General features: G+C 48.2%; 2 protein-coding genes and 3 long non-coding RNA genes across 7 annotated transcripts; all 5 read left to right on the plus strand.

Moving 5' to 3' along the window:
- Positions 1–7101: 7101 nt before the first annotated feature.
- LOC139060577 (uncharacterized) lies at positions 7102–20194 on the plus strand. 2 transcript variants are annotated; one of them, XM_070539722.1, is made up of 4 exons: positions 7102–7241; positions 12207–12316; positions 16584–16857; positions 20005–20194. In XM_070539722.1, the coding sequence occupies exons 2-4, from the start codon at positions 12244–12246 to the stop codon at positions 20057–20059; spliced, it is 402 nt and encodes a 133-aa protein (XP_070395823.1). In that variant the 5' UTR covers positions 7102–7241; positions 12207–12243; the 3' UTR covers positions 20060–20194. The 2 variants fall into 2 exon arrangements, with proteins under 2 accessions (XP_070395823.1, XP_070395824.1); XM_070539723.1 differs by having other exon boundaries at positions 7113–7241; positions 12214–12316.
- Positions 20195–25419: 5225 nt separating this feature from the next.
- Positions 25420–198903, plus strand: Tmhs (Tetraspan membrane protein in hair cell stereocilia). The gene is made up of 3 exons (XM_070538857.1): positions 25420–26282; positions 191287–191532; positions 194755–198903. The coding sequence occupies exons 1-3, from the start codon at positions 25871–25873 to the stop codon at positions 194988–194990; spliced, it is 894 nt and encodes a 297-aa protein (XP_070394958.1). The 5' UTR covers positions 25420–25870; the 3' UTR covers positions 194991–198903.
- Positions 198904–200177: 1274 nt separating this feature from the next.
- Positions 200178–203493, plus strand: LOC139060070 (uncharacterized). Of its 2 annotated transcripts, XR_011514593.1 has the most exons (4): positions 200178–200513; positions 201564–201711; positions 201814–202029; positions 202539–203493. It is a non-coding gene; the product is annotated as an uncharacterized lncRNA (long non-coding RNA). The 2 variants fall into 2 exon arrangements; XR_011514592.1 differs by having other exon boundaries at positions 200181–200513; positions 201814–203493.
- A 7669-nt stretch (positions 203494–211162) lies between these two features.
- LOC139060071 (uncharacterized) lies at positions 211163–225018 on the plus strand. The gene is made up of 4 exons (XR_011514594.1): positions 211163–211343; positions 212746–212787; positions 215897–216101; positions 218783–225018. It is a non-coding gene; the product is annotated as an uncharacterized lncRNA (long non-coding RNA).
- A 7818-nt stretch (positions 225019–232836) lies between these two features.
- Positions 232837–236907, plus strand: LOC135913967 (uncharacterized). The gene is made up of 3 exons (XR_010568179.2): positions 232837–233199; positions 233970–234056; positions 236712–236907. It is a non-coding gene; the product is annotated as an uncharacterized lncRNA (long non-coding RNA).
- The last annotated feature ends 39580 nt before the right edge of the window (positions 236908–276487 follow it).

Genomic DNA, 276487 nt, shown 5'->3' on the forward strand with positions numbered 1-276487 from the left:
TTCTTCTCTGATACACACATCTGTTGTTCCCAAAAGCCACATCTCTCGTTCCCGATGTAACACATCGAACATCATTTTACATGTAGATAGCAAGTCCATCTTTATCATATTTTTTGTTTCAGTCTGCTAGCATTAGGATCGAGAGTGTATGTGCGTGGGAAGTAGTAAAGGTAGAGGTCGATGGCACGTATGTATGTATGTATGTATGTATGTATGTATGTATGTATGTATGTATGTATGTATGTATGTATGTATGTATGTATGTATGTATGTATGTATGTATGTATGTATGTATGTATGTATGTATGTATGTATGTATGTATGTATGTATGTATGTATGTATGTATGTATGTATGTATGCATGCATGCATGCATGCATGTATGCATGTATGTATGTATGTATGTATGTATGTATGTATGTATGTATGTATGTATGTATGTATGTATAGTCACCTGACGGTGTGCTGCTCCAGACCACCGTCATTTGCACTTCGCTCTTCGAAGAGGCAAGACGTGTGTCGAGGGAGCTCCTGAAAAATACTTTGCAATGTGGTGAATGCGGTTTACATCATGGATCCAGGAAGCCAAAGAGGTGCGACTTAATGCTAATGAGTTTCTTTCGAATTCACTGCTAAGTCACCATTGATTTTTTCCTCGGCCCTCTCAATCTCGTTCTCTCTCACAGGGTCATTCCTCCCTCCCCCTTCCCCCATGCAGAGTTGCATGTATTGCACATGCCAGCAGAAATCTCTGCGCTTCATTAAAGAGCTCTTTATCTCTCTATCCCCCCCTCTCTCTCTCTGTTCGATGGTTTCTGCACCATCCATATTATATTTGTTCCAACAAATGATTCAGTACTGCATTGACAAGAACGAGGTACGCTATTCCACTGTGAGCAAATATTCCACGGAAGCAGAAAGCAAATAATTCCTCCTAAGCATACATTTAAACGCTAAAAACAACAGATGAGGCAAGAACAACGAAGTCAGTTGTGTTCTATAGGGGCCACCGCTTGTTAACATGGCACGTGCGTCTAAGCTTTGTCCATCGCGCTTTGGCCTCGGTCCAGTGCTCCAGCGTGGTCACAGCAACCTTCTCGTCGCCTCCGTGTGAAACGGCTCCTCCAGAGTGAAACACGAGCAGGCACTTAGGAGAAGCAAGTCGATCGACCCTCGGATCAAATCACTCATTATGCGCACTTTTCTCTCGGCCGCAACGCCGCACTGACAAGAGCGGACGAGGCGTGTCCCACTGCGCCGTGACACAGCGTGTGTGTCTGTGTGTATGCGTGCCCTGCATTGATAGCGCACACGAATGAGCGTAGTGCCTCACGGTTTCGGTTCCGCAGTTGCAAATGAATGCAAGTGATATCGTCGGCCAAAGTAATGGCGAAAACGGAACCCACAATTATTGTTGCGGTGTGCCGCTAAAGAGCTCGATTATGATCACGTATAAACAGCGAGCCGCAGCGGCTTCGCAATGTGTATACGGACCGCGGGGTGAGATCCGGATAACTGAAGATAATTCGGCGTGATGGCGGCGATTCAGAATAGGTTCAACTACTCCTCGTTGTTGCCAATTAAAACAAAGTTATACGCTTGTAAGTGTGCGGGCGGAGATGGATTTATAATTAATAGTTCGATCACAGCGGTTTCTCATTTATTTGCTCAACTGGTCGATTCGGAACGGTCTGAGTGTTTCGTCATAAGTGGACTACGTAGGAGAGAAATAAACAAACAAGGAAGAAGAGAAAAGGGGGTCAACCAGACGAGCGTCCAGTTTGCTACCCTACGCCGGAGGAGGGGAGGGATAGGGTGAATAGAAAGCGGGAAAGGAGTAAGAGACTGAGGACTACGTGCACGCGGGAGGATACACGAGAAGTCTTGTAAGCAGTCCCTCAGGCTGGTGCACTTAAAGAACTGCACCAGTGCACGGATAGCGACTTCCAACGAATCCCACTGGGCTATCTAACGACTGATTAGGTCAGCAAAAAGATGTCTGCAAGTATCGGACACCAAGTGAAGCAGTGTTGGGACGTAACTTTCGGCTATAAGAAATGAGTTTTTCTCCATGAGCTTAGATATTATATATGTCTTTGATGTTACGACAACATCGAGTACTTCCGTTATCATCGGAATGCGCAACTCATGCCGAAGCAAGCTTCCAAGAAAAAGAACGTTTACGTCTTAGTTTCACGAAACCTTAACACATGTACAGTACACAATTCAACGATACGGTAGAGACATGCAAGATAAAGACGTAACAAATAGGACGATAAAACGACTGCTATTTTTTCGTTGCGATATCTACGTCGACAGTTCGTTCTGAAATACGACATAAAGTGAAATTTAGAGGGACAAAAAAAAGAAAAAAGAAAGAAAAAAAACGTACTAGCGCATGCCAGAAAGACAGTGTACGCGTGACAGAGAGATAGGAAGAAAACAGGAATGAACACAATGGGCGACTTCCGCCTTTGCGAACCTCTCTTTTGTTCGTGAACCTGTCAAAAGGAGCGGCATTTCACAGAGCGCCTGCCCGGTTCACGCCAATTTTACGTGCTTGTTCAAGCAGGACCCTGCAGTTGCGTGCACTTGGCGGCGTGAGAACAGCACACATGCCTTTCTTGTGCCCTGAACGAACAAAAAAGGCAGAGCAACAAGCACATTGAACTAAAAGCACCGCGGTTAGGTGCAGGGAAATGGTGCCGCGATGTCATTACGCTGAGCTCTAAAGAAAGCCTCGCATAAAAGCTTGGAGAGGGGGGGGGGGGAGCATTTTAGTAAGTCGTCCGAAGGCGGACGCGAGCAATTTCGTTACGTCACTGTACGCGCGTGAACTGCACACGCAAGCGCTTGAATGCCGCGTTGGGCACGGTTGTCACAGAGGCGCGTCGTGCTCCGAACTCGAGTTAAACGCGGAGTATTTTCGACGGCGAGAAAAATTTAATGTACTCGGGTTTGTTTGTGGACGAGCACCAGACGTGTTGCGTGCACGTCAAGCTGGAATCGCGCAATAACATTATGGAGGTGGAGGTGAATTCAGTTGCTGAAGCCTCCGGGGTTGCGACCTTTCTGGCTAATCCAGTAACCGCGAGCAAGAAATCGGGCAACAAAACTTGAATAGGGAGGACTTACTGACGAAGATCCTACTTTATTACTGAAAACTTCGTCGCAAGCTAGTGACCTTTTTATCGTTATGTTCTCTATAAAGACAGTCCGAAGACCCGTATAACGAGCAGGAACTTGTGAGTAAATTGCTTTAATGTTGTCGTAGAAGCATGCGTACAGATCAAAGAGAGATGATCTAGAAGCCCTAACTGACAGCCTCTATTTAAGAAGCCAATGGGCTAAGCAGCATTAATGATGGAACACTGAAGGTGTCCGCTAGTGAAGTTTCTCTTCTTCTTTGATCTTTAACCCCCGTATTCAGAAATGCAACTTAATTTGAAGCCCATGCTTGACTTGATCTAAGTGACGCCTATCGTGAATGCGCCGAAGGAAACTCAGTGAGCGTCTTTGGGCACGTTAACGCCAGGCGTCATCTAAATCAAGTCAAGCATGGGTTTGACTTAAGATGCATTTCTGAATACGGGGGTAAGTCTGCTATTCCCCATCCATAATACTGCAGAATCAGAATGACTGAAATAGCACTCACACCTCCATCAAATGAACGCCGTTATACAGTGCTCTCAGTTTTCGGTAGCTGCGTCGCACTGTCATCATCAATCTCCCAAACCATCAATGATGCAGAACAGTCCCCTTGCTATTCCTAATCTGTTAATCATGTAAAAAGAACAATTCAAGAAATCGCCCGCGAATGCGGTTGATTGCTTAGAGGCGCCGACGAGCTCTTAAGCTGTCAGCGCATTCCTTGCGGCGTTATCTACCCAACGCCATCCTCTAGAGCTATAGTCTTCCAGCAGACTATGGACTGCAGCTTTAGACAGAGCCATCGCCCGTCGGGCTGGCCCCTACGGCAGACGACGTAGACGCCGGAAGAGGCATACGCAGCTGCGAACAATGCGCGAAACGACCGCCCTGATGACTGGCTGCTTCTCGAGATCACAGGCATCCCGTCAACGCCCGAAACGGCTCCTCGGTCTGCGAGACTGGCGGGCGGGCCTTGCCCCGTCGGCAGGGATGCCATCCTAAATAATACCGCGCAGACAGCTGTAGCACGACTTACTAGTTCGTGTATACAGCCAGCCGCTTTCCGGAGCAAGCTGCATTGTCTGCCACGCTTTATTGTTCGTGCCTTCCATACGCGGCCGAGACACATATACTAAGCGCGAAAGAAAAGAAAACGCCTCGCGAGGGTCTGCGTTCGCACGCGTTAGGCGTCAGACAGGTACGCGTGAGTGGGACGGAGAAGCGGAATTCTTCGGCGCAGAACGGCTGAAACAGCGCATTTCATCCTTCGGAGAGGGATGAGAACATTTAAAAGCGAAGCATTTCATGGCGAACCTCTCCGGGTTTTCGTGAGCGTTGGTGCCGCGTCGCTGTTCTCTTGCCGAATAGGCCAACCAATCACAGCGGAGGACGCGCACGACGTCATCGCCGCTGGGTTCCTCGCAGCACCACTAGATGGCTCTCGCCTCCGCACATCCGCGGCAGCGTCGGCATCATTGCTTTAGCGTCTCTACAAGGTCCGAATAAAGCCTCTTGTGTCACTTTGTGCGGACATTCAATAAACGTAAAATCATGTTTGGACTCTGGAAATCCAACCTCCACGGATGCGCCGAGGTGGACTCATTCCAAGTGGATGCACTTTGCAAACTCCCCGGCTACAGTTTGCAAATTGCAGTAAGTGTCGTAAGGTAATTAATTAAAAAAGTAGCTAAACAGTTGTTCCTAATTTATTGAATATGTGTTTCGATCTCTCGTGTGAGTAATGTCGGCCTCTCGGAATGATCCAGCTAAAGGACTAGAATTGTGTTATCTGTAACAGGCGATTTTTTAAAATTCCGTGAGACAAAATGATTACCCCGTACCAGTGATTACGAAAAGACCGCGGGAAACCGATGAGAAGAAAACAATAGTAAAATAAATAAATTACCAGAAAAGAAAAAAAAGGAAATCAAGAACCAAGTCCGGTTGCCACATCCAAGAATGCGTTTAGCGTGCTTTGGTTGGTGGTTATATGTCGCATTGCGTTGGACTATGAGTTATGGGTGGCTCTACCCATGCCACCGGGCCTCACCCGAACGCGGGAAGCGAACCATTACTTCGAGAGTCACTTCGTCAAAGACCAGTTCGGTAACCTCGAACAGTGTCTGCGACCGCGTCTGACACAAGTGTATGCCACCAGAGGTGCAGCGCCTCAAACGCGCAGCACCTGCGTCTTCGATTATACCGAATCGCAGCGCCCGAAAGACATCGTCTCAAAACACTAGCTCTCACGAGGGAATGCAATGCGAAAATGCTCCCCTTTACCGCCGTACCAACATTGTCACCATGCAGTTTTATGTGAAGCATATTACTAGAGCTCAACCCAGCTCCTCAGGCGCGGCGGTGTCGCCTTCAATACCACGTGACACCGTGACGTCACGACAGAGGAGAAACGGGGCTCCAACTCGCGCCGTCGCTCGCGGCGTCGCCCCCCGCATCGGACTCGGTGAGCGTCGAACAACGCAGCGTTCGGCGCGACAACGATTTATTCATGAAGTGCAACGCCGCAGATACCGACACCGACGACACCGGCTTTTCTGAGACACGAGCTCCTTAACGCTGTCGCGTTAAAATAAAGGCTAGTATGCTTCGCATCCTGGGTGTAACCTTAGCTAAGCCACAGCCATTTTTTACCATTGTGTTAGGTCTTCGTGATCGAGCCCCAAGAAAACGGTATAGGGCACCAGCTGTTGGGGACTTGCAGAGACACACGACACACCCAAAAGCATTGCTCAGACTGACCGGGGGTGCTATTCTGGACATAGAGTCTGTACAGGATCGAGTACGGTTGTCTAGGTCAATTACTCACAGGGGACCCTGGTCATGAGAAGGAACCTTACAGATGAATAAAAATGGGTTGGAGTGCACACAGTAGGCATTACCAAATTCTGATTGGGAGCTTACCCCTGTCATTGAAAAGAAACGTGTATAATCATTGCATAATACCGGCGCTAACATATGGGACAGAAACTTGGAGGTTAACAAAGAAGCTCGAGAACCAGTTAAGGACCGCACAAAGGGTGATGGAGAGATAAATGTTAGGGGTAGAGTTAAGAAACAGGAGGGGAGTGGTGTCGATCAGTGAGCAAACGGGCATAGCCGATATTGTAGTAGGCATTCAGAGAGAGAAAAAAAAATGAAACTGGGCAGGCCATGCAATGCGTAGGGTAGGTCGTCGGTGGACTATTAGAGTTACAGAATGGGTGCCAAGGGAAGGGAAGCGCAGTCGAGGACGGCAGAAAACTAAGCGGGGTAATGAAATTGAGAAATTTGCACGAGCAAGTTGGAATCAGGTAGCGCAAGACAGGGTTAATTGAATATCGCAGGGAGAGGCCCTCGTACTGCAGTGGACTTAAAAATAGGCTGATAATGATGATGACTTCAGCAGGTTGATGTTGATTTCTATTCAATGTGGCACATACCTACGAAGAGGATTCACAAGCAAATGAGGAATTGAATGAGGTTGGTTAGGTGATAAAACAATGAAGTAGAGATATCTTTGAGAGAGACGGATAATAAACCTATTTAATGAAAAAAATATAGCCTACTTTTCAAAAGGTAGTCATTGAAAGAACATATAAAAAATTCAGCAATTGGAGTCAAGATTACTGTCGATCGTCACAGAGCCTTACTGGACTTCCTGCACGATGCGCGGTTATGTGCATATTTATGTCCTTCTTTAATACGCCTTATGGCAGCCCTGCTTGAAATAATCACAATAATTAAAGAACAATCAGTATCATTGGATGAAAAAATGAAAAATAAAACAGAATGGTTCGATTCTTTTTTTTTTAACAATACCAGCCAACAGGCAATAAAACCAAGGAATTAAAGTGCTAAAGAAATTGACTACTAACGAGAATTTTGAGAAATCAACGAGAATTCCGGCAACACACTCTAAAGCTTTCGTAAACAACGCTTCAAGCGCGTTCCTGGAAAGTACCATCGCCATCGGCAGTGCCTAGTCGGCAGAAAGCAGCAAGCGCTGCCGTGAACGCTTAAAATTCGACTGAAACAAAATTGACACTCCACTTGGAGCTGCGACCGAAGTTCGTCAGACGAGTATCTTCATTGGTAAGTACCATTTTTGCTCGTGCTTCTACATACAGTCATCATCGTCGCAGTGGTATCATCAACCCGACAGCGGGGCATGCTACTCCGAGCAGTGCGCAGCGTCCATTGCGCGTTGTTCCATGCTGTCTGTGTCAATTAGCTGCACGCAATATACCAACGAAACGTTGTATCACGACAAGCTAGCTTTGATAAACGAGACTGATCGCTTCTTCCAAAATGGTTCTGTTGGTTTGGTGCGAACTTCCGCGAGAAGGGGGGGGGGGGGGGGAGACGAAGTTCTGACGCTATGTAATGGTGAACAAGGGTGTCATACGGTAACTTTTTAAAATTCCGCCATATGTCGAATTCGGTATTGGCGGCATTTTGGCCCAATGAGAGAGCTGCTACGGCCTCGCTGATTGGATGAAAACACTGCCGTTACGAAATCCGACAATATATCGGAATGTGTCAATGGCCAGAATGTCACCCCAGGGAGGGGGCGGGCGGAGGTGGAATATTTTGTGTCTTCGTTGCGATTTAGGTTACAGTGGCGCTAGCTCTCCTTAACCTAATGGAACAACTTAATGTTTAGAGAAATAGCAATAGCTGCCAACAAGCAATATCACGGCCGGAAGCACTCGCGTTCCAGAAAAAGAAAAATCGCAGGTCCGCCCGAAGGGCGAAGCATTGACAACGATGACAAGGTTTAGCGTTGCGTTCGAACTCCTCAGACGGCGTTCTAACCATACGCGTGCGACACGTTGGCGAAACGCAACACTCAAGGCGACTGCTGCTATGCAGAAAGATGAGCGTTCCGGCAGCTAGCAGGCGTTTCACAAGGCGTGCTTGATGCGCAGCACCGCCAATCGCGGAGGAAGGAAAACACGTTAGGAGGGAGCATCGCGCAACGCGATTGAAGCCAAACCTGGTGGCCGAACACGTGATCGCACGTTAAAGTGCGCGGTTGGTTTTCGTGTACTCGCTCTGCAGGCAGAGCAACGGAAGGGCAGCTGAACAAGCGCGCACAGAATAAAAACTACTGGCACAGCTACTGGGTACCAAACGCCTCAGCAAATGTCGATTCTTTCTCCGTGATCTCGACGCAAGTGGTCACATGGTGTTGGGCCACCACTGAGCAAATGTATGGGCTTCACGGAGCGTTGGCTTGCCAAGGCTGGCTGCGCGACGTAACGCTCCCACCTAACTTTTCCTTCCTCTATGCCACCAGCGATGTTGTAGACGTTGCGAATTGTTTGGGTGCCCGAGATGAAACAGAATGAAAACCGTCAGCGTTCGTAGATTGGGGTGTACTGTACGTTCTCCGCGGAACATTGTACGCACCACGAAGTGGTGCATACGCACACCTCTGCTCAGCATTCGCGCGAGTGCTTGTGCGCCCAAAGCTCACGCCAGCGGCGAATTCGAAGGCAAAACGTTGCGCTGGTTCCGCTGGAGTGCCGATTGAGTGGGGCGCTGAGGAGCGTCCACATGTTTTCGTCATTTTAAAGGGGGAAGCCTTATATGTCTCATAGGAAGGTGTCCTCGAACGGCCTTGTCGCCAGGAAACGTTCAACCACGAACGCATACAGTCATGACCGTACAAAAAAAAAAAAGAAGAACCACGTGGTCACACAGACGCGCTCGTGCCACTGCTAGCGCGTTCTTCGTTCATTGTTCACAGCTGGCTTTCACCTTCGCGTCTCGTAGTATAGCTTAGAATACCTTGGAGTTTTTCGCAGGCAAGTGTCTCTCGGAAACCCAATAAGCGGCAGATTATATTTTATTGCGATAGCAATTATGCGGTCGCCGTCGTCGTGCTATCCCTCTATCGGAATGTTCAGAGTGTCTCCAGACAGGCAAAGTGCGATTATCCAAAAATAAAAAAATAAAACATAGAAAGCGAAGTAGAGGCTCCGTCAACGTACTGCCCATTTGGTTCGGTGGCGTACTGCCATCCTCTGCTGGCGTGAGCGGTGTGCGCGGCATACTAGCGTTCCTGCTGAGCTGCTGTATACCAATTAAGACATGGACTGGCCTGAGCGGAACTACCAGTAAACTTCAAGCTAGAGTTACTATTTCACTGGGTGCGGAACAACACTGACGGTTTGCTGTCGGTCTCATCTCGTGCAGCATCGAGGTGCGACGCCGCCAACACCTCTGTCTACGCTCATCACTCCTGCTTTGTAGAGTCACTAGACAAACAGTTTCTCTAGTGACTACAGCTTTGTGAGACGCCTAGTACGTCTTTCCACGCAGCATTTGCTTTGTGTGCTGCGTCGTGCCAACATGTCGAACGTGGATATAGTTAATACACCGTCCGCGGAGTATTAACGTAGCACTCGTCCGAGGATTTCGAACGCTGCGCTAAACCTTGCTGTCGTAGCCAACGCTTCGCCGTTCAAATCAAACTGACCTTTTTTTTTTACGAAGTTAAAGGTGATCACCATTCCAGGCTGATACTCTTTGTCAAATTTCTGTTACCACTGTCCACTTCGAAACAGTAGGCATCGTACTGGGCTTCAACGCCCAGCACTGTGAACGGTACTGACTAATGGACGTATGCCCATGCATGGGTCCAAAGGCTCACAGACACCACGACACGAAACCTTACGCCTTGATATCATCAACTTGGGTCATGGCACACTCTCTTGTTAGAGCCATTTTGCTGAAAAAAAATTAGCTCCAGTAGACTAAGAGGCGTAGTAATGTGTCGTTGGCCATATTTCTTTCAGAAACGCCGTATTGCGTCACACCGTTCCAATCATGGCTAAGACGATTCTCTGCAGACGTTCATGCGCAATACTTCCGAGCCTGTGCTCGCAGCTAAGGTGCCGCAGTAGTGTACGTAGAGCATTGATGAACCATAGCGCAAATATTGGTTGAACACCCAAGAAAAAACCTTCTCACCGCGTCGCAGCTATATAGCTCAAGGATGACACCTGAATACGTGTATGAAAGTATGATATACGAGGAGAAAGGGACGAGTAGCTACAGAAAAGAAGTGTTCAGTATATTCTGCAAAGTTTACACTTCGAACGTTCTTCAGGAACTGCAGTCTGTGATGTTTGCAAAAATGTAATAAGAACCTCATTACCACTGCAAGCTTTCTCGAGATAATTGTCATTTCTTTAAACAAATTCACAAGACACAGCTACAGCTTATCAACCTTCATGCTTGGACCCAGAAGAGCTAGTTCCAGCTCTTTTGACCCTATCTTTCGGTGACAGTTTCCCGTGAAAAACAGGGGCCAAGTGTGCGTCGAAATTCGAAAAACAATTCTTTTAGAGCGCAAGTGTGCCAGTTAAGCTACTGAACTCTATGGTTGTCCTCTAGAAATATGACTTCCAACTATTTGAAGGTAACTTGCAAGGAACCAGTTACTTTCACCAGTAATGAATATTATATTCAAGTACTTTTTCTTTAAATATAGTAATTCGTAATCTGCTAAGTTACATTTTCCCTTTGTACTCGGAAACGTAGCCTAACCACCTATTAGTTAGCAACTTGTACATTTCAGTAATGACATGATGGAGGCCGACACAAGCGGTGACTTTCACGGCGTGATGGACACGTGTCATCGTGTCTGGACGCTCAGTCTTTTACTTTTCGTTCCCACTGCAGTGTAGCGCGAGGCCATTTGAATGCCCAATGAAGAGTCGCCTGACTGCGACCTGCAGAATGCTATGCCACGTAGTTTAGAGCCTCAGAATGCTAACTAAGCAGGTCTTGGCATCGTCGCACGCTCGCAGCTCCTACTCTTTCAGATGCATTTGTTCTGAATTTGCAGAGAACAGCCTCGTGGCGATGATGACATAGAAACGTGGCCGAAGCTTCAAGCAGTTGAACGTGGCAAATATGATGTCATGACACTCACAAGGATAGAGAACTTGGCGAGTTGAATTACGTTCATGACGTGGCAACTCAAGTAACAGACTCAGACTGCCGTCGTCCGTTTCATTCCTTTCTGTGTCTGTTTATTGTGTTATTACATCGTGAAGAGTCGCGGCTCGTCAAACGCAAAGATTAACATTACAAGGTGTCGTTTCAAGCGCATGCTGGTGACTGCTGGTGTGACTGACGTGTGGCAGCGGGCTTTCGTTCGGGCTGCTTGGGGACACTAAAGGTGCAGTAGCAATTTCGGCAGAAATTTCCGAAATTGCCTTGGTGTGCGGAGACATATGGAAGAGACTTAGTGCTTGGCGGCTTCGCCTGGGTGGGCCTTTCTTCAGCGCTATGGTCGAAGCAGGAGACCAGTGAGCTATACATTCCGCGACAGGGGAAGAAAGACTCCGCCCCATCTTACTCTATGGCCCGCACTCTGTGCCCTACAGCTGGCTCCGCCAACGCTGAGAAGTCAGTGTGGACTAATTCACGGTTCTGGGAACACGCTATCGCTTAGTCGATGGAAATAGGGGCTTTTTCTAACAGGCTGTCGTGAAATCACTCCAGGCGGTATCGGGTGCGGTGACGATACGCCTAAGCTCTCAAAGTATTAGGTAAAAAAAAAAGAACAGTCTGAACCTCGGAAAAAGGAATGTTTGTGGTTGGAAAGGAGCCTTGCAAGACAGCCGACCACCATCAGAGAGTACCGTCCCTCCATATAATAAGAAAGCTTGGAAAGTTTTGTTCCGTGACCAGGTCACATCCTTCTATCCCATCATAAGAAAAAGAAATGAGAGAGATAGGAAAACGGCTCAACTCTCTTTTCTGATAGCTTCCCATATTTTGCGGCTCGCCAACCTTGTCACATGTAACAAATTACCCCAAAGGTTCCTGGTACGTGGCTATTCTTAAGGCTGGTATACCGATACGGAGCCACTGCGGACCTGTCGGGTGTAGCGCACTTTCGTGTTTAACGAGGGACCCTGGCCACATTGAGTAGGCGTTCCGTACGTCGTGCATGTTTTACTGAAGCCGTTGTTCAATAGTGTTGCTGGCGCCTACTTCCAATGTGCCTTCGCTTACACCGAAAACCTTTGTGCGAAGCGCGCAGGTTTCTTTTCATCTGGGCGGGACTGCAGACATGACCCGGACATGTGGACCCACCGAGGGTAACGTCGATGCCGCGAGGAGCTTGCCGAACACACATCAAAGCGGTGAGAAAGAGTTTCTTTTATTTATTTTCGCTCTCTCTCTCTCTCTCTTTGCGTGCCATTGTTATATAGCGTCGTGGATAGCGTGGAGGGACTGAAAATTACGCTTCTATACGTAAGGCCCGCGTGGCCTTCCCGAGATTTTATCACGAGGTACTACTGTAACCGCCGCGTAATTGCAGGTTCCCTAAGCCAAGACATGTATCGTGAGAGACCTTGCGTGAGGCCTATATAGTGCATATATACGCCGCATGCGCTTCTTTCCATGGAACCGGACGGAGCGTACAGAAGCAGCATTGTCTCGGAGACCACCGGATATTTTAATATAAACAATTTTCAGCAGGTTTTTTTTTTCGTCGAGTAGGTGAGCTCTTCATATGCAATCGGCCGTATAAGCATGCGGACGCTTTACATTGTTCATCGACGAATAGATCGATGGCGATCTCATTGCAGACGTTTTGACGTGTACCTCAGTGGTGTCAGGTCAAGTGACGCCTGCTGACAGCGTGATCCATTCAGGGGAAGTCGGATGTAAAATACGCAGCTGTGTTGTGACGGAGGACCGTAGATCTTCTAACTAAAATGACTACATTGAATTCGGACACAGCGTTTATTCGTCTACCATGGGAATGAAGGGTAGTAGTACCTGGATTTGTATAATACCCTCGTTCTTGTGGGCTTACTCACTAGGCTTTATCTGCGTTTATTTGCTTAAGTTTTCAGGCAGTCATAACTTTCTAAACGCACGAAGGCAACAAAAAATCATGCACACCGATAATCATATTGAATTGATGTATGTATAACGCAACGTATGATTGAATATTGCCACCTAATGTTTGGCTTAAAGCCGCACATAGATGATGAAGTAGAAGCGGAACTCAACCACACGCCATCGCCAAACCTGAGCAACCAGCAAAATTCAAAACTCACCTCTTAGTCATCCGTCTACACGACCAGATTGGTGGAGATGTGGGGTAAAACACGTATTCCATGCAGCAGACCCCGTCCAACAACCGGAACACTGCCCTACTCCTATGGATAACCCACTTCACAGAGCAAGCCGACGACAACGAAGCCTGTCGCCAGAATTGTAACTACTTAACGAGACAGCGACTACGACAACGACTCAAACCGCCATGGAATGTCTCACACGAACCCGCTGTACTTTCTTTCAGAACCCGTGGACACGGAATACCTTTCACGGATATCTATGTAAAGATGTGGAGGATAGGCTGAGTGAGCTTGAACGTGTCTCTGCTTGCAGTCATTGGGACGTCGCCACAAAACTCCGCAACGTATACGAAGCGCCAGCAAGAAAGGAAAAGAAAAGGGAGAAAGGAAACGAACAACAGTCAGCATGAGTGACACAAGGTGACACCACCAAGCTCTTCATCACCAACCATCTAAAAGCCTTAGCTCCTTTTTGGTCAGTGTAAGTGATGGCATGATTACACACCCCTCTCCTGAAGGAGCAGTCTTGACCACCTCGATAATCTCTCTGTCGCACTGATCTTTCTGTCTAGAAACAATTTCGCTTTTTCGAACTCGGGCATGCATGACTTGTTACGATGACGCGTAGACTTATCACATTTACGGCAGTGTAAGCTAAACTGGCCCGGATTACCGTCACTTATATTCTTGTTGTGCTCTTTTAGTCTGGTGTTTATGCATCTGCCTGTCTGTCCAATGTATTCGCGTCCGCAGGACAACGGCACGCGAGAAGCCGCTCCCTGGCCGCAAGAGACGAAACGTTTTTTGGTGTTGAATCTTGCATGATTTTTTTCTGTTTGCTATTGCACGGGTTTGTGTTCTTGCACAGGATTGAAAGTTTTAACGGACCTGAAAACACAACATCACCGTCTACGCGCTTTCCAATCTTTTTCAGGTTGTGGGAAGCCTGGTGAAATTAAGAAATAATGGCTATTTTCTTGCGCACAACTGAACCTGCCACATCTTGCTTCTCAGATTGCCGCACTGTTCTCATTTTTCACAACAGGCCCTCGGCCACAGAGACCACAAGAGGTTGCGGGTATCCCGCGTTAAACAGCCGTCCAATTTGAAGTGCAAGGCTTTCTTGAGCACATGTTCACAAATTACGGTATTAGTAAAGTAGCACTTAACAATGCTACATTTCACGAGCTTGGAGTGAGCAGATACAGCGGGTAATGTATTGCTCCTATTCTTAGCGACCTGTTTTTAACTATGCATGATAGAAGATCAACAAATGTCTCGAAGGAACAAGGGTAATCGAAGTTTTTAGATTTGTAGACGACTTTCTAATCATGATCATTGACAACGCCACAGTGGATTTTCATCAGACAGCTGGAAACGTGCTTGACATTTTTGAAACGAAACTTAACACCTTTAATTTTGACGCATGAATGGCCTGAGAAGAATTCCATTACGTTTTTAGAACTGCGACAAAACTTGTTTAATGATCACGTATGTTGGGGTTATGAACCAAGAGCAAGAAAAGCTCTATTAACCACGGTATCTGCTCACTCCAAGCTCGTGAAACATAACATAAAAACAGCTTAGGTTTTTAGGTGGCTTGTGATTAGGAGCTTGGTGATGTCACCTTGTTCCACTCATGCTGCTTGTTGTTCTTTTCCTTTCTCCCCTTTCTTTTACTTTCCTGCTGGTGCTTCGTACGTATACATATGCATTGCATCGACATTACACTAAACACTCGGAAGTCAGCGCTCTTTTTACTCGGTCTCTATCGTCGTCCCGTCCTCATGTTTCGCAGTGTTACATAAGTTACAATGAACCAACTAGTCCAGCAAGCAACCATCTGCAGCGTACTTCAACTTAGAGTACGGCCGCCTGCAGCTGGTTGCAAAATGAAAAAGGCGTTTAACAACCTGGCACGAATTCTGACGTCGCCCTCTCGAGCGTTACACAAGCGCTGACCGCTTAGAACGATATAAACGTGCACTCCAGTCTTGTGTTCAGCTGCCAAATGAGACCGTTACTGTGCATGTCAAACACTTGACGCACCTCTTCGTGCGAGCGGATCCTGCTCGCTTGAAAACAGTACGCAGCGCAAAAAGCTGCACCACCTTATGCGTGGCGTAAAAGAACAGCTCTTTGCTGATCTGGTGTGGAGCCCCAAAGAATGTGGCAGAGTTCTTCGCTGAAGCCGTTACGACGGAGGAAGTGCGTCGACGGTGGTCTGCCTTATTCGACCGGCAATCGAACGCAGCGTCAACTCTCTGCATGCTCGTAGCCTTCGGCAGCAGCAGCATCGGCGAGGTTCACGCACTCGTTCGCTCTGTCGCCGGCGAGGAAATTCAAAAGGTCTACGGAATGAGCCAGCCTGTGGTCGTTACGATCGCCAGTGTTGTCCGGGATGAAGTGTCCAAGGCCCACAGACACCCGTGTCCGAGATAGCGGCGTCTCTAGCTGTCCACAGACATTCAGTACCTCACATATGCTGAAGGCTTGCGACACTCCATGCCCACTTCTCGCGCTGCAGTTGCGGTCCACACTATGCCTTATCCGCGATCCAATCAGCACGTGCTGGTTTAAGCATGGACAGCCGCCGTGCGTCCACACGGAACTCTGATATCTGGCGTATATACTTCGTACAGACGATCCCGTTGTAACCACTGCGACGAGGCATGTGAGGCTCTACCGCGAGTGTCCGTACCAACAACTCGGATTACGCGGTTTTCCTTCAAGTTGCCTCGTCCGTACTGCGTCTCCGTACTCCTTCGCTGTCGCAGCGCGCTCGCTGCCCGTTGCTGTGTGACGTAACGGAACGTCGCCGCGATGGGCGTGGCCTTACGCTCGCTGCGGCCTCCCAGTTTCGGTTTCGCGCTATCTGATAGTAATACAGTGGTACCACGGGTCCGCGGTTAATCGCATTATTCCAGATTCAAAAGTTCCTATATGGCTTGAACGGAGAGCGCGCTTCAAGTTCCTGATTACCATGAGCCCGGTGAAAGTAAAGAAGAATAAAATGTTCATAAATTAATTTTTGTTAATCAGCGACTAATCACCATGCATCAGCCGCCGCCCCGTGGTCGCCACCACTGACGACATGTCTACGAAGGGACCACGCTTTTATTTCAAAACAGCTATGTTTAAATATTACTTAAGGTCTTCGTATACTTAGAAAACACCCAGGATATCGCCATCAGTATGGCACAGCACCCCCGTGAGTGCATTGTTTCCTACTAAAACTTCTAGAGGGAACTAGGACATCGCGATCGTTGAGCTGCTATATGGGAATGATGGGTGTATAGTACAGTGCGTGAATGCACAGACCACGCTGATGCGGAGCCTCCACGAGACTGGTGCGTGGCCGACTTGCTGCTGGGCCGCCGTCTGCGGGGCGTGGTGCGGGGGGCGCTGACGAGCCGGCCCCCCCGACTGCCGCCCGCGGTGCTGCCCGACCTGCAGCTGGTGACGGACCCGGAGTCCCAGTCGCGCGCGTCGACGCCAGCGCGCAGCCTGGCCAGGTCGGCCTCGTGGGAGACCATCTTTCTCTACTCGCAGTACGCCCGGCCCTTGGACGTGCTCAGCGAAAATTGGGAACGGTAGGTTGGTGCATATATGGTAGAGCCTATGGCTGTAACGCAAGTATAGTTTCCGACACGAAAATACCCGCGTTTATATACGACATTCGTCAGAGGACGTACGCAATCATATTAAAAAAGAAATCATGAACCATTTTATTCTGTGATGGTGGATGACCAGCCAAGCTGTGTAGCGCACGACAATAAGGTGATACAGAATTTGGAACAAAGGTAATAAAACATTTATTTTCTTGATCGGTGGTCATCGTGACGAAAGGCATGCACACATTTATTTTTGTAGACCCTTTACATACCAATAGCGTTTCCTGAAGATCATTGGGTAAGCCCTCAATAGCAGCACATGTTACAATAGCCTATAAATGTATAAGGCCCTCCAGCTGGCACCAGTTTTGCTGCAGAGTTGGAATGTTTAACAGGTGAATTGTAGTGTCAAGTTCAACAAAAGAAGCCCGTACATGAGCTCAACGTACGGCGCACGTTCCTTATATCTTAAAACATGAAGAATATGTGGCTAGAGTATACTATGCGACAAAATACTTCTTTTTTTCTTGGCTAACTGGACTGTCGAAAATGGCGGACCGGAAGTTCTCTGGGGTCATGAACGCACTGCTGCCACATCGCGGATGCAAAAGGCATCCGCGTTCATTCGTGTTATACATTCGTTACGTACATTCGTGTTTTCATTTCGCGACATAATGAGAAAGAATTTGAGACCGAAATCACCGCACCGACTGACAGTGAGCCAGTGCCGTCAGCGCCATCGCAGAGGGAGGGGCAGTATGGGAACGCTGGCACGATGAGCGGCTTCGGATCGAGCCCGCTGTGGAAGAAGACGACGACGAACGCACGAGCAGTGACACGAGCCATTGCTAATGATGATAGTTTTTGCTCACACAGATTTGTTGACTGACACGAAAAACGTACAGAACCCTAGCCCTAATGAAACGCAAGCGCGGTGCTTCCGACGGGCCATGGAAGATGTCTGTTCATCTTGATGGCTCGTTGTCGGTTCGTCATGCCGATACGTGGCACGTAAGCGACGCTATATTACGTACAATCGCTTCACCCGGCGCTCTTACCCACCGAGAATGAGGTCGCGGGCTCGTGTCCCGACCGCAGCACCCGCGTTGCGACGGTGTCGGAATAAGATAATGCTCGAGTGGTAGAATTTAGATGCACGTTAAAGAACCTTAACGTGGACGAAATTAACCGGGGGCCTCCCCATGCGACGTCCCTCATGGATTAGTGCGCAGTTTCAAAACGTTAAACCCTGCAATTCAAAAAAAGAAAGGAACGGAGCATGCGCATTGGTCTGCCGTTAGGTCTGGCCAACTCACATTTCCTTACTCAAATACACATAAAGCGCAGAAATGCTTTATATAACATAACCACTGGACCGGCAAGTTGAATTAAGTTTGTATCATTGGAGATAGAAAGTTATAGTCTAGTCACTCTAGGAAGCAGATTTTTATTAATAACCTGGATTTTATTACAAATATTTCTTCAAATGAGAAAGCTTAAAAGAAGTAGGTTAGAATGAAGTTTACAACCCCACAACTCCGCACCAACAACATACATTGCAGCTTTGTTAACTGTACCTGTTAGAGTATCCAAAGTGGACAATCCTGATATATGAATTTACAGCTTACGCAAACTTGTTAAACGTTTACAAGGGTTTTACAAACGTCCTGCTAGAAGGTTAGTTATATACTTTGGAGTGGCGTACAATACATCTATTTAGTCTGCCTAACATGCATTAATTATTAGGTGCGGTTTACAGAGCTATGCTATCTTTTGTTATTGCTGAGTTACAGAGTTGTAAGCTTGGTACTTGGATATATTTTTTTAAATATTTTGCGAACTTCAAGAACATTTCCCCCCCAAAAAACCGACAGCCTAAATAAAAAAAAGTCTATCTCATTGAGTCAGTAAATTTTAACTCATTGCAAATGCAACAAACCTCATTTAAAGCTTGTACAGTGGTTGCAGAGCAAAACTACTTCTTAATTCCCCAATATTTAAATACAAGCGGCCTGGCTAACGCTTCCGGTTAATACTCAGCAGTGAGTTTGGTCTGAAGACAATGCATTCTTGCGTTGCTTTACCGTCTGCAGGCCAGTCAGGCCATAGGCGTCGTCAAACTTGCGATAAAGGTGCACTGTTCTTCCACTTGCATCTTTTTTTTTTTTTTAACAAAGCGCCGTTTTTTGCGTTGACGCACAAATATAACCGGAGCGCCAATGTATATTGTTGTAAGCTTTGGAAACTAATACCTCGAAATCGGCGTCATCATGAGAATTCATTCCAAGTGCGAGCTTACCGGCTACAATTCGTAAATTGCAGTATGTGCCGTAAGGACGTTAGTTGGACAGTTAATCAGTGAAATTTTGGTAATTAGCTAATCATGCACTTCGGTCTATCATGCAAGTAAGATCCGCCTTCTTCGAGCGATTCAGCTCAACGAATAAAATTGTGGTATCTGCGTATAGGCGATTTTATGAGAATTCCATGTGATGAAAATATGTTAAAGACAACGCTCGATATGTACCGTCAACATATCGTAAACTTTTCGGTGATAACTTATATGGTGACATATGGGACCCTTTTGGCACAAAAGAAGACGAAAGCAACATCCTGTGACACGAAACCAATACCCGAGTAATCAACCTCTCCAAAGCTTCTGGCTTCTCTAACAACGTGTAAGCGCGCTTGAATTGCTGGTTTTTATATAAGCATTCGACAAGATGTGGGAAAACTGCATGAAACGCCAACTGATGCCACTCGCATACGATTATGTTCAGTTCGTATGTTCTTTCGAGTATTTCGCTTTGATTTCTAAGACTACGTCTGCCTGCAGACAGTTATTTCTTTACCACAGATAACGCGTCCCCTTTATATAGTATACTACGGTCACATTTTCTGTATTTGAAAACAGAGGTAACTAGCAGTGCATGTGTTTTGTTTTCTCTGCACAGAATGAAAGCTGCTGTTACGTCGTGGTCAGTATGCTAGATGATGACACAGGAATCTACGAAGACGAAACTCCTATATTATAGCACTGTTAATTTTTTTGGCGGGTGACACGATGTTGTGTTCTGAAACGCTTCAGGCACACCATAAATCATTATTTATTATTGTTCCTTCTAGGCATCAACGTAGGAAAGTCCTCCGCCGCCTCTTCTGCTGCTGTCCGCAATCCTGAGTCCAACATGCTGCGTCGCGAATCACCTTGTATCCACTTCAATACGGCACCGAGGAAGTCATCTTCGCGTTTGAAAATTCGGTCTTCGGTCAAAATAGTTATTCGAACGCAACATTAAAGAAGTTTTCATTTTGACTTGGGCGTCGCCTACGGTTTCGGCCCAAGGAGCTCGCCGCGTGCGACCTCCAAGGGCTTAGACCCCTCAGGACCTCAATAAAGTTCTTGACTGACTTTGCCGCAGTCTGTAACATTTAAGCACCGAAATGATAACTGAGTGAGCGTGGGCGCACTAACTTACTCATTTAACATGGTTTTTCTTTTCCGATAAACACAAGGTATTTTACCCCCCACCACCCCAACCACCACCACATCCACCATCATTACCACCACCCTGTCGAGCGTTTACCATGGACACAGCTGTTGAAGCCAGAATGCATTACTGTGGCTACCGAACGCTATCGAAATGTAGTCTGGTTTGGAAAATGTCCCATAGTAACTTGGTAGATAGCGGACATATTCAGCACCTCCTGTAAGCGTTATATTAAGGTGTTTTAATCTTGGCGATTCTGAGCACGTCCGCAGAAAAAATTTTCTTTTTGGAGCGAATCTGTTCGAGTGACAGGTCGAGACATGACTTCATGCCGAGCAGTTGTACCTCGCAATTGGCAGTCAACTGCAAGTCTGCGTGACGAAGCCCTTTATAACGACCGTCGACCGAGAGCATCCTTGCAGCACAGACAGCAAAAGACAGTAGACGAGCGCATTGTAGTTTTGCTGCAGCGATGGATAGTGATTGCGGTCACACTATCTGCTTTGAGAAAGTGACTACTAGAGAACAACCTCTGGGATTCAAGTTAGGGTGTTGTCCCGTACGACGACAAAGCATATAGCGCTTGCAGACGCGCCATCGAAGCCATATTCCTTTTGGCAACCAAATGGGCCAAAGGGACTCGTCGAGGGGCCATTTCACCATCGCTCACATAAAAAGGCGAGAGGCGAGTGTCTCAGTGATCATATATGTTCACATTTACTGAGATCACTGGAGTTCCGAAGTCAGTTCAGCATGTCACAACAGTACAACAGCCGGGTTGCGAGTTAAGCAGGGGGGTGGGGGGTGGGGTGGTCGAGGGGGCTATCCTGTAGGTTTCCACGTGGACATGTCCATTTCGCGTTCTGCTGAAATTCCGATTGGCCGGGCTGGGGTATCTGTCAGAAGGAGAAAGATGCCCCCAGCCAATCAGCAGTTGATTAGGAGAAGAAATAGACATGTCAACTAGGTGGACACTTACAGAATACGCCCCCCCCCCCCCTTCCCTCCCAGATCCGAATTGACAAAGCTTTTCGTTCGTAAGTGCTGTTTGTCGTTGGCCGGCTGCCTTCGCTAAGATGTCCAATATCCCTTTTGGCTGGCTTATGCTTTTACGAAGAGTTCTAACGTAATGTTACTTTTTTTTTCAGTAAGCACTCCATATTACTGCCTTGTTTCAAGAAGTAGGTAACAAGCGCACGTTCAGCGTGGGGAATGACATAATTTTGTATCCGGAAGTGCAAGGGCACCGTCGCTTGTTTTGATTGGACCCCGAGTGCCCCAAACGCAGATTGAGTAAGTTCTCTGCGTGGGATGACGGCGCTCTACACCATAGCTTGTGAACTGCTCTGGGTGTGCCACTATAATTCCGTATTTGTTTATTCTTTCGCTCTACAAGCCTTTTGCGATCGTTTTAGTTTGAAACTTACGCAAGTTTAATGCCGCAAAACCTGAAAGGCTTCCCTGTTCTCAGTTTTGAAACGAGTGGACTCAAGCGTCAACGGACATCACACGATGTGACAATATCAGGTAAGTATGCTTTAATTTAGTGGCGTGAGCAATGAATACGAGCCATTTCGACTAGAATAATTTGGGTTATCCTATAAGACAACCGTGAACCCAAGCTAAAAACCGGTACAAGCAAACGAGGCACAGAATTGTTTAAAACGCACCCTCAAGCAAGCCTTCGATATTAAAGGGGGTGGAGTGAGGTGTAAACTTAGCTATAACTAGCACATTCAAGAAGCCTCGAGGTAAATGGAGGGTAACCGAGTTGGTAACAGACAAACGATAAACGAGACGGTCAACTCGATCAGGCGCTGGGGATGTATCGAACGCGAAGGAACAATAAGTTCCTTCGCGTTCAACGTCACAGCAACTGTTGAGTAACATGAAACCAGTCCATCTAAGACCCTATTTTTCTTTTGGACGAAAACGACACAGCAAATGCTGAGCTGCATGAACCGAGTCCATTTGAGACCCTCTTTCTTTCGAAGCATGTCGAAACGAGACTGCATGTGCGTTGCTGAAAACACTCGTGGAGGCTGGCTTCTCCGCAACAAGAGGCATAATGTGGAAAAGCTAGCCTCTTGCATTCGTGCCATCGTCCGTGGCGCGCATGCCTGCGCGATGACGTCACAGTGGCAACAGTAAGCATCGATGCAGATAGGTAAAGGCACCTAAACTGTAATGAACAAAGAGGATATAACGCCTCACAGTGCGGTGCTCGGTCTGCAAGCTGAACGGCGATCACTATGATTGCAGTGTACAGTAGTTGCTGGTATATCTGCCAAGCGGATTCTATCATCTCCTTCTTTGCCACTTAACATTTCCACTGTATGTTGACATTGTCTGCAGTTTTCTAACGTCCTGGTATTTTGCGTTGTTTCCGCTCGACTCGTGAACCAACCAGCCCAAGTGCGTATGCATTCAGCGGCGTCGAGCATATGCTTGGTCGGCTCGCATATTCGATTCCTTCTACATTCACTTACCCTTTATTTCGAGGGATAATTCGCTGGGCCGAGTTCATTTACCTCTTACTTTCTCTCTGCTCCTTGTACACCCACACATATGCCAGCGGGAGCGCAGCGTTCGCATCTGCATTTCAACGGCAGTCTTTCACAATGTGTCTGGAAGTCGTTGACAATGCAGACTAGGATACCTGCATCTAGAGCCTGCTGCCTACGAGTGACGCCGCGCGATAACTGAGAAACCGACAGGTACCTCGGTGCGTTCGTAGGGGTCACCGCTTATGGTTTAAAATATAACGACGCCAGAAGACGGTCAGTGAGTGTGAAGCAGCGGCCTTTTGTTTTGTTCCCGGCGGCCGTGCCGAAAGAAGAAACGGCCGTGGAGGCGAGAACAAATGGCACGCGTGACCTTACCGGTTTGGAAGGGAACGTTTTCTCAGCTTACACCAGACAGGCGCACGCGCATGACCTCGACAGCCTTGACAGCGCCGCTTCGAGACAGAGTAGCCAAAAGGAGGAGCCGCGCCGCCAGCCAACGCTGCTGCGGGAAACAATAATTTCCTTTCATTCATATTCATGCTCACGCCTGCAACAGCCAAGCAGACGTCGTCTTGGGCACTAAAAGTGTAAGTGCGCCGCTCGGTCAAAGCGTGCACCATCGTACAGCAAAAGTACCGGGGACGTTTTCTGTACCGGTTTTAAACTTAATTTGCGTCTAAAGTGACGATGGTGTTACTATTACCTGCCGTAGGCTGCTTCTGGAGAGAGCAGTTATACGAAGAAGTGTAGAGTGCGCACGAAATGCTTCCCTGTGCTTCTCAAAACACCGTCACCATTTATTTTATAGGCATACGGCAGGACCGTTCACTTTTTTTCTCGTTGTCATCATCGCCCACATATTTTCTTTGCTTGCCAGAGTGTCCTTTTTCGCCGACGCGCGCTGTGTGCTTCGCAACTTTGAATGAACCAGTAACATAAAGTTATTTTTATCTTAGCCAGAAAGCCGAGATGCGAGGCAAGAACCAGTAGTATTCGAAACACCACGCGACGTATTTTCGACGCATGCTCGGTGGCCGTCTCGACTCCTTCTTGTAAGCTGCGTTGTGCCCAGGTTGTTCGAAGGCTGGTTGATGTTTAAAGCGATTATTATTTAAAGCGGCAATTATTTAAGCGCATTCCAGATGAGGCACACAATTCGCGAGTTTATCGTTTCGAGCCTATAGTACTGTATTGCGAGATTTCAGATCAGCTGTTTTCTCTTCGGCGTGGCTTCGTATAAGTGAACTCCTGTTCCTCACCATCTCTCGTGAATAGAGAGATTCAGCATTTTATAAGGAGCTGACCCAACACACACGCCTATGTCGACCAAATACCGTCCTTACTGTCGATGTCTGTGGCGCGAAGGTTAAGAAAGGAAAGAAAAAAGAAACAGACAGGCTTTCCTGTGTTAAGCTTTGCGCCAGAAACATCCACAGCTATGCACCAAGTAGCCCAACGTCGTATACTTTGCCGTCAGTGCCCTGCGAGATTCACCCGACCTACGCAGAACTTAATGCTTCACTCAGATGATCAGTTTTACGTGGGCAGTGAATACATAGAGAAGGCCCATGTCGTAAGCAAATCTTGTAACCGGTATATAACAGATAGTATCCTTAATGATTTACTGTAGTTAATACAGAACGCTTGCTCAATCCAACCAGTAGCCTGTTTTCTCGGCACTTTATTGCTACCGAAGTCAGCTCGTAGACAGTGAAGATGTCGACTCCTGGCGAAGCCGCTGTACCCTCGCGAGAGGCGACATCAGTGTACGCGCGATCAACACGCTTCCCTTTCCGACAGGAAACGATTAAAACCTCCTTACAAGCGTCAACAACCATTTACGTGGTAATGTGCTGTCTGCATGTTTGCCACACGCCGTGGGCTGCATGGCGCACGCTGCACATCTTCCACCACGAGATTAGCCACGTCTCATCAACGCTTCAGCTTCCGGGATTCGCCGCCGGCCCACCGTTCGATCCTGCACGGAAGGGTCAAGGGCCTCGCGTGTAATTCGCGTGGGGGGCATTCTCCGAGGCAACGTTTTCTTTCCGCGTTTCCTTCCGCCGGTACCGAAAACCGCTTACACGGTAGCGGGACCGGCGGGCAACGCAGGACGGATATAGCCTCTTGCGTCAGCGGCCAGAACTGCCCGCATCGGCGCGGCCGTACGGACGTTCGACATACCGGTCGCATCAAAGGCAGCCACCGCTCGCGCTCCTCCGCGGCAGGAGGTAACCCGCCCCCCCATCGGCGTTCCTGGCCGGCCGTGGAATGCCGGACTGCTTCTAGCGACGGCGGAGCCGAATGCGTGCTGCGTAGTGCCGAGCGGCTTCGCGTACTGTGGAGAGGGGGCCCTTTCATACTGCAACCTCCTTGGTCCGGCAGGGCCCAACAAAAGCGTGAGCAACGGCGGCAGCGGCGCAGCCGTGGACGAAGCTGAGGGTAACTGGCCAAACCAGTCCTCCTGGCATGGGGGAGGCTACCTGGCCAGCCGGCAAAGCCGCCATATTGAGGGGGAAGTCACCTCCTCGCTGATGGTGGCGGCACGCGCCCTCTCTTCCTTCGTTGTGCCGCTCGCAGCGTAGTGGCGGCAGCTGTGGCGTTTAATCCCTAGTGCGAGTTCACGGCGGTGTGGTGGCGCGTCTCGGTTCCCCTCCAGCTGTCTCTGTCCTTCGCCCGTTCCGCGCCAGCGTGCGATCGCAGCCGCCGCGTTCTTCGGCGGCGACGAAGCTTTCAACTGCGCCGTGCGCGAGCGACCGAGCTTCGACTTGCGCGCAGGACCTTGCCGCCGTGCGGGCAAGCATTCCGCCGTCGCTTGGGATTGTGTGCGATGAGGCAGCGGCGGTGAGGAAGGAAGAAGACGACGACGCCGTCCCGCGATTGTGCGGTGAGCCCCCGGCGCGAGCGGCGACGTGAGGGACTGTCGTGTGCGGCGAGCAGAGAGCGGTCAAGACGGCGGCGCTTAAGCCTAAAGCGATCGAAGCGGGCGCGATCATGGAGCCCAAGTACGAGTACGCCAGCGAACTAAACCTCTACCAGGCCAACTACATGCGCAACTCGAAGGCCATCGGCGTGCTGTGGGCCGTGTTCACCATCTGCTTCGCCATCATCAACGTGGTGGTGTTCATCCAGCCGCACTGGCTCGGCGACACCAAGGAGTCGCGCGGCACGGGCCACTTCGGCCTGTGGCAGTACTGCCACCTGATCCAGGACGGCCAAGACGTAACGTGCCAGGGCCGACTAGACGACTTCAGCTCGATCCCGTCGGCGGCGTTCCGCGCGGCCACGGTGTTCGTCGGATTATCGGTTGTCATGGTGTTGTTGTGCATCTGCTGCATGCTGCTGTTCTTCGTGTTCCACTCGTCCACCGTTTTCCACATCTGTGGCTGGATGCAGGTCTTCTGCGGTGAGTACAGCGCACACGGCGCCCCCTGGTCATCGCGTTATAAGGATGCGAAACCAAACTATCATACACGTTATTTTCTCCTCGAACGAACCGATACTTTTTGTGTATGCGTACATCGAACTTTCAGAATCAATGACTTTGTTCTGATCGAAACTCGATCTTGTCAGTCTACCAGTTTCATGGTCGCAAAGACTTTGTGTCTATAGTTGCTGAAGCCGACATAACACATCACTCCCAACGTCACATATCGTATGCGCATCTCTCATACACTCTGCCAACGTAGAACATGTAACATAGAACAAACATATCTAACTGACCTTCCATATTTTTGCCAGCATTTACAGCTTCTTTTTAACCGTGACAAGTTTATTGTCTTCGGTTTCATCTAAATATCTACCACTTGTGTGCGCTGCTGTGCTAGTAGGTTTGTCGATGCTAGTAAGTTCAAGGACCAGGTTATGCGCGTAAGCGCAGAGTTTGGCCAGTATGCTCATCTTGTTATGTGTGTGGCGCGGAAAACTATCTTAAATGATTTATACCTTGCCTTTCCGTTGAAATGTGTACTGCTTCTTCAACTTACACTCAGCGGTTTCAGTTACCACTCGTTTAACGATTCAGGAGAATTGCGCGTTTACAGCGGGGCACCAGGATAATACAAACAGTCATGTCCTCAATTATAAAACACATACTTTCATGCTTTACAAAAGAAATGAATCTTCTCACAACTACTACTGCTGAGTCCTGGCTGCGTGATGTCGTGCTCGTGTAACCCCTGTCGCTAGAGGGCTGTGGAGGGTGGAGAGGCGAGTTCTTTCCCTTCTCAAGAACTTTTATGCGAAGCATATTACGAGGGCTCAACCCAGCTCCTCAGGCGCGGCGGTGACCATGAAATCACGTGACACCGTGACGTCACGACAGAGGAGAAGTGGCTTTGGCTCAACTCTTGCAAGACGGGCTGGGTGGGAATCGAACCAGGGTCTCCGGAGTGTGGGACGGAGACGCTACCACTGAGCCACGAGTACAACGCTTCAAAGCGGTACAAAAGCGCCTCTAGTGAATGCGGTGTTGCCTTAGAAACGCGCTGTTTCTAAGGCGTGCGTCTCTTGCTCAGGCGCACATTTCGTTGCCGCGCCGAACGCTGCTTTGCTCGACGCTCACCGCGTCCAATGCGGGGCGCGTAGTCGCTGCCCTGTAGCCCATTGTCTTACACCCCTTGGCGGGTCGACGGGAACGCTGTCGCGTTCCACTCTTGAAGGCGAAGAAGTAATGCATGAGTTGTTTCTTCGTCTAGCCGAACCAAATATAGCCAAGCAACAGCAGTTCACCAGGCTAAACAGTGGTTCAACAACTAAAATAAAGGCTAGTATGCTTCGCATCCTGGGCTTAACCTTACCTAAGCCACAGCCATTTTTTAGCAGTGTACATGCACAACTATACATGTATAGCAGTGTACATGCACATGTATAGCACAACTAGACTTCCCGGAGTGAGCTGTGGTTATATGCACAGAGTCCCATTGACTTTTGACAAGGGCTGGGGGAAGCCGAGGGGCCCGATTTGTGGTTAGTCACAACAACATGAAGGCAAGGAAAGCATAGAGGAAATCATTTGCTGTTTTAAGAAATAACGAAAAAAAAGTGATAAGGTAAAGAAATGATGAGATAAAATAAAAATTACAGTGGAATGAAAGTTGCTTCATCGTCAGTTTTCATTTGCCTCTACCTTAGTCCTACTTTTAGGATAAAAAAAATTGATAATTTTCATTGTGCTTTCCTTGGCATCATTATCTGTTAGCTCCATATTGTTTTGACAAGGGCTGACGTTATGCTCAGAGGTGAAAAGTATGAAATTATTGATCACATGCTTATGATGTGGTATGACAGCAACTAATGATCAAGGCATGTACGACAGCATCGGAATGGCAGCTTAAGTCACACCTGCGGTTTGATTCCACCTTTTCAAAATACGTCTGTGTTGGTTCTTCATTGCATATCTACTCTTTGAGATGCCCCCTCTTCTCAGACATTCGTTGAGACAGTCTACAGCAAGTATGCAAATATTTTACAGTAAAGAATACAAAATGTGCAAAGGTAACCTGCGGTCTTAAACAATCACACTTTCATTGGCTGATGTCTACAGACTTCCTGAAAACATGCCGTTTGAAGTCTGTGGACTACAATGAGACCCAACGAAGCAGACGTCTGAATGACTATGTCTATATAGACAATGGACGTATTTTATATAATGATAAGGGCAAGTCTATAAAAAGGCAAAGCAGTCTACTTGGAGTCTACAGAAAGACAGGCTGTCTAAATTCGTTATTTCACGAGCTTTACAAGGACATAGTTTGTGTTTATTTGATTCGTAAAGAAACCTAAATTACGTACATGAGGGGACCTCCTGTCAGAAATATATTTTATATAAGAAACACGTAAGGCGACAGAAACAGCAATGTGATCGCACGGGTTAAGCGACTAATTGCTAATAATCGACTAATGTCCAAAGATTTTATGCAAACGCGTCATTTGAAGTCTGTAGACCACATTTAGACCAAACGAACCCGCCTTGTGCGCATCATTTCTCTGTAGATAAACCGGGCACTTTATTTTTCCATAACGACAAATCCGTAAGAGGCTAAGCAGTCTAATTAAAGTCTGCAGGCTGATGATTATTTGCCTTTAATTTTATCATGGAAATTAACATCTGCGTAACCCAGCGCCTGCACTAATTTCGCGAATACAAGAGCACAGACCGTCAACTTTAACAGCAGCTTTAATAGTACGCAGCCTCGTTCCACGTATCGTTCGTGTTGCGTGTACAGGAACATCTGCATTACGTATACCTCTTTCTTTTTTTACGTTCAAGAGCAGTAACCCACAACCTAGTTCCAAAGAGCGTCCGCGTGCAAACGCCGAGTTATCTAACACATGAGCAACACAGCTATGCGAAAGCTGCATGCTGAGTGACCCAAAGAAAGAAAGGAAGAAAGAAAGAAAGAAAGAAAGGAAGAAAGAAAGAGCGGTCTCCATAAAAAAAAAAAGGCCGCCGGAGAGCATCGATCCGGTTTTCAGGTTTTCCGTGTTCTTATACGACCACATATACCGCAAGGATGTTGCAGACAGCGTGGTTGATCACGTTGCGCTGGTGCACCCCGTGGTCGCCGTTTCAAGGCCGCCGTCCCAAATGCGGTGCCCGCAACAGGGCATACACGCCCGATGACCTCACGAGCCTGCTCGCCGCTTCTTTACTTTTTTTTTCCCTCGCGGAACAACTTTGGGATCTTGCGTTGGTCTTTGCTTATTCATCGCGCAATGCCTGGCTGGCCCATTATATAGCGGGTAGCTTCGAAGACACTATACGTGGGCGAACAATTTCGGTGGTCGCAGTAAATGTCGCAAAAAGCCGAGTATATACTTGCTTACGGCTATTATTAGGCGTGAACGCGTGGGTGGCCCGCGTGCAATCTCACATTTACGTTCCACATTCACATTGCCTGATATATATGGGACACAGCCACCACTATAGTCTGGACCGAAACGAGTATTTAGCTGGTAGTTTAATTGGAGTCCTAATTACACAGCAGTGCCAATGAACTGCCGCGTCTCGCTTCACCAAATGCCGGCGAGCAGTGCAGTGGCCAAGACCGTTCGTTATTTGAGGGGAGGGGGATGAATTGAGATTGTGGGCTCGATTAGCCTCTTATAGCCCCTAATACGACAATCATTCCGCGATCAGTCGTCACTGACGGAATCCTAACTGAATATAGTAGTAGTAGTAGTAGTAGTAGTTAGTAGTAGGTCTATTAAGCAATTTGATAAATAAACTAAACGGATGGAAAATTTGCTACTGGCCTTAGTAACTGTCTACCGCAGTCTGCTGACAGCTGTACAAGAGTCACCAGTGGACAAGGGAGGGTGAGTAAAATGAGAGGGAAAGAGGATATCAACGGCCGTCTTTCTTTTTTGATAGGGAAGGTCAGTGCCATTAAATATATATATTTAGACGATACGTTACTTAACTTGCGTGAGAACACGCAAGTTCAAGACGCAGTTATGGTAAATGAAACTCAGTTGATGCTCTTCATAGGCAGCCACTCTGTGAATTAGCTTATGTATAAGTTGTTACGGCCGGAAGGGAAATAACCATTACAGAAACGCATTCTTCTTTTTTTTTTAACGGAGCTCCGGTGTATCCGACAATATATTCGGGGCCACCCGATTATAGTAGATACGCGCTAATTTTTCGCAGTAATTCTTTTCACGATGTCACTGTTGTTGCGCCTGCGCGGGAGCATACTTTCTTTCTTCGGTGCACTCGGTCCCTGAAACATCAAACGTCCGCACGTCTGCCAAAAGTGCTTCAACGCTGCGAAGACTCCCTCATGTGTGGAAACCCGTCTGTGTCGCGAACAGCCCGCACACGCCAGCGCTTTCGAAGCTGGATACTACGCTCGCAAACACATTCCCGGAGCTTTGACCACACTGTTTCTCTACGAAGAACAAGACTTCCTCTTCGACAAACAATAAGGGATCGTTACAGTGCGCCCATGGAGCTCGCCAGGGCTCGCACGCCCCGTCCCGTCCGTGTCTCTGCAGCCGTTTCTCGTTTTAACGTCTGGTAACTCACGTTTCCCGCATCGGGTCTACTTTGGCCGATCCTTTGCCAGTGAGCGTGAGAAAAGCGTCTGTTTTTTAATTTCTTTTTTTCTTCTTCTTTAGTCAGTGCGGGACGTTCAAGCATTCGAAGAACTTAAGAGCAAGAAGAAGAAATAAGGAAATGCACGTGTGCCGCGGGCCGCGAAAAGCGAGCGAAACAGGAAGGTCCCGCGGCAGGAACGGGAGATCTCGTCATCGGAAGGAACGCGTCTCTGCACGGGAGAGGCTGCGGACGTAGAAGTGAAGAGGGGGGGGGGGGGGGGGGGAGGGGGGTTGGCGTGGAAGGGGGGATGTAGGCCACCGACGCTGCCGCCGCAGTGACACGCTCGCCGCGAAAGCCCCGTTTCTTTTCTCGACCGGTGTCTCGCTAATGTGGATCCCCCTTTTATATGCGGGTTCCTCGGCCGCATAAAGAGACGGAGCACGCAAGAGCACGCTCCCATGGCGACGCGGCGGGATTCCACTATAGTAATCAAGCGTACACCGCGCGACAGCTCTACACGTCGTTGCACGAGAAGTGGCACAATTCATCGGCCTGCATTAAATTAAAATGATGCGCACAGGCGCTGAGGTCAGTAGGGGAGATTTAGAAATGGTAGACCCAAAAGACAGCGTACGTTACCTTCTCTAGGTAGAGGACCCCGCGCATGCACGTGTTACGCTGCTTCTTGCTAAGCCGCTTGTTCCCGCTGTTTCTTCAACTTTCGAAAGCTGTATGCAACCCACACATTTTAAAGCGAGTGGGAAGCCGGGGGCGAACCTCATTCACACTATAGGCCAACACGACACCGATTTCGGTCTCCCGACTTTCGGCGACAGTGGCTTTTTTTTTTTTTCCTTCGTGTCGGTGCCTCTGTCACGCTGTACCGACGCCGACAATCTGCCGGCGGTTCGCAGAGAGCTCGGCGTCGGTAAAAAAAAAAAAAGAAAGAAAAAAAACGCTGCCGCCGGCATTCGGCAGACTGAAATCGGTGTCGTGTTGGCCTAGTGTGAATGAGCCTTCACCATTCGATCACAACCGCAAGCATACTTCGTTCCCGCATACTATGCCAAGTAGCTCTTTCAGACAGGTCGCGTCTCCTCACAGGTTTTCCAGCGACAAATATCGAATATCGCATCCGTCCTCATGACGTCACTCCGTCGACGCCTAACAGTGCGCCTTCACATGAAATACAGGCAGCATTTCGGCATAGCTTGTGAATAGTGTAGTGGATAAAAATAAAACATTACGTGACATTGAATGTGCGACCTGTGGGGTACACAAAGAAACATTGCACGATATTATACGTTGCGTAGGATGAGAAATACCGTTGTACGCATTGCATTTTTAAGTTAAATAACTACTTCACGAAAGCTCTGCTTCACACAGATTCCAACATTTGTGTGGGATCTGCGTATGTTTTTTCTTGTTTTTTTTTACTACTAAGAAAAACAAAGGTTTTGAAATATGCCTAGTTCTGGAGCACCGAACACGTTATACTCGATAGTTGTAATAGACAGTTGATCAGGACGAGATAACCAAGCCAGTAAAACGGTCAAGTGCCGCTCTTTATTGAGCGAATGTCGTTTTGTAATACCGCTGGTGCTTTATGTCTTGTACGAAGCCATGAATTCACACAGATTTTGCTGCAGTACAGTCAAGATTTGTAATTGTACAAGCAAGTTTTAATGTAATAACTAATATAATAAGCCTTAATTAATATTCACATGATCTTTTTTTTTTTCAGCTCCTTTGTGGTACCGCGCTTTAGTACTTGCCCGAAGTACACATATCTTAGCCAGGTTGTCGCAACAAGTACACCATGACTGCTTCATGGCGACAACCGGTTGTTTTTTTTCTCTCGCGTATCGTGGTAAGACGGGCTAAAACAGCATTTCCAATATTATAAAAATCAACCGAGCGAAGAATTCAATCGCCGGACACTTTGTTTTGATTCTTATACTACCTAATGCGATCGTCTTCTAGCGATGCGTCCGCTATTGTCGTAACGTTCGTAAAGATTTCTTTCTTTTTCCCGAACTTCGCGAAAAAAGAAGAGAGAGAGAGAAACAAAGAAAACGCAGCTTTAACCGTCGTCTTCGCCAGGCAGGTTTCTATTAACCGGGGCTGCTTCACAATAACGAGAATCTCGCACAAACAGGATTCCCCCTTCGTTCCACAGAGGTCGCCGAAGGAGAAGAGGCAAGGTTCGGCGCAGGCTACGCAGCGAGTCGCCGGCGGCAGCGGCAGGAATGCGCCTGCGCCGTCAAGTTCGGGTCGTCCTCGTATGGGTTGCTTACTGCGACTCCGTGCCAGCCTTCCCCGGTAGACCCGACACCGACGTGCCGAAAGGCCCCTGCCGGCGCGCCCAGAGAGAAATGGCGGTTTAGACGCTGGCATCGACGTTTGATCGATTCGACTGTCACGCCGAGGTTCTCTGAGGCCCGGTGCGTTGACTGGCTCTGATGGGCGACTTCCCCGCCGAGGAGGTGGAGATACTACGAATGGCGGGCGTGTGATAGAGACGCCGAGTGAGTGAATGCCTATCGTTAGCCTGGTTACCAAGTTATTCTCGGCACTTCCTACCGAGGAAATTGTCGCGTAGGGGGGGGGGGGGGGTCGTTTTTCTCTGTGGAATCGTAACGTGATTTCTTCGCGAAGTCTAGAATGGCGTTCATCGTAAATAAATGAAAAAAAAAACACAAAAGAAGAGAAAAGACTTGCAGGAAGGACCATGTGATGACTCTGTCACGGAATGCATCAGCGTGGTTATTGAGACTGGGTGCCAAAAGAAAGAGAACCGTTCTCGATAAACATTAAAGTAACTTCAAGAAATGTATAGGAAAGCTATTTAATTTCAACACGGAAGCTGCGGATCTATAGCACATTTTAGAAGGCGTCGTTGTAATCTCACTGTGCCAGCCTATAGTGGAGCCCGACATTCTGGATGTACGGCATGCTGAACCGTTCCAGCTATGAGATAAAGTTGGTAGGAAACTATATAAGGGAACAAAAGCACTTCTTGAATATGAACGAAGCGTTATGTTAAAATGAATTCGAATATCTCTCATTTTGAAGCTCTGCGAACACTGCGACTGTACATGATTGTTCGCAATAGAGGCTTCTCAGACGTAGGTTCGCGCGTGTCGTAGGTATCTCATCATCTAGACCTGAAATCAACATATCCTACCCCTCCCCCAGTTGTAAGCAAATTGGCATTAATGGCAGCACTACGTTTGTGACGAAATAGAGTTACGGCTTCCGCACTTCTACGCTGAATAGATCCAAATTGAAACATGGGTTGAGAGAGTCCAGGTTAGGAGGGAGCCCATCTATCACAAGAGGTTCATGCACTTTTGATATGCCGGATGAGATGACCTCATCGCCGCTGACATCGTAACACTTTTTTTTTCACTGCCCACGCGTGTCGATGCCGTCACTGTCAGATCCGGAGATTAAACTCACCAGGCTATCGCCGCGCCCATACGCTCACCGCATACATCAACGGGCATTGCCTCCTCCAGCTGTGCCTACGCTCATCTTCGTAAAACCGTCACCGCTCAAGAATCCGCCCACATCAACGACGACAGATGAGAAATTAAAAAACAAAAACAAAAAAACAAAACAGAAAGTATCATAGGCAAATGAGAATACTCCCACTATACGTCAATATAGAAGAGCAACGAATAAAAAGCAACACTTATGAAAGGACGATGTTTAGGGAAGATGTCATTCATAGCACACCTGATTAAGACAAGACACGAACTACGCGGTGTCGGGGTTGGAGACGGACTTCGCGGATGACAATCCCAAAACTTGGGAGGGATTTATTCTACATTATGTACAAGGAGGTGAGCGTCAATTAACAGTCGTACAGACATTACGGGCCGACAGCAACTCGGACGCTGCGGCCCGCGGCAAGAAGTTCGAGAGAGGTGAATCAGGGAACCAGGGAATGTCCCAGAATGCTCAGGTCTCTCTGGAAGGCTTCTTATAAGCCCTTCGAGCACTGCAAGTCACGTCATGTTTGACCAATGGGAGAGTCCACTCCGATGACGCCACTTGCAGCCAATGGTAGGCGCCCGTGTCGTGGTGTCACACCTGGCGGGGCTCTCTGCTGTCTTGCCTCGCAGACTGGCAATCCACTTGTAGGCTGGAGAAGGAGCGGGGTCACACCTGGCGGGGCTCTCTGCTGTCTTGCCTCGCAGACTGGCAATCCACTTGTAGGCTGGAGAAGGAGCGGGGGGGCGCCCGTGCACCTGCTTCATTGTCGGATGCCCACCTGCTCCCGGTGACTCGGCTCCGCAGTGGTGGCAAATGCCTTCTTCAAAGACGAAGGGGGTCGATTGCGCTCCATTGTCCCAGGCCCCCTTCTAATCCCGGCGACGCACGAACTTGTTGCCTTAAACTTGTTTGCTCGGCCGCTTCTCTGGAATGCGCTTTCCTGCTTCCGCATTCCTCAATTAGCTGTGCTGCCACTCGAAGCGGTTTGGGGAACTCGAAGTAGCCTCAGGAACCAGCTCCATATCTAACAGCTCGTCCTCGCCCCGGTTGTTCTGAATGGCCGGTGAACTCAATTCGCTGGCCAGGAGGAACGCTGAAAGAAGCTGCAGGGTACTGGGGTCGAGCCTCGTTTGACGAACTTCGGGATCCTAGGCCCTGGAGAACAAACGTCAAACAAACAAAACAGCACAGCGCTGCACCACGCGTAAGCGCAGGCTCTTCACCCCTGACTCGCCAGACTATTACTGAGTCAAAATCAACCCTGATCTTTTAGTTCCCCAATTTTGACAACAGTTCCAACCACCCTTCCAAACCGCTATCCATTTCTCCCCGAATGCCGACAAGACCAGAGCACTATTGTTGTTGCAAAACAAAAGGGTCGTTGACGATGCAAACAACAAATGAAAACAGCCGAACACAACTCAAGTGGCCTAACCACACGAACAGCATGTTTCCAATCTATCGCAGTGGCGTACTTATCGCACGTAATGGTGCCACTGAACAATCTGGTCAACCTCACAAGTACGTAATCACAAGTGCACCAGCCTTGTGGTCACTAAACAGAACGCGTACTTGCATTGTAGGCAAACTTTTCATTCACGCTTACTCACGTTTCTTTCCTGAAAGTCCTACAGGACACGTGACATAAACGAACAATTAAACTTGCGGGACTTACACACTCCGCAGAACCCTTAAAATAATGCGTCTTAATAACTCGTTCCACGCATACTTATCAGAGAAGTCAGAATACGGCTGCCCTAACACACACGAGCAACTCAGTCATAAAGTCTGCTTCTTTCCGTCCACACAGGACATGCGCTAATGGAACTAAGAACGCTTCTCCGTGCAAATCATGCACTCACTGAAAATCTACGCGCTTAACCTTGCAAAATTTCAAAAACACTTAAAAAGAAAGAAGGTTAAATAACACATGCGCTTTACCATAGGCCTCTGAACGATAACCTTGACCCTCAGGTTACTTACACACACAAAAAGAAAGCCTATTTACTTATTAATGAGCATCTCGCGAGACTACATGTTGACATAAAACGCATCTTTCAAATCTCGGAGCTTTCTCAAACCAAAACATAAAGGTCAAACCTTACACCTTGAAAGAAATCCTAGTCTCAAATCGCGAAAAACTTTCCGATGCTCAAAAATAAAACAAAACACTTCATTTCTACGGAAGGGCTCCTGGCCTCCCTTTCCAAACGCTTACGTCTGACTCATACTTTGAGTCGTACGCGGGGTGGACGTGGTCTGAAAGCTACTCTGGCTGCCGAGAGACAACAAAAGGGCTGATTCACTATCAGCTCCCCCAAGACGTTACGGTCTACTGCCAATTTGCGTCCCCGCGCCCCGCTTTCAACACGAACTCGATTGACCGCGTCGCCACTCCCCACCTGGTCTCGTCCTGCCACCTTGCGTTTCTTCGAACTGCACGCTGAGCTATGAGAACTACGGAACGACGAGGAGCTTAACTGCCTCGTGCCCTTTGTCCGCGTCCGTGCAGAACATTCTTCGCGGTCCCCCTTTGACCGGTGGCTCGAACGTGTTCGATGCGTCAACATCGTCCGTGACGACCGCACCTTTCTTTTCTCCGCGCCCTGCCCTCTTGGGTTTCTCGCCATTTTTGGCGGCGCTACATTAATTACCGACTTTCGGCCTTTCCCGCGCTTCTTTTTACGGCGCTTTCCCTTTGCACTCGTTTTCATGTCGCCTTCTCGTGCCTCGTGCTGGCCGGTACACATTTCGTCGGCCCGGATCGGCCTCTTACCCGCACAGTCTGAGTGATTTACATTTAAATCAACACTCTCTCTGCCTCGACTGGCGGACAGCTCAACCGACTCTGGCACAATGCAGTAGGCTTTACTCGAGTAAGACAACTCGCACTCTTGCGAACTGCCCTCTACTACATTGCCCAGCTCACGCTGTGAATCGGCACACAGCCCGTCGGTATCGCTCGCTGTCTCACGCGCACAGTCCGAATGATTAACAACTGAATCATCCCTATCTAGGCTATCTAGACTGGCGGAGAGCCGCACCGATCCCTGAACAATGCAGTTGTTCTCTCGTGAGCTACGGAGCTCGCCACCCCGAGAACTATTCTCAACTGCATCGTCCAGCTCGCACTTCACTACTGCACGCAGATCTGACCTGACATGGGTGCTCGCGTCTGTCGCGTCAACAGTACCCTTTTCTTCGCTAGCAACTTCGCTAACATTACCAGCGACGCACACACGCGGTGACTGTGCCAATTTGTTCGCAGCTGGCCTAGCTGTCTCTACAGTCATCTGTTGGCACAGCACCTCGTCGCTCTCCTTGCGGCCTTTAACGGCCTCTGTTGCCACTAAGGCATCGTTAGCAGCTAGCCTTTTCCCTTCACTTATTAATCGGCAGTCAATCTCACAGGCACTACTCTTCTCGTCGGCTTCTGGCGAAAGTCCGCTAGACACTTCCTCATTCTTTCGCTCTGTACTATCTACAGAATTCTCAGACAGCCGTTGTCTCTGTGCCAATAACTGATCACAATCCTGTATCGCTTTGATTAGTGCTGCCTTCTCTCTCTCATACTTTTCCTCTCGCTCAAGCTTACGTTGATTCTCACGTTCGCGTGCCTTCTCACGTTCGTGACGCTGACACCTAAGAGTAAGTTCTTGAAGCTCCTGCTTCCGTTCATTCTCGCGTTCTTCACGCTGACGCTTACTCCCAAGCTCACGACGCTCTCGCAAACGTACACGACGCTCTCGCTCCCGTGGCTCCTGTATCACTTCCCAAGCAAGCTCAATGCTTTTGTCATCATTGCCACTATAATTAATCGCTTTTATGATAGCTGGCGTTTCCATCCGTTCGTCCGCCTCAACTCCCAAATCGTCGCACACCAACAACAAGTCTAACCTCGTCAACCTTCTAAGATCCATGGCAGCTGCCCCGACAGGTGGTTAAAACTGTTTTCCCTAATTAATTTGTGCAAATACACAGTGCAACAAACTCCCGATTCCCAGAACTATCAAAATTGAACACACAACCTTTGAGTCTGGCGAATCATAAGGAAAAAAACCACGCGCTCACTTACGGTTGCAGCACCCTGCCATCCGGTTCGTTCGTCCGCTGTTGCCGGTTCCTTCCGGACTCCCTGGGTCGAAGGCTCGCTCCTTCTTCGATACTCCCAGTCTCTTCGGACCTCTTTCGACGAAGGCTCTCTCTTCTTCGCTCTTCCCGGTTCTTTACGATCTCTCGACGAAGGTTGATTCGTAGCGCTGCCACCAGCTGATGTATTCGGAGGCGATCCCACCGCTGCCAACCAGATGTAGGGGTTGGGGGGACGGACTTCGCGGATGAAAACCCCACAAACTTGGGAGGATTTATTTACATATTATGTACAGGGATGTGAGCGACAAGTATCAGACGTACTGTCATTACGGGCCGGCAGCAACTCGGACGCTGCGGCCCGCGGCAAGAAGTTCGAGAGAGGTGAATCAGGGAACCAGGGAATGTCCCAGAATGCTCAGGTCTCTCTGGAAGGCTTCTTATAAGCCCTTCGAGCACTGCAAGTCACGTCATGTTTGACCAATGGGAGAGTCCACTCCGATGACGCCACTTGCAGCCAATGGTAGGCGCCCGTGTCGTGGTGTCACACCTGGCGGGGCTCTCTGCTGTCTTGCCTCGCAGACTGGCAATCCACTTGTAGGCTGGAGAAGGAGCGGGGTCACACCTGGCGGGGCTCTCTGCTGTCTTGCCTCGCAGACTGGCAATCCACTTGTAGGCTGGAGAAGGAGCGGGGGGGCGCCCGTGCACCTGCTTCATTGTCGGATGCCCACCTGCTCCCGGTGACTCGGCTCCGCAGTGGTGGCAAATGCCTTCTTCAAAGACGAAGGGGGTCGATTGCGCTCCATTGTCCCAGGCCCCCTTCTAATCCCGGCGACGCACGAACTTGTTGCCTTAAACTTGTTTGCTCGGCCGCTTCTCTGGAATGCGCTTTCCTGCTTCCGCATTCCTCAATTAGCTGTGCTGCCACTCGAAGCGGTTTGGGGAACTCGAAGTAGCCTCAGGAACCAGCTCCATATCTAACAGCGGCAGGTATCACATGGGAGCCCTCGTCTTCCCGATTCGCGAGATTCTCCGGCGCCCCGCTGGGCCTTGTCAATCCCCCATTCAGGGCAGGCAACTTCACAGCAGCTAGGCGCCATTCTGCTTAGATTAAAGCCCCGATCAACAAACGACCTACTCCGCACCCAGGTGTGGACATAACAGCAGGCTCCTCGGCTGTAGCTGCTCTTTTACTTTTCTTCGCACTTCCAACCGTTAGTTGTTTTTTTTTTTCGTTCTTCTTTATCTCTGTAAATCTCAACACCATGACATCATCGCCGACAGTGTGTGTTCGTGCGATACACTTTCTCCCTTCCTCGGGAACACTCGCTTACACGGCTGTTTTCCGCTCTCCCCCCTTTCTCGGCCGCACGCTGTACACAGTCTCATCACGGACTCACTCCATCGCCCGCGTACCGGTTTCCCCCGGCAATTTGAATTTCAAACACCCCGCTGCGACGACGCGTTGGATGGACGACGAGCGTGGGAGCGCAGCGAGCGGGCGAACGCGCTCGCTCGCGTCCGAGAGTGCTTTCGCTGATTGTGCGCGCGCTCCCAGCAAGACGCGCGCCTCTGCAACAACAGGACGCGCCCTCGGAAGCCTCGCGCACGCTGGGAGGCTCGGTCCAGCCGGAAGTCACCGGAAGTTACTTCCTTCCTTCCTTCCTCGGCTCGCTATTCGCGGCGGGAAATTGGGGTCGCGCGCGCACGAGGGTTAAATGCCGCAGGCCCGGCGAGCGATACCCGTGTGTATCTCACCGCTCCGGAACAGCCTATATAGGATGCGATAGAGGAGCGTGAGTTGACGCGGTAGCCCCGCGATAGGTAGGTGAGTGGGTGTGGTCGGTAGGTGCGTTTCTTTCTGGCCCTGCGCGAGTAACAGCGCGGAAGCTGTCTGTTTATGCGTCAGGCGAGGTTGAAGAATGAGAAAGCGTCGCGGTGTGCGAAAACAGCGGTGACCACCGCGGCATGTGCGGCGCGTTCTGCTCTTTATAATTCCACGCAAAAAAAGAAATTGTGCGGTAATTCATCGATGATGATTGCCAATGTAAGGGAATGGCCCGAACGAGCGAGCGGGCGAGCGAATGAACGAAAGAACGAACGATTATTTTCCTTGCCGATTACGACTTGCCTACCAACCACGAAAACGGGTGAGAGAAGCGAGGGAACCCATTCGCTTTGAAAATTACGAACTGATGACGTACCGTCGGACAACAATGTCCGGGGTCACAGCCAGGGGCGTAGCCAGGGGGGGGGGGGGCTTATGGGGCTTCAGCCCCCCCCCGAAATTTTTTCGTGCTGTCCATTGTCAGGATTGGGGGCTCAATCCCATCGTCCGTGGTCCTTTGCCAAGATTGGATTACGGCATGAATTCGAAGGTAGCTGGCCCATGCCGTCGTCCAACTTATTTACGCTGAGATCGTTGATGAAGTGAAGAACTGCTTCTCATCGAGAACGAGGAAAAAGGGTTTATTTACAGAAATTAAATCAGTCTAACATGACTGCTTGAGAAAAAGAGTATTAGTCCAACAGGACTGCATGAGAGAAGTGACTCAGTCTAACGTGACTGCTCAAGGGAAGTGTCCTCAGCATTCGCACAACCACAGTTTTTATACACTCGATCCGCCGGTCATACGAGGCGGCGACTGTTCGTTTACTCATCACCAACTCGCCGCTGCTCTGCAGAACAGTTTACAGACACAAAGACACACACATTCCGAAGCCCAAAGGACGGCGTTGGAGGGGTGCCGTTCCGGGAACTATCGGTGCCGATCGAGGGTCGCTCGTTGTTCTGCGCCACGCCGAAGCGTGAGAAGCACAAAAATACGTCGTTCCCGCGGCAGCTTGTCCATGCGTGTCAAATCAGCTCCGCGTTGGGGAACTCCGGAATCATTGTTCACACACCGAACTAGTTCCGTCACAATGTCGAAGGGGCTGGAGGAAGGAGGCAGTTTTCAGCACAAAGGCCGCTTCTTCGAACGCCTCCTAGCTGCAGCGACGGTGAGGGGGAGGTGCGCGTCGTGTCGCCCTGTCGTAACTGTGTGGCAATCTTGTTTTGCAGCTCGCCATTCTTAACAGCGCCTCCATGGCCCGGAAAGTCTCGACTGTCTAACGTTGACAACCGCTAGGCAGGAAGAGAACGGCTGCTGGTCAGGGGGGGGGGGGGGGAGGATTGACGTCTTGGCTCGCAGCGACCACTTGTGCATTGATGTCACCGCCCCAAAACAACCAAGGACAGGCAACTGCAAAACGAACCCCACAACACGGCTCTGCGCCGAGATGACGTGCATTGGCTCTCACTTTAGACTCGCTAGGCTTCAAAAAAGAACAACATAAGTGCAGAAACAAAAAAAAATGCTGCATTTCGCTATGCCAATTTCTGAAGCAAATTCCTGCTGACACATTCAGCAATCATGGAGGGAATCCTGCTAAATGAGAGGGGATCTCCTTCGCTTAATAAAAGTTAACACTAGTAACCCTAAAATTTAGGCGGCACCCTCAAACGCAGAATTCAAATTAGCCTGCTCAAACCATCCGCATTGCTATGCAACTTTCCCTTCTTATATCTAACGGAGAAGTTGTACTCTTGGAGAGTGAGGCTCCATCGGAGCAAGCGGCCATTTTTGTGTGACATTTGAATGAGCCACGTCAGAGGACAGTGGTCGGTCTCGAAGATGAACTTCGCTCCGTACAAGTAACACGACAACTTCTGGGCGGCCCAAACCAAACAAGCGCATTCCTTCTCTGAAGCGATGTAGGCTTCCTCCCTTACATTTAGTTTACGGCTGGCATAGAGGATAGGATGCTCCTCGTTATCGTCGCCGACCTGACTAAGTACCACGCCCATACCTCTGTCGCTTGCGTCGCGTTGAACTATGAATTCCTTTGTGTAGTCTGGCGCGCGAAGCACAGGGCGAGAAACCAATAGCGTTTTCAAACTTTGGAAAGCGTTCTCTTTGTCCTTATCCCAGTGTACGTTACTCGGTGCTCCCTTTCGGAGGGCGGCTGTTAATGGACTTGCCAATTGCGAGTAATTCGGAATGTACCGTTGATAGTACCCCCAAGTCCCAAAAATGAACGAAGGTCCGTTTTCGTGCGCGGCTGAGAAAAATCTCCAATCGTCGCTATTTTCAGCTCAGCCGGCCGTCTCATGCCCTGACCGACAACATGGCCCAGATAAGTAACCTGCGAACAACCAAACCTACACTTTTCCGCTTTCATCGTTAAGCCGGCTTCCCTCAACCGTGAGAACACCTGTTTCAGGTGCGATACGTGTTGTTCCCAGCTGTCCGAAAAAATGGCCACATCATCAAGATAAGGCAAGGCGAACTCCTGCAAGTCCTTTAGGACAATATCCATTAACTTAGAGAAGCTAAACGGCGCGTTCTTCAGCCCGAAGCTGAGTGCGAGAGGGCGAAAAGTGCCTACAGGCGAGATGAATGCGGCATAGCGGCTGGCACTTTCTGAAAGGGGAACTTGCCAGTACCCCCGCACGAGATCTATAGTTGAAATGTATTTAGCAGCGCTAACTCTTTCAATTCGTTCCTCAATGTTGGGTATCGGGTACAGCTGATCCCTAGTGATGGCATTTAACTTCCTGTAGTCAACACACGGACGAGGGTCCTTGTTAGGGGTTTCTACGAGTATTAGCGGTGACGTGTAGTCACTCTCAGCGGGCTCAATAACTCCCAACTCTAGCATGCGCTGTATCTCTGCCTCCATAATCTCTCTCTGTCTTGGAGACACCCTGTAAGGTTTTGATCTTACTGGTTCGGTTGATGTCAGCTCAATTTCATGCGTTATCAGTTCGGTTCGACCCGGCCGATTGCTGAATCTGTCGAGATATTCCCCTAACACCCCTTTTAGCTCATCTAGCTGCTCGGGTCTTAGAGCGTGCGAGCTTACCGAGTGTTCTCCAACTTCTTCTAGGCCGATTTCAGAGTTGGAGGTTGCCCTATACTCCTTAAACTTGGTACCAATGCCATCCGGCTCTTTGACGGTATAGTTAACGACTCCGCTCCGCTCTACATACGGCTTCATCAAATTACAGCGATATATCGTCACTTCCTTCCTGCGACCGGGCATCCTCAAAGCATAGTTAGTATCTGAAAGTTTGTGCAACACTTTAACGGGCCCGTCCCAGTGAACTTCAAGCTTGTTCTTTCTTGAAGGTTTGAGGATCATTACCTTGTCTCCGGCGTTAAACGTACGAAGCCTCGCATTCTTGTCGTAATAGAATTTGGCGTTCTTTTGAGCTAGTGCCATGTTCTTTCCGACTAGTTCTTGGGTTGCGCTTAGCCGTTACAGTAAATTTAGCACGTATTCAACCACGGTTGGACTCTCCCCTCTTTCTTCCCACATCTCTCTTAACATTCTCAGTGGAGACCGGAGTGTCCTTCCATACACTAGTTCTGCTGGTGAGAACCCTGTCGCCTCATGTGGAACCGTTCGCAAAGCAAACGAAGTTGCCGGCAGACAGTTCTCCCAGTCCTCCTTGTGCTCGTAACAGAGCGCACGCAAAACTCGCTTAAGCACCGAATGCCACCTCTCTACACTGTTTGACTGAGGGTGATAGACAGAACTGTGTATTAACTTTACCCCGCACTTTTGCAAGAATGTGGAAGTCAGTGCGCTCGTGAATACTGACCCTTGATCTGCCTGAATTTCGGCTGGAAACCCAACGCGTGCAAACACTGTCAAAAGCGCGTCTACTACTTCGGTGGAGCTGAGCTCTTTCAAAGGGATTGCTTCTGGAAACTTGGTAGCCGGACACAGCATGGTAAACAAGTACCTGTAGCCTGATTTTGTTTTTGGAAGAGGCCCTACCGTGTCTATTACAAGTCGTCTGAAAGGCTCTGTTATTAAGGGCACTACCTTCAGTGGAGCTTTCCATGTCTCTCCTGGTTTACCAGAACGCTGGCAGGCGTCGCATGATCTTACAAAGTTTTCTACATCTTTGAAACAGCCAGGCCAGTAGTATTCAATAAGCAATCTTTCCTTTGATTTGTTTATGCCTAGGTGGCCGGACCACCCATTTCCATGACAAAGACTCAAAAGGTCCTCCCTATACTTAGTAGGTATGACTAACTGATCTAAAATCCTACCCTTTCGATCTCTGCAATGCCGATACAACAATCCTCCTCTCTCATGTATCGTTACGTTGCGCCTAGCAATGCCTTCTTTAGCTGTGTCATGTAATTTAGCTAAGCTCTCATCATTCTTTTGCTCAGCTGCCAGTGACTCTCTATCCACGCGTAAGAGTTGATCAAAGTTCTTTGAGGCCGGTGATAATAACGACCCTGTCTCGCTTGTGAGCGCGTCTGCTTGCTCTTCCTGCAGGCTAGAACTCTGACACTCTAGTGCTACGCTCTCATTGAGCTGGTCAGCTGGCAGGCTCTCCTCAACTGTTCTTTTGTCCCTCGGGCATAGCTCGGATTCGGGTATTGAAGTTATTCCCTTTTCTGCTTCCGCTGGAGGAGCTTGAGCATTTTCAGCCGAAAGCGCCGCGATCTTACGAGCTTGGCCTCGGGTCAATGCCTGTGCTATGCCCTCTCCCAGTTTGAGCCCTCTGTCACGCAGTAACTGATTCGAACGATTCGAAAAGATGTAGGGATACTGCAGTGACAAAAATTTGGAAACTGCAGCCTCAGTCTCTAGCTCCCCGAATGGTCCACTGATTTTGACTTTGGCCATGGGCAGACACACGCTGTGTTCTTCTACAACCTGTTTTATCCATGCTACTTCTCCGGTGAAGTCATCTACCATCACGTAAGACCGATGGACAATGTCCAGCGTGACGGCACTGTCTGTTAGCACTCGGCATGGTTTTCCATTAACTTGCAGGTCGTGGAGATATGGACTCAAAAGTTCCATATTCTCATCTTTTTCCTCCACGTAGGAAAAAACTACGCTAGACTTCTCGCAGTTTACAGCTATATGTCCCAGTTTGTGGCATTTGTAACAGCGAATTGGTCTAACAGATTCGAATTTTCTTTTCTGTTCTTTTTGTGCGGTTTCTCCGTTAAGTTTCTCCTCGCTCTTTTCTGCGGGCTTTTCCGCCATGTCTACAGGCTCTGATCGTCTAGTTTGCGCACCCTTTTTGAACGGAAATGGTTTCCGCGGTCCATTTCGACCGTCCCAGTTTCCCTCCTCGGCGTTCAACTTTCTGCTGGTTGCGTACTCTTCGGCTAATTCAGCCGCCCTTTCCACAGTGTTTACATTACCTCTGTCTTGCACCCACAGTTTCACAGCTTGGGGGATGGTTTTGTAAAACTGCTCTAGACACATGCATTCAATGATCATGTCTATGCTGTCGTACGCTTCCGCGCTTTTAAGCCACTCGACTAGGTTGGCCTTTAAGCTATATGCAAACTCCGGATAGCCCTCGCTATCTTTCTTGCCTGTGCTCCTAAACCTTTGCCGAAAAGCTTCGGCTGAAAGGCGGTATTTCTTCAGGAGACTAGCCTTAACTTTTGCATAATCATATGCATCCTGCACACTCAATCTGGCGATTACTTCCGCCGCCCCACACGGCAACATAGACAGCAACCGCTGCGGCCATGTACTCGGGCCGAAGTTCATCTTTTCGCAAGTCCTTTCAAAATTGCATAGGAACAAGCCTATGTCGGTCCCGACCTCAAATGGCTTTAATAGCCTGTCCATGCGGTATGATTCTGCCTCACTTGATCGTCCCAGAGCGCCTTCACTTCCTTGAGACAACTCCAAACGTTTGCTTTCAAGTTCAAGTTGCATTTTTCTTAACTCGCGATCTTTATCGCGTTCCTCCCTTTCTTTTCTCTCTCGTTCTTCTCTCTTTTTCAGAAGTTCAAACCCCAGTTCAACTTCTTCCTCACTGGCCTGTTCGGAAATGATATGCAATAATTCTGATTTTAGCATTTCCTTGCGTACATCTAGGCCCAGTTCCTCACCAACAATCAACAACTCGTCTCTCAGCAGTGTCCTTAACTCCATGACTGCTGCTTCACTGCCTTGATTCTGCTCTCTAAATCTAGCTAGGAAAACACAACCTAGCTAACACACAACAATCTAGCTTCCCTACTGTTCTAAACAGAACAACCACAAAATGAAGCCCAGAGAGTCAAAGCAAAAACCAAGCACTCACCGCAGATACAGCACCATGTCGCAAAGTCCATCTCACCGCTGTCAGCCAGTTGTCAGGATTGGGGGCTCAATCCCATCGTCCGTGGTCCTTTGCCAAGATTGGAGTACGGCATGAATTCGAAGGTAGCTGGCCCATGCCGTCGTCCAACTTATTTACGCTGAGATCGTTGATGAAGTGAAGAACTGTTTCTCATCGAGAACGATGAAAAGGGGTTTATTTACAGAAATTAAATCAGTCTAACATGACTGCTTGAGAAAAAGAGTATTAGTCCAACAGGACTGCATGAGAGAAGTGACTCAGTCTAACATGACTGCTCAAGAGAAGTGTCCTCAGCATTCGCACAACCACAGTTTTTATACACTCGATCCGCCGGTCATACGAGGCGGCGACTGTTCGTTTACTCATCAACAACTCGCCGCTGCTCTACAGAACAGTTTACAGACACAAAGACACACACATTCCGAAGCCCAAACGACGGCGTTGGAGGGGTGCCGTTCCGGGAACTATCGGTGCCGATCGAGGGTCGCTCGTTGTTCTGCGCCACGCCGAAGCGTGAGAAGCACAAAAATACGTCGTTCCCGCGGCAGCTTGTCCATGCGTGTCAAATCAGCTCCGCGTTGGGGAACTCCGGAATCATTGTTCACACACCGAACTAGTTCCGTCACAATGTCGAAGGGGCTGGAGGAAGGAGGCAGTTTTCAGCACAAAGGCCGCTTCTTCGAACGCCTCCTAGCTGCAGCGACGGTGAGGGGGAGGTGCGCGTCGTGTCGCCCTGTCGTAACTGTGTGGCAATCTTGTTTTGCAGCTCGCCATTCTTAACACCATGCACCGCCGACCAAAGCGACCCCCGGCGCCGGAAATCACTCTGGATTTTGTCTAGAATGTCTAGAATGTATACTTAAATATCTTGTTGCGAGGTTTTGTGTATACATGCAGTGAACTTTGTTTCCAGTGACACTTTATTGTCCTTTATCAAGCCGTATTTTCGCATTTGTATATCCCATTGTATCTTTGCATTTCTAATGTACGAGGGCGAGTCAAATGAAAGTGCGCCTGCCCTAACAGCGCAATAATGGTTCGGTTCATTATCTGCGAGGCATGCACGTAGGAGAACGGCATGTCTCATTTGCAAAACTGACACGCAGGTGTGAAGATAAATATTCTTTAATGCTCTCATACACTGGGTTGAGTATGGTTGCGTCACATAATGGACACTTCAAAAGTTGAACAGCTCGGTGTTGCGAAGTTTTTGACAGCTAAAGGTGTTTCCAAAACAGAAATTAATCGCCGTATGGCTGCCTTTTACGTCGAACACGGCATTTAATTGACCACGGGGAATGTTGGAGTAAACGGTTTAAAGGACGTTGTAAAGACATTCGAAGACCGGGCCAAAACCATCGTGCAATTACCCCCCACACAATTTCATAGGTTCATGAGCTGATGAAACAAGAACGGAGGATAAGCATCGATGAACTGGCAGACCATCGGAACATCAGTCGCGGTTCGGTTCACGCCATAATTCATGAGCTTCTCGGTTATCGGCTCTTTGGTGCGCGATGGATCCCCAAGATTTTGATCCATCGCGAGAATACGGAGAAGGTTCGCGCAGTAACGTTGGTTCGCGCTGCCTTGACTCATCTGATCGGGTGTCACAATGAGCATGACGACTTCTTGTTTGCAATTGTGATCGGGGACAAACCTTGGTGCCACTACTACGAGCCTGAAACACGACGGCAAAGCTTACAGTGGAAACATTCGAATTTACCACGCCCAAACAACGCAAAGGCCATCATTTCCGCTGGAAAGGTGTTGTTGACTTTTCTTTCAGCCGTCAGGGTCCATTACTGATAGAATTTGCTAAATCTTGAGAGGCTATCAATTGTTTCCGATATTGTGAAACGCGAGAACGGCAGTGTGTCGCAATCAAGAACGAACAACGTGGAAAATTGACGAATGGGGTCATCTTGTTCCACGACAATGCCTGTCCCCACGTCGCTTATGTGGTCAATACAAAACTGGCAAAGTTCAAGTGGGAAACGCTGCAGCATCCGCCATACAGCTCAGACCTGTCACCTTGCGACTTCTACATTTTGGGGCAACCGAAAAAACAGCTCAAGGGAACCAGATACAGACTTTTTGAAGCAGCAACCCAAGGAGTTTTGTAAGACGGGAATCACGCGACTCGTTAGTCAATGGGACAAATGTCTAAATTCTCATGGAGACTACTTTTAAATAAAGTACCCTGTTGTTGGCTCACATTCATTTGACTTGCCCTCGTATATTATGCAGAATTCCTGCTTTTTATACGTGCCCTCTGTTGCGACTATGATTTCGGTGCAATTACTCACGATACACGACCGGTGACAGCTGCTTTTGCGTAATACATTAAAACAAATTACAGCATCATTGAGATTTTTCACTGGCCATTGCATATATACAAGAATGTAAGCACGGTTCTTGAATGACAAAGTTTCATTAACATATTTGTCCTGAACTTGTTCAGTTCCTTGCCTTTTAATTTTTCATATCAGTGGCATGCACTGCTTTCCTGGTTTCGAACTGACATAGTTCTAAAGTTCGTGTGATATTTTCTTTACTTAGATAGACAAAAATATGGAAGCATTGATATCAGTTACTTTGCGCAAAGTTTTTGGCACATACGAGTATATTCTTTTAGGAAAAAATACGTACTTTATTGTTTTGACTGTGCGTAGCGTTCAAGAATTCGTTTGCAGCATCTTTGGCAATGACAATGCAGTTATTATTCATGGATTTGATCCCTTGACAACTTGTTTAAGAGGAAGCTCTAGCTCGGGCCCAATCCGACGCGGCCTATTCAAATACTTGTAAAACGCAGAAACGCTTTTCTTAGATAATCCTGTTAATCGCTTTTATTGAAATTTGTTGCCTTTGAGAGAGAAAGTTAAATCCTAGTTCTGTTGGAAACACAACTTCGATTTAGGGCCTGAATTTTGTTTAAAATATTTTGAAAATTTTGAAACTTTGAAAAAATAGAAGCACGACGTTTACAAACGAATAGCTATGCATGAAGAACAGACATTGTGGTTCTGTAAACGGCATCTACTATAACAGTAAAAGCGGACAAGTTTTCTATGCCAATTTGTATCTTACGTGAATTGGTTACGTTGTGTACAAGGGTTCTGCACAAGCCGTATTTCCACAATACTAAATTTTTTTGAGATTCATGTGTAACATATCCGTTTTGTCCGCTGTAGATGTACTATTAGATGCAATTCACAGAATTGTTATATCATTTTTCATTGTTGAGTCACGGAGTTTTAAACTTGATAGTTTCGTTTTCTGAAAATTTTCGATTTGGCCAATTTTTAATAAATAATTGACCACCTAAACGAAAAATTTGAAACCAGTAGTCACTAGAATTAAACTTGTTCTTTTAAATGCAACAAACTTCCTCAAATATGGTGAAGTGGCTGCAGGGAAAAACGAATTCCCCTTCTACATGTGTTTAAATAGGAGCACCCGAGCTAAAGCTTCCTCGAACAAAATTTCTTTCTATATATATATATATATTTATATATATATATATATATATATATATATATGGGGCCAGTGGCGTAGCCCCCCCCGAACAAAATTTCGCCCCCGAACAAAATTTCTGGCTACGCCACTGGTCACAGCAGTCATCCGAAACGAATAAAAGGGCTTCACCCCGTTACCTTCAGCTTTGAGGTAAAGCCTCCGTTGATGACATCGACTACTACCGCAAGCATTTCTTAGTTAAGTGTTGCGTTTGCAGAACACGGAATTGTATTAGATTACTGGCACGGGCCTTTGCTACGCGTACGCATTTTCGCCTCTGACAGTACAGACCGGAGACACAGGGGCGTAGCCAGGGGGGGGGGCTTATGGGGCTTCAGCCCCCCCCCCCCCCCCGAAATGTTTTCGTGCTGTCCATGCACCGCCGACCAAAGCGATCCCCGGCGCCGGAAATCACTCTGGATTTTGTCTAGAATGTCTTTTTGACGCTCGAAAAGACATTTAACCGCGAAGATTGCAAACTCGGGCTGGATTTCGTGGCAATGCCCATACACCGGGAGTCACACAACGCCAAGCAGTCCCATCCGAGCACAAAGTCTCAAGGGCGCTTTGATGGTGAGCGGGCTCGCCGCGGCATGTCACTGAGGCCACGGAATCTATGGAGCGCATGGATATCAATTGCGAAACTTTATGGGTATAAATCTCATAAGCTCTTGATGTGAAAGGCACATTGACATTTCCAAAGTTGTGGTTTAGGTTTTCAATTGCGGAACTTTGTGGGTTTAATGTTGTTATAAACATTTGACGCCAAAGGTCTATTGACTTTTCTAAAGTCTTACATCGGAACATACAACGAGACAAGCCAAATCAACACACTAGCAGACGAGCTGACAAAGCAGGCAGCGAGGTCCAATGAGACGAAGCGTTGGGGTGGTTCATTTGTGCCGTCATGTCACATAAAAATATCAACATTTTTTTTAACATACGCCAGAACATCCATGTCAAGACACTAAAGCCAGCCAAAGTAACTACGTTCTTATTTATTTTTTCTACTTTGACTTTTATTCGCGAGGACACATTGAGCCTCTTCAATTTTTTTTTTCGTTCTCGCTGCCCTACCCGCGGACTGCCAGAGCCAACCAGAGCGCATACGTTTTTCTCGTATGGCCCCGACCACCGTGCGGTGCACTTCGGTGCGCGTTCGGTTTGCTCTGGCCGAGTGGATTTTCACCGGACAGAGTTTTGGACGCTTTCTGGCTAGCAGACGAGAAAAAAAAAACAATGGTCGCTCGCCGCCATAACTGTGGGGACTCGAAGGATTGCACCGCATTCCTTGAGCGGAACGTTTCCGAAAAGTCTTCTTTCGCCGCTGTAGGATACCGAGCAGTATGCGTATGGTTCTCAGTGGACCAAGCGTCTCATGTTTTCTTCGGTATTCCTTCCGTAGCCCCATTAGGTGCCCGAAGTAGGCATTAGATTCTGGCCAACATACTTTCCTATGCGTTTTTTTTTTCATTTCGGTGCCTCCGCCTCACAGAAAAAAAATACATTGTTGCGGCGCAGCGAATTGTCGCATGGTGAAAGTTCGATTTTGATACTTCTTTTGCGGAAAGTAATGGGCGACGGGACGCTTCAGTTGCCGGATACGCTTATTATATTATTGCGAAAGAAATTGTATGGACACTCCAGGCGCATTCCTGCCATCGCCCTCATGTTTCGTATTAAGTCCAAGGGTGATAACATCGTGACCACGCGCTGCATGCTGTATGTGCGAGTGAAAGCGCAGGAGGGGAGGTGGAATGGGTGAGCCGATTATGGTGGCTCAGTCTTGTGTGCGCAAAGGAGAAAAGCGGGGAGCAAGCGCGCCGCCTTCCGTCGCGCGCAATACATCGGGGGGAGTGGATGGAATGGGGGCAGAATCTAGGATTCTGTGAATCTATGATTGTGCAACATGTTTATTTGCCTTGTTTGACGCATTATATACAGTTACTTCTTTATTACAGTATTATATACGCTTTATACAGTTATTAGAGTTATACAGTTATTAGACGCATTATATACAGTTAACTTATACAGTTACATACATAGACTCATTGGAGACTTATACGTATACTTAAATATCTTGTTGCGAGGTTTTGTGTATACATGCAGTGAACTTTGTTTCCAGTGACACTTTTTTTGTCCTTTATCAAGCCGTATTTTCGCATTTGCATATCCCATTGTATTTTTGCATTTCTAATGTACGAGGGCGAGTCAAATGAAAGTGAGCCTAGCCTAACCGCGCAATAATGGTTCGGTTCATTATCTGCGAGGCATGCGCGTAGGAGAACGGCATGTCTCATTTACAAAAGTGACACGCAGGTGTGAAGATAAATGTTCTTTATTGCTCTCATACACTGGGTTGAATATGGTTGCGTCACATAATGGACACTTCAAAAGTTGAACAACTCGGTGTCGCGAAGTTTTTGACAGCTGAAGGTGTTTGCAAAACAGAAATTAATCACCATATGACTGCCGTGTACGTTGAACACTGCATTTCATTGGCCACTGTGAAGCGTTGGAGCAAACGGTTCAAAGGACGTTGCAAAGACATTCCAAGACCGGGCCAAAACCATCGTGCAATCACCCCCCACACAATTGCAAATGTTCATGAGCTGCTGAAACAAGAACGGAGGATAAGCATCGATGAACTGGCAGACTGTCTGAACATCAGTCACGATTCGGTTCACGCCATAATTCATGAGTGTCTCGGTTATCGGCTCTTTGGTGCGCAATGGGTCCCCAAGATTTTTATCCATCGCGAGAAGACGGAGAAGTTTCGTGCTGCCTTGACTCATCTGATCGGGTATCACAATGAGCATGACGACTTCTTGTTTGCAACTGTGATCGGGGACGAACCTTGGTGCCACTACTACGAGCCTGAAACACGACGGCAAAGCTTACAGCGGAAACATTCGAATTTACCACGCCCAAAGAACGTAAAGGCCATCATTTCCGCTGGAAAGGCGTTGTTGACTTTTTTTTCGATCGACAGGGTCCATTACTGATAGAATTTGCTAAATCTTGAGAGGCTATCAATTGTTTCCGATATTGTGAAACGCCAGAACGGCAGCGTGTCGCAATCAAGAACGAACAACGTGGAAAATTGACGAATGGGGTCATCTTGTTCCACGGCAATGCCTGTCCCCACGTCTCTTATGTGGTTAACACAAAACTGGCAAAGTTCAAGTGGGAAACGCTGCAACATCCGCCATACAGCTCAGACCTGTCACCTTGCTACTTCTACATTTTGGTACAACCGAAAAAACAGCTCAAGGGAACCAGATACAGACTTTTTGAAGCAGCAACCCAAGGAGTTTTATAAGACGGGAATCACGCAACTCGTTAGTCAATAGGACAAATGTCTAAATTCTCATGAAGACTACTTTTAAATAAAGTACCCCGTTGTTGGCTCATTTATTTGACTTGCCCTCATATATCTTGAACTCCTGCTTTTTATACGTGCTCTCTGTCGCGACTATAACTTCGGTGAAATTACTCACGATACACGACAAGGGACAGCTACTCCTGCGTAATACATTGGAACAAACGACAGCGTCATTGAGATTTTTCACTGGCCATTGCATATACACAAGAATGTAAGCACGGTTCTTGAATGACAAAGTTTCATTAAGATATTTGTCCTCAACTTGTTCAGTTCATTGCCTTTTAATTTTTCATATCAGCGGCATGCACTGCTTTCCTGGTTTCGAACTGATATAGTTCTAAAGTTCGTGTGATATTTTCTTTACTTAATAAATAGACAAAAAACATGGAAGCATTGACATCAGTTATGTTGGGCACAATTTTTGGCACATACGAGTGTAATATTTTATGAAAAAAATACATATTTTACTTGTATTTACCGAGCGTAGCTTTCAAGAATTCGTTTGCAGCATCTTTGGCAATGACAATGCAGTTATTATTCATGTATTTGATCCCTCGATAAGAGGAAGTTTTAGCTCGGGCCCAATCCGACGCGGCCTATTCAAATACTTGTAAAACGCAGAAACGCTTTTCTGAGATAATCGTGCCAATCGCTTTTATTGAAATTGGTTGCATTTGAGAGAGAAAGTTAAATCCTAGTGCCTGTTGGAAACAGAACTTCGATTTAGGGCCTGAATTTTGTTTAAGATACCTTGGAAAATTCGAAAGTTTGAAAAAATAGAAGCAAGACGTTTACAAACTAGTAGCTATGCATGAAGAACAGATATTGTGGTTCTGTAAACGGCATTTATTATAACAGTCAAAGCGGACAAGTTTGCTGTGTCAATTTGTACCTTACGTGAATTGGTTACGTTGTGTACAAGGGTTCTGCAAAAGCCGTATTTCCACAATACTAAATTTTTTTGAGATTCATGTGTAACATATCTATTTTGTCCGCTGTAGATGTACTATTAGATGCAATTCACAGAATTGTGATATCATTTTTAATTGTTGAGTCACGGAGTTTTAAACTTGATAGTTTCGTTTCCTGAAAATTTTCAATTTTGGCCAATTTTTACTTAATAATTGACCTCCTAAATGAAAAATTCGAAGCCAGTAGTCACTAGAATTAAAGTTTTTCTTTTAAATGCCACAAACCTCCTCAAATTGGTGAAGTGGTTGCAGGGAAAAACGAATTCCCCTTCTACATGTACTTAAATAGGAGCACCCGAGCTAGAGCTTCCTCTTAAGGAGGAGGCTCAGCTGCAACGTGCAGCTTTATATATATATATATATATATATATATATATATATATATATATATATATATATATATATATATATATATATATATATATATATATATATATATATATATATATATATATATATATATATATATATATATATATGTATATATATATATATATATGTATATATATATATATATGTATATATATATATATGTGTATATATATATATATATATATATATATATATATATATTGGGCCAGTGGCGTAGCCCCCCCCGAACAAAATGTCTGGCTACGCCACTGCGGAGACATGATTGATGTCAGTAAAGTATCTTGCAGTATGCAGTTGCCAAAGGAGCGGTAATCCTGTCTACTTCGCTCATCTTTCTTTTCTGTTTATTTTTTTCGTTCGTTCTTAATATAGAGTCAGTTTTTTTGTCAGCGGATAACCGAGTATCTCGAAATACATCGATGCTACAGCGATGTAAGCGCCAGAACTACGCGCAAAGGCACAGGACGACTGATTGCAATGCCGGTACACATGTAGGAAGTGGCCTTTCCCCGCGATTTGGCAAGATAACGTTGATGGAGAATTATCTAAACCTGAACGAATAATTTCCACTTTGAGCCTCCATCAATGGCGTGGACGCTTAATCATCCCCCATGTGCACAAGGAGCGTTCACATGCCGTTTTACAGTAAGCTTCAACCAACCATCACTCTAAGAAAAAAAAGTAATTATCACTCAAAATGAGCCGCAATTAAGTGTTCATTACGCAAGCACTAAACCGGCACTCGAACGCGAGATCGGCGCAGCGCAGGACATTTCGCATCGCTCTGCGCATTGTACGCAAACGCCTTCTTTCAAACACATACTCTTCTCTGTCATCCACACGGCGCGCTGACAGAACTGCAAAGTCGTTTCTATGACGTCAGCCGGCTCACTCTTCGTCCTTCATTATCTCACGCCCCCTCTTGTAAGAAAACCCCCCGAGGAGGCACATCATAAGGTAGTATATACTCAAAGGCCTCCGCGGGGGCCACGCGCTCATCCTCTAAACGCAACTATATCAAAGATCTTTCTAGGTCGCCCAGGTGCAAGGAGCACACACGACGTGGCCGTACGCGCCTCGTACACATACCATGACGGCGCGTACACGCGCGTCCGCCGGGTTTACGGTGCTCCACTGTCGAGCGGTCAAAAAAAAAGGAACAGAAAAGAAAGAACGGTAACTGCGAAGGAACAGGATAGTTACTGCAAAGCGCTGCGGCAAGAAGAAAACAAAGGAAGAAATGCGAGGGTTAAAGAGTAGAGCGCCTTCGGTGCGTGAGGAACTGCGGATGAGAGGAGGAAATGGGGAAGGGAAGGTGCAGAGAGGGGGTGAAAGGGGGGGGGGGAAGCGGCAATGGCTTCAGCCGAGGCCAATTGTCACGCGCGCACCGTTCTTAACGATGGCGAGCGCTTCGTGACGGACCCGGCCTGGCTCCTCCGGTCCCAACAGCCGCTCGGAGCGCTTCCTGCAAACCCTCCGCTGGGCCAGCAAGTTGCCGCTCCGTTTCGATCGTATCGACGCCTCCAGAGAATACGGCGGCACCGCCGGCGATCGCCCGGCTGACCTAGAACTTCGACAGACTGTTTACAATATTGGCGCCCCCCCCCCCCCCCCCCGTTCCCCCTTCCTCCGCACATCTTCAAACCCAGTCCCCTTTTGCCACGCCGTCCTATATCTGCGCGTCTCTGTACTGCGCGGGGCCACGGACTCGCAAGAGCCAGCGAGCTTCGAACGTAATAAAGAAATCTGAATCTGGAAGGACTCAGTTTGGCGCCCGCGCGCGCTCTCTTGAGGACTACATTGCGCCAGTGTACGTTGTCGAGAAACGGAGACACAGCGGGCTTTCTTTTGCTCTTGTTGTTATTGTTGACCTCCGCAGTCGATGCGCGGCGCGCGTCTGAGGATTCAGTTTCGAGAGGACAAGCGAAGGGACGGGGAAGGTTCGTAGTTTTACAAGACAGATGTCTGTGGTGCGTCGCGGTGAAGCCGTGTGCTGAACGTCGTGGATAGGGGGATAGAAGTGACAACGTGTCCAACGCTGAACATACTTGAGACTCGCGTATACGCTTCTCTCTTCAGAGGGAAGCGTACACGCGAGTCGACGTACAAGTTTGGTCGATTTTTTCCTCTTCCCTTTGATTAATTGCTTACTGCGCTATAGCTTCGAACCGTTCGCCCAGTATGGCACTGACTGCCATAGCTCTACAGCTGCTGTCAAGCGTGGCGATCGTCCGAGCTGGCCAACGTTGTAGTAGGTTAGCGTAACAGTATATATGTGCAAACAACATACGATCGCGATCTGGGCTGGTTAGCATTACATGTACAGAGACAAGAATAGAAACCGTAGTAGAGCGGCGACGTGGGTCGTCCTTTTCCTTGTGCGTCGCGCTTCTGTGCTGTACCTTGTCTTTTTATGACACAAGCAATTTCACAAAAGGAACTTTGCTTCGAAACCACGAGGAATTGAGACCAAGGCCTTGATTTCTTATAGATTTGTGCATTGTAGGCTTCCAACTTTCCCTTTGAGTTCACCAGTATCCATTACATAAAACCAAAGCAAAACGAAAACGAATGCGGCCGCCGTGGCCGGAATTCGATCCCGCGACCTCGTGCTCAGCAGCCCAACACCATAGCCACTGAGCAACCACGGCGGGTGGTTATTCTGTATGTTGTATGCGTGATTGCACAGAGTGTATGCACTGTTCACTTCACTTTGCTGAATGTTTGTAGCCTCTGTCTTACGGGGATATGAGTCATTGCATTTGGGCGTATGAGCCATACATGATGATAGTGTTCTGTCGACGTTACGCCGCGAAGCTTGTTTCTCGAGTTATGGTGTTACATACAAGCAGGCTGCAAGATCGCTGGCTAGTTCGTTACAGTGAGTGTACTTTAGTTGAGCGCTGCGTTATAGCTTTATAGCGTAACCTCCTGTACTAAATGCCTCTGCTTGGATGTGCTGCATAATTCTAAAATTGTTGAATTGGCTGTTGTGTCTTCTGTTCTTGTGAACGACAATGTGCAAAAAAAGAGAAGAGTTTCCCATAAAGACCGTTCCACTTGCGCATGTCGAAAGTCAGCCTAAGAATTAATAATTTTGTTGCGAAGGTAGAAGCAACAGCAGAAGTATCGGCAAAGCATCTAGTTTCTAAGAATGCGTCGAAATTTGCTCGAATGCTGGTATTGCTTTTTGCATTGAGATGCACTTCTTTCTGATTCACAAGACTTTATCGACATATTCGTGCGAATTTATTTTCAGTTTATTGCACTTTATGGTCATTTCATTAAACGAACAACAATGCCAGCCGGCCACCTCAGTTGTTACAAAGAAAGACAAAAAGAGATACTACTTGAGACTAAAGAGATTTGCGTTACCGCTGTCCAATTATATGATTATCCAAATGAAAGCAATGGCATCTGAAATGGCATACGATAAGCTCACCACGATCCACATACACACACCCCACATACACAACCATGCGCTATCAAAGCTGACCAGTGCCTGGTCGAGGTCACCATCCCGTAGGAAAGTTAAAAACGCTTTCGTAGTGTCACAGTCGGTACTGTTCCAGGGTCTATGCATACATCTCGCAGATCTCGCACGCAGCTCAAGGCATGACCCGCGGCATATATACAATAGGTCAGCCAAAGCAACTAGCAGTGGCAATCTGTTGAGCGCCAGTCTGCCCATAGAGACATCGGGCAGGTCTTGCCTTGAGGAGTGGCGTGTCACCGGTATGCGACATATCTAGCCACTTAGTAAGCGCGCTTCTGTATCCTTTCAGTATTTCTAGGTTCACGGCGCATGCGCACGTGCGCTCGACCCGTAACCAGGTTGCTCTCATCATCTTCTCGAGGCACGCAGAAACATGAGAAAGGTGTCACCGCTTTCGGCTGTCGATACGCGGAGAGACACACTTCGGTTTCTCCCAAGAGCAAGGCTTGGTGTGTTGTGTGTATATATATATATGCATATGCCCCCTCTCGAAGTGAAGAACGCGCTGGGAGACAGCGGTGCCATCACAGTTGGGTCCTGGTATGCGGAGGCGAGGAGGAAGTCGCGGACTCCTCGAAAGCAGCTCGCGTGCAGTGAGTGACACATGCTAGCTGCTTGGAGAGAGAAGAATAATAACCCGCGCTGCGAGTCGCAAAGACAGACGGTGTCATCACGGTCGAGTCCTGATCGGCAGAGGCACATGAGAAGCTCAAGAGGGCTTCACGGTGAACCACGTGGTACGCTATACTCGGGGCTGGAAGAGAAGCAAAATGCGCCGTCGCCACCGCTGGGACGCCGCCAGCGCGGGGCCCCCAATTTCCTGGTGACCGTACTCGGTCGAGCAGAAACGAGAAATCGGACCAGTGACAAAAAAATGTACCACGGCGTGGGCATGCGGCATTGCCTTTCAAGCCGTACCAAGCCGAAAAAGGACAACACAAGAAGAGAGAGAGAGAAATTGAAGATAGTAAAAAATAAATGGCGACGCCCCGGTCATCGTCGAAGCCTGCTCGTGCGCTCGAGGGGCGTGCTTCAAAATTCGGAGAAAGAGACGAAGAACGAAATGAAAAAATAAAGGGGGGGGGGGGGGGCAGGAGGGGTCCTTCGCGGTTCACGGGTCACGTGTCGCTGGAGAGCGATGATGGAGAGCGCTCTCTCGCGGCGGGCCGGTCCCACGCTGAGCGGACCCTGGCATGCGTAACCGGTTGGCCGTACGTATACACGCATCGGCACATATCCGCGGAAAGAGCTCATACTTACACGGTCGTTCTTCCTTTATAACTCTTGCCGCGCTCTGGTTGCCTCGTAACACTGATCGGTGTCGACCCCGTGGTCCTATGGTGTATTTCAAAGGCGTTACGCTGTTTTTTACCGCCAGCGCACCACCAAATGCTCGGTGCGCCCTGGTTCCGTCTCTGCTGGATGTGCTTACGTCAGTTGCCTGCCTTTGCGCTGCTTCGTTGCCTTCGACCGTGGTCTTCAATTAAAGTGAGGATTTGAGCTCGCTTAAGACCTAACCCCCCCCCCCCCCCCCAACCGAATTCGCGGCCTTCACACACTATGTATATGGTACGCCCCTGTCTGTTATCTTCATCGTTGGCATGGGCAATGAAATACAAAAAGAAAAGAAAACGTCCACATGCGTGTCTTCGATCAGCGTTCGCTATACTAGGCAGCAATCTATCTAGATTATACACATTCTCGGCGAATTGTGATTCCAAAGGCGATAGCATGCGGCTGCTTAGGAATTTTTTGTTTCAGATGTTTTTTTTGTTTTGTTTTGTTTTAATTATGGGGTTTTGCGTGCCGAAACCACGATCTGATTATGAGGCACGCCGTAGCGGGGGACTCTGGAAATTTGGACCACCTGGGGTTCCTTAACGTGCCCATAAATCTAAATGGACGGCTGTTTTCGCATTTCGCCCCCCGTCGAAATGCCGTCGCTGTGGCCGGGATTCGGTCGCGGCGACCTCGTGCTTATCAGCCCAACACCATTGCCACTAAGCAACCATGGTGGGTCATAGTATATCTATGTATTTAAGTCAATAAGACTGAGCGTCCGCTTTTGTTCTGGGATTCTTTCCACCGGCTGCCTTTTTACAGATTCGGCAGTTACAGCGAGCCGTTCTTGACACAGCCGTGCAAGTTTAATAGAAACGAAGTCGTTGCGGATGGAAAAAAAGAAGGAACAAACATTTAGTTCATTCAAGTTTATATAGCATTCACTACAATGAGTTCAAAAGAAAAAGGTGAAACTACAAGTTTCACTTCCGCATTTTCTCGAAACGTCTCCTTTACTTTTTAGACAAGAGTAAATGTGTTGTTCCCATCCCATCTGATTCATTACCACTTAGCCATAGTAGACGTGCACTATTTTTAGAGTGAAACCAAACCAAACCAAACCAAATCAAATCAAACCACTTCCGCAGCTTGCAAGCAAGCTTACTAGTCGGCAGACCGGGGCTCCCTAGTTATGTATAGTCTTTTTCTAAAATGATCAGGGATACAACGATTTTCAGTAGTTTCCATCATGCATGCTCCGGTTTCGGACGGCCAAAGATAGCAGGCATGGCGCTATAGAGTTCAACCCTGTTTGAATTGTTACTCATTTCGTCTGAAGCTGTGAAGCCCCAAATTTTCGAGAAGCTCAGACACACAGCACAACGAGAAGTTGGGTTATTATCGGAGCACACTTCTAAAGTGTTTGCATTGGTTGCTCTGCGCGATAACCTTACTATAAACACTTAAAATACAGCCGTAGCTTCTTTCAGCAGTCAATCGTGTCTGGCGCAGTCAAGACACTCATGACCGACACAACTTGTTAATACGGACAAATCGCTATGACGACGCACCAATGGGCCCAAGGGCTGTCGATCAGGATCCTCACTCTTACCGGCGCAGTAGTTGTCATGGCAACACCCGGCAGACAGTTCACTACTCGTGCATGGTGGGATGCCCTATGTAGGGTGGTGCCGCTTAAGATCTTCCGGTCTGTCAGACCTCTGATCGACGGTGTTGTTCGCCAGCTATAAACCGTCGTCAGATGTGGATCGAAGGACGTGGCTCACAGCATTACAGCGCGTCAAACTGAATGCTGGCGGAGGTCAAGGAGGCAGCACCTTAAAACCGACTGCGCGCTTACTTCCGCTTTTGACCATGCAGAGCGAAGGCTTACCTCCCTCGGGCCGGGGCATGGAGCCATTATCAACTCATTACGCGAGCGCGACAGATTACCGCGCACACCTGAGATACGGGGCCACGGGGGCAGAGACACTTCCCGCGAGAAGATGGCGGGCAAGAATTGCGCATGAAATGGGACAAAGTGACAGAGCAGCCCCGCGAAACGCGACGAAGACAAGGTGCCGGCCGCAGTTCAAACGCGCGAAGGGTCAGCGTCGTTTCTTTTTCCCACACGGCTGGTTCTCCCTCATTACAAAAGGCACACTGGCCGCTCGCGCTGACAGCTTCTAGCTGGCTCGTTACACTTCCGGCCTCACTTTCTCCGCAATCACTGTGCTCGGGTTCGACCGCGCTCCGGGAGAAAGTGACAGCCTGCGAAGCCCCCGTCGGTGCGTGTGTATACGTCTCCTTTTCGCCACTTTCGCTCTCACCGTCTTCCGGGCCACGCGGGGTGCAAGCGACACATGGCCGCGTACCCGGAACGAAAGCAAGCGGCCAGAACTGTTTCACGGCTGCCCTCTACGCTTTGCTTTTGAGCGTTTCATTTGTTGTCGTTTTTTTTTTCTTTTTCGCTCGCACGCCCTTCCTCCGCTGTCGTCGTATGTGCACCGATGTGCGGCAAGTTGTCACGCCTGCGCGGCAGGACACCAGTGCGATCGGATGTAAGGAACACTGCGGTCGAATAGCCGATCCCGCACCCGACGGTAACGGTTATCGATGCGTGCGGTTATTGTACCGTCGTTGCACGGTTCGCTGCCTAAACGTGTGTTGGGGTTAGAGTTCGGGAGTCGAAGTGCCCAGTGTCGGCAGCACAGAATCATTATAGTGTACACAGAAGAGAGAGCGAGAAAGAGCTCTTTAATGAAACCCGGAGAGGCTTTCCTGGTGTATGCGTAGCATGCAACTCCAGGTGGGCAAGATAAAAAAAGAATGAAATGATATCCACAGCGCACGTCGCAGATACGCAGCAAGAACGCAGGGAATTGTGAATGCCTGTGAGCATTTAATGCGCTCAACGTTCGTGACAGAGAAGAGATGGTGCCTACTTTGGGCGCAATGATGCTGAAACAATACTTTGAACGTCGAGGGCTAATTTGGAAACAAAACAAAGTAAAAAAGACATATTTTATGAATTTATTTGGCTCTGATCTCGTTTACTGCGACATCAGGGACCTCCCAACTCCCAGTGCGAACGCTACCATTTTTTCTTTTCTTTTGCTTGTCTGCTCTATTCTAATACGGAGCCTGGACAAGAGAAGTCAGGACATACTTCAAGAACGAGGACTTCATGCTCACGCGTACCGTATGGTGTTTGTGAGTGTGGAGAGGCGAAAACGTGCTAGTCACGCAATAGGCATACGATTATCACCCATGAGCGAAATCTTTATCAGCATAATGTCACACGCAGCACTACCTACGGCAGGCTGCTCAATCGCGTCGCTTGTCAATCGAGTTCCCCCTATACGTGCACATTAGGGACGAGCAGAGCGAGTTATTGCTCGATGCCGCTACACGACAGCTATAGCTTTCGATGAGACAGACAAGCAGGCCAATCGATGCGGCAAGCGCACCGTTACTGTGTTGCAATCTGTGGATTGGAAGCCGCTTCAGCGAAGAGCGCGGGCGCAGCGTTTAATGGAGGACGGAAGTAACCACGATGTTGGTTCCGCTAAACGATGTGCATAACACGAGGCCCGGAAGCTACCTTTTTCACGCTACACTTCCGTCTGGCACGTGAACGCAGTGATTCCCGTCTTTGCATCCCCCCTCCCTACCCTCGCCCAAAATGACAGTCCTCAGTGCACACAAGCACAGTTCAGTCAACTGGCTCAGCAACGTAGATGCCGGGATGCAGCGTTCCCACATCGCCTGCTCCCTTCCGGTCGGTCCCATGGCCCGTGCCACCCGGAACCAAAACAAACTCTGCTCTTTACTCGTCATTTTCGGCGTCGCACATTACGCGCGCGGGCTGGGCCACCGGCCGGGCGCGTTTTGCGGGCACTCCGGGACGGTGCAGCGTCTAGTTGTGACCGCGCCGGTCAATTGGCGATCGCGAGCCGTGTGGCCTCTTGACGCCGAGAGAAATTCGCACGCGCGCTAGCTTGACGGACCGCGTCACGCGGCGGCAAACGCGCTGTCGCCGCTTTTTTTTTTTTTTGTGTGCCAGAGCTCGCGCTCTCGAAGGCGGCGACGTTTCTTGTAAAGCGGGTCAGGCTCGCTCTGCCCATTTCGGTAGCACGCGCGCCTTTTGTTCGAGAGGTCCGTTGTGTGCCGACGGAGTGTCTTGAGGGGTGGTTTCGCGTGCTGTTTTTCTCGCACCAGTAAGCCTCGGAGAGAATGTTGATTGTCCCGCGTCAAAGGGAAACACAGATAAAGAGAAAAAAGGAGGCAGGTGGCAACACTAGTGCGTTCGTGTGTGCGTTCGTGCGCGCACCTCAATTTTCAGTACATTTTTCATCCTCCTCTCTTCACTGTAATAATTAACTTGCGCGTTGCTACTGAGCTGAATGAGCGTGCCGCTGCTGAGGGAGATGTTAGTGCAGGCTGGAGTGACTGGCCTAGCAAAACGCCTGACATGCTGCCGTTTTTTCTTGCGTAAAATGTGTACAGCGCTCTCTGAGAGCAGCGCTCTCTAAACAAAGGTTACGTTCAGAAATAAAATACCCACGTGAGTATGGAAAACAACGTGCCACTTCGTCATACACTGGTTCCGCGTATCAACAGAGCGTAGATCAGCGATTGTTTGCTTTTGAACGACTGATTTTCGCAAGTCACAGTCGAGCAGTTTGTTGGGCAGGCCATACTGCGCTGTATAAAGCTTCGTCACTGCTAACCTCCCTGCCTTTCCCTTATGACTTTCTCCTCTCTCTCTTCGTCAATGGGAAGCCCCAGAAATTGAGAGGCACAGTCCTCACTTTCTCAAGCTTTGGAGAGAAAAGAGCTCTACGGGAGTGTTGCTGAATAGAACCCGGAGAGAGGTGTTTGCTTGCGCACTGCAACTTTGGCACTTTTGATAAGCATTGAGGGTTCAGGCCTATGCATGTACCCATCTTAGGGCATGCGACTGCATACACGTGCGTTCTCTTGTACACCTCCTCTATGCTGACGAAGTCATAGCAAATATTTTCAGTGTTTCTTAGTCGTAAACGACAGTTTTTCGAAGTGCAGTTAGAAGACCACATTCTTGAGCGAAAAGGAGCAACTTCTATTCTACGCATGCATATAGAAACTGTAACATTGACTTGTCATACTGTAGACTCATTTCAAGTGGATGCACCTTGCCAACTCACCGGCTACAATACGCAAATTGTAATACTATTTACCTTAAAGCAACTACCTAGGAAGTTAATTAGTAGTTGTTTTAATTGGTTGAATGCGTGGTTCAATTGCTCCTGCAAGTAATGTCCGCCAGTGGCGTAGCCAGAAATTTTGTTCGGGGGGGGCTACGCCACTGGCCCCATATATATATATATATATATATATATATATATATATATATATATATATATAGAAAGAAATTTTGTTCGAGGAAGCTTTAGCTCGGGTGCTCCTATTTAAACACATGTAGAAGGGGAATTCGTTTTTCCCTGCAGCCACTTCACCATATTTGAGGAAGTTTGTTGCATTTAAAAGAACAAGTTTAATTCTAGTGACTACTGGTTTCAAATTTTTCGTTTAGGTGGTCAATTATTTATTAAAAATTGGCCAAATCGAAAATTTTCAGAAAACGAAACTATCAAGTTTAAAACTCCGTGACTCAACAATGAAAAATGATATAACAATTCTGTGAATTGCATCTAATAGTACATCTACAGCGGACAAAACGGATATGTTACACATGAATCTCAAAAAAATTTAGTATTGTGGAAATACGGCTTGTGCAGAACCCTTGTACACAACGTAACCAATTCACGTAAGATACAAATTGGCATAGAAAACTTGTCCGCTTTTACTGTTATAGTAGATGCCGTTTACAGAACCACAATGTCTGTTCTTCATGCATAGCTATTCGTTTGTAAACGTCGTGCTTCTATTTTTTCAAAGTTTCAAAATTTTCAAAATATTTTAAACAAAATTCAGGCCCTAAATCGAAGTTGTGTTTCCAACAGAACTAGGATTTAACTTTCTCTCTCAAAGGCAACAAATTTCAATAAAAGCGATTAACAGGATTATCTAAGAAAAGCGTTTCTGCGTTTTACAAGTATTTGAATAGGCCGCGTCGGATTGGGCCCGAGCTAGAGCTTCCTCTTAAACAAGTTGTCAAGGGATCAAATCCATGAATAATAACTGCATTGTCATTGCCAAAGATGCTGCAAACGAATTCTTGAACGCTACGCACAGTCAAAACAATAAAGTACGTATTTTTTCCTAAAAGAATATACTCGTATGTGCCAAAAACTTTGCGCAAAGTAACTGATATCAATGCTTCCATATTTTTGTCTATCTAAGTAAAGAAAATATCACACGAACTTTAGAACTATGTCAGTTCGAAACCAGGAAAGCAGTGCATGCCACTGATATGAAAAATTAAAAGGCAAGGAACTGAACAAGTTCAGGACAAATATGTTAATGAAACTTTGTCATTCAAGAACCGTGCTTACATTCTTGTATATATGCAATGGCCAGTGAAAAATCTCAATGATGCTGTAATTTGTTTTAATGTATTACGCAAAAGCAGCTGTCACCGGTCGTGTATCGTGAGTAATTGCACCGAAATCATAGTCGCAACAGAGGGCACGTATAAAAAGCAGGAATTCTGCATAATATACGAGGGCAAGTCAAATGAATGTGAGCCAACAACAGGGTACTTTATTTAAAAGTAGTCTCCATGAGAATTTAGACATTTGTCCCATTGACTAACGAGTCGCGTGATTCCCGTCTTACAAAACTCCTTGGGTTGCTGCTTCAAAAAGTCTGTATCTGGTTCCCTTGAGCTGTTTTTTCGGTTGCCCCAAAATGTAGAAGTCGCAAGGTGACAGGTCTGAGCTGTATGGCGGATGCTGCAGCGTTTCCCACTTGAACTTTGCCAGTTTTGTATTGACCACATAAGCGACGTGGGGACAGGCATTGTCGTGGAACAAGATGACCCCATTCGTCAATTTTCCACGTTGTTCGTTCTTGATTGCGACACACTGCCGTTCTCGCGTTTCACAATATCGGAAACAATTGATAGCCTCTCAAGATTTAGCAAATTCTATCAGTAATGGACCCTGACGGCTGAAAGAAAAGTCAACAACACCTTTCCAGCGGAAATGATGGCCTTTGCGTTGTTTGGGCGTGGTAAATTCGAATGTTTCCACTGTAAGCTTTGCCGTCGTGTTTCAGGCTCGTAGTAGTGGCACCAAGGTTTGTCCCCGATCACAATTGCAAACAAGAAGTCGTCATGCTCATTGTGACACCCGATCAGATGAGTCAAGGCAGCGCGAACCAACGTTACTGCGCGAACCTTCTCCGTATTCTCGCGATGGATCAAAATCTTGGGGATCCATCGCGCACCAAAGAGCCGATAACCGAGAAGCTCATGAATTATGGCGTGAACCGAACCGCGACTGATGTTCCGATGGTCTGCCAGTTCATCGATGCTTATCCTCCGTTCTTGTTTCATCAGCTCATGAACCTATGAAATTGTGTGGGGGGTAATTGCACGATGGTTTTGGCCCGGTCTTCGAATGTCTTTACAACGTCCTTTAAACCGTTTACTCCAACATTCCCCGTGGTCAATTAAATGCCGTGTTCGACGTAAAAGGCAGCCATACGGCGATTAATTTCTGTTTTGGAAACACCTTTAGCTGTCAAAAACTTCGCAACACCGAGCTGTTCAACTTTTGAAGTGTCCATTATGTGACGCAACCATATTCAACCCAGTGTATGAGAGCATTAAAGAATATTTATCTTCACACCTGCGTGTCAGTTTTGCAAATGAGACATGCCGTTCTCCTACGTGCATGCCTCGCAGATAATGAACCGAACCATTATTGCGCTGTTAGGGCAGGCGCACTTTCATTTGACTCGCCCTCGTACATTAGAAATGCAAAGATACAATGGGATATACAAATGCGAAAATACGGCTTGATAAAGGACAATAAAGTGTCACTGGAAACAAAGTTCACTGCATGTATACACAAAACCTCGCAACAAGATATTTAAGTATACATTCTAGACATTCTAGACAAAATCCAGAGTGATTTCCGGCGCCGGGGGTCGCTTTGGTCGGCGGTGCATGGTGTTAAGAATGGCGAGCTGCAAAACAAGATTGCCACACAGTTACGACAGGGCGACACGACGCGCACCTCCCCCTCACCGTCGCTGCAGCTAGGAGGCGTTCGAAGAAGCGGCCTTTGTGCTGAAAACTGCCTCCTTCCTCCAGCCCCTTCGACATTGTGACGGAACTAGTTCGGTGTGTGAACAATGATTCCGGAGTTCCCCAACGCGGAGCTGATTTGACACGCATGGACAAGCTGCCGCGGGAACGACGTATTTTTGTGCTTCTCACGCTTCGGCGTGGCGCAGAACAACGAGCGACCCTCGATCGGCACCGATAGTTCCCGGAACGGCACCCCTCCAACGCCGTCGTTTGGGCTTCGGAATGTGTGTGTCTTTGTGTCTGTAAACTGTTCTGCAGAGCAGCGGCGAGTTGGTGATGAGTAAACGAACAGTCGCCGCCTCGTATGACCGGCGGATCGAGTGTATAAAAACTGTGGTTGTGCGAATGCTGAGGACACTTCTCTTGAGCAGTCATGTTAGACTGAGTCACTTCTCTCATGCAGTCCTGTTGGACTAATACTCTTTTTCTCAAGCAGTCATGTTAGACTGATTTAATTTCTGTAAATAAACCCCTTTTCATCGTTCTCGATGAGAAACAGTTCTTCACTTCATAAACGATCTCAGCGTAAATAAGTTGGATGACGGCATGGGCCAGCTACCTTCGAATTCATGCCGTACTCCAATCTTGGCAAAGGACCACGGACGATGGGATTGAGCCCCCAAACCTGACAACTGGCTGACAGCGGTGAGATGGACTTTGCGACATGGTGCTGTATCTGCGGTGAGTGCTTGGTTTTTGCTTTGACTCTCTGGGCTTCATTTTGTGGTTGTTCTGTTTAGAACAGTAGGGAAGCTAGATTGTTGTGTGTTAGCTAGGTTGTGTTTTCCTAGCTAGATTTAGAGAGCAGAATCAAGGCAGTGAAGCAGCAGTCATGGAGTTAAGGACACTGCTGAGAGACGAGTTGTTGATTGTTGGTGAGGAACTGGGCCTAGATGTACGCAAGGAAATGCTAAAATCAGAATTATTGCATATCATTTCCGAACAGGCCAGTGAGGAAGAAGTTGAACTGGGGTTTGAACTTCTGAAAAAGAGAGAAGAACGAGAGAGAAAAGAAAGGGAGGAACGCGATAAAGATCGCGAGTTAAGAAAAATGCAACTTGAACTTGAAAGCAAACGTTTGGAGTTGTCTCAAGGAAGTGAAGGCGCTCTGGGACGATCAAGTGAGGCAGAATCATACCGCATGGACAGGCTATTAAAGCCATTTGAGGTCGGGACCGACATAGGCTTGTTCCTATGCAATTTTGAAAGGACTTGCGAAAAGATGAACTTCGGCCCGAGTACATGGCCGCAGCGGTTGCTGTCTATGTTGCCGTGTGGGGCGGCGGAAGTAATCGCCAGATTGAGTGTGCAGGATGCATATGATTATGCAAAAGTTAAGGCTAGTCTCCTGAAGAAATACCGCCTTTCAGCCGAAGCTTTTCGGCAAAGGTTTAGGAGCACAGGCAAGAAAGATAGCGAGGGCTATCCGGAGTTTGCATATAGCTTAAAGGCCAACCTAGTCGAGTGGCTTAAAAGCGCGGAAGCGTACGACAGCATAGACATGATCATTGAATGCATGTGTCTAGAGCAGTTTTACAAAACCATCCCCCAAGCTGTGAAACTGTGGGTGCAAGACAGAGGTAATGTAAACACTGTGGAAAGGGCGGCTGAATTAGCCGAAGAGTACGCAACCAGCAGAAAGTTGAACGCCGAGGAGGGAAACTGGGACGGTCGAAATGGACCGCGGAAACCATTTCCGTTCAAAAAGGGTGCGCAAACTAGACGATCAGAGCCTGTAGACATGGCGGAAAAGCCCGCAGAAAAGAGCGAGGAGAAACTTAACGGAGAAACCGCACAAAAAGAACAGAAAAGAAAATTCGAATCTGTTAGACCAATTCGCTGTTACAAATGCCACAAACTGGGACATATAGCTGTAAACTGCGAGAAGTCTAGCGTAGTTTTTTCCTACGTGGAGGAAAAAGATGAGAATATGGAACTTTTGAGTCCATATCTCCACGACCTGCAAGTTAATGGAAAACCATGCCGAGTGCTAACAGACAGTGCCGTCACGCTGGACATTGTCCATCGGTCTTACGTGATGGTAGATGACTTCACCGGAGAAGTAGCATGGATAAAACAGGTTGTAGAAGAACACAGCGTGTGTCTGCCCATGGCCAAAGTCAAAATCAGTGGACCATTCGGGGAGCTAGAGACTGAGGCTGCAGTTTCCAAATTTTTGTCACTGCAGTATCCCTACATCTTTTCGAATCGTTCGAATCAGTTACTGCGTGACAGAGGGCTCAAACTGGGAGAGGGCATAGCACAGGCATTGACCCGAGGCCAAGCTCGTAAGATCGCGGCGCTTTCGGCTGAAAATGCTCAAGCTCCTCCAGCGGAAGCAGAAAAGGGAATAACTTCAATACCCGAATCCGAGCTATGCCCGAGGGACAAAAGAACAGTTGAGGAGAGCCTGCCAGCTGACCAGCTCAATGAGAGCGTAGCACTAGAGTGTCAGAGTTCTAGCCTGCAGGAAGAGCAAGCAGACGCGCTCACAAGCGAGACAGGGTCGTTATTATCACCGGCCTCAAAGAACTTTGATCAACTCTTACGCGTGGATAGAGAGTCACTGGCAGCTGAGCAAAAGAATGATGAGAGCTTAGCTAAATTACATGACACAGCTAAAGAAGGCATTGCTAGGCGCAACGTAACGATACATGAGAGAGGAGGATTGTTGTATCGGCATTGCAGAGATCGAAAGGGTAGGATTTTAGATCAGTTAGTCATACCTACTAAGTATAGGGAGGACCTTTTGAGTCTTTGTCATGGAAATGGGTGGTCCGGCCACCTAGGCATAAACAAATCAAAGGAAAGATTGCTTATTGAATACTACTGGCCTGGCTGTTTCAAAGATGTAGAAAACTTTGTAAGATCATGCGACGCCTGCCAGCGTTCTGGTAAACCAGGAGAGACATGGAAAGCTCCACTGAAGGTAGTGCCCTTAATAACAGAGCCTTTCAGACGACTTGTAATAGACACGGTAGGGCCTCTTCCAAAAACAAAATCAGGCTACAGGTACTTGTTTACCATGCTGTGTCCGGCTACCAAGTTTCCAGAAGCAATCCCTTTGAAAGAGCTCAGCTCCACCGAAGTAGTAGACGCGCTTTTGACAGTGTTTCCACGCGTTGGGTTTCCAGCCGAAATTCAGGCAGATCAAGGGTCAGTATTCACGAGCGCACTGACTTCCACATTCTTGCAAAAGTGCGGGGTAAAGTTAATACACAGTTCTGTCTATCACCCTCAGTCAAACAGTGTAGAGAGGTGGCATTCGGTGCTTAAGCGAGTTTTGCGTGCGCTCTGTTACGAGCACAAGGAGGACTGGGAGAACTGTCTGCCGGCAACTTCGTTTGCTTTGCGAACGGTTCCACATGAGGCGACAGGGTTCTCACCAGCAGAACTAGTGTATGGAAGGACACTCCGGTCTCCACTGAGAATGTTAAGAGAGATGTGGGAAGAAAGAGGGGAGAGTCCAACCGTGGTTGAATACGTGCTAAATTTACTGTAACGGCTAAGCGCAACCCAAGAACTAGTCGGAAAGAACATGGCACTAGCTCAAAAGAACGCCAAATTCTATTACGACAAGAATGCGAGGCTTCGTACGTTTAACGCCGGAGACAAGGTAATGATCCTCAAACCTTCAAGAAAGAACAAGCTTGAAGTTCACTGGGACGGGCCCGTTAAAGTGTTGCACAAACTTTCAGATACTAACTATGCTTTGAGGATGCCCGGTCGCAGGAAGGAAGTGACGATATATCGCTGTAATTTGATGAAGCCGTATGTAGAGCGGAGCGGAGTCGTTAACTATACCGTCAAAGAGCCGGATGGCATTGGTACCAAGTTTAAGGAGTATAGGGCAACCTCCAACTCTGAAATCGGCCTAGAAGAAGTTGGAGAACACTCGGTAAGCTCGCACGCTCTAAGACCCGAGCAGCTAGATGAGCTAAAAGGGGTGTTAGGGGAATATCTCGACAGATTCAGCGATCGGCCGGGTAGAACCGAACTGATAACGCATGAAATTGAGCTGACATCAACCGAACCAGTAAGATCAAAACCTTACAGGGTGTCTCCAAGACAGAGAGAGATTATGGAGGCAGAGATACAGCGCATGCTAGAGTTGGGAGTTATTGAGCCCGCTGAGAGTGACTACACGTCACCGCTAATACTCGTAGAAACCCCTAACAAGGACCCTCGTCCGTGTGTTGACTACAGGAAGTTAAATGCCATCACTAGGGATCAGCTGTACCCGATACCCAACATTGAGGAACGAATTGAAAGAGTTAGCGCTGCTAAATACATTTCAACTATAGATCTCGTGCGGGGGTACTGGCAAGTTCCCCTTTCAGAAAGTGCCAGCCGCTATGCCGCATTCATCTCGCCTGTAGGCACTTTTCGCCCTCTCGCACTCAGCTTCGGGCTGAAGAACGCGCCGTTTAGCTTCTCTAAGTTAATGGATATTGTCCTAAAGGACTTGCAGGAGTTCGCCTTGCCTTATCTTGATGATGTGGCCATTTTTTCGGACAGCTGGGAACAACACGTATCGCACCTGAAACAGGTGTTCTCACGGTTGAGGGAAGCCGGCTTAACGATGAAAGCGGAAAAGTGTAGGTTTGGTTGTTCGCAGGTTACTTATCTGGGCCATGTTGTCGGTCAGGGCATGAGACGGCCGGCTGAGCTGAAAATAGCGACGATTGGAGATTTTTCTCAGCCGCGCACGAAAACGGACCTTCGTTCATTTTTGGGACTTGGGGGTACTATCAACGGTACATTCCGAATTACTCGCAATTGGCAAGTCCATTAACAGCCGCCCTCCGAAAGGGAGCACCGAGTAACGTACACTGGGATAAGGACAAAGAGAACGCTTTCCAAAGTTTGAAAACGCTATTGGTTTCTCGCCCTGTGCTTCGCGCGCCAGACTACACAAAGGAATTCATAGTTCAACGCGACGCAAGCGACAGAGGTATGGGCGTGGTACTTAGTCAGGTCGGCGACGATAACGAGGAGCATCCTATCCTCTATGCCAGCCGTAAACTAAATGTAAGGGAGGAAGCCTACATCGCTTCAGAGAAGGAATGCGCTTGTTTGGTTTGGGCCGCCCAGAAGTTGTCGTGTTACTTGTACGGAGCGAAGTTCATCTTCGAGACCGACCACTGTCCTCTGACGTGGCTCATTCAAATGTCACACAAAAATGGCCGCTTGCTCCGATGGAGCCTCACTCTCCAAGAGTACAACTTCTCCGTTAGATATAAGAAGGGAAAGTTGCATAGCAATGCGGATGGTTTGAGCAGGCTAATTTGAATTCTGCGTTTGAGGGTGCCGCCTAAATTTTAGGGTTACTAGTGTTAACTTTTATTAAGCGAAGGAGATCCCCTCTCATTTAGCAGGATTCCCTCCATGATTGCTGAATGTGTCAGCAGGAATTTGCTTCAGAAATTGGCATAGCGAAATGCAGCATTTTTTTTTGTTTCTGCACTTATGTTGTTCTTTTTTGAAGCCTAGCGAGTCTAAAGTGAGAGCCAATGCACGTCATCTCGGCGCAGAGCCGTGTTGTGGGGTTCGTTTTGCAGTTGCCTGTCCTTGGTTGTTTTGGGGCGGTGACATCAATGCACAAGTGGTCGCTGCGAGCCAAGACGTCAATCCCCCCCCCCCCTGACCAGCAGCCGTTCTCTTCCTGCCTAGCGGTTGTCAACGTTAGACAGTCGAGACTTTCCGGGCCATGGAGGCGCTGTTAAGAATGGCGAGCTGCAAAACAAGATTGCCACACAGTTACGACAGGGCGACACGACGCGCACCTCCCCCTCACCGTCGCTGCAGCTAGGAGGCGTTCGAAGAAGCGGCCTTTGTGCTGAAAACTGCCTCCTTCCTCCAGCCCCTTCGACATTGTGACGGAACTAGTTCGGTGTGTGAACAATGATTCCGGAGTTCCCCAACGCGGAGCTGATTTGACACGCATGGACAAGCTGCCGCGGGAACGACGTATTTTTGTGCTTCTCACGCTTCGGCGTGGCGCAGAACAACGAGCGACCCTCGATCGGCACCGATAGTTCCCGGAACGGCACCCCTCCAACGCCGTCGTTTGGGCTTCGGAATGTGTGTGTCTTTGTGTCTGTAAACTGTTCTGCAGAGCAGCGGCGAGTTGGTGATGAGTAAACGAACAGTCGCCGCCTCGTATGACCGGCGGATCGAGTGTATAAAAACTGTGGTTGTGCGAATGCTGAGGACACTTCCCTTGAGCAGTCATGTTAGACTGAGTCACTTCTCTCATGCAGTCCTGTTGGACTAATACTCTTTTTCTCAAGCAGTCATGTTAGACTGATTTAATTTCTGTAAATAAACCCTTTTTCCTCGTTCTCGATGAGAAGCAGTTCTTCACTTCATCAACGATCTCAGCGTAAATAAGTTGGACGACGGCATGGGCCAGCTACCTTCGAATTCATGCCGTAATCCAATCTTGGCAAAGGACCACGGACGATGGGATTGAGCCCCCAATCCTGACAATGGACAGCACGAAAAAATTTCGGGGGGGGCTGAAGCCCCATAAGCCCCCCCCCTGGCTACGCCCCTGATGTCCGCCTCTCTGAATAATCGCGTTCAAGGACTAGAATTATGTCATCTGCAACAAGCGATGTTTAAAAATAGGGGGAAAACTTAATAGATCACGCCGTATACCTTGGCGTTTTTCTGGTTAATGCCACATGATCGAATCCAAGTCACCGCGGCCATTCCAACGGGCACCGAGTATGCGAAATATAACGTGCTTAGATTTAGGTGCATGTTGAAAAGCACCACGTAATCAAAGTTGATCCGGCGCCCCATAGCTCACGGTAGCTTTGGAACGTTGAACACCGAGAACTCATTACTCACCTGAGGTGGCATACCAGGCCTGTCACTATTGGCTAATCTCCCCCATATAATTAAACTGTCCCTCTATGTCTCTCTCTCTCTCTTATGCACTGATTAGGATTATTGCTAATATAATTATCAGTTATAACTTTCCTACAAAGCTCAAAGAGCGCAAGTCTCTCAACTTCCACACAATGTGCAGCTACGTTACCTGGCGGAACAGTGCCAGAGGACGCGTGCGGTTCCTATGCTGGTGTCTGTTCCTACAATGACACAAACGCTCGCAACTCTTACGATCGCCGTTCGTATCATCATTTTAATCGTTCAGGACGGTGCAATTGCCAGCGAGGTTTCGTGCGGGTACGATCGTTCATGCACGGCTTCAGCTGGATTAATACAATGAACACCGAACAGAGAACCATCAACAAGCCAACGAGGAATGGAGCGGCGCTCATATAACCCGCTAGCGTAGTCGGTACCCTGCGCGAACAATACGGCTCGAAGAAGTTATCGAAGTGCGTGGGGAGGCATCTAGAACGGCTTGATGCCCTCAACCTCCTTGGGCGCCCTTATTGAAAGCGCCGCGGCTAGTAAGGAACAACTGCAGCGAGAGTGGAGGGTAAAAGGAAAAAAGGCTGTTCGCGTCCTTATACCCCCGCGCGCGTAATGGTCTTCGCGAGTGGTCTCTAATGGCGCCCGCAATTTCTTCTTCTACTTCTTCCGGTCCCCAACGCCCCCATCAGGTCGCGAGAAGAGAAATTGCAGGGCCTCGGTCGCATGCGTTCTGCTAGGAGGACACTGTTTGCCAGCTGGGAAAGCGCTGTCTCTCAGTCCTTTTTTCTCACTTTCTTTCTTTGCCGTTTCTTGTTTTCCTTCGGTGTTTGGCAGCCCGCACTTATACTTACGTACCTGGAGGTCTTGTTTGTGTACGGTCTCGCCTTGCGTTCCGGAACGCTTGTCTTCGCGAACGAACTCCGCAACCCCCCCCCCCCCTTCATCCCCCTTCGCGTTGCGTGACAGGGTCAGCTGGCGTGTCCGCGTCCTAGAGTGGACAGGAGAGAGGCTGACGGAATGACATGGAAATGGAAACCGAAACAGCTAAGCAGGCACGTTTGTAGCAGGTACCGTTACTTTTCTTTCAGGTAAAGCTGCAGGCTGCGTGACGTGTCCTTCTGATGTGCCAGGACAGTGAGTATAAGCCTGAGTGTTCTGGTGCGAGCTGCGCTGATTCTGTTTCGAGCAAAACGAAATGTGCAATTTCGCTCAGTCGAATCTAGAAAAATAGGACTCGTATAAGAAAAGCCGAAGAAATCGGCCTTGTGTGAACTGCTCCAGCGGGCTTTAGATGCTCTAAAGGGATGTAAATATAGAAGCCCTTGTGAGCGTTCTCTGCCTTAAGCTCCGTACTCTTGTAGAAGTGCGTTCAAGAGAAATAGGGTTTCAAATTCAATAGAGCATATATTACTCTGCACTGAGGGAAGTCGGAGGATCAGAGAAGGGAAGCTTCGATGGTTACCGGTGAGGGCAAGGAGTTACATTCGCCACACAACTGTTCTTACAGCGCAGGCAAGACTGGAACGAGAGCCAGAAACCGTGATGCCTGCTTCTTTTATCATCTCCGTAAGTCGTCTGTACTAAAGAAAAACGCAACGTACAGGGCATTTAACAGTACAGGGCAACGTAAGGCGGGCGGCTTACGCCCGCCTTACGTCACGCTATCATCTTCACGCATGTCACAGCGCACCAGCCATCAACTCCAAGTTTCTCGTCCTCGAACACGAACTGTCACTTTTCAATCATCATTTTTTCCTCGAGCTGCCAAGGACTGGACGGACCTACCCTTTATTGTCGCTGCCATCGCATGTCATTCACAATTTCTAGAAACTGTTGAAACTTATATTTCAATGTAACACCTGCCTTTTCTTGTGTCCACATGTTAACCACCCCTTATGTAATACCCCGAATGGGGTCTTTAAGGTAATAAAATGAAATGAAATGAAATGAAATTAGTACGTGAAAATATGTGTGCACGGGGTTTGTTCGGGGCAGTCGAAAGTTGAGACATGCACTGCTCTAGATCAAGTATATTTCTGTAGCTGGCGCATAGTTGACGGAAAATTTGGCCAAGCGTTCAACAAAGACTTGCCATATCAATCTACCACTTACGGGAACATCGCTTCCACGGTGTTTGCGCTTTCATTGTGTAATTCATCGACAGCGTGTCCGTTGCTTCAGCGATGTGCAGTCTGGGTATTTTGTCACAAGAAAAGGAATAACGAAACTGGAGGTATACCCGTAAGTGACCAATCCCATTATGTGAGACCTGCGAGATTGTCTTCAGTCGACGGCCTGTGTTATGCTCTGTACTGCAAGTATCTTAAATAGATAACAACCTGATAGTGTCCGCATCTCGGAGAACATGTGGACGTAGGCGTGCGAAGCTGCTTAAAACTTGTTCCGCGCGCATTCCCTTCCTGTACGTTTTGTTGCGGCTCCAGGTGGTGTTTGGGCCAGGAATTCACCAAGCCCATTAACGAGTACGTCCGGTAGTAGGAATGAAGGAAAAAGGGTTTATTTTACATTATTTACACTGGCTTCAGATGCGGAGGCCCACTCCATGTAGGAGCATATTAAACGTCTGATCACGTCAGCACCACCTCACTCACTGCACCAGAGGTCTCCACGTTTAATACCGTCGTCTTCCCTTGGTGAATAGACTAGGGAATTCGATGGCTGTATCGAGGCCAATCACAATCGTTGAATCGGTCGCAATATTCCGCCCATGATATCGCACAGTTCCGCCGAACTCCGCCTCCTATATCGCACATTCGCACCCGCATATGGCGCAAGCGCGTAGCAATATGGGAGTACGAGGTCGAAGATGGTCCCACGGTAGCATTCGACATTGGTCCTTTTCGTCAATTATTTCAAGTTGTCAGGTTGAGGTAGAGGGGTCTTTTGTTTACCCGTCAACAGTCGGTGTCAACGCTGCGTCGACCTTTGGATAGGTGCTGAGGAAAGGGGAGGAGGGGGGGGGGGTGCGTTGCCTCATGGTAAACGTCGAAGGAATGCTCATCATCATCATTTATTGTCCCTTAAAGGCCCCTGTCGGGGCATTACACAAGGGGGGAGCGTGTACAAGGTAAAAAAGAACAAAGATCAAAAACATAACAATCAACACAGGGACATACAGAGAAGCAAGGAAACGCAATAGTTAACACGGTGCTTGCCAATATTGCCTTGAAGCCACAAGCGCCACACATGTCGGCGAAAGGTTAGGGCAGCAGGGCGAGTACACAATGGTTACAGGAAAGAAAAAAAAACTCAATACAGGAAAAGGGATAAAGTTTCATGAACACAAATGGTCTTCACCCTCGCTGTACCGGCTGTACCGGCTCATCGCAGTATTGAGACGTCACAGCTTACAGTCTTCTGCGAAAAGAAGAACCGGCCGTACGGATGTTGACGTGCAAAGTCGTTCGTAACAAAAATCTGTCAAGGAAGGAGTGTTTGTGCTTGTATTGAGCTATTTCTTGTTTTGTTTTTTTTGCGCCTGCGCAAAGCTGTATTTATGCTTTGCGGAAGCTCTTGCGCATCTCGCACACGTCAGATCGCTCAGACTTTACACGGTACGACGTCGGCGCCGGCGGGACCGCGTAAGAATCTATAGCATCGTTCCATTTGTTTTCCTGTAAACTTAAAAAAAAAGAGCACACAAGACAGGCTCTCTCTCTCTCTTTTATAGTCAGCGACCCAGGCACGAAGCAGGTCATCGAGGAAGAGACGACAAATTCGAAGGCGCACACCCGTCTCGCGCTCCCGCCTTTCTCCTTGTCCCGTGACGCCCTGTTATCGCGCGATTGAAAAGATGCCTTCGCGCCCCGTACGTTATGTAAGGCTTTCCTTTCGGTTTCCAGCGAAGAGCAGCTGTATCACGGCTGGAGTGGAACTGCATATTTGGGAGCTCAGCAATGGCGAGGCGTTCTGCCGATCCTCGACATTGATTCGTCTGCGAATGCTATCTTCACTCTATACTTACCGAAGTGGTTTGCTGGGCATCTCTTCGTATCGGCATATGCGATGGGGAGCGCGATGGCGGAAGGAGGACGAAAAAAAAAAAGGAAGGCTCAATGTTAGCAGCGAGGACGCGTTGTGGCTTTCAAAGTACAAATCACCGAATCAGCCGCCACGTATGTACGAATCAGCCACCGTGTATTTACGGAATGAGCGGTTCTCGAAACAGGATCTCTTCTTCTTGAGAGGGAGTTTTCAATCTTCTGGCACCCGCCGTGGTTGCTCAGTGGCTATGGTTTTGGGCTGCTGAGCACGAAGTCGCGGGATCGCATCCCGGTCACGGCGGCCGCATTTCGATGGGGGCGAAATGCGAAAACACCCGTGTACTTAGATTTAGGTGCACGTTAAAGATCCCCAGGTGGTCGAAATTTCCGGAGTCCTCCACTACGGCGTGCCTCATAATCAGAAAGTGGTTTTGGCACGTAAAACCCCATAATTTTTTTTAAATCTTCTGGCGGTGTTGCTCGTTGCTCTAATGCGTTTTGGTATCCATATATTACGGGCCTAAGTTTGTGCACCAGATAACTCTGTCGGTCGAGCGGAGATAAGTTTTGTGCCCTTTAAGACAACGACGATATAGTGCCGCTTTTTTATTTGCAATATGGGAAGTTCTGCGGGACCCTATTTTCGAAAACCTTGCACCAATTTTCCGTCGTGACCAAGTTGCAAAACACATGGTGTTTTTATTCCCTCTTTCCCGTCCACAAGAGTACGGTAGCCAACCAGGCGCATTTCTCGTTAACATCCCTGCCTTCTCTCTTTATTTCCTCCTCCTCCTCCTTGGTGATGTTCTTGTAGGTATGGCATGTATCACAACGGCCGTGGCCAATAATTTTTCTGCTGTGTCTGAATTCTTCTGCACACGTCACCTATTTAATCAGTAAGCCTCGGTGACTATACTTGCTATATATATATTCGTTTGCCTATATATATGTTCCATATAATTCATCTTCTTTTGCCGCGGTAGCAACGTTTTAGGTGTATCACATCACCAAACATTCGGTAAGTGTATTTGATTAGTCCTGCGCGTATGCGCGAGGTCGTAGGGTACACGGCTGGCTTTCAAATGAGTCGAAATTTCCGGAGTCCTCTGTGTGTTGCGTACAGTTGACAATCGTACAGTTGCGTACAATCAACTGTGTTGCGTACAATCAACTGTGTTGCGTACAGTTGCGTACAATCAACTGTGTTGCGTACAGTTGATTGGACAAAATTTAAGAAGGATATGGATGACACTTGTCGGGAAGGCCTCTCACACACTTTCGAAGAAACAATCGCAGAGGCATTGAAAACGTCCATGTGCTCGCTTACAAGGTCAACAAGGCGAACAGACTTGGACGTGGAACTGGATAGGCTGCGTGCGACACGCCGACAGGCGGAGAGGAGGTATCGGCGCACGAAGTCCGTCTTGGATCTGAGGGCTTCACGGCGCATACAAAAGAAAATCCAGCGTCGCATGGATAAATTGGAAGATAAGCGATGGAAAACATTCTGTCAGTCGCTTGATCCCCGAAAATCGCTCTCGCACATATGGAGAACGGTTAGGGGTCTTCGCTCATCTCCGCATCAAAGGAAGCCCTTCGCTGCTCTGGCCCTCTACCAACTTCGCTCGGAACTTCAATTGGCTGAAGAGTTCTGCGCACGGATTGCTGGGTCCGTGGCCATCATTACTGACGCAGCATTGAATGACACCCCTGAGGCACGTGTACCAGAAATCAACGTGCTATTTTCACTCGAAGAGCTCGATGCTGCGTTGGTGACTTGCAGGCGTTCTTCGTCACCAGGACCTGATGGCATCACGTATGCTGCCCTATGCCACCTTGGACATGAGGCACGTGATGAGCTTCTCAACTACTACAATGAGTCTTGGCAGAACGGCGCCGTTCCTAAACAATGGAAATCGAGCCGCTTGATCCCCATTCTGAAACCTGGAAAGTCACCGCTTGAGATCTCATCATATCGTCCGATTGCGCTTTCGAGCTGCGTCGGCAAAGTGATGGAAAGAATGATTCTTGCCCGATTGGAATGGTACCTAGAACGATTCAACATCTATCCGAACGCCATGACAGGCTTCCGTCGGGGTCGCACGTCCATAGACAACGTCATTGACATCGTAACATGGGTCCAAAATCAAAAAAGCCTCAAGCGCCTGTCTGCGGCACTTTTTCTGGATATAAAAGGAGCCTATGATAACGTCACCCATGAGGCCATACTAAACTCACTTGAGGCTGTTGGAGTTGGTGGCCGGATGTATCAATGGCTTCAAGACTATTTGACTGAAAGGCGTTTTTTCTTACAGACCGAAGACGGCCCAACTTCAGACCATTACATCTGCCGTGGTGTGCCGCAAGGTGGAGTGTTGAGCCCTATTTTGTTCAACCTCGTCCTGGTAGGACTAGCGGATTACCTACCGCAGACAGTACATGTCTCAATATACGCCGACGACATTTGCATCTGGGCCTCTGCGGTGACTCGCCCTCAGCTAAGAGCCAGGCTTCAGCGGGCGGCAACCATGACGGCTTCTTATCTCCGAGAACAAGGCCTCAGTGTGTCTACTGAGAAGTGCGCATTACTTGGTTTTACGCGGAAAAAAATGTCATCGTATCCTGTTACCATCAATGGTCAAGCTGTATTCTATGTTAAGACACATCGGTTTCTGGGCGTCATCATTGACCGCAACCTCTCGTGGAGCCCTCACTGCGTCTATCTGAAGAAGAAGCTAGTCGCCATTGCTCAAGTCTTCAAATTTCTATGCGGGAAAAACTGGGGTACACCAGTCCATTCTATGTTGCAGCTGTACAGGGTTCTGTTTCTCGGACTCCTACGTTACAGCCTACCAGTGTTGTCCAATGCATGCAAGACGAACTTTCGCACCTTGGAGAGCATACAAGGTCAAGCCCTACGCACGTGTTTGGGGCTGCCTCGGTGCACGTCAACAGCAGCAACAATTGCCATCGCAGGAGACCATACAATACAGACACATGTAGCTGTCGACTCTCTCAGAGCGCACATTCGCCATCTGTCAAGGATCCCCGACCACCATTTGGCCTCCCTACCAGCCGAGAGACCTCAAGCGACCTTTTCACGAATGATTAACGCTCATCAAGAGTACATACCAGCAAGTTTTACACCGGCGGCGAAGCCTTCCTCCCCCCTGTGGTGCCTGCGACAGCCTCAAGTGAATTTTGATATTCCTGGAATTACAAAAAAGTCCAATCATCCATCGCCGGCTCTGAAGCAACTTACACTCCTATTACTGCACCAGACGTATCATGACCGCATACACATATATACCGATGGTTCAACCTCACCTACCAGCTCAACTGCCGCATTCGTCGTTCCAGCCAAGAACGTTACAGTTAAATTCAAACTGTCGCACACGACTACATCTACATCGGCAGAACTTGCAGCTCTCCATGCCGCTATGATGTACATCACCGAAGAGCCAACAGAGAAGTGGGTCGTATTTTGTGACTCCAAGGCAGCCCTTCATAGCATCAAGTCCGCGTTACGTCACAGAACTTACGAGCAAATGACATCTGAAATCAGGGAACTGCACCACCATGCTCTGGAAAGAGGACACCACATTGTATTTCAGTGGATTCCTGCTCACTGTGGCATCGTCGGCAACAACCTAGCTGACAAGGCTGCCCGGTGTGCCCACGAAGATACAAAGACGCGTCCAACACCTTTGGCGAGGTCGGACGCTGCCAGAGAACTTCGCCTACTTGCGCGCAAGAAGTCCCAAGATCTCTGGACATCAAGTGGCTTCAATTGCAGATTACGTCAACTGGACCCCACGCTACGGCTACAACTGCCACCTAGCCTTTCCCGCGGCGAAGCAACCTTGTTGTGTCGCTTGTGGTTGGGAGTGGCGTTCACGAACGCATACTCCTACCGTATGGGAATGGCCGAGAGCCCGATGTGCGACTCCTGTGGGTGCGAGGAGTCCATCGAGCACGTATTGTGTACCTGCCCTCGCTACGATGTCCACCGCCTCCCTCTGCGGGCAACTTTACACAGGCTAGACTCGAGACCATTCACCGAGTCAAAGATACTCGGACCGTGGACACAACCGTCACTGGCTCGAAAAGCGATTCGTGCACTAGTGCGGTACTTAAAGTGCACGGGCTTAAGAGACCGCTTATAGTGTCATTGTGTAAGGTGTCCCTCCCACATGTACTCAGTGCTGACTCTCTCCCTTTCTTCCTCTTTCTATTCCCCTTTCCCCCACCCCCAGTGTAGGGTAGCAAACCGGATGCTGTTCTGGTTGACCTCCCTGCCTTCCCTACCCTTGCTTTCTCTCTCTTTCAAATGAGATGTGGACAGCTTGATCTCAACGTGCTAAGATACACTAGGACCATTCCACAATAACTTAGCTGCTACTGTATTTTTCATGAGTATATAGACCGTCCGTAACTCATTCTGACATTGCTAAAAAACACGAGCCCACTCTGCAACGGTGGCGATATTTTAGCGGCTAAAGGAGATGGAAGCGCTATGCCGGCAACGCAAGGAAGGTCGCCAAGGTCCTACGCATTATACCGTGCTTGATCGATGGGAGTGCTTTCTGTGATTATGCAAACAACGCCATAACGCGGGCAAAGCTTGGGCAAGTGCGTCAAGGAGCCAACTTAAATTATAAAATATTCGTCGGCCCAGCAACCGTGTTTAGTGTCTATTTAAATAGTTGAACGAATTGAGTGATCACAAACGAAGCAATCTACCGGACTGTAGGCCGACTTAGTTTCGCGAGTGACGCTCATTAGTTGAAACCGTGTGGCTTGCGTAAAGGGATGTGTGTTGGCGAGAGTCACCGCGCCTTGACATCATTTACAGCGCAGTTTGTTCAAAAGCACGAGCGGGCACGGTCAAAGAAGCGCCGCCTCGTCGTGCTTGACCTAGTTTTGACCATCGCTGTCACAGTTTTTCTTTTCTTTTTCGGGAGCGGAGTTGGCATTCTTGCGCACTGTCACTGCGACATTTGTGTTGCCATTGAAGAATACCTCAATCACTCAATGCTATATATATATAGAGAGAGAGAGAGACAGATAGTTCACTAACAATCTAGCTAGAAACTGTTTGTCGCACCAACATTACTACATCGCTTCCAACGTCGTGAGCGCCCAATCCCTGGTCGAATCGCCCGCAATAGGTCCACGCCACCGATTACCCATACCAGCCGCCGAAACCGAATCCTCACCACCACCACTGCAACCGCCACAGACGGCAAGAACAAAGACGACGACGACGACGACAACAACAACAACTAGTGATTTTCCGCATTCATCCCCGCGAGAACAGCGACCTTTACGTAGCATTTCGGTTACAGACGATGCTGCGCCAAGCACACCGGAGCTCGGGTGTCGAACCGCGTCACGCCTGGTCGAGCGTGTCGTGGCCGCCCCGACGGTTCCTGCAGGCGTCAAATGGAGCGTGCGAGCGCGCGCACCAAGCCCCGAATCGTTCTACTAGAGTTCTCTAGAGGGTGTTCACTACGCCCGCGCAGGCAACACCCTCTAGAGTAGGAGGTATCGGCGCAGGTGGAGGCGGCGAAGGGGAGAGAAAGAAAGAAAGACGGGAGAGCGAAGTCTTGGCGGGGTCTAGGTGGTGTTGGGTCGCGCGTCTCGTGTCGCGGGCTGACCCAACACCACCTAGATAGCACAAGGCCTGTTCACTACGCTCCACGACGTCATGCTACTTGGCCCGAAATTTCCATTGCCAAGGCTGGCGTGACGAAAGCGGCGACGTCAAAGTCACTGTTGCTTACTCGGGAGCATCCCCATTAGATTCTATGGCAGTCGGGCCAGGTAGCATGACGTCATGGATAGGAGTGCACAGGCCTTGTGCTATCTAGGTGGTGTTGGCTGACCGCGGCCCCTCCCCGTTGCCGTTGCATCGCTGATGCGTGCGCGATCAGTAATCGCATACCGCCATCGAGAGCGAGCCCGCGCGATTCAAGGACGCGTGTGAGAGGTCGGTGCGCGCGGCTGCATATATGAGACCATTCGAGGTCTGTGCTTGGGACTGTTTCGCTTGCCGCGCCTGCCCTGTCGCGCGACACCTTGTCGTGCCCCTGACATATAGCTGGGGGTAGGGCGTGCTCTCGTTTCTATAGGCAGAAGCGAACGAGGCCCTACTAGCGTGCACGCGATGCTCTATAAGCACGAGATTTTTTTGGTATAGCGCAAATATTTGTCACTGTTTCATGCTCAACTTCAAATTTTCTAAGGAGGAGCGTGCATGAAAAATGTGCTTCTAGAGCTTTTGCGCCCCAACTTCAAGTCTATATGTTATTTATTTATTTATTTATTTATTTATTTATTTTATTTATTTATATTGACGAGAAAAGAATAATCGCTGTCGATCTAACCAGCGGGTGCTAGATAGTAAAAGCTTGGTGCCATTATAGGCGAGTGAGAGACTCGTGATGTTACTGGAGTACGAGTAATGTCACAAGTAACGCACACTTTCAGCTATGTATGCATTCCTTGTATTTTTTTCTTTTTTTTGCGCAGATCGATTTTGCTTTGATTAAGGTAAACCTATCGAGCGCTTATACGTACTTCGTTGTTATGTACACTCACCTAAATATATATACTGTGGGACATGCGAACGCGTGGAAGCGTATTGTGGCACGGCACCGCATCAAAGCTAATCTGAGCAGGCGCAGTGACTTCTAGAGGCGTCTGCTACAATGTCTGGGCGCGCCGATGGAAATGCTTGCCGGAGTCGATGACGCAGTGTACGGGGCTTGAGGTGGTAAAACCGCCGTCTACTCGCATAGGGCACACAAACTCAAGGTTGACTTGCCGCAGAGGCGATATGCTCCCGAAAGCAAGATTTATTTATTTATTTATTTATTTATTTATTTATTTATTTATTTATTTATTTATTTATTTATTTATTCAGGTTCCTACAGCGCCCTTCTGGGCATTAGTGTCGGGGGAACGTACGAAACATGAATTGTATATATGCGGTGCAGTACAATACGCAAAATACATCCAGAATGCAAATTTGCTCCACCGCACTAAAACGCAGGGGCGCAGGCTTGGCAGACCTAATCAAAGTAGTAGATGAACGTGAAGCCACGCCTCTAAGCGTCACTGTGCCTGCACCATGGCCTCCGAGATTCGGAGGCTGTGCCTGCAATGGCCTCCGGTACTCGGACGCCATCCCTGCACTGATTTGCTTCGATGCGCGGCCGTGGCAGCTGCACTGGCGCTCCGCGGAGCGCAGCTATACGCGTTCGCGTGCGCCGCGACATTTTGCGCGAGATAAGACATGGTTTTTCTTTATCTCTCGGGCAATCTTTAGGTATTCCAAATTAAGCAATGTACGATTAAGGGGCGCTTTTGCACTGAGACCATTTTGCAAAGTGAGAGAACGAGCCAAAGTGATAACAATCAGGCCACCGGCCATGTGACGACAGCGTTTGGTCGCCACATTTCAAGCTTCGTATCTAAAATTTCCCAATCCTCTTTTCCCCTTAGAGTGCACGTATCGAAGCGCAGCTGGCTGTGCGAGCATCCGCAAAAAAAAAATTTTTTTTTGTTTAATTAAAAAGAAGAAATCCCCGTCCCTTTTTCCTGCCTCGTGCGCAATCGCTCCTGACCAATCGCCTTGGCCCTTTTTGCAAGGCATCCCTGCCAAAGAGGAAAGCGACAAGGACTGTTTACAAAATAGAGATATCGAAAAAACAAAAAAACTCGATTTCCCACTTCTTTACGACCTACACTTTGTAATACCGTCGCCGTATTCCAAGCCCAGGCATGCCGAGAAGTGACAAGAAGAAAACGTCCTTTCCGCACTCCTATCTCAGCATGCGATTATAAGCATCCGCGTATATAACGCCGCCGTGGAGGAAGCTAGCGAACGTGAGGCGTCGCTTGGAACAGAGATGCGAGGAATTTCCAGCGAGTCTCCAAAAAAGAAACTGAAAGTGGTAATCTCGCGCAGCGCGGTGGTCCGTCCTTTCAGCAACGCCACCGGCCGCCAGTTGGCAAGATCGCGTCGCGTATATGGCCGGATGTGCGCAGGCGGGCGAGGTAACAGAACTACGAGGTGGCGTGGCGCGGCGTCTTGGGAGGCTACCAATACCTGCAAAGCAGCTGCCTGTCGAGGAAAATAAGAAATACTCAGAACGGGGATGCGTACGTGATGGCTCTCCCACAGTCGGCGCGGCATACAAAGCAGCCTTGTTTCGAGCGAGAATGCGGCTTACGTATCCACGGCCCAGTGACAAAGACAGGCGCAATCTCGCTTGGCTAAGTGGCATGAACCTGTTATCCGATAGCTGCTCGACAAAGATAGACAAGGTAGACGTTCCTTTCCTTAAAAAAGCAACAATATCGTGCAGGAGAACTCGAGCACTATAATGAACGTAACTCTCGGCAATCTATGGCGCACAGCTAAAACGGTTCGTTCCTAATGTTAATGGGTTAATTGCTTTGGTTTGACGTCCTAGAGAGATAGAGAGGGATATATATAAGGAAGGCAGGGATATTAATTAGTCAGGAGTCCGGTTGGCTACCCTACGCTGGGGCAAGGGAGAAGGGAAAGAGAGAATGGAGAGACAGAGAGGGGGTATAGAGATGTGAACGGACAGTACTAGAGTAAATGTCGCTCGTACAAACCAGACGTTCTCAGAAATCACAAAAGTGCATTCACTGCCTTCTGAGCCCATGGTCGGTGGGGACGGTGTTCTAGTACTGTCTGTCCACTCAGAGGACGATCATCTAATTTCCTGAACCTCCTAAAGAAGTGCTTGGGCTGTGAGGAACATCATAGCTGCTTAAGTGCGTGTGTCCGTGCCTTTGGTTGCGTGTGTGTTACAAAAGCATTTCCCTCCCATATTCAGAATGCAGCCGTGGCGGCTAGGAGTCGAACCGGCAACCTTGAGCTAAGAAGCGGAACACCATAGTCGCTCAACTGAATCGCAATGGGTGCACGTGAATACAGCTGTAGAGATGAAATAAAAAAAAGGAGGGGGCGGGTTGTAGTGATTGGGTGAGTATGTGGGTACTGCCAATTGGAAGGGGAAAGGCGTTGGTTATCGCTGTCTTCGCAAGCAGGCACTATTTATTTATTTATTTAATTGCAGTACCGTCAGGATATAAATAGATTACAGAGAGGAGGGGAACACATATTGGAAGACTATGTATGTCACTACATCACTACAATGCCACTACTCTTAAAAACAAATACAAGAAATTAAAGAGAAACAATGACAAAATACAGTAATGACTCGATGGCCTGGGACAACACAGCTCTTTTTCCTCATATACTACGTAGTTTCGAGAATAACGAAGAAACAAACAAATCATAGCATATGTCTGTGAAGTCCTTTGCATGCAAATGAAGGTAGCATCAACGGAACGGCTCAGTTTTTCTTATTTATGCCCTTGGGAAGCCAAACGCGTTCTTTTCTCATACTTCTGACTCTATACCAGTCCGGAGGTCGCGAGAGTCGAAGCATAACGATTGAGGAAATGCATCGCCTCGTCCGTCATCCCTCACGGGTCGTAGTTATATGTGCATCGTGAAGCATCGTGGACGTGGTTTGGTGAGGTTGTGGTTAAGGCATAGCGCTGATATGCCGTCGTGCCGGCAATAACAGGCCGGTTCTTCAGAAAAAAAAATGGCTGTGGCTTAGGTAAGGTTAAGCCCAGGATGCGAAGCATACTAGCCTTTATTTTAGTTGTTGAACCACTGTTTAGCCTGGTGAACTGCTGTTGCTTGGCTATATTTGGTTCGGCTAGACGAAGAAACAACTCATGCATTACTTCTTCGCCTTCAAGAGTGGAACGCGACAGCGTTCCCGTCGACCCGCCAAGGGGTGTAAGACAATGGGCTACAGGGCAGCGACTACGCGCCCCGCGTTGGACGCGGTGAGCGTCGAGCAAAGCAGCGTTCGGCGCGGCAACGAAATGTGCGCCTGAGCAAGAGACGCACGCCTTAGAAACAGCTCGTTTCTAAGGCAACACCGCATTCACTAGAGGCGCTTTTGTACCGCTTTGAAGCATTGTACTCGTGGCTCAGTGGTAGCGTCTCCGTCCCACACTCCGGAGACCCTGGTTCGATTCCCACCCAGCCCGTCTTGCAAGAGTTGAGCCAAAGCCACTTCTCCTCTGTCGTGACGTCACGGTGTCACGTGAATTCATGGCGACACCGCCGCGCCTGAGGAGCTGGGTTGAGCTCTCGTAATATGCTTCGCATAAAAAAAAAAGAAATTGTGTGGAGTAGTTGTCATCGCAGGCGTCCTCCGGTATCATTCATCGAGCAGACCAATTTTAGAGCCCCTGAGGAGCTCGCAGCATAATACTTCCTCCACGGAAAAGAAAAGTGGCTGTCGTCGGCGATCTTGATGGCTTGCGTTGGTATCGCGTACTGTATGGAAGCACGCACGACACGTCTCCGGAGCTCAGCATGGGACAGTTTAAATATAGAATTTCGTTCTGTCATCTATAGCTGGCGACAACGTGATCAGGAAAGCGCTGCTGTCGCAATTTATTATTATTCGTTTTTTTTTTTCTCGAGGACTTGAACTGTCTCATACGCGATTGCACCTGACAGGCCTGGTTGTAAATGGTTGGCCAGGCGGTATATGCTATACAGTGAAGCGCGTCATACGCGCAGTCATACAGCCATACGTCATACGGTTTCGTGCTTGAACTTGACGGGCTCGCATGCTTCATCACTGGATAAGCTCGCGCGCAAAGCACGAACCAAATTATAAAACGAAGGAATTGGCGCCTTACTTCCGTTTTCCTCGCGTCCCCTTTTCGCCTTACTCCCTAGCTCCTCCGATCTTGGTCTTCTGCTGCTTTTCTGTCTCGACACCTGCTTATCTTGACTGACATTTTTATTGCCATTTATTTAACCGGCACGATTGTGGCACTGAGTGAATTGATTCTGTTGAGGCCTGCCAACTTCGCTTTGAAGTGAGTAATATTGCGATTTGCTCCGTGTTATTGCTATTTTTACTCCTGGCAACAAAAGAGACGGAACGAAACGGCTAAAGACTCGCTCGAAGCTGCCTGTATAACACACCAGGCACCACTAGGTGCAGTGCGGTGTCTCTCTAATTCAGGGTTACCGCGCAGCCTCGCTTTGAGTCGCGCGGTGCGTACATTGTCGTGCATACGTGCGCACATGCAACGGGATGACGCCGGCGATGCGTGCAGGGCGTAGCGAAAGGCGGCAGGAAGTGCGGGCGTGTATATAAACGCGCGCGCGCGCGCATGCGCGTTCCGCATGAGAAACCTCGGGCGTGCTGCACGGCGAAAGTCGCCGGCGTCCGACGCTGCAGTCATGGAGAAACAAAATGCTGAGCGTGGGAGCAGCGAGGGGCCGATCTACGCCAACACGGCGAGCGTCGCGGGCGCGCAGGAGCCTCTTCGCCGTCACCTTGGTTGTTTTGTTTTTTTCTCTTCCTTTCCTGCCGCGTAGTCATCGTCGTCTTCTTCGGTACGCTTGGCTGGCCCGCGTCGCGAGGCACGGTGTCCCCCGCAAGCAACTTTCTTCTTCGCAAAACTGCCGCCATTTCGTTGCGTCAGCTAGCGTTGTCGTCTGTTCCGGCGTGGTCAGAGAGGCGCGCGATAGTGACGTAACTGCATGGGGCTGAAGAGGGCAAGCCGAGTGTCGCCACAAAAGAAGGAACAAGGAAAAAGATAACGGCACTGAAGTGCTCGTTTACAGTTTTTGTCAAAAGTACGCGGGCTACGTTGCGTGCGGCCGCAATGATATATACTGGTTCTTTAAAGGAGTTCATGCCGTAAGTACCATTTCCCTGGGCAATGACATGACATTCAAAATCCAGTGATCCAAAGTGTCACGGGCGCGATGAAAACCGCAGCGCAAAGCGGAATGCCATATATACGGTGAAGACGCGGCATGAGTAGCGCGTATATATACGTTTGACCAAAGCTGTAACGGAGGGCAGCGCGTAGGGACCCCTACCAACGTAGGGACCTCTACATAGTAAAGCCAGGCGAGCGAAAGTAGAGGGATGGAAGACATTGCGCAGATTTTCTTATTTATTTGATGATAGAGGAAATGCAGGCAGCGCAGGCATAGCGAATATGGCGTTCTTCTGCTGAGCACGAGGTCCCGAGCTCGATTACCGGCTGCGGCGGGTGCCCCAGGAATTGTCCAAATTAATTCGGAGATGTCTTAGGGCGTTCCTTATAACGCAATATGCATTTCCGCGAAGTTTGACGGTATAACTATAACTGGAAGTGTTGGTGATTTGCATTTTCAGCTTTACCACAACAGTTTACTGTCAAATGCTAAACAACAACACGATAAACTAAATAGAGGCACGCTCGCACGCACGCACTGATGACCATTTAGCGTCAACGCGCTTAAACGACGACCAATGTGGTCGACTTCCGCTTCTTTGCCTTTTGCTGGACCTTATTGCTGACTGCTTTGCACGTAAAGACAGAGTCATCTAACGATACACGCGAACACGGGAGCGCTGCACTAAATATGGGAGCCTCAGAGAACTGAATGTCAGATCAATGGTGTTGCACAAATGTATTGTGCTTCTAGCTCTTGCAACATAGTAATCAAAAGCCGGGCCTTACAGTGGTTAACCGCCGCGTTTCTACACCTTTCATGTTTCTCTGCAGACATTCGGACTTCGCGGTGCTAAAATGACAAGAAACATCATTTTTCGAGACTAATTTAATGAATAATAATGTCCGTAGAAAAAAAAAGAAAGCGAAAGCTGCTTATAACGCAGCAACTTGGGCATCAGAATGAGTGGTGAGTGCGCGGTGCAATATAATGTATGCATACACGTACACACAGACGAGCAGTTGGCTTTATTTATACGCCTGCCCATCCGAGATGGCGCGTTGTCAGCGCTTGAGCACGGCATAGAGAGACAGACACACGCTCTGCGCGTTGAAAAGCCAACACTAACATGCATCGAATCCGGCCATGATTTCCTCCTAGACTCATAGCACAGCAGCTGTCTGCGGGCCGACGCCGTCACGATAGATTCAGTTTTATTCGCATCCGCACAAGCAGGAAAAGAAGACCGCTAGCCGCGATGACACGTCTGCATACTTCCTCTCGCTCGCAATCTCGTTCTCGGTTTCTTTTCCTTTTTTTTTTTCTCAACAGACGCCGCCAAAGTCGCAACGAGGAAGCCCCTCCGGCGGCCAGAAATTGTTTTCCCCTTGAAAACCGCAACAGAGAGCAGACGGCGGCGCGAAGAGACAGCGAAAGTGCTTCCCTTTTGGATCGGCGAATAAAGGCGGTTTGGTTTTGAAGCTATAGTTTCGGACCGTCCGGGGTTCCCGACAGCTCGTCGCCCGCATATCGCGTTGATGCCATTCCAACACCCACTGACCGATCCGCCCCGTTCCGTGTGCAGCTTCTTTTCGACTGCCGTTTCTCCATTTCTCTTTTTCCTTTTTCTTTTGTGTTCACTCGTTCGCTTTGCATTCGTACTCGGGATACGGGTCGCGCTGTCAGTGCACATATACCGTTGTTCATGCGACAAGCGCGAGTCTCTTGCGCGTCTACGGGGGAGGACTCGCAAAGATATTTTGAGAGTCTAGCCTCTCCGCCCATCCGCTATTCTTCGAAATAAATAAGGAGAAATGTGAAAGGCGTCCGCTGGGGCGGTGCGCGCATAAAGGGAAGTGAGCACGCGAACGGCCCCTTTGTTCCGAATCCAGTGGGCGGTCGGCTCGTAACACGCGCTTTCGGAGATGGTCCCAGGAAGAACGCATTGCGTGCGATCGCCCGAAAAACATGTTCCGAGCAGAAACCGGCCGCACGGTTTTCTCTCTCATTGATTTCTGACGCTCCTCAACCTGACGCAGCTTTCTCTCTCTCTCTCTCTTTAACGTGAAACGCGCACTGCTAGAGAATCGTTCCTGTACAAACGGTCGAGATAATACTTTTCTTCTCAAGCCAGAAAGGACGGTAAATTGTGAGGAAACATTCGAAGAGCGTATAGGCATCTGTCGGAGGTGTACATAGATGCAACCGTTGTGAACGTCAAGAAGATATGCGCGCAGTGAATCGGAGACCCGAAACGGAGACGTCCAGGCGCACGTGGCTACCCGCCTGCAGTGGCCGAAGCTGCTCGATTGCCGCGAATGAAAGCGTTCGCAAAACGCGACTGCATGCGTTGTTGGCAATGCGCTTTCTCGGGGCTGCCAAGACGCGTCAGCAACGGTTGCGCCGCTGTGCGGGGCTGTGCTGCGACATCCCGCCGTGCGGAATCAGTGTGAACCTTATGTGAATCACGCTGTGCGCGCCGCGTGCGACCAGTGGCGGCGTAAGTGAGACGTGTGGAGGCAGAGGTTGCCGACTGCGCAGGCTGCTTTACGTCGAATAATAATAGTAAAGTGAACTAGACCATTGGGTAGTGAGCTGACTCTCCGGTGGCGGCGTGCGCTCCCGCGTCGCCGGAAATGTGAACATTTTTATGTTTTCCCGGGGACCCGCGCGGAGGCGCTGTCGTCGTCGTCAATGTAAACCTCCGCTGCCTCCGCCGCTGCCTCCGCTGTGCTTTCTTTCATGTGTTCCGAAGTTTACATTACCAATTCTAATGTTTATAAGAAATCATCGTAGGGAAGTATATCGTGCGTCGCTATTGCGTGTGAAATGGCACCACGCCGTTTGAACCACTGTTTTGCGCCCGGCTGTAAAACGGGCTATGTACATGTAAAAGGTGCCCCAAAGCCGTCGTTATTCAGCGTGCCCAAGGATGAAGCACTTCGAAGACTGTGGGAAAAAAACCTCCATCGAGCGGACAAGCCTCTCGAAGACACAAGTGCCGTGTGCGAACTACATTTTGAGCCGCGCTACGTAATTCGCGACTATGTACACATCATTGGTGGCAAGGAAGTGCGGATCCCACGTGGTAAGCCACTGCTTAGCAGTGATGCTGTGCCAACCATTCTTCCAAACCTACCCGCGTATTTGACGAAAAAAGCTGTGAAAGAGAGGCCTGCTCGTAAAAGGAAGTCAGAGCCTTCTCACTATGCCTGCCCCAGATGAAACTTTCCAGCTTGCGAGGCTGACAAAGTTTCGTGACAATGGAGGTCGCTTATTTGGTTTCATAAAGAAGCTTGAGGACTTGTTCACAGGCTGCTTCTCCCATGGACAGCTGCACTCTGACAGCATTTTAGATGTGCTGACAGTTGTCAAAGCCAGACTTGGCCAAGAGGTTGGTTGTTCCAGTCATGCTTCCACCCTTTCTCCAAAAATAATCAAATTCTATGTCACTACACGACTTCACTTCTATGTTAAAAGTATAAATACTGACAAGTCGGGGAAGCGCCAAAAGGCAAAGCACTTGAAGTTGAGCCGCTGCTCTTGAAATGTGCATGCTGTCTGCATTGTCTACTTGTTGCATTGTGCTTGTCAAGATAATAAACTTTTGTTAAAGTTGTTCAACCAACATTTTGTTTGCATTTTTTTTCTATTTTTCTTTCATAAAATATTTCCTTAAAAATAAGTGTGGCTATACCAACATCACTCTCTGGAAAGGCAGATATAGGAAATTATGCAGTATGTTAGTGTCGGGAGAATTAAATGCGTTTTATGTTGGAATAATGTAGAGCAACGACTGATGTATAGGCGCATGTTTTCTGGCACATATGTGACAAGCTACAGCATGGAAGGTGTTTTAAACGGTTTACCTTTTGTTTCAACATTCATGTGCGATTAAAACTTCATATCTATGCTGCTTAACATTTCATTGATATACCTCTATTTTTCTTCCACAATATGCTCAGCCAGAGTCAAATAGGTGGGTATACAGGAAAGGCATCGTTCCAAAGGTGCCTGAATTGCTGTAAGGACTGCAAATAGGGTAACGCCGAAAACGAATTTCTGCACGCGCGCAACTCGATAACACCGCGACATATGGATCACTTACGTTCTAATCAAAGACAGCAGTAAAACTGCTGTCTTTGACAAGAATGTAAGTGATTCATTTGTTATGTCACGCTATTATTGAGTAAATATACCCAAACTTGCTGTCAATGGAGAGGAACCCCACAGCCTTTTACTCGGCGCAAGACGCGAGTTTTCGATACGAGTGCAAGCTCAGCAAAGCCAGCGTTACAAAAATGGTGATTAAAGAAACGTTTCCCTCATGAAAAGAAAGACGAAGTACTACTGACAAACAAGCATACTGTCCAAGCTCTTTATTTATATGAGAAACGAGCATTCAAGAAATTAGACCGTTTCTACAGCGGCGACCACGTACCTTTCGCACGGCCAAAGCGCGGCCGCTTACATTGAATACAGTGGTGGCGCCATCTAGCAGGCGAGACGTAAACCGCGACAGCGGATGGAGCTCAGTCAGCCCACTACCCAATATTCTAGTACACTTTAATAATAGTACATAGAGAGATCGGTAGACTGACTGTGCCTGATTCTCTCCGCATTTCTTTTGTCACCATTTCAATTAAATGCACAGTTGCGAGGATGTACATGCTGCGGCAAGTCGAATACAAGGATTGATAGTTACTTAAGAATGATTTAACCTTTTGAATTAATATAGCTTGCTAGGAAGAATAAACTAAAAGAGGTATTTTAATGCGTATGAATTTTTGCTGGGTACTCGCTTTAGGAAAAGCAAGAACGGGAGTATGTTAGTTTTTCTGTTAACGGACGAAATGAGTGCCTAATAATAAAGCTTGTTTGCTACAATATGGTATTGACGCTTCAAAAAGCAGAAAGTACATTAAACAAGTGCTAAAATATGTGAATATTGAAGTTTATTTGCTTATGCAATGGTCGGAGTGCCTAGCAATGGTCGGAGTTGCTCTATGTGGACTACATAAAATATAAACGAAAACGATAGGTCTTGCAGTCATTGAAGATAAAGAGAATACAAGAAAATTAAACTTCTAAAGGAAAGAGCAATAACTTTAGTTTGAATTACCCGATGAAAAATAACAATTTCCCTTTGCCTTGTTCTTTTGGTTGTTCTTTTGTATGCACAAATGGGGCGCTAAGAGCTGGTCACAAGCAACAAATGTTCACGGATGACGCGCTGAGCCGCGAAAGAAAATATACTAAGAATGGAACTACACTCCCCGTTGAATTAGGCGCCGAGCCTGGAATAGAAAGTTGTACTTGAACCATTAAATGCGACGGTGGCACGTGTGAATGCAGATTGGGCTGCTCAACCGGAGAATACGTCTTACAGCGACAAGGAAATGTATACTTTCTTCGTTGCTTTCCTATTGTACTTGCTTTTTTCGCAGCTATTGCACTTCCTTAACTATTGTCCCCTGCGGCAGAATGCAGCTGGTTCTCGTTTGGTGAAGACATCTGTACTTTTCCTGGCGTTGGAGATGGCCCCGTTTCTAATCGTAATTGAACATCTTTCTTATCCTTAGGCTGTGCAGCGCCCCATCGCAGTTCACCCGCTGTAGCTTTCCCTATCGCGGTGGTTGATCAGCGCGTTGTGGACATCGTCGATTAGAGGTGTAGCTTCGTGGGTAAATTCGGGTTTTTCCGGCAGGTTTGTCATCTTACAGTCCACATTGGAGCTGAGAATCATTTGTTGCCACTGGACGGAAACAAGGGCTTAGCCTAGAACCGATCTTTTGGTTGTTAATGAAACCAGGCGTATAAGCACAGGGATCAGAAATTAGTTCCACGTGCTATTTAATCAGTGAGCCCCATCCGTGCCTTTGTACATTTCCTCTTCACGTTCTACTTCCGGTATAGCGCAAGCCAGGAAAACAACTCTAACTTAACAAGGCAACCAAATCTCCGAGAATCGAGTTATGCAATAACAGAAAAATAAAGAGGAAAAAGAAAAAAAAAGGAATGAAAGAAAGAAAAGTAAAACGGAGAGTTGCTTGTGTTCATGAACACTGACAAAATAATGACTGATTAGTGTTTCTTTTGCGACTTTTCGGCGTTAAAAGGAAGTAGCGCAGGTTTCGACGCATTTTCGCGCTAATTCGTCGCGGTGCTATAGCTGCACAAACTAGCACGGGTAACGCCATTGCCGACTTGCATCACGAAAATTGAAGAAAAGAAAAATTAGAACATCGGGCGCTCCCACGGGCAAGGTACTTTAAGAGAGGCGTAGAGGCCTCTGTGGAAAAGAGCCGCTTTAGAAAGCTTCCTTCTCGAATCTTCTTTCTTTTTTGCAAGCTCGAAGCCTACCGGGAGCGGAGAGTGACCGACCATTTTCGTTGCGCGCAATTATGATACAAGTGCTTTTTGTTTATTTTTTTATTATTTTAGAGAAAGCGGGCGCCCGCACTTCGCCGACGTTCTAGCTGGCGTTAATTTCTCAGGTGTTTCTCGAGAGGATCCCGGGTAAGCCCTCAGCGGGCACTGGCCAGCGGCGTCCTTCCTTCTCCGTGGTGCGCGTATCGTTGGCTTTCTCGGCGCGGCGGTGGATAATCAGAGCGTGCAGAGCACGTGTCTGTGTACACACGACACGTACGCCCTCGTAAAACAAGGAGCCGATTCGGTCCGAGGCTTTTCAGCGTGTGCGAATGCATGCGTGGGTATACGTTTGTTTTAGCGCTGGACCTACCGTAGTGCAGGAAAGCGTTGCAGGCAGAGAAAGAGCCCGAACATTGCCGAGTCGAGAGCGAAAGTTTGAACTCTGCCTTTGCAGAAATGACTACTGACGTTCAGTAACTCTTCTACACAGTGCTCATTGAAGGCTGTAGTAACAGGAATTCTTTAGGATCTCAACAAGTACATTTGTAAGGGGATCTGCCTTGCAGGTTGGCATATCATTCGTGGGGATAATGAGGGAATCCGCAGATGTGCACATTTTCTAATTGCCAGGACACTAAGATTTACCGTACGACCAAGTAGGCTTTTGTCATGGAGATACGAGGTGGCTAACGCTCTCTACCTATGCTCGAGATACGCACAAAGCACAATTCATGGTTTATCACATTGTGATATTAGGTGGCTTGACAGGTTGAGATGAAACTCATGTCGGCCCGCACTATCATGCCGTATTGCAATATCGCTTCACGGAAGGTGTACGAGAAGGCTGAGAAGTGACCTAGAATAACAGCCGGAGTTCACTGAAGTACGTGCATAGGTTTGTATACGTGGGAACGCAAGCACCCTCACCTGTTACAGCAAGGCCGAAATGAAATACGAACTGATAATTATAGATCATAGACTGAAACGGATCATGCAGCACTTAGTTGAACCGCGAGTCGCTGAGCCCTAAGCTTAGGTGAAATAATTCCGCAGTGGAATTTATTTATTGTCGGTCACAAGTCCTATGGATGAGGTGGCCGCATGGATGACACAGTGTCAAGACGTGACAGCTGTGTGTCACCTTGCTATAGGAACCGAAAACAATCTAGAAAAAGCAAGGGATAATGCAAGGTCCTAACGCTGAAAGAACTGTGAAAACTTTCGCAGAGCCGGACCAAACAATAAATAATGCTGGTGCCGGTTCACAGGATTTTAAACGCAAGACTTATCCTACCTACTGCGTACACTAGAAATGAGAAAGAAAAATTTGCCCGGACTGTAAGGTAAATTAACTAAATTATGGGGTCTTACGTGCCAAAACCACGATCTGACTATGAGGCACGCCTTAGTGGGGGACTCCGGAAATTTGGACATCCTGGGGTTTTTTAATGTGCACCTAAATTTAAACACACGGGTGTTTTCGCATTTCGCCCCCATCGAAATGCGGCCGCCGTGGCCGGGATTCGATCCCGCGACCTCGTGCTTAGCCGCCCAACATAGCCACTAAGCAACCACGGCGGGTTAATGTAAGGTACACGAATGCATTCGAGTACGTGCATCAAGCAGCTTGTCCGAATGAGCAGGAATTAATTCTTCGACAACTTCAGTGGAACACCTATCAACCAGTGTAGTTCTAATTTTCATCCTTCCTGCATCATCATAAGCGAAAAGGTTTCAGGTGCAATACACGCTTTCTTTTTTTTTCCTTCTTTTTTTGTGAACGTCCCCCTTTCACACGAAAGCGCTCGCTAATACGCAATGCATCCAAAATTCGTTTCAGCTACACCCTAACTAAAAATGTAGGGGTTTTGTTTTGTACTCTCATGCGCCCTCCTCCGCCTAACGCGTGTTTCCTTCGGCATTTAAAACAGCCCTATAGGCAGGGCTTTCAGCCAACTGCGAAGCGCTGCGACGTCCGGCTTAACGATGCTGCATTGATAAGTTCTAGCCGCTTTTCCTCCTCCGTTTGGAAACGTGGCGGCGTTGGCACGCTCCGCAGCCCGCGACTTGCATGCAGCGCGCGCGTTCGTGTGTATACATACTTACGCGCATCCATACACGAACGTTCAGGCTTCCCCCATAGCCTGCGGCGCAGCCTGTCCGCGCTTACGCAAGCCTAGCTCCTTTGTGCTGCTCATATAGCGGCGTGCCCGAAGAAGCTGGCCCGAAAGCGTCGCTGCTCTCTCGTGCCAGCGCCGCAGACGTGCGCAACACGTTTGGAGCCGGCGCTGTATACTAAAGCTGCAGGGTCAACCTGATGCTAATCGCCGCTGTTGCTTGCCGCCGCTGCTGCCACTCGCGAGAACCTTTGCAACGCGCGCTTCTCGGGCTTGTAATACCCGAGCCGCTGCGAGGCTGCTGTAAAGACGGAGTGTGTACGTGTTCGCGTTCGACTGTGTGCTTTTAACTCTGGGCGCGTTGCAAAGCCCAGCTCGCCGAGACGCGCGCCACAGCGCCTCCTTCGGTATGACCCGTCGCTTTGTTGAAAAGCGCATATGGCGAGGACCGAGGAGCGTACAGAAAACACAGGGTGCGGGTTTGAGAAAGTTGGCACGACGTAATTCGAGACGTGAGAAACGCAAAAGAGGACGCGTAGGCAACACGAACACGAGAAATGGGGACGTGCGGACTATAAGAGTTTCTGTGTGCAACTTTGGGCAGAAGCACGGGAAGTTTACGCGAAAAAAGAAAAGAAAGAAAAAGAAACGTATTCACAAACAGATGTTTACTTCAGAGCGGCTCTTAAGAACACAGACCTTACGACCAAAAAGCTTTGGGAAACCGACACCTAAATTTCTTTTTACGTCAGAAGCAAATCTTTGTGGCCACTGCGGCGCTGGCAAGGTCAAGCTCGAACTGTTGTACTCAATTTCATTCTAAATGCCTGGGCTGCAGGTGTGCACAAATGCGGTGTTTTCGCACAACCTTTGATTCCAAAATTTCGCTCACAAGTGCACGTGTCCTTGCGCGTGTCCTCATTTGCATATGTGCCGCTCGCATGTGCTCTTTCTTGTGTTATGAAGAGTAGAGAAGATGTCCTAAGCTTACCTCGGAACGATTGTTCGGCTGCTTTAGCACTTAGCGGGCTATTATAACGCCAACATATCGCCATCTGCAGTGGTTAGGTTAAGCGGACGAAGATAAGATCTACGCTTATGAAGTAGAGAAAGAAGGAGAATAAATTTCTAATGTCAAGTGCTGATTGCGTGCCGATGCAGTGTACACATTTTCTTCACGCACACGTGAAATGCAGCATATGAATGAAGACTATCATGCGGTAAGAAAAACAAGGGCATACGCGGTTAAGTAGCAGGGATCATTCGCGAATTATTGTGGTGCTGTTGTGCAACCTGCTGATGCAATGTGCACATTGTAGGCGTGCTAAAAAAAAAAAAGGCAAGCATCTCTTGTAAGCGGGGGTTCGGATGCTAACATATTTAAAAGCAGGGCAAACATAATCTTGTTGAACCGAAGCGACGACGCTACGGCTGCCGAAACTGGGCCGTAATAATATGCGGACGCTGTGCGTGCTGAAGTCATTCTTCTGCAGAGATGACGACAATTACATGAGTTGAGCAGGAGTACAACAGAGCAAGACAACTTATGGCACCAGGTAGATCGCATGGGCGTACGTAAATAAAAAATAATAATAGAAGGTTCTCGTAAATTAGCGCCTTTGCACACATGACTGTACGTTTCTCCACCGCAGCTTATTAGTATTCAGCATTCATCTCCGCACTAACTCGCGGTTAACAGACGACACGACTTCACGAGTGAAAGGGCAGGGGCGTCAGCATTCGAAAACCGGAACGCGGCTTCGTCCACACACTTCTCGATCCAAGGTATGCGTACTGCCGCAGCAAGGGGTGGCCGATTGGAAATTCTCACGGACCCCCCGCACAGGACAAACACTTCGAGCGCGCCCGGCGCAGGAGCGCAAACAACATATCCCGCAAGGTCCGCAAATTACGCTTCGCTACTTGCCGTCGCAAGCAGCGAGCGGTGAAAGGATTCCCTCGGGGCCTTTGAGTGAAGCGAGTTTACTTCCCTATTGCACAACCGACAGAGGCCTTGGGCGAGTGACTCTTCAATAGCCGTGGCGTACTATATGAAAGCCACGTCGTCAAACAACGGTTCTTAGAATTCCGTGTACGTAAGCGCACTCGAGGAGTTCGTCGATCTATTCCCTCTCCTCTCCCTCTTTCTTTCCCCCTCCCTTTCTGCCATTTCCTAGAATAGCAGATGATAAAAGCACACTCCTATAGATGTGAGCTGCCGATAGTGAACTTGGCAAGTTTCCGCGTTCGGTAATGTCTGGCGCAATAAAAAAGACCCCCGAACGCTCCCACCATATCCTTTCTTATGCCATCGTATACACCAGAGGCATGCGAGCGCTCGACCAAGCGTTCGCACGTACGTGCCGTTAATCCTGCTGCAGCCGCGATTGCTTCAATGCCAAAGCGGCCTGCGCGTGCAATCGATTGGCTGCACGTTATAGCGTACATACGACGCAGCCGTCAGTCGTTCTGGCAAAGGAGACGAGGCAAACTTCCGCACGTCGCTCGCGACCATAAATGCGGACGGACAAAGCTGTAGCTCCCGCTGGAGAGGCGTCGCGATGTGCTTAGTTGGATCATTGCCTCCGAGATTTTCGACGCTACGCGAAGGTTGCGGGGAAACATGCACGCGCCGCGCCGACGATCTCGGAAGCCAATGCGAAACAATGCGTCTTCGTGCAAATATTGCGGCTAGTGAAGTCTGATGGCAGTGTTTGCTTGACGCGGCGATGTGGCGCTCCAGCCATCACAGGAATTTAAGGAATTACTGCTTTTTGTACTTGCTTAGACTTTCGCTCCTCAAGTGCTCCCGGGAGTTGTTTCTAATCACCGCGAATTGGTTACAGATGGTTAGTTTAGCTAAGCATCTGTGCGCTACTATTTGACTACTTTTCAAGATATTCAGAGGGAAGTTGTCGCTTAGATTCTGAACAGTAACCCACCTGTGATGAATGTTCATTGCTCGTACATGCCTATACGCTAGACAGTTGCTATTTATTTAATGTGCCTAAAGTTCTTCACTGAGAATGCGATTCATTTAGTTGATATAGAGGAACGTTTCGAGGCATACAAGATACACTGTTGCGCCTAAAGCTAATAACTGAGGAAATTAAAATTCTGCTCTTAAAGAAGAAACAGCCTCCCAAAAAGAGAAATATTTCAGCACGGTACGAATCCATCCCCTCGTACTCCAATGATTCTTGTGGTGGTTTTACCAATTCAATCTCAGGCATTCCTTTATTTTCGATTACCGAAAATGAGCAGCCTAAATCTGTGGTTTAGCTCGAACTATAAACAGCCGAAAGTGCCACGCTCTATCCGTTAACATCTGTCTGCATCTCTTGTGGGGTAGTGTGCTCGATTCATTCCCCTAGGGCCCTTGGATTAAATTCTGAAGAAGCCCGGATAATATCGTTCTTTTCTTTTTTTTTTTGTGCTGTCTCGGTTTAGTGATCTTGGCTTTACTCTCTAGTTTGTACGCGCCGTCCAAATCAGAAGGGGGAGTCCACAACAGCTATAGCTGCAAAACTAAAGCCGAAAGAGCGCCGCTGTGATCTAGGGTTCCAACGCACTGCATCTTCTGTATAGGCGACATCTCGCAGAGTCATGTAGAAAGAACTGCGATGGAAGTGCGCGTGCTGGTAGAAATAGTCAAATGCCTGTCGCTCGTGAGTTGACACTCGCCGTCGATCTGCACACGTTAAGCTGGTCTTCCTCGGGCCCGTTTAATATTTCGTCCCACGCTATCAGGCCGTATAACATCACTTATATCGCACTGCAAGATCGTGTGTGGTCCTCTAAAATGGCGGACGCCGAGCGGCCGACGACAGCTGCTCTTTTTGACAGGATGAAAGCTGCCTACACGCCGGGTACAATGCACTGCGGAGGTCAAAGGAATCGCGGCCTCTCCGCGATGCATTGTTTCTGCGTCCACGTCGAGGGGAACGTCGGGCCCGGACGTTGATCCGTGACTAACTGACGACTCGCGGCGAGCCAGAACAAACATATCCACACGCGCTGTGCTCGTTCTCCATGCAAAGACTCGCGGTTCAATGATTCGCAGCTTCCTCTCATGACTGACAAGCGCGGCGAAGCAAAACCGTAAGACGCGCTGTCGACGCCCGACAAAGAAAAGACGATACACCACGAGAACTGAGCGCATAGTCGTTCGTGGTACAGAATAGAACGTACCGCGATGGGCGAAGTTCAGTTTTCCGGCAAGCCACTGCATGGACCGCAAAAGTCAGGTAACGAACGACTCGTATAAAGAAGGTTCGCATCAGTACAGGGCTTATCGATGTATGAGATCATTCTGTGTACGCAACGAAGCACGGCTCCCGAGACGTGTACTTACTCCGTCAAGACAAGATTGGAGATGTTGAGAGACAATGACGGCGCACGAAGGGGACTTTATTTCATCCGAGCACAACCGCGACTGCCGCGATACTCCTGCTTCCGTATCGTTACTCAAATCTACAAAGCCGTATAACTCAATCAGCAGACCTCTAGCGTGACGACAACGTATGAAGAGCTGCAAACTTTGCGGTCAAGAGGCGAGGACTCGAGTGAGGACTGAGGCGATCGAGGCGCCCACGACAATGGGCCAACAACGAGTGCAAACACGGCGAAGACAAAGTGAATACAAAGTCAACACGAAGTCGACGCAAGAACAAAGACGTAAAGAAACAAAAAAGATCAAGATTCCAGAAGGCAAAGAAGCGCGCCCCACGCGTACACATACCTGACACGCCAGGTTCGAGCCGGTATGTCCGCTGGCGAGCCTTAGAACACCGCCGAAGGTATCGCGCTCTGCGATCGAGCTATGGGAGGAGGGAAGTCGAACGCAACAAAAGAGGAAAACGAAACTAGCAAACGAGTAAACAAAAAATTCGGTGGAGGTCAGGCTCCGGCCTATTGTGTTCCGGCTCATCGCACCTCGTGTGCGCTCACGCTTCCAGCCACGTCGACGGCGGCGGCGGCGAAGCGGTCTGCGCGCCTCTGTTCGGCACGAAGCACGGGCATTCGGGACTGCGTGCTCGTCCTCTAACAGCCGCTCCTTCGCCTGGTCCGGCATGCGATCCTCGTACTTCGCCGCCCTCTGCATAAACGCCTCTTCCTCGTCGGATCCTCCTCTCCGAGCACGGAGACGGCGTGCGTTGCGCAATGCGAACGAACACTACGAGCGGCGCGAGCATGCGCACGAGTTATTACACGGTCCGGAAGGCGCGGTGGCGAAGGGCCACTAAAGACAAAGGGGAGGCGAGGGTGACGCGGGCAGCACCTGTAACCCCATTGTCTGGCCACGCACCCCACCTTTGGTTCCGGAGCCCATCGGGCCTCACGGCGCCGTCCGTGGTACGTGGGAACGCGTCGATGGATCGCGTAGACAACGGTGTCGCGGTTATGAGGTGGAAAAGCGTTCGAGTGTGCCGGCCGACTCCGACGAATCGGTCGGTGCATTTTTCTTTCGCTCTTTCCCGCGAACGGAAGCTTAACTTCAGTATTTTCTTAATTGCGAGATTTTTACAGTGGAGACTCGATCGACTGTGTAATTAATAAAAGCTGTTTTTGCCTGATTACCCAAATCGGTCCGGAGGTCCGCCTGCAGGAAGCAGGAATTCAGGTTGCTTCCATCTTACATGAGCTGAAACCAGATGGAAAAATTTTGAAGCACCGTCTATCCCAAACCGTAATTTTCCAGTATTACATATTCGCCTCCAGATTTTCAATATGCATTTATTCATCGCTGGCCTTTTTGGTCTGTTGCACAAATCAAAAAAGCAAAAGTTGTTTTTTTTTTACAAAGCCCTTAAAAAAAGGAAACTGAACGATCGAAGACATAGCTGGAGGGAGAGAGAAAAAGATCGAAAATGATAAATGATAGGCAGGCAGGTTAACCAGGACTGAGCCCGGTTAGCTACCCTACACTGGGGAAGGGGAGGATGACGCATAACTACAGATCCAATATAGAACACGCCCCTTTAATCTAACTGAGCTGTACAGAAGTAGCTATAACTTGCGACGATGATGGAGAAGCTGCATACAGCAGATGCCCAAACTACTGCTGCCAGGTGCGTATAAGCACAGGAAGAATGAACTAGCCTGGCCGTGATTGAATATACTTGCTAAATATATGTATCGCTAAGACAGAGAATGATAAGCACACTGCATTGCACAGCAAACGGGATGGCAGACTGGTTCCGTAACTGCATGCGAAAGCACTATCGTTTCTTCTTTCTTCTTCTTTCTTGTGATTAACAAGTGCGTCAACGTTGCGACCAACAATAATGATTGATTAGGAATATGAAGAGGCCAGCACTCCAGAGATGTGAGAGACTGGATTAGTTCTTCATTATTTATTTTAATGAACGCAATGAGAGCAAAGACAAGTTGAGGTTGGGACGGGCAGAAGGGCGGTTTTTTGAACGTGGACATCGAAGTATAGCCGCCCCATCTGGGACAACACTAAACAGGAGTCGGGCTTCTCTTGAATGACTGATCTATCGGCGAATATTTAACGTGTCGCAGTCGCGCCGGTGACGGGAAAGTGTCGAAGCGACGCAAAGTGGGTCCTCCACGGACGCCCATCGCAATTCGGAGCAGCTTGCTCTTGTATAGATATACCATGTCCGGTTCTCAATGCAAGTTCGGGCGCAATCGTTTATCACTATCCTTCCGGGGGGTGTAATCTTTCGCACTTCCGCTTTGAAAAATTCAGTGACCCACTATGCGTCGGCGACGACATCGATGTTGTATGAACGGCGTGTCGCGCGTCTCAGTCGCGGCAATCGCGTCCCGCAAATCGGCGACGCGACCGAAACGCCTGCGTGAACGTGAAAACGGGGTCGTCACTATGCGTGTGCCATTTAGCCCAGATTAGAGCCTTCCGTTATGACAGGATAAACAGGCGCCGACTGAAAAAGAAAGACGTGCGAAAGGTAATGCGGTGCATGAAGGCTCATTTGTAACAGCTTATATTATACAAGGAAGCCTTCGCGTTGGTCTCCGGCTTAGAGGGCGAGTTTCATAAGTGACTGCATCGCGACAGGAAGGCGACGGACAGAGACGCAGTGAATGCACAGAGTGCCTTTAGTTCCTGCAGTTAATCAGAACCGACTAGCACGACTGCCAGTTCTTCTAGAGCTAATTTGTAGTTTTTGCAGAGTTAACTTTAATAACCATGATTAACGAGCTGCTCAATGTTGAGATTATCCTTTAGGAACTGCACGAGTGTGCAAGGGTGCCGTCACTGTCTTTAGTCTTACGATTGATTGATTGATTGATTGATTGATTGATTGATTGATTGATTGATTGATTGATTGATTGATTGATTGATTGATTGATTGATTTTCGAATACTGCAGCTCTATTCACGACTATTGCAGGAGTATACAAGAATTATCGGTGGGCGACGATCCCAGTTTGTCTCTATGCCATTGATTAAGGGTCGTTTTCTTTACTCAGTGATCTCGTCACCTGCGTGTGTCATTGCGGTTACTACTAGTATACCTTTTATGAACTAACCTGACTGCTCCACGAACGAACTTCCTTCTCTGGCGGAGGTTTCTGAAATCCTGACCTGTGACGTCACATGCACTCACAGCATTAGCGGAAAGACGCCTAAACAGTGTTACAATGCCTATCTTGCGCGCTCTCCTGTCGTTATACGCGAAATAGCGCAGCATACAATTGAAAAACAAGGAGGAAGCTGTCAAGTGTGCCGCATGACGTATATAACTTAGTATGAAGAGCGCACTTGCTTGTGCTTGCGAAGGCACGCATCGTCGCTGACGCGACAAAAGTAACGCGTGTGCATTTTTGTAATATTGCATCTGACAAGTACTGCATCTGATGTCGCAGTCAACTGACGGCTAGCGTCGTTTACGTCACAGAAGTTTCAGACCGCAATGTCGGACGTTCTTCGTCTTCGAGTGTAGTTTCCATCACGGGTTAACCATTCCCCGGTCGCGAGCCGCATCGACGGCTTGCATATGATCCGTGCGACAGGGGTGAACTATAACCACTGCTATTTATGTCGAGTATAGAGGCCCGTCTCAGCCTCGTCATATATTCGTGTTCCTATCTTTTTTTTTTCTTCGTCCGGCTGTTTTTTATTATTATTTCCTGTTTCATAGACAGTTTCGTCTCCCGTTTTGATCCCTTACCGTGCTTTTCTCAGAGGATGCACGAAAGCTCTGCCCATCGCTGGCCGAACCCGCCTTCGCCTCCTGCCCCCGCCCCCGTGGTGCAGCCACTTTGAACTCGCAAATAAGGAAATATCAGGGTATATATACCATTCACACGGTGGTGTGCGTGAGTGACGATCTTTCTATATTCCGAGCCCCCGAACCTCGCCGACGTTAACGGCGCGCGCCGCCGCGTCTCTTCGCCGTCACTGTCTTCGTCTTCCCGAGAACTCTGACCCCTTCGCGCCGAAAAGACGCTGGACGCCGCGGGACGCCGCCCTCCTCCAAGCCGGACGAGGCCTACACAACGGGCCACAGGTTCCGAGCACCTTATTCGTGCGCGAAAACAGCGTCGTCCACGCCGGGTGTACACAGCGTACGATTCCGTGATCACTCCGAAACGGATCTAGAACGTCAGCTGCCACTCACGCGCGCACAGCCCGCTCGGAGCGGGGTTCGAAAGGAGCGCCTGCCCCCGACCTTTCCTTCATCTTCTTCTTCCTCTTTTCCGCGAGGAGGGACCCTCGAGGTCTCGACAGTCGCGTGCCCCCCCGAGTGCGGCGAGCTGGGTGTCAGGGTATTATAATAGCAGTAAGCGCGCAGGGGGTACGGGAATAGCACGCCAGTTCTCGAGAGTGCCGGGGTGACGCGATGGCCTTAACAAGCGCCACGAGCGAAGCACGAGTCTGCGTCCATTTGAGCGCGGCTCTTCGCCGCCTCCGGGGCTTTGAAAGAAGGGGACTCCAGTAATTCGGTGATGTCTGACGACGGGCCCGGCGCGAAGCGGCGTATTTTCTTCGTTTCGTTTCGTTTATCGCGTTCACCGCGGTCCCGGTTGCTATAAATTTCCCGGATGATACGTGGCTGTAGTGATTGACGTGCGGTGGTTCTTTCGCATTATGCCGCTCAGCGCGAAGAAGCAACAAATAATCGGACGTCGCCTTTCTGCTTTCGCGTTTATTTCTCGCCTTTCATTTTCTCTTCTTCTTGATGCGATTTCAACTTTCTCTTCCCCCCTCACCCCGTTCACTCCTGCCCTCCCTCAGCTTTCTTTTCCTGGACTCCTTTATTGCGCATTTCCTTTCTGAAGAGTTTAACGAGATCCAAGACAGAGAAGCAAAGACAGGGCAAAGATCGGGGCTCGCGTGACCCAATTTTCAGTTTTGTAGCGATTCACAAATCGCAAATGAATACTGCCTGCTGTCTGCAGATTACTATCGTGTTTAAGTGCTGCATGCGTTTTTTGAACACAGAATCATTATAATTGTCGCATTCACAGGTTTAGCGTACTTCGTGAGTCATGTCTCCAGCACATGAATAATATGCGAAAGCGTACTTAATACTGCTTATTTATTCTATATATTTACGCACCTGCAGCTCCGTGTATTAGTTACCCTGATGTAGGATCAGAGAGGCAAGGTTTCTCCCTACGGACTTCGGTGCGTCACCAGAGTCGCACAAACAGTTACTGTCTGGCATTATGCGACACTACAAGCGGTATACATTTATGTAGCGCTCTAACATGTGCGATCTTGATAACGTCTGCAATAGTGTTACGGTTTCGAATACACGGAAACTGCGAATTAATTGCCACCTCGGAATTGTACATAAGGAGATGGCGGGCATGTTTGATGTAAAGTGCCATGTGTGTCTTCTCCTGTCCGTCTTGTGTTCTTGTGTTGTACCCACAGTCATATGAACCACCAACAAGCCCAACTTACCGCTGTCCTGGACTTCAAAAACCTGCAGCAGCTTAAGTACACTGTCTAAAAGTACAAGCAAGAACTGTTGACTAGAAAGTGACGTCGATGATCCACTCGCAAATGTATTGCGAGTGGTCGGTCTTTTCTTTGCCTGGTAATTTTTTCCCCCTTTGGTGTCCTAAACGTCGATAAATCCATGAACGAACTATCCCATGAACAAGTACTGCTAAACTTTCTGGGCTTTAAGCTCTCGAGGCACAATCAGCGCTGAAAATCCACATTGGCATCGAATCATTCCGCCACCAGCGACTAGTACTATCCATGAAATAAACTTAAGGGAGGTTCATCTTACGACTATATCTGGATTACGAGTTTACATACGCTTGCAATCTCTTTTTTTTTCCTTCTCTTCCCTTTTCGTCTAATTCGCTCTCGCTTCGATAATAACAGATGTCGGGCCGACATGTTTCGCCGAGTTCGTCGTTCCATGCACGGTGCCGTTATTAACGCAGAGAGGCGTCAATATAACACAGCGCGAAATGCCACAGGGCGCACGCTATATACTACAGCTCTAATCACGAACCGTCTGTCTCTCTCCGTCGTGGCCCACATTTCGTATCGGCCGAGACGCGCCTACTGCATGCACGCCCCCCCCCCTGTGCTCTGGACCCGCCGCGAGCAATACTGTGGAGGGAGTGCACGTCGAAGACAGGTCATGATACGGCGCGCCGACCGGGGACGCGCCCGTAATCGTCCTCGTCCCCGAGGCGCGCAAGCCGCCTTCCGGGATGGCGCGGCATGCCATCACCGCAGGGAGCGCGTGCGAGCTACGGGACCCGGTTCTCGGGAGGAGACTTCACAGAAGGCAGCTGCTAATTGCGCGCGAAGGTCACGAAGACTGCGTGTGCCGCACGTCCTTTCTCTTTTTCCCTTTTTTCTTAATTTTACTTCATTTTTATTTTTTGTCGCATTGTATACTGCGTTGCTGGGGGCGGTGGCGGCGGAATTTCTTTTGGCGCTCGTTCGTTGGCCACAATGCCGGATGGGTTGTGCCTCACGAGGCAGCGTTGGCTTCGACGCCCCTCACGCTCCGCGCATCCGTTGGCAACCTCGCTGCAAGGCGGAAGCCGTTTTTTTTTGTAACGTTTCAGCTGTTTTCTTGCGTGTTTGTGGCGACCGTATCGACAAATCTTTGGAGCCGGTGTTGAGAATCGCTGCAAGGTTCGGCGGTAAGAAGTTGTTAGCGGGAACGTATGCCTATATATAGCTCTGTCGTCGAAGGTTTTCCCCTCACGTCAAATCGACTCGCTGCAAGCGCGGTGCGTGGGTCGAATCCGCTAGAGCATTTGTAATACCATATCGAGCTTAGACAGTGAACACTGACGCTACAAGAAAGGATGACGGATATAGCGCTGACTTCTCCGCCAGGTGTACGATGGTTTAGTTCTAATTTCACTATAAATACGTAACAACATGCCCAACAGCAAACTGTCCTGAGTGATGCCAATGTGTTCGCCGAGTGCAGGGAGGGCGCCTTTCAACCTACGGCTTGGGTATCAGCCAAGGCCTACAGCCAGCAAGCGTTTTCCAGCTTATGTTAAGTAATCTTTCTTCCATGTCTCTCTGCGACTCCATATAGATGCCTGCCATAACGACCGCAGGCTTTGTTTGGTACAGAGAAGGCGATCAACGTGGCTTTTCACCATCACTGACGTAACAGAAGCAACAGCGACGCAACGGAATCGACGATGGCTCGCCGAGGATTGAAAGAGAATAGGAGAGTCGGAAAAGGTGTTTCTTTGCCGGCAATCATTAAAGTGCGCATGTACTCAGTACGGCGGACCAAAGTGCTTCTACAGCCTCTAGGTTACGCGTCCCGTGCAGCTGTTCCTCTTAGTATCTCCCACGCTTATCCGTCAGAAGTAACGCCGTCGCGTGTGGTTTGTTCACGTCGCAGGTTATATCGTTTTCTATCATCGACACATCGTCCTACGCGTGGAAAGCACTGTCCAGAGTTGCGCAGCCATGTAGAGCTGCTCAAACCGTAAGCGCACGGAGAAGTTGCCTTCGAGTCGAAGAAAAGATTTACGTCCCTTTTATTCATCAAGACTTCCACGCCTCCTGGCCGACTGCCCGAACAGCGGTCACACAGCGGCCCGGGCGCCTGTTAACCCCGTTCGCGAAGGCAAACATTCGAGCGCGCCGCGCCGTATGAAAGCGGCGCACCCGTTTTTCTTCTCTATGAGCACGCAGCTTTCATAGCTGCCGGGCCCCCCCAGCCTACCGTTCGGCAGTACGTATCAAGCGCGATCGCTGAGGAAGGGGTGTGGACAGTGGCCACAGCCTGCGGCTTGCATACGTACTGTCCAGTGCAAAGCAAGCGCGGGAGTGCTTTGGCGCGGCAGTCGCGGGAACTGCATGCATGCCCTGTCGCGCGTATTCAGACAGACCCGGCGATGACCACTGTCCCGCGCGCGGCACAGGTGAGGCGTGAGAAGAGAGACATTCGGCGTCTCAGTCATGACCTGAATACGTCAATATGCGCGCACACCTTTTTTCTACGGTGCTCTGAGCCGCGCTCCAGGATAGGACAGGTCTTGAGAAAGCCGAAGGGGGTTCGAGTGGTCCCTGCGGAGTTGGCCCGTTTGCGTGGCGAGCTGTGCAGTTCGCCTCGCGATGCTCCGTGTCCGGTATATGACGCGATGCGTCCGTTGTTCGCGAATTGAAACAACGACGGGCGTGTACGGGGGTAACCCGAGCGGGAGCAACGTAACAACTCGATGAAGACGGCGAGGAAGGTTGACAGGGCAGACAGACACCACAGCATTCGTCGTTCATTTATATGCGCTCTCTACTTTTCGCACGTTGGCTGTCTATGCGCGCGAACGACGCGCGTGTCTTGAACTGGTCTCGCAGTGACTGACGGGTAATTTGTTCCGGCTCCAGGAGGTTATTTCTAAGCTATACCGTGATGCCCTTCATCTTTGCCTGCTGACAGGCATGGATCGTCGGCCTGCATAGATTACGATTTCTTCTCATTGCCTTGCTGAAGAAGAATGCCAGAAACGGGACATTAAAAACGAAAAGCTTCGTAAGGCAGGGGATTTAAAAAAAAATAACAGAGTCTCTTATGTAATCCCTGAGGCGACTTAAGGCGAAAGCCCAAGTGCCGATGCATTAAAGACGGACACATGACGTACACATACCCCTTAATTCGTTGTCTACTTCGCTTAGTCATGTCTCTTAATTTGTTTCCCATCATCCTCCTCATTCGCTTAGTCATTTTCCTTAATTCGTTTAGAGTACTTCGCTTAAGTCATCCCTCTTAATTCCAAAGGTCGAGAGTTCGACTCTCACCCAAGGTCATGTGTTCGAGTGCCCTAATTAACTATATCTTAATGAACTTCACCTTCTTTAACTTCGCCTTAATTACCAGCAAAGGTCTAGCGTTCGACTCCCACCAATGAACGAGAGTTCGACTCCGACCAAAGGTCGCGGGTTCCAGTGCTTTAATGAACTCCATCTTAGCTACTTGTGCCTTAATGAACTTAGCTTTAGTTACCACCAAGGCCGGTGGGTCCGACTCCCACCAAAGGTCGAGGGTTCGTAGCCTTTTTGTACCTTCCGTGTCGTCGATGCGTTTTCGCTCAAGCACTTTGAAGGTCGACTGACTGATGAGGTATATAAGGCTTTCGCCTTAATAAGGACTAACCTGACCAATGTGTAGCGAAGCAGAGGAACATTCATATTGGGCGGAGTGTCATCGCCTGTCACCGGTCCTCGATGCTTGGAGCTTGCGTAAACGTTTCCGGAACACTCGTAACAGTCGAAAAGCTCAAACAGTCGCGACAAAGACATATCGGCGCAGGTGTATTTCACTTTACGCGATCTTACCATTAGCACAAAGGGAGTCCTGCGTTGGATGTCGTAAGCAGTATATATGTCGTCGCAGTAAAAGTAGTCCCAAAGGTGCTCAAACGGGCAACTCCTTGATAATTGTACGTAACATCAATTTTAGCGCAACAGTCATACAGATCCATCTTTTAAGGAATATGTGACCACACTGCAGTAAGTATATATATACCATGTATAGGCGCCCAAATCTTTAACTGGCGCGCGCGCGCGGCGACTTTTCCGTGCGTCAGCGCCGTATTATGGGGCGAGGCTCGAAACAGTTTGAGGGTAAGGGCATGCGGACAAAGCGCGCTCAGCTGAGCCCATCGTCTGCTAGGTTGTTCCTTCTTAAGGACAGTCATACGGCGCTGACGCATGGAAAAGTCACCGCTCGTGCACGCCAGTTAAAGATTTGGGCGCCTGTACATGAAGAATCGCCGAACAAGAGGAGCCTCAGTCTGAATCCAATGATTCGACAAGGGGATATGTCTTCTCGTCGGGTTTTTCCTGAGAAATACATGTCCCCTTATCGAATCATTGGCTTCACCCTGACACTCCCTCTGTTCGGCCCACGGTTTAAACTCTCCATCTTCTCCCGAACATCCGTCTTTTTTCGGATTTGTAACACACAGACGCACTCTTGAAAAAGCAAGTTTGGGAGGAAGGGCCACCGTAGCACTCAAGAACCTGGTGGTGTTGCTTAACAAGCAGACGCTTCTTCCCCGCGTCCTTTCGGGCTTCGCGTGAGGATACTACAGCAACAAATCATCATAACGACAAATTACCCCATGAAGCCGCCCACCGTACAGCTTCTCTTCGGTGACGTAACGACGTCTCGCTAGATAGGTGCGCCGCTTAAGTGCTGTAGGCGCGATACAACGACTGCGCGTTCGCATTATCAGCCAGCGCCACTGTACGAGTTTCGTCTCGCTCTTTCTCACTTCCGCCTCCTCGTCGTTCCGATGAAGCGCACGAAAGCTCGAGGAGACGCGGACGCGTGTCGCGTTCCCACGTGCGTGGCGTTGTCAAGAGGGGAGGGGGGGGGGGGCTAATCGCCCGCGACTCGTATACAATCCCCCCGCGGTAGCAAGCACGCGTATATCTGCATTCGACGGCCTCGTAACATGGGAGGCACTGCTGCGCGGTGGTGCGCGCACAAAAGGCGTTGTCGTCCGGCTTGAATCGCCCGCGTGTGTTGAGCAACCGTTCTGCGGCCTAATTGCCCTCCTCGGAAGACAGGGTGTCTCCGCGATGTAGGCTGCAGAGGCGAGGCACTCGCCTGTCACTTTGGGCGCGCAGCCGAGCGCAATTATCGGGCACGCGACACATGCAGCTTCGTCTCCAAGCCACACGTATATACCTCAGCTCGCCTCACTACATACCGCAGTGTTAAGCAACGCTTTCAAGCAAGGACTTAAATTTCGTATTTCTTTTTCGTTTATGTTTCACAAATTAATGTTACTTTAGCAAGATATTGGCGTCCGTTGGAATTGTCGGGTAGTCAGAGTCTTGTCGCGTTGCGGTGTCATAGGTAGCGGTGATTGCAGCTGCAGCGAAGCGCAGTGTATGCGAAGAACGCTATACGATTTCTATCTTTTTGTATAATTTTTGACGCAGTATCTGTCTCTTCTCACAGTTAAGCTTCGCCAGAGTGAGCGTCGACATACCGATGAGAGCCTGTTCATTGACGAAAGCAATCGATCACATCTTTTTGGAACCGCGCGTGGAACGAAACGATAGCGGAGAAGTATACGTCCTCGTGCATTGTCATCACGGCAGACTCACGCCCATTCGTGGTTCGCTAAAATAAAAGCATGTCTTACGATTTTATCTGCGGTTTTAATTGTTACCGAAGTAAAGATAAACTTTGCACTACTACATCAAGCCATGTTTGAGAGCCCTGTCCTACAAAGTAATGGTGCATTCCATTGCTTGACAGAACAGCAGTGCGGAGGCAATGAACACAGAGGAAGAGAGCAGTAGCGCAGCGAGAGTGCGACGGCTCGCTACCCCAGTGAAATGTTCCACGAGTTCCACGTAATCACGTGACTAGATCCAAGTTCCATGAGATCGCGTCACCAGATAGTTGAACTTCCCGCGGTGATTATCACGCAAACTCCGCTTCCGAGCCGTGATTGCTACCAATGACGGCAGACCAAAACGAAGTATATGACGAGTTTGCGTCACGTTACTTCCATCGCACTCCGCATTTCGCGCGGGAGCAAATCGAACTATACTCTCCGCTGCTCTCGACGTCGCCTCTTCCACCCCACACACTATCCCTCATACTGTCCGTATTGTGGAGCAAAACCCACAGTATATCATTGCACCTGGGAGTGCCCACACCCTCCGGGCTACTCCCCTATTCCTTCACCTTCCCCTTCCTCCTGGGAGACTGCGCTGACCAGCTCAGAACCGCAAGAGCAGCGACGGCTGATCCGGCGGGCACGCGCAGTGGCGCGAGCCAATGGGCCCCTGAACTAAGGGCTCCACCCTGCGAGGAAGTCGCCCAAACTGATGATAAATAAATGTTTTCTCTCTCTCTCTCTCTCTCGCCAAACTGCTCCTGTTCTGCCATTGGATCACAGCGCTCCTGCTCCTGTTCGCCCACTGGAACGCAGCCATACTCATGACAGAGCACTTTACTCATGACAGCGAAAAAAGACAGAGTGCCCGACTTGAGTGCCCGACTATAGACATCCTACACTTCAGTTCTCTCTCTTCCTCTTTCACTCCCCATTCCCCTCCCCACGTGTAGGGTAGCAAACTGGACTCAGTCTGGTTAACCTCTCTGCCTTTCCGTCTTCCCTTCTCTCTCTCTCTACTCATGACAGCACGCCTTTGCGTGCTGCTGTTGGCCCGATGGAATGCGCCATGAGTTTCATCCGCAGCGGTATACCAGTGGCTATGGCGTTGCGCCGCGGCGCTCGAGGTCGCGGGCTCGATTCCCACCGCGACGGCGCCATTCCAAAGGGGGCGGAATGCAAAAACGTTCGTGTAGCGTGCATTGGGTGCACATTTAGAAGCCGCAAATGCCCAAAACCCCCTTTGGAGTCCCCCACAATACGGCGCACTTCGTGATCATATCATGGTTTTTGCCCTGTAAAAATACCAGAATTTATTGTTTCTTAAGTTCTCCATTCGCTTTTTCACTGTTGCTATAAATTGTTACGGAAGTCCAGTCTCCGCGTGAACTGTCGCATGCATTGGTTTCAATAGCATGGGAACTCGAAAAATGCGGTCCACGTATAACCGAGTTTGGAAACCCCAAATTTAAAGCGTAATGTATTCCACGATCGGCAGCATTCTAAACGGGAAACAGCAACAATAGCACCGCGGCGTTGCCATTTAGAGCTACGTTCGGAACTCGTCCACTGGAACAGGATGGAGGGGCGGTGTCTCCCGTTTTTTGGGTAACGGTTGTACAAGTCGTCGATAGCGGCGACGTATACGCATACACTTTCGGCGGTTTTCGCTTCCTTCCCGCGGGCTATACGTGAACGGCCAGAGACAAGAACAGGCGTCCTCTTGGACAGCCGCGCATGTACTCACACACCGCCCAAATCACGCTCCCCCCCCTCTCCCCCAAAGAAAAGAAGAAAAAAAAACAGGAAGAAAAAAAAAACGCCGCTTGTGTCGAGGTGCCGTCAAATATAGCACCGTTCCGCACGCCGCTGCAACAAGGCGTGCCTTGCGGTCAGCCGTGCCGTTTTTTTTTTTTCTTTTTTTCGTCAGTGTCGCCTAAACTGACGGTCCGGGACGGTTATACAGACAGTCGTCGCCGTTCTGAGTCGCTGCTCGTGGGGGACAAGAAAATAGAAAAGAAGGAGATGCGGCGGCGGCGGCGGCGGCCTCAACGCGCCCGACGAGGAAGAAATAAATGCACACGGCGGGCGCTAAAGCACGCGGAAGGTAGAGAAAAAAAAACAAAGAAAGGCTGGAAAAAAAGAAAATACAATGCAGAGGCGTGCGTGGAAGCGGCGGCATGCGGCGGCGGTGGTTCGTGCGTGGTAGCCGGCTCGCGAGACAAGGGGCGCGACGGCGGTGTCTCTATAATTAGAAACGGTTTCAATATTGCGCTGTTTGTGTCTGGGGCCGGCCCCCTCTCTCTCGCCTATTGTTCTTGGATGCGGGAAGCGAAACTTTATTTCAAGATCGCAAGGGCGGCGGCAGAGCGCGTAATTCGTTCGCGTGCGTGGCCCCCCCGCTTCGCTCGCGCGCGCTTTTCGTCTCGCACCGAATCGAAAGCGATATAACGCAGCTCGAGACGACTGCGCGGACGGAGTGTAGAAATCATTGGACTGGAAGCGAAGGGTCCTCGCGGCGCCAATTTAACACACATGTTAAAGAAGAAAGAAAATTGAAAATTAGAGAAAGAAAAGACAGGCACGTAGATGCGTTCATAATGTGCACGATCAAGCTATGTGTACTTGAACTAAAACAAAAGCAAAAAAAAAAATTATGTTTGTAACGTCTCGAGACTCCAAAGTGGTCTGAGAGGGGCGTGGTTCACGCACCTAAATCTAAGTATACACAGACGTCCCTGTCTTGAAAATTCATCGACCTCACGGATACATGTCGCCGATATGTCCGCGGGGCCAAGTTGCTTAGAACAAAACGGAGTGTTAAATTTTTCGTTCTCGGAATGCTAAGCTGCTAGGACTAATTCGCTATAATCAAGCAGCCTCAATCACGCTTAAAATCATATTTTCTTTTTATAGATAATTCAAAAGGCTAGAGAAATCTGTTTTGCCCCACCTGCTAATCCCATCGCGAGTCATCGTTCCGGGCCGTCGCTATCTTGCTGTTATCGTCGCCACATCATCGTCGTCGTGTCGTCATCTCCGCGCGTGCTGCCGTTGCTGTTGTCGTTATCCTCGTTGTGGTGCTGCTATCGCTGTCGTCAGATCATTAGCCTATCGGAATATTTTTGTGCTACTTTCTGTACATATGATTGGCCTGTGAAATCTTCCGTGTTTTTCCGGTCGCATTACGCAAAAAGATAGTTGCTCCGCTCCTTCGCAGAACTCGCTTATATACCAAGCTAGCCCAACCGCAGTCTCTTCCGGACCCTATAGCCGTCCGCTGAGCCGACATTCGGCTCGGCCGGTATTCCCGAAGGCTGCGAGATCGATCAGGGCCGAAGATCGTATCGCGCGAGAACCGGACAGCAGTCGCGGCGACAACGACTTCTATGACGCGCACTGACAGGAGCGCGCTCTTTACGGCCATCTCAGCCTTCAAAGGGGGAGACAGCCGTCACTGCATGCATCGAGTTCGCAGAGCATCCGATGCATCTTTCCGGGGTTGCTGGGGGCACACGTCGACGCTGCCGACAAGCGCGACGACAGGACGAGATAGATAGCACGGCGTGCATATTCACACGGTTCGAGTACGTTTGGTTGGCGCGTTATAGGCACGTGCGTCACTTTTGGTCTACGAGGGGACGCTCGCCTTGGCGCCAAGGGAACTTTGTGGTTAGGGCGAAGGATGTTGCGAGTAGTAAGGTTCACGCGCTGATTGGAAATCAGTGGCATAACCCGAGAGCAGATAGCGACGAAAGAACGCGATGTGACGCGCAGTTTCTAGCCCTTCGTTTGTGACATACGAAATCGTCAGACAGTTTCTTACGAAGAGTACAACACAATACAGTACAAATAACGTGTCATTTCCGTCAAGAAAGGCATAGGGAAGGCTGCTGCTAAAAGCTGCAGCCTTCCCGCCGACACACAAAAATCAGCTTGACAAATGAAATTGACGTGACGCTAGAATTTCTTAATGTTTTGGAGCTTAAGAATTGTGTGGCTTTCCTGTTGTTCCATTTGTTTGAAGATCTTTTTAGGACGATGCGTGTGATACCATTTCAATAACTTAGGAAAGGAAATCAGAATACAGGCGTTGGTTAGTGACACAGGCTTCAGTAAATCATTGCATTATGTGCATGTACGTCCGAGCATGTGGAACGCATGGTTATTTAATTCCAAGGCAATTTGCAACTATAGTAACGCTCTTCCTTTCCTTGTTACGCTCTTCCATAATTTATTAGCTTCGTTTTTTTTTCTTACAGCCTGAGAACAGCAAATGTAGCATTACTTGTTATATAACGCGACCATTCATATAATGATTAATTTGCTACCTGGATATTGTTGAGTACGGCCAGGTGTATCTGCAGAATCCGGTCCGCGCTCAACGCTTAGCTACGACAACGTCACGTGATAGCTACGGGCCAATCTGCTTTCGGTAAGCTAAACAACGGTGAGCGAGGGGCGCCCTGCTAAAGCACTATAGCGTCCCACTTGTCCTTAATGACACCTTCCATGTTCTTACCACGAATCAATTATCGTTGCGGTCTTGCCGATGTAACACTCGTCTGTTCTCATTGCATCACAAATTGTCTTGCTCTTGCTTCATAAATGTCAAATTAACATGCCATAAAGAAATAAACAAACAGCTGGCCAGGCACCCAGCGTTTTCGCTTGAATATTAATAAGGTGCTCTCAATCGTAATGATTACTATGAGGCAGTGACAATTCACTGATTACGCAAGAGCCGACAGCTGACGAGTGTACACACACTTTCAAAAATGTGTCCTCATTGGCTGGAGAAGCCTGCATGAGGCGAATATAGACCACGCGTATATATGCACGGCTTGCGGGACCCACTCAAGCCTGTCGGGATGAACTCAGAACAGAGTGAAGGCTGCGTATACGTGGTTGACTGGCAGGTAACATGAACGACCCACTCGTTCCCGCGAAACCTGCGGCAGGCGCACACCTCCGTACCGGTGACGTCACCGACACCGACACTCCGGCCGTTTGAACAAGACGTCATGCACGAACCGTGTCTCTCCCCGTCCGACAGGCGACAGCTGCTCCTGCCGCCAAAGAGCGGCGTGGCAGATTGGACAAGAACGGGGCCCTACAGCGTCACCTACATCGTCCTCCGCCTCGGACATCTGTGCGTAATCACGTAGCGTCCGAGCAGCACGCGTACACGGTGCGGGCATATATATATACGAAATAAAGGAGCACACACGGCAGCAAGGACAGCGCAACGACGATCAAGCATCTCCTGCCGGTGTTTACGTATTCGTAAGAACTCACGACGTGTTTAAGTATGCGCGACATTCGCCTGCCTTACAGCCGACTCTCGGCGTCGAAGAGTCGCCACCGCGATGCAAATGCAAGAGTTGCATTGGACGGGGCCCCACTGGATAGATGCTGTCAACTAAGCGTCGCTGGATAGATGCATATTTACTTCTCGGTCATCTGCAGTTCATTGAGATTGTTTTCAGGAGTGCATAATCCCGGTTTAACATTGCGCTTCCTCGGCATGTTAGCTTGTGAACTGTCGTGTACGTATGCACATCGACGAGCTCGTGTATGTGGAAGATTGCATCTGGGTGTCGTTCCGATTAGCGAGTGGGTTTCTCACTTGCTGTCGTGCTCGTTTACCGGAACCTGTTTCGTAGAACGGGTCGCATTAAGCATTCTTGGTTTTGGCACGCAGGTTATGCAATACTTGATGGGCGCTATTAACATGCATATGGGCACTAAGCAGAGGTAAGATTGCTGACGATGTCGAGGATGACAGCAAGTGAGCGTACCTGCCACCCGACGTCCTTGCGGAGTCACTTTTTTTTTCTTTGTACGTGCGTTGGGAGGCGCGCGCGACGTTGTGGGCCCCTCTGTATTCCGGTCTTTTACTCACTGCAACTTATAGTTACACTATAAAAATGTTTACACCCTTAAGGGTGTTCTCTTGTCGCACTGGTAACACCCTTAGCGTTAGGGCCTTACAAAAATTAATAGAGGACGACAATTGCGCTCTTACGAGACGTGCGATGAGGAAATACGTAGCTGAAAACTATGCAGTCATTCTGACAGCCTTCGATGTAGAGAAATATCCGGCAAGAGAATTTCACAGGGAGATGTATGAAACTCTCCTGTCGGATATTTCTGTGCACCCAAAAGACTGTCACAATGATTACATAGTTTTCAACTACGTCTTTTGTCATCGCACGTCTAGTTGGCGCTCCGTTGTCGTCCTCTATAAATCTTTGTAAGGCCCTGACGCTAAGATGGTTACGAGTGCGACAAAAAACACTCTTAAAGGTGTAAATACTTTTTACAGTGTATGATCAAACAGCAATAATTCCTACACTCCAGCTTCCGCGTTTCCGGCAACGCTGTATCGGAAACTTAATTTAACGATCACGATCGTTTGCGAGTCGTCACGTTTTGTTGTGTAAACCGTTGACTACGCGGCACGCGATAACCAAACGCCCCAATTCGTGCCTTTTCGACGACACCTTGAAATTCGCGCTCCATAACATCACAGATAACGACGTCGTGTTCTGCTAAGGTCCAGTCAAACCTCTAATGATACAGAAATATCACGTTAGCTAAGTGGCTGCTGATTCAACGTGACAACTTTTGAGAACCATTCGTGCACGAGAACGACCCATAGAAGCGAAAATACGCGTGGTGCAAGCTCTAAATTGAATTCAGGAAATCATGGTTGACTTTCATTTTCACCCTTACTGTGAATCCTTAGCTGCCAAATAAATTCAAACTGCCTCTGTTAACTAGTTGCATTACACCTCTCGTCTCGGCAAACAATGGATATTCTCGGTATATATTATGTCAGGATATGAGTTATGAACGAATGGCAGGGCGATAAAGAAGTGAAAATCCGGCAAGTTGTGGTCTTCCAACTAAGGCGGCAATGAAAACGCAAATTTTAATTAGCGCTCAGTTACTAGCATGGAGCAGAGTTCTCAAAACGTTTAGTTTCGTAAGTGCTCTTTGCCATGGTTGGCCGTCCTCGCTAATAATATGTTTAGCGTAAGGAATAACTGAAATTTGCTCTTACGAACAAATCTAACGTAACGGGGTTTTCGTCAATACGGTGACGGTTGTTTGATGCGTTCCACTCACAGCGTTAGATGTGGCATATCAGTTCTGCGGAAACGCCGCAAGGAGGAGAAAGGTTCGCGAAAGGGAAGATTGTCATCCACCCGACGAAGCGACGCCCCGCAAGGTCGTTCGGCTTTGGTTGGATCCCCGAACCAGTTCTTTACGAGAAAATCGTGTATTGGGTTCCCCGTGTAGATTCGTAGCTACAATTGGATCGATGACAAGTTTATGCGAAGCATACTAGCCGCACAACCACGCTCTTCCTTGCCGCGTAGCTACCATATGACGTCATAACAGCTGCAAAAGCGGAGGCTCAACTCGTGCGCTCGCTTGCGGCCGCGTAGCTACATAGCCGGGTCTCAGCTCGTGCGCTCGCCTGCGGTCGCACAGATGGTACTGCGGCCTAACTGCCGCTCCTCCCGCTAGGGCACTGACGTCACAACAGCTGCAAGCCGGGCTCAACTCTTGCAAGATGGGCTGGGTGGGAATCGAACCAGGGTCTCCGGAGTGTGAGACGGAGACGCTATTTCATTTCGTTCACTCACTGTGTTGGAGTTTGCCCCCTACCCCCCTTCCCCTCCCTTATCCTTTCGTTCAATGGTGACAGCGTTCTGTCGCGTAACGGCAGCTCACCATATGCGATCAGCGCATGGTAGGAGGCTGCCCGGGACCTTTTTCCGGCGCTCGATGCCACCACCCTGTAGGCGTCTCGTCGATGCGCGTCCTCCATTGTTGCGCCCTATAATTGAGCGTTTCCTGGAGGCGCGCACGGCGCTGCTGCTGCCGCCGCCGAACGCGACCCGGTAATGGCGGCGACCCCTATCGCGGTGAACTGTGGCCTCTCGCGTTGACCGGGTTCGCCGCGCTGTCGCCTCGGTGGTGCCCGGGTCAAAAGCGGGTCGAGCCGCGCGGGGAGTCGCCGAAGTGTGCTGATCGCAGGACTGTTTCACTTTGTGGCGGAACGCGGCACGGCACGTATAGTTACCGGTGCAGTTTCGTGAGGTTGCCGATGGAAGCAGACGACGCGTCTACTGCTACGCAGTCTGCAGCCACCGCGGGGAAAACGGATGCGCCAACGCCACAGCGACGTCGTGTAGCAAATTACATTGTCAACAACAAGAATGTGGTTTTACTTATCTTTAAAGCGCGTGGAGCTTGCCCCTTTGGTGATGACGACCATGATAACGTATTATCATTTCTTTTAAACGGAGTGGTAGCGGACATGCCACCGAGCTCGGTCTGGTTTACGTGTCTGAATTATCCTAAATAATTTATTACTTAAACACTATTCAGCTTCGAACATGCAGCGCTCCCTATAAAGAATCACGAGCACAGATGGATGCGCATGTGAAAGGAAAGAGCAGACAGAAGGGCTCCTTTGACTGGTTTTTCATTTTCTGAACGCTTGCGCGACAAAGTCATGTCTTACAGCAAACACCAACTCGTCGAAGAAGAAGTTACCTTGCATTACTGTACTCGCGTGGTAAAACAAAACGGACAGCGCGAACACCTTAAACGTCAATATATAAACAATGCTAGCAGCAGAAATTAACATCGGGTAGACGCAGGACAGAGTAATTTGCGCTACACAGGTTACTGGAAATAAACAACGAGTGTTGGATCGAACAATACACGAAACGAAGTGTGCAATGGAGCTCGAAAAGTGCGCTAGAAAAAAAAAAAGAAAGAAAGAAAGAAGGAAAAGAAAACGCATCTTCGTTTCGTGTCCCGTCTTCGTTCTACATTCGTCTTGTTTCCCAGTAACTTGTGCAGCGCGACTTATTCGGATATCGGAGACCAAATAGCCCTTCTGTAAGCCTAATACCTTGCCCAGCGCACATATGTATTGAGGAAAGCAGTTCAAAGAGGAAGTCACATAGCCGCCGCGGTGCATTCTCGAAGATTTAAGCGAAATATGGCATTATTTGAATGCGACTTTTAAAGCTTCGGTTATAGAACAAACTATTGTAAACGCTTAATGAAGGGAATTGCGCTAAAAAAGACACGGACGAGTAAGGACATGGACGGGCGCAAACTCGCGACTGATTTTATTCAGAAGGAACACAAATATATATACCTAGATTCTTATTGCCTAATCATTGCCTAAGCGCACATGCCAAGAACGTTTTTTCTTTCTTATACAAATTTATACTGGAATCACTTACACAATCATCACCTGACTTATCAATGTAAAAAGCCTCTGCGAGTTCACGTGCGACCTGGTTACGACTGCGCCTTAAGATTTTGGTTCTAGCCAGCAAAGGCTGGCAAGCTTTATCAGGCGTAGCCAAAGGGCATGCGCCGCAATGTAAGGGCAAATTTGACCCTTTTTTCGTTGACCATAGAGAGCTTGTGTTCCCTTAGTCGTTCATTTATACAACGGCCCGTCTGGCCAATGTAAACTTTTCCACATGTCAGGGGAATTTCATACACAACCCCGACCGAACACCTGACAAACTGGGTGGCGTGACGTTTGGTGCAGTCTCGCACGCATTCCTCGCCGGAGACAATCCGGGGGCACAAAGAGGCCAACTTGCGCGGGGCAGAAAATACCACCGGCACACCGTAGCGATTGGCCACATTCTTCAGGTTGTGGGAGACCCTATGAATATAGGGGAGAACCGCCGGTCTGGTCTTCGGTTGACCGCCACCATCTTGAGGTGTTCTAGGATTCAAGCTTTGCAGAAGCTTCTCTGCCACAGCAGCCACGACGGAAACGGGAAAACCAGCCTTCTGCAACCTGCCAATCTGATTGTTGAGGCTGTCATTTACCAGGTGAACACATGATTTCTGCAGGGCTTCCTTCAGGCACAGCATAACAATGGCGCGTTTTACCGTCTTAGAATGAGCGGACTCAAAAGGCAACAGCTCTTTCCGGGCTCGTGGTGAGTACATCCAACACGTGTGATCTGGTGTTAAAGTGATGTTAATATCTAAAAACTGCAAACTATCTTGTTCAGGTAATTCGTGGGTGAAGGTTAGACCCCTCTTAGACCCCGCTTAGGCAATGATTAGGCAATAAGAATCTAGGTATATATATTTGTGTTCCTTCTGAATAAAATCAGTCGCGAGTTTGCGCCCGTCCATGTCCTTACTCGTCCGTGTCTTTTTTAGCGCAATTCCCTTCATTAAGTATGTACGACCGACTCGCGCAACAACGTGCTCTACTATTGTAAACGATTGTCATAAACAATCGATTGTTAAGTTAAATCATCTAGAACTTTTCCAGCATATGGTGTCGAACGCACAGGGTTGAAGGCATTTGATGCATCGTCGTGGCTTGCACAGCGGGCAGTTTTCTTGATTTCTTTCTTCCTTCCTTTCCCCTTCATTCATTCTCTTTCTTGCTTTCTCCTTTCCGCCTTCTCATCCTTACTTTCTCCTTCTCTCTGTCTCATTCTTACTTTGTCTTTCTTTCTTTCTGTCTTTCTTTCTTTCTTTCATCATTCAACACGCACATCGTGCATGATATTCGCACCGTAGAGCAGTTATGCAGCCGCAGCGGGCGCCATTTTCCCTAGTTGCAGCACCACGAAATGTAATCTCCAGCTCGGCCGACCATCAAGCTAGGTTAACAACACGCGGGTCAATGCGGCAGGCACGCCGTGGTAATAAGTCCGACGCCGGCAAATGGTCAAGTACCCTCGCAGCAGCAGGGCTGTTCGTCTACGTAACGAGGGAAAGGACGTTGAACGGCGACAGGAGCGTGGAACTGATCGCTTTTGCAGACCACGAGACCATGCCACATGGAGTGCTTCCAAGGCGTGACTCAATGTGGTATGCCAGACCACGTCGAAAGAGAATTGTTAAACCGGCCATTCTTTTCATCAAACTGTTTATTTGCTTAACTTCGACTTAGTCGTTCTGTGTGGCAATAGCTTTCACCTATTATGAAATTATTCAAAATTATGCGATGGCATGTGATCACTGTGAGGAAGGCAGCACTATCGCATCTTTCTTTTCTCTCTCAACTGCCACGTTTCCTGAGCTTTATCTTTTATGGGGTTTTACGTGCCGAAACTACTTTCTGATTATGAGGCACGCCGTAGTGGGGGACTCCGGAAATTTCGACCACGTGGGTTTCTTTAACGTGCACCTAAATCTAAGGCCACAGGTGTTTTCGCATTTCGTCCCCATCTAAATGCGGCCGCAGTGGCCAGAATTCGATCCCGCGACCTCGTGCTCAGCAGCCCAACACCATAGCCACTGAGCAACCACGGCGGGTGTTTCCTGAACTTTTGCACGCACCAAAACAGTTCAAAGCTTCAAAGCCAGTGCACGCGCGCCCTGACATAGTTAACGACCGTGCGCGTATGAGAACGAGAATATTACATTTTCCCCCACCCCCAGTGTAGGGTAGCAAACCGGATACTCTTCTGGTTGACCTCCCTGCCTTTCCTGTCCTTGCTTTCTCTCTCTCTCTCTACGAGAACAAGTACATGTCACAGTCGAACGCTTTTGCAGATAGTTCATCCGTACAAAGGTCTGAAAACAGTGCTAAGCACCGTCTTTACAGCTTTGTACGGATGAATTTTCCTACGGAGACATTTTTTGCCCGAGAAGCTTCCCTGACAAAAATTTCTCAGCGTTCCCAGTCTCGGAGCATGATAGCGCCAGTGTTCGACGTCAGCTCTGAAACAGGTCCGCAGTGACAGGCCTTGTCTCACGCGAAATGGGTTACAAACTTTTGACGAAGACTCCGCACCTATAGATCGCTGGCCCACGCAGCCACACCGTTTCCCACGTTTGCACATGGCAACGCGGCCACCGGGGACCGTCGGGGGAGGGTGGGGAGGGGGGTCATCGCGGCTTCACGCGCGAAGAGCTCTCGATCGCGTTGCGAAGCGGGCGCCACTCGTTCCCGCCCACAGTCCGGAACATCTTATGAAACAAAGGAAGTGCATGCGTTCCTGGTTGAGATGCTCGCGCCGCAACGCCTCGCATGACGGCGCCGCCTCTTACGCAATGCCAACACGCGCGCACGGTCACTGCTGGGCGATTGCTGGGGCATACTATATGATGTTGTTTGGTTATTAGGGAACGCGATCACGTTCTAGATGAGACGCCTCATTGTTGGCTTTCGTTCCATTTGTTTCAGCGCCGCATAGGCTGCGCTGCGGCTTCGTCGGTGAAGAATGTGCGCTTCCTGCAGGTCGTGCGCCCCGCAGTTCATTCTGCGTCGTGGAACAGGTATAGAGCAAGCGGTCAAGGAGCAAAAAAAAGAACGTAACCTGCACGACGTGGGCTTGCTGTTCTCGCAAGCCACATGTGGGCCCGGCACTAGCGTACCTCCTCGTGACTTGTGAGCTATACAGAGGCTGGCCCTTCCTCATGACTGCTTTAAGTCTGATAAACGAATGCTAGACAAACAGAGAAAGAAGAAATAGAGGAAAAGGATAAAGGCAGGCAAGTTACCCATGCCTCAGCCCGGTGGTCTACCCTGCACTGGGGGAAGAGGAAAGGGGGAAAATTAAGAGAAGGAAAGAAAGAAGAGTGTATGCAAGCGTGCGGTAAGGCTGGTTATGCTCGTGTCAGCAACCGACGTTTGTTCGAAAGGTAGGCGCCGTTCATATCCCAGACTGGAAACGTTGCACAACGGACAGTCAGCTTACATATAGGTATACCAGGTTCATTTTCATTTAGTGGAAACAAATTTCTTTTGTAAATTGACTTAACCCCTGTGAGAACGTTTTTTACTACTCGTCCACTCAGTGCTTCAGTAGTAGCCGTCGTAGGTGCACCCACTAACTGATTAAACTCGGTTAAGTAACCTTCTTTTTAATTAATGGCTTTAAGGTACATGTTGTATTAACAGTTCGGCAGGGATGCGAGAACTGCAAGAACATATACGCGTCGACTCAGTAGGCAAATTTCTTTCAAATTTTCCAGCAGTTACTTATACCATCTCATTCAGAAATTAAAATGATCCGCAGGTCCTTTTAGACCCAGGTGAAATTAATTGCCCACTTGAGGCCATTTATGGTTCACTTCAGAGCCTGTTCAGGTGTTTTTCTGCCGGTTTCAAATGGGGAAAGAGGGCTTTAATTGATCACAAATGGGAATTGTACAATAGCTCAGTTACATATCAGCTGAACATGCTCGTCTCGGAATCTATATGTCGTGCACGCGGAGGACGCATGCCCACGTAGTTTAGCGAGTAGATGCACGTCGTTGCCTCCGGTACAATCGTGAGGATTCCGCGGCGAGAGCCCAACAGCAGCCTCCTCTCTCTCACGCTGCGAACAGCTTGACCTTAATCATACGGCGGGCCCACGAGGCGGGGTGCCTCGTCCCGGAGCAGCGTTGGCGCACATACGTGCACATACGAAACTCGCGCGCGCCCGCCGCCACGACGTTCTTCAGCGACGCCCCTGCACCATGCCCTCTTGGCACCGCCTCGCCGCCATTGTTCACTCCATCTTCCCGCACTGCAGGCGCCGTCGTCGAGTGGAAAGCAACGAGTCGCGACGCCGCTCGCGCGCGAACACATGCACACAAAAGCGCGCCCGCGCGTGCACTCCAGAGAGACTGCGGTGCGGTGTGACCTTCTGCGCGCCGGGTTAGGTAGTTCCGTGCAGCGTCCCTTGAACTCGAGCGGTAACGAATAGCGTCGTTCCTTTTTCTTTATATACACGCAACGGAATCTGCATAGTTCCGGCGTGCAGTTTCTTTAGCATATTCCGGCTGCGCCTGCCGTTCGCTCGCTTCATCACTCTCGTGAGAGAGTGAGGTCGTGACTTTTCGAACGATATCGTTTTGCAGTCAGGTATTCAAACAAGGCTGGAGCGGAGGAGAGCTTAAGGTGCGCCGCAGAGTTAACTTCTGGACCGTGATGGAGATGCTGGAAGCAGCGCACTTCCGGTTGCTCCGTTGCTCCGTTGCGGCGCTATCTTTTGTTTCCCGCGTCAGCTGACGCGGGGAAATCGTATTCCGTGGCTCGAGGTCGTGCATTTTAGAGCCGCCGTATATCGCGCGGCACTGCGCGGGCGGGACAGGCGTGCAATGTTGTGCGCCGGAAGTAGCTGGCGGCCGGCTCGAGCGCATTTCCGCAGATGCTATCTCGTGCATCCTCGGTGCACCGCGGCCGCTCGAGTTTTGGGGCGCCGCGCTGTAACGTTGTGCGCATCGCGACGGAAGTGCTTTTGTGTCGGCCGTACCGAGCCGCAACCAAGAGGCGAAGTTAGGGCGTTCACCGTCATAGGAGAGGGGGGAAACGCTACGCGTGTGGCCGAGAAAACGACGCCATCGATATTTAAAAAGGGAGGGAGAAAAGGAAGCGTACAGCCGTTATCAAAAGGAACGAAACCACTAGGCGTACGACCCCGCCTGACTCCGGTGCATATATGCGTATTGTCGCATCTATACACCGCTCGAAATGTCTAGAATATGTGAGTTGAACCGCCGTCTTCACCATCCAGAACTTTCTAGCGCGAGGACTCGCATGGGCGTGGCTCGACGCAGCCATCCATGGGCTCAACAACACTCATATTTCTAGCACCACCTTCCAAGTAAGTCTGCAAGTGGAATAATTACTGCGGGAGCGCGATTTCCACACTTGCTCCTCTTTCGTGTGAAACTCGTTACTATAAACAGCATTGCTAAATCGATAAATTTAGCTGTGGATTTGGAAAAGTTAATAAACCGTCTTCGGACTTAAATTTGCGACGCTGTTTAGGGCTTCTGACGTTTACGCGCAGATTGAGCCGTCTCACGCAACCCAGTTTCTTCCGAACGATGTCGCCTGCAGCTCCCAAGCACGTGCGGGGGCCGTCTACTTCACATTGAAAAGACGTTTGTGTCGAACCATCACCAAGTACAGTATACAACGAACAGTAGCCCATACGCGTTCATAGGGGCAAACTTTCGTGATGAAGTAATCTCGCGCGGCTTGGCCAAGGCTGAGGACGGACTGCATAACGCACGACTCCGACGCTTAGTCCCTTGTCGAACCGTGCGTTGCCACGGTTGTCCATCAAGTGAATTCGCCTTCAAGCGGGTCAAGCATCAATTCACTGTGTGTGTGTGTGTCTCTCTCTCTTTATTTCTCTCTCCCTCTGCTAAAGTTGCGTAGTTCGCATCGCTCGCGAACCTCCGAACTGTATACAAACCGCGCAGCGTAACAAGTATTGAAGGGCCGCGCCGCACCGGCCACGGCAGCAACAGCAGCCGAGAACACGTACAAGCGCGTGATTGCCTCCGCACCGAAGGCACGACAATCTCTGGCCACGCAACACGCTCGGTTCCCCTTGCTGGCGACCTTGCGTGCACCCGTATGTAGTATATATATATACGTACACGAGAAGAAAGCACGCCTGGTCGAGCTCACGGTCACGTTATATCAAAAAGGACGCAGTTTTTCCCGTCGCGGTGGTCGGCGTGAAGATAAAATTGAAAGCCGTTCTCTATAAATGTCTGTAGAGTTAGGAAAAAAAAAGAGAGGATAATAAGGGCGTGAAAAGTGGACATGGGTGAAGTGGCGTGGGGAAATTGCTGGCACGCCACAATGGACCTCTTGAGAAGGGAAGGCCGCACGACGAACGAACCGTGTGGTGGGATCAAAAGATTGTAGCCGCGGCCATGGCACGCAAATCGCCGTTGTGCAGTCGTTGTCCAGCACTCGTTGACCGCGACCGCGCTTCGAACCTGGCCGGGACGTGTCTCAGAGGACCGGTCGAATTTCGCCGGTCACTGGTGCAGTCCAACTGTCGGCTACTGGTTTTTCTAGCGACCCCCGCAAGGCGATTGCGTTCGGAGAGGGGGGGGGGTGGAGGTAAGAAATACGAAAAGCGCGTGCGACGAGTGGAACTGTCGATTGGGCAAGGTTGAGGCGGCAATTGGCGCGCCCGGCTCCAGAGGTCTTTGATCGTGGCGCACGCCTCTGCGACTGTCCGAAACAGCGGCACCCAACTGCCACCTTCCGTGTTCTTGTTTTCTCCTTGTTTTTGTTCTTTCTTTTTTTTCTGCGAAGACCTTGGCCGGATGGATGACAGTGGTTGTTCTGTGGGTTCGCTTGGGTGTATCGACGAAATAGAAAGAAGCCAGTCAAGCCACGTCACAGAGAATATGACCCAAAAATACCCGTGATTGCAGAACCTAAACCAACCGGCTCGCAGGAAATGATACCGAGTCTTTGAAAAGCAAGGCCACGGTGTTTTAACAGCGTTCGCCGATTCCCATTGCGCGAAACGAACAGTGCTCCGACTCTCTTGACCGCATTTCTGTCCTTTCGCCTCATGACCAACGTACAGGCACGACCTTAGTGGCATGCAAATGAAGAACTTGCAAGAAAAAGTTTGTCTGGTGTCCCCGTGGAACCAAGCTCAACTTGTCCTGTTTGAACGAAATTTAAGTGCAAGTTCGAGTAGTCCGTGCGGGGCGATGTGAACGAATGTCGCAATCGTCCGTTTCTTGGTTGATGTGGGTTTTGGGAACCACGTGTTCACAGCGACTGAGGGGCTTCGTTCCACATTTTGGCAGAGTCGTTAACGTCGTTTCGGCCGGTGGCTATTACGCAAAGACCATGCGCCGCGTTGGGACCGTGGACGCTTCTTCGTAACGATGCTCCCTCTGCGCTTGGATTCGTCATGCACTGTTTCGCTGTATACAGAGATGCGTCCCTGATTGATTTGGCCAACCGGCGAGCGGCGTCATTCGAACATCAAAACGAGTTATACGACCTCAGCGGCCTCAGCGTGCTTTTGACCGCCTGCGCAGAAAACTTGAAACATTGAGTTACGGGGAACCAAAACTCTCGGGGGGGAATGTGGTGACCCACCGAGCCGGTGTACTTGTTTTTCTTCTTCCTGCGACGTTCCACTCCCTCATTTCATTTGTATTACACTAGGACGACGATTCACCGCGGCGGTCGGGATAAACTCTGCGTCGACGGCGAAGGGACATGCACGGACTCGATCAGTTCCAAAGGGACCATTAACCGCGATCACGCGCCCGATGCATGGGCATCGATGCACTCTGTCTTCCTTCGCCGTTGTCTTTATTTACTTATCTTTATCTCCGGTGGCCTGCGAGAGCTCGATCATATCCTCTCACCGAAGCCTACCGCGCACACCTCTGGGCCACGCATCTGCGTGAGGTGGTTCACTTTGTGAGGGAGGCGTCGTCAAATGTATATATTTTTAACCCGCACTCGTTCCTCTATGCCGGCCGGCGGGCACGCTTGTAATGCGTACACGCCTCTGCACGCTACAGACCCCTGCACGTGCTATGCTCAAACCGAGTTGTGCATCTTATACGAGGGAGGAACGGCCAACCGCTTTGTGTATAAGGGAAGCGAAAGGTTCATTTAGCAGGTTACGTAGCCCGGAGGAGCGTTAGAAGCCCTATAGCAGGCTCCTAATTGGGTCACGGTGAGGAGAGACACACAAACACCGCGTGTTCGTCGTCTTTTGTGCCCCGTTTGGACGGACGGTTTCCTCTCGGGTCCTCCCTGCTTGGCATGCGAGCACGCACAAAGCGGCGCTCGCAAGAAATAATGAGGTTAGACCTCGGGGACAGGCGTCGCATCGCTGGAGATGCGTGTGTGCATGTTTGCTTGCGTCGCACGTGTTATCGGGACCCTTATCAGCGCCAGCGGGCGGCGTATACGGGCAAATCAATGCGAGTCGCAGGATCACTCGCATGGCGTGTGGCAGGTACTGAGAAAGAGATAAGAAAGTTTAATGACACTAAATGCGGAGAGGTTGGGCAGAAGGAGCATGCCCTTGGCCTCTTGCGCCGTATCTTTCAAGCGTAAATAAAGGGAAAGGAGTGGCCGTGATAGCTTACCCAAGCCAGTCCAAAGTTCACTTGTGAGGAGAGTGGGCCGTTTGTCGCTCAGAATGGTTGCTGCAAGCTAGCGCTTTGATTTGTGCGCCTTAGCTAAAGCGTATACGCTTATACCGTTATGAACACGAAGGTCGCTGATCTTCTATGCGTTAAATCACTGTAGGTCTGTAAGTGTTCTAACGTTTCCATTAGCTATTAGCTTGGAAAAAGCATGCAAGTAAGAAGAAAAAAATCGAATAAATGCGAGTTCTTTCTAATTACTGTACTGCAGCTTTGCAGCATCACAGCGTTGTCGATGGGTTCGCAGGAATTCTAGTCTGCAGGGATTGCGACAATATGACTTCGCCAAAGCTGTGTCCCGCGTATTATTAGTGATACATGAAGATCAGTTGATAAATGAAACCTCCTCCTCCGTTTCTGCACGAAACTAAAGCACTATAGTGAAGTTACCGAAATCAGTTCTGTTCCTTGCGTTATAACACACATTAATTTATCCCTCTATACGCTGTGTGCTCCTGCGCTCACCTGAGGCTCCCCGAACAAGATGATGACAACTTCACGCATACACGTCACTATTCTATAGTCATACCAACAATAGACGAATCAAGGCATCGATGACAAGCTCTCGTTTTTGCTGCACTTTGGGTGGCGCTTATTTTCATTCGATGTCAAATCGTGCCCACTGTGAACACACCCTCCCACTTTTGTCGACCTACAATAATTGAACGAGTATCACACCACTCTCTCCACCGAAGCACACTTCGCGGCCGAGCAGCAAAGTTCAGTGAAACGACCGCGTACTTTCTCGGCTAACGTACAAAAGATGTGGTTGTGTGCACAAACCGTGCTTATTACGCTTTCCCGCCTTCCGCCCCGTACGACAGTTCGTGGACCATTTCCAAGTTTAGTCCATCGAATGTAATCGACCAGTTCTCGAGGCGTCAACGCTTAAGCGAGCTGAAATGACGTTTAAATGAGGCGTCACAATAAACCGATACTGGCTATGGGACGCACACGAAAGAGCTGGGCGTAGTAGCCCTTTCATGACTTCATCTGTTGGCCGACTCCTTGCATGCCTTGATCGAGACGCCGGCTTTCCACGACACAGTTTCTTCTTAAGTTACAGACGGACCCTGCGCAATTAGAAATGGCACCGCTCCGGCTGTAATTATAGGAGTGTCCGGGTAGACGTGTCTCCGCGTCTGCTGGATGCGGAACACGGCGGATGAGTCACCGCGGTAGCGGGCGTGCCAGGAGAACGCCGTTTCCTGCAAAAAAGACATTAACGCACACCCTCCCTTTGAAGACGTCTCGTGTGGCTGCGGCGACTATACAGAGCATTCACGGAGACAAGAAAAAAAAAAAATGCAACTGCGGCTGTTCTTAGACGGGCGTGCTGCGGAAAGGGGTTCACTTCGTGTCCCGGCGAGCCTTCGGGTACACCGACACCGGTTGCTGTTCGCTAAACCTCAAATAGATGAATAGATGAACAAAAGAAAAGGGGGCCTTACCAAAACGCCCCTGCATGCACCGCTTCCCTTGCTTTGTCTTCCCAAGAGTCCGCCCTATTTACGTGCAGTCCGTGTAGCTCTGTGTCGTTGCGTTTCACTGTATTAGAGATCTTAGAGTTTCCGCCGACGCAGTGAGAGGACAGTCGCGCCCGCGAGATACGCGAGATTGGATTAGGACTTCGCTTCGCTGTCGGGGAAATGCGGCGGAACCTCCGCCTTCCGTGTTTCGAGCGCATTTGCTCGAAGTCGATGAAAGAGGGACGCAAAGCGCGCATTTACAGAACACATTTTCTTGCGTAACTTTTGGGTCCTTCCCCTCGTGCCACCCTTTAGAGATTAGGAGGACGGCACAGGGCGAAGTCGTGCGACATAGCTGGGCGGGAGACACACCGGAACTTGTCGATAAGAGCTTGCGGAGCGCTGGACTCTGTCCTATTTGGACGGCGGTGCTGCAACTTAGCGCGCGTCTGAGAGTGGGAGCAACGCATCTTAAATAGCACAGTCCCAGCGCCCAAATTCATTGGTTGAATTATTTATTCATGCTCAGAGCACATGCAGTTACTGAACCGGAATTTGAACGTTGCGGCGTTTAATATGTGACGTTACGGGTACCGATATTGTTATTACTAGAACAATTATTTGCAAAGAAAGATGAACGCACGAAACGTCCCTGACGCGCTGTCCTGAGTAGATGAGCCTTCTACTCCTTCGTGCAAGTCGTCACATGTCACATCAGTGCCCGTGTATGTCGTCGTCATGTATCTGTGGGCGACTGTCTTTTTTTTTCTTTTCTTTTTCAAATGCGCTGGTTCACCAAACTCGCATTTCGAAGCGCACAGGAGCCGAGTTATCTAAGCGTTGGTCTGAGCTTCCTCATTCTGCCTCACATCAAAGGATGACAGGCTTGTGGAATCGTTCATCTTTAGTTCCGTATAGAGACGTCATAAACAGGGTAACATATGTATAAGCGCTACCGAAGTGTGTCAGGCCTGAGGTAAACTGTGTAAGTTAATAACAGGCATGGAGGTATAGCTAAACCGAAAACCGTATGTTTGCAGTTTCGTTCGTGCTCCGCACTACATTTATGTGGAGGCATTGAAGGTCCTCGAGACGGTGAGCCCTTGCTGACCAAATGTTAGCATTGCGTTGAGTGTATGATGCAGCGAAAAAGAAAGAAAGAAAGAAAGAAAGAAAGAAAGAAAGAAAGAAAGAAAGAAAGAAAGAAAGAAAGAAAGAAAGAAAGATGCGACAGATGGGGAAAAGGGACTCGAAATATGACTACCGTAGTGCTTCATTCCATAACTTAGTACTATACCAACCGACTGGGCGCGAATCGCACACCAGATCTATAGCGGGAACCCGCACACAAAAAAGACAAAAGGAGGCGACGGGCTGTTTCTTATCGGGCCTCGGAGAAACTGGCGCAGCGCTTAGTCTTCGCCCCCTTCATTACGTGACGTAAAACACACAGAACCTCCTCGAGCCGGGGTGAAGCTTCGGCGCGTTTATAACAGCATGCCCTGCAGGCGGTACACCGAGACGGCGTCGGCCCAGGAACCGACCGGACTCACCGCATTCTCACCGGCTCTCTGTAATGCCCGCCGCGGCTGTAGCCCATACTCCACATCCATTGTCTGTGCCGACGCAGCGGGAGCGTAAGCACGTCTACGTAGCGGCCAACGTAGAAAGAAGAGAAAAACCTGCAAGCGAAGGCTTACAACGGCAACCCGCCTTTTCGCCCGTCGACGGTTCACTCATCCTCCCGCTAATTAGCATTGTTCCTGTTTGCAAGCCCGGGAAAGATGATGGCAGACCGTGATTATGTATACCGGCTCCACTGGCAAGCGTGTGCGGTGCTCTATACACTTGCTTGGCGAGCCTTTACAGATTCTTCGCTGCTTGTTTGTGGGCGTGCTGATGTTACGTCACGCTCTCCGGTTACGACGGGCCCTCTCTGCTTGCTCCCTTACCTTCCTCGCCTTCAGTTTGCTCGAAACCCTCCTCCCTTTTCCCCCTCAATTTTTATTTTCGTTGCGCTACGCTACAGAGCGCAAAGGGCTCTTCGGCGTTACGTAATTACAGATCCGAGACGTCTACAAAAGCCTTCTACGAGAAGACGGCTGAGAATTCTTGAAGCTTGCTTTCTAAGTTTCGACAACAAGCTTCTTCCAGTCGGGAGTGCTCACGCGTAACTGCGCTCCTTTGAGTGATGTCTGTCAAGTAATTTGTCCAGCAGATGACGGCAAGGGGGGGTTTAGACCTATCGTACCCTTCCGGTTCTTTTGTGAGATGGGCGGCTCTATGTGCCTTGTATAGCAGGTTGCAGTAGATGTGAAAGCTCTATACTTCCCTTATGTGTAAGCACCATCGGCCGATTCTCTTTTTCTTCTTGTTCTTCCTGCTTTTTTGGTTTTTGTTTTTTTCTTCTTTGCCATTTGCCCTCTCTGTGTAGTGAAGGCAGTATATCTGTGCTCAAGGAGTTAAGACCCCGTAACCCAAGCGTATAGTAATAATAACTCCTTGCCTCCGGACCCTGCCGCAGTATCAATTATAGGAACAATAATGCGAGTACCGTTTTTTTTTCATACGTTTCTGCATCGTCGATACTGCAGCACTGATAATGTCAGTGTAACTCGGCGCACGGAGGGAACTGGGGTGGTTCGGGCAGTTGCACACGTATATACAAAGAACGTCGTAACCATACAGTGGAGATATCGCCGGTGATATAACTACAGACAAAATCACCGGTAATACCGGAAGCAAAATCACCAGTGAAATAGCATATAGTTAATAATAAAGGTCGCCACGGCCTTTCAGCAGTATATCGCACAAATTTTTATATAAGAACTAATATAGGCGAAAATCTATTGTGGAACATATTTTTGATGCATCTTTCTCGCTTCGCGCGGTCTGTAAATACTGTCTGTCAAAACGTCGTGGGGTTTACCGAATTCGCTTGTTCAACCAACTGTAAAGTGTTGCTGTCTCACTTTGTGTTTGTACGGCTCTCAATGTGAACCAGCGAGTTCGCAAAGCACACGCACTGCGAACACACTGAGGAAATGTTTCGATGTGACCGGGAAGGCAATGTTAATCGCGCTGACCCTGGCTCGTGGGTCAGTGCCGGATGCGTTTGAAAGAGGGAGGAATGATAAGAAAAAAACAGGAAGGTTGAACAGGCCGAGCCCTGTTGGTTGCACCCTTCACTCGGGGAAAGGTGAGCGAAAGTTGAAGATAAGGAGAGAAGAAAAGTTTACAGCATGCAAGCTCACACACGCACAAGCGTCCATTGTTCAGTCTGTCGCAGTCTGTGTTGTAAAAGCTGGTTGGTCTCGAGAAGCGTAGCAATGTTTTCGTGGGTTTGCTCATCGTGCACACACAAAGCCACGGTCGCAAGGTCTTATGTTCTGTAAAGTGCCAGTCATCTAGCTTCCTTAATATAGTCCAAGGGGCATGCCTCTGATCTTCACAAGCAAGTGGACATTGGACAATTACACAGCAGGTGCTTCAGAGTTTCCTCGGTGTCACATGTGTTTACGAACACATATCCGTATTCCTAATGGGAATGGCGGACAGTGCCAATAGTGGCGTACCTGAAAATTTCTACTTGCGCTAACGTGTGTCGTACGAATTTAGCATGTCGTGTTTGAACGAATGCCTCAAGTGTGTCTTTACGTGCTAACGGTCGATTTTCTTTCTCTCTTTGTTTTCTTCTAGGTAAGTCCCCCCCCGTTGAATATTCCGGCCTTCTTTAGCAAGGGTGGATTATTGGCCGCAATCTACGACATGCCGCCGTTCAGGTAAAAACTTCGTGCCACGAACCATTCACAGACGCTCACCGTGTCACTTCTGCTTCGTCATCATTCCTTGAAAGAGGCCTTTCTGTGTTTGAAATACACTAGCCTCCCCTTGAAAATACTAGCCTCCCCCGGCCGTGGGGATGAAACACTGCTCTGCCAACTATGGCTTGGTGTGGCATTTACGAACGCGTATTCTTTCCGTCTTGGAATGACCGTTACACCAATGTGCTACACCTGTGGGTCTCAAGAAGCTATCGAACAGCTGTTGTGCGCTTGCCTCCAATATGACGTCCAGCACATCTCTTTACAGACCCCATTAATAAGCCGACTGGACTCCATAACGTTTTATGAAATGAAAAAAAAAATTATTGGACCCTGGACGCACCCGTCCCTGGCGTAGAAAGCTATTCGTGCGCAAACTGCAGTTTTTTTTTTCTCTTAAGAACACTTGACCCAGTGACCGATTGTGGTCATACTGTGCATCTTATACACTGTGTGCGCGCCGCGCTCACTGTCTTCCTCTTTTCCTGTTGCCTATTTTCCTTACCCCTATTGTAGGGTCGCAAACTGCATGCTAGTATATGGTTAGTATCTCATATCTAGTATAGTATAGTCAGTATAGTATCTTAGTTGTTCCTTAACTCAAGCGAGAGAGTTAAGGAACAACTTCGTTCACTTCATAGCACGTTCATAGCACCCGCGCAGGGGCATTCTGTCGTGCGGAGCTCCTGACGTCGCTGAATTGTACTAGCTCGAAAGGCCGCGGCAAGATCGAAGGCGTTTCGCGCGAGCGCGGCGTGGGAGACTCCTGGGAAGATTCTCAGCCGAGCGGTCGAATGGACGCCCTTAATTGTGCGGAGCTCTTTCGCGCCTGTGGGAAGGAGGCGATCCGAGTGCAAGCCGTACTACCGGCGAAGCGCTTGGAACGGTATGACAGCGCTCGGTGCGAAGAACCTTGTAGCCCACCGCGCGGCGGCCGTTGGCATGTAGTTGCGAGGAATTCCCATCGACAACATGCGCCTCCCCGCTGCTGCAGGCCTTCGTTCATACATGCAGCGTAAGCGCCTTAGTCGCTTCCGCTCGTCGTATACAACACTCGACTGCCTCCTTCAGGATCGCCGACCAGCCGCCTCGGCTCTCGGTCTTGTACAGCGGCGCCGACATCGATGCAGCCAGCCAGTTTCTCGGCTGTTACGAAACAAAGGGCCCCCCTTTCGCTCTCGTTCGCCTTCCCCTCTCGCGCATGTTCTCGCGCCTGTTCCAAGCTCGCGTTTTTACGTTCGCGAACTTCGTTCCTTTTGGCTGTTATTGCTTTTCGGCCGCTTTTGTCTCGGAGATACAATAACTCGCCTTCTCCTATGCGATGTTGCGCGGGGCACCTCGAGAATCACGACGGAAGCAGCAGGCGCGCCCGGGGTGGTGAGCGTCGTAAATGATATTCGTCGCGGGGTAACGACATGCTGTTGTTTCTCTGCTTTGTTTTAGTTATCTATTTTGTACGCGTGTAATGCGCGTAGGTTGTGTCGAGGCATAAAGCCGTCGCCCGAGAGACATGATCCCAGTATCCGAACGACGCCTCGCTGTATTGGCCTGAAAATCTTTTTTTCTTCTTTATGTAAACAAATAACAATACATTAAAGGAATGACTCGCCCCGAAGTTTTACGATGTTTTCCCGCTATTGGTTGATGGAACCATTAAGGATTACTTCTGTCTTCTAGGTTGTTCAAGCGAAGCTTCTGACGCTAAACTCGCACTAAAAGCGCGCTTGTTTATTCTATATGAGGAGAAATCGCTTGATCTAGCACGTTCTGATGAGGTCGTAGATATATCTGCTCTTATTTGGTCACATATGGAAGTCAACCACTCCTGTTGTTAACGCGGTTAACTTGGGACGAATTTTTTACAGCACACAGCAAGAAGAAGAAGAAGAAGAAACTTTAGTAAAGAACAGCACACAGCAAGCAATGACTCACAAACGTGGAAACTTGCAGGGAACATAGTAAAGGTGGTGCCTAATCGTGCATGCATGGTGTATCAACAAAAATAACGGTGGTATCGGAGTAACTTCATTCAAATAGACGCTCAATTTTTACTCATATGGCCCATTTCGTTACTACAAATGAGGTGCAGAGTTGTTCTTATAAAGTCTGCCACAGATATGACCTCTTCGTCTGAATCTCGCATCCGCGCGTTATTCTGCCTCTGAAGGCGACTGGTGTACACCTTGCTTCGGTTGTAGAAGCTGGCATCCCGTAATCGGCAATATTGGTGAAGGCAATATAAGGGAACAGCGCACAAGACTTTGCTAACAAAGTCTTTAGCTTCGCCCCCTTGAACTTTGTCTGATTTCAAGTGCTCGGAGCGGGAGCGAGAGCTTTCATTGATATTACGCAATACTAACCAGTGGTACCAATTTCTTGCAACGTCCGTGTACTTTTTGTCTTTCGTATACTTTAGCGCACGTCATCGCATCATGTACTTCGCGCGCGCGCGCGCGAGAGAGCGAGAGAGAGAGAGAGAGAGAGAGAGAGAGAGAGAGAGAGAGAGAGAGGAGGGGGAGTAAGGGAGGGAAAATAGTAATAGGTTGGAGGGTCGACGAGTAGCACGACCGGTTTGGTACGCGATACATTTAGAAACGGAAGATAATAGGATAGAAAAAAAATAGCGGGGAGGCAGCGAACACTACGCAAACGCATGCCACAAGAAGATTTGAGAGCACGAAAATTTGAGAAGTTTCAATTGTCTCGTTATTTTGGGACTCAGACACTCCCTCGTACTCCGACAACTCTCGCAGTGTATAGGTACGTCACGGTTACAAATGGTTATTAAGGCCAGCCAAGTTCGGAGACAGCTGCAATGTCTCGATCGCTCTCTGCATGTGCCCGCGAAGTAATTGGCCACGGCCCAAGGCACCACCAGAGCTTTAAGCACCGCTCTAAGAAGTGAACCGCACGTGACTGGCTGGGTGATGTTTCGTTCTGCAAGGATGATTGGCTTTTAGAAGCGCGATTACATTCGCACCTCCAAAACGCCCAGCTCATCGGCGTCTTGAGACATTCTGCCCGTGTTATACAGAGTGATTGCGCGTACTACGACGGCGAATCAGAAAGTCTTGTTTTCTTTTTTTTTATAGCCAAATTACGGCTGTAAATGCGAAGTCAACATATCCATTCCCAGCGGTGGACCTTTCATGGACCCGTCGGCCTTATCTGCCGGTAGCTCTGCGGCACGGCGTTGCTGTCAGTTGTTGAAGCCGCCGGTTGTGCTTCACACCTCCGCGGCGTACGAGCTACGAAGTGTGATTCCTTTTCTGCCCATCGAAATCCAAAGGGAAATGCAGCCCACGTATGGAGAAAGGTGTTTTGCTTTGAGAAGTGTTAGGTGGTGTTGTGAGTTAGCAAAAGGGCCGTGAAGACTTACATGACAATGACAGTCAGCCGGACGAATTCTACCACAAGGCATCTCAAATTTAGTGCTGCGATGGGATAGATGTCTCAACCGGTGTGGGGACTATGCGAAAAAATAGTGTAAAGTACGCAGAATAGTACGTATATCTGTAATTACCTGTATGTACCTTATTTTGGCTGACAAAAAAATAGGGGCAAAGACTTTCTGATTCGCCCTCGTATATAAGCATTAGCTACTGCCCTGCTGATATATAAAAAGCGACGTTTTCCTTGCCCTCGTGCTCTATAATATTATAATATTAACGTCGTTGGGGCAGAGAGCAGTCATTGGATTAGACAGCCATTTGCCTTACGCATTCTCGGTGTTTTGACATGTTCTTTGTCAAAAACGACAATGATCCAGTCCTGTTTCCATAGTACCAATAACGAACACTCTTGCTCCTTTAAGCCTTGGTAACAATAATCAAAAGGACCTGATAAGTATCATGTCAGTAAGTAAGCTTGAACAACAAAAACTAACAGTTTCTACAAAATGTGCGAAAAACCTCATATTTTGCAGATGTATATATACATATAGTAACGCCTGTTTCTTTCCAGAAACACCGGCGGCTAGCAGAATCGTACCCGAATGTTCCTAATTTGCGTGTCCGCTAAAGGAAATCCGCAAAGGCAGTGCACGCCTTTATTGAGCTCTCATTTTCCCGGCTTAAACGCTCCAAGCAATACACGCCCTTTCAGAGAAGCCATCGGTAATTGCCTGTTGCTTATTCAGGAACCAGGAACTGGTCGCCCGAATAGCATTTAATGGCACCGAATTTGGCGTCGGACACATCCAACGGTCCACGCCACCGCGGGCCGACGCGAACGTTCGCGTGCGCCCCTCTTGGCGGTCGCAATCTCACCCATCTTACTTGCCTTCGCCGATGGCGCTCACCGTCCGCCTCGAAGGACTTCGACGCACACCACAGTGCAAAGCTTTGAACTAAAGCCTGCGGTTGGGGAAAGAAGCCCCCACCCCCCCAGCATTGTAACGCTGTCCCTCAAGCAATTTGCGAATACCTTCTTTTCCGGCCGTCTGAGCAGTTAGTTCGATGCAATGCTGTTCAAACTAGAGAAAGACGAAACTCTTGCTGTGCGATGCCGTGTCGTTGTGTAGAACTGGGCAGGCTGTGCATGACCATATCTCTACATCTGCTGCTTGCGCGTGAATGCATGGAAGTAACGTGGTCGTCTTCTCTTAAAGCGAACGCTCCGGGACTTCCTGCGTGCCCTCGAAGTGGCTGTCAGTATGCGCCAGTTCTGCTGCTTGCATGCGAGACCTCTGAATTGTAATACAGTTAGTCCAGTTATATTGTTAAAGTTCTTTTCTTTTGCTCTGTAGCACGGTAGACGAATGCGCTTTGTTAGATTCACTTAGGCACGAGTCTCTTTTTCATCCGGCGAAACAACGGCAGGTTCTTTCCGGTTAAGTCGGCGCCTTTGTGGGGCTTGCTTGTGCGTAACAAACGAAGCGCTGTTCTGACATAACAAAATATAAAACGTTTTTTTTCTTTGTCTTTTCTTGTTCCGCCTTTTGATTACATTGTTCTCAACTTGCGCTGACCGTCGTATCAAAAAGGTTTCGTTAATTGTGCATATAGAGCGAATCGGTGATTGGTTTTTTTCTTCCGAGTTTTCCTTAGTTCTATACTCCATCTTACCAACTGCACGCAATACAGCGAAAGCTGTGAGTGGCGGCAGCCAATCAGAAAAGAGAAGCAGGAGAAGCACTCCCCCACTGTCCGACGCTGATCGCCCTGAGCGCGGAAGCTTCACGGATTGGAATGGAAGCTTCACGAAAGGATCAGGGGCGCACATTGGGCGAGCCGTCCTCCTTTGCATGAAACCCGAGCCGCAGAATTCGCTGAACTGCAGGGAGTTTGTGAGACAGAGTATAACCTTCGAGATGAGGGGGCGCGCTCACGGGCCGATCTCAGAGGCTATAGACGGACTATAACCGGAAAATTGCCACTTCGATCGCGCGCTGCGAATAAACTCCTAGAGGAAGTGAGCCGGCGGGCTTCGACTTCTGCAGCCCCCTCTGAAAGACAACTCGAGCGAATACACAGATGCGACGGACAGGAAGACGACCCTCCCCTTCCAGCCTCCGTTGCCCCTCTTTCCTCAGAGACACTTGCGTGGCGAGCGATTCGACAGCTTTCGCACGCGGAAAGTGCTTTATTCGGGTGTGTTCGGTACCCAAATAGAAAGATGCCTCGTCCCCTTCGTCTTATGCTCGCGGGCTCGTAATCTGCGGCGACATCTCGACGACCGTCGGACCTAGTTTCGTCCTGCCGCTTAATCCTTGTCTCTCGGGTGCTGCTGCTACTTTGGTGGCCGCAATTATACGAACGTAAATTGATACGCCGACTTTCGCGGCGCAGGTTCTGCTTCATCCAGAGAGAGAGAGAGAGAGAGAGAGAGAGGACAGCGCGTCGAGAAATAATTTTCGTGCTACCGGGCGGCCCACAATTTTCGAGATTCCTCAAACAGCATGTATCATAATGGAACTTTGCCTGGATAGCCCGTGGACATTTCTAAGCGGTGGTGGCGTTATAGGAAGCAACGCTCAGTCGTTGCCTTGGGTACAAAAAATAAAAAGATGTGAAGAAATACTTCGTTATTAATTAGGTGCCTGAGACATTACATCTGGCCAGCACACGTTGGACGGTAGTTTAAAACAAGCAAACACTTTCTCGCCTGATAGCGTGAACTGATGATAAGTGATTGTAGGTACCCAATGCTCGTAAACAGGGGCCTGTTATCTTCTGGATGGCGTAATTTATTGTATGAGATTTAGAAAGAGCTTTTGAAATTCCAAAAGCTAAGGCTAAGGTTTGAAACCACGCAGTCTTCCCACACGGCGCGGCCTGTCGTAGGGACTCGAAACTTTGCGTGCATTAATGGATCTACATTTCAAACTAAGCAGTGCTCCAGATGAAAAGAATGATATAGGTTCCGTCTCATACCAATAACTTCAAATTAGTGGCTCTTTCGAAGTCAGCAAGAAAGGACGTTTAACGTCACCCTTTATGGCAGGGGCTTACGTGAAGTTTTAATGTATAGGGCGGCTCTATCACGCACACTTAATCAAGGATAATATATAGCTTGCCCATTTTGGATTCTCGTTAGAAGAGAGTTAGCAGTTCGCGCCTTTAATCCAAATATGATGCTTTATAGCCAGACAAACATTGCGGGCGCGTATTTTTGCCGACGGTTTTTGTGCTTTTGGGTTGTCACAATAGAAAGAGAGAAATAAAAAGAAGAGAGAGGAACGAATGGGGACTAATTCCGTGCTAGAGACTCTTTTTTTGTATTATCTTCACTTTTGCGACATTGAAAGTACAATTCCTTCCGACTCTCCGCTAAAACATAATATGACAGCTGAAGAGACAACGTCGCTCTAAGGGAGGCGGTGGCAGCACCGTCATGTGGGCACAAAAGGTTCATAATGACGGGTTCAAGGCGGACACGGAGAAAAGGCCGGTGCCCACAGGAGTGGCGTGTTATTGCGTATACGGGGCCCGCACCTCTCCTCACATCTCCTGTCCAGCTGTGTTGGCCGGCGAGAAACGCTAGCTGTTTCGCAGCGGTGCAGTGAGAATCCGCGGACCGCGCGACCGGTTTCATCGTGCATGCGGGTGTTGAAGTATATAGCCAGAGTTGTAATCAGAGCCACGGAGCACATGACTTCTACATACGAGAAGGCGTATACACAAGGTGAGGACGAAGAAGGCGTCCGCAGGCACCTCGTGCGGTCGCTCGCCTCGCTATATGAGCGTGACACAGTTTGCCGACAGTCGGCGTCCTTCGGCTTCGATTGCATTCGGGCAGTTGCCCCCGCCGCATTCCGCGCCAACGAGAAGTCCGTTGTCCCCGAGTGTCATGCATGAGAAAGGGGTAACGGTAGTCTTTTCGGGCGCCGGTTTCAGGTGAGGCAATAAGTAAATATGAGAGAGAGAGAGAGAGAGAGAGAGGGGGAGTGCGGAATGAAGCAAAGCATATATCAACTGGCGATCGGATGTGGTTAGAAGAAACTGCATTGGACGTATTGCGAGTGTAACAACAACTGATTCGCAAAATTTCCTTTCGGCAGGAGACGTCTTGGCGTCGCTTGTTGGAGACGTTGGTGTAACGCACAGTTCGCGTTCAAAACGCTCCGAAACTTTCATTCATTGCTCTGTTTTTCATGAGAAGAACTATGTGTTGGAGCAATCGCCAGTTATGTGCAGTTCCAGCAATGACAATTCGTAAGATATAAAGGTGGATCGATAAGCATACTATAGTCTATAGAAGCAACTTGTATGTACGGGTTTTCGCTAGGAAGCATTTCTTTGTTTCATTGCTTCAGAAATGAACGCAATCAAGCTCTTGTCTTCCTTTCAACGACTTTTCAGCGTACCGTCGCGCAGCTTTACATCCACAGTAATCATTTACCACTAACCAAACCTTGCTTCTTAATGCATTCCTGGGTGTAGCCACCGCCATGGCCTACGTGAAATGAAGTAGCAAGAATAGCGAGCTCGAGCTTGGCCGTATGCATATTACGATTTACGCAACAACGGAACGCGGGAGAAGCAGGCGAGAGAATCATGAGAATCATTTTTTTTTCCGCACACAGAAACTATCAACATAAATAGCTCATATCCCTGTAAGTCAGAGCCTACACGCACTCCGCAAAGTAAAGCGAACAGTCCTTACATTTTTTCTAATTACGCTTACAACGTACAGAACAGAATGTGAAAAGCTGTCATCGTCAATGGTTCATACCTCCGCAAGCAATAGCTCATACCCTCGTAAGCTGGCAAAAATATGGCTCGTAGCCTCGTAAGGTTCATGGCTACTCACTTTGCGTGGCTTAGTTGCGGTGACACTAACCCTGTGGTCGTTGTCGGTGATTTCAATGTAGATGAGTTGGCACCGAAAAGGGAGTGGTTTATGGGTTTCGTGTTGCAGACATATCGCTTGCAATGCCACACCGATCCGTCCCAACCGATCACCCAGCGCCGTACGTGCATCGATTTGACATTGCCAAATAATGTGTTTGCAGAAGCGAGTATGCCGATCAGTGTATATCATAGCGACCACAAAGCCATTGCGACCGTCATTACTAAGCGACAATGAGTGATACAATAAAGTCTTTACCACAAGTGTTCTTACCACGATGTTTACAGCTCCGCTGGTCATCCGCCTTAGCAGGGCGGAATGGCCTTGGAATATGTTTTTCATGATGCTCTACAATTTCCTCATTGACGCTTTTCGTCTAATTAGAATATTTAAGAAGCTGATCAAATAATTAACACTAATGATGTAATTAGTCGGTAATATGAGTATCTCCAAGCGACGGCAAACAGCACCACCTTGGCTCTGTCCAGTTACGTGACATTTACGTATACTTAAATCTTGGTGCATGATAGTTGGGACACCCTGTATATGATACCTAACTGCCGGCGTGAAGGCATCGACAGCGCCTATCACTAACTTATAACGGTTGTCTTTTTTTTCATCTTTCCTTTGGCAAGACCACTCTACAGACACTTTTCTAACGCATGTGGTTGAACGAAGTGTGGCGAGATGTCCCTGCTCGCACTGCTGCAACTGTATATGCACGTCTGCGGTGTTCCGGTATTCCGTGAACTATATGATATCACGCTCGTATACACGGACACCCTAATAGTACGCGTCTCGGCGCACGAGCTTGTGATCGTTTTGTCCCTCTGCGCCGACGTACAGAACATGCGCCCCCATTCTAATGTCCCGGCTGGCTTCATCGTAAGCAAGTGCACGACCTCTCCAGACATTCGGCCTCTCTGCTCCCGTCGCGTCTCTGTTGCGACCTTCGCTGCATCTCAGCGTCGCAAGCCCAAGACGCAGTCCCACTGCAATGATGACGTTACCCGGCAACTCTCGTGCCTATGCGGTGTCAGGCACATCCTTGGTGGTCGAGCGTGCGCATCTTTCTGCCGTCCACAACGTCCCTTTCCTCCTCCTCCCCCCTCTCTCTTCTCCGTTAAGGCTGGTCGGTGAGCAGGCACGCCACAGAGAACGTTATGGCGGAGCCCCGATGCGCGGACAAAGCGCACTTACGCGTGAACGAAAGCTCGCGCATGCGTACTCCGTTCTTCACAGCCGAGCGAGCGGCCTGCTGCCGCCTGCGGCAGCAGTTTCACACGGATCACGTTTCTTTAGCGTCCAAGCGAGATCGTGACTGCGAAAGAGGAAATAACGAAGAAAAAGAAGAAAGGAAATTCACGGTCTCCACCTTACCGTTGCCCTGCCAGTGGGCAGGACGGCCGCCGCGCATTATGTGGCTGCTCCAGTATCCCTATTTTGGTGGCCACCGCAGAGACCCCGGGCGTCTGCATATATAGAAGCGACACAAAACGCCCCTTTTCTTGATGCGCTGCGAATGAGCCTGCCTGCCTGGTCAATGTAGGCCGAGAGAGCCGAGTCTCCCACGTTGAAGCCCGTAACCATGCTGACAAAGAGCTGTGCTGGACGCCTTGACCGCAGGGTGCTGCAGCGTGCCGACGAAGAGTAGGGGTTACGCCCCGACGAGGAAGCAAGCTGTAGCAAGTGCACCCGATTCCTGTAAAGCCATTCTCCGTTTTTTTTTTTTTTTGAGGCCCGCATCGTTAACAGCGTGAATAAAAAGGGGGCGGGGGGCTTTCAGGTTGACAGGCGTGAATTCACCTTGAACCCTCTGGTATCAAAACCAGATCGGCTGGCTCTGCGTAACCACGCATCGCCTCTCCATCCTTTTTATTTTCGTGCGTTCAAGTCCTGAAGAGCGTTCATGCCTTCGCCTCTCTGTGCCGGCACAAGTGGCGGCTCTGGAAGCCACTTTAGCCTTCGAAAAGCTGTTGGGCATCACCCCCTTTGTTCGCGCTCTTTCTATCTTCCACTTCTACTCTTGGATGCTCGCTTTCTTCCTGAACGGTGTCTGTCTCTAAGGGTCTCCGCCACGTATGGCCCTTGCAAGGAAAGGTTCCTCGGCTGCCGTGTTGCCTTTCGCGAAGTTGTCCGATTCTATTTACCGGTCATCCCCCCTCCCCTTCCCCATTCGTCTCCAGGCGCTCGTCTAAGCTGCTGCCGTTCTGACACCCGCTGGCGTCTGGTAGACGGGGAAGCTACATTTGAAGAAGAGCGCCAAATGATCCCTTTAAAGCGATGCCCGAAAGGGTCGCCTCGAGCGCTGGCCTTTTGCACGTATACGTTGGTCCGTTCTTTTAGTTCCGATCGCTGGCAAACTCCCGTCTCCTCACCCCTTCTTGTTCTCCTTATCTCGAATTACATTTTGCATCGCCTGTCTCTTCTCCACGGCGTCGCTATTTAACGTCCCCGCCGTGCCCCTCCCTCCACGTGTTGAATATAGAAGCACACGGTGCATACGCTTCCTGTTACCGTTTAGCCATGCTTGTCTCATCTCTGCCACGCGGGTTTTCTATGGTGGGCCCTTTGGTTCTTATTTCATTCGCATATGTAGAAGATCGGCCTTGCTTCTCGAAGGAGTGTGAACGCCGCGATACACGGTAACTTATAACCTAGATTTGCAACCGGCAATTTTGTTTCAGCGCTCGTTAATCGGAGGCGGGAGAAGCGACAGTTTCGAGAGCACAGTTTTGCTGTGGCCGTTCTCGCGCGCGTTGACGCGTGTATAAACCCGTTCTTTTTCTGTGATAAAAATGGAGGCCTTTTCCTCCAGTACTCACTTCGAACATACACATACCCACGTTTCACAACATGCTCCCTAACAAGCGTTGGCGTGGTATTTACTGTCTGCGTCTCGGAAAGCTGCGTTACTGCTTATCATTTTAGGAAAACATGTTCGCGCATTTCAGATGGGATAGCATGGATACTATATCCATATAGTTACTATTTAGAAGGAAAGACGGTTCCTAATTGAATGGAAGGAAACATTCTTTGAGTCGAACTCCTAGCATTCTGTTCCTGGAGACAAGGCTAAAATTAAAGCATCGCAGCTATTTCACAATATCCCCCTGCACATCGCAGGCGAACGCACGACACAGAAATAACTGGTTGCTTTGGTTGACGAAGTCGCATGATCAGGTAAAAACGCTGTTAAGAACATCGCGTATAGGCAGCTTAACTGCGCTGCATGTCGCCTTGAAGCACTTGCGTTTCCTTTTCTTCTTTGAAACAGGTCTACCGAATTACTTGCAATTCAGTAAGCTCAAGCTAAGAGCGCATAGGTAAGTGGACCTTCAACTGCATACGTCGGGCTGCTGCCATTATCTGCATCTGTCTATCTGTAACGGGCGTACGTGCACTCCCAGAGGTAAAGTAACAAAACTGGTCCGCACCTGCTGCACTTTCATCAGCTGGCACATTTCCATAATGGTAAATCTGTGTTCTCATCATCACTTTAACCATACACTGTCATCGCAGTAAAGAAAAGCGACAGTTCAGCATGCCTTCCTACAAGTATGTAGCCACAACATCCATCCAGCACCTACCGCGCAAGCCTGGACATAGTTTTGACTGACTGCGATGTTCTGACGTGCACAATTCCCCCACGAACCCCCCTCCCCACCCCCCCAAATTTTTTACAAACACATACACCACATACCCTCCCCTCGCACGCACTTATGAACACAAGCTAAGCCGGCGCCTACTGTAGGTAGGTAGGTAGAAGTCATCAATGTTCGTTACAACACGTACGAAAGATACGGCATGATAGTTTTATGTATATAGTATACGCAAAACAGCTATTTGTTGTACCAGTGTGCACCCTCTGTTCGCGAGTTTGTATACGTACTGAACTTTAGCAGGGAAACATGCTGGCGCAAAGCATTAAGTTCTCTAAGCACTATACTTTTTTATTATTTTTTACAAGAGGTAACGCTTCCATCAAAGCCGCCGGGCGTAATGTTCGAGGTAAAGAACAAAGAAAAGCCTGGTAAACCATGATGTCTCCTCACAAAATTAGTCTGAAAATGCGCATATCTTGTGCTCTCAAACTACGCACTGTCGCCCGTGGCAAGTGCAGCAGATTCAGCATCGTCATTTCAGACGCCCACCACCGTCAGTTGGCGCGCCTACGCAGGGAGAGCAGCGATTCAATGAATCCACCTACGAATCTCATCATCACATCCACCCAGCACGCACAGCCCCGATCACAGCCCTGACCGCGGCCATGACCTGACTTTGAGCCCGGCCAGAGGAAACATAGTCTTACTAGAGGCCATACTCTCGATAGAAACGCGAGAAGACAACAGCGACCCTCACAAACAAACAAAAAGAAAAAGAAAAGGCTCGGAGATAAGAAAGATGCGGCGGGAAGCGTTTTGGGTGTACGTGCAGGGTAACCACATACACTTTCCGCGAGCAAGGAACGTATACGGTGAGCGCCGTTGTATGCACCACGGCTGCATGGGAAGCGTGCTGGCCCGAGGCAAGCGCGCGCTGCCGCATCATAAAGCACGACAGGCTTGCCTCATTTCCGGCCGGCGTGTAATCGGCGTCTTTGTCTCGCGGCTCATTCACGCGTTGGCCGGCGTGTGGGCAGCGCATACGCGCACGTATACATGCTGCGAGTCGCGCTATACGAGTCCGTGACTCTCGTACTCCTGGAAGGCGCGCTCGCGCGCCTATATACAGCAGAAAGTCTTGTCTGTTGCCGTTTCCGGGAAAGACTTGCTTGCATGCAACTTTGGCCGGCGCGCGCTGCAAGGTTGTTCCGTTTCTTCTGTTTCTCTCATTTTATTTTTTTTTCCTTGCGGTGACTCAACATGAATTAGCATATGGAGATGAACGTAGCTGTAGAAGAGCAGCCAGAAAGAAAAAAAAAATGTGTGTGTTGCGTAAAACCCCACGCGAATGTGCTATCTGGACAGCGTCAAATTCTGCTAGATTATCGCCTTAGCCATCTTGGTTCTGATTGGCTCACAGTGTGCCTATATGCCCTCTCTGATTGGACGAAAACGCCAACAAGGCGAAATTTGACAACGTCCATAATCAACGTTACTATAAACTTGGTTAGGTTGGTCCAGAATAGAAACCAGCTTGTTTCCGTCTTCGTTCAGTGCTGCTCCGACCCAGAAGACTGTAGGCAGCGCGTGCGTTATGCTCAGATCGTGCCTTGTTTCGAACGTCGGTCGGCAACAGGCATGACGTATTCGTCGACGTATGTGGATTGATGCAAGCTCAGTGATTCTTCAAGTAGGTATGAATGACAAACGTGTAGATATCGCAAAATAATATGAAGTGACAACAAGAAAACGTCATGATAATAATTATAACTTATTTCAATAGAAAGACAGCTTGTAATTAAAACACGCGCTGTCACAGACTTTATTCAAATTCGTCCAGCAGTCTCTCTTCTACGCAAAACTGTCAAATACAAGAAGAAATGTTGCGAAATGTGCGCAACATTCTCATTAGATTCCGAATTTGACCATGACTCGTTGTTGCCTATATAGTATATGCGATAATACTAAATTTCGGTTGAGCGCTAAGACAAACAAAAGACATAGGAAATGACATCCAAGAGAGCTTTCTTTTTTCATTAAATAAAAGAAAATTTTTCATGACACGACACACTCATAACGGCCCTTTCATGCAGCGGTCAAAACAATGAACGGCTCGTCACTTGTGATCGAAGCTCGATTAGTTTTCCTGTGGGAAAGCCTGCGAGAATTCGGTAGCTGGGAACGCGGTTTCCTTTGTTCCTAATTACAATGGCCTCGAAACACATTAATCAACCGGGTCAGCAATATCTTCCGCCCTATCAGCATACACTCTTTGTACGCAGTTTGGTCACGTCTGCATATCCACGGAAACTCCTTGGTTATCGAGGCCGAGGTGCTCACGATGCACGCGGCTCGCACAGCACTGAGATGTGCACGCGCGCAGCCGCCTATTCGTGATCCAATGAGCCGTTTCCGGCGATTCAACGTATTGTTCCAGCCTTTCTCAAGTTCACACTACACTGTTCCGGTTGAGTGCGCCGGAAAAACGCCGTTAGCGGCCTTGTATAATACGTGAGGTCGGAATCAACTGAGATGCTTAATCGAATCACGAGGGGGGGCTTTTAAAGTAAGCTTGTGAATAAACACGGCGGCGGATCATTGCTGACAACGCATGACTTCTTTCAGCGCTGACTATATGTGCCACAGCGTAGAGAGAGAGAGAGAGAGAAAGGCAAAGGAAAGACAGGGAGGTTAACCAGAGATTATCTCCGGTTGGCTACCCTGTACTGGGGGAGGGGAAAGGGGAAGCGATAGGTGAGAGGGAGAAGGATTTTAAAAAAAAGAAGAAAAAAAGAGAAACTACACACACACGCACGTACACACAAACTGTTTCTGTGGGCACTGTCACGCAGCCCGCAAAGGCGTTCCTACTGTGATGCAGTGCGCCGTACAACCTGAGCGTAGGGTGTCTACCGTATGTGTGGCGCTCGATAAGTGCGCACGAATTGTTAGTATATGCGCATTTATGAGACTGTATACCATCATGCATGCCTTCACTTTTTTGAGATTTGCTTGTTTGCCCTGCAGGTGTAGTGCTTATTTTGTAGCTTTCCGCGTGACCCTGTCCCCGAAATAACGAAAGAAATAAACAAGGAGCAAGGAGTGTTTCGATAATGAGAATTGTTTAATTGTTTACGTACAGCCAGAACGAAAACATACTGTGGGAGAAAACGAATGGGTTGGGTCGCGGTTATAGTCCCTGGTATACTGTCTCGCAGAAACGTGAACAACCGAGGAACTCGCTGCAGTTGGAATGGCGGTAGTGACGTGTGTGCACGCGTTCGCATCGTTATTTAATGGGTTGGTATTAGGAGTTTTCAGGATTGGGGGCTCAATCCCATCGCTCGTGGTCCTTTGCCAAGATTGGAGTACGGCATGAATTCGAAGGTAGCTGGACCATGCCGTCGTCCAACTTATTTACGCTGAGGACGTCGATGAAGTGAAGAACTGCTTCTCATCGAGAACGAGGAAAATGGGTTTATTTACAGAAATTAAATCAGTCTAACATGACTGCTTGAGAAAAAGAGTATCAGTCCAACATGACTGCATGAGAGAAGTGAATCAGTCTAACATGACTGCTCAAGAGAAGTGTGTCCAGCATTCGCACAACAACAGTTTTTATACACTCGGTCCGCCGGCCATACGAGGCGGCGACTGTTCGTTTACTCATCGCCAACTTGCTGCCGTTCCGCAGAACAGTTTACGTACACAAAGGCACACACATTCCGATGCCCCAATGACGGCGTTGGAGGGGTGCCGTTCCGGGAAGTATCGGCGCCAATGGTGGGTAGTTCGTTGTCTTGCGTCACGCCGAGGCATGAGAAGCACCAAAGTGCGGCTTTCCCGCGGCAGCTTTTCCATGCGTGTCAGATCAGGTCCGCGCTGGGGAACTCCGGAACCATTGTTCGCACACCGAACTCGTTCCGTCACAATGTCGATGGGACTGGAGGAAGGAGGCGGTTTTCAGCACAAAGGCCGCTTCTTCGAACGCCTCCTAGCTGCAGCGACGGTGAGGGGGAGATGCGCGTCGTGTCGCCCTGTCGTAACTGGGTGGCAATCTTGCCTTGCAGCTCGCCATTCTTAACAGAGTGTAAAAGTGAAAAGTTCATGAGTGTAAAACGTGGGAAGCCGGTCACGCGGTAGAGGCATATAATTGTAAGCCATGGATTTAGGATTTTACTCGTTAGTAGCCAGATTTGTCGACGTTGTCATAACAGTTTGTGAATGACACTTCTATTTTATTTATCTTTTCATTTTTCTTGCTATGAAGACTGACCGTTAATTATTAAGGTATAACGTTTGGCATGTATTATATACGTGCTACAAAGTCTCTTTTGTGTTTCGTGGAATCTATTGTCATAAACCTATCGATCATAGCTGGTCGTGGTAAGGTGGCGAAGCTAACCTTGCATTAGGAGACGAGGGTGTTCCGCTTGCAAGTCTGGAAAAGGCCATACTATGCGGTATAGGCATCTGCTTCCGTCACTGGAAGGAAACGGTTTGAACACATTGCACCGAGTGAAAAGTGCGGCCTGTTCCATGGCTGCAGGTGACAGCTGGTGTAAGTACCACGCGAGCCCTTAACACTTGAATAACTTGCTGCACGGGCCTTTGTATACATGCATGCCGCTAGAGGGACTGCTTTTTTTTTTCGTATCTACACTTTAAATCCAAGAATGTTACGCTCAAGCAGCCTGCGTTGCATACATAGGCGCTGCTTTAAGGAGCGTGCCCACAGTTCCGAGGCAGGAGCATAGCGCGGCTGCAATGTAGGCCACGCTGGAATGTCTAATGGGATCCCGCGAGCCTTCATTGTGTTTTGCGCTCGCTCCGAGCAGGTTGCGGTGTCGGACGGGGGCGTCTGAGAGCACGCGCCGTTTTCGTGTGCAGCGGTGACCGAATTCGCACTTCGTATAACGAAGCCCGGCACACACGAAAGTGGTGCGCGCACCCTCGACCACTGCGCAAGAGGACTTGACGGGCGTGGCCCGTGTCGACACGTGCTTCTCTTGGGCATGTGGGAAACACTTCTGCATTCGCTGTGGTAGCTTGAAATCATTCGATATATTCTAGGCACCACCGTGCATTTTTTTTTCTTTTCGTTGACGTTGGCCTTTGCAATGTCGCCTTCGGTTTCATGGTGAGCCAAATGCAGAAGTTGATTGAGTCGCTTTCGGTTAAGTATTTGGCAGACTTTATGCTCAACAGGCAGCTATAGAGGGATTCCTCTTTCCACGGTCAACTGCGTTTCGGCCTCACCAACGAGTGCTGCTAGTAGCCGCGTGTTTGTGATATCTCGCGAGCAGTAGAGCACGGGCTAAGACCAACCTCTCAGTCTTCTTTCAAATAAGTTATCCTTCTCACTTAGTCCTTCTATTACTTATGGTGTAAATTTGAAAATTAAAACCTGCGCGGCAAGCAACTGTTGCAGCATTCCCTCTTTGAAGTTAGAGCTGTCATAGCGAAAATGACCCGAAACACAACGGCAAGCAAAGACCGGGTAACTAACCCCATGATTAGAAACGTAAGCGACGAGGCTTTACAGACATATACTACATTTATATATGAATAGTGGCAACAGGGTACTATTCCAGGGTAGTGGAAGCACGCTCAAATAGTTTTAATTCCCAAGCCTGGCAAAAAATGAGCAATTAATAACCTCAGACCAATCTCCCTAACTTCCTGTCTGCGGAAACTATTTGAAAGAATAGTCAATTCTAGATTAGAAAACTACTTAGAGGACAATGAAATCATTCCAGACACTAAGTTTGGATTCAGACCCAATTTCTCAACTCAAGATATCCTCCTACAGTTGAAGGAAGAAGTCCTGAAATATACGAAGATCAAGCTAACACGTTGTCATGGCTATCGACATAAAGGGAGCTGTTGATAACGTAAGCCACCAAGGAATATTCGATGGTCTGGCTGAAACAAACTGCGGAGAGCGGATATACAACTTTTTAAATCAACGAACCGCTGAGATTAAATTTGGCGCAGTAGAAATACAGACCTTCAAGGCACCCAACAAGGGCACTCTCCAGGACGCAGTGATCTCGCCAACGCTATTTAACGTGGCAATGCAAGGAAACTACAAGCCATCCTGGGTATGCCGGGCAGCACGCCTTAATACGCGGATGACATTACAGTTTGGTGTGTCACCGAGTCGTTACGTGAAAAAGAAGAACGATTACATACAAGCAATTGCCCGTGAAAGCGAGACACAAGTGCGATTCAGAGAGATTCAATGCGCGTCAGACAAATCTGAGATTATACGAGTCTGGAGAGGCAAAGGGAATCGCAACGTCCCGACGGACCCTGCCCTTAAACTGGAAATCAGACTTGCAAATTATGAAATACCTGAGAAGACCTCAATCTGGGTACTAGGCATGTGGCTACAATCAAATCAACGCTACCAACACGGGCTTAACCTCATTAAGACGGCAACACAAGTCGCAAGAATGATAAAGCGGGTAGCCACGAAAAGGATGGGGATAAAAGGAATCAGACACCCATCGCCTAATCAGAAGTATGCAGTGGTTAGCCGCTTCATTTACAGCTTGCCGTATTACCAGCTAACAAAAACAGAGGATGCGATCAAATCGTACTTAAGGAAAGCATACAAGGTCGCCCTACAAATTCCACAATGCGCCTCAACCGAAAAACTCATATCTCTCAGGATTCATAATACATTTGAGGAACTGGCAGAAGCTCAACTGATAACTCAAAGAAACAGACTCGCACAAACGACCACGGATAGGAAACTCCTTGACAGACTCGGGTATCACGAGTTCCTAGAAAAACACAACCATGCTAAACCCACCCCCACAAGAATCAGAAACGGCATCAAAGTGGCGCCCATACCCAGAAATATAGACCCAACTTTACATGCAGGCAGAAGAAAAGCCAGAGCTGCATACATTAAGAAAACGCACGGAGACAAGCCAAACTCCCGTTTCGTGGACGCGGCAAGATACCCAGGCAGGCAGAAAGGAACGGTAGCTGCTGTAACTGACTACTTGGGCAGAGAAATCACTAGCGCCTCCACTCACAACGCCACTATCGTGGAAGCAGAAGAAATCGCAATAGTCCTTGCTATGAAAGCCCACCAACAAATAAGCATCCTATCAGACTCTCAAGCGGCATGTAGAAGGTACCTCAGGGGACGAGTATGCACCGCTGCCTATAGAATTTTACGAGATATAAAATCCCGAGCCAGATTTCACCTTTTATGGGTACCCAGTCATGAGGGAATCAGGGGAATTCGAAGAGGCTGACAGAGTAGCTCGTGCCTATGCTGCACACCACGGTTGCTCACAGGACGCCTCTGACAACCCGATCCCGATCGACCAGAACTACTCTGCAATTTTAAACTATCACAGAAGAAGTAGAATGACATTACCACCCCTAGATAAGAATGTAAGGAAGAACAGGTTATATGGAGAAAGCTGCAAACCTATACATATAACAACCTGCACATTCTCCATAAAATTCATCCCGAAAGATATACAGACACATGCCCATGGGGCGGGGCCACGCCAACCTCACACCACATCTCATGGGAATGCACGGTATATACACAAGAGACAAACACAGAAATTACGGAACATACACAATGGGAGGCGGCGCTGTCCACTTCACAGGAAGTGGTCCAGAGGGCCATCATCTGACAAGCAAGACGGCGCGCGGAAGCCAGTGGGGCCTTTGTATAGGGGCTGCACCCATTGAGCGTTTTATTCATCAATAAAGTACTTCTCCTTCCCACTTGCGCGCAAGCACCATTACGGCACGCGGAAGGTCTCCTCGCGTCCAGAACCGGCGAAGTACATCGTTGGATTCAAAACATAACACCGCATGTCATCGTTTCTATTACGTTTGGTAAACCTGCATGAAATGTCTAGCTCTTGCTCTGGAGGGAGTGTTCCAACTCTGCGCACTCACGTCACATGTCACGAGCATACGGGGATCAGGCCCACGCGTTTTATTTTGCTTGTCGCGTCTCTGCTTTCCTTGCCCCTAGCTATTGAAGACGGGGCACTGTTCACGCCGTTTCTTTGGCTATCACGAATATGAAACGTTTGACGTCCCAATACTCCATCAACAACTGGGTCGTATACATGTAAAATGCTGTCGCCCTTTTGTTGCAGTCTCAATGCGAGTCCTAGTTTGGTACACGTGCACGTAAAGCGGTTTCCAGGGCAAACAGAATCGGACTCCGTACACGCCGACACGAAGTCGCATGGGAATGCAACTTCCTGTATACCAGCGCACTTGATGCGAACTAGCGGTCGGAGTATAGCGCTCTATAAGGCGTGAAAGTGGGAGTATACGTATACACCGCACGGAATGAGTGCGGAGGACCGCGCAGTTGACGCGTGCGCGAGGGCAGAACCGTACACTTCGGGTCCCCTGCGGAGTCGGTGCCGCGAGTCCCATAGGAACAATAGCCGCCTCGAATCACGATCGGCCCGCTTCCCAGGCACCCCATATACTACCTATACCCTCGCGAGAACAACGACATCGCATCGCCGCGCGCCGAGAGCGTCGGTCGCGCTCACACTATTCGTGCCTTTCGTTACGGCGCTCGTAACCATCCGAAACGCGTATAGCGCGCACGTATATACGTATGCATAGGGCGCGAACTTTCCCTCGCGCTCTAATCGAGTGCGAGCAATCGACGCGCCACCAGTCGCGCACGATCTCTCCTGCGCGTCGGGTCACAGCCACGCTCACGCTAGATAGCCTCGCTTGCTTGCTTGCTTGCTTGCTTGCTTGCTTGCTTGCTTGCTTGCTTGTGTTTGCGTGCCGTATCTTTCCTCTCGGTGTTGGTCCCTTTTCCCGTCAAAGCAAGGAAGTGCGGACGGCCGCACGACGCAGCCACAGTGGCCGCACCGATAAAATAAAGTCCACGATGCCACGCTCTGATCCCGCTATTGTCTTTTCTCAGCGGGGACCCGGTGTCGATAGCACTGCCTGTTACGCTCTCCTTCTTTTTTTTTTCTGGCACTTTCCCTGTGCATTGCTCTCCGAGATTATTTGATTTCTGGATCATTTCGGTTCATCGCTAACGCATGCGGGAAATGGAAGCCCGAGAGCGCGCGGTCTTGATCAAGTCAGTATATACGACTGACCGGCGATGCGCCTTCAGAGATATTGATCTATATAGGACGAGACTGTGTGTGTTCTCGTGAGGTGAGCGTGACATTTGCGATATCATGCAGCGAGACGACAGAGGCCGCTTATACGTCGCGCTCCGAAGCGTCGGCGCGCGCGCAAGGCAAAGCTGAAGAAATTAGAAGGATGCGGCGCGGAAGTATCAAGCCGGCCGGCCGGAAACCGGGCACGAGCTCTATAGCCAGCACCATACCTGTGGAAGTGCCGCGCGTACGCGTTGATCCGGCCAGGAAGGAGAGCACGTACTAGCCATTAAGCCCGCCCTCGCGTAATCGCGTAAATCTAAATGAAAGCGGGTCACGCGCGCCCGCCTGACGCTCCTGATTTGTGAGCCTCCCTCGTACTTGAGGTATATCGCGTATAGGCACGGCAGTCCTGGGCAAGATGAAGCAGTAGCGGCTGCAGGGGGACGGAGCGTTCTTTTCACGTCGTTGAAAACACAATATGTGGTTCGTTGTTGTTTGCGCAACACCGTATGTTTAATTATGCTCCAAGAAACCTGAAAGTAGGAGTATGGATACTGCGCTTTTGTCTGAGTGCCCATTACTCACCGAAACGCGGCCGCGAGTTGTTGAAAGAGTGCGGTTATTCGTTGATAAAATAAACGAAGATTACTATTTAGCATGCCTCGCCCGCTGGGCTTAGGTAGGTGAGGCAACTTAAAATTTGCAGCTAGCTAGTCGAATGACCGACCCATTCTAACAAACTTTTGACAGGCATCGTTAATGGTGCACGATGGGGCATTTGATAACACAGGATGGACGAGAGAGAGAGGTATCAATAATTAAGATGCCGACTTGAAATTATAAACAACGGCCGAACACAGGAGGCCTGAAGCCAACATCTCAGTAACAGGACTTGTTTTATAGTGGGAGCAACGGCTTGGCACCGGCAGCACCTGCTACTTCGTACCGGTTGTTGCCATGGCGACCACAAGTCTCCGCATTGCACGTTCGCTCCAGTCTGCGACATCCCTTTTTCGGCCACTGTTTGTAACACGAATCACGAAAAGTTCGAGCGAAGGCCAAGCGCTGAGCTGACAACTTCTTCGTTTTCTGTTATAGCGCATGGTCAGCACCTCTTGGTATATGTATGGCCAAGGCGAGCGGCTGGTTTTCATCACGAGATTTTTCCTTCACACTGGGAAAAATACCCGGACAGCACGGCACTATTGTCCGACTTTCTCTTGCAGATTGGCTGACTTCCTTTAGCAAAAGTGGTAATGTATCTGACCTTACCAAGTCGCTAAAAGACACACGCACAGTAAGAATCTGTGAAGCGTCAAAAAGAAACTATACTTTGTCGCGGACGCTGGCGCATGCGGGGTGTGATATGGCTCTTGAGATACGCGCTCGGGACCGTGCTCAGCACTGCGGACTATACTGACGCGGAGGGACACGCGGCGTGTAGACACACGTCTTCTCACACAATCACGCTTCTCACTAGCACACGTCAGCTCGCAGTTTTCATGCCAGTCCTGCATTGTATTGAAACAGGGTATCAAAATCGCGTTTCTCGTGACGGTTGCGTTTCCTCAATGTCGCGTGGGACGCTTTACATAAGCGCGATCTTTACGCAGCCCTCCCACGCAGACGTTGTGTTTATGCCGTGCGGTCTGATATACGCCGCGCGCTCCCGCTTTCTGTAAGGCTCCACTCGTGATTTGCAATATTAACGGGTTGCTTTCCCACCGACGCCGCTGCCAGTGCGAATCGACAGAAACTCTTGACTGATTGACTGGGAGAGGCGTGCACGTTTAAAAAAAGGAGCCGCGTCTCGTTCGCGTGAAATGAAGGGTGTGGGGGCAGGTGGGCGCGGCCGCCCGCCTGCCGGTCCGTCAGATCAGAGCAGCTCTCCCTTTGACAACCCGCGGTCCTTGGAGAAACCGCGCCGCCTCCGCCGTCCAGCCAGCGTTGCACGCGGGGTGCATGCCGTTTGTGTTGCGAAGTTGCCGCGGCGAGCAATTTGCCTTTTGTTGTCTTCCGCGGAGGTGGGGAGAGGGGGGAGGGGTTCAGCTTCACAATTGGGGCCGCATCCATTAGCGGTCCGTGGCGCTAGGGCGCTGGATTTCGCATGAGGTGAGTGACAACTCGCACACACACACACGTTGGGACACAACGCGTTCAGTGTCCGGAGATTCAAGAGTGGCGCGGGGCGAGGCATTTCCGATCGCAATCTATCTTCGTGACTCCTTTGCATGGGCGCGTGCATGCTGCGAGACAACGCTGACTCATTGTGGAGGGCATTCGTCCACGTTTCTCTTCGTCCGCTTTTCTGCGTGTTTTTTTTTTTTTTCCCCTGCCGCTGTGTAACATTTGGCTCACGCCTGGTGTGATAAGGCAGTGCACACGGACGAATGCCCGGCGCGGCGCGTGATTTCTGCCGCGGCATTGAAGATCGAATATGTGGCGCCGTGTGCACACACATGCAATTTTCCTCGGTGACTGAGCGGTAGAATGTTAGCGTGTCGCATAGCAGCCTATAATTTGCGTGATGTTTTCATCGAAAGAAAGAAGCCGCCGTTTTCGGACGAGGGCAGTCGACGTCGCCTATCAGTAAGCGTTCGTTTCTTTCGATTTGTGGCAGTTTTCCTCCGGTTATTTCTACCCAATTTCCTCGGCAGTGACCTCGTATACACACTGTTGTTACTTAGTACCAGCCTTTTCACACTTTTGGAACAATGGGGACACCCGAGGCGGAATACATGTCAGTATGAACGCTCAGCAAGAACGTGGAATGAAGTATATATTATACATTGCGCTTTTCTGTGTTCGCTTTAGGTGTGGAATCAGCGCATACGAAGGTGTGTGTTCGTATCCAACCGCGGCCATATTCCTCCTATATAGTGACACGTTAAACGGTTCCGGCTGGTACACATTCATACGAAGTAGTCAGCGCGGCCTCTATCATTTTTCACGGCACTTGTATGTTTCTCTGGGACGTTCTGGGCACCTTTACAAACATTATCATGAACGCAACGCAAGACAGTGACAGCAGCGGCCCCGATAGATAAACCTCAGAGAAGTAAGACACGCCAACTGTTTAGAGAAACAGAGGGACAAACCACGTGAATGAGGCATTCTAATTGCATCTTCAAGACGTCAGCCACATATGCGTATATAGGACTGCGAAGTTTGAAGGACGTCTCACGGCCGCCATGGATCTGACCGAGGAAACAGGCGGCGTGGCATTTCGCTCAGCTTGGCAACCGCATCGATACGTGTACACGCCTGTCAGTCCAGGTCTCTCGGACTGTGTGTTCTCAGCGTAGACGCGGGCAGCGAGACCACATATATGCCGGGGCCCGTGACGTCACGTCTCAAAATTCTCAATGCATGCGTGCGAGACGTGCGTGAGGCGTGTGTGAGGCTTAGAGGGAGCTGTATGTGCAACGCGCGATTCTTATGCGCTGGCGCTTCGCTTTCGAGACGAGCACGTACGGCGCCACGCTCCGGCTGTATATATATCTGCGCGCGGCCGGGGCAGCCGCGACGGCTAAGAAGGTCAGCAGCTATAGCAGCGCTGCAACCCTTATATACGGACGTGTCACTTCGCCTACGTACGCGCGCGTTTCGTGCATTCGTATAACGGATCGGACCTCCAGCGTTGCCCCTGGTCTGTCGTGCGAGCGTGCCTGATGGGCCATTGCCGAACGCTTTTCCCGCGTGCCTGACACGACCACAACGCGTGGGGGTTGAAGAGAGAGAGAGAGAGAGATAGAGAGAGAGAGAGAGAAGAAAAGGAAGAAGAGCTGACCTTAGAATGCCGGCTGTAAGAGTCCAAAGGTTACGCAACCTCCTTTTTTTTTTCTTTATGGATCATATAGATACCTGAGCAGTTGCGATGCGAGCATCGTTGATGTACGAACAGCCTTGGTGACGAACGTATAAGGGCACCGCGGATCGGACAGACGTCACTGGCGTCGTTGCCTGGCAACGCAACTCGTACTCCAGATCGAGTAAATTCGCTTTTAGGCCGGACCACAAATCAAGCTGCCAGGCAGTTTGGGCGTTACTTTTGCATTCCTGCACATCAGGGGAACTTGACTCGCGGCTGTGCAAGCGCGTCTGAAACACTGTTTATGCGCGCCTTTTCGAAAGTTCACATCGTCGCCACTCGTAGCGCTCTTTCGCTCCCCGTTCCTTTTTCCCGGTGCACAGCAGCAGGCTAGTCGATTCACCCATAGGCCAACCTCTCTGCCATTTCTTAAATACAAGTCTCCACTGTCTCTCTCTTTTAAGAACGAACTAAATTTTTTATAAACGTTAATTTACTTACCTTATCATTATTTACTTTATTACTTTATCTTTACCTTGAATTTACATTCACTTTTCTTCCATATAATTAAACATAGCCATTTTTTCTATGCTTTCTATGGCTTTTGTATTGCCTTATTTTTATCGCTAATCAATTTTTCTTGTTGCGGCGAGTTTCTGCATATTCCTATGAGTGGTCAGCGCAACCCGGACGAAAGACGAAAGGAAGCACACAATATTCATTTGTCGAATTGTTTCCGCTTCGTTGGCGAAAACGCTTTGATGTACAGGCACGTGATCCGACATCACCAGGTGGAACGATTGTACCCGCGTATCAGCGCTTCTTCACCATCAAATCCGAGGCTTGCAGCGAGCTTGAACATGGTCTCCTATCTACAGGATACCACACCGTCTTTGTTCTATATTCAGGCGTTCAAATGGTCGAATATTACGCAAATGGGGGGGGGGGGGAGTCTACGCGCAATATAGGAATTTGAAAGCTGCTCAAGCTCGTTGAAATCCTCGTAATTGCTTTGCTTTTTCCTGGTATATTTACGTGCTTGGTGACGTGTCAACTTGACGCGAAATCTACTCATGCAGAGAGAAGACAGCCTCCAAGATCCGGAGGTATGTCAAGCGCGCGATCTTGGAGGCCGCCGTTCGCGCGCTCAAGAAGCAGACTTAGATCTCTGCATATTAAACGCGTAGCGGATCGCCGGCGTAAGATTCGTGTAACCGTTTCCAACCGCCTTAAGCCGCGTGACCTCGGGCAAACTGTGCTTCTATGCTTCACCAGAAATTCGAACGAACGTCTCCCGTAAGCTATATACGCGACCGTAGCGCTTACGCAATGGAGCGCACGCAGCGCTGCAAGACAACACGCGGTGACGTTTTCGAATCCTCCCTCGCTAAACTCGCGCACGCGCATAAACGCTCACCTACACACGAGCACACACACGGACGCAGAGACAAGCGCACACCACTCATGCCCCCCCCCCCCTCCCTATTTGTTGGCCAATCAGCGTCAACCCAGTTTTTAAATGCAACCCCAATCGTACGGGACAAATTCCACAACGGCAGGCGGCCGCGGCCGAAGATGCGACGCCACGACATCACAGAGCGTCGTGTTTGTCCTACGCCTCGCGACAGCTGCGCAGGCGATCTACCGCTCCCATGCAGGTTGCAGTGGTCACGAGTGTCCGCCGCATACCGCACCGTGCATGCGCGCCGGCTACGCAGAGACTCGGTTCGCGGCCCCCGCCGCCACCAACACCGCACAGCCATCCGGCACAGAGACGGACGGCTCTGGGTCAAGGAAACGGCAGCCTGCGTTTTTCTTTTTTTTCTTCCCGCCGTCGTAGCCGTTTAACGTTTTTCTTCTTGCCTTTATGTGCTTCGCGCCTCTTTAATTCTTTTTCGTCGGACGAGAAAGCTCGTGACTCTGCCGAGCAGCCGGGCTGTCAGTCAGGCGGTTCGCGAAGGAAAGAAACGGCCAATGTGAACAACGATGAGCGCTTGCTGGGCCTGCAGCAATGAACGAGCCTCGAGTGTATTGCGAAGCCTCCAGCGCTTCGCGTTGTCGCTGTCGTGAGCTGGTGGGACGTTTCTCAACGGGCTGCGGTGATGCGGCTTGGCGCCTGCTCAATGCGCACCGCGCGCAATCTGCACAGTGGGGCTAATGCGCTGCGTCAAATGGACTTTGAAGAAAAATGGAGCTGTGGCAGGTTAGTGGTGGTGTTTGCAATGGGCTTCAAGATGTTCTCGAAGAAGAATAACAAACAATAACGAGGTTTTAAATGCAGGCGTCACGGGCAACGGTTAAAGAACAGTAAATTAGAAGGGGAAGAACAAAGTTTTCGGACGTAGAATGATCTTCCATCCCGATATGAAGTGTTTTCTCGTTTATACGTTACGTCTGAGTACGCGCGTGCTTGTTCATAGCAGTTACAAGGAATAGCTGTATACCAATCCTAAGAAACCATAACTGACGCTACTCGCGTTCATTAATTTAGACTTAAAGCACGCGTATAACTTTCACAGTAAATCAGAGGTCATGTCACTTCTTATAAAGCGGAAACTTTCGTACTATAGTAATTTTCTTCGTGTGGACTTTGTCGCAGCTGTACTGAACTTATTTGCAAGCATTTTTTTTCCTTTTTTTTTTGCTGACTGAGCATCATCAGCACATTCCTTCAGTCAGAGAGTACGTTTTACTGACACCGAGTATAGCTAAATTCAGTACAGTCGCCAACTTTCTTGAAGGTGATCGCGGTACCACCGACAAAAGCCCAATTAATACTGCCCCTCTCACAGGTGTAATGACTTAAATGCAACAGCCGAAGAGAACGAGAAGCTATAGCAAAATCTCGTCCCAGCATCGCGCGATGATCTACTATACGTCCGCCGGGGAGCGCCGAAATACATTTCAATCTGCGCTTCCGTGACAACCTTCATAATGTCGGCGACTGTACAGGTTCGGCAATGGTCATCGAGTTAGAGAAGATAGGAGCAACATAACTTCGGGTACTTCATTTCTTATTTAGAAAAAGAAAACTTAAACGCACACTCACAGGCGTGTAGAGGCCAGTTAGAACGAAAAAGCGATTGATTAATTGATCGATCGATCGATTGATTGATTGATTGATTGATTGATTGATTGATTGATTGATTGATTTCCCGAAGCAACATTGGAACTTTATGAGAGACGTCGTTTAACGCACGGGTCCCGGTATAATTTCGACAATGTGGGAACCTTTGCAACATTATGAGCGGGTTTTTTTTTTTTTGCGACCCACAACAGGGGGGGGGGGGGGGGTGTATTCTGTAAGAATCCACCTACTGGACTGTCCATTTCGACCGCTGCTGATTGGATGCAGCTGTACGAGAGGAGGAGGAGACGAGCGGCCCTAGCCAATCAGCAGCGGCCGAATTACAGAACTTCACCCCAGAACACGAGTGCCACGGCGGGGAATCGAACTTGCGACCTCGTTCTCATCAGTAGAATTCCATAGACACGTGGCGACTACTTGGTTTCGTTGCAGAAGAAAAAAAAAGAAACCGTCTGCCATACGTCGCACGCCTGACACGAAATCGCTCTCCGAAGCCCACATACACGTTGCGCATAACCGTGCATGCAGCGCTTCGCCGCAGGCTGTTGACACAGCGCGGTGGTGAGTCGGAGGAGATGGAAGGCTCCGCGATTCAATACACATCACTCCTGTCTGTCACCGCCGAGCAAAGATCGTGCGCCACCGCCTCGGGGGGAACCGCGCGCGGCGCGTTAACGGCCCCGACAAGTGGTGACAGATCTCGTTTCAACGCCGTGTTCGCCAAGCGTGTGCGCACGCCGCAGAGACAAAAACACTGCTGACGCCGTCGACATGACGTTACCAGGTTTCGTCAGCGCAGCAGCGTATCACGCAGCGTATATAGTGGATATGTATACCGTGCGTATACGTATACCCCTCATCCTCACGACGCAGACACGTTATTGCGACACCGGCGAGCACGACGCATAGCGCACGCGCTGTGTTCACGAACTCGGTCTTGCATAATGCTCGAAAAGGCTGGGTTTTTTTTTTTTCTTAAATGGAGTGTGGACGTGAAACACTTGTTCGGGTTTTTTGTGCTTCTTCGGGGAGCCGCATACGTGATAAGTGGTTACCAATCGCAGTGAGAAGTATACAGCACGCGGTATTAAACTAATGAAGCACGACCTGGTTTCGTTTTCTGAACATTTAGAACTTGTGCAGTGCTCTTGCTGGCATCGCGATGTGTCAGCACCGCAAAGTAGGCGAAGATATAGTTGTGAACCACGAAAGATTAACGCCTATAGTCGTATAGACGTATTACGGCTACTATGAAAGCCGTCAAACCCGCGCATTCAAACGTTACTTCGCTTCAGACATGATGATGATGATGGTGGTGGTGGTGGTGGTGAACCTCTGTCATGGCTCTCACACACCAAGGGGTATAGGCCAAAAATCAGGCGGCAGGACGTAGCTAAAGGAAATTCTTATTTGAAGACGATAAACGCAAAGTAAAAGAAATACAAAAAAGGACATGATTCAATAACTAGACTAGTATGCGAGCGAGCAATCAGACTAACTTAAAGGTGAATGTTAGAGGAGGGTACAGTCAAGGAGAAATTAACGTTAATAAAGAATTTAGAGATACCAATCTAGGTAAAATGAATGCATATTTTATATCTAGAATAAACATACAATAATTAGCAGGGTAATCGTTTTGTTTCAATTAAATAATGGAATACTGCGGAACAAACGTTTCTCTGACTATAGCCTAGTGTCGAGGCTCCAAATTATACTAATACCGGCATACATAACCCTAATCCAATTTTGCAGAGTGGAGCTTCCAGGAATGTCTTTTTCTGGTGTGAATATCGTCTATATGATAAAAAGTAATGGTCTAGGCGTGGTTATACTCCGCTTTCGTATTTCTTCTTCTTCTTCTTCTTCTTCTTCTTCTTCTTCTTCTTCTTCTTCTTCTTCTACTTCTTCTACTTCTTCTACTTCTTCTACTTCTTCTTCTTCTTCTTATTATTATTATTATTATTATTATTATTATTATTATTATTATTATTATTATTATTATTATTATTATTATTATTATTATTATTATTCACAGCATGGATTACAGTCGAAACGTCGACTTTCCTTGATGTGACGGTCAGTTCACGTGACGCACAAGTTTTACTGTTATACTGTTCCAAACAACGTGGAACTGCGTGTTATGGAAGCTAGACAGGTGGCGTGAGCCATTCTTGAGCATAATCACGTGAAAGTACGTGACCCTATTCCGCGTGTCGCTCAAGTGCAGTCTTGAGCACAGCTTGGAATGCCAGAGTGGGTCTCGTATGTTGCACGTACTCCAGTTACGTCACATTAAAACGGCATCTGTAGAAGGTGATGGTGCTTTGGTGTGCGTGCTCGAGCAGTCCGTTTTCGGGCCTTGTGGGACCGCGTCATCAATGACCGCGTGCTTAACAGGAGACGATGAGATGCCATATTTCATGTGTGTTATGTTCTCACTCTTTATCCACCACTTCCCATTGCAGAAGAGCCAACCGCATAGTTATTCTGGTTAACCTTTGGCCTTCATCTCTCTCTCTCTCTCTCTCTCTCTCTCTCTCTCTCTCTCGCATATATACAGGCACGTACCCAGGATTTTTTTTCGGGGGGGGGGGCCCACCACCCTCATTATCACCATCATCATCATCATCATCATCATCATCATCCTGCTTTATGTCCACTGCAGGACGAAGGCCTCTCCCTGCGATCTCCAATTACCCCTGTCCTGCGCCAACCGATTCCAACTAGCGCCCGCGAATTTCCTAATTTCATCGCTCCACCTAGTGTTTTGTCGTCCTCGATTGGGTTTCCCTTCTCTTGGTACCCATTCTGTAACCATAATGGTCCAACGGTTATCTAGCCGGCGCATTACATGACCTGCCGAGCTACATTTTTTCCTCTTGATGTAATTAGAATATCGTCTATACCCGTTCGCCCTCTGATCCAAACCACTCTCTTTCTCTCTTAACGTTATGCCTAGCAATCTTCGTTCTGTCGCTCTTTGCGTGGTCCTTAACTTGCTCTCAAGTTTCTGCCCCATATGCACTGGCAAAATGCACTGGGGAGCGCACTGGCAAATGCATTGGCGCTGGACATATTGCACTGGAAAAATGCACTGATTGCACACCTTACTTTTGAATAATAATGGTAAGCTTCCAGTCAGGAGCTGGCAATGTCTGCCGTATGCGATCCAACCTATTTTTATTCTTCTGTGAATTTCCTTCTCATGATCAGCGTTCCCTCTGTATAATTGACCTAGGTAAACGTACTCCTTCACAATCTCTAGTGGCCGACTGGCCATCCTGATCCCTTGTTCCTTTGCCCGGCCATTTATCATTATCTTCATCTTCTGCATAATAATATTCAACCCCACTCTTACACTCTCTCTGTTAAGGTCTCCAATCATTTGTTGTAACTCATCTGCATTGCTGTTGAATAGAACAATGTCATCGGCAAACCGAAGGTTGCTGAGATATTTGCCGTCGATCATTACTCCTAAGCCTTCCCATTTTAATAGCTTGAATTCTTCTAAGCACGCAGAAAATAGCTTTGGAGAAATTGTGTCTCCCTGTCTGGCCCCTTTCTCTATAGGTATCTCCCTGCTTTTCTTGTGTAGAATTAAAGTAGCTGTAGAACCTCTGTAGATATTCTAACGCGAAAGACGAGTCAGTAAGACGAGAAAGTATTTACAGATTACATTTACAACAACGGTTGCAGCGCTGACCGGTTAGATTCACAGCGCGAGCCCAGTTCGTTCTTCCTCCTCTTTCTGGAGTGATGGCGCCTGTGCGCCTCGTTCAAACAAACAAATACCTCACCCATGTAGCAATATTTTCCAAGCTTTTTACGTAAGCGTTCTCTACTCCTTGATTACGTAGTGCCTCTACGATTGCTGGTATCTCTTCTGAATCAAATGCCTTTTCGTAATCTATATAGGCCACATAGAGAGGCTTATTGTACTCTGCAGATTTCGCGATAACCTGGTTGATGACACGGATGTGATCCATTGTAAAGTATCTCTTCCTGAAGCCAGCCTGTTCCCTTGGTTGACAAAATCCAGTGTTAACCTTATTCTATTGGAGAATAGTTTCGTAAATATTTTATATTATACTGGGAGCAAGCTAATGGTCCCATATTTGTTCAATTCTTTAACGTCTCCGTTTTTGTGGACTAGTATAATGTATGCATTCTTCCAGTTTTCTGGGACCCTTCCAGTCGATAGACACTTCGTATAAAGACCCGCCAGTTTTCCAAGCAATATGTCTCCTCCATCTTTGATTAAATCGACTGTTATTCCCCCTTACCTCCCGCTCTTCATCGTTTCATGTCTTACAGGGCCCTTCTGACCTCATCGCTAGTTATAGGATAGTTTCTGTATCCAGTTCATTACTGTTTCTAAGTGAACTATCGTGACTCCTCTGGGTACTGTATACAGGTCAGCTTAAAATTTTTCCGCTGCTTTTACTATTTCTTCGAGATTGCTGATGATATTATCCTTCTTATCTTTTAGTGCATACATCATGGCTTGTCCTATGCCAGGTTTCTTTTTCACTGATTTCAGGCTGCGTTAATTTTTTACGGCTTCTTCAGTCTTTCTCAGGTTACTGTTTTGAATATCAGTTATTTTCGCCTTGTTGATCAGTTTTGACAGTTCCGCGAATTGCGTAACGCTCTGCGGCCGCCAGTCCCATACAACCGCGTAGAGCGCAGGACTCTGCGATTCTAGGCGTACTGCGCTCACCGCGAAAGGTTAGAAAAACACCCACATAAGCGCAGCAGAGAAGTGGCTACGTGAGGCGGTTCGACCGATAACTGTAGAAGCGTCATTCAAAACAAGTAATTGTTCTCCACTTCCGGCGGCGTTTTCTCTACTTCCTTTTTAAATAAAAAGATGTTGATCCATAAATATTCTCATAAACAACGGTTAACTTTTTTATTATTCGCTTTTGCTTGCAGTTTGGTAGTTGCCTTGGCTCTCTCCCTTAGTAGATCGCTTAATTTCTCAACTCCTTGCAATTTTTGTTTCCAGTTGACAATTCTGCACGAAAAATGCTATACAGTTAAGGGAAAACAGACGAGGCAATGGGCGACAGTCATCTTGCTTATGGGTTTAAGGGTTATTGCAGGGTTTCATGATGGACGCTCTTTCACATTATTTTATTTCCCACCTTATCTAACCCATATCACGTGTATATGGTTCCGGGCATCTGCCAGCGTCGCGGCGAGCCGTAACTCAAGGAAACAATGAAGCAAAGGGATAATAAACGCAATTGGCGTTTTCTCCGGCCGCAACTCGTTCCATGAGAGTACAGACCAGCTGAGTAACAGCCGCATCCCTCTCCTGGTCCCAGGATCAGCCTAAACAAAGAAGATTGAACTAACAAAAGCATCAGCTATGCGCGTGACGGTTGAATAGATGGTGACAACTGAACGCATCTCGAGTTAATCGCGCGGGTGCGGAATCTACGAGAAAACTGTACTTCACATTACAAGAGATGCCGATAACTACCGCCATATAAAAGGAATGACAGCTGCGAAGTCTCAACATTGATCTGGCGGCGCTTTAGGAATGTGTGAGGAGTGGTGGCGTGGGTGGAGAGGGGGGGGGGGGTGTATGCCACTTGATTTCGGGGGGGCCCGGGCCCCCCCCTGGGTACGTGCCTGCATATATATATATATATATATATATATATATATATATATATATATATATATATATATATATATATATATATATATATATATATATATATATATATAGCGAGCGGTTCGCGGCAGCACATTGCGGAATTGCGGAGCCGCGCTACACTTGTGCGCACCCGCTTTTCAAGCGAAGCTTTTTCAGGAACCAACCACTCAATTTAAAAATGAAGCCACAATGGCTGTTCCTAGTACATCTAGTTATCGCGCGTTCAGAGTTGGACGCATTTAGTTAACGCTACATCAGCGTTCTGACAGGAAAAAGAAAGAGACACAGAAGTCAGCCGTAATGCGAGATTCTCCCGCCAAACGTCTCGTATACTTGAGCGTCTGCGTCTCAGCTGTCGAAAATCGTAAGACATCACATCTTTGCACTGCATTCCGTTCTCTCTCTCTCTCTCTCTCTCTCTCTCTCTCTCTCTCTCTCTCTCTCTCTCTCTAACGATTGCGCCGTTTCCTTCAGTACATAGTCACAGCGCACTTTTAATTGCCTTGACCCGCCTGTGGCGGTGAAACGCCCATGACGCACGACGCATTATCGCGCCTTCAGCGCTGAATGTGCGGGCTCCAGTTTTAAATCAGATCTCTCGGGGACTTTCCGGTTGCACTGTCCCCATTACACACGGCGAGTGTTTCTCCAACGCGCCTTGACAATTTTGCGTTTCTTTGGCTCGGACGCCCGGAGTGTCCGCTGGTACGTAGCGAGACCTCGATTTTTACGAGAATGGCTTCTGGCCAGTGCTTTCAGAAACGCTGTCAGTGGCTAGTTAATGCGCTACCAAGGTCCCATTCGTATCCTTTGTTATCTCTTATTGCTGTAGCCCCTAAATTTACTGCCTGCTCTGCAGGCGGTCTGAACGCGCAGCCGTCGTAAATTGACCAATCTATATGTAAGTGCACAAGCGCACACGTGTGTTCGAACAAAACTTCGTGCAGATTTCCTTTCTTATTTTGTTCGTCGTATATCTAGGCCGAGTAAGGCAGGAGGTTAACGCAACGTACTGATATCACTGCATTCTTTTCTAATCTAAACTCCACATCTCTGCACATGTGGCCGTGTAAGAGCTCTCTGGAAGAACCGCCGTTTCTCATTTATAAAAACAAGAAGTCTGAGTACATCACTGATAAGCACTGCTATACTATTTATGTTCAAGATATGGCACTGCTATTGCGGAGTTATAGTCTATCATACAGTATATACAGAGAGCTTGAATGTGCGACCATTAGCCAGAATCACGCGTGTATCCCGAGAAGTGCTTGTCATAGCGAACACTGAGCTTCTTATGAGACTTCATGAAACGTGTGATCACACACAGTTCGCATCAGGACAGAACAAAGATCGACTACGCGCGAGAGTTACGTCTTGCGGCCCCCCACTAGTTCCGCTGTCGGGTCACGCTAATAATCGGTTACTCAATACCTCGCTAAGGACCCTCGCAGAAACATGCAACAATGAGAAAGTGTACACGGGCGAGCGTTAAGTGAGATAGCGTCTTGTTCCTCTGCAACTTCGCTTAAGCCTTTGCCGCAAAACTGGGACGCGCACGCACAATGAGACATCCTCACAGGGCGAGCGGCGCTGCGTAACGAAATAACCCGGTACGGCCACAACCATCACATATTCGGGTCAGATGGATAGTTACGATTCCCTGGTTACCAGCGCTCATCGATCTCAGACCGACCGGCCGCGGGTTGTGGTCATCGCGCGACGATGGACGCGTCTATACGTTCCACACGCGATCGGGAACGCGAGCGCGGCCGTATGTACGAAGCCGGAAGAGACTATACACCCGCCCTTAGTGGTTACGCATAAGCCTAGTTATTATATGACGAAGACGACAAATCACGCCAGCGGAACGGGATGCATGCAGCTTCCTAGATGCCGCAGGAGGCGTTTCGCACTACAGAGCGACAGCCTCGCCGGCCTTTACTCGCGAATAGACTGAGCCAAGCCTTAGCGAGCGAAGAGGGAGTGGTGGTCTTTTGTTTTTTGTCGGTACGGGCAGTCCTTATCTGACGCATGGTAGCGCTTGGCTTTATACCGACGGCATATAAAAGCCAATCGGTCGAACCCGCACTTAAAAGCAAACTGCTCATACACACCCCTCTCGCAGCAGCTCCGCTACACACATCGCTCTTTTTAAGTTATGCGCGAAGCCTTCCACGCGACGCGGCGCGCTTATCCTTCATAATCGATGCGTGCGGAAAAGCCTGGCGCTTCCTGCGCTACCGTTAGGAGTGCCGTTCATATGTTTTCCCAGGAAGGGTGCGCGAGCCGGGCGCAGATGACGTCACGACCGATTAGGCGCATGTATACACGGGACGTATGGACGAATCGTGGTATAGTGTTGCCGCAAGAGGCGTGTATGTATGGCCAGCGCAGCTGTAGCTATTATTACCAATTACACGGGCTGCGTTGAAACGCGCGTACGGTGCAATATTGGACGATGAACAAGGCTCGTTTTCCTCGTCCCTTCCTGTACACCGTCAGCGCTTATCGATGCCGTATTAAATTTCACTACGCAGGCGTTAGCGCGGGGGGGAAGTGTCGGGGCTGTGTCAGATGTATAATCTCGTGGTACCGACCCGTTCCACATGTAAATGGGTTAGCGGAAAGCATTTCGTCGTTACGTCAAGCGCTTTTGAGCCGCCACTCGTGTTCAGCGGTGACGCAACGTTTATGACGATGCGTGTGGTTGCATAAAACCATTAGAAGATATCTGAAACACCGTGGCCGAGCCCACGTTCGCGTAGGCTGAAGACTGGTCCTTATATCGCACACCCTCTGAGGGCCATGCAAAGTGGTTCGAAGAACGGCCGGACGATAACGGTTATAGGATACAACGGTTATAGGATATAGCGGCTGTTGTAGCGGCTTTGCCAAGCGCAGGTTGACCGCGCGCCGCCTGCATGCACTACCAGGAAAAGTTTGCGATTCAGCGTCGGGAAGTTTATCCGACGCGACGATCCCGCCGCGCGCTGTCGCCAGACATCTTTTTTTCTCTGTTCGCACCGGAAGCGCCTATAAACGCATTATTAATATTTTTTCCGCCGTATCTCTCTCTCTCTCTTTCCTTGCAGCACGCAGGCCAAGTTAAACAGATCAGTGCGGCAGAGGAGTGAAGGCGTGTTTGTGCGCATGCGTGCACGCGAGATTTCGATGTGCGTGTTGCGTACGTTAGCGATATGTACGTGTTGTCTATACGCATGCATGCGTTCGCCTTGCGAACGTGACACGCATGAACCATGCGTTCCTGGTCCACGCGTCTTGAACAGGTCATGCCCATGACCTGCTCGTGCTTGTGTTATTCTTGTAGTCTTATAACTTTCCCCCACTCCTTCTTAGTTGTGTCTCCTCGATTCACCGATTCTCTGTTACTGCTCTGTCATTTCGTCGTAGGCTTTAATTGGCAGCGTGTGGTAATTTCATTGCCTTTTCTTTTCGTTGTTTCTTATAGCTAAGGTTCTGGGACGGCCTGCCCTTTCTGTTGCCATACTTCTCACGTTTCGCACCTGGCAGAGAATCAGAGAAAGCGCAAGATTCCGCGTGCGCGCCGAACAGCTGCGCAGTCGCGGGAAGCAAACAAACGACGCCCACACAGCTTCGATTGCCTGTACACCGTGACTCGAGCCCGTTTATATATTCGCCGATCAAGTGAAGCGTGAAATGCCCATTGCCGGACGTCGTGCGGAGGAGGGACGTGCGGTTGCGTGCACACGCGAGCGTGTTGCGCCGGCGGTCGGGTGCGGCGGACGGGGAAGGGAATTAAATGCGTACATGCAGCGGTCCGACGCGAAGCGTGAGAAGGCCAGTGGTGCTCCCCCATTGCACTCCGTCGCCGGGGTGCTGTCAGGGATTCATTTGAGGCTGCGTAGGTACTTGACGGAGCTCGGGCGTGGCCATGGAGTAATAGCTATTGCGGAACATCACCTGCCCTTCTTTCTTTTCTCTCTCTCTTTTTTTTTTTTTTTTTGCAGGCACGCGAAACTGGCCGTCGTCTAGCTGCCAGGTACGCTAGCAACTGACGTGCTGGTTTCGTCTCCGAATCGCATTGCGAGAAAGAATAAATAAACATAGAATACTTAACTTCTTCCCGTCAGTTTTGCGAGAATAAGAAAGAAGCAAGTGACAGTATTGAAACGCTTTGAGGGCACACGACGTGACTGAAAGCCTGCGCTAAATGCACAAAAGTGCGCTAATGCTTATGCTGCGAACAGTCCCTCCTCCCAACGTTTCGGTGAAGAACAAGCCGTTTGTTTTGTTTATTTCATGCATTCCTTAACCGCTAGAACTTATGTTTGATGATTGGGATTAGGCGTCCTTTAGGTGGCCTATTTTCCCACCGCTCATCATTTCACCACCACCACCACCACCATCATCAATCAACAGCATTTGTTATTAAGGAAACCCAAATGCCTCTCATTCCTTATATCTGATGACACAATAAGATAACATTGGTGTTGTATTTGATCCCACATTTTTCCTTATAATTATGCATGATCTATTATGATCATACATGGTGATATAGATGTGGAGGTTACGGGGAGCATGGGTTCATAAAATACAACACGTTGATCGTACAAAAGAACGAGAGGAGAGTCCTTATGGCACTTAAAAGAAAAAAGCACTCTTTACCTGCACAGAATGTGGTACTTGTTACTGACTCGAAGGCTGCACAAGAAGGACCTTCCGCTTTAGGGCTTGCAACACCTCGTGTTCCCAGGGGGATCAGTTATAGCACGCAAAGAAGCTTCACGTCTGGTTATTACATTCTTATGAGAGACTGGTTTGACGGACATGCGATGAAATACCGCAGTGATAGGAGACGCTCGGGCTGACCGATTGGCGGCCCTGGTTGCCAGGCTAAACCCGCCTGTTGCTGCAACCCACCACCACCACCACCACATACGTTTTCGTCGTGACGTATAAGGTCGCGCTTTTCTAGTGACATGCAAATAATATATATATATATATATATATATATATATATATATATATATATATATATATATATATATATATATATATATATATATATATATATATATATATATAATCACATAGCTCAGCGACGCGATTCTGGCAATCAGAAATGCAAAGTTAGTTATCACCCCAGCAACTTCTCGTTTTTTTTTCGTTTTTTTTGTGCGTGCTATTTCATCCAACACAAACGTGCTGAAACAGGTGCCTGAATGAGCTGTGATAAAGTTAAGGGTTCTGCGGTGGTTCAAGCTTTCGGAACTATTGCTGTACATCTTGACGAGCTGAATCACTTTTGCGTTACATGAAGATGTAGGCGTCCTTGTAGTGACGAACACTTTAATAAATAAAAAAAAATCACAAGCCAGCGTTCATCTGCCGTTCAGGCTACTACATTTCCTATTTCGTCATCAAAACTTGCTTTTTTTTATGTACTGTATTTTACCCCCGTCGTCTATCTTTGTCGTGCGTATACATTACCAGGGATATATCTAGTCTGAGCGCACGATATCTCCAGATCGACTGTTCTCGGTAGCACGGCCCCACCCTGCTCGGTTTTCACTCCGTTTTGAAATATGCTGCGCAATATTGAGAAAAAAGAAAGGAAAAGGAAAGAGGCGGGAAAGAGGGAAGCAGGCGGGAAACGCAGCTGTCCGGAGAGTTTTTCGGTCATCGCCCACGTCATTAGCGACTTTCGCCTGCCTGTTATTCCGCTTCGCCCGTCGCTCGTTCACGCAGCCATCAGTCCTGCGACACGATTCGCATTGTCCTCTCGACGGCTAGCGGGCGGTCACAACCTAACCGGGCTAACATCCTGCCCTATGCGCCGAATCCCCCCCTCCTCAGCTGCCCTCCCCTCTATAATGGTCGTCCACTCGGCGCGAGCTTTATGGACCAATATATTAAAAAACACGGCGCGCCATTGTTCTTCGGGAAGGAAGCAGAGATCGGCGATACAGCGACGCGGTCTGCGCACCGCCAAGGCCGGCGCACACATCAGCCCCCCCCCCCCCCCCTCCCCCTTAGCCTCCTCCTTCGGAAGTGTGTAGGGTCCTTCGCGGTGCTTGCCGTGGTGAACCGGCCTCCATTTGCAAGTATAGGCTGGCCGGTCTCTCCCCGTGCGAGGGCTGACCTCTCGAAGGCGGCTGCGTTCTTCCCGCGCCCGTGCTGAAGGAAGCCGAGTTTCCCGCCCGCGAGAAAGGTGCGAATGTCTCTACGGGCGTAGCATTCCTATAGCGAGAGTGCTACAGCTATGCGAGGCGGGAGAACGCGGACACAGGTTGGAACAGATTAAGCAAAAAGAACAACAACAAAAAAGGACCGGACAAAGAAGCGACGTCGTTTTCTTTGTCCTTGTCTTTTGCACGCGCTGTTTAATCCGCGAGTTACTACGTAGCCAGTACCGGCACTTGCGTATGTAGCACGCCCGCAATCCCATATAAGAGCGGACGCGAAGCATGAAATAAACAATACTGGCACACACCGAAGTGGGTAACTCGACTATCCTATATAGGCGGGCGCTGCACAGTTCGCATGCACAATCAGATGGTATACGTTTCTTGAGATCACAGCTTCCAGCGCTGTTGTTGCCACCTGAGTACCACCTGTTCGTGCTTTAACTGTGGCCTGCACGACACTGCGTCCCTTGGTTATTCCGCCGCTGCTTTCAGCGACGCGAGAACCATCAAACATCAGATGATGTCGATGTGAAGCAACTGTGTCCCACAGAAACCAGTAGTCACTAAGGCAAATGAAAAAAAAAATCGAAATCGGATTGTCCTTTACCCTAAGCGGGCATTAATTTTACGTTCTTGTTGGTAGTCACGGTTGAGGGAAAGAGCTGTAGCTACAATGCCACAACACTGGCATGCAGCCGAATTCGCACCCTCTGCGTTTCACCAGGAGATTCGTAGTATAGTGTGATATGGTAGGCGCCAACTTTTCTAACACCTATTTCTGACGTGGATACTATAGCCGAGTAATACCTTGGCGGGTGAAGCATGCAGCTTGCAATTCTGTATTCCGGTATACATGTCTCGTAGAGAAAGTTAAAGAACGTGCATCTTGAATCGGATCGATCTCCGATGAATTTAGTATCCGTTTCAACTTCATCCTAAAACAGCGTTTTCAAAGCCTGGCACTCCAGGCGAAACATCCTCGCTTCGGATGCAGCAATGCAGAAAGCGTATAGTTTTATTTCCCATGCTGTTCGAGACTGACGTAATGCGAGTGGACGCTAATTACGAACTTGCGGCCGCGTATACCAGCTATCATGAATATGGCCGACACACTCCTGGATTATGCGTGTTGCCTGACATATGAAATGAAGCCGCCTATCACGTGGTTGCCTATCACGTGCTTGCCTGTCATAAAACCGAAATACCCTTGATATCACGAGACATAATTGGGCTTATACGTACCTCGCACTTAAGGCTTTACTCTTTTGTGAGTGCGAGCTGGCCATTTTTGACGTGTTTTCCGATTGTACAGCAGGACCACCTTTTAGCCCCTTTCGCTCGTTCTGAAAGCATTCAAGCGGTGGCACCAACCCCAAGTTGCGTAAGTTGATTGCTTCTCGTCGTTGCGAAAGAAAGCCTCGAGCGGCCCAGATTTTCGCCTCTAATTTACGCGGACCCTCATCGCAGGCGACTGACAGCCGCGTATCTCAATCCGCAGCGTTTTTTCACTGGAAACGCGCCATGCGGCTGAAGTGATGGAAGGTGTGAGTGCGCGCAACTATCCGGATGGCCACAATGCGCTGGCTCTGCATGCGCTGCGATTGTCGTCTACGTAGGCTGGTGTCCAAAGCCCTGCTCGCGATGCCGTGGCCATTGCGCCGCGTGCGAGGACCTTGGGCGAATGATGAATGCCTTCCTCGTTGTCCGGCATGACGAGAGCAAGGCTCCGCTCTCGGAACCGGAGTTTGTGGAGGAGACGATCACAATGGAGAAAGCGTGACGCTTATCTGGCATGCATGCGTCCCGGGAGACCCCTCGAGTTGCCCCGGCATGCCAGGCGGCCCGGTGCGTTTAAAAAGCGTTGCAATCTGCGTAGGAAGCGGGCCAGCCAGCTGGCCGGCCAACGGCGAAAGGTTGGGGGAAGGGGGCGCTAGGGGGGGCCTGCCGCAGACGGCAACTGATTGCTCAGGCATTGTTCGCGCGGGACTTCTCAAGGATAGCCAGGTCCCGTTGTTGTGCTGCTTCTTCACCGGGGCCGTCTTGCCGGACTTGCGCGGACCTCCCAAGGCACAGATCTGGGCCGTCGGGCAGGAACAAGCGAGCCGATCTTCAAGCTGGTGGCGATCGGAGATCGTGTCCAGGTCTTGCGCCTCGGACACGGTTCCTGGAGATGAGTCACGATATTCATCGCGTCATGCGCACGCGCACAGGTTGACCGAGGTGATTTGGATGCCAACGACGAGCGAGCGTTGAATGAAAGCGAAGAAACGATGCGTTGCTCTAACTGAAATGTCAGTTTGAAGTTTCAGTTATAAATGGGAACTTAAACGTTCGTTGCAACACGCGTATCGTCATAGTTAGGTAGGGTTAACTGGAGTGCAGCTTAAGAGTTCAGAAGTAGCGTATGTCGGGCTACTCTATTTCGCTTATAAGAAAAATGGGAACTTTCTTTAAGAAACACAACGAAGACTATTTCAACACGTGCAAACAATAACACATGATTTAAACAAAATGTAACGGATACGAAAGGCGCGGACAAGAAGAGAGAAGAGAAGACGAAGAGAACGAGGAGTTAGAGAGGCCGGGCTGTCTTTTGCAATGAGGAAATTGTAAACATCCTCGGCAATTCCTTTTAGGATGTGCCTTTTAAGACAGCCTGGCTTCCGTCGCTCACATCATTCGGCACTGTCGCACTTTCGAGCAACTAAAGACGAGGCGCATAACGCCGAAGTTTGGCAGGCTAGCCAATGTAACGACAGTTGCAAGCGTGGACAGCAACCGGCCCCTTGATCTTGCATCATCGATCCGACAAATAGTTCGGGAAGAACTCAGCCTGCACGCGCAAGCGACACATCCAGGCACTCATAGCTTCCGCCTACCACCAGATTTTGAGCCAAACGTGGCATCCTTCTCCCCGTATCCTGCGGCAAGGGGCACTGATGATTATGAACTCGCACCCCGACAGCAGCCACGTCTCTACAACAGAGGCCCTACTTATGACGCTCGGCCACAACGAGAGCAGCCGCGTTTTTACCCCCGAGGCCCTGCGACTTCTGTCAGGCAGCGACAAGAACAGCGCCGACCTTACTACCACGACGCGACTTATGAAAGATATAACGGATTTCAGCAAGCAGCAGAGACACGTTATCCACATGACCACGAACTTTCTCGCCGCCCGCAGCCCGGCCTCTCTAACTCCTCGTTCTCTTCGTCTTCTCTTCTCTCTTCTTGTCCGCGCCTTTCGTATCCGTTACAATATCATGATGGCCGAACCGACGTATAGATGGCTTGCGCACTGACCTCAATCGTGGCCGCCACCTTAGGGTACTAGCGCGTCGAGAGGCTGCGTTGACAAGAAACGTGACATCACGACAGGCGCGTCTTGGACCGAGCGACAAATCGATAACAGGAGGGACAATCCAGTGAAAAACGGCCACCGGCAAAAAGCAAAACAATGTCTATGGTGGGTGGTGGTGGTGGTGGTGGTGGTGGTGGTGGTGGTGGTGGTGGTGGTGGTGGTGGTGGTGGTGGTGGTGGTGATAAACTTTATTGAAAGGGGGAAGGGTAAAGAGGGACGTGGCTGAGGGTTAGGGCTCAAGTAAGGCCCTGGGCCTGCTTGGCCTTTTCCGCCCAGTCCACCAGTTCAAGTTGTCGGTGGGATGATATAGTTCACTGATCGACGTCATCGTGGCCGCCGTGTTTGGGTAAAAGGATGGCTATGTGGGCTAGTTAATAATGCATTCTTAGAAAAACTTAGAGCGCTATAGGCACACAGGACGTAGAAAAGGAACAAAGAGCGCGTGTGATGTGGGGGTTCCTTTTCAACGTCCTGTGTGTTTATAGCTAAGTTTTTTTAAGAGCGTTTGAGTACTAGCACGCTGAGAAGGTGCGTCTGTGACGTCATGTGCAAACTATCCCTACTAAGTAGTATACTGAGCAGGCGTTACTGTGCACTTCAAGACTGAAAACTCCGCACGTCCTGTGTATTTATAGCTAAGTTTTTTTTAAGAGCGTTTGAGTACTAGCACGGTGAGAAGGTGCGTCTGTGACGTCATGTGCAAACTATCCCTACTAAGCAGGATACTGAGCAGGCGTTACTGTGCACTTCAAGACTGAAAACTGTGAGCACGCCACCATACACTCTGCTATCGCATTTCAACGCCATTTGGGGTCGGACCATGCGTTCCCAGAGCACACTGCCTTTCTTTTCGTTTTCGTTGTTCTCTGTTGAGCTCAACGTCTACGCTGAATGTCTAGCATGACAACGTTTCGTTTGTGCTAAGTCGTCGTCGTCGTCACTCCTGCCGGCCCCTGGCCTATACGGCCATTAGATCTGGCAGGCGCTGCGGAACCCCGCTGGATAACTTATCTCGAGCAGACGCCGTGCAAGCCACGCTTTTCTTTCTTTTTACGGAGCCGGGAAGAGCGAGGTCCGATTGCGATCGACTTCTGATACGAGGTTAATAGCGGACCTCCGTGTCCGCGATGACATTGGCGAACATCCGAGACGTCCCTAATGGGCTCGTTGCCGAACGAAGTCAGGGGACCGGTGTATCTGCCTGCAGTGGTAACGGGACCCCGTCGCGAAGCCTATACGATTGCTGTCTTTTCAAGCCGATGCGCACACTTATTTCGCCCTCGCAGGGATCTTTGATGTTATACAATGGCCGTACACAGCACTGGGAGCGATTTAGGACGGCCTCGGGGGCCCCTTAAGCATCGTAATATAAGAATCATCTGTGATGCAAGGAAGCGCCGGGAAAATTCGAATTTGGCTTGCTGTCGCTTACAATGTTTACGATAAGCGCGCAAGCCTCGTTGCTCGTCAATTAGGAACAGAGTATACAACGCTATAGTGTAAGTTTTGCGGAAGCCGCGACTTTTGTTTGGACAAAAGACTCAACCGCGTAAGTGCAGGCACATCGACCGACGCTTATGGTGGTCACATTTGGTAACTGTCCATTCAAATCAGTAATTTTTTTCTTGCTATATTTCATGGGCATTATATGAAAGGTTCAAATAATTACTTGCGAAGAGGTTCATTCGTACGAAGCATGTATGAAAACGAGGTATAGGGTCGTAACATTTAACATGATTACAAAAATAATTTCTTTAATATAAGTTACGACATTCAAAACCCCATTACGTATTTATTCAACTTATGAATACCAGAGTTGTATAACTTTTCCAAGCAGAAAAAAAAAGAAGTACGCCCGAAGAAAATGTACTGCTTTTATGACGTTTCACAACAGTTTCACAACTCAGCCTTTCGCGACAAAGTAGCCCGTTAGCACGCGCATAATGAGGTTACCCAAGATGATTTCATTCTTTAGTTTCATTAAGGACATCTATCCAGAACCCATTAGGCGATTTTGCGCCAGCCTTTTTCTAAGTTCTCACACAACGAAATGAAGCCGTGTGGAGCTGTGTCGGGGAGCAACGCAGAACGGCAATCGCGTCCAGAAATCAGCAGCGTGATTGGACATTGACGTCCACTGCCTCCGTTCCCACGCTGCGTACACGTCCTTCCTCTCGTATCGGGCTAAACTGGCTACCCATTTCGCCGAGACACCGCCCCAATAAGATGGAAAAAATATCAACAGAAAGTTGAGGGCATACAGTGGTTCAAAGTCGGACACTGTAACGGTGGCATGCCTGCATTCGTTCTGACCGGAAGTGCCAGGGTACCTCTGCGGCTGAGAAGTTTCTTGAACAAGATCTGAACGGAACTGCAGGTTTTCTGGTTGAATCTGAACTCAAGTTGAAACTGAATGGGACGGGTGTGCATCAAGTTCAGCTCCACTAATCGACATCAGTTACGAGATTTCGTTCTGATACGCGTATAATGCTCTTCTATATAAACTCCATTGATTTATATTGCCCTTATGATGCCAGAAAGTACTCTCTCAGAACACTGTAGTGCACTGAACAATGGCACAGAAAAAAAAAACAATTCTGTGGTTTTACGTGCCAAAACCACGATTTCATTATAAGGCGCACGCCGTAGTGAAAGACTCTTGATTAAGTTTGGCCACCTGGGGATCCTTAGCGTGCCCCAGTGCACGGGACACGGGTTTTCCCATTTTTCGCCCCCATGGAAATGCGGTCGCTGCGGCAGGGATCTGATCCCGCGACCACGTGCTTAGCAGCGCATCATAGTCGCTAAGCCACCACGCCGAGCGTGGCACATTCCCCTGTTGTATAAAGTGCATACATATGTGGTCAATCTACAATGACCTACGTGTTCATTGTGATGCAAAGGTTCACTACGTATCACGACCTAGCTGTGAGGTGTCCCTCACAGCTAGGTCCCGCCAGCGCGTAGGAAAGGCTGAATATCATGAAAATTGCGCTGCTATAGTTTCATAGTACCTAGCGAATAGACATGCCTAGAACACTGACTACCTTTAACACCGCCCTTGCAGCATGTGCCCTGAAGCTACTGTAAAATTAGTTTATCGAGGAGTTACTTCGTGCATGATTATCGTACAATGTCATGTCAGCGGACACACGCCCCCCGCCCCCTCCTAATGTGTCGAAAAAGCAAATCATCCCTAGATTTCTAGTGCACTACTTTAATAATTTGCTTGAAGGCATCGCTTAAACACCGTCTGTACTCTATACTCTGAAGGTGCGGTCACGGGAACATTCAGACATTCAGTGAATGCCGACGCGGAAGCCAGCGTCTCCCCGCTGACTAAGATCTCTTCCTGCCGATGACAATCGCATCTCAGTTCAGCGATACAGAGGTGTCACTGCGCGGGCTCCAACCTCGTTCTGCGTGTGACTCTCGCTGCGCTGTGAACGGGCGCCGACGCTTGGGGCACAAGCGAAGGCTAATCTGTATGCACGCGGGCCTTTGCGCGAAGTGTTGCCCTCCCGGTGCAATTAGAGCCCGCAATTAAAGGGCATTCGGCTAACCTGTGTCGCCACGTAGACGCGCGCGTTCTTGCTTTTCTCTGTCAAGGACTCGTTACACGCTTAGCGTCTGGCTTGGCCAGCTACACCTGCAGGGCAACACGTTTGTCCAGCCGGCTATATACTTGCGCTGTTTCTCACAGCACGTTCCAGAACGCGCTGTGTGTAAATTGGGTTATCATCTTTAACGGTGGTTACAAACTTGTTCGCTCAGTCCTAATAGTCAACTTGGCCTAATGGCACCAGGATTCCATACTTCGGCGGGCGTGTTTTTATTTTACTTGCCGTCCAACTCGCTCCAGCAATTGCTCATGGCTCGGAAAAAAAATTCTGTTCACGCCGTTCCACTCAACACAGCGCCAGAAAAAATGCTGAAATATAGCGAGCGACTCGGGCATTGGAAGAAAAGGGCGTCAGAAATATGTGTGGGCACATCTATGAGAGCGATCTTGACGTATACAGCATGCTTATGTTTACATGCCTGGCTCAACTAACAAAAGTGTATGTCGCGCCGATTTACCGCTTGCAGAAAATAAGTATATTTCAAACGGCGTTCCCAGCACGTCTTCAAGATAAGCTCTGCACACTCGACGTCATATATATATAAGGACGGCTGCATTATTGTCAGGGCGAGCTATATGCAAGCGAAAAATCGCGAAGCTTGAGAGAACACTGGCTGATGAAAGCACGCTACTCGACACCTTGGGCGAAACGTGGCGTGCTAAATGCCGCGGACACATGTCACACGACGAGTCCAACCAGCCACGGTACCCGGAGTGCCGTTTTGCTGCTGACTGCGAGGTTGCGGTTTAGACTTCCGGCCGCGGCTGCCGCATTGCCACGGGGCTGCAGAAATGCGGCAGCCGCTGAAACAGCGGTCGGTCTCCCCATTTCTATGCGCCGTCACGCATCTCGATGCACGAGTGGCAATGTAAATGCACAGCGCGGCCTCCAGAGATTGCGTCTCGCAAGTTTACTGACTGCCGCACACACATGCGTACTACATGAACAAGCCCTCCGAAACACTGCACACACAACACACTGTTAAGGGCGCAGCGCCACAAGCCATTTATCACCCGATTACAGCAGCAGTCCAAACTCCACACATCGTCTCCACTCTGCAGCGCATCATCATCATCATCATCATCATCATCATCATCATCATCATCATCATCGTCGTCGTCGTCGTCGTCGTCGTCGTCATCAGCCTGGTTACGCCCACTGCAGGGCAAAGGCCTCTCCCATACTTCTCCAACAAACGATGGACAAATGCACGCGCATTGACGAATGCAAGGGCGTCAACAGCCCGGACACGAGCGCTCGCTTCGAGTGGTATACATATGCGAGAGGCAAAAATGAAATGAGTGTTTCTGTAGCGCTTTCTATTCTGGCTCGCCTGTCCCTCAAGACCCAAGCGCATAGAAACACACGGCAGACGACGGATGTACTACGCACGCGTACGTCACTTCTATTCCGAGGAGACGCCTTCGTTCCCACAGAACGGAGACGAGTTCGTCGCGCCGCGGCGTACTGTACGCGCTTGCGCCGCCAGACAGTGACAAGCGAAGCCCTCGCCGCGCCCTCCGTGCCGGAGGCGAGCTGTCACCGTTCACCGCCGGTGGAAAGTTTATTCTTGTGCCTCGTAACTGACGCGGCTGAGTGTACGGAACTCGGAAGAAAACTGCGACAGAGAACTGAATGAACAAACGAACAAACAAAAGACAATTTTTTCCCCAACTCCACGGGTTATCACTGCTCAGTGCGCCACCCCGGAACGAGTATACGCAACTACCGCGTCGTATACGAGTCTCCCCGCGAATGGAAGGGCTTGTCATCGCTAACGAGGTACACGACAGCCGGCGCGTATACGCGTCGGTTTCCTCGAAGTTTGGACGCGAAGAACGCGATCGCCACTGACAATCTTCTAAACAATATGCGTATACATTCGAGCTCCTCTCTCTTTCTATCTCTCTTTCTAGTTCTCCAAGTATATATACCGTGCGTTTGAAAGCCCCAACAAGGGGTGACTAAACCGGAAAGACGAGTCCCTTCCGATGTACTGTATTTTTCTGCTTTCACTTCGTTTGTACTCATTTGTCGTTACTCGGTGCCGGGTTGCTTTGCGCAGAAAATCTTAACAAAGATCAGGAGCGCGAAACCTTTCCTTTTTGTTTGTTTGTTTGTTTCTTGTTTTATTTTCCACTTGTTCGTCCTTCATACGCGGTGTCTTGAGGAAAGATCTTTCTCTCTTCGGGCTCTCCGCTTTTTGTTTCTGCTTTCTCGAGATTTGAAACTGGCACTCGTCCTGGGAAACGGACGTGACCACTTCCGGCTGCGACATGGTGCCGCAGAAGGAGCTCTTTTGGCATCTCTGTGAGCGGCCCGCGGGGCCCTATACGATATCATTTTCCTAGCACTAAATTTGTAGATTCGAGCTTTCTTTTCTTGCTTCTGTTCCCATCACACCACGACGATACTTCCGCATAAGACTATAGGAGAACTATCGCAGATTCTCGAAAGAAGCGAGAAACGTAGAGAAACTGGTGTTTATGAATGAAACATCGCAACACGCATAGATCCGGCAAAAAAAAAACAACTTAAAACTTAAAAATGAAAAATATAAGAGCTATCGCAGTCACCGGCAGTCGTAAAATTACCGGCACCTCCTTTCGCGACAGAACGTCCGTATTTTTCATCGTTATTCTGATCATCGCCTACATAAAAGCTTGTGGTTGTAATGGCGCAGAAAAAAACAGCTCTTATTACATGGCCCTCGTCACCTTGCACACAAAAACTTACATAGAGGTCGCTTCCTTTATGCGCATGTGCCGGGGACGAAGACAATGAACAGTTCGCGTTCATTTAACTTCCCTGTTACGTGCACCGGTTGTCTCGTGCAGTTTAATTGATCGAGGCAAATGCGAAATAGAGGCGGCACCACAGAAAAGCGACAAGGCTCCGCCGAGCTGAAACAACTGTCGCGTGACTGCAAGCAGAAAAACTGCACTGAAGCATCACCTAGCTATCCCGTTCACGATGATCGATCTCGAACGTGGTGCAATTGAAGCTAACCACTCGTCTCTACGTGGCGGGCGTGACTCGGCGCTCGCGTAACCGTGACACATAACGCTTTGATCCGCCTTCGAAGTTAATCTGCATAGGAGGTCTCTCCTTTGTGTCGTAAATACGCCCTTTTCGTTTGCTAATCCTCCTAGCTGCAGTTAACTCTTACCGCGTTGAAACCCTCCACGAATTCGCTATACCTGTCGGTTCAGCGGCGCTTTCGCTGTCTTTGCTGACGTGTCCGGTGTGTGCAGCCCTTTCTGAAATAAAGGTGTTGCGATGTGGCTCGCCAACGCCAAACATTCATCAAGTGCGGTTGACAAGCGCGCGCACGCACACACACACGCTCGTGCTGCGTGGAGCACTCCAAGATCCCTTTCCGGGCTGGCATTCGACAGGAAAGGAGGAAGGGAGCCTTCAGAAGGAGCCCAGGAAGAGGGTGAATAGCCGCCGCCGCCGCTTCGATGATGGATCTCCTGGAAAAAGGCGCGGTTGGAGCACGTCCACTGGCATCGAGCTACTCGGGTACACACACCTTCGGATTGCGTGCGAAGAGCGTAACCCTCTCCGGCGAGATCCGCTTTTCCCGTTCGCATGCATGCGACGGAGCGCGATATCTGCGGTACCGCGTCGCGTGCGGGTAATCTATTTGCTATTTGTTTCTTTCGTTTTTTTTTTCAATCCTAAGTGCGGGTGATTACGGAGCTGCAGCCTCCACTCGACCGCAATCAGATCAGTCTTGTCTTGGAAATTTCCGCGTCGGAGAGCAGCGGATGCTTCTGTCTCTAGCCGGTGCTTTCTATTTAGTGGCGTCCCAGTTGGTTTCGTGCATTCGATCGTATTGTCTCTAAAGCAAGACGCGCACGTCTGCTTTGCAGCGCGCGTACGGCAGAAGCGATAGACTGCGCATAGCGTGAGTCGGTAATGCAGAAACTTTTTTTTTTTCGCTATCAGCGCCGGAAGTTTATGCGGTATGCGGCCGGTATCCGTAAACAATATCTGGGACCGCACTTGCAGAACTTTTCGTACGCCACATGGGTTTGCATAGAAACAAACGTTGTGCTATCGCTATAGGTAGTGTATTAGCGGTATGTCAGAGGCCCACAGCTCGGGTACTAGCTCACTGTACTCCAGCTGTTGCTTTACGGCGTTAAAGCACACCAGTCAATGAAGCTACTTGCCTGCTCTTGGTACTGCGGAAGACCCAAACGCACAACTCATTCTGATCACGGTCCAGTGAACACAACGCGAAAGACACCACTTCGTAACTGTTTTTACGTTATCACAGACTCATTATCACTGACTTCTCAAACCATGTGTTCACTAACGAACTTCCGTACTCCTGGTACTATGTATACTTGTGTACTAAGAAGTGTGTTGCTCACGGCAAACATTCACGCAAGTCAACACTTATAAAATGGTCGACCGCGGACTTCCGTGTTTGTTTGTTGCTCCACAAGTTGCACACTGAAAAACAGGAGTAGCGAGTTAAGCCGAGGTAATAAGAACGCGACCCAAACTATACCCGTCACATACAGTTCACGAGCGTCCGTCCCTGTGAGGAGGAAGAAGAGTAGGCGTTCATTTCCCGTCTCGCATATACGTATGTCCCTCGTGGCGTCAGCCAACAATGTAACACGTCGCACGCGGCAGTCCGGCCTACGTCCTAACGAACGCTAACTGTCTCCCCCTCTCGTTCTTTCAGTTACGTGGCCGCCGGTTTAAACATAGAGGAGCATCATCCGGGCGAACTACAAACGGACGTGTCAGCCAGCAGGAAGCTCGTTATAACGGCAAAGTGCGTGCGCGCGCCGCGCGGGTCTAATCCCACTTTGGTGCAAGCGGAATTGAGGAAGCGCAGGCGCTCCTGCTGATCTCTTTCCGGGAGCGTCAACTGCCGGCGCCTGCAGCGCCATCCAGGGCTGCTTCATTACGGGGAGCGGAGCGAGCGCCGATAGTGATCGCCGTGGGATTCGTCCGGTTCACTGCGCACCGAGCTGATCCGCCTTTAATGGACATGCGTTAAACAAGAACGCCGGCTGTAAGTTATTACCTAATGATGATTGAGCTCCGAGCGTGGTTATTAACGTGCTCAGTCGGCCGTAATGAATTTACAGCGCTGCGACAGCGTGGGCCATGGCTTGCAAGCTCGCAAGCAAGCCAGATTGCACTACTGTGGTGGCTCGCCTTCATCATCTTTTTTTTTTAAGTGTCTCCTTTGCTAGTTTTGGCTATGCAAATTAGACGCGCCACATCGGGAGTGGTTTAAAGACATCAGTATGGGCACAACATACAAAATGTGAGCTTTCCGTCACTCCCGCAACCCCCTCCCCCTGCTGAATATGCGCAGTTCGGCCATTTTCTGAGCGAATAAGCACGAGCGGTTACTATAAACGGCAGTCAGGAGTGTATAGCGTTCACCAGAAAGTACATTTTCAAGATCAAACTCAGAAGATTAAACCCAAAACTCAAGATTAGCATGGTGCTCACGCGCTTGCTATAGCTGGGGGAAAAAGGAGGTGGAGGGGTGGAAGAGGAAGACACGGACAAATTGATTTGCCTAGGCGCTAGAGGACCGTCAGAGAACCGAGCTGTGTATGTTCCATTGTTCATGAATTTATGCTGTTACGCTTTGTGTCGATATTATTGCCCGCACAGTTGGTCTGATAAGCACTTGGTAATTTTCTTGTGCTTTGGGTGTTTCACGCTCGTACTGTCGGTGTACGTGCGTTCACTATATGCAGCAAACTCGTTTTTCGGCGCGAACTACAAGTGTAAGTTTGTAGGAGTGTATACCAAATTTCTTTAATGAACCAGGGAGTAGCCGGGACCGCTTTGCGGCGCCTCCGCGGTCATATCATTGATATCGTGTGAGTGAATCGAAAAAAAGAAGAAAACAAGAAAATGCGCTAAACATCACACAGGCGCTCTTGCCTTTTGCTTGTCACGTGCTCTGGTTTTACAGCTTAACGGGATAATTTTCGTTCCCATAGAGGCCATGTCTTTGGGCTCCGCGTCACAACGTCGATATGGCAATAGAAAGAATTTCAGACTACTATATCGGATCCATACTAACTCGAAATGCTGTTCTGTGTTGGGCGTGTTGGCATACGAACTTGGATAACGTGGCACATCGTGGTGTCTACGCTCCCCCCCCCCCCCCCCCTTTTCTTTTTGTCCTTCGCTGCTGGCACTAAAATGTTATCGAAGTCCTGAAGATGTTTCTGAATGCAGTTCCCGAAAATTTGGCCCGAGCACACACAAGACGCATTACTCGGCTGCATATCTCTTGTAAAAGGCATCAGCCATACACTCAGGAGAGCCTCTTACTTTGCGGCTTCGTGTGGCTCCTACGTGTGAATTTTTGTGCATGAATGTGCCGCTTCATATTTAATACGTGTTACCTCGGGTACCATGAATGTCTAATCGCTAAGCTATAAGCTGCTCCAAATTACTGACACTGCATAAGTGACTGCTTGTTTTCGAAACTGCGCAGGCCTCATAAACAGTGTTCTCTCTTCTCTGTGCCGCAGCTGTGTGCATGGTGATCGGCGTGCTGACGTTCCCGGCCGGCTGGGACGTGTCCGTGGTGCGCGACGTGTGCGGGCCCGAGGCCGGCGACTACGACCCGGGCCAGTGCGGCATCCGCTGGGCCTACATCCTCGCCGTCATCGGCGTCGCCGATTGCGTCGTCCTGGCGGCGCTCGCCTTCGTGCTGGGCACGCGATACGTCAAGCTGCTGCCCGATCAGTACATCTCCAACGGATCCGTCTACAAGGGTACACGAACGCTACAGCGCATTCGCTATTGGATAATTAAACCTTGATATCTCCGTTAGACAACTCTATTTTTTAGCGGTCAGAGAGGTCATCGCTCGTCTTCTTATTGAGAGATATCGCTTCAATGTGAAAACAGCGCTATCCACCGCGCTGGACACCCTGGAGAACCGTATACCTTCATGGGGTACGGAGTTGTAGGAACCTTGTCCCAACTGACGTTAGCTAGATTGACGTTGAAGGAACGTCTCTCTCTCTCTCTCTCTCTTCTTTCGAAGACTCGTGACTGCGAGACAGACTGGGAACGGTGTCATGCGTTTCGCTGTGCATGGGCGTACAGTTCAATGTTTCACACCTACGTACACTCCCATTCTTCGTGGCAGCACGCTGTCCTGCCCCTGCTTGGCCTTTTTTTCCTGCGTTTATATATGCCCTGTGGCAGCTAGCCTGCCAGCCAACATCATTGACGTTCTTACCCCCATGTTTCCCATCACTTCTTCCCCAGCTGCTGGGTAGCCAATTGGACGTTCATTTATTTAGCCACCCTGTCTTTCCTCTTCTATTTCCTGGTCTCTCTCTTGCTCTCGCTGCAATACAACGAACAGACAGGACCTGCGTGCAAAGCAACCTATACTGGGTGGACAGTGCCCACGTACAAGCCTATAAGTGCCTGCAAGCAATTAAAATAGAGAACGTGCAATGCGCAAGCGCTACACTATTGAATGTGCGCGCGTCGTAGGTCCGAATATAGACATTCGTGTTTTGTCTTGTTTACAGCTCTGTCACTAATTGTCTTCGCCATGTCTTTGTAACAGCCTGCATTAACGCTAAGCTTGCACGTGGGCACTATAGCACGCACGTATACGACCCCCCTCCCCCCTCTACCTCACACACGCACTTAGCTATCGGTGTCAATCGCCGATATTCATTCGCCGCGAAACTTGTAGGAAAGGTCCAAAACAGATCGAGGGCAGCATGTCGACAACGGCTAGGGGAAACGCTTCGCTGCCCTAACTCATGTGCCTGAAAAAAAAAGGAAAAGAAAGAAGAAAGAAAGACAAGAAAAAAAAAACGCTGGGAGTTTCTTGCGATGCACCGAAACGCCTGTGAAGCGAAGCGTTTCACCGGCGACCCAGAGAAGACGGCCACTCGCCGCATGTGTTTAGTTCTCAGTGCCAACCGTTGGTGCTCGCCTGCTATGTTTCCGCAGGACTTACTATATTCGTGTGCACAGTCCAGACCTTGCCATTTCTTTCTATTTATATGCGTGCTTATTGGCCGTTATCTTTTCTGAAGTTTCTGGCTGAACGTGGTCTTCGGCAGTTGTCTTCGGCAGATGCAATTAGCTTTCTGCCCCGAAAAAGCAACCAGCTGAGAAATGACATGCCACAACAGATAAGAAGCACAGACTCAGTCCGTTGCGCCTCCAAAACAAACAAACAAGAAAAAGAGAGGGGGGGGGGCACGGAGAAGTTAATGCGTATACAGGTTCTTGGTGCAAAGGCACGAACATGTGCACTGAAACGTTCAGTTCGTACAGAAATTATCGCCGCTTACGATTGCTCTTGCCACATTTATAATAAATAAATGGTTATTTCGGTGTTCCCGTGAAACAGACTACAGCGTAGAAATGGGCTCTGCAAGGAGTTCCACGATTGTGCTGCCCTCATTCGATCGCTCTCCGGTTTCCTGGCGCACAGGTTTTCCCGAATGTAGCTTGAAATCGACAAGCAGGTTAAGCAGAACCTTGCTTTCTTTTTTCACGAAAATTTATCGTTGATTTATGTCCTTTCTTTCTGCTGCAGCAGATAGATAGATACCTGCACAATATTCCATCGGTCCTTCCGCTCCGGAGCTTAGTCTAGGGTCTGTGACAGAAGTTGTGGGGTGCTGATCTTTAACAGGCATCTACACCTGAGTTCCCAGGCGCTTCATTCTTTCTTCTTCTTCTTTTTATTGTATTTTCCATACCTTCCCCACTGGAACTAACTGGGGGTCAAATCTACGACCCCATCTCGGCACCGGAGCATCTAGTCGCTGAGCTATAGACGGGTAATTCATAATCCACGTAATCTACAATATTTGTTAACGTTTTAACTCATGGTGCACTATATTCATTGAAGCTGTTTTCAGGCAGGCATCCCAGAATGCCTGTAGATTGTCCGAATTACCGGGCGCGCTACACCTTGGCGCCTTCCTACGCAGCCTTGCGGCATATTCTTACGTCCTAGTTTCCTCTTTGAATGAAGTGACGAAACACAAAACAGGGTGAAAGGTTCCGTTACCCGTGGCGTGGCTTCGAAATATTTGACAAAGATTGAATTGCGGGCAGAAACTTAAGGGCAGCGTCACATCACGTTATCACCTGCATTACATGTGTTCGCAAACCCATCGTTGCGAGTCGCGGCACCAACGAAAAACAGTATCTAGAAGTACCGGCTTCGAAGCTCTGCAATAAATAACCGTCTTCGAAGGTTCCGCGTGTCGCACCTACCAGTTACACACGCGAGGTGCGGCGACACCGGCGCATGAGCTGTTATTTCTGGCTCATTGAAAAGCTTACGGTGCCGGGAGGCGACCTGCACCCATAAACGCAGGGGCGGAGACATCCTCCGAGGGCCCATTGTTCGGAACAGAATGAACTCGCCGCGCTATTTGTATCGTCGAACCCAACTCGTATGTAGCTCTGATTTCAACGCGCCCTTTGTCTCCCGCGAATGGGGCTTTGCCGCTCTCGTGTTCCTGCGTGACACGCCGCGACGTTCGCGAGGCTCTCTTGTAGGACAGGAAGGGTCGCTTGACAAAAGATTGTGACAGGACATGGTTGATGCGATATTATGGGTGAAGGAAAAGAAAGAAACGTTAGAAAGGAAGCGGACGTCGAGCGTGTGCGTAGAAAAGTATACCAAGTTATTTATGTAACCCGAAAAAAAAAAAGAAAAACGATATACGAAAGATAAAGAAGCATAATTCAAGCCGTATGCATGGTGCGTATGAAACGTAAGATGCTCTGTTTTTCCGTCTTCTCCTCTTTCCTTCAGTTTACCGAATTCGCCATCCTAATGGTTGGGCTTACAACAAACCTGAGCCCAACCAAAAAGCTACCGGCACTCTCTCCTGTTTTCCTTAAAGCCTTTCTCACTTCACAATGAGTTTGCCACTCACCTGGCAGCAGTGCAGTCGCTTAATCCGCGTTTTCCTGTCTGTCTGTGTACTCCGATGCAGGAGAGGTGAACAGCGCCTTCATGGCGGACAACCAGTCGACGGCGTCGCGCAAGTCCATGAACCTGCAGCCCGTGATGCTGATGCCGCAGCCCGGTGGAGGACTGGCGCCGCCGCAACACGACGCAGACAGGTTCTCCGAGTACTCGCACCGGACGACGCGCTCCAAGGGCGGCCAAGCCGCCGCTCCAAACTACCGCTCCGAGTACTCCACGTCCATGCACAACTTCCAGCTGTGAGGAGCGTGTGCTTGCCGAAGACGAGCGTCGCGCCGACGTCGGTAACGGCGAAGTGTAACTGGCGGGCAGCAAGTGGGAATCCACTGAGCTTGAAGAGGAGGAACTAGGCGGCACGAGAAGAACTGCATAAGTGAATAACGGCGGTTTGCGGTAACCGCGGATAAGGATGCCTGTTTAATAACGGTATTATTCGGGGCCTTCCTGCACGAAGCAGCGCCATCACCTGGAGTAACGTGTTCTTCTAGCCGTAAGCCGTCACGTGATATGCTTCGACTGCCTTGCAAATGTGCTGTGTGCTTCTGTTCAGCGACCGATTTGCGCATTGATGCCTTCTGCTTCTGTCGACACTTCTCGGACCCGTGAAAACGAGATCGCCGAGTAAAAAAAGAAAAAAGTAAAACGAAACCTTCCTGCGGCCCCAATCTGTTAAGCAGCAGAAGACGGCTCTGTCCTTGTAGCAGCGTGACGACGGTAGCTTCGACCTCGACATGCTCATCGGCAGAAGCGAAGGAATCACAGCCTCATGTGTGCTATCCAGGCCGCGAGCCTCCTTCGACATGCTTGGCTACTTCTTACCGGTTACCCGCGAGCCACGTCGCTGACTCAGCAAAAGAGAAGACCCAATCCAGGTGACAGGATGGCAGCGGCAGCTTCGTCATCGATGTGCCGCGAGCCCCTTTCGACATGCATTGCCATCTCGCAGCAGTCGCTGACTCAGCAAAAAGACGGCTATGTCCTGAGTCCAGCGTGTCGGCAGCAGCTTCGGTGATGACTTGTGCATAGGGCCGCAGCGGCGAGAGAATCGCTGCGTCATGCGTGGTGTCAGACGGCGAGTCTCCTTTGGCGCGCTCTCGCCGTTCGACCGCAAGCCCCTTCACTGACTCAGCACTGTGCACGATTGTGGTCCCCGCTTATGTCTTGATTCCTTCCTCGCCCCGGCCCCAAGTGTGTGTTGATTGTTGTGTGGGAGAAACAGCAGACTGCGATTTTCCCCGTGGGCGTTGTCTGGCCACCATACCTCAGAACTGAAAGAAAATGAGGTCTGGCAGTAGGAACTCGTACTGACTGCCCATTCGCCCGGCATATTTGTGTTTTCTCGGTTTTTCAGCGCTGCAGAGCAACATGGAGGATGAATTTTAGAACGCAAGCAAGAGCAAACGGCGCTCGCTCGCAATCCACTTCCCGTTGGATTGGCCCGTGGCGACGGAAGCCGCTGGCAGCAATGATGTTGTGGAAGTAACGGCCTAAGGTGTACTTTGATAAAGCGTTCAACTAGGCGTCCTAAGAAAAAAAATATACACAAGCTACAAAAAAAGAAGAGCAAGAACTCAGACAATGTTGAGTTGTGTATGCGTTGACTGTTACTACTGGAAGTAGAAGAGCGATGGAAAATTAGGCGAAGTTGCGTTTTTATGGAATCCATAGGTCTCGGTAAAGGCTGTGAACTTAAAGCCGGGTGTGAAGATGTTTGATCTTTGAGCCGTGATTCGCTGTACATAAAAGCGAAGAACAAGACTGAACGTTATCCTGAGTCTGTTCGAAGAGCGAAAGAGAGGAAAAAGAAAACCGTATTCTAATTTAGTGTGGTCACAATGGCAACAGCCTCACTGCATGCAGCATGTCACTAGCGTAAAAGAAACCCATACTCAGCCAAAAAGTCTCATGTGTACTTCAATCTCAGTTCAGAAATAGTAGGAGATGCTTAATTATAAGAATGAACAACGTATAGAATCTCCATACAGGCGCTTTAGCTCTGCTTTCTTCGAGTGCTCACCCTAAGCAAACCCTGTATTCTATGTAGGCTGAGTTGAGAATTTGGGGGAAAGTGTCTCGCGCTATTTACGCGTGCTCCGAAAAACCTTTGCCGTCGGGTGTAAGCTCCACAGTGGTCCCAATACGCGGCCCGATGTCGTATCCGGTCACTCGTGCACTGACTTGATGCGTACGCTAGGTCACAGCAACTGCGAACGGTTGTACGAGTGTCTAGCAAAAGGCACGAGACGCAAGCGAATGGGAAACGTCGGAAGCAAACGCATTGGTGAGAAGCATGCGAGTCATAGATCGTTGTGTACCTCAACTTTTGTACACGCCTCTTCCTGTAAACACGATTGTTTGGGCTGCAATATACAGTGTTTCTTGTGTAGTTACGTTTTCTAGCATTCTTTATAGCCGAGCCCGCTTTCACATGCGGCTTCTTTTTTTTTTAACTTTATGTGTTTTGCTACTACGACACGTCATTAGTGTTCACAGCGCGCTCGACTTTAATGTGCCCTGATCTGTACTTTGTGAACACAGAATACTGCTGTCTTGTTCAGGGAAAGCTGAACTTCCATGCTTAGACTTGTCACATATGTAAGACAGGGATGTTAAAAAATTTAACGAGTATATTTTCGTGTTTGTGTGAGCGTGTGTGCGAGTATGCTTGAGCGTTGATGCTGCTGAAGTATATTTAAGAAACACTGATGTCCAGAATTTATTATTTTATGTTTAAATCACACAAATTAGCACATACTGCAAGGCCTCTTACGCTCATACGCCCTAATTCTTGCTTCCGTCCAGCACCGTTGGAAGCTGTAGAAAGCGGTAGCTCAACTTTAGGCACTTCAATAGGTTGAACTGAGAAACAATATTAATGTATAGTGATGCTACATTCATGCCTATTTTAATGCTACATCGAAATAAAAAAGCAAAACGCCACAGAGACGGTCAGTGAGATGTAATTAGCTACACAAACATCTCAACAGTCAGAAAAAAAAAGAAAAGTAGATCAAATCGTATATTTATATATCCTCCGCACTGGAAGTATGTAGTCTGCAGCTGCGGACAAGTTCCAACACGCTTATTTATTGCAAACATGAAAATATTTGTAAGCACAGCCTGTATTCAAGTATGAATCAAGCTGAGCTCTTGTGAGTGTTACAAAACGTGGTCGAAAAATAAGAAGGTTTAAAGCAGTACACCGTCGTGAAGCGCTTAAATGCGTTATACTTTTTTTTCTTGATTGCCAGAAAGTTCATGTCTATTGCGGCAATCCATGCAGTGAAGTCATGATACCTTACTTTATTTTTTTTTATTAATACTGGAACGTTGATTTACGTTAATAGTGCTGTCCTTGCTTTCCTTTCTATATAGTTTTTCCTTCTCTTCATACGTTTTTTTTTTTTTTCGTTCTTTCTCGGCTCGGTGTAGCTGAGCGTACATGTGTGTGGACACCTCCTTGTTTCCGGTTACGTCTACCTTCTTGAGCAAGTATGAGTGCATCTTCTTGAGTATCTGTCCACTGTAAAATACCACATCACATTATTGAACCGAAAACTTCATCGCGAGGCCACGACAAGAGCACAACAACGAGAATATAAGTTTTGCCAAACTTGAGTATATATGTAAATGAAACAGTGTGAACTCGGCCTGAACTGGTGCATTGCATAACTTATATGTCCAAATATGTGACGTCTCACAGCGGCCGGTCTAGCTGCAATGCATTTGTGCCAGCCTGTATGAACGAGGCGAGAAAAGGCTTCGATCGTTCCAAGAGTAGAAGCCCGTCGGCGAGCGTGTTGGCGGAAATGTGTGAACCAACGTGGCCAAAGAATTGCGCTACGCAGGTGTGTACGCCCCAAGCGTGTTAACCATTTGCTTTTTGTGTGGGTGCTGCGTAGACCGATATGAACGGTGGAAGAAGAATGAAAACGAGTAAACACCTTGTATAACTCGACAAAACACACACACGCGGAAGATATACGGAGAGAGGTATGAGACAAAGAACTGTTGTCGATACCCCAACAGGTGTATCTCTGGAGAAAATGTGAATTAACAGTGACGTGAGTGTGCGGTTGTGCTTTTTGTTTATCTGTATACTAATGTACTTCTGCGCTGTGTCCCTCGAATTAATAAAGTGATCTTATAGAATGGAGGTCTTCGGGATTGTTTGTTTTCGTTCTGCAGCGCAGTATGTGTGGAGTCTCTCAGTCTCAAATGACGAACAGCTTTTTCTCTCTTTTTTTTGCGCTTTCTGTAAACTGGTGCGTGGCGAACAATTTTCCCGTACAATACAACGGCACTGAAAGAGCGAATCCACATTCTGTCGCCGATTGACGCGCTGTATTCTTAGAGTAAGTTTAGCACGAAGCAAACAGCTACACGTGCAAACAAAACACTGGACGACAGGTAAGCTTGTTGTTCGTGTGGTCGTATGCTTTGCGCCTGACCTAATGTAAGCAAACAAGCGCCAACCAGCGAGAACTACAAGTTTCTGCTGATGCATTGGAGTGCAGTGAAAACCGAAGGTCGTGTCTGCTATGCAAGAACGAAAGTCCTCAAAACAAGAACCGGAAATCTACGTGCTGCTTTCAATTCTTCTATGTCTCACTTGCAATCTTTTTTTTTTTTCCATCCAACTTTGCCCAGCTTCACTGTTTTAGTTTAAAGTGTCAGAGTCAACAGTGCGAAAACCAATCCGAATTCAACGATAATTCAAAGGGCAGTCAATACAATCCAAATACAAGTCAACAAAATCCGACACGAGTGACTCTCTCGTTCATGCTGCTGTGAAAAGCAAAATCTCCATTTGTGTCGTTGGACATACAAGGCAGGCATCTTCTGTCCATGTCGTGGCATGGTTTAGAGAGATACAAACTTCAAGAATAACGATTTAAACGATAAGCTGGAAATGTTAGCATGTGTATTCTGTTTTATCCAGCAACCACAGAACTATTTTTCGTTTGAGATATCGCCTAAATTAGGCATCTTGTGGGTAGCGCACGCGACGACGCCCAAAAATATGGAGTCACCTAACCACGCATTATGGAAGCGACGGTGACCTACGCAGAACTGACAGATAGACGACCATTGCCAACGAGTTGGCCGCCTATTTTCGCCGTCAGCCTCATGCCGGCAACAGCGGGGCACGCTCGATAGTCAACTACACTTTCGCCAATGTCCTACCAGGCCAACGAGAATCCAGAGTTGGAGTAACGCCGAATACCCATATACGACCGACGCAGCGCACTCACCGCACGTGGTACAGATTAATGAGCCGAAATATCGGTTTTTGCCGGAGAGAAACACTTTTCCTGCGACATTTAAATTATAACCGCACGCTACCAGCTCCGCAGCTCAAGTGGGCACGATATCGTATGTAAATATCTTCAGTCAACGTCAAAAAATTATGATTCGTCAACCGTATTCGCAACTCCAGCAATTCATGCGACACCTAGCGGCAGTAGGGAGAAACGAAATACAGAGGTCCAGTCGCCGTGTGTGCCGTGGAGGCTGCTGTCGCGGACGGAAGAATGAAGCTGCTAGCAAAGAAAAAGCGAACGGCCAAGCAGTTCTGCTGTGTTCCTCGGTGCGTGCCAGCGAGATGGAAGGACCGCGATATTTCCGTTCACGCACTTCCCTCCGAGTGGAAAGGCTGAAGCCGCAGAACCAGGTGGATCGCTAACCTCCGCATCGGCAAGGCTGTGACGCTTACAGTGACTGTTTGCTCACGGCATTTTGCACGGGATAATTTCTCCTTACCAGGTGAGACACTATTGTGAACTCGACCCTAATGCATGACCATTGTGCGTGGCCATTATACATGTCACTGTGTCACCTTATGTAAACACGTTTCGCATTGCGGGCACTGGCGATTGGGATATGCATTATTTGCTGCATATGTTAGCCGCAACGCGAAATTCGAGCACAGGTTCGAGACCTGTCACAGCGGTTTCTCCGAGGAACGTCTCTTCTGCACTCGTTAACCACATTGGCTGTAATTAGAGCTCATGTTCGACGCTTCACAGCGGTTTCTGCGAGCAACGTCACCTCTGCGCTCGTTGGCTACACCCGGCTGTAACTCTGGAGGCTTTTGATGCCCAGCACGTCTCGCGCAACTTATACGGGCGTCGGAGATTCAAATGTTTACGAATGATGTACTAGCAAGTTCGGGAAGTGTTGAGTGTAAACGTGCCACGTATGTGGCATGCTAAAGCGGAATAAATATGCGTGGTGCGGATGAACTTGCAGCACAGGCGCACTGCACGCGGGCACTTCCCAGCGCGACTGATTACGAATTTGCCACTTGCACTTGAGAATCTCTGACGTGCTCAAGAGTGGCCATATGACACTGGTATTTCGCACCGACGGCGAGCCTATCGCGTTCATTGCAGAAGTTTGCCACTTACGCGACAGCCACATGTCAATTTTACACGCGTTTGCTAGTTTCGAGGAAAATTTACGGCGTCCGCCGTCTACTGACGTGTCGCATATGTATGTGCAGTATTAGTACCTAAGCTAGCTTTATCTGTGTTATTAAATCATCCCCAACTCAGTGGCATAACTACTCCGGTCATGTGGTGGTGTTTGCACCTGTGTACTTTGTGTTATGAGCAGCTTTCAACTACGTTTTGCAGATGCTACATTCGGTGTACATCGTTGCATAGCCTTGCACACTCAAACCGTGCTTCATTTCCTTGCAAATGCTTTTTTATAAATATTGTGGCTTTGTTTCTGAGGTAAAAAGAAAAAAAATTCTGGGTGCAGCCCATATTGAGGCACAACAAAGCATAAACAATTCATTTATTTTTTCAGATGTAGCATGTCAAAGACAGCGGCTGAAAAAAATGCAATACCAACTGAAAACCTGCCAAGGACGTCATGTTATGATGAGAACAAGGATGCTCATATGAAAGAGCTTTCACTGGCAAGACTTCGCCGACGTGTGTATCGGTCAGCCAGAGTAAGTTAATTTGACTACATGGTGCAGCACTTATATGCTTATGGTACATACACCATGTCTACAAGCATGCAATAGATGTCAACACCTTTTAATGCATTACAGAATGAATCAAGCAAAGAAACTGTTGCCTCCCCATTAGAAGCAAAGGTGTTGCCCCATGCACCTGTCAGCACGACCACCATGGTAAATTGGCTGCCTGCAACTTGTGCACACATTGCTTCACCACTAATTCCTTGGGATTAAACTCTGACATTGCAGGACGATCTCCCATCCCCTGACCGCAACAGCATGGACCAAATAAGTGACAAAGGAAATATGGTAATTTCTTTTTGTATATGTATGTGTTGTGGTAGCTGTCTTTACCTAGACGGTGGCATGCTTTCTGGATTTACATCGTAAAAGCATTGTAGCACGTGGTGTGTGATGGGTGCACATTAATTGCAACTTGTGCACACATTGCTTAACCACTGGTTTCTTGAACTGAACTCTATCTGACATTGCAGGACGATTTCCCATCCCCTAACAGCATTGACCAAAGCCTTGCAAACACCATAAGGGACAAGGACATAGCAAATATGGCAATTTATTTTTTCTATATATTTGTGATGTGGTAGCTGTCTTTACCTAGCCGGCAGCATGTTTTCTGGATTAATTCGTGAAAGGATTGTGGTGTGATGGGTGCAAATTAACTGATGCAAAAAGCTTGGCTTTCCTACTTCCAACATTGAATTTAATACACTGACGTGCATTATTGGAATGACAAAAAGAAGCTGCATTTCGCGTCAGATATGTCAGACATTACAACTCTTGCTTTTGTTTTGTGACAGGAATGTGCTTGCCAACCTGGCCTCCAGACATTAATGGCAGAGTACTCAAGAGAAGAAAAAGACGTGGCAAATTTCCTACTAGAAATGGCTTCACGGACAAGGCTTACAGAAAGCAAGGCTGCCCAAGTGACATCGGGTACTTTTCCACAGAAGTTTGTGAACACGATAAATAGTAGCGACGTAAATACATTCACAGGCCTGCCATCATTCGATGTTCTGAATGCTCGTGTGACGTGCTACACAAAAATTCATCCACTTTCAGGACGGCACCAGTTATGTGTAAAAACAGTTGCATTGACATTGGTGAAATTGAAGCATATTTCCACTGCATTCTTGAGTCACCTTTTTAACTGTTCTCTAACTACATGTAGCAACATAATTGCAGAGACTGCTCAGTTGATGTGTGAAATTTTAAAAGTAACTGTGGCTGTGCCACCAAAAGATGAATTCCAGTGGCGCGTTTGCATATTCGGCATTAGGTGATTCACCTGAAGTCGTGCCATGGCTGGCGATATTGCAAGTAGCCTGTATTGCATAGAGGCATTTGTGCGTGTGACCTTGGCTCCATCAAAGCGTGGCGGCCTTGAGAGTAAGTGCAGTCTTCTGTTTGGAAATCCAGCATTTTTTATGCCACTCAGCCACTTCATACTTTTCAGACACGGTCGTTGCCATGTGATCTACATGCTGCACTTGTTTGCATTGGCCAAACCTGCAGACTTCAACTTCAACACACTTTTTGTAAATTAGCAATGCACATTCTTTTGCAACTTGTATTCTTCATTGAAGTGCTGATTTACACTACGCATTCTGATGCAAGTTTTCATCTTATGGTATTCCGAGATATTTGCAGTTCACTTATGATCTGTGTGCATAGAGTTGTGGTTATTCTTCAATGGCGGTTTGTTGTCCCTTTCCTTACTTGTATTTTTTCACAAAATAAACCACATGCACTCAATATTTTGTTCACTGTACTTGCCTCATACGTTTTACTCAAGCCCATTTTTGTTGCACTTTTTAGCATATGAGGGTATATCTGGCCAAACAGAACATGAGAAGTAACATGGAACAGTGTCAAACCTGCATACGATGAGTATTTAAAAAGTTTGGCCACCAGAGTTGAGTACTCTGAAAGAATGGTTTGATTCAAATGACCCCAGCTGGTATATGTACCATAATTTATGCTTCTTCCCAGTTTGTTGAATACAGTGCAAATGGCTGTCCTGGGAAGCATAACTAAACCACTGGTAATACAACATGGGGAGACACTTGTGCAGACTTAACATCAGTGAATGATAATTATTGACCTCCAGAGAGCATATAGAGCTGTCCTTACTATCAACATATCAATAAATGGAAAGTAAGTGACATAAAAGTTTAACATGCACTTAAAGCACTTAACAAACACTTAAAGGGGCACTGAAACGCTTCCGACTGATCATAGTTACCTCACTACAAAAGGACACCGCCTGCTGCAAAAATTTTTCGAATCATTGAACTGTAAGCGGAATTAGTAGTTATTGCACTGATGCATTGCTTTCTCCTTTCGCCTCAGCTAGTGTGCTGGAAGCTACACGGTGCGTGGCAAGGTAGCAAGGTCCTGGTCAAGTTTTTTTTTTACACATTGCTACTTGTGGTTCAGGCATGTGTGGCACTCTCTAAACGCGAGATGGACGCCTGGAGCTACATCACTTACAGAGACCAATAAATACACACGGCTGTCTGATCGTCCTGCGAACAGAGCTTGTGGTGGTCGTGGTATGTATATCATGCGGCATGCCAGTTTCAGGGCCCCTTTAAGAAGGGCACTAACAAAGACAACAAAAGTTGGTTTCATGAGTTCTGCCTGAGTCGCCACTGATATCACGCAGTTGCTCGAGCACAAATTGTGAAACAATAGCGTATGAGCCATAGGAAACGAACAGTCATGTCGGCAAAAAAAAAGAAAAAAAGCAGGATATGTATTGTGATAGGTAACCCCAAGCGCCACAGCACAAGGTGAAGCTAAGTTGCAGTTCGGCACATAATAGGATCTCTTCTGCTTACAACGGTGCACGCACATGAACATTCCGCTTTACTACGATCTTTGCACTATGAACAGCATTGAAACGCAATGTAGAGACGAAACGTTAAAGGGACTGACAACTACACCAAATGTTCCAGGATAAGGTGCCAGGAGAAACAGCCGAGATGTGCTTGCACTTTTGCGACAATCCAGCAGTGCACGAACACTTTGCCTCCACGATCGATGGGTCCCGGAATGCGTCGGCGATTCTCACCACAATCTCGTGCGGGTCCGCTGTCACGCCGGAGGTTTGCACACACGCGCGACCACTTCTACTTAATTACTCTTTGTACCACTGGTGCCGACTAAAATGAGGTGCTCGACGTCCACTACCCGTTCTCCCCCCACAAAACAGCGCGAATTAAAATCGCAGTGCAACAAACTTAATGTTTTCACCAAGGAAAGCGTACGCGGGGACCTCCGTAAAGCCGCCATACTGCACAGTGTAGCCAGACCGGGTCAGGCTCCGCAGCGCCCCCTAATGTTGATTTGAGTTGCCAATTACCCGGGGAGCTGCGGCGGTTCGAGAAATATGGGATCTACAAGCTTGCTGGCTGCATTGGCTTTCTCTATGGCATTGGTATTGTCAGCTCCATTAAAGAACAGTCAGAAGCAGTGACTGCGTCGCCACTGCCGCTGGCAGAAAGGGCTTTCTTCATTAAGAACGTATTGTGCAGTAAACTGTGGTTTGCTGCAAGGGTAGCTCTCCCGCCGTCACCAACAGTTCGAGTAGTAAACTCACTTATTTTCTCATGGTTCTGGCTAAACAAGTCGCAATACGTAGCGCAGCAATTTTTGCGTCTGCCAAAATCCAGTGGAGGATGGAGCTTGCCGTGCATAGTTACATTCGGTAGGATGTTGTGCACTAAGTGTACATGTGATCTACTTGATGATGATGAGTACCCTGGTAGGCCACTGCTCCTTTATTGGCTGGGCCATTACCGTCGAACGCTTATGCCGCAGAGTACAGGCAACTTGCTTCCGACGGCGGTAACGCCAGCACCGCAGTATGCGGCGGCTGCGCGCTTGCAAAGCCAGCTTGTACAACTAAGAATCACAAAGTGGCGTGCGACACCAGTTTCCAGGCTTTGTGAAATGTTGTGTGAGACAGCTGTACCTCCACGGACAGCTACTACACAAACATGGACAGCTGTGCTTTCACCTGATTTGCCCTCTCAAGTGAAGGACTTTCATTGGCAATATCAGTGGGGTATTCTACCTACAAAAGACAGGCTTAAACGCTGGCATATGGTAGCGAATGATAAATGCATATATTGCGCACAAACAGAAACCAACGCGCATGTCGTAAGGGACTGCGTTGTAGCACGCACCTTCTGGAAGCTAGTTGCAAGAATGTTCGGAATATCCATCGTGCGGCCACCACAGCGCCGGGATCGGTTTGCGAGTCTCGTCTACTACAGCGCTAGCTACATTTTGTGGTGTTTCCGTAACATCGCAGAACGATCTCGGCAGACAAATAGAGCAATGTACCCCAGATTGCGGAAACTACGGGTGTTAATATGGGGTCATCTTGAAGAACAGTTGTTCAAACTCGGTGGAGGAGGAAATAACTTTAATGTGTCCTGAGGAACCCCTCCCCGCCCACTCTTGGTTTAGTGGGCGGCAGGGGTCGCGGGCCGCACCCACGTTGGGACGGGAAGCCCGTGAGCCTCCGCCCTTTCGTGAGCCCTCTGGACGGCCCGGAGCTGGGTCTGGTGGTCGTCGCTTTGCAGGGCGTCCACCCAGTCTTCTTCTTTAGTGAACACGGTGCCGCTTAACGCGGAGCATTGCCAAAGCATGTGCGCTAGCGAGCAGTAAGATTCGCCACAATCCGGACATTGCGGCTCTACTTCTGGTGAATAACGGCTCAGTCTGCCTCTCGAGGGGAACGACCCCGTCTGAAGCATTCTGAATATCGATGACTGTGGTCTAGTGAGTTTAGCGTGGGGGAGTGGGAAGGTCCTCCTCGACAGCTGATAGTGTGTTGTTATTTCGTTGAAGGTGAGCAGCGGGTCTCGGTGCTCCCCTCCCTCCCCGCCACCTCGCTCGCCACGATCGCCGCGGTGCGTGAGTCCTCGCGCGCGTCCGTGCGCCAGCTCGTTGGCGTTGGGAAATTCGGGGTGCAGGTCGGCCCCCATGTGGGCTGGAAACCATTTGACGAGGTGCTGACCCGCGGCTCCCTCGCTGCCGAGGACGGCCGCCGCTTCCCGGGATATCGAGCCCGAGGCGAATGCTCTTGCCGCCGATCGCGAATCTGTGTAGACGTAAGGACGTTCGGGGTCTCTCATTGCCATGGCTATTGCCACCTGTTCGGCCACTTCGGACGTTACCCCCTTGACCGATGCTGTGTTAATTATTGTGCCATCCCAGCGTACCGAGACGGCCGCGTACCGGTCGCTGCGCCCATACTGGGCCGCGTCTACAAATGCCGCCAGGCCCGGGCAGTTGGCGGTCGATTTCAGCAGTGCTCGGGCCCTTGCCTTTCGGCGCCCCTCGTTGAATTGCGGGTGGACGTTTCTCAGAAGCGGTTCTACCTTGAAAGTGCCCCTTACCGCCGCGCTGAGCGCAATCTTGTGTGCGTTGCACTCTGCCTCGGCATTTATCCCTGCTTCTTCTAGGATGCGCCTGCCGGCCCTGGTGGTCGACAGCCGCACGACCTGTGCCTTGGTCTGCGCTTCGATGATTTCTGATAGTGAATTGTGGACCCCTAACCGATCGAGCTGCTCCGTGCTTGTAGTGATCGGAAGACCTAGCACCCTTTTGACGCTCTTGCGCATCAGTTTCTTCGCCGCTGGTCTACGCGGTACATAACCGTCTCCCGAGGCAAAGTCTCTCTACAGCCAGAATAATGCTCAATTCGGTTGCCCGAGTTCAGGCTGTGTCAGTATGTGCCCCGAGTACCTTTCATAAATTCGAGGGCGACAATAATGCTTTTGCGTGGATGTGGTAATGAGTTTTGTTGTTGTTGTTGTGTGTGGCAAAGCCAGTGTCAAGAAGACACCATTTATTATTTCATTTGTTAATCTTTTTTGTTTACATCAAGTATGATGTATTACATGTGATGTACCTCATACTGTACTTTTCGTTCCTACCACTGTTGTAAGTGTGCCTACGGGTGAATAAATTTCCTTTTCAGTCTGTCGCGTGCGTTTATGCGACCCGTCTGTCAAATCGGCGAGATTATATTTGTCCCCGAGAGGGAGGAGGATGGCGCCTGGAGGTGAAGAAGAGAACCGCCGTGTTCACGCTCATTCTGCTTGAGCTTCGACGCCGCGGTGCTTGCTGTGTATGTTCGCGGCGTCTCTTCTCTGCATGTGTTGTTTAACGGACTGAGACTAATTTTAATGCATTAGGAGTCTACTGAACTTCTCATATTATTAAGTTACTCATATTACCTTACCGGCGCCAGAGGAGCATTCAGTAGCGGAGGGGTGTGTGTGTTGGGAGGAGGCATCATAGTAAGACAACAATAAAGGCATAAAAAGAACCGAACAAGAAATAATAATACAAATGCGAAATTGTTAACGCAAGGCAAAGATACAAATTATGCATCGGAGAGAAAAATAACAATGCACGTCCGCTGGCGTTATGCGTCCATTTTATGGCGGGAGGAGGCATGGAGACCGCGGCTCAGAGTTTGTGAGTTTACCACACAAGAAATAATAAATGCGCCTGCCGTGTGTACGCCCACTATAGAACTAATTGCCTGTCGAAACGAAATGTCCAAATCTGCCCAGAAGCTCTTTCTTTCAATTTTGGATCTGCCGTAGGCCAAGTCGGAGACTTCCTATAATCTTTGCCGGGAAATGCAAGGCACACTGTCGACCAGGCCACCCATACAGTAGCTGCCACAACGTATGTACACTGTAGCAGTCAGCTGCCTACTTAAGCCTAGTGTCCATTCCCTTATGAAAATGACTGTTGAAATATTGTTGGCATATTGTTGACGAACTGTTGACTCAATAGCCTTTCAACAATACCTCAACAATTATTGAAACCACAGAGCACTAATTCAACAGTAAAGTTGTTGGGCAGTTCACAACAAAAAAGTCGTTGACTAAATTCTGTTGGTATAGTGTTGAATAGTATTGAGTATTATTGAGCCATTGTTGAGTAGTTTTCAACAACAAAGTCGTTGACTAAATTCTCTTGATATATTGTTGAATAGTATTGAGTATTATTGAGCTAATGTTGAGTAGTTTTCAACAATAAAGTCGTTGACTAAATTCTCTTGACGTATTGTTGAAAAGTATTGAGTATTGAACCATTGTTGAGTAGTTTCCAACAATAAAGTCGTTGACTAAATGCTGTTAACTTATTGTTGAATAACACTGAGTCACGAGCAATATTGAGTTTCGAAGTACATGTGAAAAACACAGGCACATATGTATGTGTGCGTCTTTTTCACATATATGTTGCTTTACTGATCACTTAATCACCATTGCATATATACAGGGTGTTGTTTCACGTTACTTGAACCATAGACGTATATACACGGGTTTCAGCTAACTTCACTCAGAGTTTAAAAATATGCCGATGCACCATAAGACGATGCGACCAAATGCATGTTGCTCACTCTTGTACGTGTCACGCTATTCTTGTATTTTTCCTAAGTAGCTAACTAGTCAAGAAAATTAGCCATTCTGAATGAACAAAGTTAGGCGAAAAATTCCAATTAGAAAGTTCTAGAGCACTTTGCAAAACGTCCGATTAGGCAATTTCTAACTTTCTATCTATTAAGTGTTAGTGTTTTTCAGCTTACTGCGGATGCCCGAGAAATACAAAAAATATCACCTGACATACCCGCTTGAGCGCCGTGCGTGCAGCGCTCCCAAACGAGCATACCATCGAGCAGGGTGTGTTGCCGCTTAAAAGGCGACAGGGCAGTGACGAAGGCGTTGGCTGTGGTATTGATCGCCAGCGACGTGCTTCCCTCGCTGCGGTTCATGATGGCGATAAGCAGACGGGTGTTCACACCTGTGAAATGGTATGTTTTCGTTTGTGCGCAGAAGGCTTAGGAGCCGTGCAATCACGACTCGCAGGCGGGCATGTCACGTGGTGCTTTTTGTATTTTTCGAGCATCCGCAGTAAGCTGGAAAACACTAATACTTAACAGATAAAAAGACAGAAACTGTTTATTCGGACGTGTTGCCAACTGCTCTGCAACTTTCTAATTGGAATTTCTTCGCAACTTCCTTGCTTCAGAAGTTGGTTAATTATCCTTGACTAATTAGCCAATTAAGCAATATATAGAAATAGCGCGACACGCTACATACCAAAGGGAGCAACATGCATTTAGTCGCGTCGTCATAGAGGGCATAGAGCTTACACTCGGCCTAAAGTTAGCAGAAACACCCTGCATATATATATATATATATATATATATATATATATATATATATATATATATATATATATATATATATATATATATATATATATATATATATAGTTTGAGAAGACAAACGTCGCTACAAGCAGTGATAAACAACCGATGATTGGACGCATCCTGCATTTCTATCGGCGTCCATTATAAGGGGCCAGTGCTGGCTGAGTGTTAGGAAACGGCATTGCATGCCTCCATGTTAAATATGGTCAAGGTGGCGGGGAACGTTAACAAAATTCAAGTCTGGGGTTTGACGGGCCAAAACCATGCTTTGATTATGAGCCGCACCGTAGTAAGAAACTCCATATTTATTTTGACCATCTGGGGTCCTTTAACCTGCACCAAATTTGGTGCAGGTTAAACGCACAGTACGCGGGCGTTTTTGCATTTCAGCCCCATCGAAATGCAGCCGCCGCCGCCGGCATTAGATTCCAAGCACTCGGGTTAGTAGCGCAACACCTCAGCCGCTATGCCACCACGGCGGGTGCGGCGGAGAAAGGAGTGAACATCGTTTTTACAGAGTAATTTAGCTTAGATGTTACCCGTTAGCGCGCTACAGAACGAAACGAAAAGCTTGGCGGATATGTACAACATCGTGCTCATATTTCACATGGAGGCCAAATTCTTCTCTGTGACCTAGACGGGGTGCTGGCGAATGTGTTGGGAATCTGCTCGGCCACCAAGCACAACCTGCGCTGCTATACGTTCTCGGTGACAACTCGCACAGCGCAGAAGCACACGCACAAATGTTTAAAGAATGGGACGACAGACCGCCTGCAGTTTGCCATGACGTCGAAATAAGAAGCACAAACAGCGACGTTTCTGTACTTTTGTGGTCAATAGTTCAGTTCGCATGGTTGCGGCACGCATTACTTTTTTTTTTTAAATACAAACGACGAAAACTGTGCGCGGAAACATTAGCACGGCGTTTGCGACGTTTGAATTTGGCGCCTTTTCCCGCGCATGCCATTAGCTCCGGCCGGTGCACTGCGTTACTGCGCCAAAGAAAGTAGTTCATCAAAGAAGTGAAGCAAAAAACTTTTATACACTTCCAAAGCGCTACAATTTTTCTGTAATAACATGACATTACAGAATTTGTTATCAAATGGTACAATTTATCATAATATAAGCGTGTATTTGTATGAGTGTACATGTATGATTGCGCGTTTGCGCTGTTGAGGCTTGTAGCATTCCGGCGTGATCGTGCATGCCGGTTGTGTGAAAACTTCCTGCGTTTTCTGCGTTCTTTGTGTGCTTCGCTGTGACATCTTTGGAATGTTCCTGCGTGTTGCTCGCTTTTTATGGGCTTGTTGCCTCGAAGATCGCCATGATCGCCTCCGACTCAGCGACATCAAAGGTGAGTTAGTGTTTCGAATTCCCCTTGTTCGTCCGCGCCGCAGGCGCGGACGAAGGGGAATTTCAGCGCCTGTGCGTGTTTTCCGTGCGCCTCTTTTCTAGTTTTCATTCCTAGCACTATCCTTTGGTTGTACCGCACTAGATTCGTGGTATATAACATGGAGCTTTGTCCTGGTTTAACTTTACACTCCGCTTGTGGTGACGTAAGGTAGCTATGTGGTGCCAGCTAAAACAGGGCATGTTGTACGCCATGATTTCTGATACGGTATTCGAGCACCGATTGAGTTAGCCTTATTAATGAGCGCAAAACAATGCGACGTGAAACCATCCGATCTGTACTGTAATCGGAAGATATTTCGTTTGCGCCACGCTAGTACAAGACGTGGGAGCGAGCTTGTAGCGGCGTGGGGCGGTGGGATCGGCGAAAGTGTATTCTGTTGCGCTGAATTCCCTTCAGGAACGAGTGACTTCTATCTGACACGCCGTGCGGCCGATGTTCGCGCGATCGGAAAACACAGAGGAGGCTGTCGCGCAATAATAATAAAGAATTTGAAGGGTGTACATGTGATTCCATGCGATACGTGAGATACAATAGAGGGGGATGCCACAGAGTGCTGCGAAATCATCGAGTTATACGCCTTGCTAACCGCGTGTGTTTTGTTTTCCACCAGTTCGCGCGCATTCAGCTTTCTTTTTTCATCTTCGTTCGACGCCATCGAGTGCTTCGCCCCAAACGGCTTCGCGTAGGCGCTCATAGCATTCACGGAAAGGCAGATTTCATGTCACTCCAGGTCCTACAACATTCAAAATAACGTAATTTCGTGAAATTGCAGCTTTTCGCACTTCAGTAAGTGATTGATTTAACAAAATTTTAAAATCAGTAGAGGAACGAGATGCCTGGCATATCTGCTTTGTCGTCCCACTGGGTTTCGAGGCGGCATGTATACGTTATCGGCAACATAAACATCAATAATTAGCATTGTTTCTTGTGACCATAGAAGTAGCTAGTTATGTCGAAAAGCTAAGCTTGGAATAATGCATTGTCGAAAGAGCAGTTCTGTGAAATTCTTTCTTTGAGAGTAAGCAAAACTTCAGTAGCATCAGGTAGACGGGGAGTAAAAGAATGCAACACTGTGGTTTTATACGAAGGAGCATCCTTTAATATGTGGCCATAACCATTCAGTAGATGCATGGAAATAATTTTTAAAATAATAGAGGAATGTGAAATAAATTATTTGACAAGCTCACACTGCCATTGGCAAGAGCGGCCACACTTTAGTGTATTCAATGACTAGTCATTTGTATCCGTCTATTTATGTCAGCCTAATGGTCCATGTAGTTCTTTTGATTGTTGATTTTGCTGCATTGTGGCTTCACATTTTAATACTGACATCTTTTTTCAGATTCAAAATGAGCTGAGAGACACCCAAGCTGGAATGCTAAAGGTGAATTCTTTGGCCATCCATTCTGTAACGTCACCATGATCAAATGCAGTGATGCCGTGAAAATGTATTGCAGGAAGCAGAAAAAGCAACATTGCTGATGCAACTGCAAGGCATTTGCTCCAGTGATCAATTGGTGCAGAGTGCCTTCATTAGGAGACATGGTGCCTTTAAGCACTCAGCTGAAAGACTGCAACTGCACCGGGACTGGGAGTGAATTTCAGTGTCACTTGTGAACATATTAAAGATAGAATGTGCCTTCTTCAGGGTATATGCTTGATATGGGAGGGGTGTTCAGAAACAGTGTGGACATTAGTGGTCTACGTGAGTGCACATCTTCCTAGTTTTACCTATGTCATGCAGCAGTGCACTGCTAGAGGTATCAAACCAGAGCAGCAGCACCCTTTGAGAAAGTTGGCTGAAGAACGAGCAGTGATCAAAGCTTTCTGCATTTCAAGGGCCAAATTCCAGAAAGATTGATGCCGAGCTGGACGGTGTGAAGTGCCGGTCACCACATACTGTAGCCAGCATGGCATGAATCTCCTTGGCATTATGCCTCGTTAGGATACAGAAATTGCATCACTGCTCATAAAAAAAAAATTGGAAATTGGGAGGTTGAGGGGAAGTGGTAGGGCTCCCCTCTGGAGTAGCCAGTGCATGCCCATTGCTATATTGATAATCCTACCTTAATGAGAACCAGTGATGCATGTTAACCTATTACGCAGCTAAGTGCATTCCTTGTTTTGTATTAAGGGGACACTAATGACACCTTAAATGAATTTAAAATAAAGCATCGTTTTAAATATCTACTTCTGTAAATTTCTTGGTAATTGCTTGATTATTAGAGAAAATAAAGCTCAGCGTTCAATTTTCTGAGTATCGCCCCAAAATCTTCGTGCTGACATCTCATTGTCACATCGTGGATTTCAAGTATTTTTACAAACTTGGGTTGTATTGTTTCAGTAAAAGTTCCTGACGGTTCTTATTTTAAGTTTTTGGAATACAATGAAGAACATCTTTATTTGTAAAAAAAAATTGCTGCACCTGAACAGACATCAAAATCCATGACGTCACAGCAAGCGGGTGTGGTAACTTCAAGGCAGCACTGCCACCAATCTTTCCTCTTGCTGCTTTTACAATTTACTCACCCTCTTGTCATGGTACGAGTGAATCTCTTGAATTGTAGGAAGGTCATTTACAGATACATCTAAAATAATTTTTCTCTTTAGTGCTTTCTTGCCATAGTTGCTTAGGGGTGTTGGCACAGCGCCGCTAAGCACGAGGTCACATGATCAAACAACCGCATTTTGATGGAGGTGAAATACAAAACTGCCCATGTACCTTGCAGCCTGATTTGGTAAAAATTAATCCAGAGTTCCCCACTATGGCGTGCTTAAAGCCTGTTTCACATGCAAGCGAAAATGCTTGCAAATCCTGCCGCCGCGCCGCAGAAATCAGTTTCGACGGTGGGAGCGGCAAGGTTCGGGCAAGTTGGAATTTCATCGCAGCGGCAGAGCGGCAGCACTGCTTCCGAACGACCCACCTCGACACGTGACCAGCGGAGGATTAGTGCTGGAAAGCCTGCGCATAGGATGATGTTTATTTACTTGGTACACGTGGTACAGGCAACATGCCAAGAGAGCTTTTCAACGAATTGTTAAATTGGTAAGCGCAGGATATGTATTTATAAAATAAAAATTTGAGAGGCAGAGACAAAGCTATGTTTATGTTGGTAGTCGCAAACTACCGAAACTGGCTGAAAGTCCTGTGTTTTATGCCAGCAACATTGCTATTCGCAGCAGCGGAAAATGCGCGGCGGCAATGCATATGAAACGAAACTTTGCGATAAGCTTTGCAGCGCCGCGTCGCTGTTCGCTCCATTCGCTGAATCGCTTGCATGTGAAACAAGCTTAAACATCAGATTGTCGTTTTGGCACTTAAAACGCCAAAATTTAATTAATTTAATTTTACTTTAGTGCTCCTTTAAGCGGTAGAATTCATGATCTCTGCAAAAACTCATGCTCAAAGTATTTTCCGTAAAGATTAAATAAACAGTAGATATAAGTGTCTATTTATATTTTGAATTCTGTGATACGTGATGACTATTAGTGGTACGAGACAGAATTGTAATACAATGTGTGACGGCACGATGATGCACATCGAGGAAATGACCGAGTCTCCCTAGAGGTCCTTGACATGGACATCAACTGACTGTCCACAAACTTCTGAGTTCACTCCGTGATCTTGTGCAGCCTGTGCGTTGCGAGTAGATTAATTTTATTGAGATTTAATTTACTGTCCTTGCGGCTTATGTACATTTCATACAGTGGAGTGGAATCTCGCATTACTTCTGGAGCACAGCAAGCGAACGTGATGTGTAGTGGTAATCTTAGTAATGATCGACAATCATGTCCCACTTCGAGCTCCTAATGCTGCTTGCCAACACAAGCAGCAGCATATGCTCAAGATAGCGTGAAAGAGATTCATTCAAAAGTGGCATATGCCCAGGGTCACATACCCAGTCACCCAAGCCTGTTCCAACGGTTGGTATTGAACTCTTCCCTCAACATAGCAGCCCAATCTCCCCATTAGACCATGGCTACATATTCACACAAATGGATGGGACAATCGAGACAAACACCTGAAAATATGAAGTATCCCAAGCATGGTAATCACAATAAATAGTACTAGATGTGCATTAGCGCAAGCTCTTGGGCCAGTTGGTGCATGATGAACTTGAAAAAGGGGGGTACCAGCAAAACAAAGGACGCGCACACATGGAAAAGGCGTTAGACAGGGACGAACGCTGGTCCGTCCCAATGTCCGTCCATGTCTAATGCCGTTTCCTTGTGTGCGTGTCATTTGTGTTTCGCTGGTGCTCCCCTTTTTCAAGTACTAGATGTTTGGATACGTTGGTTTATTTTTCTTGTTTGTGCTGGATTGTTTTTCTGAAACATGGGGCATCCAGACAGCATCAGAAGCTTGTAAGAAGTCAAGTTTAGCATTTTAGATTTGCAACAAGTACTTTTGTAATTGATTTGCAGTAGGGCTGTTGTGTGAATGTACTTGAAAGGCTTAAAACTGTTTTGCTAACATTTACTTAAACATGCAGGTTCACATACGCTGTAAGAGTGCACATTGAGAAGGTTATCCTGGCCCAGCTTACCATGGCCTGCCATGGTGGACCAGGAAAGTTTGCAAGGGCCTTGCTTCACCATGTGTTCACAGAGGAGGAGCTCATGGGCCATTTGGGCTTTGGAAATAACACCAAGGGGCAACAGAGGCTCTTGACCCCATCAGGGTCAGTGCTGTTATAGGCAAGTACCATACACCCTTTCCGGTTGCATTTTTACATTCACATTTCTTTTCTAAATTTATGAACTTGCCATTGGCATAACAAATGACTTTCATGTAGCCTGTGTGTGCAGTTGTGTGCTACAATAGCCTACCATTTGGAATGACTGTTCATATGATCTTGAGTGCCTAATGCCGCCATACTCAAATGCTTCCAAATTTAAAAGCTGCCTTCACTGCCGAAAGTTTTTAGCATCTCCACCAAATAAAATGAGCTGCATTTGTGCATTAGCAGTGCTACTTGGCTGTCATTGCAAGGAATAGTTGTCTGTGAAGCACGCTCCAAATCTGTTGGCATGGAGGACATGGTTAAGTAGCCTGAAAGTGTTAATACACGAATTGCGGAGAAGCTATGCTCAAGTGTGGTTACTGCTCAGCTCGAGCAGGAGCACGTTCACCAAATTGCAGAAATCAAAACAAAACAGCGCTCCATGTTCTGAGATGTGAAACAGTAGTTTCACCAATTTTAACAGACCACATCAAATCAAAGTTGCTCCTATCTTGAAGCAGGTCCATGTGATCCGAGACAGCAACCTTTCAGCGGAGGGAACCTGAGTGTTGTGGCAAGTTTCTTTTGGTAGTTTCAATCAAAGAAACAACAGGGACCGAGTTGCCAGCTTCACAGTCAACAGTACTATGTTTAGTGGATGCTTACTTATTCTAAGCACCTAACCTATGACTCGTATTTATTAACATGCACTGTATCACTTTGTATTCTAAGATAAGAAAAAAATATTTATGTGGCTTTTCCTCATATACTTCAATAAATGGAGAATAGGCTCTTGGGGCCTAATGTATAAAGCTTCTTACAGACCATCGGACATGTCCACTACTCCCATTCTGAAATTGTTAGAATTGTTTCCTGCTTCCTTACTTCACCTACCTGTTAACATGGTTATGAACCATTGCCAAGTAGATTATGGGCTTAAATTTATCAAAAAGATGAATGGGCTTTTCTGTCGCTCTTGTTTAGCCCGTTGAGGATCACATTTTGGGGAGAAATATGCCTCTAATTTAGGAGTTATATATCTTTTGTAGTGTGCACATACTCAAAACTTTCGACTTGAATAGTGTCCTATTCAATTTAGTCTTTGAATGGTCACTATTTGTAAATGTGAGTATTATTCTAATATTTCGAAACACCAATAAAACATGAGATTTGAGCCAAAGTACGGTAAATTTTCACCTCCAATAACATAGTATAGACGTAAAACGTAAGAACTTGTAAGAATAGCAGACCAGGCTACGTTACTAAAGTAGCTGTACTTTAGAGGCTGTACAGCAATCATTCATGCTTACTGAAGAGTCCTGTGCATGTGAAGAAACTTTTTGCTGCTCCATTTGTGCCTTTAATAAACAGCTCTTCATAACATAACAATGACAGAAACTTGCTAACTTTAAGAATACTAGTATGTGAACCTCATCTTACATTAATTGTGATATCAGCTGTTCATTATTCAGAAGCTATCCAATATTTGATTTGCTTCTGGCATTATTCGGTTCAGTCTCAAAAATCACTTTTCGCGTATCCTTAATATTGTTATTGCAGATTTAAGTTCTTCAGGGCGACTTTCCGAGAAAATAAACTGGTAAATAATTTTTTAAAATAACAATAAAGTGGCAATACCATTTCAGTATTTGCAGTTTTACATGTTTTATTGTTTTATGCAGGATAAAGCAGCATAATTTTTTCTGTAATGAAACTTACGGAAACTTGTGGCAGCACTCCCAAATTAGTGCAATGACAGACACCAAGAAGCTAAGTGAAAAATCAGTTTGGGAGAAACCCAAGGAGCGACAGCACTATAAGAATATTTTCTAGAAGTCTCAGAAGGTTGCAGCACCTCCAGTGGGAGGCTAGGCAACACTTTGTTCTGAAAAGGCAAATTTTTTCAGAACGTTCCATCACAGTGACAGATGTATGGCAGTGAACCCTAAAAGGGTTAAAGAAGTCAGTCCTATGGCATATGGCTCTTAAAAGACAGCATTTCTTCGTATCTGTGACATTCTGCAAGTGTCATGCTAAGCAGTTTGGCGCACAACTACACGGAATCCTCATTATAACAGTAATTCAGTCGTTGAGGAAGAAAACATACTTCGCTGTAAGCAGTGTCTTCTTTAATGTGGAAAGTCCTAAGTCATTGTAAGGCGAGAAGTATGTTCTGATTGCATGTGAACTCAGGAAACCTAACATCAAATGAAGCTACACTCAATTATAGTGACATGACACTATTGTATTTGGAGCATGGAAAAGCACAGTGAAGTGCTGCACATTTTAATTATGAAACTTACAAGAAATAATTTTAGTTGTCAGTTCAGGTTTATTTATGAACGACATGAATTTTTTTCGCCATTTTGTTTATCAGCAAGCAAAGTTCACATCTTTGACATTGAAGATATTCATAAAGTTATATTGCTACAGTGTTTTGTTCCTCTTTGCCCTTTCCTGCATTTGACACTTAGTGGAGTCCTGTGCCACACTAAATAAATTTAAATGGTCATGCTGTAAAGCTGTACCCATGGAAAATTGGAATAAAGCAACACAAATACATAAATCAATTTCATTGTAACAAGGGCATATTGCATGCCATTCTTTTGCATGTGGAAGTTGCTTTTTAAAACTTATTCTGGCTTGTTTTTGCAGGCTTCACGTGTCGCAAATTTCCTGGTACCAACATGCCCTATGTAAAGAACTCTGGCCTCGCTTCTCGCATGGGACCCTGCCCCTGAAGCAACTGCCCCTGCCCCTTCACCTCTGAAGAGCCCAAGTTGGACAGCTCAAACCAAAACACAAGTGTTGTGCTTTTGTAACTCGACATTTTTATGTTTTATGTTAGTCTCCTGAAGGGCCCAATTTGGATTTCTCAAATGAGCATACAAATGTTGTGCCTTCCTATGCCTTGACATTTTTATGTTAATTTTATTTATGTTAATTATGCTAGTCTCCTGAGAAGCCCACATTGGATTGCTCAATCCAGAATACAAGTGCTGTGCTTTGTTGTAGTTCACTACATTTTTATGTTAGTTTTTGATATGGTTCCAGTAAGGATAGTGTTTCCTTATTAATGTATTTTTTAAGTAGCTTAAGTCATTTCATGCCAAACCACCCAACAATTTTCTCAAGAACTGTTCCATTATGGCAAACCATTTCAAGTTTGCTTGATTTTGAGTAGGTACAACGAGAAAATTTTTGAGAAAATTTGCTTTCATACATACTCTTAAGTAATTCCAGGGCAACCAACCAGCGTTTTTTTGGCCATCACAGATATAGTTGAAGCTCCGAACTCTTGCTCCCCATTTATTTTCCTTCACAAAAATTTTTTTGAATTTTGGCAAAAATTAATTGTTCTTGCCCAGCTAAGCTAGAAGCCACTGATACACGTTTCTTCTGAAAGGGAAATTGTATGATCCAGATATTCAGGTGGTGTTCATGTCAAGAGACTGAAGTGGTGTGACTGCCAAAATTTGCAGTTTGAATTTTCTTCTAACGTAGGGAAATACAGAAGGCACAAAATGAATATAAAATCAGACTGCTTGACTTGGGATAGCAGCAAAATATTTCAAGCCTTGGAGGTTCAGTTTATCAGCTAAAAAAACTGTAACGTTGAAATTTTTTGCAAGCTTCGTGTTGAAGGTAAAAAATTAGCTTTGGTGGTTGGCACAAAAGTATGTCACCCATCATTACACAGCCGTACATGTCTGCTATGCATGTGACATGAAACAAAAAGTGATTATTCTTTAAGTGCGATAAGGTATTTTTTATAATGTTCCTTTGAGGATCACACATACAGCATAAATATAGCATAAATATATGAAGCCATGTCATCTAGCAAGGAAAGGTTGTTAATATATTAGCCACAAGAACTACTCAACAAACTGACTTGTCTTTTTTATCATTACGAAGGCAGGTGACGTCAAGCGCTGCTGCTGCAGTCTCAGCTCGTATTTTTTTAACATGAACGCAAAAAGTGGTCGCCAATGGTGTCTGACCACATCAGACTGAACATGGCACATATGACATAGATGAGCATGTTCCAGCTCTGAAACAGTGGTAGCAAACAACACCACAAGAATTTGTTCATACTCATGTAGGTTTTCAGTCTTAATTATGAAGGTGTTTTCTACTTGCATCATCATTGGGCTTCAGGGAGCAGGGCACAAAGTGTCCTGCTCCCTCTATGTTGCATTGCAATGCGACATGCCCTTTAGGATGCTTTGTATGAACAATATCAGTGCTCTTTATAGATTTATTGTCTACATAATAGCTGATATTTCTTTTTCTAAACTGCATGAAACATATCTTTTAGCACTGCAGGATTCCCTCACATATTTATTACGTACGAGGTCTGTTAGAAAAGTATTCGACCTTTTTTTGCGAACACCTGATGAATATGAAACAAGCGCGTTTTCATCAGCCGCCCTTGAACCTTTGTGCGCATGCATGAATTTTTTCCCACCTGCCAATAGCGTGAATTGCTGGGACGCAGCGTTTGAATGAGGTAGTACGGTGCGCTCGTCGGTTTTTTATCGCAAGGAAAATGGCAGAGCGACTGGAGCAGTGCTACTGCATCAAATTTTGACAGAAACTGGGCGACAGCCAAGTGGAAACCATCTGGAAGATTCAGAGTGCTTTCGGTGACTGTGCTATGAGCAGCACACAGATTATAGAGTGGTACAACCAGTTTAAAGACGGCCACACATCGGTGGAGAGCGAGCCACGCTCCAGTCGGCCATCAACATGCCGAAATGACCAGGTCATTGCCGAAGTGAACCCCGTGGTGATGCGGGACCGTCGTGTAACTATCCAAGAAATTGCGGAAGAGGTGGGCATCAGCACATTTTATCCACATTCCATTATCACCGAAGATTTGGCCATGAAGAGAGTTGCGCCAAAATTCGTTCACAAGCTGCTCATGGTGGAGCAAAAGCAACTTTGTGTTGAAGTCTCGCAGCCATGCTGGATTCCACAAACAGTGACCCCAACTTCATGAACACCATAATCACTTGTGACAAGTCTTGGGTGTATGTTTACGACCTGGAAACCAAATCCCAGTCGTTACAGTGGAAGCATTCCACGTCACCAACCAAAGACTGCTAAGTGCGCAGCAACGTCAAAGTGTTGCTGACTGCTTCCTTTGACTCCCGCAGTGTGGTACACCACGGATACACACCACAGGGTCAAACAATCACTAAAGACTACTACAGGGATGTCCTCCATGGCCTATGTGATGCTGTATGGAGCAAGATACCGAAGTTGTCAACAGGAAATTGGCACATCCTTCAAGACAATGTTTTTCTCGCACTTGATTCAGACTTTTTTGGCGAAAAACCAGACTCCTGTAGTTCGACAGGCTCCTTGCTCTCCTGATATGGCGGCCTGCAACTTCTGGCAGTTTCCCAAAATCAAGGGGCCATTGAAACAAGCACGATTTCAGACAAGAGAAGACATTATGGCTGCAACGACAGCTGAGCTAAAGTCCATTTGGAAAGAAGCCTTCTCGGAATGCTTCTAACAACGGCAGCACCGCTGGGAGAAGTGGCTGGATTCCCAAGGAGACTACATTGAGGGTGATTAGGTTTCCAACACTTCAGTTATGCCAGTTTTTTTTCTTCAGCCAAAGGTCGGATACTCTTCTAACAGACCTTGTATTGATATTTTATGTGCAATGGCTGTATGGTTTACCTGGCCCACACCAAACACAAGCCTCGTTGCATTAGAGCATGTGTCCCTTAGCAATAAAATGCAGACCCTAACACCGCTTATCTGTCATCTCTGCATACGAAGCCAGCTTTGTCGTCTGCATTCCCGGCCAGCAAGCTGTGCGCACATCAGAGAAAAGTCGGTGTTGACAAAATTTCAAAAAGGAATTTCTCGCTTTTCAAAATGACTTTTTTAACTTCACACATGCATAGCAGACATGTAGAGCTATCCAATAATGTATCACATTTTTTCGCCAACTACGAAGGCTGTTTTTTCCTTGAACATGAAGCTTCTTGCAAAAGATTAGAATTTTTTTTTTTACAGGCGATCAGCTGAACCTTCAGAGCTTCATATATTTTTCTGCTATACTATGTCACTTGGGCTACCATTCTGTATTTAATTTCTGTCCTGTGAATTTTTTCTTACGAAAAAAAAACTAACGGATTGCAATTTGACTCATTTTTGCCGGTGCCAAAAGCAATTGAAGTATGCAAATATTTGAAAAGTTGGCTATTTTGGCAGTTGCATCACTTCACCATATTTCCACGCACACCATTTGAAGGCCTCGATCAATACAATGTGCATTTGAAAAAAAAGTATTTGAAGCATTTGAAAAAAAAACTGAAAAGCTAGAGGACATTTGATGCCTCTAGCTCAGCTGAACAGGAAAACTAAACTGTCACCTAAAATGCTACAAAATATCTGGCAGAAATAAATAAAAGTGGGTAACAAGCTTTGAACTCTAGTAAACATATGGCAATGTTTCAGATTTATGTGCGGTGTGAAAAAAATGCTTGTCGATTCGGCATGGAATTGCATACCTGCAAGTGCATCTGTGCCATTTCCAGAGTTCAGTAAGAACGGCATTTTACATAACTTTGTAAAAATGGTTTATTGCTATCTAAAATACATGAGTAAAATTAATAGGTATAAGTCGGCTTAAATTTAATATGCAACAAAACATCTCCAGTAATGGCAATGATGTGCCTTTCATGTTTGCATAAAACCATATCTTCTGAATTCTTTCGTTATTTTTTGTGGCAGCGAATAAAATTGAAATGGAACTCGCACAAGGAGTAACTTTGCTGTATTCCAGCACATCACTAATAGCTGTCTTTGTTTCATATGAAAATCTGAAGCAGTCAATATGAATAAGTCGCTTGATATGGAATTACCTGCGCAGCAACGTTATCATGGCAGAAAACACAACTGGATCATGCAACAGCAATGCGGCATAATAAACTGCTCCCATAGGCATCACTTATTGTGATTGCCATGTTTCAAAAGTATGTAAGGTTTACTGAAATTGGCACACACCATTCAACCAACAAATAAGGATTGTACAGTGATCCTTTTTCAGTTTTACAGATATTTAAGTTGTCTGCCAGGTAGCATAATTCTTGTTCTTGAGCTGGATTATTCAGAGGTGGACATTACTAGCACAAGAAATGGAAACATTAAACTGATTGTCATAAATTTATTAATTCACTTATAACATCACAGCACATATTTCAGTTTGCAAATTGTAGCCAGTGAGTTTGCAAGACATTCACTTGAAATTAATTTCCAGGATGACACCAGTTTCGATATTTTTCCATAAATGTGAGAGAAGTACAAGGGCATTCCGGTTACTTTTGTACTTCGATGCATAGCAGTGCATTTCTACAGCCAGTTTGATGGCATGTGTCTCGTTTCTAGTGTCATTCTGGAAATTCATTCTAAGTGCATACACCTTGTAAAATTACCGGCTACAATTAGTAAAAACTTTATTAGGAACTGAGTTTTTGTTAATCAGCTGACTATGGTGTCTTGTTTCTCATGCAAGTAATGTTTGGCACTCTGTATCTAGTATTATGTTAGCTGCAACAGTCAGTCTTCAATAAGTTCCATGAAACCACCCTGCATATCAGGTCTCAGTTGAGTGCTGTGGGCACAAGCAAATTGTGCCATGGTTATAGTACCACCGGCTACCTAATAGAGAAAGCAAGTACCTTTTTTGAGTGTTCTTATTTACAGTCATGTCAGTCTGCTTGTGCATTTATTTATTTAGGCATTTATTTTTTAAAATTTATTTCTTTTGGGAAATGTTTTACTTGAGAGCCACACTGACTACATCTTCAGTATTCAATTTTGTTATGGTGTCAAGCTGCAGGAAGTTTGTGCTGTGCGATAGTTTTTAAGAAGTTTCTGATCTGAAACTACAAAGGGTTGTACATTTACAGAGATGTTTGGTTACAAATAAACAGTTCACCTAGAAAAATGGTTTTTGTCTGCATCAGTTCAGCACTCTTGATTTTTCGGAGGGCCATTCACTCTGACAATTGAAAAAAGTGGCATAACAGTACTGCTAGCAGTTTTACAATATGGTTTATTACAGGCAATCTAGGAGCATGCTTTTGAGCCCAGGGTGACAGAGGTCTGCGGTACAAAATGCCTGTATTTAAATTTTATCCTTATCCTCTCACAGCAGACATGCCACCGTGACATCAAAGGTAATTATATGCAACATAGCTCAGCAGTATTTTAAGGTAAGTGCAGGTTTAAACTGCTGAATACCCAGTGGGGCATAAAGGGCTTTCAACGTAATTTGTGTTGATGTTCAACAGATCTGCAACAATGCTTCCATGGGCTTTCAATATTGACGAACTACACATTTCAACAATACCTCCATGGGCTTTCAATTTTGAGGCTCAACACATCTGCAACAATGCTTCAATGGGCTGTCAACATTGACAAACAACACATTTCAACAATACCTCAATGGGCTTTCAATTTTGAGGCTCAACACATTTGCAACAATGCTTCAATGGGCTGTCAACATTGACAAACAACACATTTCAACAATACCTCAATGGGCTTTCAATTTTGAGCTTCAACAATGCTTCAATGGGCTTTCAACATTGACAAACTACACATTTCAACAATACCTCAATGGGCTTTCAACATTGACAAACAACACATCTTCAACACTGCTTCAATGGGCTTTCAAGAGTGAAATACACCATAGTTTCAACGATATGCCAACGATCTTTCAAATTGAGAGGCCACAATGATGTTTCGACAAAATGTCGCGGGCCAATTATCAACACTTGTCAACAATTTCCTCAATGATGTTTCAACAATTCGCCAATGATCTTTCAAGGTCATTTGTTGACGTTGACCAATGATATTTCAATAACCTTTCAACAGTTTTTTTTGTAAGGGTTCCCACGCTCGGCGCAACCGATAGTTGGATAACCACGATGCACCCGACCATGGTTGGGCCAGAAAAGTGTTTCCCATTGGGGAATAGTGCTAAGTATAGCTGGCTCTGTCGGAAACTCGTACTATCATTGTGGCTTGTGTCTCACAATTATCGATAAGAACAAGACCAGCCTTGCATTTAGGGGGAGGGGGTGGGGGAGGTTGAGGCTGATAAAAGAAAGTTCGGCAGATTCAACTGCAGTTGACATCTTCGTAATGCGAAGGATTACAAGCGTCTCAGCATGGTGCACAGACGCGAGAAATTCTTAAGGATCCTGTATATTCCGCTTGTCGACGCACGCGTCTATGGCGTAATGTTTGCAGCATTGTGTTGCTGTGCTATAGAGGTTCTCTGTTCGAATCCCGCCGTGGGACAATATATATGTATTGTTACGCGTGGAAAGACACACACAAAAGAGTATATTTACACTGTATTTACGCTGAAGCCAGACCACCAGGCAAATACACGCTTGCGCCAAGAGCACAGACACCTCATCGTCTTTTTCGCGGCGGCTCGTCTCTTGAGCATCTGTTCATTGTACCGTAATACTACCTCCCCGGTGGCAAAAGCACCGTCCCGGTTTTGTTAAAAGACCGAAGGCGCGTAGAGAGATGTAGGACTTATGTCTGGCGACGTGGACAATGTCACTGCCGGTTGTCACAGCGGAGGACGTAGTAGGAGTGGCTAGAATGATTTTTCATAGGTGACATCGGTCACGTTGCGAAACACGCGATATGGGCCTGTGTAACAAGAGAGCAGTCTTTCACAAAGGCAAACTTTACTGGACACACTTTTATTGTATTTTCATGGAAAAAATAAAGAATTTGAATTTGAATTTACGAGGTGGTGACACAAGGGTTCCGGGCGAAAAATGGACATCACAGTGACGGTGCTCACGATATATATATATGTATATATATACATATATATATTGTAACAGGCACATTTGTCTCAGCAACGTGGGCACGGCGTTTGGAAAATGGTCACTAACACAAGGCAGCCACAGCCCGAAAGACCGACAGAGCGAGAAACACACGAACGTCAACTTCTTCCTCCGTGCTGGCACAGAAATGGCGCTGAAATGCTCCGGTACGATATACATAGCACATTCAAATTGTTACGCCTCAGAGAATACTTCGCATTAAAAGATTCCGCGAGCAGAACAACATGCACCGGCTGACGATTCTTGCCTGCGGAGTCTCTCATCGCTGTAACGCAATAATGCCTACAGTAGGGACGCTATAAGTGGGCCCACGCCGTCACCCCTATCTTCATGACTAGAATGGCTGGTTGGTGAGTAGTTAGAGTTCGCGAAGTCGAAAGAAGAATAAAGAGAGTTATTCATCTATCCGCGTGAAGTTGAGCAACGGAGATACTTATGGGGCTCACGTATCGACATGTTATAACAGAGCACAGCTATCTGCACCATCAACGATCGCCTACATGATTGTCGCAGCACACTACGTGCTAAGTCGAAGCACATCCTGAACACACAAGATGTACCGTATATAAATCGTCGGTACTCCACAGATACATAGCAGGGATACCAATCGCGTCATGTACGTCCAGTCTGGTTATCCGGAACTGCTATTCTCTCCGTTTTCGTGGCGAAAGGAAACGCAATCACACGCGCGCCTTCGTTTTTTCGCGCAGTGTTGAAAGGGGGACGGCGGGAAAGCAATGCTCATAATCCCAGTGGCAAGAGGAAAGAGGTCAACAACATAACAGGCGCGAGCAGCACCTCTCCCAGTAATCGCAGCTTGGCTCGCTGAATAAGTTAACCTGAAGCGCCAATGTCTTAGTATTAGCTGGCTTGGGCTGCTTGTCGATATTGGACGATCCCCCTTTAACAAGCCTTTTAAAGAGCGTTAGCTTTTCGCACCTCCTTGCTCAGTTTTGCGCCGTTCGCAGCGAGAGAGGCGCCAGAAGGTGCTTCATTTCACTAATGAGAGAGGAGTGTCCGTTGACGTGACGCGAAGCCCGGTTTCCTCTGACACTACCACATATGGTGTTGCCCGCCACTCATCACGGCTGGCGAAAGCAACCGATTGCGCCCGGCCCCGCAGTATCTATCTATCTATCTATCTATCTATCTATCTATATATATATATATATATATATATATATATATAGTGGGTAGTTTTTCTTTTCCGCCTAGCGGTCATGCCTCGCCTTTCCCTTCGTGAGTCGGCGCTGGCGCGGGCGTTTACCTTTGCTGCTGGTCTCGGAAGGGCAATACCACAATGGCGGCGAAGGCCATTATATATATATATATATATATATATATATATATATATATATATATATATATATATATATATATATATATATATATATAATAAACTCGCCTGCAACCATGACCACTAGGATTTCAACTCATCTTACAACAGCTATATGCGTTTGGGAGTCGGACACGCTACCCACAGTGATCCACGCATACTTTTTCTCCTTTCATTAATTTATTTCAGACACAAATGACTCTTTCGAAAGCGGTGGCGTTCGCAACAACGTCTTATTAAAGTGTTGTAACTGCTCTCCGTCTGCTAAATAAAGTATCGCAATTTATCAGAAGTGAAACAACTGCAAAAGTTTTTGAAGCAATGCAGAAACAAAATTGGTAATGCAAGCTTTGTTTTCGCTTTCGCGGCGGAAGCCTACGTGACAACTCTCTATTTTCGCTAGTAGTCTGTAACTTGATGTTTTTGGCAGTCTAGAGATGCAACAGTTTTACAACCAGTGTGTTATTCCTTGCAAAGTGCGCTTTTATTTTTCCGCAAGTTGATTTTTGTTTTTTGGCAATCATTTTTTAAGGTTTTCGGAAAGCTACTCACACAGCAGCAGTTCATTCTTAAAAAGCTTGTTTGCAAACATCCGTTATCATCAGTGGCCCCTGTCACATCTTCGACTACTACAGTGCACACTCACACTTCGGATCGTTTACTTCGCACATGCGGCTCGTTATGTGTTACAAGAAGTCTGACTCCTCGGATCGTATAACTTAATGCATATACCTCGTCTGCAGCAGGCTTTCGCCTTCATGTGTTGCAGGAGTGTAACATACTGCCGAATTTTCTTCATTGGCGATCTCGAAAAAATATGTTCCAACTACAAAAGAAAAAGTAATGTGACACACACAGGAGATGCCACTCACAACAAAATGTAAAGGTCGCGCAATAATAACATACAGCCTGTCTGGGGCACTTCATCCAGGACAGAATTTGTTTTTACAGCTTCTATCCCACACGAGCATGTGCAGCTTCTCGTTGAGAATCCGCGCGATCGCTGAAATGAGACGACAATGGCTGCTGTTTTTAGGGAACAACAGGGAATGTATTTGACTGTTTCTTCTGCGCAAATTCAATTGCGTCACCCACATGCCTTGCAATGTATTTCGAGAATACACGGCCCTTGCATAGCGTTGCACGTTTGCAGTTTGCATAGGACCAGTTTTCAGCTTCACTTGTTTTTAGGGCACACGCCGAAGAGGGTGCCTGCGTGGTTCCTCGTTGGAGCACCGGCAGCCAAACTGAGGAGCTCGCCGTGTTGTACGTCATGCCACGTCAGAGGCGCGCTCCCGGAAGATGGCGCCACTGTATGTCCTCAGACAACACGAAGGGGCCTCATTACTGAACCCTACAGCTATGCGTTTACTGTAGCTGAGCTGTATATGGACCTACAAGCACAACAGGATATAATTCGCAAAATTTCCGTCACCCGTAATGCAACCGTCCGAAATGGCGCCGAGAACTTCGAAGCGACATCAGCTACGTGCTTTCCCGGCAGCCTCCGTAATTGCCCAAATAATCCGCGTGGCTTTTCTTGTAGTTTTTCTTTAGTATGTTGCACTGCTGGAATTTGAAGATAACAATGGCAATCCACGTGGATGGCAGTGAGTGTCCACTACCCTAATAAAGTCATTGCAGAGCGTCAAATGTTTTCAAATTTATTATCTTAAAGAACCCTGCTCTTGCTAAGCGTGGGAAACCAAGGAGGGGAAAACACAAATCATGGAGGAAGGAACCTTCCTCCATGCTTCCGTGCCACGGCCAGCCCAGTTGCGTTATTGAAAGTGTGCCGGAAGTCACGTGTCCTTTTTTTCAGGGGGGGGGGGAGATTAGAAATAACCTAATAGTGCAATGTCTGGCCTGGCCTCTAGATTCGATGTATGAACATGTAGATTAGGACTACCAGCACTGACGAACTCATCCTACAAACCGCAAGCGTTGGTGTCGGCTGAATTCCTAAATCATTACTTCGTTCATTCCTATGAGCGAAAAGAAGGGAAAGCACGGGAAAAAGGAAATTAACAGGGCAGGAATCTTATATGTTTCTCCAAAATATGGCATAATTTCCCCGCAGTGAAGCATCTTGTGTACTTCAGTGAACCACAATAATAGTGGCAAAGGCAAGCCTGGTATGTAGTAGCGTTCCACAGTCAACGTGGACATGCTGCACAGTGAAGCATCGTCTGTGCTGCTTAATGTTTAAAGTGTACAGGTTAATTAAGACCTTCCCAGTAAATAAGTTAATCAAGCGCGCTAGACAAGGCGCTGCACATCAACGGCCAGGTAATCAATTTGACGCCTTGAGGTACCGTGGAAAAGCTCGTGTGACTTTCTGGACTGATGCTTCTGTGAGGCCAGGATCTCAAAACATCTGGCTGTCTTCTATGACGTGCAACGAGCATGAAATAAGTCCCCGATTACGTGCAAAGCTGCCGCGCGACTGGCCGCTCGAGTCACCTTGCGTGTATTCGCGGGCTTATTTCACGCTCGGAGAAACACTTATGTAGCACATATTGAGCAGCAGAAAGTTGTACCGGGAGTTTTTCATAATGCTCTGCAAATTTCTCAGTGAAACCTTTAATTCAAGTATAATATTTGAGAAGTTGATCAAATAATTAAGGCTGTAATTAGGCGGAATGCAAAAATTAATCTGAGTGTTTACAAGCGACGGCAAACAGCATTACCTTGGTTGTGTCCAGCTACATGACATTTGCATATTTTTAAAACTTGCCCTTATGAAAATGAACCATGAGTTTCTGTAGAGGACGTGATGTGTTCCTAAGGTGACATCAGACATGCATAAGAAATGCATCGTCTAATGTTTTTTGGCATCACAAGTACATCAGAGACTCAAATGACAATGCACCTTAAGATTTCTGATGAGAGGAGTATACAGCTTTTTTGTGTTATTGCTAATGTCAAAGTACATCACGTATGAATGTGTACGATGCCAAGTCGTGAAAAATTCTTTGTAATGCGATAGCATTAAATGGCTCATGAGCCGGAAAATCCGGCATTGTCGGCCTGAGCACTCGATGTACGAAGAGGTTACAAACTCTCAACCTTTCATGGGAGTTAAACCCACTACCTTTGGCGGTAATTAAGGCTACGAACCCACGACCTTTGGTGTTAAGATACCGTTAATTAAGACAGTTATTGAAGATATAGTTAATTAATGCACTCGAACGCACGTACCACCCTTAGTGGAAGTCGAAGCATGTTAATTAATATGTTAATTAATGTGCACCTGATTATTATGTCGTTAATTAAGACAATCGTACCCACGACCTTTGGTGTTAATGAAGGCGCTGTTAATTAAGGCGTAGTTAAGATACAGTTATTTGAGGCACTCGAACCAACGACCTTTGTTAATGATGACGATGCTAATTAGGGCGCAGTTAATTACGACCTAGGAATTAAGTCACTCGAACTCATTACCTTGTGTGGGAATCGAACCCACGAACATTGTTGTTAATGAAGGCGATATTAATTGAGGTAATGTTAATTAATATATAGTCAATTCAGACACTCGAACCCACGATCTTCGGTGTTAATGAAGGCGGTGTTAATTGAGCACAGTTAAGATACAGTTATTTGAGGCACTCGAACCCACGACTTTTGTTAATGATGATGGTGCTAATTAATGCACTGTTAATTAAGATCTAACAGTCAAGTCACTCGCACCCAGTACCTTGGGTGGGAATCGAACCCACAAACTTTGTTGTTAATGAAGGCGATGTTAATTAAGGTACTGTTAATTAATATAGTCACTTAAGGCACTCGATCCCACGGCCTTAGTTGGTAAAGTTTATGTTAATTAAGGCATATTTAATTAATATATAGTTAATGAAAACACTCGAACCCATGATCTTGTGTAGGAGTTGTGCCCACGAACGTTGTCGTTAATGAAGGCGATGCTAATTAATGTACAGCTAATTAAGATATAGTTGATGAATGCACTCGCACCCATGACTCTTGGTGGGAGTCGAACTCATGAACATTTGTGGTAATGAAGACGATGTTAAGTAAGGTACCGTTAATTAGGATACAGTTAATTAAGACACTCGGACCCTTGGCCTTTGCTGGGAGTGGTTTTGATTCATCGTTGGGGGCAGTCTAAGAGACAAAAATGAAGAAAACGATATAACACAGCGTGAGCGCCGAGTACTCTGGAAACGCTTCCGATATATCAGGGCTAGGCACAAAACAACGACGTCATTTTCTTTCCTTTTTAAAGAGCACTGTAAGATTGTGTTACCCCGTTATCACATTTGGTAAACAGTGCCAAACTATAGCGTATGCCTTGTTCTGGGCAGTTTGATTACTCGGATGTGTTACTAGTCTTTAAGTGGCAAACCGACAATTCTGCAGATTGACATGATCATGACATGGAAAACTGCGCGTAAAAAATTATGGGGTTTTACGTGCCAAAACCACTTTCTGATTATGAGGCACGCCGTAGTGGAGGACTCCGGAAATTTCGACCACCTGGGGTTCTTAACGTGCACCTAAATCTAAGTACACGGGTGTTTTCGCATTTCGCCCCCGTTGAAATGCGGCCGCCGAAGCCGGGATTCGATCCCGCGACCTCGTGCTCAGCAGCCCAACACCACCATAGCCACTGAGCAACCACGACGGGGAAAAAAAGAAAAGAAAAAGAAACTGCGCGTAAGCGGCAGCGTCTATTTGCTGGAACGCACTGTAGTACTTGGTTGCACGCACATCGTACGCCAGCGCACACTTCTGGCATATACCACATAGGACAAATGCACGCTGCCGAGACATGTGGGTTTTTCGAGGAATCTTCGTGGGTAGCACGATCAACACGGAAGGCACGAGCGACAGGAGTGCAACCCGCGCACGTTAAACACGCCAACACGAAAGCAAGATACGCACGACAGGGGTGTAAGCTGCGCCACACGAGCAGATTTGATGATTTCCGACTGACACTGTTGCAACGGGCACTAAAACATCGCACACTGCACATGTGTCGCTCGGAGATCGCGTCAACGATGTCTGAGGCTATATAGTTGATGTGAACGACAGCAGGAAGTTATTTAAATTGAAGTGACGGCGCAGGTAGCACGGGGAGCAGCGAAATGCGTAATTCACGGTTTTTATGAGAGGTAACTGAAGTGAAAATCGTTCGAATAGCGTCACCGCAACGGCTTTCTAAAGGGTTAACATTTTCGGATCTCGAAGGCCATGCTTTTGCTGGCTGCAGATAGCCGAAGCGATTCAAATTGAAAATGCGTTATAGAATTTCTTTCTATGCCAAGCTATAGCTTACAATATAGACTTATCTTTGGTTCTCTTTGTCTTGCAACAGCTATGCGCAATTAGGCAGCCGCACAAATCCTCAGATGACGCTAGCCGAGACATTGGCTGGCCCCAACCGACCTGTTCGTGGCGCCACCTACCGTCCCGTTTCCTATCCAATCCAATCCAATCAGCCTGTCGCTCTTTTTTCGAGTCGGTCGGGTGTGCGAGCTGCAACGATGTGCTTGTTAGATCGTGTGTTTTTGTGTTTGCTGTAAACAAATGTGACTTAGTTCGCGTGCGCATAAGCGCCACAGACAACTTGTGTCTCGCTGCAAACTCGCCGTGTGCGTGGCGCGCCAGCGAAATGTGGACCAACGATGTTCATGCTGTGGAGTGCGTTCCCTTTGTCTCTGGTTGTCGTGGAAAGTTGGGTGGACGTCGCGAAGAAATAATGCGTGTTGTTAGCGTGCCACTGCTCGTCCACTATGCACCGGTATGTCTGCTGGGAGTAGCATCGAAGCACTGGCAACTTGGAGGGCGCTTTTCGACCGCGTCGGGCCGTTCAAAAGGTGAGTAACCGTGCTTGCTAACTACACACGTGTTGTGCGTGCTTCTCGTGTGGGCATAGGGTGCCTTGCGAACGTAGGAAAGAGAACTCCCACGACAACAGTGAAACCTATGCCGATGCTTGCTGGGTGTCAGAGTTTAGTTGCGCGAATTAATTGCCATAATGCAGAATTGAAAATCTTGATAAGCGTTTTCTTCTGATGAGAAAGATTACGTTCAGAAATAATCGTGTTCATCATGCGCGCTTGTGCGTGAGCTCCCGTTTTTCTGCTGAAGTCGCATGATAACGACTCATCTACCTCTTGACCGATTCTTACTGCTATGACGGTTCCTCGCTTATAAATGATTCGACGTTGTAGATAATCTCTGCTTACAAGGTTTTCGATTTACGAGCAGTATTGGGGAAAAAAAATGTAAGCAATCACAGCGTGCTACTAGTACAGGTTTGTTTTGAAGGGGTGTTGCCATAACTTCGACGTAAGTAAACATTACAAGGGATAGTTACTTAAAGTTATGAAAGAAACTCTAGAATCGTTATGTAAACAAACATTCATGTAATGCGCTGCTGCTCCTGCGTGTGAAATTTTGCCTTGTTGAAGGGGTCCCTGTTATCGTGACATTCATCAGTAACTTTGACTTTGTGCTCGGTTGCCACCCTGCACCAGTGCATGCATTGTTTTCATGACTGTTTTTACATGCTCCTTGCATGTGTTCACTATGTGATAGTCTTACTGTGCCACAGCTATAAGTTAACACAGAATTCTCTTTGTAGTGGTGAAGCCGTGACCCACAACAGTGTCCACATAACCCGTGGCCATGGCTGCAGCAACACGGCGTGTAATCTGGATGGATATGTCAGGTATGCTTTAAGTGTACGTGTTCACAAAAGTAGGATCTCGGTATCATTAGTGGATAAGTGTATCGACATATTACTTAATGCATCTTGCTAAATAGGCTAAATATTTCTGCAACATCATTCCACTTGCTGCTTATTTGTGTTTGTAGATATTATGCACACATTATCTTGTTCTGTTAAAACTACACGTCGCATGTCCTGACGTTTAGTATTTTTCTCGCATCAATTGCTTGGCTGCAAGTCCATTTTATTTTTGCCTATTACACAGTATGTTTCTTTTTATCTTGGTTTTATTTGTTTGGAACTGTTTCTTATGCTGTAGCCCATATTTCCCTGTTTTCCTTTCTGCTTATGATACACACATGTGCTGTTTTTGTCCATGTAAGAATTCGAAGTGTAGTGTGCCATATATGTCACAGGTCTAAGCACGCAGTGTGCCTACCATTGTTTAACATTGATATTTACAATCATGTCTGTCTTGTTCTCAGAATAACTGTCACTGGCAAATACACATTTGATGAACTAGAATTTCTTGAAATGAAATAGGAAGGCCAGTATTCATTGTGCTGCAGTTACTTAAGTAGTGAGGTGTTTTCTGGTAAGCTTTCTATTTTTTCTCTCACTTTCTTCGTATTCTTTTCTTAGCAAGCTGCCCTTATTCATGCTGGTGGGCATTGTAGCAGTTGTGAGTGTGTTTACTGCAGCAATGTCACAGTTAGTTTGCACACACTACAGGATGCCAACAGATACCCATCACTGTTTTTGTGCATTTCTGAGAACCAGATGTGTCCACTCGGCGAAACTTGTAGTGTCCATTTGAATTTACCAATCAGTTCATGTAACATTTCAGGACAAAATTTACGCAGTGAGAGAAGGGAGACTATGCAACATGACCTTGGCTAACAACTGACTGTTTAAGTTGTTGGAAGGACTAACAAAAATAGCACTGGATGTGCACTTGTGTTGTGCACCAGTTAATTTGAGAGGGGTGGCAGAAGTTATAATTCACAGGCATAAAATCATGGTAAATGGTGTCTGCATAAAAAGAAGTAAATAGGCACAGACTAATTTCTATCCCTTGTAATCTACAAAGGATGCCTTTCTTCATGCATTGATAATGGGGGCTGGCTCACACTTATTGTTATTTATGTGGTGCGCCTGACTGATTTCTCTTGCCAATTTTGAGCCATGGGTGAAAACAGATAAACAATCCTAATCTGGCCTGAAGCCCCATTGCAGATATGTGTGGCCAAGTCGGACGAGCATACTGGTCTTTTGAATGAAATATGGTGATCTCACAGGTACATATTTAGGCACCAGCCAGTCTGCGCTATGTACATTTGACCACATGTGAAAGGAATACAGCACAGTGCCTCTGACACGCACTGGACAAATTTGGTGCTACCTTTAACCAAGCAAGCCTCGCTTGCCTCCTTGCGTTTCTCGATTCACTTTTCAATTCAATCAGTTCATGTAACTTTTGAGGACAAAATTTGCGCAGCGAGGGAAGGGAGACCATACAACATGACTGTTGTGCATATGCTGCCTAATTTATTTTTGCTGAAAATATACGTGCATTGCAGTCCACAAGTGAATTGACAAAGGCACCCAGGCATTGGAGGCTTGCTTAGTTAAAAATACCCAAAATTTGTCTCGTATCTTTCAGGGTTAATGTAGGCTACTCTTTTGATCACGTGCATATTTGGTCCAATGTACATCGGGCACGCTGACTAGCCGGTGCCTCAGCATGCGCCTAGGAGAGCACCATAATTCACTCAAAGGACCAGTGTGCTCGTCTTATTTGACCATGCATTGACACGACAAGCTGTGCACTGGATTTAGCTTGTTTATCTGTTTCGTTCGCCTATGGCAACCAACTGATACAACAAAATCAGTGAAGAATACCACAGCCAAAAATGGGACGTGTGTCAGTCGACGCTCATTATGATTGCATGACAAAGAGGAATACTCTCTAATGACGTGGCATAGCAACCACCATGCTTATTTATTAAATTATTTTTATGCAAGCTTGTTTGTCATGCTTCTACGCATTTGTTTTTCAACTTGTGCCCTCCCTCTGAAAGCAGTGCTCGGGTGTAAATGATAAAAAACCCCAGACATGGTGTGGTGTATTTCTTGAATGGGATATATGCCATCATTCAGGAGGCCAGCACATGCATGACATAGTAGGCTTGGAATGTATGAGAACTGTGCCCGTAGCTGATGCAAATATTCTATAACGACTGGCACTTGGATGTCTCTGGGATGCATTGGGTTGCCCATACACAAACACTCCTACGCTCATTTCCATGCCAAGTAATTAGTGAGAATTTCTCATTCACGCTAGCAATCCACAGACACTGCTGTCCTTTGTCAAGTGGAAACCAATATAGCTGAAGTAGTTCACGACATGTACACACGCCACAGCTGATCCATGTTGCACATTTGTTCAGCCAAGAGCAATTTCTGCTTACTGTAGTTACTGCTGCACCCAAAGGCCACACAGTGGTTCCTCAACTTTGTGTGAACCGACACCACATAAATTTTTCGCAGAACTAGCTATAACGTCTCCAGACCGTTCTGCAGCAAGTGATACAGCGTGTATTTCTGTGGTTGATTGCCAAGTTTTGTTAATTATCTGTCCTTTCTACCATGCAGGGTACACATGCACTTACTTCAAGATGACGACACTCCACCTCAAGAACAGCTTCTCCTCAGTGATAAGTAGCGAGATTAAATGAAAGGGAGATATCACATCTGTAACCAGGCTGATACTGTGTTTTCCTTTCATTTAACCTCCTTCTGCATTTAAGGAAGCATTGATATGCCCAATAAATGTTTTTGTTAAATTTCTTTCGTTGAGTAATGTCTAACATGCAGCATATGTAGGGCCCATGTACATGTCAGAAGTGCTGCATCTTCACTGGACATATATGCATACAGGCTGCATATATATAGCACCAAAGATAGTCACGCACAGGTAACATTTTTAAATAAGGTCTGACTGCCATTGGGACACATGAGAAAATGTTACCACACGTGGTGGCCAATTTTGTTATAGGAGTAATACAAGCACCGGCAGTCTAATGTATAAGCTCATTAGAGATTCGCTAGGAAGACGTGAGAAAGTCACAAGAAAACTGCTTTGGAGCGCACATTAGGAAGACATTTCATGCTCACAAGAAAAGCACTCGTCAAGAGTTCTACAGAAAGACGGTGGCCAATATGTTATAGAATGACATTAGGAATACATCAGAAAATTCCAAAGAAACTCATCAGAAAGTCTAATGGCTGTGATGTCAAAACTCGTCAGACTTTCATGTGAAACTCATCTCATATTTTCATAAGGGTGGTGCATGATAGTTACGACACCCTGTATACATGTTTCCCTTTCCCCCGCCCCCATCCCACCAAAAAAAAAATGGCTGTGGCTTAGCTAAGGTTAAGCCCAGGATGCGAAGCATACTATCCTTTATTTTAGTTGTTGAACTGTTTAGCCTGGTGAACTGCTGTTGCTTGGCTATATTTGGTTCGGCTAGACGAAGAAACAGCTCATGCGTTACTCTGCTTCGCCTTCAAGAGTGGAACGCGACAGCGTTCCCGTCGACCCGCCAAGGGGTGTAAGACAATGGGCTACGGCACAGCGACTACGCGCCCCGCATTGGACGCGGTGAGCGTCGAGCAACGCAGCGTTCGGCGCGGCAACGAAATGTGCGCCTAAGCAAGCGACGCACGCCTGAGCCTTAGAAACAGCTCGCTTCTAAGGCAACACCGCATTCACTAGAGGCGCTTTTGTACCACTTTGAAGCATCGTACTCGTGGCTCAATAAATAAAGAAAAAAAAAGTACTCGTGGCTCAATGGTAGCGTCTCCGTCTCACACTCCGGAGACCCTGGTTCGATTCCCGCCCAGCCCATCTTGCAAGAGTTGAGCGAAAGCCACCTAGAAACAAGCCCACGAGCGACGGCTCGAGTTGGAGCACCGTTTCTCCTCTGTCGTGACGTCACGGTGTCACGTGGTCAGCCTTGAAGGCGACGCCGCGAGTTGAGCCCCATTTCTCCTCTGTCGTGACGTCACGGTATCACGTGGTATGGCATGGGGTCAAAGGTCATTGAAGGCGACACCGCCGCGCTGAGGAGCTGGGTTGAGCTCTCGTAATATGCTTCGCACAAAAGAAAGAAAATTGGTGTACCAGGAGGCGTTCCCAGCCCTCTCACAACCTGGCTCCCTGCCCTTTGTCAAGTGCGTGCCTCTCTTCCAGGCTACGCCACTGCTGAGGGCTGTCTTTGTGGTAGTTCCCTATATTTAAAATATGTATATAGATTGTTAAAAGATCTCACTGTACCTCACATCAGCAGCGCGTGTTCAAGCTAAGCGCAAGGTTTATTGGACAGCGCAGTAAAACGTCAGTGGGCCCCTCTTTGTTCAAGTGACTGAAAAGCGTCAAGTTCTTGCTCAGGCCTGTCGGGGGGACGCCCATAGCATAAAAAACTAGCGTCTGGGTAGTAACCGCGCGCAGAAACACGCACTCTGTAAAAATAAAAATTGAGGCGTGCTGCCATCTGCCGAAAAGGAGAGAAACAACGCGCATAGCTTCTCGATTGGCTTAGCGCGCTTCATTTGCTAGTCTCGGAGGCTGACAAGAGCATCACTTTGCTTTGCCGCGCGGCCACTGGTGTCGCTAGAATATGGAGTAGTAAAGTTTCCGTCGGCGCGTTCAGGTGGCGCCGCCGTTCTTCTCGCGCGAAAAGTGATGCGAAGTTCCGTAGACGCTTCTCTGCGGCAGTGACAGGACGGCGTGCGACGGCGTGGGCTGCAATAAATGCCAATCAAAAAAGAACCAGCAACGTAACCCGAGTCGGAGCCCCAAATCGGCTTTTGATCGTGATTATCAGCGATTATAGGAGATAAAAGTTACCTCAAATAGAAAACTTCTTAGAGCGGTTCATTTTAGCCATTTGTCTGTATTTTGGTTACACACGTCGTGTCAGTCGGTACGGCTGTAGCCGTGAAAGCTGAGGGAATGTTCGGTATCGAATGGCAAATAGCAGCTGGAAGAATTGTTTGTTTTACTTGCAAGTGTTAGTGTGCACGGTTTTCCAATTTGCGGCCACCTGAAGTGTTGATACTAATATAGCAATAAATTTCCTTTAAGGATAGCAATAGGGGCTTGTTGGTACAGCATATCTTTATTTTGTTAAAGGACAACAGAAAGCACATCTAACACACACAGCGCTTGTGTGTCAAGCGCTGTGTGTGTCAGATGTGCCTTCTGTTGTCCTTGTCAAGCTTGCGCTATAACAAAATAAGAAATTTCCTTTAGTTATGGTATACCAGTTTATTATTGCCGAACACTTAAAAAAAAAAGGTTTTTAATGAAAAAGTTTATTAATGAAATCTATGTTGAAAATTTTCCCGCTGCTAATATCCGCCGAGCCGCGTAGCCTGTATTTTAATATGTTTTGCATAAAAGGAAATTAACACGTGGTGTAGTGCACAGTTGCTTGTATGAGGGGGAGGAGGAAATGAAGAGAGAATGCAGGGTTGTTAACCAGAAATGCGTCTGGTTGGCTATCCTATTCTGGGGAACGGAAAAGAGTTAGGGAATAGTTGCTTGTATGACATCGCACTGGTGGTATATATTGCACTGCCGTTGTGACTCGGAATGTTTGTATCGTCATTTGTCGGGACAAACTTCTTCGGAAGAGCAATGCCGCCTATGCAGCAGTTGCTCAGATTGGCATACATATGTGAAGGTCTCTTTCCATTTAGATAGCTCCTCCAAACGCCGAGATATAGCATAAAGCGGTAACGCGTGCATGGATCGTGCGACGGATACGGAAACTCCGCAGCTATCCCCTAACCTACTAGCCACTATAGTCCAAGTATTTTTGTACAAGTGTTATTCTGTTCTTGAAGCTAAAGTTACATTGATTGATTGATAAAGATAAGAAAAAAACTACACTCTCGCTCCTCCTGGTCCTCCTGCTTCGAAGTGTCATCCATAAAAAAGCGTGAACTCTATTTATACTCCTTCCTGATACAGCAAAATGTGGCGCTTTCGACGTCTGCTAACAGCAAGGGTAGAAATTAGCACTGAGAATGTAGGCGGGACGACATACACTAGCTACATTGCCGAAGCCTATAGTATTGAAAAAAGTTTACTGCAACGGATCGATACATGGTGCATGAACTGGATAGATTAGATTAGATTATGGGATTTTACGCGACAAAGCCACTTTGTGATTATGAGGCACACCGTAGGGCGGGACTCCGGAAATTTGGACCACTTGGGGTTCTTTATCTTTAACGTGCACCTAAATCCAAGTACACGGGTGTTTTCGCATTTTCACCCATCGAAATACGTAGTAGGCCAACACCACGGCCACTAAGCAACCACGGCGGGTATGAATTGGATAGCTTGTATTAGTACAACTTCGGGGGATGGGGGGCTGAAGCCCCATAAGCTCCCTGGCTACGCCCCTGGTATACGTAACAAAGAGGTGTCAATGCCAATGTGCAGTTCAGATAAAGCAACATTAAAAAGCGTACGTGCGCAATCGGTCTCAGCGAACATGGCGAAATTAAGTTGAATGTGCCGCGAAGCGCGATTACAACCCATCGAATAGTTCGTTCGCAGCGCCCTCACACAATTTTTCCACACGCGGCGCCTCAGAGGGAGAGCGCTCTATCGGTCCACTCGAATGTTGGCTAGTGTACTCACTGAACGGCCGTGGCCGCGGCCACATGCGCACGCACGCTCTATGCCGGCAGTTTACGAAACACTCCCGCTGACGGAGGGTGCCGACAATTTTGAATCGAAATTTGATTTCGCTGCATTTTACGTCAGCGGCAGCCGACATTTTGGTTAATATACATGTACGCCGTTAATGAAACGTGCTGTCAACGCGATTCTATTGCCGAATCTCGCAAATCCAGAAAAAAATGTCAGTAGAAAACACCAAAGTGAGCAGCGCTAATTTCAAGGTTGCTACAAGTAGCGTATAGGCAGTGTCGCATTTATCGTTGGTTGCCGTTATCGCTCAAACAAATAGCTGTTTACTTTACTCGTTCGTGGGACGCGATAACGGCGTCATTTTTGCCTGGCCACCTACGCGACTTCATGTGGCGTCTAGGGTGGCAAGTGCTTCCAACTTGGGACAGGCTTGAGCGGTGGGGCGTTGTCCCATCTTCGCCGTGTCCCAATTGCCCCCTTCAAGAATCCAATAAACATGTACTGCTGCAATGCGTCGTTGCCAGGATATTTTGGAGGGCCGTGCACACTGGATATCGTGGCCTTGGAGTTAACCGCTTTATTACATCTGGTCGCTGCTCACGTGGCCGCTTCGCGCGACTTTTAATTGCTGCGGGGGCCTTCTGTCTATGGCGTAACCGGTGCGAGGCAGTTGCCATGGGACGTCGTCACCGCGCTCTGTTTCCACTTATGGGGAGGCTCTACTCTGAGCTACTGTCGTTTCTGTCGGAGGAGTTGTTCTTCCTTGGAGAAGAAGAGTTCCTTCGACAGTGGTCATGTCGTTTCCTGTCGGTGGCTAATGGACGCGTATGGCTGAATTTTCGTCCAGCCTGGTTCTTGTAGCCAGACCATCAGAATTAGTCATTTAATGCACATAGAATGCAGGTGCCCGTGATTTCTGTGTGTGTCCTCTCGTATACATGATCATCTTTGTATATACACATCTCGTGCACATCACTTCAAAATTGTGTAAAGTGTTATATCACATCATCATTGTATATAACCATTGTGCACACTGTATATATTGAAAATCATTTTGTACGTGTGGCATTTAGATTATGTGTAACTGTGCCTTTCGGTGGATATACGTGTTGTTGTGCCATTACCACAAGCCCGGATTCCGAATCTGCAAGATGCAGAATTTATCCTGCGAGCGCCCAAATTCTCCCTTAAAAAGGCAAGATGCTGAGCCGTCAGGCAGCGGTGTCCTGCGGGAGAAGCATCGGCAGGCGACGTGTTTAGACGTGTCAGCGTGTGCCAGACAGCCCGGCGCCGCACCTCCTTTTGCATGGAGGTCTCCGCGCGCGCGAACTTTGAACCGGGTGGCCAGCGCGGTCGCTGGTTGGACCCCTCGGACGACCGTCGTGTGCTGACTTTGTATTGGGCCGTTTGAGTGACAATGGTTCCTCGGGGATTATAAAAGCAGCGACGCGCTGCCTGAAAAACAGGATCCGCCGACCCACCGGGAGACAGTGTCGCTCCCGACTGGGGTGAGATGTGTCACGCGTTTTCGCCGGACGTCGCCGTGCGGGAACAGTAGCGTTTGTGTGAGCTCTCGGCCCCAGTGCCGATCCGATCTTGTCCTGTACAATGACCTGTATATAATGTATAAAATCCCTTTCGTTATTCTCATCGACGCCTGGCTCGGAGTCTTCGCTACCAACGCTCTGTCACGAAACGGGTGACGAGCGCTACGGGACCACAAAGTCGTAACAGTGGCGGCACCGGTTGGAAGTCGTAACACTGGATGGCAGCTACGGGATTGACCGGCATCAGCTACCTCGGCGCGGTGAGTGCCTGAAGTTTACCTCAAACACCAGACTTTCTCTGACACAGGTTATAGTAGCTTAGGGAAGGATTTGGTGTTGCATTGTGATAACCTTGTGTGTTTCAAGCCTAGTAAGAGTGTTTTGAAAACCAGGGGATGCTGAGGGGGTAGACAGGGCAGTGTGTGAAGTACTTGCATATGTCTTACTAGTAGCATTATAGTAGCGTACGGCAGGTATATTCAAAAAGGGTAAACATCAGGAGGACAGTGTGAACGATGGAGAAGTACAAGGTGAAGGAACTTCTCGAAATTTGTGAGGAGTTGGGCATTGAGTTGGGCTCAACCAAAAGAAAGAATGCGATCCTTGAGGTCATGAGGACTGGGGACGTAACGGCTGAGGAAGCCGCAGAGGCCTGGGCGGATATCAAGGAATGTCGGGAAAGGGAGGAAAGGGAGAAGGAACGTTGCGAGCAGGAAAGGAGAGAACAGGAACGTCGCGAAGAGGAAAAGGAGGAAAGGAGAGAGAGGGAGCGACGTGAGCACGAGCTTAAAATGAAAGAGTTGGAGATCCGAAATAACTCGCCGGCGCCTAGTCTCACTTCTAATGTTCCAAGAATACGCGATCAACTTCCACCCTTTGTCGTCGGAGAGGATATGGCCAAATACCTCGTGAAATTTGAGCACGTGTGCGAACGGAATAGCATTGAGCGATCCCTCTGGGCACAGAATCTGTTAGCGTTGCTTCCTGGGGAGGCATCAGACGTAATAACTTGCTTATCGAAAGAGGCGTTTGAGAGCTACAGTGATGTGAAGGAAGCGCTACTGCGGAAGTACAAATTGTCGCCCGAAGCTTTCCGGCAGAGGTTCCGGTATGCAAAAAAGGGTAAGGAGTCGAATGTTGACTTCGCGTTTCGTCTAAAAGCCGACCTGGTGGAATGGCTGAAGGGCGAAGAGGTTTACGACGACCGCGACAAAATTGTCGAATGCATCGCGTTGGAGCAGTTCTACCGTTGCATTGATGAGGATGTCCGGCTCTGGCTGCAAGATAGGCTAAAGGAGGTTAAGCTAAACAAGGCAGCAGAGTTAGCGGAAGAGTATTACACCCGCCGCAGCTTGCACAGCAAGGCAGTGCGCGTAGAAAAAGCTGATAGAAGAGATGGGTTTTCCGGGAAGTCCGACGAACGGAAGCAAATCACGCGTCGCGAGTTTCGGGACGACGAATCCCTTACCAAAGAAACTGTAAGGGAAGGACAGAATGCATCTCAGAATGATGACGATGGTCCGAAACATCGAAACGAAATGACGCGTTCTTTTGAAAAACGGAAACCGTTAACCTGCTACAATTGCAAAAAGCAAGGGCACATCGCTGCAAGCTGCCCAGAGAGAATTGCTTTTGCAACGATACAGGAAACTCACAAAAACATACGTCTATTGGAGCCCTATGTGCAGGAAATTAAGGTAAACGGCAAGAAGTGCCGAGCACTGCGGGACTCTGCAGCAACTATGGACGTTGTTCACCCGTCTTTCGTCTCCTCGAGTGATTTTACGGGAGAGTGCGTTAGGATACGGCAAGTGGCCGAGAAGGAGAGTGTCTGTTTACCGATCGCAACGGTTATCATTGAAGGAGAGTTTGGGAAACTTAACACCGAAGCCGCTGTGTCAGCCGCCCTCCCGGAGCAATTTTCCTACCTCTTCTCAAATAGCTCGGAGCAGCTGCTGAGGGATCACGGCAAATCATTCTTTGCCGACGTGGCGTACATGGCCCCCACGCGATCCGAAGCGCGCCCGCTGTCGAGGGAACCTGACTTAGCGTCGGTGAGCGAACAGCGGTGCGGTACAGGGACCGATCAGGGTAACTTGAGTGGCGAGCAGTCACGGGAGAGGCAGAGCTCGGAGGCTGGCCTAGGCGAGCGGGTCCTGGAGGTGAGTGGGAGTGACGCGTGCAGTGCTAGCCGCGATATAGACGCGACGCCGCAATTAGGCGACGCGGGCTCCACACTCGCTCCGGTTTCCGCCAGCTGGCAGGAGCAGGCTGCAGTTGAAAGGGAAACTCGGATTCGCGAGCAACAGGAAGATTGTTCACTAGCCGATCTGAGGAAGAGCGTCAAACGGGGAGTGAAAAAAAAAGGGGGTTTCATTTGGCAAGGAATCTGGCTTATTGTACCGCCGCTACACGGATAAGCAGGGTCGCAAATATAAGCAGCTTCGGATTCCGCGAAAATATCGCCGGGAAAAATGAATGACCTCATTTGCTTCCTCAGTAGTATGTTTTCGGTCCAAGTGATTTCAAGGGGACCATTCCATTTGTAATTATTATTGCTGATTAATAATTGTTTCTTGTCTATTTTGTTGTGTTCTTAATTTGAAAACTGGTTGTTTGAGCCTTGTGTACTAGATCGTACACCTGCCTCTTGTTGCAGCGGGAGCAAAAAGAGGGATAGCAATTTAGTTAGGTTGATTTGAATTATGGCCTTGTCTGGTGTTTGACGGGAGACAGAGGGCACTTGTTCGTGTTGGGTGTTGCCTTTTGCCGGTCGGTTTTGCAAGCTGCAGAACGACCAACCGGGACCAGTGGCGAGAAGCAAGGTCTTAGGAACGACCCGAGCGGAGCTGGTCGAGGTGCCTTGGCGAAAACGCGGTGAGCAGAGCTCCTGTCCTGGCGAGTCGGACCTGGGCACGTGAAGTTACCTGGCGTCCCGACACTGGACGTGAACTTGGACGAGCCTGACGAACGTGCGCGCCTGGCATCCGAGCCACGTGGAGGCAGCTCGTCTTCCCGGCGCCTTATCTGAGGGCGGGGATGCTGTTGTGCCATTACCACAAGCCCGGATTCCGAATCTGCAAGATGCAGAATTTATCCTGCGAGCGCCCAAATTCTCCCTTAAAAAGGCAAGATGCTGAGCCGTCAGGCAGCGGTGTCCTGCGGGAGAAGCATCGGCAGGCGACGTGTTTAGACGTGTCAGCGTGTGCCAGACAGCCCGGCGCCGCACCTCCTTTTGCATGGAGGTCTCCGCGCGCGCGAACTTTGAACCGGGTGGCCAGCGCGGTCGCTGGTTGGACCCCTCGGACGACCGTCGTGTGCTGACTTTGTATTGGGCCGTTTGAGTGACAATGGTTCCTCGGGGATTATAAAAGCAGCGACGCGCTGCCTGAAAAACAGGATCCGCCGACCCACCGGGAGACAGTGTCGCTCCCGACTGGGGTGAGATGTGTCACGCGTTTTCGCCGGACGTCGCCGTGCGGGAACAGTAGCGTTTGTGTGAGCTCTCGGCCCCAGTGCCGATCCGATCTTGTCCTGTACAATGACCTGTATATAATGTATAAAATCCCTTTCATTATTCTCATCGACGCCTGGCTCGGAGTCTTCGCTACCAACGCTCTGTCACGAAACGGGTGACGAGCGCTACGGGACCACAAAGTCGTAACAGTGGCGGCACCGGTTGGAAGTCGTAACAGTGTTTATATGTTGGTGCGTGAGGACTCGGACACTACTCGCGTTGACAACGCGCTGTGTTTCGTGTCTTACATGTTATCGTCCACGTGGAATTGTGCCGTGATTATGACTCAGTGTTCATATCGTCTCTTGTCGAAATAAACTTTTTCTAAACACTCGTTCCTCGTGACCTGCTTTGAAAGCGTGATCTGTATCATGTTTCAAATGTTAACGTCCTGGTGGAATTGTGCTGCGATTTTAACTCAGTGTTCGCATCGGCTCTTGTCGAAATAAACTTTTTTTCTAAACACGTCCCTGCGTGTTGCGCGTCCGGGTCGCCCCCCCCCCCCCCTGACACCTACGCCATGACACCACGTCAGGGATGTGGTGTCATGGACTGAGTCCATGACACCTACGGTGCCGTGGACTCCTTCGAAGGCCCACGTCTGCGGTGTTGCTGTTTCTACGGGGAATGGTCCTGAGACCGTCGTCGACGCGATGGCCTAATAGTTCGTCTCTCTGAGGTCTGTTGTGTTCAGCACATGGGAGGCTTTAACTTCCAAGTCACCGTCAAGAGCATGGCTTCCATGGCTCTAATCGTCGATGCTTTTTTTATGTGACATGATGGCTCAAATGATCCACCGCAACGCTTCGTCTCATCGGACCTCGCTGCGTGCTTTGTCAACTTGTCTGATATTGTGTTGATTTGGCTTGTCTCGTTTATGTTCGATGTAAGACTTTAGAAAAGTCAATGCGCCTTTGGCGTCAAATGTTTATAACAGCATTAAACCCTCAAAGTTCCGCAATTGAAAATCTAAAGCACAACTTAGGAAATGTCAATGCACCTTTCACATTAAAAGTTTATGACATTTATGCCTATAACGTTTCGGAATTAACATCCATGCGTTCCGTAGATTCCGCAGCCTCCGCGCGATTCCGCGGCGAATCCGTTCGCAATAAAACACCCTTGAAACTTTGTGCTCGGATGGGGCTGCTTGGGTTATGTGACTCCCGGTACATGGGCGTTGCCGCGAAATCCAGCCCGAGTTCGCAATGTTCGCAGTGAAATGTCTTTTCGAGCGTGAAAAAGACATTGTAGACAAAATCCATAATGATTTCCGGCGCCGGGGGTTGCTTTGGTCGACGGTGCATGAACAGCACGAAAAAATTTCGGAGGGGGGGAGGGCTGAAGCCCCATAAGCACCCCCCCCCCCCCCCACCGCGGCTACGCCTCTGATATAAATATAAGTGTGTGTGTGTGTGTTGACGTAGAGTGTCTTACGGAAATATAGATAAGGGAAATGTTCTTGTAGTTAGTTTTATGTCACTGAACAATTATTACCATGAAGTTGTGTATATCCTAGCGGGTCTGTACTGTTTGGTACCTTTCCTGTGTGAATATACGTGCAGAGTGTACTGCTGCTTTTGTTATCGGGGGAGTGAGAGCTGTGTCAAGCTGCCTAACGAGCAGCTTTCTTTCTCAGCCCCTTTTTCCTGGACTTTCACATCGAAAAATGAACTATTCGTCTATTTTGACTGTTTCGGAAATCAAACACTTTTATACGTCTCAAAGTCCTTAGAAATAGTCATGGAATTGTCAATGTTATTCTTAATGACCGATTACCTTATTAGCGATCATGTAATAGCGAGAACACCGCGAGTCCTGGAGTCATTTATCACAAGGCCTGTTGTGCCGTACAGCGGATATTTGTGAGCCAGATAGACAATATAAACGATCAAGAACGGTTAATCGTTCGGGTGCACGCCCTCCAGAAGCCACACTGGTCGCGTGACCTCACGCCGAAGCAAAACGAGGGCCAAATAAGATGCCACATCGTACGCGTCAATAATTAATGCGACGTGAAGGCTTCACGTGCCTCCCGTCCTCAGCAGCTTTCACGAACAGCAAGGCTGCAAAAAACGATGCCGTTCCAGGCGAGGTAAAGCGGCAGGAAGCCCCTAATCACGACTAAGCTGCACAGGCGTGGCACAAACGGGGGATTTGAGCCGTAGGTGAAACCAGGTGTCGCTTGCAGGACACGATGCAACACGTACGGGTATAAAAAAGACCGACGGGTCAGGGATTATCTAGGGATTACGTGTACCGCTGAGTGGCGGGGAGCTTTTGGGGAGTCATAGATGTACGAATATGAAGTCCTGTTCACCGGATGAAATTTTCTTTGCTGTGACCATCCCATTTTGCTGCATACGAAATGCACCGGTTCTGTCCGAGGGAGAGCGAGGTTCTTTCAGGATAGGGGCGGGCGGGATTGGGGAGACAAACATTTGCCCGTTGGTATAAGAGTGCGGGAGTATCCGAATTCTGATATAGAAATCGTATGGTCTCTATGGCTCCTTTCGCATTCATTTCGAGAAAGTGGTATACAAAATTCTCGAAGAGAGTTCTAAAAATTTGAATTTTTTTTTTGCCAAAGCACAGCTGTTTTGGTTTTGAACAACTCGCGCAGAGGACGACGAATTTCAATTCTCCTTAACAAAACACTTCTCCGTAGGAGCCACGGTGAACATGGTGAGACAGCACCACTACATTTATTACAGCTGCTATTGGTGCATGCCGCTGTAAACAAAACGAGCAATGAAAAGAAGCAAGTGAGGCCCACATCGTGACGGCTGTCACAGTGCTCGGAAGAGTGTCATCAATAACGGTAGACCTTGCACTACAAGTTCTAAAAGTGCCTCCAATAGAACTATTTCGTTGTACACAGCGCTCCTCCACGTCAGCAATGACATAGAAGGCTATGCGCAGCAGACTATGACATAGAGAAGTAAGATGCGCGTATACCTTACAACCTGCTTTAAAAACAATGAGCTAACTCTTCCTATGGGAAGAGTTACCATTGTCGCCGACCGTCCGCCTTTTGCTCTGGACTCAGGCCCGAATGTTTCAAAAAGAAAGAGAAAGGAAAATAAGAATTCCAGTATCATAAACCGCAGCCTCCATCAACAATGCATAAAGCCCCTCGCGCACCCTAGAGGATTAAGTGGTGCCACTTCGCATGCGTGCGCACCTACACTGTGCTTCGCGAGGAAGCGTCGAACCTTCAGCCACCCATTCACCGCAATGGCCGCGGCAGATGCGCTCTCCCCACCCACAGTTTGCTGCTGGGGACGTCGGGGGAAATAGGAGCAGCAACCAGGGCGGTACATCTCAACTTATTGTCTATTTGACACGTTCGCTTACAACACCGAGCCACCCCACTGCGGCTCCCGTCGCTCACTGCCCCCGGCCCCCTCTCAACGCCCCACCACACCCCTCCCCGAACGACCACCTATACTCGAGGCACCCAGCGGGCGACCGGTCATCCTGGGTATCCGCCGTATTTCGGATACACAAAGATGCGCGCAGCATCACCACCGCGCTGCACGCAACTACAGACCCGTTCACCCACTGTGTGACCAACACAACGCATATGCGGGATGCCGCGGAAAGTGTGCAGCGAGAGCGGACTCTTCTGAACTGGGATACGTCGATGACTCCCGCTCCCCCTTGCTGAAAGGAGCTAGCGTAAAAATAAGAGTTTAAAAAGGAAAGGAAGTAGAGGAAGCATTACGGTTTCCCCGAGGAATATGTCGATGGCGCGATGGCAGCCGGTGCGCTGTCAACGCCGCCCGCAGTTTGACTTTCACTGCCGGTATCATGGCTACACCTATGCCAGCGTCTGTGTACCGCGCTCGTGCAATAGAGGTTATACCCTTCTAATGGTTACATTGTGTTTCGCCCCCAGGCGGGCGAGCTCGTTTGAACAGTCATTGTTGGCGCCCCATACGTGAGTGACTTTCGTAGGGGGGCCCTCGTGCCCTGTCGAAGTGCCATCGCCGGGGAGGGCGACCAGAGTCGTGTCGGTGCAAACGATTACACTTTTTTTTTTTTTTTTTGCCGAGTAGAAACACACTGTGAAAACTTTGAAGTTTGCGGCCGAGTTTAGATGTAACATCGTTCCCTTGTTATGCGTAGATTACGATTCAGAGAAACATTGGTCGAGTGGCATGATTTAACACGACTACATGCGCTTCACGTGTCCAGTGAATGCTAGCGCGACGCGGCCATTGTGTGAAATTCAACGAAGCAGCTGCCGCTTAGCACGCAAAGCCTAATGCCGAACAGCATGGAGGCATATGACCTATCGCGTTGCCGACGACTCGAGCATGCGTGTAGATCAAGCAATCTGCCGCTGTTAATAACCAGTTACCTCAGCGAATACGCGTAATTGCGGCGCCGTAATTAGGCAAATATTGAAAAAGGAAACAGAGTTAGGGAAATAGAGCGAGACGAAGATAAAAATAAGGCAATACCGGTTGTAACAGTAACACGCCTAATCTCATGTATTGAAGCGGCAGCACACTCTGCTCTTATTCTTGAAGTCAGTAATAAAGCAGCGACACGCACATAATTCCAAGACATAGAAACAAGGAACATCAGACTGCCTAATGAAAGCTATAACCGGCTCTCTTCCGAACTCATATGTGTGATGCTGTAAGAGGCTGAACAAGACCGTTTCGAAAATTCACTAATGAGCAGTGTTATACGTCTTGATTTCCAGGGTGAAGTGTACACTATTTGTAGTCGTTGTGGCGACAGTGGTTGTTGTGGTTCTGGCAGTGGTTGTGGTGGTTGTGGCGACCGGAGTGTTTATCAAGCGATGTATTGCCATCTTGTTTTTCCTCTTTCACGTTTTCAGATTCAGAGAGCTGCCCGAACCACGAGCTGCTCCTGGAATTTACGGCCTCCTCTGCGGCAGGTGCCTTTCGTGTTGACACGAGCTATTTATGGCGAGCCGTAACGACCTTACCGATGGCTCAACCGTTTCACAAGAATGTTAAAGAAAGAAAGCAACGAAACGGGGCGCATCTCCGTGGTTCGCGGTGCACTTTGAAAGCAACCCCGCTGACTTCGCGACGATACCGCTTTTTCAATGGGCACCCCGCTCTTTCTGACGCCGTTGAATGCGCCAGCAGCATTGAAAGCGGAAACCTCATCGCCGTGGCTTCAGCTCAGGGCGCAAGCGTAACGCGATACGGCTCTACGGAGCGCGCGCTTTTGAAACGCTTCGACGAAAGTGCGTCCTAAATCAGCGTGGACGGCCTCTTGATAGGGTATACTCGACGAGCATATAAATTTAGTCACAGCTTTGTTCCGAGTCCAGTATGCATATAGCGAAGCGTTCTCAGAGCTGAAGGATATTTCGTTCATTGAGCGCCTGAAAAGAGTCACAGATATGTGCGGTTAAGGGCTATAAATTACGCGACGACAAAAGTTGAGTATGCGGTGTGAACGTGCTATATGCTGCGCGAAGATTCGAGGACGGTGTGCAGCACTTGGTTGGTTCTAAAGAGGCCAAAGTTCGCTAACATGTTAGCTACTGATAGCAGCAAGAACGAAGTGGGAAATTGTTTTCACTAGAATGAAACACATGGAGGTCAAGACACTAGTCTAGTACGTATTGCGGTCTGTGCTATAGAGACATTAGCGATAACACGTTGTAGGAAACCGGCTAGATGTGACCAAGGGCGGACGCTTACGAATGCATTAGCTGACCAACAGGGCAAACTGTTGGTCAGCTAATGCTTCAGAAGCTGCTTTATCAGGAGTGCGTTCTAGACAAGGGGTTTGACCTCTGTACATGCAACACTAGTGGATATGATGTACAGTAAAATGAAAGGTACAAGAAATTAGCAGGGTCACGCATATTATAGGAAAATCTTAGCACTGACGGAAAGACTCTTTCTGAAATATTAATAGCTTGTTTTCGATAACAAGTTATTTGTTATGCGACAACACGTTCTTGAAAATAAAAAAGAAGACAGAAATGGCATAAACAGGCTTGCCTGCCTGCGTGCTGCTGTCTGTGGTTATGAAAAGCATGACTTGTGGGCAACTTCCTTTTTCTGATGTCTGGTTACACACACTTGATGTGTATTTATGGCTTGCAACTTGTTGATCATACAATTTGCTACAACTTTATGAATATAGATTGACTTCAAAGAGGCAATCATAACCTTCACAATTAAGTGTGACGTTATTTCGTGTATTTACTGTCTCCCCGACGTCTGTTGGGAGGATAAATGCGTCAAAGTTAAATAAGAATATGTTACGCTTAGACTTGCTGTCCGACCGCAAGGCAGATAGCAAACCCGACGGCCAGTATTACTTTTCTTTGTTACTTTAGCCACATCAATCGAATATTCGAACACTGGGATACGAAAATCGCTTCAATATAAATCTGCAAATAAACGCAGATGGTGCAACGATGTGTTTTCGGTAACCTAGAAACGCATTAATAAATTTGTAATTAGCCCTTTCCTTGCACTAGCTCACTAAATACGGAGACTATAACCTTGCAACCACGGGTGCGCCGTCTTCCTGGCAGTTAATGGCCAAGAATAAAGCTTCAGTCATGCAGGCAACGTGACCTAGCTATTTTTTGTCTTCCTAGTTTCACGTTTTAATGCCGCCTCACTTAGCATATCACATGCAAGAACACGGGCTCTGGAAAGAGAAAAACAATACGAAGTAAAAACTTGAGCAAAACGTGAAGAACAGACTTCGGCACTGTTTCTTCGAGAGTGCCAACTACCGCCAGCGGTGCTCCTCTTTTTCTATTTTTTTTCTTCCTTTCGAGCCACGGCGAATTGCGGACGGCGCGCCTCATATCACGTCGGCGAGCCACTTTCCATGCAAGCACGTATATATATATATATATATATATATATATATATATATATATATATATATATATATATATATATATATATATATATCACGAGCGTCTCAGGCGACAGAGTGCAAGCAAGACGCCGTTCCCAATTTTCCCGAATCTCGCAGCCCGCGGGAGGCAGACGAGCAGGGAGGGAGCCCGCTGCAGAGACCTCGTTCACCTTTCCATCCCCATCATATGCCAGAGCGAGCTCTTCGCTCCGCTCCGGCGACGCGCAACGGAGATCGCCGCCAACGTCGTGTCTGGCGCGCTCCGAGGGAAAGCGGGAGAGGGTGAACAGGGCAAGGGCGCATAGGGAGGCAGGGTCGCTCTTCGCGACGACGAGCGAGGTAGGCGGGGGGGAAGCAGAAGTGGCTCTTCGCGCGCCGCTTCCCTAATTGAATCGGCGCCGCCGCCGCCCTCGCGAAGCTTATTTCCTTTTCCTTCTCGCTTCTCCCGAGGCGACGCGCTTCTCTCGCCCGCGGGACGGACTCGCGCGCGCACTTTTTATCTCCGCCGTTCACGCGTTCGCGCTGGAAGCCACGGCGCAGGCGCGTCTCCGCCCGCGCTGCTCGGTCGGCTGCGCTTGTGACGCGCTCAGCGGAGAGGTCGAGCGCGCGAGAGAGAGGACTGAGGAGCGCGATATCGCGCGCTGGGGGCGCCCTATTGCTTGCTGCTCCACGAGGACGGCAGAACCAACCGGGGAAAGGCTGCGGATTGAGTGTGGCCTCGTTGACGTAATCTCTTCGCTCGAGTTGGCCGCATAATCGGAAGAGTCGCCGTGTGTTGCGGGGTATCGATGCATATCGACGCAACCCGCGAGTGGCAGGATATTGGAAGGATTGCAGACGACATAGGCTCGATATGGGAATAATTTATACGAAAAGGTAGCGGGTGATACCAAGGGAAGCACGGGATAACGGGTCCGCTTGAAGTTAGGTAAAATAGAAAAAAAGAGTAAATGTGGTCCCTCGAGACTGCACCTCCGCTTTAGCCTGTTCCCTGCGTGAATCTACAATACCAACCGAGTTGATACGAGATTATATCTGTGCTTAGCTTTGCGACTGTTCACAGGTAATAGCGCTTACAACGGTGGTGGGTGTGGAATGTCTGATGTGATCAGACAGCCGACAAAAGATTACGCAAAATTGGAGCTCAAGTCAGAAACAAAAGCACGTTAAAGGAAACAACAGTGCAGAATAGTAAAGGTGCTCAAGGAATGGGCATGTTATAACGCGTCGCAGATAACTTTGGCTAAGCTGTCCCAAGAAAAGAAGGAAGAAAACACGGTGTTATATGCACTTAAAGAATCTATGGTGTTCATCGGGCGTCAGAACACCAAAGGTATTAAAATCGTATCTTGCATCACGTTATATTTAAATTTCTTTTTCTTATAACCGATTGGCTTACATAAGCCGGGGCACCCCATATATAGGATGTTAATGTCTTAATAATATCAACGTACTTTCACTCCGCGGGCCACGTACTAGTAAACGAAAAAGCACGAGGCTTCATTTTTAAACACCACCCAAGCCGTGGCGGCACACTTGTTTTCACAACAGCGAGTTTGGCTGCTTGAGGACCCTTGAGGATGCTCAAGGGTCCTTTTAGCATTTATGGAAGGAACGTTGCCAGAGGTGTGAACAGTAAATAATTCATAACTAATTATTTACAATTAGTCTCTAAGCAAATACTATTACACAAACTGTGATAATTCAAGGACGAGTGAAGGAAGGAAGGAAGGAAAAAGTGGAGAAGGAAAGGCAGGGAGGTTAACCAGTTTAGCCCAACCGGTTTCCTACCCTACACATAGGAGGGGGAGGGGGAGATTAAAGATCGGGAGGAAAGAGAGAGGGAGCACATAGCACAGCACAGACATTGTCAATTACAGTCCGTCACTCTTGCGTGGTACATGACATAACTGTCACAGTCGCTTTCCAAGCCCGTCTCTTTCAAAAGCCGAAGTAGTCCCTTCGTCGCTTTCAGCTGCGATGTCTTCTATCGGCGACATGTGGAAATCGTTTCAACTGACAATGGTCTATTGTCAAGGTGCGCCAGAACGGACGCCAAGGACTGTATCTGAACTATATATTCAGGACAGTCGCACAGAATGTGTTCTAGCGTCTCTTCGCAAAGACAAGCATTGCAGAGAGCGTTGTCGATCATTCCAATGCGAAATTAGTAAGATTTCGTGAATGCCACCCCTAGCCATAGCGATAAAGCAGAGTGGTCTCTCTTCGGCGGAGTCCAGTTGGCTTACAGAGATGCATCAAAGAGGGCAGGTGGTATTGACGATTGCTCCGGTTGGTCTGGCTGCTTGGTGTGCACCATAAAGAGAGCGTGATCTTCTGTGCAAACACTCGAAGTCTGCTGGCTGCATCGGACCGTAAAAGTGGCATGGCCTCTACCTGTGTGTCTTCAAGAGCTACCCGAGTGGCATTATCGGCGTCTTCGTTTCCTATGACGCCGCAGTGACTTGGCAGCCACTGAAACGTCACGTTGTATCTTTTCTGATGTGATGTATGGAGCAGGCATATAATATCGAATACGAGCTTCTCGTACGGCCCGCAACGCAGAGCTGACAGCACAGATTGCAGGGCTGCCTTTGAGTGAAGGACTGCAATTGCGCAAATGGCCTCTGAGAAGGCGTGCAAATGCTCAGAATAAGTCAGACACGCAGGTTTTTCTGTGTATTTCTTTTAGGTGGCAATTGCAGTCGGCGCGATTAACAGCAACGGCTGGTACGACAAGGCGCAATACTGCGAATAAACTTGGAATCACGGACGTAAAAAAAAAGGAGAGAGAGAGAGAGAGAGAGCGATAGGGGGGGGGGAGGGGACAGGCATGCGGTCGCGTAATGTGTTACAGTCCAATGTTACCATTCGTTGAAGCCACAACTTTCGATACACCCGACACACATCGATGAAGCGCGCTTCTTCTAATAACGAGAAAGATCAAAACAACACGAGGAGAGGCAATCGAGGAAATGACGTAAACTAATGTAGCAGACAATGACGAGAAGTCAAATACAAGAGAGAGCTAACATGGAGCGATCACGGAAGAGGCGCCTTGCGGAGAAGACGAGGTTGCGAACGGATACAACACGCAGCCGGGGGTACGTAGGGGCGGGATTTGCGTTGACCCCGCGGGCGTCTCCCTTGCTCCTTTACTCTTCCTCCCTATTTCCCCACGATAGCGTACGCGCGGCCTCATGTGCGGCATGCTGTTGGAGCGTTGGATGCCGCAGCAAATACGCCCACAGGCGCCGTCTACTACCACAGCTGCACTGCTTCGATTGCGCACCCGCCACAGCCTCTGTCAGCGCATCAAGCTGGAGGCCCGAGATAGTTCCAGCCGAAGTACGCGGCCTTCGTTTCCCCAGTGTTCGGTACTCGACTCGGCCCGTGCGCACCTTCGTCTTACGCCGGCGCTTCTCGAGAGGCCAACACTGTAAAATAATTTACATCCTGAAAAGTGAGAAAGGGTGCAAATGCGTCTATAACTCACACCCTTAGGGTGTCCATTATATAGATAACACCTCAATGGTGTGAGTTATAGACACATTTACACCCTTCTTCACTTTTTAGGGTGTAAATTATTTTACAGTGAAGTCAAGCGCAGCCTGGCACATTTCGAGAACGAAGTCGTTACTCGCGATAGCGAGCTGGTGGGAGTTCGCTGCATCGGCGAACGCCGTGCAACTGTTCGCGCGGCACTCGCGCAATTTCTTTTCTTGTTATTGCAGTTTCGTGAAGAAAAACCAAGGCACGTGTTCGCCTTTTACGCTAGAAACGTTCGAAAGTGGAAATCGTGCCAACTCCTGACGCTGGACGTGGTGGCGAAGGCAGCCGTGCCAACGACAAAGAGCCCTTTACGAACGTAAACCTTAGTGAATTCGGCCCTCGATCACTCAAGTGCACTGTTTAGGTAGGCTCTGAGGTTTTTAAATAATTGAACCAGCCGATACTTTACAGCGTTATAGACAGTTTAACATTCCAGGTTAAGCAAAGGTTAATGACAGGAAAAATGAGGCAACACATAGGGTTATATTAACCAAACTATGCATGAATGTTTCTCATGTGTGCACGAAAAATGAATTCGAATTCAACTTATGGGACTTAATGTTCCAGTGAGAGACGCCGTGCCGGGGGACTTTCAGATTAATTTCGAAAGCATGGGGCTCTTTAAGCACACTAACTTATTTTTTTTATTCCGCCGCCATAGTAACGCAGCCGCTGCGGGCAGTATAGTGTAACCCGCGACCTGCATGGTGCCTAAGCAAAGAACACCAAAGGCGCTGAGGCAATGCGGCAGGTCGCTCGAAAGATAAGATTTTCGTACTCGACTTTCGTGTTTGGCAGTCTCAAGTGCACAGGAGGAAAACCCATGGCTTAGCCTCCCTGCAGCCGCCTATTCTGATTATTACATGGAGGAACAGACCGATACTATGCGTCCGCTACATCGCAAGTATTCCTTATGAATCGCAGGCGCACGAATTCGGCAAAAAACCCTTCGTGGTGCGGTCAGCGGAAAGAGCGTCTCCATACGATTAAAAGGCGTACTTACTACTCCCAGCCCAACCCCAAGTCCCGCGAGAGAAGGCAAGAGAAGCAGGGAAGGGGAGAAAAAGGAGAGTAGGGAGGCTCCAAAACATCTAGACGCCTGTTAACATCACAATGCTGGCGAGGTCTCTTTATTCCATTTACGACTCTGGTTTTTACGACTGAGTCGGCCATGAATACTCAATGAGCCAAAAAAAGACCACCACGGTAGTGCACCGAGCTGGGAAGGTTATAGATATCATGCAATGCGGCACTGTCACTCACCAATATTAATCGCTGTCGCGAGGCATTGTGTGGTCTGGAGAAGCGCCTATACGCTCGATTCGTGTGCCGCTCGTAAAATCGGGGTCTATAGCGAAGAACCTGTATAACGAAATTGTACCCCCGGGGTCGCTGGTCGTTTGACGTCTGTGTTAAGTGAGCGAGACAATAACACGTGTCTTACCATGTCTCTGAGTGAATGCAGCGACATGGCGGCACCGAGGACGTGACTTTATGCACAATCTCCTTAAAAGCCACTACAGAGTTATTATTTACAGGAGTTGCAACAATGACGATTCAGCCAGCGTGGAATGGTGAGCTGTAAATTAATAATGCGTGAACTTCGTCCTTGTGGCTTCAATCGCATTTGTGACTCCACAAATTGCTAATTTTCAGTGATACAGTTAGTTTTAAATGCAGCGTCTGAGCGGTAGCTGACCGATCACAGAACCAGAGTTTCCTCGGTAGTAGGATACAACTCAAGTATGCAGTGAAGCCCCGCCCGCGCCCTTATAACCGCCAGCCCCTGTTTCTCCGCAATGCTGCAAATCATTCGTACTTCAAACTTTCCCTGTTTCCTAAATAAGGCGGTAACCACAAAAATAAGGTTATGAGCGCGTAATTTTATACGTATTCACGCGTCTATTACAGTGGAATGGTGAAAGCCTAAGTCCTTATTGAACTGAAATAAAACGCCTGCTTCGCTGCAACTATTTACTGTCAAGTTTCACTTCAGTTGGCATTGAAGTTTCATGAGTAAAACGGACTCAGCAGTGAAATGAACTGTACCGTGGAGTTTTGAGGAATGAAATGCTCAGACTGCATACACTTTGTCGATGTCTGTTGCACACCTCATCCCTTCCGGCGATGAAAAGACTCTTCAGGACCGCAGACTCTCCGGAGGTATCAAGTGCGACGCCATTTTGAAAACGTCACATGACGACGACTTCGTTTGCTTCTGTGATTGGTTAGCAGAGTAACACAAACCCGCGTAGTCCGTGTGCCTTGGTTGCCAACTGCTGTTTCTTTAAGCTGTATCCTACTATAGTCACTATATTGTTGGATACTTTGTGCTTATCTGTCCTGCCAGCTCGTGGGCGATTTCGCCAGAATCGGAGAGATGCCAGTGGCTGACTATGGTAACATAAGTTCTCAGTTTTTGTCTTCTTTCTCCTGTTATTCCCTTTACCCATTTTCCCAGCCCAGGGTAGCCAGCCGGTACTTACACTGGCTAACCTCCCCGTCCTTCCTCACTCTCTCTCTCTCTCTCTCTCTCTCTCTCTCTATATATATATATATATATATATATATATATATATATATACATAATCACTTTACCGCTGCTGAAAGTCATGTCAGCATCCGCTGTACAGTACTTAGAACAAATGTGTCTTCATCCATGCAGCGTTGTGGACACCGTAGACACAGATCTATACTCACATGGCTTGTTATGGCTTGTTTGCAAGTTCTTTTGGCGCGCTAACTTAGCCCAAACGTTTTCAATGGTCATAACGCGCCACTTTTAGCGGTGGCGTCAGAATTTCTGCGACGGCGAACCAGAAGTACAAGGTGCTACCTAAAACTTCAGGGAATTCAGTCGTAAAAAAGAAATGTGTTCACCACAACAGTTAATCAGCATGTCTCCTTCAAAGGAGTCCCCTTGAGCATGTATACACACCGATCCCAGCGTTTCTGCCACAATTCCATGCATTCGTGGTACTCTGGCGACAGTGTGTTGAGGACTGCGTGCGATTCCGACTGTATTTCTTCAACATTGTGAAACCTACGTCCTTTCCGCCTCAACTTCAACTTTGGAAACAAGGAAAAGTCACAAGGGGCGGGGTCAGGAGGTGCGGAAGTACTGTAATTTGTTTGGAAGTCAGGAATTGTCGAACAACGAGCGGTGTGAACGGGTGAGGCGTCGTGACGGGCGTTTGCAACTACTCCGGACGTTTGCAACGAATGCTATCTCTTATGCGCCTCAAAACGTCACAGTAAAGCTCGCTATTTCCGGTTTGCCCAGGAGGTACGAATTCCTTGTGGACCATTCCATGTAGGTAAAAAAAAAAAGAGCATGGACTTCACATCGCCACGAACTTGACGTGCCTCTTTCGGCCGCGGGGAATTAGGCGACTTCCACTGCGACGACTGCTGTTTGGATTTCGGGATCGCAGCCATAAACCCATGTCTCATCCCTCGTTATTATACTGGACAGGAATGTGGGTCTGTCTCTGACTTGTTGCTTCAGTTCCTAAGAGACAGAAACACGGTGCAACTTCTGTCCGTCACTGAGCAGTCTTGGCACGAAGTTTGCAGCAATGCGCTTCATGTTCAAAACATCCGACAAAATCAGCTGTACTGTGCCTTACGATTGTCCTACAATGTCGCACACATCCTTTATAGTTAGCCTACGATTTCCAAGGATAGGCTTACGAACTTCCACTATCGTTTCTGGAGTTGTGCTCGGTTATGGGCGTCCAGAACGTTCGTCGTCGCCAACAGACATTCGACCTTCTTTGAAGCGGTCATGCCATAAAAACGCCCTAATTTGGCTCATGGCGTCGACCCGAAAAGCATCCTCTAGCATATGATGAGTCTCTACCACCGTTTTGCCAAGTTTAAAACAAAACTTGATGCAAATCCTTTGCTCCTTAAAGTCTGCCATATTGGTTGCTAAGAAATGCGCCAAATCAGTGAAACATTGCGTTGCAAACCAACACTTTGCAAAGCAATGATTCTTCTTAGATACATGCCGTTCAGCACACCGGTCCGCAAGGCATACTGCTAGCCACATCTAGTGGCGGACATGTGTACCACACTCAGTTTGCCCACGCTTTTCAAGTTCTCTGAAATTTTGGGTAGCACCTCGTATGTTCACCATTCACCATATCGAGGCCGTTGACCACCAGAAAGCGCTCAGAGAGCAACATTAAAGAGGGAAAGTAAACGCGGCTCAATGACATCGTTATGATAGTTACATTTCATCCTCTTCTGCATTTCGTTCCTTGAATTAAACATCGTTCCATTCACCTCGCCAAATAGCATCGTTAGATTTCTTGCACAGCATCGTCAATTCTCCCGTTAGACCTTCAAAAAATAACTACACTAACCTCTCGCCAGAGTCATCGGCAAGACGGCATCACAAGTTAAACATGATGCCCCACTTTGCACGCCCACTAATGTGTTTAGCTTTTCCCTCGTTCCATATAAAACTGGAATTCCTTACCTGGGCTTGTTCTCTCATGCCCATCCCAAAGTTTTGTATCTGCCATCCAAGATGTATGGTCTGCACAATTTCTCTCTGTTAACCCACTCCTGCTATAGCACCTCCTACGCTGCAGTATGTACATATAAATAAATAAATAAATAAATAAATAAATAAATAAATAAATAAATAAATAAAAGGCGACTGTAGGTTCGGTGGCGAAAGGTAGGGAGACCACAAACAACGGAGGCGTTGTGGTCACACACACACAGATGCGCGCGCATGTGCGCGTGTGTGCATATGTGTGCGTGTGTGCATGTGCGTTAGTGTGCGTGTGTGTTAACATAGGCAGATATTAGGCAAAATAAAAGCTTGAAGGTACTTGTAGGCACTGTGTCAAAGGGGACGCTCATATAGCATCCTTCCATTCAACCGCAACTCCTATTGATGCAGCACTTGATGGTATACCCTCAAATATACCGCTTTATTTTAATGCCCATAAGATCACACAGTTTCCTCTAAGAGCACCAAGTAATCTAAACAAGACCCGTTTTCGGTAAACATTTTGCATGTTGCTCGTAAGAACCACAGTCGGACGATCATGGTGGCGAACATATACGATGAACTAAAGCAAACAGTTCTTGTGAAAGAAAAGACTTCTCGATTCGGCCCCAGATGCACTACGGAATTAATTCATAACTTTCCGATTGCCAGATGCGTAGCGCCGGTACTGAAAGACTGAACGATGTGCGTAGAATACTGCACTTTGCTTGAAGGTACCGTTCACTTGTATGGTATACAGGGTGAGTTTATGTACTGAAGAACGACAGCCGTTACCAGACACATTTGATGTGCCCTGTCACTCACGATCTCAACGAATTTATCCTTCCATAACGTCTGTCAAGTTAAGCACACAAGCTTCTTTTTGCTCGACACAATGTGAGCGTTAAAAAAAAAACCTGTCAACATTCGCGGTGCGCAGTGGGTCAGACGCCGGTCGTTGAACGGAAGGTTCCGGGTTCGAGTCCCGTCCACGGCCACCACATTCCGATGGGTGCGGGAAGCCTTGAGACGTTAGACCAGGTCTATCAGTAAATCAACAACAACAATTTCTTTATGGCTATTGCACTGTACACAAACTAACAAATAACGTTTCAACCGGAGGACCATGAAGCCGTTTCGAGATGCGCAGCTGTTTTTCATTGACTTCTGTGTCTGAACTCTTCTGCATGCACACACGCACACGTCACTGTACGTTGTCGCCGATGTATTCAAACATCTGCGGCGCATTTCCCCCACAAACAGTTGCTTCCTTTAAAATTTTCGTTCTTACGTTGCGCTGTGCACTCTCCGGGGTCGCTTACGCCGTCTCGGAAATTTCTAAACGTGCACGATGCTCCCCGAACTGTCATTATGCAAATGTACCGGTCCGCACGGGCCTTCACTGCTTCGCGTGCATCTTCAACGCGAGCAACGGAAGCGGAACGTGACAGCGTACCCTGTTACATCGCGTGCGTCTCGTGATTCGGATAGTTCGATCCTATCTTCGAATCAGCAAGCGCAGTGCAGCGCCATTGTCACTGTCTGGGCCAGTGCATTGTGAACCGCTGTGGGGCGGACAGTAAATGTCATGCGTAAATAAACACAGATGTACCAAAAGAGAACACCTTGCAAATGGCCTTACGGTTCCGTTCAATACACAATTAGTCTTCTTATAGCTTATAGCTTGCTTTCTTTTCTATCAGCTCTCGAAACGGTAGAGTCAAGAAAGCGGCGTCAATACTATACGTACGAGTAGACGCTGTCTTGTTTTTATGCATGACGCAACGGAAATATCGCACGATCAGTGCGCGCCAAATAAAACTGATTTTCACTCTAAACAAACGTGATTACTTAATGAAAGCCATGATGTGCTCGTGATCGGATTGAATTAGTTACATTTTTAACTCTTGTATCTTCGTGAAAAGACTTCAAAAAGGGTAATATTGTTTCTCGAATATTTGGTGTAATCACTGGCGCTGCCCGTCGAGAACCTTTATAACTGCTATCCTAAAATGACACTGTTATACGGGAAACAAACAAATGTAGTGGCTCAGGTGAACGCGTCTGGATACGTCCGGACGTCTTCGATGGAAGGGCTAGAGAACAATAGACGCTTCGTCTCCATTAATGATCACTGGACCGGTGGAACGTAACGATTGTATTAGCTCGATTCTATTCATTCCTTATTAAAACCTGGCTTATCATATTTTCATCCACAGGTCACGACCGGCCAATTGTTGTCATAACGTAGGCGGTACGCTGCGACTAAATACTGAAAGGAAAAGAATTGAAATAGTAGTAGTATTAAAAACGTCTTTATAGAGTAATGGACTCAAGGCCGGCCGCGCCCTCCGTCATTAGGTTATATCGTCCATGACCTCATACAGAGTGATTGATCAATTCACATAAATTTAACGTCCCAAAGCGTCACCGGAACTTTGAGAGACGCTGTAGTGGGCCAAGGGCTCCGAATTAATTTTGACAACTAGGAGTCCTTTAACGTGCTCCTAAATTTAAGTAAACAATTGCTTCTTCATTACTGCCCCATCCCCCTTCTTCGCCCCATCTAAATGCGGTCGCCGCAGCAGGGAACCGAGCCGACGACCTCATGCTGGGCAGCAGAACGCTACAGCCATTGAAATATACGTCGCGGTGGGTAATCACACCGAATCCGTTTCACATTTCGAGTGGATTGACTCTTCATTTCGGATGGGCTCCCTCTTGGGGGTTCACGGTATGCAGGTTTGTCTCAAGCCTAATAATTCGCTTTGTGGCATAACATTGCACAGTGTCTCAAAAAAGTGCGCGAGTGTGATCTTAAGGAGTGGCGTAGAGGTGGGAGGCAGGGTAACGGGTGAATGATGGTTGCGGCCGTTGATTTTTAAATCACTTATTGCCTTAAAGTAAATACTTTCATGGCATGCCGACTTCAACGCAACTGAGTGGCAAACATACTGAAGTGCGATATGAGTTCTCGGCGATCCCTCCCTCCAACTTAGCTGCTGAAAGCTCATTCTGCGCGTTTCGTTGTTATCTTCAATTATGGGCCGCTTTATCCGCTCTTTCGTAATCAGTGTGATCCATTTATCCGCTAGCCAACATTTACCCCGAATATTCATAGTTATTTCGGGCTCGTAAGAGAACAAGGCACCCAATATGGTAAGGAACGGTTTGCTTGCGCACCCCGAAACCACAGGTGAAATTAAAGTTTCTTTACCATTTCTTTTCGTCGCCGGGGTGCTTAAACTCAAGGCCCAGGGAGTCTCGTAAGCACAAGCCTGCAACCAACACTTTTCACTTTTTGTCGAGAGCCGTGTCCATTTCCTGACCCTGAGCTTCTACGTAGCCTCAACGCCCTCAAACCATCTCCCTCTCCGGTTTCCTTTCCGGCTTCAAGTCACCAAGTATAACGGTCTTTCAGCTGCGCTCCCGCTTTCCTTCAATCACGGCGGGGCCAGGCGACGGCAGCAATACGCGCGCGAAGCGCCACGAACTCATATTTACGGGAGGCGACCTCCAACAGTCGTTACGCGAACCGAGCGCGCGCGCGCGTTGTAAAGGAAACGTCGGTGACCATAAACGGGGCCAAGCGAAAGGCTGGCAGCAAAAGGCACATAGGAACGGGAAGAGAGAGAGAGAGAGAGAGGGGGGGGGGGCCGAAGTGCGTGCCGCACAACACTCGAAGGATTCTTCGTCCGAAGGCGCGATCGGCCCGGGGCGCTCATGCGAGTCGGCGCCGTGGGCCGTCGCCGACCAAGGTGCGTGAGCTGCAGGCCCGGCGGCGCTTTTGTCGACGCGGGCTTTTTTCGCGAAGCACCTGGACGGCTCGAGTGAGGAACGCCGCGCGGACGCCGCTACTAATTTGCCGGCTCAGCGGCGCGATGGCGGTGGGTGGCTTGTCTACCCATCTGGAAACATCACCACCCCCGCGGGCACGGCCCTGCGGCGGGCTGAGCCGTTGGGCTCGGCGCTGCTTGCGCGGGCCCGTAAGCCGCGTCAGCGTGTTGAGCGCTATATGTGTGTAGTACGCGAGTACATAGGGTCGTGGGGCGCAATGTTCGAGCGCCGGACTGGTGCGCAGCTGAGTGGCTCAACTGGCTTCGTATGTACTTCCCTTGCAGAGGTTGCGTGCGCTTTGCGGTCGCTTGACGTGGCCAGGATATGGGCATGGTTTGGGGACGATTGTCCGCACGTGCACAAACGATTGTCCGTGCACAAACGGCGGGATACGATTGGGAGTGCAAGGCTACAGGCTTACAGAGTATCTGATACACCGTGCCCAGTGCCGGTTTCGAGACACCGCTGCAGTGCGCGAGTCTTGCAAACTGTTCTAGTCGTCCGCAGCATACAGAGTCGAATGTGCCTCCGACCGCCTGATCGGAGCTCGTATTTTCGACCTGTTATCTCTTGTTCATTGCTCGCTGCTGCCCACTGCACCATATATGTGTACGTCCTATAGATATAGGCAAACTGATATAGCGGCATCATTTGACAGCTTTAGCGGTGAGCTTCGCCCTTTCGGCGTCACCGAAATACGGTGTATACAAATTTATGCATTGTGCACTGAATGCGTCTTCCGCTGGCACAATCACTACAGCACAGTGGTCGATGGCATTTCTTTTTGTACAATCATTCTCAGCGCAGCGCTCACGTAACAATCATGACACATGTAGCATAAACTAGGAGGTGCCTACCAAAACAGAGATGCGCATCCGCAGCCGGAAACCCTGCATGGCCGGGAGGATGCGACTGTTCCTCACAGTGTAACCACAGTATGTGATTTCAAGGGCAACAGTCGCAAGCATCACTGGACTCCGATGAAGGGTGCAGTAAGATTAAAAATCAGCTAAACACAAATTAGCAAGAGGTCAAGAAAGACATTAATCAACACGAAAAGGTGCTGGCCTTACTAGATGAAATGGCAATGCAATATCGAGGAGGGCTTCAACACCAGGAAGCTGAGGGAATAAGCTAAAAGAATGACAGGACGCAGAAGGAAAGTAAAAAATAAAAAAAACTTGCGAATAGTATAGAAATCAAGCTTAAATGAATGAATAACTTAGCGTGCACCTTCAAACAGCAGCAACTGACATTTCAGTAACCTCATCTATAGGCGGTGCATAAGAGAAACACACCTATAAAAGAGCCGAAGTTGTTCTCTGAAGCACAAAATTTCCTTATCTCGTAAGTACATGCAGATTGAGCGTTGATGAGTAGCACAGCCAAAGCTATATCAGCGCAAGCAGCTTGCGGAGGGAAACTTCTCGCAGCCGGTCGCTGTACAAACCGTGGGCAACGTTTATAGACGTACAGCCGACTGCAGGTGCGGCCGGTGAGCGCGTGCTGTCCACACGTGGGGCGCGTGCCTGCGCATGCGCTCCTCGCGTGGCCGCCTAGCTACCCGGGGTCACGGCCCACTGACCCCCGAGGGTCAGCCGCGGAGCCATCCCGCAGCGGACGCGCGGGACACATTACGCACGCCCGCCTGAGCACGCAAGCCAAAGGCACACGCACGCATGTTGACCGCGCGCTCAGGTGTGCATTGCGCGCGCTGCGTGCATTGTTGTGCGCAGTTGCTGAAACGGGACGGACGTGCTTGCATAAATTGTGCAGTTCTTCGTCGAGACGGTCTGGGAGGCGCCGTCACGTGGTACGCGATCTAGGGATGAGTATCTTATGACGGCGCCCTGCTATCGGTTGCGTTTTCTCGGGGAACGTGGCACTGTATGTCCTTTGCGTACGACGGGTTTAGTTGAACGTTCTTCACGCTTAGTGGCTGTGGTGTTGGGCTGCTGAGCACGAGGTCGCGGGGTCGAATCCCGGACACGGCGGCCGCATTTCGATGCGGGCGAAATGGGAAAACACGCGTGTACTTAGATTTAGGTGCACGTTAAAGATACCCAGGCGCTCCAAATTAATCCGGAGTCCCCCACTACGGCGTGCCTCATATTCACATACATACATACATACATACATACATACATACATACATACATACATACATACATACATACATACATACATACATACATACATACATACATACATACATACATACATACATACATACATACATACATACATACATACATACATACATACACACACACACATACATACATACATACATACATACATACATACATACATACATACATACATACATACATACATACATACATACATACATACATACATACATACATACATACATACATACATACATACATACATACATACACACATACATACATACATACATACATACACACACACACACATACATACATACATACATACATACATACATACATACATACATACATACATACATACATACATACATACATACATACATACATACATACATACATACATACATACATACATACATACATACATACATACATACACATACATACATACATACATACATACATACATACATACATACATACATACATACATACATACATACATACATACATACAGCAAGTGTGTTTGAGAACCTAAATACAGAGATCTACAGAATGAACGCTTGTGGAGCTTTTGCCCAAAAGCAAGGAATGAAAACGTGCCGTCAGAAGAAGACATGGCAATACCACAGAGACACAAATCTCGGCTCAGATATGGCTACGCCATTCGCGTTTCGAGCATTCCAGCCTAAGCGTACCGCTACTCCACGTGGCACGCGGCCATCCTCCATGGCTCGAAACCAACGTCCCGAAACCGGGAACTTTACATGTGGGCACGCAGCCGAACGGTAAAGCAAACGACGAAAAACGGAGCGCAGGTGAGCTGAATTATAGCCAACAATCTGCGCAGAGGGGCCCCCTTTGCGACGTAAGGCACCCGTCTCTTAATCTCTTGCGCATGCCTTCTCCCCCGAACGCCCTTGCGCCGCCCAGGTGTAACAAAGGGACAACGCGAGGTAATTACACGGGTCGTGCTCTGCTGCCTGCGTGCGGTGTACGTACAGCGCGCCTCGGGGTCAATTCTTTTAACGGCTGATGCTCGTCCGAAAAAGGGAGCGGCTGGGGCTGGAGAAGCCGGCGGAGTTTTGTGAACAACTGCTTGCGACCGCATCAGCTGCTGCAGTTTTCGAAGGCGATGACTAAATGATTGTTCACCACCAGGGGGCAAGGGGGGGGGGGGCGCTGTTGACTATGCCACGCAATCGTCGATTAAGCGCGAAGACCTGTGGTTTCTGCGCGCTTTATTCGTACCGAGACCCCTCCCTCCCCTCCAACCCCCCCAATAAAAAAGAAAAAACGAGAAGAAAAAACTGAGACGTGAAAAAGATGTTAAAGGATGTTGGGCAACCACTGATGTCTAATTTTCGGGTTCCGATTATAATTACGTCGACCACTTAAGACTGTTTGGTCGCAGCTTGGTGTTTCAAGAGCGCCGTGAAAGAACCTCTGACGTAAGCTGTCAGAAAATCAATTTGATGTGACATCCAAACAATGGCAGCACGGGAGCTCACACACGCGCTTCTTACACACGCGCCGTTTCAATTGGTTTACGGCTAAAATAAGATGATGGCGGGAGGTGTTCCTCCTAGACGAACCATTTTCCTCACTCACTCACTCACTCACTCACTCACTCACTCACTCACTCACTCACTCACTCACTCACTCACTCACTCACTCACTCACTCACTCACTCACTCACTCACTCACTCACTCACTCACTCACTCACTCACTCACTCACTCACTCACTCACTCACTCACCAGGCAGCCAGCCAGCCAGTCAGTCATGGTGTTGCTCTGCTAAGCACGAGGTCGCGGGATCGAATCCCGGCCACGGCGGCCGAATTTCGGTGGAGGCGAAATGCGAAAGCAGCCGCGTACTTCAGTTTAGGTGCACGTTAAAGAACCCCAGGTGGTCCAACTTTCCGGAGTGCCCCACTACGGCGTGCCTCATAATCAGAAAGTGGTTTTGGCACGTAAAACCCCATAGTTTTTTAGTCAGTCAGTCAGTCAGTCAGTGCTAGATACAATCATTATATACACGACAAATAACGACACAATAAAATACAAGTTTAGAAGTCTTCATACGTATCCTGTGGCTTTCACCAACATGCTTTTATTTCTCTCTCTCTCTTCAGTTTAGAAGAAGAAAAAAACGCAGTGCAATTCGTTCGCACCCCGCGTTCCTGTGCTCTCGCCCGCGGTGCTTCTCTTCTGTTGACCCACATCTGAGAGGCGGACCCCTCCGTTGACGGGCTGTCGATTTTCCATCGCGGAGGCGAGGCCGCTTGCGCCGTGCACCTGCCCGCACAACGTAATGGTTCGATTAAAGCCTACCTCGAAGCCGCCGCCGCCGACGCACGCAACCCGTTCCGAAATTGAAGTGCGATTTAGTATTGCGCCCCAGGCGCGCGTGCGCTATAGTTCCGGCGCAGGTTTTACACCCGCCATCAGCGGCTTTACACAACCCCCCTCTCAGCCCACCCCTCCCCCTGTCCCCTTTTTCAATTTTTCGAGTGTGCCTCTCTTTCTGCTTTATTCATCTGCGTCGGTGTGACTTACTTGGTACACTTCTAGTTCGTTTTTCTTTTTGCGTGTAGCCTTCTAAAATATGCTTCTATCACGTTAGCACGACACACGGCTTGCGCTGTTTTTACATTCGGTGGAGACATCGACAGTCAGCCCTGGGAATGTATCCCATGCTAGAACACAGTAACTGTGCTGTTGGCCGCTAAGAAAGTGCCGAAGAGCACGCTACTTTATTCTTTTTTTTTTCTCGGAGTGAAGAGTGAGAGAGAAAGAAAGGACGCAATGAGAGGCATGGAGGTTAACCAGAGGTGTAGTTCTATGTGGCTACCCTGCGCGGTGGGGAGGGAGCAGGGGGATAAAAAGAGAGCGGAAGGGGGACAGACAGAGAAAGAGAGACGTGAAAAGTTATGAAAAACTGCACGGGGATGTATGAAAGACTAATAAGCATCTTGATCAGGCCCCTCGATCGGATTTCTACCCCCCCTCCCCCCCCCCCCTCTTGTGCACGGTAGCAAATCGGACAGTTATCCGCTACACCATCCATCTTAGTTTCTCTGTCTTCTCAAAGTGAAATAACAATAAAAAAAGGATTTACCCAAATAACAATCCACCAACACTGTCAAGGACACCATACGTTTACCGTACTTTCACTCCACACCCGTCACTGGCACGAAAAGCGAATCGTGCATTAGTGCAATACTTGAAGTGCACCGGCTTACGAGACCGTTTATAGTGTCCCTGTGCATAGTGTCCCGCCCACACGCACTCAGTGCTCACTTTCTACCCTCTTCCTCTTTCTATTCCCCCTTCCCCCACCCCCAGTGTAGGGTAGCAAACCGGATGCTCTTCTGGTTAAACTCCCTGCCTTTCCTATCCTTGCTCTTTTCTCTCTCTCTCACTCCTCATGACCACGTCCTGTAACTAAACCTCAGTGTAGTTCTAAAGGAAGGCTCAGTGTCTGCAGCGCCCTCGTCCAACCATCTTATTAACAACATTTATTTTTTTTTCTCTTGTCACGCTGTCAATATATCGTGATCTATAGTCCTCACCGAGGCATCGTGCATTCCAACACGCATGGTGACGTGTGACTGCCCTATAACATGACGTGTTATTTGCAGCAGCAAAAACGAGAACCGCAGCAGCAGGCTACAGGACACGCTGGTAATAACAAAATAAAGCTTCTAACATTACCTCTATTCAGCGATCGACAAAAAGAGATATCAACAGAACAGACAAAATAAGTACACAAGCAAGACAACAAACACAATGTCACCTTTTCCACGCACGCTATCGGGGAGAGGAAATGAAGTGTTCAAACGCGGCCGCTTAACCTTAAAGAGGCCATTAACACCTTTCGATGCCCCCGACAATTACGTGTCTAGCGAAAGAAAGGCACGAAGGGGCGTTGCAGCAGGAGAGGGGGCGGAGGGGGGGGGGGTGTTGAGGAACCGGTGTTCTTCGGGAACCATTAGCTAATTACAGCCCCGTGCCTGCCTCGTCCCCGTCGTGTGCACCCCGCCCCGAAATCCTCCCCGCGCTCGTCTCGTGACGACAGACACGCAGATTGCCGCTCCGCTCCGGCCGCGCATCCCTAAGCCTCAGTTCACGCCCGCGGTCTCCAAATCCACCACGCGCCACCAGCACACCGCGAGCTCTTCACTACAAGCGCACGCTGTGTTTATAAACTTACTAGCTTTCTCTCCAGCCCTCCTTACGTGTAGCGCCATTCGTCTGCGCACGCAAACACTCTCACAGACACACACTTCGGTTTGCGTTTCTTAGTATTGTTTCGTTTTCACGTTGGCCCGTCACACTACACGCCGTTTCTGCAGACTTCTGCCGCAAGAGGCGCCCTCGTCGCTCGTGACCGTTTTCTATCTCTCTCTCGCGGATAATGACAGCTGTTCCTTTGTTCTTGTTTCCTTTACTTCGTTGTTATTCTTCGGCACCCCGAATACATTTGAGCCGTACACCGTTCCGTGTTAACTTCTTCGGGGAGCGCACGGTGGCTACTTCGCAGTCCGTGCTTCTGGAGGGTGGGGAAAAAGAAAGCCGTTAGCGCAGATACGCTGCTATATAGCCATGCTCTCACTGTTTCAAGGGAAGCCTTCTCGGTGCTCAAATGTTATCGTGGCCGGCAATCGAGGAAGAAAAAAAAGATGGCAGGTGGGAGCGTCGAGTGCCACGCGCGCAAATGGTATTTTTTTCGGGGGTATAAGATTTTAATTTGTGAGAACAGTTGAGAAGCAGAGGGAGGCATAGAGCAACGTCTGCCAGACGTTTCTCATCTTTCAGTGTTTCTACCAGAGTCGTTGACCGCCGTTACACGCGTGGCAGCGGTTTCGTGTTTACCGCATTTGTGGTTGGCGCTTTTCTCTATGTTTCACTTGTTGTTGCTACTTCATTTTATCATCAGGGCTCCTTGTGTCAGGATGCTAGAAGCGTCGAAACAAAATATAAGGCGTAGGATGAATTGTCTCGCTTGCAGGCACATAAAAACACGATAGCGCACAGTGGCGTTCTATAGTGAAGACCAATCTTGAGCATTGCTTATGTAAACAATCGTTTGGTTGATATGTCTGAGGTTGCTAGGTCGTGTGAAAGTGGTAGGCTGTACGGTGGAGATGCTTAATACAGTCCTCGATTCGGACTTGCTCAATCTGCGTCTTCTTTTTATATCGTGTTTAGACCCCCGAAAGCTGCTCAACGGCACAACCGCTTGTCAAGTCGGTTCTTATTACCGACCTGTACGTTATAAAAATGTTTTAGGAATGTGAGTGTTTGTGTACGTTATGACTATGAAGACCCCCCCCCCCCTCCCTTTTTTTTCAATGCGGCGTTTAGCTGCCAACTGAAGCATCTCCATATGCGTGGACAAAGTAACCGTCTCCACAAATTTGTCATGAGAGTGAACAGATAAATTAGGTCGTTTTATCATGTGGTGGTTCCGATGGCCATGCTGTATCCTCGATATTCACGCCATCTCGTGTTATCTGTAACGGACTTCACGGGCGCTTTCTGTCACTTGTTACAGCACAGTGGTACAGATCAAAATAATTTCCATAATTTCGAAAGTTGACAGCATGAATGTGAATAAACCACGGCGGTGTACCACTGCAGGCGTCTCAAACCACACCCGAAACGAATATTTCACGATAATTGTTTCCGAGTTAACATTGAAAAGGACTGAAGGCAATGTACAATATAACGTGCAAGAAGGATACGGTTACAACACGCTGTTAATGAGATTAACGATTTGTCGAGTATTTGTGTAAACGCAGAAATACGTTTACACAAGAAACTCCACACGCATTTCTGCAAACGAACGAGATGTTCTATAGACATACACCATTCCCGGCGTGATCTTCACAACATCTCGTTCGCTTTCACAAGCGAGTCTCGCTATAGTTTTTTGACGCGCCCCGTTGCATAGCGGAGTTTTAGGTTAGGGAACGCAAGCGGCTCGCGTACGCAAGAACTATAGGGGCCACGGTACAGCGCATGTACATACTCAGACGTAGAGGTATGCGCATGCGCAGTTCCGTGGCCCCTATACTTCTTGCGTACGCAAGCCGCTTGTGCCCCCAATCTAAAACTCTCTATAGTATCACGACACGATACAGGGGGGAAACGCGCCTTCTAGAGTGAGTGAGTGAGTGAAGTAACTTTATTTTGGTCCAGAGAAGACGCAGGGGAGACCCCGCGCCACCCGGCTAGTCCCACGTAGGGACCGTCAAGCCGAGCTTGACGGCCCGATCGCGGGCACTCTGGACGGCCAGGGTTTGGTGATTGAGTTCGGGGCTGCCCAAGAGCGCAGCCCACCTATCCTCGCTGAAGGAGGAGCCGATGGCTTCACACTCCCACAACACATGGTCCAATGTTGCCCTTAGTCCACAGGCAGGGCAGTCCGCACTGGGATATCTTTCGGGGTATATGGCATGAAGAACCGCGAGGTTAGGGTACGCACGGGCTCACAGTGAGCAACAACTGACGTTCCGGCGCGCGTGTGGCTCTTTTCTTTTTTCTCTCTCTCCCTTCCGATGTCCGGTAATGTCGCCCAACGGACGGATCCGTCTTCCGGCGTTCCACTACACTGCGTGCCATGCGTGCGCTCTCTCTAAGCGCCGACGAGCATCGGACTTCGCCGTTGAAGCTCAGGATTCCGTGTTTCGGGCACGCATGAATGACGCCTTCCGGTTTGATAGCGAAACGCCGGAAGCTAGGAAACGCGCCCGTGATTCAGCGAGTACGCGCGCCACCTGAAATTACGCGGGAGAGCTGTGTGGCCTATGTCTTCAGTTTGCTGCAGCGACTAAAGGAAACAACGTAACAGCTCCCACCTATATATATGTGTGTATCTCGGGTGCCCTTCGGTAACGAACCGTTTACCGTGCGGTCGTTTCTCAAGCCGCTGTGGTATACGCATTTTATGTAGTGGAACGCGAGTCCGTCCTCTTTGAGGTAACACTTCCTGTTTAGAAGAGCTCTAAGCTAAAAACATGCTTTAGTTCAGCGTATTTCGGAATCCGTTAGAAATTATAGGCCGCGTTGGCTTCCGTTAATTTGTGCATGCTGACTTGAAACCACTTCCCCGCACGGGAGTGTCTTATAACACTGCTCAGTGGAGTATTGTCGGCACCGCAAGCATCGCTTATCTCTCAATTCGTCGTACCGAACGATAAAGTGGCGCGTCTCAACTCTGCCGCTGAAATAAATACACGCATAGGCTTAAAATCCTTCTCGCGTTTGATTCAAGGTTATCATCGTAATTATATCAAGGCTATTATCGACGATAGCCTTGAATCAAACGCGGGAAGGATTTTAACGTGTATCGAGGAGTCCTCCCGGGATCTCAGGTTCACGTTCGAACTTTGCAAAGAAAACACGTATAGACAAATGGGAGCTGCGCAAGGTCGCAGTCGGCTTCACTTCGTGGAAAGCGGTAAGCGCGAAGGCAGCTTCATCATACGCCAACCCTTCTACACGCCACGCAAGGTTTGAAACGCTACCCCCGCACTTCACTGTCTCGTGCGCCTAATGAAGTAAACTGATAAGCAATTGGACGGCAACTCTTTATATATACGTGTCCAGTTTGAAATAATTGAAGCACAGAACTATACTATTACGACGATTATGACATATTATGACGATATGAACCTGCACCACAAGGTTTCTATTTGAGAAATTAATTAATGTAATTTGTTTCAACCAGTTAAATTGTTGTTTTCTTTCTCCTTATGGATGATGGCTGTTCGGGCAAGTAATTCGTTGGTGGTGAAGCTATTTCGAAGACACTTTGTGGGCTTTCTATTAAGGTACTTAAAGTAAAAAAAAAAGAATAAGGAAAGGTAGAAGAAGACGCTGTATAATTATAATTTTATCGTAAATGTATGCAGCCACGCAGGACGAACATACCACGGGTGCAGACGTATACACATCGCGGAAGCGCCCCAAATAACCTCCATCCAATCCCTTCAGGATTTCTAAGTCGCGAGCTCCGGATAGATTGAAACTGGCAGTGCGTGTATACACACCAAACATTGTAGCCAAAATATCATGCCCGTGGCGCTTCGATGGCGCAGCGACTTCGGCCGCCACTGTGCCCGAGCTGCAAAGCTGCCCAAAGCAAAGCCAAACCAAACGTACGACACCTGCCTCTGGGACTGCACCGCAATCGCCAAGTAAGGCAACGACGTTCCACGTTGCCCGACGCCGACGCCTATCTCGTTAGACCAATGGATATTACAAGGTGTTCCACGTAACCCGAGGCAAACATGAAAAATATGCAAATGCCACGTAGCTGGACCGAACCAAGGTAATGCTGCTTGCCGTCGCTCGGAGATACTCAGATTATTTTTTGCATTAAAAGTGTCAATGAGAAAATAGTAGGGCAACATGAGAAACTGCCGATACAGTTTTCTATTGCTCAATACGTGCTACATAAAATTGTTTTTACCGAGCGTGAAAGAAGCCCGCGAATTCACGCAAAATTGCCGCGCGACTCGCCGCTCGAGGCACTTCGCTTCAGTTATAGCACGCCTATAGATATATGCTCGCGCGTCATGCTCGGACGCGTCAAATATAAATATTTCATGAAGACCAGTTATCGTATCATATATATATATATATATATATATATATATATATATATATATATATATATATATATATATATATATATATATATATATATATATATATATATATATATATATATATATATATATATATATATATATATATATAGTCATATAATGAGAAGCCAAGAAACACTGACACCAAGTACAACATAGTGGAAATTGCATGTGCTTAATAAATGAAATAAAGTAACGATAAATTTATGGAAATTAAAGTGGATGAAAAAACAACAAAAAAGACGTTCCACGTCCGCCGCCAAGGTGTGTGATTGGGGGCGCTGGCTAACACTCCCAGGGTTCTACTAGTACACATAAATACCCAAGAAAGTGGATGGGGAAACGCCGCCGCGGTAGCTCAATTGGTAGAGCATCGCACGCGACATGCGAAGGTTGTGGGTTCGGTTCCCACCTGCGGCAAGTTGTTTTTTCATCCACTTTAATTTCCATAAATTTATCGTTACTTTATTTCATTTATTAAGCACATGCAATTTCCACTATGTTGTACTTGGTGTCAGTGTTTGTTGGCTTCTCATTATATGACTAATAATTATCGGGTCCCTCGGTTAACCCCCTTTCTTCTCGTTTATTACATAACGAGGGTCTCGAATCCGGCAACATTGATGCCTTTAGGTCGCATATGTGGGTTTATTGACCAGTTGCCTTCTCCCGAAAAGATCACGTTCTCGTGACGCCTGCGGCAAAAAAAGACGTTCCACGTCCGCCGCCAAGGTCTGTGAGTGGGGGCGCTGGCTAACACTCCCAGGGTTCTACTAGTACACATAAATACCCAAGAAAGTGGATGGGGAAACGCCGCCGCGGTAGCTCAATTGGTAGAGCATCGCACGCGACATGCGAAGGTTGTGGGTTCGGTTCCCACCTGCGGCAAGTTGTTTTTTCATCCACTTTAATTTCCATAAATTTATCGTTACTTTATTTCATTTATTAAGCACATGCAATTTCCACTATGTTGTACTTGGTGTCAGTGTTTCTTGGCTTCTCATTATATGACTAATAAATATCGGGTCCCTCGGTTAACCCCCTTTCTTCTCGTTTA

This window comes from Dermacentor albipictus, chromosome 5 (genome assembly GCF_038994185.2).
Source record: "Dermacentor albipictus isolate Rhodes 1998 colony chromosome 5, USDA_Dalb.pri_finalv2, whole genome shotgun sequence".
Classification (NCBI taxonomy): domain Eukaryota; kingdom Metazoa; phylum Arthropoda; class Arachnida; order Ixodida; family Ixodidae; genus Dermacentor; species Dermacentor albipictus.

Excerpts from the sequence above, each read along its gene's own strand:
- LOC139060577 (XM_070539722.1), top strand. The coding sequence starts at position 12,244 with ATGACCCGGACATGTGGACCCACCGAGGGTAACGTCGATGCCGCGAGG. Across the intron at positions 12,317-16,583 it reads GCCGAACACACATCAAAGCG|ACCACGCTGATGCGGAGCCT; the intron begins GTGAGAAAGAGT and ends GTGAATGCACAG. Across the intron at positions 16,858-20,004 it reads CTCAGCGAAAATTGGGAACG|GCATCAACGTAGGAAAGTCC; the intron begins GTAGGTTGGTGC and ends TGTTCCTTCTAG.
- Tmhs (XM_070538857.1), top strand. The coding sequence starts at position 25,871 with ATGGAGCCCAAGTACGAGTACGCCAGCGAACTAAACCTCTACCAGGCC. Across the intron at positions 26,283-191,286 it reads CTGGATGCAGGTCTTCTGCG|CTGTGTGCATGGTGATCGGC; the intron begins GTGAGTACAGCG and ends TCTGTGCCGCAG. Across the intron at positions 191,533-194,754 it reads CAACGGATCCGTCTACAAGG|GAGAGGTGAACAGCGCCTTC; the intron begins GTACACGAACGC and ends ACTCCGATGCAG.